The sequence below is a fragment of the Camellia sinensis genome, chromosome 10 (genome assembly GCF_055761805.1).
Source record: "Camellia sinensis isolate YWXY chromosome 10, ASM5576180v1, whole genome shotgun sequence".
Taxonomy (NCBI): domain Eukaryota; kingdom Viridiplantae; phylum Streptophyta; class Magnoliopsida; order Ericales; family Theaceae; genus Camellia; species Camellia sinensis.
This window is the reverse complement of record NC_138970.1, coordinates 22,830,198-23,088,644: the sequence shown is the minus strand read 5'-3', so window position 1 is coordinate 23,088,644 and position 258,447 is coordinate 22,830,198. Positions and strand designations below refer to the sequence as shown.

The following is a 258,447-nucleotide window of genomic DNA, read 5'->3' as shown; positions in this document are numbered from 1 at the left end:
ATAAAAGAATCTTAGGATTTTGTCAATTTCATCATTTAAACAATAGGATATTTCTGTCCATGTAAAAAAAAAAACACCAACTTTATTAGTTTTTCAAAAACACCATATTTATTTCTAGTTTTGTTTTACTTTCCTCATATAAATGAGAGTAGTTAAGGCCATTTATTACATTCTTAACATGTTAACCGAACCCAAAAATTAAAAACTGCCTTGTTAACATAATTTATTTTACAATAAGACCAAAACACTTTTATTATTTTTCTCTTCATTTTAAATTTTCATCTCTTTTTTTTTTTTTTTTTCCCTTTACCTTTTCACATTCCTTCCTTCAGTGATGCTTTACATGCTCGTCCTGGACATTTGACGTAATAGAAAAGAAGCAGCCACAATGGACAGTCCAAAAAATCCCAACTGAGTTGCTAGAACTTCTTTTAGTCAATTTCTTAATATTTTAATTATTTTTTTTTTTTTTATCTTTTAGATTCAATTATCTAATTACACTTAAAAGGTATAAAAACAATAAAATACAAAAATTCCGAGTATTTTCATATTTTAATATTCACAAATATTTTAGTTTACATTAGATCATTGCTATGCGTTTTTTAAAAAATAAAAAATAAAAAAAATTTATTTTTTAAACGAAATGAAAATTATTTTTTTATTTTTTATTTCTTAACCAAATTAATTTTTAATTTTTTAAAAAAATTTCTAAAAATCAAACCATACATAATCTAAGAATCTTTTAATAAGTCATTTCTTATGTTGATAACTTATTTAATTATTTGTTAATTTTATGACATTTTTACCATCTGAAGCCTGTTTGGTAACCATTTCATTTTCAGTTTTCAATTTATATTTACAAGAATTTAAAAAACTGTCATAAAAACTTATTTGATAATTTTTTTGATTTATAAATGGTTGTCTCAGTTTGAATATTTGAGGAAAAAACGTAAATTCAAAAAATGAGTTTACGTTGATTTTTTAACAAAAATTTAAAAATTTTACTATCAAATTTTTTTTCCAATTAATTTTTTTTTTCAATTAATTTTTTTTTCCAACTAATACTAACCGATGGGGCAATTGGTAATATTACTTTAAACCTTAGGGAGGAGATTGTAATTTCTAAAATGTGAGGGGTGTCAATGTAATTTACCCAATGAGGTTAAAATTGGTGTTTAAAAAAATTAAAAGGGCTGAGGGGGGAATCTGTAATGAAACTTTAAACCTCAGGGGAGAGATGTAATTTTCAAAAGGTGAGGGGGGAACTGTAATAAATATAAACTTCAGAGGGTGTCAGTGTAATTTACCCTAAATATATTTATCTTAGGTATATCTAAAATTTAAAAAAATTGCTTAAAATATTAAAAAAATTCAATAAAAAAAAAACACGAAAAAGAAAAAATTTTAATTTTTTGAAAAGTGAATCCTGAGTTCTGAAACCAAACATGCTGAGTTTTTTTAAAATATTAAATTCATTTATAGTTTTGTTTAATATTTTCCATATTAAGTAGTTAGAGTCATTTATTATTTTCTTAACATGTGTCCTAAAAACACATATTAATATCAAGTGATACGATAATCTATGTAATGCTCACAATCAATAAGTAAAAATTTTGGAGGTGAAAACAATTGTCAAGTAACTGAAAAATAAAAAATAACAGATGAGTTGTTTTTTTGTTTGTTTGTTTGTTTTTTTTACTTTTTTATTTTTATAATTTTTCATATTTTGAAATAACTACATAAATAATGTCAATAATATATCCACAACTATTTAATGATTTTTGAAGTAGCCTATATTTGTGCAAATTAAAGTTATTGAATTGTCCAAAACTAAAGATATGTGATTTGTATAACTTTTTCTAGGATTTATCTTCGGGTGTGCATTGCATATGATGTGCAATTCATATGTACTTTTATTATGTATTATTATTATGTTTTTTCTGAACTCACATAAGTTATCTTATAAAAATATATAAATTAATACAACTTTGTGTACGTAAACTCATAAAAAATTGACTATTATTATTTAAATCTAAAAATTAGACCCACTTTCTAGATTTATTGACATGACACTCTATTAAAATATCTAGTTAACTCTCTCTCTCATTTATTATTTAATTATCAATCAATCATTCCCTTAACACATCACTGAATCTAAAAATTGGGTCTAAAAAATGGCTTAGATATCATTTTCTTATAAACTTTAATTAGAAAAACACGTAAGTTCTTACAAATTCACGTAAATAATTTCACAAAAACACATAATTTAACACAAATTAGCGTAAGTTATCTCATAAAAGTTTTTAAAATCACAAGATCACGTAAATTTTTATGAACTCACGTAAGTAATCTTACAAAAACGCGTAAGTTAACATAAATTTTTTGTAAGTGAACTCATAAAAAATATTGCACACCCAAACACTTATCCAATAAACTGGAGAACCGAACCAAATCCAACCCATTTCTTTAGGTTAGGTTGGTTTGATTTTTGAGTTCATTGGTTTGGTTCTAAATTTTCAAATCATTGAACTAATAAGATTGCGTTAGCTCTTGATTTAGGCCTTGCCTCAACCAAATTAACTTGAAAACTGAACCTATTTATATAATATATATAAATATATATTAAAATATTATTTATACTGACATATTTTCACCATATTTTTCTATTACAATAGACTTGATTACATCTAATAATTTTTCATATAAGAACTATTAGGTAAAGAATGGAAGTACTAGAAACTTGAGTAAGATTTCACAATTGATTTAATTTGTATTGGTTGTATTAATAAATTTAATTTGTATCGATTATATTTAAGCTTGAGTTGGATTTAATTTGTATTTGCTTACATTAAATAATATTTGTCCTTTGTTGTTTAAATGTTAAAGACTTCTTTATTTTAATTATTTATTGTTGATTGATTTACTTATTTTAATATAATAAAACCGTGGTTTCAATTCGATCTAACCCTACCCACATTAAGTTGGATTGCATTAATTGGATTGATTCTAATGCATGATTGGTTTAATTTTGAGTTTAAAAAAATTAGAACCAATCATAATTGGATTGGTTCTAAATTTAGTGCCCCCATAACCGAATTTGGGGGGGTTTGTAGGCACTGCTATGCTGCTTTTTGGGATCATTTTCAGATCTATTTTGATAATCTGAACCGTTCACATTTTAAAATACATCGAGTTACCTGCCAAAAATCAAGTTAATTGAATATCATTAACTCTTTTATCTAATCACATTTGTATCTTGAAAAATAAATAACATTGTGTTTAAAGTATTAAAATAAATACAATTATGAGTGGATGAAAGGGTTAACGATATCCGATTAACTTAATTTTTTTCAGGTATGCTCTACTTAATGTACTCTAAAATGTGAACGGTTTATATTATCAAAACAGATCTCGAAATAAACCCATAAGATTGCACAGTAGTGCCTATTGTGCTAGGTGCACAGCAGGCACCCCAAATCCCCCATAAACATCCCTACCAAACACTACTTTTTTTTAAGGGTAAATTACACTGACACCCCTGAGATTTTTACTTAATACAGATCACTCCCTTACATTTGAAAAATTACATTCTCCTCCCTGAGGTTTGTAATCTCATTACAAATTACCCATTGGATTGCTGATGTTATATCTAAAAATTTTCTAAATGACCATTTTGTCATTTTTTCTACTATTGCTTCTTTTTATCATCATGACTACATTCTACAATTTTCCATCATTAAATTCTACCTAAATATATTCTTATTGAATGATAATATACAAATATAAAATTTTCAAACACAATGATATAGTTTAATAGTAACTTTTCACTTTAAAACAAAATACTCATAAACATGATTTATATTTACAACAGTATTACTATTACAACATTTTAATGATATTTTTTGTATAAATTTTTATATATGAATAGAATTTTTCATTTCAGCAATGCTACGTATCATGAAAAACATTTCATGAAAATAATCATGAAAGCTTTGTGACATTTGGATTACACTTAGAATAAAGCACCACACACTAATCAAGGTAATCCAAGGATCATAAATCTTTCATGATCATTTTCATGAAAAAATTTTCATGATCCATAACTTTTCTCTTTATATTTACAACAACATTATTGTTACAACATTTTTATGATATTTTTTGTATAAATTTTTATATATGAATAGAATTTTTCATTTTTGTTTCCACCATCATTTTTCTTTCTCTTCTATTCAACATTTAATACAGTATTACTAAATTTTTGTATTTTTTATATATATATATTTTTTGTATTTGGTGAATTTAAAAAAAAAAATCATAAACTATTATATTTCGTAAGTATATCTAGCTTAGGTGTATCTAAAAAATAAATAAATAAATAAAAATACTTAAAATTGTAAAAAAATAGTAAAAATAAAAAAACACGAAAAATAAAAAAAATTCAATTTTTTGGGTGAGTTAAACCAAAGAAAATGATTGTTATTTCTCTTGACATTACATGAACAAAATATCAGTATTATTTTATTATTTATATGTATAAATGTTAAGGTACAAATATGTCATTTTAATTTAACACTGGAGTAAGTGTAATTTTTCAAATATAAAAAAGATTTGTATTAAATAAAAATCTCAGGCGTGTTAGTGTATTTTACCCTTATAACTTCTATAACTTCCCAATATTAATATTTAGGGAAGTTACCAACACCCCCTCGAGGTTTTACTAAAATATGAATTCTTCCTTGAGGTTTGAGAAATTACATCCCGGCCCCTGAAGTTTATATTTGCATAACAAATTGCCCTCTGATGTTTATATTTGCATAACAAATTGCCTCCTCATTTATGAAAATATAAATCTCAAGGGGCAATTGTAATTTTTTAAATCTCAGGAAAAAATCCGTATTTTAATCAAATCTCGAGGGGGTGTTGGTAATTTGCCCTAATATTTATCTGAATTTCTGTGAAAGGCCCATCTGGGGTTGGTCTGACAAGACAAAAAGATAAGGTGCAAGACACTCACCGTAACTACAGAGGGGGTCCAAACCCAGCAAAGAAAGAGTAATCACCTTACTTGTTTCCACTTTTCAAAAAATACTTTTCAGAAAATTTTACTTTCTTATTTTTCATATTTTTTTGTTTTTACTGATTTTTTTAATATTTTAAGCAATTTTTTTATTTTTTAGACACACCTAACATAAATACACCTAAAAAGTAAAAAACAAATTGTAAAAAAAATCTATTAAAAATTCACTAAATACCAAAAATACAAAAAAAAAATAAAAGAATTCAGTACATTTTTATGTATTTATTAATTTTTTAAAATATTTTTTCACAAATTTTTTACTTTTTAGATACATCTAAGTAAAGTGCATCTAAAAAAGTAACAAAAAAATGTTTAAAATTTAAAAAATATTCACTAAAAACAAAAAAAACACAAAAACCAAAAAAGTTAGTTTTCAAAAAATTTAATCCAGAAAACTCAAACCAAACACACTGAATGGGTTCTACAAAACAGTGGGTGGGATCAATAGAGGTTGGCTTGGGATGTGAGTTGGTTTTTTGATTTTTTTAATTTGGGGTTAAAAAATTTCATTTGAAATAGATTTTTTTATTTTTTTGACTTTTATAAGAGAAAAAAATGAAATGATTATAATTTTGATGTGACATTTTATTTTATTAATTTTTTAATCTAATTTATCTTTTTTATGACAAAAATAGCCAAAAAGTCGGACTTTTTGGCATGCCAAACGAAATCTAAATTACTTATCTTGATCAAGTGGTGCTTTACTAGGGTTGTGCTTTCTCAAAAAAAAAAAAAAAAAAAAAAAAAAAAAAAAAAAAGTGAGATTTATGATTTTGTATTGGGATATAGAGAATAATAATATTTGGATCATAAATTTATATAGAAATTTAGAAAGGCAAAAAATAAGTGAAATATAAATAAAATATAATTATATTTTACATATTTTTCACATATTTTTTTAATTTTTTTAAGATAAATTTCTATTCAAATTTATGATTTAACACAGGGGCTTGACAATTTATGATTTATGATTTAATAATGGGTAAGAAGAAATAAAGGAGAATACAACTCAGCCCAAGTATGGATTGGTTCTAAATTAGTGCCCCCATAAACACCCCTACCAAACACTATTTTTTTTATATATGATTTGCATGATTTGATATATGATTTCCACTATGATAATTGGTGATTACTTTATTCGAGTTGGGTCCGATTATATATGATTTGATATATGATTTCGATGTTGGATTATTATAATTAGTGATTATTTTGCTCGATTTGGGTCTGACGATAGAGATATTTACCAACTATGATGTAGGTCTTGCGGGAAAATTGATTATTTTAGTTTTTAATTATTTTAATAGATTAAAATATTTGTATTTAAAAAAAGAATTAAATTTTTTTATAATTAAATGTAATATTTGTGAAAGAAAAAATAAAATAATTATGAATATGATATAATATTTTGTCTTATTAACTAGTTTAATTTTTTTATCTTTTTATAAATTTAAAAAAAAAATTAAAATTAGCTTCCCAAACATTTCCATAGTAGTGCTTGCTTTAGGACCAAAAAAAAAAAAAAAAATGACAAAGTTTTCGTTGATTGCGTGTGGTTTGGTTTGCCAACTTAAATAAGATGATGTGACTTAAATATGATAGTGAATTTTTGAATTTTTGTATTATTTAGTTTATGCCAAACTAACCCTTAAATTAAAAAATCTGACCAATCCATTTCTTTTTCAAAATCGAAAAAACAAATCACTTTTGTTTTTATCAATAAAATTAAAATGTTTGTACTTTATTTTTGTATAACGATCAAATTATCAATCAATTAAAATTCCATCCTCATGCTCTTTTTTTTTTTTTATATAATGAAATAAAATGAAAGTCACTTACAACACAAATTATAATTGCATAATTCTATTATGCACATTCTATATTATATGTACTTTTAATTAGCTATTTTCTTCTTTAGTTATGATCAATTTTCTTATTTAGTTATGGTATTATTTTGAGATTTTAGTTATGACTTTTTATGTTTGGATATGATTTTTTTTTTTTTAGTTATGACTCAAAAAATATGAAATTATTATATTTTCTTCTGTAATTATAAGATGCATATGATATACACTCTTTGAGAGGTGTGCACCATAGTCTTTCCCATTCTAATTACATATGTGTAAGCATGTAAGAATTTAACCAATTACAAATTGCCACGAACTACAAATGCCTACAAAATATGGTATAATTATTAGCAAATCAAATCTTGCCACGTATCCAATTGGTCTCAAATCAAGATTACATAATGGTCAAATTAAATATTGCCACATGTTAAAATGATGTTTGGTTAATTCAATTAAGCCATAGTGATGCAACAAATAAATTTTTGACAAATTAAATTAAGCCATTTGTCACATTGAGGTGATCAAGCCAATAAAATTATGACATACCATTAAAGTGATATTTTGATATTTATCTTTAAATAAATCAAAGATGATTGTCAAAGAAATTAAATTCTATTAAGACTTTCTTCTATCCATTCGTATAAATACGTGTGATCTCCACCAGAATTTTATACAATTCTGCGTACATAAATCAAGTTGTAGAGATAAAAATATATATCAAGTAAGAGAAAGTTCCATCGGATTCAAGCCTAAGCCCCGAGGCCTCTTCACCAAAGCCAATTAATCTCCATAAAATATAAAGTTTGGAGATTCAAATCAAAGTTCGTTATCAAACTCTACAAATCAAATTTGGTTTCTTCTACTAAATTGGAGAGGATTCTACAAATTTGATTTGGACAAACTATCAGACATTCAAATCAAAATTCTATAAATTCGCCATCTTCTTCCCTGTACTTGGAGGAAATTTCACCGCTCAATTCAGAAACGAGCTATCAAACTCCTAAATCAATTTATTGAGAAGAATCAGAGAAATTTCTTTAATTAGAAATTTCATTAGAGATTGTACTAGTTTTATTTAAAATTAATAAATCTATATTTTGTTATTTTATTTTTCTGTCTTTATTTCTGCAGATAAGAAATTTGTGTATACAATATGAAAGTACAACTAAACTTTATTTTAAAATTTAAAATAAAATTGTCAGTAGTAAAATATAATAAAAAAATTATTTGTTTATTTTTTGACAGTAATAAAAATGAATTATCAATAGTAATATTATGGAATTTAAAAAATTTATTCAAAAAGTTATCCAAAAATAAAGTGCGTAGCTCGTATTCATTTTGGTATAACTTACATTATAGTAATTATATCACACATTTTGTTTTTGAATAACTTTTTGACTTCTTTTTAAAATCATTTATGTTTTTGCATAACATTTGTTTGAAATATTTTTTGGTAAGCCAAGTTGAACAGAGAAGTACATAAAAGAAATGAAATGAAAATAAAAAGAGGAAAAACTTTTAAGCAATGGATCCATTATGACTTATAGAATAGAGTACCTTATAGAATATAAATATTATTAATTTATATAATATTTTCAATCACATTTTGTCAATGCCAATCAATGTGAGTAGCCCATTTTGTTTTCATCGCATTGGCCATTCTTAGAAGTCCATTGTGAGGTGTGAGTGGCCCACTTTGTTTTGGTAAAAAATATTAAATAGTGTTAATGTTGTTAATTTATGTGACAGTTTATATGGAGATTTCTAAATTACGATTTTGATTTGGATGGCAAGACTAACATAGACATTTTCATTAAACAGAGGTTGGTCGAAATAATTAGAGAGTTAAACGATATTGATAAATGGGAATGACAAGTTTTACATTTTTTCTTATTCTTAATATCGTTACAATATTTTTATTTAAATTTTATTTTTGCTTATTTTTCAAATGCAAAATTACTAAAAACAATATTAGATTTTGTCTTTCAAGAATTTCAAGTTGACGGTGTGCTCAACTAATAAGAAGGAGCCTAACAATAACATGAACCTACAAATAAGAAAATAGTAGAGCAATAACAATATATTATTAGATAGATACACAGTCACATGGTCTTCTTAACCCGTATAATAATTTTTAGATTACAAGACATTATAAATATAGAAATTATTCGATTGGTCTAGTATGCCTAACAATTGAGAGAAATATAATCATTTTATGTGAACGTAAATAATAAATGTAAATTCATAATTTGATATTATTAGTTATTTTAATAGAAATTGTTAGAAATTTGGCGCCCATGTGGCATGACCCAGGAACCTTTTGAACCTTATTCATATAAGTTTGAATTTGAATTCAAACTTATTTGGATAACCACTCATGATATCTATATCTATCATATCAACTGATATGGATAGATGATATATTTGTCCTATATATCTGATATGATATATGGGATATGGTATAATGAAAACAACGTATGTTTTTCCTATACTGACTCTCTTTCATTAAACAACAATCAAACTTTTTGCACTGTGACTTGTGTGGGTGATACTTATATTGTGGTATCACTCCACTGCTGGATTTGTTGTTCGCATTCTTGAAGTATGTGATTGACCCACGAGATTCTTCGCTTCAGGCTCTATCACTAATGTATGATCTGAAATTTTTACCCGTTGCGTTATACTTTAATTCACAGAAATTAATCTATGAACAAGCCTTCTTCTTTAATCTTTATTTTCTATTAAGCAATGTTTAGATGTTTTGATTATTAAAAATTAAACGCCATTTAGGTGGTAATTTTAGATTTCTTATAAATTTAAAAATTCAAAATCTTAAACAACAATTTGTGTTTTATTTTAGAGCGAATTACAAATACACCCTCTGAGATTTGATTAAAATACGAATTACCTCTTGTGGTTTTGAAAATTACATTCCACCCCCCTCTAATTTCATAACAAATCATCCCTTTTATTAATAAATTATGAAATCAATTAACAGTTTTTAATATGTTAGAAATATATTTCAATTAATAATTTAAGTAATTTTATTATTGTATAGGAGAGCAATTATAAATTTTTTTTTTAGTTAATTTTGTTAAATAATTTTTTTTGACAAGTGGGTATTTATAATTTTCTAAATCACAAGAGACAATCTATTCTTTAAACAAATCTCAAGGTATGTATTTTTGGTTTACCTTTTATTTTATTACTAGTATTTTCTTCAATTTCAACATCTTCTTAGTTTTCATTTTTCTCAAGATTTATCTTACAACAACATAAAGTTGCAACAATTAGATATGATCATGCATTTATAACTTTACAAATAAGATGAGATCATATCTTTTAAGAAAGTAAACTTGTTGGCTATATATTTTGTACAAGCCAATTACAATTCGACGCGTGGCAGAATAAAAGTAATATAGGAAGACTATTCAAGTCTTCGATCCTGACCGTACACGTGATAGTTAGTATTGGTTATTACGAGATCTGAGTAGCAGTGGATCAACAAAGAAATGCAAGGTGATTTGGTTTCAACAGTTACTCACATTTAAATTCAAATTTAGGAGGGAAGCCTAACTGCAAGTGATAGCATAGTGGAACTAATTATAAGACAACATGATCAGCGATCATGGAGGAGCAGTTCGACGGTTAGAAATACAGTTCGATGGTTATCCTTGAGAAGTATAAATAGCAGAGAAGGCCCAGAAAAAGACCCCCCAGACTCAGATCCAAAAAACCAGTCTTATTCTATTTATTTTCCTTTCCAGTTTTACATTTCCAGTCTTACATTTCCCGTTCTTTACATTCATGTACTTTAAATTCCTACACTGCACTTCGTTCATAGGAATAGTTTCAAGTAGTAGATTGTTACTGTAAACTTCTACGAGGCTGAGTTTGGATCATTGTAAATTTTTCATTTTTAATGAAATGCTTCAATTGTTCTTCATTTAATTGTTATCTTGCTTAATTCTCCTAAATCAAGCCACCAATAAAAGTCCTCTTCATTGAGACTGAAAGAACTAAAACACAATCGTCTGATAATTGGTTGGCAATTAATTTTCTGTAAGGACTGCATGATCCTTATTGGCATGCTCGCAATTACAAAAATAACCTTCGAAAGCCAAAAAGCCAACATATATTTTTGGCACGTCTAATGGGACTAATTGAAATGACTAGACGTAGAAGACAATGAGAAAATGAACGCTTGGAAGAAGGCGTGGAAGGAGAGGTAGAGATACCTAATCCAGGATATAATGTGATAACATATCCTGTGGAAACTCTCATTTTATCAGAACCTATGGTCGAACAGACCAACACTTCAGAATAAGTACCATATGTTCATAATATTGGACGAGACCAAGGAATTGGACCATCCACTGTTCCATCTACTCAGCCAATAAATCCATGGGGTGGCCTAGTAGATGCCATGGGACAGCAGTTAATGAACACGATAGAAAGGTGGGCAACATCCTTTTTGGATCGAATGAATAACCACCAACCAACAAACGCAAGACACATGGAGAAAGTTTTAAATGTCCCTCAGCAAAGATTGGCTAGAGATAAACAGCCTATGCAAGTTAATGGACATTCTAATGGTCAAACTAGTAATCAGAACTATGAAAGACCATCACCTCAGTCTTGGTACGAACCTATTTCGAGGCCTATAGCAGGTCAAAATGTCTCAATACTTAACAGTGAAGCCATACAAATTGGTGGATCTAGCCCAGTACAAGAAAATGGCATAAGAATGATTCCAAATCCCATGTTCGAAGCCATACCTGGCACGAGGGGGTTCACTAATCCCTTATTCGAATTTATACCCGGGGGGTTAGAAGGTTTTCCTACAAATGGAAGAGACACAATACCTGTTCCAGCACTTTTCGCAGGTCCTTTCGTAGGACAGGCTCAAAGGGGTTACCCACACCCCCAACAGCAACCTGCACCATAGGGACAACCAGTCCCAAATATACCACCTTATGGACTAAGAGGACCACAGGCACAATGTTGTCCACCAAATCTTGTGTTTGTCCCTCCAGTAGTGGTTCAGCAGGCACAAAATATGGTCCCTAGGGACCAAATTGCTGACATTGTTAGAGAGATGTGTGGACCGATGGCTCAGGGGGTTCAAACTCTTGTCTACAAGAAACCATACCCAGAATGGGTAGATAGGGTACATGAATACCCAAAAGGTTTCAGGATATCAGATTTTTCCTTTTTTTATAGGAATGGAAACTAATCAACAGTGGAGCATATTGCTAGGTTTGCTGCTCAATGCGGTGAATTTACTAATAATGACTATATGAAGTTAAGGTTATTCCCAAATTCCTTAACTGGGGGAGCATTTGTGTGGTATCTTAACCTTACACCTAGCTCTATCCAAACGTGACAACAAATAGAAGAGGCATTTCATGCCCAATTCTTCCAATCGGAGCCAGAGGTTTTCATGGAAGACTTGGCAAGATTGAGTCAAAGGCCTGATAAGAAGGCTACCTAGTTTATTGCCAGATTTAAAAGGGCTCGAAATAAATGTAGAGTCATCCTACCAGAGCTAGAATTTGTGAGATTGGCTCAAAATGGCTTAGAGTTTAGGCTTTAAAAGAAGTTTGACTCAACTGAGTTCAGAGACTTAGTGGAATTGACTTATTAGGTATCTAGGTACGAAGCATCACTAGAGGAGGAACAAGATCAAAATAATGCATCGTACAAGACATATTATAGAGATCCTAATTATGAAATTGATGCAACAGAGATTGAGGGGAAAGAACCTATGATCTGTGAAGCAGTAATTCATAAGGATACAACAATTGACCAGCAGTTTAAAAAGAAAGACCTTCATAGGAAATACTCTTTCGATTTAACTAAGGCAGATGACATTTTTGATCATTTGCTTTCGGCCAACTTCCTTAAGTTACCAAAATGAGTCAAAATTCCATCTCTAGATGAACTTAAAGGAAAAGTATATTGTAAATGGCATAACTCTTAGTCTCACTCGACTAAAAACTGTATTGTTTTTCGAGACAGGATCCAAGAACAAATTCGGAAAGGAAGCTTAAAATTCCCAGCTAAAGCAGAAATGACTATGGGGATCGACAGTAATCCATTTCCAGAAATTGGAGAGGTGGTAGCCAATGTCATTATGCCAGACTTCCAAAATTTGTCCTTGAAAGAATTGGAAGAAGTCAATGTGCAGATGCATGTTGCCAACCAAACAACTATCAAGAAAGACACTGGAAATCTACCAACTATTGGACAAGGTTTCTTACACCAAAAGGAAGACTCTGATGAAGAAGCACTGGATGACGATTCCTTAGAGGCAGCTGTAATGCAAAGGATGTGTCCCAGGTGCAGACTGAGTTATAAGTGGTTGAAAGGGCTTCCAATTGATGGGAAGCAATATTACAAGGATGTGTAGTGACGTCCTAAACCAACCAATGCTTATAACAAAAGGCCATATCCAACTAGTGGTAGGCAACAACCATTAATGGTTGAGCCAACAGCTGATAGAATGCGTTCTAAAGGCAAGAGACCTTCATATGAGTCCAGGCCACCTAATTACTACATAATAGATAGCAGTCATTCTGAAAGGAGACTGGAGAAGGGTTCAATTCATGGGATCAAAGCCAGAGATTGGCCCCCTAAACTAGCCTCACGCAGGACAGAAAGTGGCCCCTTTCATCAAAGGCCTGAGTTAGGCCCAAAACATGAAGTCAGAACCAAGCAGTGGCCTTCATAGCCAGCTTCGAAGATAGCTTCGAAGGAAGAAAGGAACAGTTCAACATCTGGGTCAGTAAGTTCGTGGGTACCTGGAGTTCCAGATTGGTTTGTCATACAGAACAAACCTAGGGAGGTATCTACCCAAAGAGATGTTGTTGGAAACCAAGGTAGGATGGTCAAACCTCCTTTGGTAGCCCTAAACAATTGGGTATTGCTTAAACATCCAAAAACAAAGGAACCAGATATGGTCCCAGTAATTTCAACATCACAAAGGAGGAAGATTCAGCGTAGGTACACTCAGTACCAGAAAGACCTGAAAGAAAGTGGAGAGAGCTCTTCATTGGTCCAGACAAAAGGAAAGAAGAATCCAAAGTCAGACCATACTCCAAAACCAACTCTACAAGGCAAAATGGGCTACAGCAGAGAACAACTGGCCAAAGTTCACTCTGAACTAAAAGCCAGGGAGAAGTCCAATTTAGCAAGATTGGAGAAGGCGTTGATGAAGAGTGATAGCGAGACAGAAGAAGAAGTTGGCCTAGGCCAAAAGAAAGGATTGGTTGAGGAAGAAATGTTCGAAGCCTTCATGGCTGAACAAACATTTTTGGTTGAAAAGCCAGTCGGAAAAGACCATTCGAAGGAGTCTGTTAGTAATGAAGTGCCAGAATGCAGCATGGAGGATGCCTCTGAAGTAACTGAACAAGGTGGCCAAGAGGAGAAACAGGCACAACCAACCATTCAATTTAGCTCAGTGTCAATGAATATGGTACACATACTACCACATGAATTCCAAGCTGGAGATGAGAACCAAGAGGGGCAAGAAATTGACCAAATTCCAGTCTCTAGTGAAGACTCACAAGTGAGTATGGTGCAAGATGAATCTGGAATGGCTACCCCAATGGAAATTGAATATGAGAGTGAAGAAGAGGTGAGTATTAACCTCTCATATCCTTTTGAGTATCCCTCGAACTCTATGACACAGCATGTCAAGCCTTTGTATATCAAGGCCTTCTTCGATGGGATACAATTGAACCGAGTCTTAGTAGATAATGGGGCAGCGGTGAACTTACTATCGAAATCTTCCTTGAAGAAACTAGGGAAAATGATCCCCAGGTTAATCCCAACCAGCACAACCATTGCTGGCTTTGCTGGAGACAAACAAATGGCTCAAGAAATTTTGCCCATCAACCTGAGTGTGGGAACCAGGGACTGCATGACGGCATTCTTCGTTATCGACAGCAATGCTAAGTACAATGCTTTACTTGGTAGAGATTGGATCCACACTAACAAATGTGTGTCTTCCTCTTTGTATCAGAAACTAATGATCGCCTTGGGCAATGGAGAGATAGAGGAAATTGATGCAGATCCTCAACCCTTCATAGCTTGTGCGGACTTCGCAGAGGCCAAATTGTATATTGAGGGAGTGAAACCACTTAGTATGCTGAGGAAACCTGATGGCTTAGCCGAAGTGACGGGTGATGAGGAAGTGACACACCTAAAGCACTTAGTCCAGGAAAGTGTTGATGAAGAGGTTGTCGTTAAGGATAACAATGATGCCTGGTTGACAATGATGCCTGGTTGTAGGCAAAGAGATGAAACACAAGAAGCCAAGTCTTTGGCTCTAATTAAGTTCTCAATATTGGATGTAAAATCAATAGTCCAAAAAGTGCAAGAACAAGAGAAAGAAGCCATGATAATTGGCTACAAGCAGGAGCAGCAACATGCCAGAGTTTTGGCTCTTGACAAATACTGTGCATTGGACATTGAAACAAAAGTCCAGGAGATACAGGAAGAAGAAGCCTTATGGACAGACTTTGTCTATGAGGAGGAGGGTAAAGATGTTGAATTAAAGAATCTGGGAGCAGAACAAAGCAAGAAGATTGCTTCGAAGGTAGAAGGAATCAAAGAAGAAGCTTCAGTAAGTTCTCAAACACAAGACCCCTTAGAAGAGGTAAATTTAGGGGAATGTTCTATACAACAGCCCACCTATATAAGTGCTTGTTTGAATGCTCTGGACAGGGACCAGTTATTGGTTGTTCTGAAGAAATATAAAGATTGTTTTGCATGGTCTTATAATGAACTACCAGGATTAGATAGGTCATTAGTGGAACTTAGGCTCCCTATGAGGCCTAATTTCAAGCCATACAAGCAAAAATCAAGAAGAATGAGTCCAGAAGTGATTCAGAAAGTTAAGGAGGAAATTCTTAGACTACTCAAGGCAGGCTTTATTAGGACAGCCAGGTATGTTGAACGGCTATCCAATATTGTGCCTGTAGTTAAGAAGAATGGTAAAATGAGGGTATGCATTGATTTCAGAAACTTAAATCTAGCAACTTCAAAAGATGAGTATCCTATGCCTATAGTAGATTTGTTGGTAGACAGTTCAGCAGGGCATTAAATTTTATCAATGATAGATGGGCACGTAAGGATAGACCACTGAGCTTTGTGCATAGGAAGGGAACTCTAAAGGGTCAGTAAACTCAACAAAGTGATGGTTGATTCGCTCTCTTAAATCACAGGCCTCAGGTTTTGACCAGCTTGTCCAGCCGGAAGCCCTAGAGGAAGAAGAAGCTGCAGCCTTATCCCATGCAGAGGGTTGTGAAGAAGAATTTCCCATGTCCATATTTGCGACTTTCTAAATCAAAGGATTGAGAGCAGTTTGTTCATAGTCCAAGGGTGAGTCAGAAGAAGAACTTTCCATGTCCATATTTGTAAGTTTCTGAATCAAAAGATTAAGAGCAATGTGTTCGTAGTCCAAGGGTTGATAATTTGCAAAGGCATCCATAACCTGAATATAGAAAGGTGGGTAAATGTGGCTAATTAATGCATGGAGGTTCTTTCGAGGAGGAAAAACATCATCAGATGACTCTTCGTGTGCTCGATCAATGGAGGAGAAAATTGATTTGGCCATAAAAAAATGTATCAGTCTGTTCGAATACTAAGGTGGTGGGGGCGTTCAAAAGATTAAAGGAGAGTTTAATGCAGATGATGAATGACAGTTGCATTTATGGAAGAATGCAAAGCCCATGCACGTTCTAAGACGTGGATAAAAGACCTTGATCCACTAATATCACCAAGTATTTGGTATATTAGTGGGGGTAATGTTGGCTACATATTTTGTACAAGCCAATTACAATTCGACGCGTGGCAGAATAAGGGTAATACAGGAAGACTATTCAAGTCTTCGATCCTGATCGTACACGTGGCAGTTAGTATTGGTTATTATGAGATCTGAATAGCAGTGGATCAACAAAGAAATGCAAGGTGATGTGGCTTCAACGATTACTCACATTTAAATTCAAATTTAAGAGGGAAGCCTAACTGCAAGTGATAGCATAGTGGAGCTAATTATAGGGCAACATGATCAGCGATCATGGAGAAGCAGTTCGACGGTTGGAAATGCAGTTCGATAGTTATCCTTGAGAAGTATAAATAGCAGAGAAGGCCCAGAAAAAGACCCAATACGGGAAAGAAATATTCTTCTCGTATAATCTTGTTGATCAAGTCTGCGCTCTTCCAAACGTCGTCGCTTTACTCCCTGAAAACACAAACGTGAGCTAGCCAGCAGGTGTGTGCCGGATACCTCTCCGATGCCTAAGTCAGCAAAATAGATAGATAGACAAAAGCTCTGTGTATTCGGGAATCAAAGTTGTGTTACCTTTCCATAGGTGATGTTATGAGCTTTTATAGGTTCCACGTGGCACAATCTAAGTAGGACTCTTACTCCTCCATGCAGAGTCCTCCTAGGAATCACATTCCTGAAAGATAATGCTTCTCCTTCAACACCCCCCTCACTGCTTAAACCAAGTGAGATGGTTCTTCTACGGTTGGATTCAATACGACCAAGATAACATGGCCATGCTAAAGCCGCAAACTAGACCGAGCTCCCACTAGCTCGGTTCTTCCTTTCACTGCGTGTACCTTGGTTTGACATTCCAACTGGGTTGTCTGAGATTGCACTAACCACAACGAGCTTGGACCGAGCTAACCAATAGCAAGGTTTTGAGGAAAGCTCAACATACTTCGGCTCAATATGGTATGACCGAGCTAACTGTTACCGCTCTGAGTGTGGTGACCGAGCTAACTGCAGAGCTCTCTTGGACCGGGCTAACTTCTAGGCCCTTTTACTCGGCCTCTTTTACTATGGCCCATAGATCGGCCCATTTACCCAGCTCGGCCCAATTTACTTATAAATTACCTTCTCAATTGCCCCTTAATTACATCTGTGCAATATGATAGGGATTATTTGCTACCAACCGAGCTAAAAAAAAAAAAAAAAAAAAACTTTAGCTTTCTAACCAAGCTAAATTCATACCGTGCTATCAATCTGTCCGGTCAAAACGTCTCTTCAGTCTCTATAACTGAATCGATTTCCACTCCAAGGACACGTGGCAGACTCTGATTAGCCCAATGTAACTGTCACGCCGTCTTTGTACTCCATGTTTTTTGAACAGTCCTGCCTTTTTGTCCTTCATTCTACACAAAAATGACCCTTCGTTTTGAATCATACACTTCACTATTCATTTCCTCCTCTCTCTCTCTGAGCCTCCATCTCTCCCCAACCTTGTATTCGCAGAGCTCGTGTTTGTTACTGCTACTACCTCCATCTTCAATGCCTTCACCTTAAACTGGTAAGTGGTTCGAAGCTTCTTCTTTTCTGTTGGTTTCGCACCTCTTTTGCAACACAAAGTATGTTTTATTTGTATGTTTTTCAAAGCATATTCCACTTCTGCTTCCATTTTTCTGGGAAAAACCACGCAATAAAACCACTTGATTTTACGAATAATCTGAAAAATACTGTATTTGATCCAAAATCACACATCAACCAAACTAGGATACTATTTGTATTAGATGCAAGCCTAGCCATACCTAACGACCGCGCTAAAACTTCACGCCATACTTGTCGTTTCCATAGGTTAGGGACCTTTTGTTTCTTTTAACCGAGCTATCGAATCGTTCTAGGTTTGTGCAATACCACGCTAGAAAGCCTCAATCACCGACTGAGCTAAAACTTGGGGCTAAACCAGCTCCCTTAGTTCAAACCAAACTAAGAATGCTGCCCCAAAGGCTCAACCGTGCTAAAGATCCTTGCTTAAACCGAGCTAAGACTGGATAGCATCCCACATAGCCTAGCTAGGACTTCATTTATCTTGCCTATGTTTCTTGTAGCACGGTCTCACGATCTGTGCTTAACACCTCTCTTTTTTACTTTGCAGACTTAGGTTGCCAGACACTCCTTTGAACGCTCAACCGAGCTACTCAGCGTCATTTCATGACCGAGCTAATACTCCGTTAATTTATACATAATTTAAAACCTCATGGGTAAATATAGATTTTTGGTAAACACCTTAGGTGCTATGGCCGAGTTCCGAAGGGACTACCATATCCCTGACGATGTCCATCTCACTCTAGCCGAACTAGATATTACACCTTGGAGAAACAATAGTTTTGTTCCCTCTACCCTGCTTTCCATTGTAGAAACCGGGCTTAGATTCCCTATATAGCCTCTTCTTTGTGAATTCCTTAGACCAACTAACCTCTGCCGTACTCAGCTTTCCACAAATTCATACCGCATAATAAATGGCATCGTCGAGCTAAACCGCCGGGCTGGCCTGAACCTTGGTTTAGCCAAGCTCTTCTACTAGTATTCCATAGGATCAAATGAAGATGGCTGAGTTTACTATCTAAGAATAAGGCGCCAGCGTGAAAAGATAATAAAGAATACCCCGGACAAGGATGTAAACGATGATGATTTCTTCTGGGTTTCTGGGAACTTTGAAGACCACGAAGCCCAGATCCCGGGTGACCGAATTAATTGGAATAAAGGAGTTGCCGGTTTAACTACCTCGGTCCAATTTCATGTTCTTTTTAACTTTGATTTTTCTTATTTTGAACTGTACTAACTGTTACTTTTTCCCTTCATGCAGATTTGAACTTCCTTAAGTCTCAGTACAGCTACCCCAACTTAAACGTACTTCGTGCCGCACTCTGATATCCAAACAGAAGCTGGGCCGATCTGCTGAATTTTGAGCCGACCTACTAATATAGTAGCCGCAGGAAGACCAGAGTGACCGATTTCCTCCTTGAACCTTCGCTAGAGCCAGATCCATCATTGTCTCAAATCAATCTCATCCCACTAATTGCCAAACAAGAAATGGCCAAGAAGAGAGCTGTAAAAGCACTCCTCACCGAGACAAACCTACTTGAGGTACCACAAGCCGGTCAAACCCAGGAGACCATGGTAGCCCTGCCATCCCATCAACCTGAATCGTCTCGGACTCGCAAGCGCGCTCGGTCTTCTACTACCGAGCCATGCCTCGTCGATGAGGACGAAACTGTGCTTCCCCCAACCGAAGTACCGAGCCCACAACCTGAGAGCTCAGACCAAGCTAACTCTTCTGATTGGGCACCGAGATTAACATATCAGAACCGAGGCATCAGACAAACAGATTCAATGGTGCCAGATAAAGATCACATGTTGGCCTTCAACCTGGCTAAGAGCGTATGTCTTCCCCCTGATATGGATCACCACGCCCACCTTACCGAGCTAAAAGCTATCTGCTCGGCCACCAAATCAATGGTGCTAGTGAGTACTTTTTCTTTTGTTTTCCTGTTTTGTGCTACTATTAGCTCGGTTCTCACTCAAAATTGCTTACCACATTTATATAGGCCATGTAAAAGAACCAGATTGCTCATAAGCGTGTGCTAGAGCTACGCAAAACAACAAGGCATGCTGTGGCAGAGGCTGAGAAGAAGACGGTCGAGCTAGACGAGGCCAAACAAAAAATGGCCGAGCTACAATCTGAGGTCGCCCGCCTCACCGGCCTAGTTGACTTAGCCAAAGTGAACAAACAAAAACCTTTGACCGAGCTGAAAGATCGTAATCTGCGTGAGCTTGCCACAGTTGAGCAGAACAAGAAGGCCGAAATAATTGAACTTGAGAAGAAGATTGGCGATGTGGAGGACCGTGGCTACAAAGAATGTGAAACAACTTACATCCTGCAGTGCGAAGCTGCCAAGGATCTATTTTTCAAGTGCGGGTGGGAAGCGGCGGTAGAACAGCTCGGTCATGGTCCAGAGACTGAGGTTTTCCTGAACCCTCCATCGTACTTCATACCGAGCTGTATGGCGGAGTACGCAGCCGCCATTCAACAAAAATTCCTTGAAACTGAGGATGATGAAGAAGAAATTGTGCCTAACAATGCCCCGGTCGTCAATGATCCTGCCATCCAGTCAGCTCGGGTGGAATCATTGGTAGAAGACATTACAACCGAGCTACCAACTGAAATCGGGCTCCAAGTTGAACTGGATGCTGATCTCGACGACCTGTTTGCTTGACTTTGTATTTTCTTCTTTTTACTTTTGGAAAAGAAACTGTAACCGGGCTGAAATCCCACCCTTTTGTAACTCTTGTTTTGCACTGTCAATGAAATCTTTAACTATTATTTCGGTTAACTTCCATGCATGTACTTTACTCTATAATCTGAATGAAGTATAATATTCTCTGGTTGAGATATTTTATCCCAGTCTTAACTTTGCAATCTCTGGTCTTACCTGCCAACCTCTTCAGTCTAGGTCTTTACCTTGGCTAAAGATCGTAATAAGTGGTATTCCAGCCAACCACTTTTCAGCCTTGATCTTTATCTCGGTTGAAGAGTACTTAGGCCAAGTTTGGGAAGACTAAATAAGTGCACTTTTTGTCTTTTTGGACTAAAAAATTGAGGTTGAAAATATGGATGTTTGGGTTAACTTTTTGACTTTTTATTGAAAAATGTGTAATAAAAAATTGTAAAAATTGATTTGTAGGGAAAAATTTGAATTGGGAGTTGTGCAACCGTAATTGTTGACTTTTGGTGAATAGTGTTAACTTTTTAACTTTTTGAGTAACTTTTTGACTTTTTGGCTTTTTTGAAACATCCCAAACTTGGCCTGTGTTGGTTTTTCGAGCCAACCACTCTTCAGCCTTGATCTTTATCTCGGTTGAAGAGTACTAAGTGTTTGGTTTTTCCAGCCAACCACTCTTCAGCTTTGATCTTTTATCTCGGTTGAAGAGTACTAAGTGTTGATTTTTCCAGCCAACCTCTTCAGCCTAGATCCTTATCTCGGCTGAAGAACAATAAGTGTTGGTTTTTCCAGCCAACCTCTAAGTTGGTTATTTCTGCTAACCTAGAGTGAAGTGTTTGGTTATTCCTGCCAAACGTCCTGCAGCCTGGATCCTTATCCTGGGCTTAGGAGAGGTGTTGGTTATTCCAGCCAACCTCTAAATTGGTTATTTCTGTCAACCTAGAGTAAAGTGTTTGGTTATTCTGACTAAACATCCTGCAGCCTAGATCCTTGTCCTGGGCTTAGGAGAGGTGTTCGTTATTCCAGCCAACCTCTAAGTTGGTTATTCCTGCCAACCTAAAGTAAAGTGTTTGGTTATTCCGACCAAACGTCCTACAGCCTAGATCCTTATCCTGGGCTTAGGAGAGGTGTTGGTTTTTCCAGCCAACTGACCCTAATCTTAGCTGAAGAGAATGCAAAGTTGGTTATTTCGGCCAACTATGCTTTCGGTGTGCCTAACTCACTAAAACAACTTTTACAGAATAACACAATTATGCTGAAAAAGAAAACTACTTGTTTTATTGAGAAAAAGAAAAATTACAAGTACTTTAAAGAAAAGCAAAAATAAAATAGTTTGAGATTGGCAGTGTTCCATGGCCTGGGAATGGCTTTGTTGTCTTCATCTTCTAAGTGGTATGCCCCTTTTCCTGTTAATCCAACCACCTTGTAAGGTCCTTCCCAATTAGGCTTTAACTTGCCATATCCGGGTACCAAGGTGTTTCCCATCACTTTGCGTAGTACCTAATCTCCGATTTTGAATTGTCTTGGATGTACTATTTTGTTATACTTTCTGAACAACTCTTGCTGGTATGAGGCAATGTGAACCAGTGCTTTTTCTCTTCTTTCTTCTGCAAGGTCGAGTTCCAATGCTATGGCTTCTCCATTTAAGTCTGGATCCAAATTTTCACTTCTAATTGTGGGGAGGCCAACTTCCAGTGGGATAACTGCTTCCATGCCATAGGCCAAGGAAAAAGGTGTTTCGCCAGTAGACCGCCGAGGTGTGGTACGGTAAGCCCATAAAACATAAGGGAGCTCTTCCGCCTACTTACCTTTTGCTTTCTCTAACCTTTTCTTCAATCCATCCAAGATGACCTTGTTTGATGCTTCCGCCTGGCCATTTGCTTGGGGGTATGTCGGTGTAGAGTTGTAGAACTCTATCTTGTACTCTTCACAAAAGCCTCTAAAAATTTTGCCGTCGAACTGAGTGTCATTGTCTGATATTAGCGCCTTGGGTATGCCGCACCGAGTAATGATATTCTGCCAGACGAACTTCTTCACATCTTTCTCCTTTATTGATGCTAGTGCTTCTGCCTCCACCCACTTTGTGAAGTAGTTTGTGCCTGCAAGAAAGAACTTTCTGTTGCTAGGTGCTGTTAGAAGTGGTCTTACTATGTCCAAGCCCCACATTGCGAAGGGCCATGGGCTAGTTAAGGGTAGAAGCTCCCTGGTTGGTTGATGTATTTAGTGTGCAAACTTCTGGCATTTCTCGTACTTCTTGACGTGTTTTTCTGAATCTGCTTGCATGTATGGCCACTAATATCTTTACGAAATGGCTCGGTAAGCTAATGATCTTCCTCCTTGATGGCTTCCGCAAACGCCTTCGTGTATCTCGAACAAGAATGCTTCAACTTTGCTGGGGTGGACACACTTTAGGTAAGGTCCTGTGAAGGATTTCTTGTACAAGGCCATTGATGGGGAGAGCCAAAATCGCTATGACTTTGCTCTTGTTTGGTTGGCCTCTTTCTTTTCTTCCGGTAAGATGCCTTATTTTAAGAACATTATAATGGGATCTATCCATGAAGGGCCTAGTTCGGTACAACATACCTCTTCTACTTCGGGTTCTTCAATGCTTGGTCTTGGTAGGTAGTCAATCAGTAACGGATGAGGGATGGATGTATCTGCCATCGAAGCAAAGCTTGCTAGTTCGTCCGCTCTGCTGTTTTCTTCTCTGCCGATCTGCTCTATTCGCACTACTTCAAATTTCTTGATCTCTTTTTTGACTAACTCTTGGTACTTAGCCATCCTGTCATCTTTTGCCTCGTAGTCGCCTGAAATCTGGTTTACCACCAATTGTGAGTCACTGTAAACCATTAGCTCGGTGGCCTTCATGTAGAATGTTGCTTTTAGGCCAGCCAGAAGCGCTTCAAACTCTGCTTTGTTGTTTGATGTTGTGAAGCCAAGGTTAACTGCTTGCTCTACTATTAGGCCATCTGGCGAGATGAGGACTATGCCCAGTCCTGCTTCATGCCTGTTGGATTCTCCATCCACGAAGGGCTTCCACATCTCTCCAATGAACAATTTCCAGCAAGTGGAGGGATCAGATGATGTCTTGGGGTCATGAGTGTTGCTGGTGTTTTCTTCAAAGTTTATGCTTGCTGTTTGCCCCTCATTATCTGATTGTACCAAGTTTTTATTTGTTGATGAGTCTTTGCTTGGTGTAGCATGGTTTGCTTCTTCCTCCCTTTGCTCACTCTTGTCTGCCTCAGAATTTGATTGGGTATCCTGTACCAGGGGTTGCGTTATTCCAGTGACAATTTCCATCCCCTTGGTTGTATCAGTCAAGTCCACTGTGTAGATGTGATGACTTTTTGGAGTGAATTCTGCGACAAAGTCTACCAAAGCTTGGACTTTTATCGCGGTTCTGGGTTGAAACTTGATGTCAAACTGCCCCAACTCTACTGCCCATTTCAAGATTCGCCCCGAAAAGTTTGCTCTCTCAAACAAAGCTTTTAATGGAAAGGCTGTGAGAATGATTATGGTGTGGGCGTGAAAGTTATGCGACAACTTCCTTGAGGCCATCATCAAGGCTAAGGCCAATTTTTCCAATGGTAAGTACCTAGTTTCAGCGCCCAGCAATGTCTTGCTGACATAAAAGGTGGGTAGATGTTGGATTCCTTCCGCACGGACCAACACTGCGCTAATTGCGTGCTGTGAAACTGCTAGGTATAGAAATATTTCTTCTCCAGGTATTGGGGTCACTAGCAATGGTGGAGAAGACATGTATTGGGGTCACTAGCAATGGCCTTTAATGCTTGAAAAAATGGTCGACATCGGTCTGACGATCGGCTTATAAATCGGTTGAGCGCAGCTGCCATGCCGGTGAGATACTGCACTTCCTTTACTGAGTTGGGCCTCTCTAGATCTTGGATTGCTTTGATCTGAGAGGGGTCTGCTTCTATACCTCGGTTAGTCACCAGGAAGCCTAGGAATTTGCCAGATCCTACGCCGAATGCACACTTGGATGCATTAAGGCGTAGCTTGTGCTTCTTCAGGATCTGAAACATCTCGCCTAGGTCCCCTGAGATGGTTATTCTTATCCTTGCTCTTGACCACCATGTCGTCGATATAGGCTTCCATTGTTCTGCCTAACAATGGTTCGAACATCTTGGTGACCATCCGTTGGAATGTTGCCCCTGCGTTCTTAAGGCCAAAGGGCATGACCTTGTAACAATACAGTCCTCTTGGCGTCGTAAAAGATGTGACCTCCTGGTCTGGCTCATACATAGCGATCTGATGGTAACCTCTGTATGCATCAAGAAAGCTAAGACAATTGTGTCCTGCCATCAGATCTACCAGCTGGTCTATCCGTGGTAGAGGAAAGCTGTCCTTTGGGCATGCATTGTTGACTGTTTTGTAGTCCACGCAGACACGCCATTTTCCATTCTTCTTTGGCACCACTACTGTATTGGAGATCCATCTGGGGTAGTGCACCTCTCTGATAGCTCCTACTTCTAGCAGGTTTTCTACTTCTTCTGCCACTATCTCGACATGGTGGAGTGCTGATCTGCGAGTGCGCTGTATAATTGGTCTGGCAGTTGGGTGGACGTTCAATTGGTGACAGATGAAGCTTGGGTCAATGCCAGGCATGTCATACGGCGTCCAGGAAAACACTTCGATGCTAGAGGTCAAGAATTCCATGACCTCTATTCTCTCAGTGCTGGACATAGATGAGCCAAACAAAAAGAACTTATCTGGATTCTTTTCATCTATTCTTACCTATACCAAGTCTTCCATTGCCTTCTGTTTAGCGACTTTGCCTACATCCGCAAACAATTCATTGCTCTCGGGTTTTTCCACCATCTGAACAAACCCCTTGGCAGCGCGGCTTCCATTTACTGTAATGAAGCATTGCTTGGACATAATTTGGTCTCCAAAGACCTCTTCAATTACCCTGGCTTCGTTGGGGAATCGCATTACTTGATGGTAGGTTGATGCTACCGTTCTCATGGCATGCAGCCATGTCCTTCCCAAGATTATGTTGTAAGTGGAGGGCACCTTCAATACCCAGAATTCCACTTGTTTCGTCATGCTTTCTGCTCTGACTAGGAGGATTATCTTGCCAACTGGCCACTCTGGCATTGAGTTGAATCCGATCAGGGGGGATACGGCAGGTGCCAAGTCTTTGTCCTTCAGCTTCAATTGTTTGAAGGTTTCGTAATACATTATCTCGCATGAGCTCCCTTGGTCAATCAAAATTCACTTGATGTCGTAAACCTTGACGCGAAGAGTGATGACTAGTGCATCATTGTAGGGGCAATATATCCTCGCCAAGTCTTTGTCTGAAAAAGACATGACGTTTGTGGCCTCTGTTCTCCCCTTTTTAATGGTAAGTTGTGCACTTAATATCTCCCTTAAGTGCTTAGCCTTCTTGATCATTCCCCTGAGCTCACAGACTCACTCAGGTTCAAATGCCCCATGTATTACGTTTATCACGCCTTGAGGTGGGGCATCGATCGGCATTCCGTCTAGGTTATCGTGGTTCTCGGGGGCTGGCTGTGTCCCTCCTTCTATGTACTGGTCCAAGCGCCCGGCTGCCACTACCTCCTCCAGGTGCGATCTCAACGGTGTGCAATTTTCAGTGCGGTGTCCTTTTTCCTTATGGAAGGTGTACCGAGATCTTTCGTCATAGTCCTTTTGCGCTTCTCCTAACTTAGCTGGCCATTTGACGAAAGGTTCATCACGTATTTCACTGAGAATCCAATAGATCGGTTTTTTGAACACTGTGGTAATGACAGTGCGAACTCTCAACCATCTTTTATCTTGGTCCTCTCTGTTGTCCCGCCTGCCTCGCCCATTTCTGCTTGGACGTTCTACCGTATTTACTTTTGCCGAAGTCTTTTTATCTAGTATTGCGGCTGTACTAGACTTTGTTTTAGCACGGGCGCCATCCTCTTTCACCCGAATGTGCTGGTGTACCCTTTCCATTAAGGCTTCCATTGTGAGGGGGGGCGTCATGGTAATTGAGTCCCTCAGCCTGTTTCCGACTAGAAGACCTCTTTTGTACTGTGCGATGGCGAGATTTGTGGGGCAATTTCTTATCTGGTTGAAGGTCTCCCAATAACGACTGTTGTATGATCTCAACGTCTCCTTGTCGCCCACGTCAATAGAGAGTAGTTGGTCGATCTCCACCGGCATCTTGGTGTTTGTTCTGAACCTTGTCACAAACGCCATTGCCAATTGCGTCTAGGAGGCTATGCTGCCTTCTGGTAGCCTTTCGAACCAGGTTAAACCTAGGTCGCCAAGGCTGGATGGGAATAGGATGCACATTAAAGCTTCGTTCCGTCGGTATACCGCCATAACCTGGCGAAAGTGGCTTAAATGCATGTAGGGGTCTGTCTTCCCCTCATAAGTGGTGAACTTAGGCTGGTTGAAGCCTGAAGGAAGAGGTGCCTTCTCTATTGCCGGAACAAACGGCGAGGTTTGCAATCTAGCTAATATCTTGTCTTCTGGTTCGTAAGCCATGCGTGGTATTGGCATTCCAACCTCGACGCTTCCATGCATTCGAGGAGCCAACCGCTGAAGGGCTGAAACTTTGCGTGGGTCGCGTGCCTTAGTATCCTCCTTCCATCGTGCCTTTTCTTCAAGCACAGTCCGTAGGTCGGATGATCTAGGCAACTCCGTTTGCCTGGATGCAGTCTGGTGTGTGCGTGAGGGCCGGTAGGTGCTTCCCTCAGTACATGACCGCGCAGTCCTCGTTCTCTCAGACCTGGAGTAACGAGTCCTGGTATTCCTTGATTAAGTGTCACCTGTTCTCAGGCTTCTGCTCTTTGCTTATGATGGTGTGGTATGCCTACCATGATCTTCTGAGTGGCGAGGGGACGTGGTTCTTTTGTGCCCCTCTCCTGTCGTCACCCCTTTTTCTTTGATCTGGCGTTTCATAGCCTCCATGTTCGTCGCCATCTTTCTTATTAGTTTATCCTGCTCTTTTACGCAATCCTCCAGAGCTTGAGGGTTGATTCTTCGCCTCTGCCTTTCAGGACTTTGTGAGTGAGAGCGACGGGGGCTGTTGTTCCGCCTCCCCCTTGCATCCTTCTGGGGGTTCTGTCGTTGGGGCTCTAAGTCCGCTATGGGAGGAATAGAAGGCAAACCTTCGCACCTCCCACCCCCCTCTAGGGTTTGTCCGTCAATGGCGGACTGCGGCAAATCTTCGTTGTGCGTCATTGCTCCCGATTAGCGAAGAAAACTTGATCAAGAGGTTTTGTTCTTTGTCTGATCTTCCCATAGACGGCGCCAATTGTACGAGCATGAAATATTGTCCTCGTATAATCCTGTTGATCAAGTCTGCGCTGCTCCAAACGTCATCGCTTTACTCCCTGAAAATACAAACGTGAGCTAGCCGGCGAGTGTGTGCCGGATACCTCTCCGATGCCTAAGTCAGCAAAATAGACAGATAGACAAAAGCTCTGTGTATTCAGGAATCAAAGTTGCGTTACCTCTCTATAGGTGATGTTATGAGCTTTTATAGGTTCCGCGTGGCACAATCCTAGTAGGACTTTTACTCCTCCATGTAGAGTCCTCCTAGGAATCACATTCTTGAAAGATAATGCTTATCCTTCAACACCCCCCTCACTGCTTAAACCAAGCGAGATGATTCTACCACGGTTGGATGTCAATACGATCGAGATAACATGGCCATGCTAAAGCCGCAAACTAGACCGAGCTCCCACTAGCTCGGTTCTTTCTTAGACATGTGTACCTCGGTTTGACATATTCCAACTGGGTTGTCTGGGACAACACTAACCACAACGAGCTTGGACCGAGCTAACCAATAGCAAGGTTCTGAGGAAACCTCAACATACTTCGGCTCAATATGGTATGACCGAGCTAGCTGTTACCGCTCTGAGTGTGGTGACCGAGCTAACTGCAGAGCTCTCTTAGACCGGGCTAACTTTAGAGCTCTTTTGGACCGGGCTAACTTCTAGGCTCTTTTATTTGGCCTCTCTTACTATGGCCCATAGATCGGCCCATTTACCCAGCTCGGCCCAATTTACTTATAAATTACCCTCTCAGGAGGGAAGCCTAACTGCAAGTGATAGTATAGTGAAGCTAATTATAAGGCAACATGATCAGCGATCATGGAGGAGCAGTTCGACGGTTGGAAATGCAGTTCGATGGTTATCCTTGAGAAGCATAAATAGCAGAGAAGGCCCAGAAAAAGACCCCCTGACTCAGATCCAAAAAATCAGTCTTATTTTACTTATTTTCCTTTCCAATTTTACATTTCCAGTCTTACATTTCCTGTTCTTTACATTCATGTACTTTAAATTCCTACACTGCACTTCGTTAATAGGAGTAGTTTCAAGTAGTAGATTGTTACTGTAAACCTCTACGAGACTGAGTTTGGATTATTATAAGTTTTTCATTTTTAATGAAATGCTTCAATTGTTCTTCATTTAATTGTTATCTTGCTTAATTTTCCTAAATCAAGCCACCAGTAAAAGTCCTCTTCATTGAGGCTGATAGAACTAAAATACAATCGTCTGATAATTGGTTGGCAATTAATTTTCTGTAAGGATTGATTGATCCTTACTGGCACGCTCGCAATTACAAAAATAACCTTCAAAAGCCAAAAAGCAGCATAACTTTTATAAAAACTAGTAATATTTTGTCTTCTTTACTGTCATACTTTGTACATTTTCTTGCATGATTTTAAAATTTTACAAGAACCTCTTATTATGTTTATGTAGAGTCAAAAATTCAAGAAAAAAGTTCTGACTCTTCCCATACAAGGACAATAGTATCTCTCTTAACGTTTCAATCTCCAGCCTTTGATTTCCTTGCACCTGTTGAATTCAATATCCAAATCAACAAAACATTAGCACACCATTTCGTTATAATCAAGAAGTTTTTTTTAAAAAAATTACAAAAATCCACAATTAATTTAGTGATAGTGTAATTAATTTTGTTTAGTAAAATCTATTTTCCACCTTTGGCATGTCAACATATTTTATTGATTTGAGCTTAACTAAAAATTGTCATTTAAAAAAAAATGATTTGTTTATTTATTCATGTTAAGAAAACTACTTAATTAGTTGGTTATTTTTATAAGGAATCTGAATTGCAAAACTAAACTTACTGAAAACTAGTAATCAAAATAAAATTAAGGTCTCGCAAACAATTGCCTAGGCAAAAGGGAGAAAAAAAAACTCGAGACAATTTTCACCTAATTCAAAACAATTTTCATTGATTTCAGAGTCCTTTAACTTTTTTACTTATATTTGCAAAGAACTCTCCATCTCAATCCCACCAATATTAAACAATGTCCCATAGTACTTGTAAGCATTTGCCATTAAAAAAGAGGACAAATTACACCAGTAGTCTCTGTATTTTGGCCCTTATGTCATTTTGGTCATTATAATTTTAAGTGACTCAATTTTGATCTTGAATTTACAATTTTGTCTCAATTTGACAACTTGTTCAATTTAGTGAGTTAATTTCAATTAATTTAGTGATTATTTTCTTTCAAAAACCTTAATTGGTGTTACCAATTGGACTAAATTAACACAATTTAAAATTAAGAGTCAAAATCAAGTTAATTGAAATGATAGGGATGAAAATGACACAAAGGAAAAAATGCAAAGACTAACAATATAATTTGCCAAAAAAAAAAAAATAGTACCTGAAGATGGAAATTGGAGAAAACCCTCTCTCCAAAAGATTCAAAGCAAGAGGCATTCAACAGAAGTAGTTCCATAATCCGCCTCCAAATTTAGCAGAATCTCAGAGAGTGGACTATTATTGAGCTTACGGTGCAAATCTGAATCTCAATCTCAAATTCTCCATCTCCAAGTGGACTTGCTGCAACAGCAGATAAAGGGCTCCCAATAACACATTTTCTTTTCTTTTCAATATCAATATGAGATAATAAATCTTCTTGTTGCCTAGAATTAATCCTTGAAATTAGCTTTTCCTTCTTGTGAACCAGCTTTCTAATTCACTTTGTAGCTTTGTTATGTATTTTAGTACATGTGGTACTGTGGTTGGGATACTTAGCTTCTTTTGTAATCAATCAAAAATATATAGTGAAAATTCACCAATGTGTGTTGGATTTTAAATGGGAATTATATCTTCTTTTTTTGTGGGGGATTTTAACAGGCTCATGAAAGAAAACTATTTTAGTTGATATTGAATGTCATTAGTTAAGAATCCAGCTCCACAGACTCATTTTAATAATTTATTTTGTTCATTTTTAGGTCTCACTGTATAGGTAATTCATAAAAATTCAAAATAATTGGTTTGATAATTGTATCACATGATTTTATTATCTTAGGATGTGTTTGTTTGAATGGACTGAATAAGGGGGATTGTAATCCATTGGACTATTAGTCCTGGGATATATTGTCCTCGAACTATTTGGTTGGACTGGATTTGTGTCTTATGTTTGTTTAGTCATGGGTTTAGATATATAGATTGAACTATTTTTAGTGAATCTAATGTTTGTTTGGGATGTTATGGAGAATGATAAATGTTCAAATGCCGATTTTATCCTTTTCAATTATTTACTAAGTAATAGTAATATTAAACATAATTTTAATATTTTAATTTTTTTTAGCTAGATTAAATAAAAATTTATTTTATTTTATTTTTTGCACAATTAAATAAATTTATTTTAAAAAAATTAAATAAATTAAATATCAATAAAATATATGTTATTTTTTAATTAAAATTTTAAATAAGTTTATTTTAAATAATAATAATAATTAAATAATGAAATAAAATAAAACATCTATTAAAATTTAAATAAGGAAATTAAATAAAATATAAAAAACATTTTAAAATAAAACATCAATAAAATATCTATAAAAAATTATTTTAAAAAATTAAATAAATAAAACAAAAATAAAAATTAAATGAAATAATTTTATTTTTAAATTGAGACATTTAAATTTTATTAAATTTTACTAAATATCATACATAATTAAATACCAGAGGGCAAAAATATAATTTTATTAACTAATCCCATGGGATGAGTTATCCCATGATTTTTTGCCCACCCCCCCATGAGATATAACAGTCCCACAAATATGAGACTAATAGTCCGGAGGGACTCTTAGTTCGAAGCAAAACTTTTGAAACAAACAACGGAATAGTCCAATCCCATGCCCAATACATCCAAAACAAACACCCCCTTCGTGCTTAAAAAAAAATTTACAGTTTTATTTGCAAGATCATACTTGTCTTTTTTCTTGAAGATAAAGATGATAATTTTTTTTTACATGTCTATTTTCTTGAAGATAAAGATGATAATTTTTTTTTACATTACTAATAGAAAAATCGATATAATTATGTCAAAATTATGAGAGATGTTGTATTTTTTTAAAATCTCAAGAGAGGTTAATGTAATTTACCTCCCAAACTTCATAAAATCTTATTAGCCTCTATACAATTTTGAGTATTTGAAGAGAAAAAAAAAACCCAAAATTTCTAAATAATTATCTTTTATAAAATTTATGAATCTGCGGCTGATAGAGTGAATATGAACATGACATTTCGTGAAGTTTTGGAGCATTGCTTGTGAGATGTAAAAAGCAATTAGTCAAATTATATTTTGCGTCCTTTTCTTTCAATAAGATTAGAATAAAAGATAATATAATATAAACAATAAAGTTATCTTTCTTTTTAATATTTTAAAATTTTAAATGAGTTAGTGATCAATATTATTTTAATATGATATCAAAATATTGTATAATTATAACATTTGCATGCGTTTGACTTCTTTCTGAGATAGAGCCCAACCACACATATGAGGCATTGTTGAGGATAAAATACAAATAATAAAATTGCCTCTCTCTTCAATAGTTTGAGGTTTTAGATGAGTTAGTAGACAATATTGCTCTAAGAGCACTGGATAATTTCTCAACAAAAATGAGAAGTATTCCTCGATTACATATAGTTGGTACAACAGAGAAAGGAAAGTGTACAAAGCATCAAAATAAAACTAACGACTCCGATTCGTAGCTCGAATTCGGAGAAGAAGAAGAAGGAGGAAGGAAGAGGAAGGAGGAGGAAGAAGGAGAACTGGAGGGGAGGGGGCCTCAAAATCGGGCTGGAGGAGGCAGGGTTGCGCGGGGCTGCGACGAGCTGCGGCGGGGTTGCGACGATCGGCGGCGGCAGAGGCACAAGAGGGGCCCTTCTCTCCTCTCCTCTCTCTTTCTCCCTCTCTCCTCCTCTTCCCCTCTGTTCTTCTCCTATGTTCAACGAAGAAGAAGAAGAAGAAGAAGAAAAGAAAGAAAGAAAAGGAAGAGAAAGAAAAGGCAGAAAAAAAAAAAAAAAAAGAATCGCAAAACGACGTCGTTTTGTGATTTGAGCCAAAATCGGGTCACTTTTTTCGAGCTACCAGTCATTTTTCTAAAACTAATCAATCCCAATTAAGTTGGTACAACAAAAGATAATTATTCAGTAATTTCGAAGTATAAACATGTGGTATTCTATAATATTGTGATCGGTGGAGAAAGGAATAGGTGAGATATTGTGTTGAGTGATTGATGAATATGAGGGAACATAATAAATGATGATTGGTTAAGGAGTATGGATATATGATATTTCGAGAAATTCTATAATTTTTCCAGAAGAACTAGTCAATCATCTGCTAGTACTATGTTGGTGAGGGACCAACAGAAAGCAAACACACACACAAACAACAACAAAAATAACAATAGCCCAGACAGCCACTAAACAACCACCAAATCATCAAAAGAACAAAACCGCTTCAAATTCTAAGCACAGGTTCATACCCAAAAGAACAAGTAACCACCAGCATTGCACACGAATATAAGTGAAAAGCAGTCATAGGTCTTCAAATCCCAAAAAAACATCAGCAGGACATTCCAGAATCAAAAAACACCATCAAACAAATCCAAAATAAGATTTTGACGACACAAAATCCAAACCTATACACCCAAAGCTCTCAAATTGTTGTGAGAAGAGAAGTGAATCTGACTTAGATTTGAGACAAAATCATGAACAGAATAAGGCACCCCAACTAAGTTATACTTAACCCATTATGTAATTCTCACTTTAACAAGCTCGTCCAATGCTTCCAAATACTACGCTTCCATATTGGCTAGAGAATTGTTAATGACATGGTTTTCCAAATCTTCATTTCTAGCTTTTTAAATCTAAAACTAGTCCAACAGTTTAGCAACCCTTCCACCATGGTTCCCCCCTCCACTTCACCAAAGCAGACATACTATAGCGGACACGACATTAACACATGATTAACAGTTTCCACCTCTGAAACGCAAAAACCACAGATAGTTCTAACATTCCCCCCCCCCAGCACACTAATCCCTTGCAAGAAGAGAAAAGTTTTTACTCTCCATTTCCATGCCGGCCACCCAAAAAATTGAGCTTTATATTGTGTTTGGTTGGGAGATTTGAGCAGGAATTTGGAAAGAGAAATGTAAAAGATAAGTGAAATGTGAATAAAATATACTTACATTTCACCTAGTTTTACACACCTTTTTCCTTTCCCTTTCCACACCTCTCTCCAAATCCCTCAACCAAACACAACATTAGGAGAATTATTCTATATAGTGAATCAGTTGCTAAAACACTATATATGAGAAGAGAGCACACTCCTATTAGAAACTGAAGACACCCAGAACTGACCTAAGGAATGGGCTTTCCACCTTAAGGAGTCATCATGATTTGATAAACACCGGGTTGCTGAATTAAGGACAAAACAGAAGCATCATTGAGTTATACACAAACACAAATATAGAGCAAAAAGTTTACAAATTTATACAAGAATATTAACAATCATTCCTGATGGAATAAATTTTTTGTACAATGGCAATTTTTTTTGTGTACCAATAGGCTACATATATATATTTTGTGATGAGTTGACAATCTGCTGTTACTAATACTCGACAAAATTGCTAATATTCATCATCATCATCATCCTCAAAGGCATCATAAAAGTCATTGTCATTGTCACGATCATCCCCTATGCAGTAATTAAAGAGAAAGTAATGTAAACATTTGACAAAATTGTTTAAGTAGAAAACAGTTTGTTTGTAAATAATGAACATAGCCATGCAAATTAATGTCAATAAACATCAGTCTACTAGTAAACAATTACGGGTGGCATGAAGCATATCTTAAGAATATGTGTATGCTATTAATCCTTAGGGTAAATTACAAATACACAATATTTGTTTAAAATATCGATTACTCTTGTAGTTTTAAAAATTATAAATATTTCTTTATTAAAATTTTTTATTTAACAAAATTAATAGAAAAAATAAAATTTTTAACCACTCTCTTATACAATAATAAAATTACTTGAATTATTAATTAAAATATATTTCTAATATCGTTAAAAACTATTAATTGATTTGATAATTTATTAATGGACTGAGTCATTTGTTATACAATTGAAAACTTGAAGATGGATGCTATAATTTTCAGAATGATAAGACACAATTTATATTTTAAGCAAATCTTGAAAGGTATATTTGTAATTTGTCCTTTTTTTTTTTCCCTTTTGATAAAAAAAAAACAACACACGTCGAATTAAGATTTTTTTTTTTTAGAACGAATTGCATCTTAAGATTGAAATAGAGTTTGTATCATATGTGTTTTATTATGTATTTATTTGAAATTATGTATTTTTGTATTATGTAATTTTGTACCATATGTATTTTTTGGACCATCACTCGTCAATTGCTTGCCCTTCCTCGTAGACTCCTAAATCTTCGAATCACAGGCAGCCATCGTCCCCGACTCCACCGCCTCATCGTCGGCCTTGACATCGAGTGGCGACCCAACAACCGTTTCCGCGATAACCCCGCCGCCACTCTCCAACTATGCGTCGGCCGCCGATGCCTCATCTTTCCAACTCATTTACTCCCCCCAAATCCCCCAATCCCTCTTCGACTTCCTCAACAACCGTATCTACACTTTTGTCGGTGTGGGTATTCACAGCGATGTCGAGAAGTTGACTGAGGATTATGGGTTGTCTGTGGCCACCACTGTTGATCTTCTCTCCTTGGCGGCTGACTGCGACATGATCGAGCTTCGCAATGCGGGGTTGAAGAACTTGGCGAGAGACGTGCTGGGGAAGGAGATTGAGCAGTCCAAGAGGATTACGATGAGTAGGTGGGACAATGAGTGGCTCTATCCTGAACAGGTTCAGTATGCTTGCATTGATGCTTTCTTTCTTTTGAGATTGGAAGGTGTTTGAATGCAGCTGGGTTTTAGACATATTAGGAGTAATATGGGTTTAACTTTGTAATTAGGGATTTCTTGTTTTTTGGGGTTTGATGGAGATTTGGTATAGTTTTGTTTATATTGGGGATCTCTGTTTGGTGGATTTGGATGGTTGGTTTTGTTTACTAATTGGAGAAGTTTATTATGATTTGCAATTTGGGTATGTTTGATGATTGATTGATATGTTCTCTACCTCTATCTTGTTGGGAAAATACATGATTGTTGATTCCTGAGTTGCATTGTACTAACATATAATTGGTCTCTTATTTCTGTCTTTAATTAGGGAAGATATTGTTTTGCTTAGTTACTAAATTATTTGTATAGCAACTAAGGCCATACAATATATGTTGGAGGTAGTGTGGATATTTGGAGTGAATATTTTTACTATTTTTGCACTTGCTGACCAATTTCTATGTATATGGAGTTGAGAGCGGTTGGGGGTTATCTCTCTTGTCCGATCATATTGAGACGGTAAAGACCATGGATGCAACTTTAGTTTTGGGGTAAATCTCGTGTTCGTGTGCATGCGTGTGATTTACAAGTCTTATACATTTGTTTTTCTTTGCGTTTTGTGTCTTGTGTCTCGCTGATCACGGTTAGGTGTTTGTTATGAATTCCTAACATATGATGTGTACGAAACATTATGGTGGTCATCGTGGATGATGTCAAAATGATAGTTATGAGAGTCACAACTGAATTGGTGGCTCAGATTTGAGGGAGTGAAGAGAGGGACTAGCAGAGGGAGGGGATGTGAAGTAATGGTGGAGTGCGATCAGTGTTGTAAAAGGTGTGCCTAGGCTCACGGCACAGTGAGGCAGCTCATGTGACTAGTACATGGCAAGGCGAATGCCCATTCAATAAAGCGCATCGAGGCACACTACTTGCATGCTTCATTGAAAATTCTGCATTTCTTTTTCCTTTTTAATACCAGCTTTTGATTTTCATTTTTTGTAACATATTAGACTTGTATATGCTGCCACAAAGGATTGAAACTCTTCTTCTTTTTCTTCACAAATCTGGGATCTGTTTTTTTCCCTCCTCCCCTCTTTTTGATTGTCTCTTTTTTTTTCTTCTTCTTCTTCCACACCTTCTGGGTTCTGGTTTTTATTTATTTATTTATTTATTTATTATTATTATTATTATTTTGTGTGTGGCTAGGCTGCTTCTTTTTCACATTGTTGCTTCTATTTTTTTCTCCTCTGCTCAAATTTTTCTTATCTTCTTCTACTCCATCTTTCTGATTTGTTGCTCCTTCTAGTCTACTTCTCTTTTGAAGTTTTTTTAACTTTGCTGCTGTGTGATTGATCAGTTTTCTGAACTCTTATTTTATTTATTTTTTTTTTTTGGGGGGGGGGGGGGGGGGGGTTGTGGGGAATTTGTGTTTTGGTGAATCTTGATTATTTTGCATTTGTAATGATATGTGCTTTTATGGCTTTGGGAATTCTTCTACAATTTGCCTTATTTTTTCTTTTTTCTTTGTCTCGGTGTTTGAATTCTTTCATTTTTGCTTACATTGAAGTTTGAATTATTAGGCTACATTGATTTTTATCTATTTTTTACTAAAAAGGTGTGTCTTGCCTTAGTGAAGCGCACACCTTGCTTTGCGCCTAGGCCCCAATAGACCTTTGGCGCCTTGGTGTGCCTTGAGCCTTTAACAGAGTGTGATATCAGAAATGGTGATTAAGTAGTGGAACTAGTGGCAGAATACCGGTGTTGTGGTGCTAGGATTTTTTATGATAGGATGAGGGTTTATTAACCAAATTGTCGAATATTTGAATCAGGCAATGTGTTAATAATATTACCATGTATGTAGCTCAATGATTGATTACTAGGAATTGATGTCTTTTGGAGTAGGTTTATTATCTAAAAACTTGTTTGGCTGGATAGAGTTTATTAGGAAATGGAAGTCAGAAATCCAATATGATTACTTGTATTAGGCAGACCATGGGTGGCTTAGTAAACCCTACTTAGTTTCCAAATTGAGAGTTTAAATGCAAGGAATTGGAGTAATGAGTTTATTGTGGAAGCACTGGAATATGTAGTATTGGACACCTCCCTAAACCTGCCAAAAAAGACCAAAACCGCCTTCCTCATAGGACCACCATATCCAACTATAATGAAGTAGGTAGATTGCTTGTTTTGGAATTTATTGGAAAAGATGAAGTTTTTGAGGAAATTAGTGGATGTTGAAGCAAATGATAATCTTCCAGATGGTTGATGCCAGGGACCTTCTGAACTCAGCTTTTGTGAATTCATCATAAGGTATAGTCAATGAAGTATTTAGGGAATTTTTTATTTTTTATTTAATCTTTTGGGTTCTTTTTGTGAAGCGGGAATTTGGTAGATCTTTGATGGGCTGGGTTATCCTCTGCTGTGGTCAAAATATTTGGTTTTATCTCTCTTTTTTTTTTTTTTTTTTTCACCATTTTTCTTGTATACAAGCTTCAAAATAGATATAGAACAAAATCAGATAATTCAACCACTTCAATTTCCAGCTTGCGAGAGAGTATTAAATCATAACCCTATTTCAAACAAACCCATATATATGCTCTTCCCCGATATGGTGTTAGGTTTAAATCCACCTTGTATGACTCTTTATTTTGTTCTTAATCTATGCATGCTTTTATTCTTTATTGTAGCCTGCTTTTATTAGTTGAAGTTCTTTTCTTAAGAAGGGTTTATTCCTGACAAAATAGTCACAGAATTTATGCGCAAACACTTGATTAGAAAAATCACACAGCTATATGATTTTTTTTCTTATAAAAAATTTAATTTAAATAATTGTTCAACATATAGGGATTGCTAAATTTTCCAAACAGATTGTGTTTGATCAAATCTGATTCTAATAAAGAAGGTTTGGGAGAGGATTGCTAGCGTATGGTAAAATATAGTGATAGATTGATTCTTTATCTGTTGGCATATGTGAAGAAACAAAAACGAACAAGCTCACATGTTTTTTATGTGCATATAAGTTCTCTATAAGATTTTTTCAAAAAAAATTCTCTATAAGATAAGAATTTTCTTAAAGTTGTGTTAATTCATGAATTTAAGTGGAGATTCAAAAAGAAACAGAGAAAAAGTATGTGAAAGGCGTATGAAATATAATTATATTTTATTTATATTTCATTTATTTATTTATTTATTTTTAAATCCCTACTTAAATTCATGAACCAAACATAAAATTTGTTAATTATATCATGGTTTTTGAGTTCAGAGTATGCTCTCCTATGCAATGCTTTCCAGCCATTCAACAAAGTTAAGTAGTGTCTCTGACAATACCATTTTTTTTTTAATCTAGAATTTTCTTTTGTTGATTTAGACTTAGAAATATTTACTCTCTTAAGTTGTTAGGGAAAATCGATGTGATTCCCCACAAGTAAATCAATCAATGGGAATAAAAATTAATGCGGAAAAATTAAATCAAAGGCAACACAAGAATTTTTACGTGGTTCCCTCAATGTGAGGTACGTCCACGGGATCGAAATCCGATTCCACTATCAACCAAATAATTCCAAACGATTACAAACGAGACACTAATGGTCTCACAAAATCACCCTTAGGTGAATTCTAAATAATCACAAATAAACAAGAGGAAAGACCTCACCAAATAGAAGAAGCAAAATCTTCAGAACCAAAGTTGAAGAAGACCAAAATAATAACCCAAACTAATCTCCAAAGCACCAGCCGAAACCACACTGAATGACCAAAGATTCAAACCAAAATTGAAGCACCAATCCACTTTAAACAAAGATGATCAATTACCATCAATGTGCTGCTGCCTCCCTTTTTCTCTTTGGTGAAAACAATATCTCACAAAGCAAAAGTGTATGCTGCTGCCGCTGGATATTTTTCCCCAAGCCACTTAAACAATATTATGAATCTAGGTTTTTTCAAAACCCTAGTGGTTACCAAATTAGATTAGGTCTCCACAAAATTAGATATAATATATAAAAATATATTATACCTAAACCAAGTCAAATTAAAATTCTTTTAGTAAATCAACTGGGTCCCACACTCCAATAAGGAGGTATATCCCAACAATTCTCCCCCTACCGACTTAGGTGGAGATATCAACCATACCCGCCAAAGTTCGACACTTCAAATGTTTGTCTCTCGACAAAGTCTTTGTCAACATATCTGAAATATTATCATCTGTGTGAACCTTTTCGAGTTGTAACAATTTCGAATCTAACACATCACGAATCCAATGGTATCTCACATCAATGTGTTTCGATCTCGAATGAAAAGTAGAATTTTTACTCAAGTGAATAGCACTTTGACTATCACAATAAAGCACATACTTTTCTTGCTTCAAACCCAATTCTTGCAAAAATTTCTTTAACCATAACTCTTCTTTGCAAGCTTCCGTAATGGCAATAAATTCAGCTTCGGTAGTTGAGAGAGCAACACATTTTTGTAATTTAGACTGCCATGTCACAGCTCCCCCTGCAAAAGTCATCAAATACCCCGAAGTAGATTTCCGAGAATCAACATCACCAGCCATGTCAGAATCTGTGAACCCATCAAGCATCGGTTTACCATCCCCAAAACACAAACATACCTTCGAAGTCCCTCGAAGATATCTTAGAATCCATTTTACCGCTGCCCAATGTTCTTTACCCGGATTAGAGAGAAAACGACTCACCACACCAACGGCGTGAGCAATATCCGGCCTTGTACAAACCATGGCGTACATCAAAGAACCAACTGCTGAAGCATAAGGAACTTTCTGCATCTCTTCCTTGTCTTTCTCACTTGTAGGACATTGATTCGAACTAAGCTTGAAATGACCCGCAAGTGGACAACCAACCGGCTTTGCTTTATTCATGTTGAACCTCTCAAGAACTTTCTCAATGTAGCTTTCTTGAGACAACCAAATCAGCCCCTCTTTGCGATCACGAACAATTTTCATACCAAGAATTTGCTTTGCCGGTCCCAAATCTTTCATAGCAAAAGACTTGCTCAACTCCAATTTCAACCTGTTTATCATGGTAGAATCTTGACCCACAATTAACATGTCATCAACATAAAGCAAAAGAATAATAAATTTACCATCCGGGAAATTTTTCACAAATACACAATGGTCCGAAGTGGTTTTAGAAAAACCATTATTCATCATGAAAGAGTCAAATTTTTTGTACCATTGCCGCGGAGCTTGCTTGAGGCCATACAAACTTTTCTTCAATTTGCAAACAAATTTCTCTTTCCCTTTTTCCACAAAGCCTTCCGGTTGCTCCATGTAAATTTCTTCTTCAAGATCACCATGCAGAAATGCGGTCTTCACATCAAGTTGCTCAACTTCAAGGTTCATACTTGCAGCCATGCCAAGTACAACCCGAATAGAAGACATCTTCACAACTGGCGAGAAAATCTCGTCAAAGTCAATACCTTTCTTTTGCCCAAAGCCTTTCACAACAAGACGTGCTTTGTACCTCAGATTCTTGCCATCATTCTTCAATTTGAAGACCCACTTATTTTTCAGAATTTTCCTCCCTTTAGGCAACTTCACTAAATCATAAGTGTGGTTTTCAAACAAGGAATTCATCTCCTCTTCCATGGCCTTTTTCCAATCACCTTTCTTTACATGCTCAATTGCTTCTTGGTAGCTCTCAGGCTCCCCTTGATCAGAAATCAACACAAATTCATTAGGAGGATACTTTCTTGAAGGTTGTCGGTCTCTTGTAGATTTCCTCAACTCAAGTTGTGGTGGTGGTTCTTGAGTTGGATGCTCTTCCTCAATTTCTGGCTCAACTTCATTAGAATTAGCATCATCCTCTATATCTTCAATAGGTGGCTGCATATCTCCCCCATTTTCATCATCAACTGAAGATGAAGGAGATGGATCCATGTCAATGAGATCACTTGTTTTTGGTTCCGGTTGATCACCTTTGCCAAAGTCTTCAATTGTTTGGTCTTCAAGAAACACAACATCACGGCTTCGAATGACTTTCTTGTCGACCGGATCCCACAATCTATACCCGAATTCATCACGCCCATAGCCAAGAAAAATACATTGTCTTGACTTACTATCAAGCTTGGACCTCTCATCTTTTGGAATGTGAACAAAAGCTCGGCAACCAAACACTCTCAAGTACTCATAAGACACATCTTTGCCGGTCCAAACTCTTTCTGGAACATCACCATTCAAAGGATAGGAAGGAGACAAATTGATCACGTCAACCGCTGTCTTCAACGCCTCACCCCAAAAGGATCTTGGCAATTTAGCTTGTGAAAGCAAACACCTTGTTCTTTCCACAATGGTGCGGTTCATCCTCTCGGCAACGCCATTTTGTTGAGGAGTCTTCTTAACTGTCTTTTGGTGCCGAATACCTTGACTGCGACAATACTCATCAAATGGCCCAATGTATTCACCACCATTGTCTGATCGGATGCACTTCAATTTCTGCCCTGTTTCTCTTTCAACCATGGCCTGAAAATGCTTAAATACTTCTAGAACTTGATCTTTAGTTTTTAGTAGAAAAGCCCAAACTTTCCTTGAATAATCATCAATGAAAGTAATAAAATAAAGTGCACCACTATGTGTTCTAACTTTTAAAGGACCACAAACATCAGAATGAATCAACTCCAAAACATTTTCTTTTCTAGAAACAACATTTTTATGAAAAGAAACTCTATGTTGTTTACCCGCCAAACAATGAACACAAGTTTTAAGATGTGTACCTTTCAAACCGGGTAGAAGCTCTTTCTTGAACAAAACTTGCAGCCCCTTTTCACTCATGTGGCCAAGCCGCTTGTGCCACAATTCGGTAGAAGTATCATCTTGAAGTGCATTGACAACACCTTTACAAATTTTTCCTTGCATCGAATAAAGTGTATGAGTCTTCTTGCACTTAGCCACCACCAAAGAACCCTTCGTGAGCTTCCATATTCCATCACCAAATTTGTTGTTGAAGCCTTCATCATCTAGCTTCCCAGTAGAGATCAAATTGAGACGAATGTCGGGAACATGCCTCACATCTTTAAGCAACAACTTGCAACCCAAATTTGTTTCCAAGCAAACATTACCCATGCCAATAATCTTGGACAAACCTTCATTACCCATTCGAACAAAACCATAATCTCCTTCGGTGTAGGTAGTGAAGAAATCAACTCGAGAAGTCACATGAAAAGAAGCACCGGAATCAATCACCCAATTGCTCTCTTGGCCCACAAAATTGATACAATCATCTTCACAAACGACCATGAGATCACCATTGGTAGTAACTGCTGTTGTGTCTTCTTGCTTCTTATCCACACTTTTATCACGCCTTTTCTCCTTATTCTTGAGCTTTCGGCATTCTCGCTTCATGTGCCCTTTCTCATGGCAATAATAGCACTCAATATCTTTCTTTGAAAAAGAACCATCTTTTGACTTGTCACGGCTTTGATCACGACCATGAGGAGTCTTACTTCTCCCCCTTGTTTTGCTTCGGCCTCTCACAACGAATGCTTCCGAATGAGAGGAACCCGCTGATTTTCTTCTAGTTTCTTCATTCAACAGGCTACTAGTGACTTGGCCCATTGTGACAACTCCATCGGGCGCTGAATTACTGACGGTCACGACCAAAGTCTCCCAACTTTCGGGCAAATAACTAAGTAGCATCAAAGCCTGCAACTCATCATCAAAAACAATTTTCATAGAAGCAAGTTGGTTAATAATACTCTTTATTTCATTCAGATGTTCCGGAATAGGGCTGCCCTCTTTATATTTTAAATTGACCAACTTACGAAACAGAAAAGCTTTATTTGTGGCTGATTTCCTATCATAAAGGCCCTCTAATTTTTTCCATAAATCATGTGCTGAAGTTTCAGTAGCAACATGATGAAACACACTGTCATCAATCCATTGACCGATAACACCAACGGCTTTTCGATTAAGCCTATTCCATTCATCATCTTTCATACCCTCGGGTTTGCCAGAATCACCCTCAATGGGTCCATATAAATCTTTACAAAATAATAGGTCCTCCATTTTAGTTTTCCAAGTTACCCAATTGCTTCCATTTAAGCTAGACATACGACCCACATTCCCCTCCATTGATTTACACAAATAAATAGACCCAAATAAACCGTAAGCTCTGATACCAGTTGTTAGGGAAAATCGATGTGATTCCCCACAAGTAAATCAATCAATGGGAATAAAAATTAATGCGGAAAAATTAAATCAAAGGCAACACAAGAATTTTTACGTGGTTCCCTCAATGTGAGGTACGTCCACGGGATCGAAATCCGATTCCACTATCAACCAAATAATTCCAAACGATTACAAACGAGACACTAATGGTCTCACAAAATCACCCTTAGGTGAATTCTAAATAATCACAAATAAACAAGAGGAAAGACCTCACCAAATAGAAGAAGCAAAATCTTCAGAACCAAAGTTGAAGAAGACCAAAATAATAACCCAAACTAATCTCCAAAGCACCAGCCGAAACCACACTGAATGACCAAAGATTCAAACCAAAATTGAAGCACCAATCCACTTTAAACAAAGATGATCAATTACCATCAATGTGCTGCTGCCTCCCTTTTTCTCTTTGGTGAAAACAATATCTCACAAAGCAAAAGTGTATGCTGCTGCCGCTGGATATTTTTCCCCAAGCCACTTAAACAATATTATGAATCTAGGTTTTTTCAAAACCCTAGTGGTTACCAAATTAGATTAGGTCTCCACAAAATTAGATATAATATATAAAAATATATTATATCTAAACCAAGTCAAATTAAAATTCTTTTAGTAAATCAACTGGGTCCCACACTCCAATAAGGAGGTATATCCCAACATAAGTTACATTTCAAACAATTTCATCATAACATACAATCCATGGTTATGAATTAGCTAAACAAAGATAGGACAGAGGCTAGATAATAAATTGCATATTCTATTGTTAAGGAAGTCAATAATAATCAAAAGTAAATTATTACATGGTTAATAATAAAGTCAATCCAGTTGTGCCACAAAACAAAGGGCTATAATAGCACAAATCAACTCAGCCAACGAGAAGACACACTAATACAAACCCAACAATGCCACAAAAAGACACCAATACAAATCTGGCAATGCCACAAAATAGCAAACAAATTATTCAAGTTTGGACGATAGTTTTATTTTTTATTTTTTATTTTTTGTTTTTGTTTTTGTTTTTGATTTGTTTGTTCGGACAATAGTTAAAACGAATTCATAACAACTAAATAGTTTTTCCATAAATAAAAACGCATTGTAACCTTGGTTTCTGCATAAATAGGGCCGTCATCTACTTCTCCAGCTTCTTGATCTACATAGAAATTGAGTAGATCCTCCCACCTCCTATTTATCAAGAACAACATGCCTTGCAAAACATTTGCGATCAAATTTTGAAAACAAATACATGCTAATTAAAAGCAACTACATTCAATGTGCTTATGCAAAGGATCTTTCGTTGTACTCTCTCTTGCACCTCTATCATAGGATATGTGTCTCTTGCTCTCATTTTGTTGTTGTAGAGAGTGTATTTGGGATAGCGAGACATGAGAGAGTAGAACAGATGATTCGGTTTCATATTTTCTAAGCTAGGCAAGACGTACGTATTTATTACCTAGTTGGTAATGAAGGTTCATCTAGCAAGAAATTATTCAATATTTTCTAAGCTAGGCAAGACGTACATATTTATTACCTAGTTGGTAATGAAGGTTCATCTAGCAAGAAATTATTCAATACTCTTGGGTTAAGTCTAGGTGGGGCAAGTCCATCTAACATGCAACATGGATGTCTCAACAACATATGCTGTTTCTTAGGTCATTTTGTCAACAAATTAAAAATCATAGATGCCAAATACAAAACTAAATATGATTTCATGTAAGAGCTAGACATATATACAACATTAATCCTAGAGTTTTTAACTTAATACACTTCTACTATCTCCACTTTCTCTCTCTTAGCTTTACACACTATTTTTTAAACTTTATTTGATACTAATCAATAACTACTTATTAGCTCAAATATACCTAATTTTATGACCTAATTTCCAATTTAATTACATCTTTAAATATGCATACATACATATACACTATATATATATATATAGGAATTCAAGATTGGGGAAATGATAAGTTGTCATACCACCCTAATTCTTTTCCCCCCAAAAAACAACTTATTAGAAGAAACGCTTAGACTGCCACAGTTCAAATTTGAACTTGACCATCATGACCATCATGTTCAAACAACCTATACGGCTATCACAAGTCCTGTTTCAATAATTTAAGCGGTTTATTTTGTGAAATTATCCATGTATATCATCTAATTAAAAAGTAAATAAATCGATCCGATATTTGTATCTTTTTTATTTTAGCCCGTTTGTCTCTAAAAAAAATGATCTATTAAAAAAAAAAACCTTTGGCAATTCAGTTTAAAGTTAAATATACACTAGGCTGATCCACCAAAAAAAAGTGTAATATTAGAGACTCCAAAAATTCTACCAAATGTCTCACATGGTTGTGGAACCCATACAATGTGGGTCCCATGTGGGTCCCACACCCATGTGAAACATTTGGTAAAATTTTAGATAGAAATTTTAGAGTCATTGCATTTTTCCAAAAAAAAAAAAAAGGGGTAAACATTATGTTTGGTAACGTTTACGTTTTCAGTTTATATTTACAAAAATTTTATAAACTGATTTTTGTTTATTTTTAGAAAAACATAAACTACAAACGCGTTTGATAATTGACAAAATATTTTAAAAAATTTAAAAATATAAAAAAGAGTGAGAAATGGCAAGTGGTGGCGGAAGACGGTAGTGGAAAGTGGTGACGGTGGGTAACTGGTGGTGATGGGTGGTGGCGGGTGGGTGGGTGGGTGACGGTGGCGGGTGGTGGGTGGTGGTGGTGGTGGCGGGTGGTGGGTGGTGGCAGGTGGGTGGCGGATGGCGGATGGCGGTTGGCAGGTGGTGGTGATGGGTGAGTGGGTGACGGTGGCGGGTGGCGGGTGGTAGCGAGTGGGTGGTGGTGGCGGTGGCGGGTGGTGGGTGGTGGTGGCAGGTGGGTGGTGGATGGCGGGTGGTGGCGGGTGGGTGGTGATGGTGGGTGAGTGGGTGTCGGTGGCGGGTGGTGGATGGTAGCGAGTGGGCGGTGGTGGTGGTAGTGGCGGGTGATGGGTGGTGGTGGCAAGTGATGGGTGGCGGGTGATGGTGGGTGGGTGGGTGGGTGATGGTAGCGGGTGGTAGGTGGTAGCGAGTGGGTGGTGGTGGTATTGGTGGTGGTGGTGGTGGTGGTGGGTCGTAGGTGGTGGTGGCAGGTGGGTGGCGGGTGGGTGGTGGGTGATGGTGGTGGTGGGTGGTGGCAGGTGGATGGCAGGTGGCTGGTGGTGGATGGCGGTGGCAGGTGGATAGTAAGTGGTGGTGGCAAGTAGGTGGCGGGTGGTGGATGGTAGTGGCGGGTCGTGGGTGGATGGTGGTGGCGAGTGGGTGGCAGGTGGGTGGTGGCTGGTGGTGGCGGGTGGTGGTGGCTGGTGAGTGGTGGTGGCAGGTGGTGGTGGGGGGTGGGTGGTGGTGGCGGAAGACAGTGGTGGAAAATGGTGGCGGGTGGTGGCTAGTATTGGGTGGTTAAAAAAAAAAACTGAAAACTCAAAATGGAAACACATTTTTGTGTTTTCATTTTTTGGCCAAATTTATAAACTGAGACCACTGATTTATAAATCAAAAATTTTACCAAACAAGTTTTTATTTGAGTTTTTAAAATTTTTATAAATATAAACAGAAAACTAAAAACGGAAGTGTTACCAAACGGCACCAAATTATTGTTGCTCACATTTCTCAAAAATAAAGTTTATGGATAATTATATGAAGTGGTATTTTGTGCAGTAACAATGTTATGTGTATCAAACAATATATATACCTTTTTCTATGAAGAGTTGGCGATCTCTTGCTGCTGATACCCCCACAGTGTTTTTTGGGTGAATAATACCGCCAGTGTTGCTAAAACTAAAATCTTCATCTGATGCTTAAAAGCCTTTTTTCATACGCAGCTCTGCATGTCAATTTTCAAATAATTACTAAATTGGAAACATGACAATAACACTATACCTTTTTATTTACATTATAAATTTTGGTATGAATTTAGAAACAAAAAGAAAAAAAGGTGGGTGATATGTATTATATTTCAATAGTACATTAGAGACACATATATTGTTTCTAAAGGATATGCAGTTCTCTGGTTATTTTACCCTTTTTGGCTGGTTTTTATCTCATAAAAAATATTTGAGCAAATTATATCATGATTCCTATAATTTGCTTTTTGTGTCAATCTGGTCTTGTTCTATATTTTTCACATTATGTCAATTTTAATCCAATTGATAGTAGTCGTTCAATAATTGAACATAAATCAAGAGCAAAATGATTTATTCAAAAGGGAATGTACTATCTAGTTCAAAAAAAAAAAAAAAAAGGGAATGCACTATTTCAAATTAGACATCAACTCCTCAATCACTTTGACGAAAGTGAATGAACTATTTTTCCTCTTCATTTCAGTCAAATTTCTAAAAGAGAGTTATTAAACGGACTATATTTACACAATGTGAAGAAATTGAGGGTAAAATTGATGTAATTAAAATTACCATGGCTAAATTGATATAAGAGATAAACTAGTTATTTTAGTTTACATGGTGTGGTGGTAAATTATCATTGGACCTGCAATATTTTTGTGTTCCTTAGCCAGTGTTTGGATCATAAATTTGAATAAGAATTTGGAAAAGAAAAAGAAAAAAGTGATTGAAATGTAAATAAAATACAATTATATTTCATTCACATTTCACCTCTTTTTTTTTTTTTCCTTCTTTTTCTTTTGAAATCCTTACTCAAATTCATGATTCAAATACAATTAATGTAGTCATTTACCATTACATGGTGTTGAGTTCCTTGGAAACTGTGAAATATAATTGGAGTTTTACCTTCATATTTGGGGCAGAACTATACGGTGATATATTTGTGTGGAATGTCAATATCACTCATGTCAGGGCCAAAACACACCAAACTTGGAAGATGTGCAAGTGTGATATGGCCGAACCCTAGGGAAATAACTTCTTCTTCTTCTTCTTCCCAAATGCCAATCTTTTCTACCTTCTTGCAATGCGCAACTGTTAGACTTCGTAGATTGACAAGGACCTTGGCCATGGAAATTGTGAATGTATATGTCAAGTTGTCGCACCTCTTCACTTTTAGAGATCTTAGCTTTCTGAAACAATGAATTTGTTGGGAAACACATTTCCATATATGCATCAGCTTAGGCAAATACTTCAAATCCAAATTATTTAACAGAGTCATTGATGTTTCTTCCTCACCGACACCAGCCCATACATCCCATTTGAGGTCAAACATCATTTTCCAGCGAATCACACTTGATAATTTCCCACAACAATGGACCCTCATGAATCTTAAAAGTTGTTTGGGATGATCTAAATAAGTGTACTTTTTGACTTTTTATGAAATATGGCTTGAGTTTGGATTAAGTTTGAAGTGATGTGGTAGAAAGGTGATGTGACTTAAATAAGATGATGTGACTTAAATAGGATAGTGACTTTTTGACTTTTTATCTTTTTCAAGACATGCCAAACTTGGCCTTACTTTGTGAAGTAATCCGACTTCAAGTTGGTTGTGCCCTATCTCAGTTGGCCCATCTACTCCTGTGATAGCAAGTTCCCCATTGCCGCTTAAACTAAACTACAATTGCAATCATTTCAAGCGTGTTAATGACATTTACTAATTTTTGATTGAAACAAACTCCACCTTTGAGACTGCACATTAACTTAGACCAATATGACAATAAAAAAACAAAAAATTTTAGATAAATGTGATATGTTCATAAAAATTCAAGACCATTGGAGATAAAAAAGATGGGGAGGGGAAAAAAAAAAAAGACATACACAATAGATGCATTTATGTCATTAACCCCCCAAAACAAGTCTATCTAAAAAATATTGAGGAAATTACCCACATTGGGATATTCAAAAAATTACTACATATGTATGGAAAACTTTATAATTTTAGTTATTAATATTGATAAAGTTTACCATTAATTTGTAATTATTAAAGTTGTACACTTATGTGAAATTTTTTCAAAAATATTTCCATAACTAAGGCTAGAAATACTAATTAACTAATTTTCTACCTGTGCAAGGAATTATGTTTGAAAATCAATTTTACATAAATATATTATGAATAATTAAACATATTCACACAAAAAATGTAAAAATGTTGTAGGTTTTTATACAGTAAAAATATAAAAATAATTCAAATTTTATTTTGTTAATTTTGTACCCAACAATTTACATGGAGGAAAAGTGAAGTTACTAATTTCTAAAAGAACAAAAACTTATCATTGGCACAAAGGAATTGACAAATATACATATGTGATACATACAACACAAACATACATAATTGAGAGAGGAGTCTATTAAGCACTCCCAAGAATATATTATTAGATTCCAATATCATTTTGCGTGAACGTTTGACTAATCAAATTAAGCTTGATTTCAATGAACAAGAATAAATAATCAAAATAACACAAATAATAAATAATAATAAAAAAAACTCAAAAGAAGCAATTTTCATGTCATACCTATAAACAATCTTATGATTTCCAATCAATCCAAATTTGATGATCACATATCATTTTCACCGAATTATTGTGACTAAGAAATCAAAATTTCGTAGAACTACAAAACCCAAATCAGAAAACATGTGTAAAAGAAGTCATGAATCATATATCACAAAGCCCAAATTCATAAAGCCAATTGGCGACTACCTTTTTTTTTTTTGGGTGTTTCAGAAATCCAATTGGTGACTATCAATTCATCGCATAAGTCACAATTTTTAGTTCAAAAATTTATAGATTGTATGACAAATTTAATAAAAACCCAAACATAGAAAATGGTTCAAGGCAAATAACACGGAAATGGTACCAGTGGGGAAAAAAATGTAGACAAAACATTACAGTAGGATAATATATGGAGAGTGAGAGGTTTTTTTAGAAACAGAAACATGAATACAAATATTGTACTTGTAAGATGTAGCTGAATTACTTGGAATAATAGAAGACAAAAAGCAATAAAAGCAACGTGTTTTGGCCCTGTTTGGTAGAGCTGTGGGAAAGTGATTATAACTTATAGCCTAACAGCTTATAGCTTATAGTTGTGAACATAAGCTGATTTTTTACTTATAAATTAAGCTTTTCCTCCCCCACTCAAAGAATAAGTTGATTTTTGACTTACGAAAAGGTATAAGCTGTATTGTTAAGCTGAACCAAATACATCAAAATAATTTAAATTAAACTAAAAGCTGAAATAAGTTAGAAATAAACCCTACCAAACAGGGCTTTTAACATACAAATGGAAGAGGAAGTGGTAAAAACAGACAGCATTGTTCATTAATTTTCCAAAAGACACTTGGCACCGTATTAACTTGTTTAGGAAGTACATGTGGCAATTTTTTAAGGCTTCTAACTAAAAGGCACAGCTTTACCTATCTTCGTTTGGGATGTGGATTGACTTTTTAACTTTTTGACTATTTCAGCCTGGAGTTAAAAAGTCTCGTTTGGGATAGATTTTTTAAATTTTTTGACTTTTGTGATAGAAAAAATGTGATTATGGTTTGGATGTGACATTTTGTTTTATTGTCGTTTCGGATGTAGGTGGACTTTTTAACTTTTTTAGCCTGAGGTTAAAAAGTCTCGTTTGAGATAAATTTTTTGACTTTTGTGAGAAAAAAAATTAAATGATTATGAGTTGGATGTGACATTTTGTCCTATTTAACTAAAATAACTTATTTTGTCTTATATGACTATTTTAACCCAAATGCTCTTCCCAAACAAGCTCATTACATATGATTATATATGATATGATGGCAAATACTAATAAGTGTGCTCTAAGCATTGTTTAATATTGAGAAGTGTGTAAAAAAATTTTGAAAATATGTAAAAATGTTAAAAGTGTATTAATTTCAGTAAAAGTGCATTGAATTTAATAAAAAAATGTCATATATGGGTCCTGCTAACAAATATCGCTAGGGTACAAGTAAAAGAAAAAAAAATTAAGAAATATAAGACACTTCAGCAATGTAAGACACTTTAGCAAATTCTATTAATGAAAAACTTCAGGATCCCAAATGCACAACAGCCTCTAGCCCTTTCTTCAAAAATTTGTTAGCAAATTAATACACAAATATTAATATAACATTTAGCAACATTTGTTAAAGTGTCTTACATTGTTAAATATAAGACACTTTAGCAAATTAAAAATATAAGACACTTTAGCAAATTAAATGTTATATTTGTATATTAATTTCCCAAGTGCATAACATCCCTCCAGCACTCCATTGCTAAAGTGTCTTACATTTAATTTGCTAATATAAGACACTTTAAAATTGAAAAATATGAGACACTTTAGCAAATTAATATACAAATATAATATTTAGCAACGTTATATGTAATAACATTAAATACAGAATGATCTAGTTATAACTTTACATTGAGACTAAAGGCTTGTTTGTCATTCCTTAAAAAAGTCAAAAAGTTAAGAAGTCATTATCCTATTTAAGTCACATCATCTTATTTAAGTCACATCACCTCTCTATCATATCACTTCAAACCCAACCCATATTTCATAAAAAGTTAAAAAATACACTTATTTATAATATCCCAAACAATCCTTAATTATTTTAAAACACGTCCACTAAAAGACATTTAATAGCAGAAATGCCACCGTCATCATTATAGTAAAAAAAAATTGTATAAAAATTCTATTCCTTCACAAGATCTTTGACCAGATCCATGATAAAGGGGGTGTTGGGCAAGTTGGGTTAGAGGTTTTTTTTTTTTTTTTTTAGTTTAATGAATATTGGAAACATTTTCTTTGAATATTGCAAACATTTTCTTTGAAAGAACGGAATGTTAATGGTGAATACTATAATTGTAAGATAACAAATTTACCTTTCCATCCAAGAGATGGTGTTGAGTTGAGGTTAAAAAGTTTGCCTTTTGAACATTGCTCGTCTGCGGCTCTTGCATGTGAATGCTGAAGGGAGGGCCTTCATGTTGGGACAATTGATTACTTTCGCGGGCTTCAATAATGATCTTTCAAACGTGTAAGCTTGGAGGCAAAAACTCCTAAGGTTCGGCAGATCCCTAAGTTTGAGAGTTTTTAGTTGAGGGAACATGAGAATATTTGTTGCGACATCATCATCAACCTTTTGTTCCTCACCAATGATCAATTCCATCACACGACATTCAGTTACCTCTATTACTTGTAGTTTCACAAGAAGTTCGGATATAGAAGATGGAAATACATATCTCAAACTGCCACAACCCTTTATGTTTAGGGATGTTAGGTTCTCGAATCCTTGAATTCCTGACAAATTGTCTTTCCAAACACGTGTCAACTTTGGTAGATTCCCAAGGCTTACATCTATTAATGAAGGGAATAGTATATCTTGATGGCCTTCCCTAACAGTTAGTCCTTCAATACCGAATGCTACCTCCACAAATTGGCAATCCTGCACTCCAAGTGTTTCAAGACTTTGCATTGCCTTCATCAAATTGGATGGTAAAGGAATATTCAGCAACCCATGACACATCTGATCTGTCATCCTTCTTAGTTTAGCTTGAAGTTCGCTAGGCCATATCTCTATCAGGTTATCCATTGCAATAATGACATACAAGCTCTCAAGGGAAGTCAAATTAACCTACAGAGTCCAATCACAGGGTTAATGCCAAACTTTATTTTCATTTAACGCCATCCATTAAATTAATATTACTTTGAAGTTGAATGATTAAAGTTAAAACAGTTCTTAAAAAAATTGAACATTCAAATTTAGCTATACATTCCTTAAAATTTTAAAAGTGTTCTAAGAAACTAGATAATAACCATAGGAAATTCAAATTTAGATGGTAGAAATTCGTACTAAACTCAAATGTTATTAAGTAGATATAAGACTGATCAAGAAAACAAATTGATTTTTTGACTGTGCATTTGTTTGTGTACATGTTATGAAGGACACCGCTTGAAAAAATCAAACAAAGCAGTCTCTGGTTAATTTTTTTAATTGTTTTTGTCTAAAATATGTACCTGTGAGGTTTAAACAGATTGAAGAATGGCTTAGGATTTTGGGATTGAAAAAATTGGAGTTAGATGAATTTTAGAACAGAGCACAGGAAATTCAAAAAAGAGTGTAAATGAAATTATTAGAGGATATCCCAAGATTAAAATTTTTCTTCCCACCAAGTCAAACACTTTCCCAAACATTAATTTTAATTGTCTTTTTTAACCATTAGTTCAATAGTTAAAACCTTGACCTAATAACCTTGAGGTTATGGGTTCAAGTCTCAGGACAATTACTTTGTGCATTATGCCAAAGATTATGTGTGTACTCAATCTTTCCTCTCCCAAACACACATTAATGTAAACTAATTGAACGTTGTTTTTTTAATTGGTAGAAGAGTAATTACGATAGGAAGAGAACAACTATAGGAGTCTAACAATAAGCTAACAAAGAGTTCTTATAATAAAAAAGAACGATCAGCACAACAACCAAACAACCTAAAAAACATCATCATAAATAGGGGAGAAATGAAAAATACAACAAAGTTCCATAATGAAAAAAAAAATGGAAAAAAAAAAGAGAGAGAGAAAAGGAAAAACTATCAATTCTTTGAACTGAAATTCATTCAATTCAATCTATAAATAAAAACACAACCTTCATTATTCATTTATAATGATTTCGATGTTTTATAAGAATGACTTTAAATTCTACCAGGTAGAATTCTAGTAAAACAATGATCCTCGTAAAAATAGCTTTGCCACCTCTACTCCAACCTCTCCTTTAGCTTGTATTTGGATTGTAAATTTAGGCAAAAATTTGGAAAGACAGAGAAAAAATGTGAGAAAAATGTCAATGAAAAGTATACTAATTTTTTTTTCTCCATTTCCCTTTCCCTTTTTAATTCCTATCTAAATTTATGATTCAAACACGGTGTTGGATAATGGATTTGAGTAGAAATATAACCAAACCAAGGCCTTAAGTGCCATCAAATGGGATATTTGAGTAGAAATATGTAGAGGAAAAAGGGGGGAGGGGGGGTGTTGAGGGAAATGTGAGGGAAAAAAATATATTTCATTCACATTTTTTTCTTTTTCCTCTAGAAATTCTACCCAAATTAATGATCAAAACAAAGCGAAAGCTTTTTAATATAGTATTAATAATTAAGCATCATATATATACATATTATCTTAATCTCAAATTTCTTCATTTCAAATTATTCTATTCAAATACAACCCTAATGTTTTAAATAATTTTGTCAAAGTTCACAAATTTATAACCCGAACTTCAACTAATTTTTTAGTGAATAGAAATAAAACACATGAAAATGGCCATTTGTTCCTGGATACTAGTAATTTCAGTTTAAGTTTCATGTTCTTATTTTTACACCCAAACATATTCAATCCAATATATATAAATATTAATACAACAAATGCATTTATGCAGAAAATCAAGGAAACACATTTATATAGCCCAAAAGTTCCACTGAAAATAAGAAATATATGAGGTGCTCTTAAATCAAAGAAAGAAATCATACCATGTTGTCAAAGAGCAGCTGAATGTAGGCATCATAATTACTCTCTACAGCAGAAGCAGGGCAGAGACTACTAAGCTTTGGTATTTCATGGAGAAACAAATACTCCAATTGTGGTAGTTCAATTGCATTCATGGCTTTGCAGAATGCTGTAAAACTTGGCAGTCCCCATAGACACAAAATTTTTAGTTTAGGAAACTCAATTTTGTCTGTTGCCACTGCTGCTATCTCATGCTCTCCTCCTTCATTTGAAACAATCACTTCCATCAGATGACAGTCGAATATCTCAATATTCTCCAGATGCAAGAGATTCCTAGCAATGGAAAGTGAGAACACATTTTCCATTTTAGCACATTTCCAAAAAAATATAGATTTTAAGTTGCCAAACCATTTAAGTGGAGTAGGACCCATCGACGATTGTGTTACTTCAGGCAAAAAATCTAGTAGTTGGCCATGACAAATAATCCCTTTGAAATTATCTAGTTCAGTGAGTTCCAAAGACTCTAACGCAGGGAAAGGAAATGCAATCTGCAAAACCTCGACATCTGGTGTGTTGATGAGGTATTCCAAATCATCAAATTTCTGTAGTGCCAACTTCGTCAAGTGCTCAAAACTATATTCGTCTAAATCAGTCAGAATATGCTTCAAACCCTTAACTGAATCTTAACTCCAGAATTTCAGTGCTCTGCGAAAACCTCTTGAGGCTACTATTATCCCTAAGATCAGTCACATCCATCGACCGGAGTTCCAACCTATTTGGTAACCAATAATTAGGTACGGTCACGTTAGAACCAGATGATGGGTAAACTGTTATATTTAACCTTTTCACCTGGTCCATAACCCAACCTCTTGGCAAGATAAATAATATGATATCCAAAGCCACCAAATGGGACGAGGATACCACCTCAGCGATGATTGCATTAGTCATTTCTGTTCTTTCTTGTAGTCCATCCATTGTTTGAAAGCTATTCCCAACATACAACTCTTCTAGCATTGATAAGCTTGACAAAACCCCTGGGTAAATCCTTGCCACTGTACAATTCAACAAATCAAGTACCTTCAAGCGACCAAGGTGACCTATTATTTCTTTTGGCAAGTCCTTGATACAAGAGCCAGCAAAACTCAACATTTCCCGATTCTCTAATGCTCCGATTACAGAGACATCATCATCAGTAAGTTGGTAACGAGAAAGTGACAAGGTTCGGAGGTTGGTCAAGCATCGGAGTGATGTTGGCAGCGATCCATACAAATTAGATAAAGCTAGCACTCTCAGTTCTTTCATCCCTTGGCAGAAACAATCTGGGGTCTCTTGTACTTGGACTTCCTCCATCCCATTGTTGAGATCAGCATTGCAATATAGCTTCAGAAGCTGGAGTTTTGGAAATTCTAAATTACCAGGAAGCCCGTGCATACCATTAAGTTTTAATGAAATTACAATGTAATTTTTTAGGTGATGTTTCTGTGGCCAGTCTTCCAATGCTTTGTCATATCTCACCATAAACGAATGCTCCTCCCCGGATGCAATAGATATAGCCACATCACGTATAACATCATTTATTTTGACACACTCTTTTTCTTCACTATCTATCAATAAATAGCATTTTTTAAGGTCATCAACAAAGTCATGAACTTTTTGTCTTGCTTCGCCCACTGTATCAATGCCTTCAAACGATTCAAGCCCAATCCCATATCTAACAAGATCTTCAGTTGGAATATCAAAATCTTCTGGGTATAAGGAACAAAACAAAAATACTTTTTGGGCTTCCTTACTTTCAAAGGAATTGTAACTCAACTCCAGAGATTTAAATACCCGTTCTTCTACTCCCCTGATGCTTTTGATGATGGACCTCTGTAATTGACGAAGAGCAGAATTCCATGAAGAAGGCTCACCTTTACCTTTGAGTGCCCTCGCAACTGCCTTAATAGCAACAGGCAAGCCTCTACATTCATCTGCTACTGCCTTCTGTGTGGCATAGAATTCATTACTCGTGTCATTGGAAATTCCAGCCGTCTCCTTGAAGAGATTCCATGCTTCTTCTTTGTCTAAGGCTTCAACTGTAAATTTCTCTTCTGCTCCCATATCATCACATACATAAACAAATCTTGAAGTCAGCAAAATCTTACAACCGCCGTGACCATCTCCATAAGGAATTCCTATGTCATTCAGTTCAACTCTCTTCCAAACATCATCCAATATGACCAAGATTCTCTTGCTACGTAGACTTTCACGCAGCCGATCTGCTCTTCCAGATACACTCTTTTCCTCAAATTTCAAACCCAACTTATCTGCAATTTCGGCTTGAATCTTCTTTTCGTCAGGGCTTTGGGACACTACAGCTATGACAACCTCATCAAACAATTGATCTTCATTCGCACTTTTGGTCACTTCCTTGACCATCGGCGTCTTACCAGCACCTCCCACCCCACTTGATTTCTCTTTTTTCACTCTTTTGGCAACTTCTTTCACCATTGTTGTCTTACCAACACCTCCCATCTCACATATCCCAATCATGTGGAATCTATCATCCTTCAGTGCCTGCATGACGTTGTATATGATCCGTCTTCTAGATTCAAAGCCCTTGATACCTTTAGTGGGTTCGGATTCTATTCCTGGTGGAGGTGCAGGGTAGGACACTGTTGTAAAGTTCTCTCCATGTAATTCAGCCACCTCTTTTGCCTTCTTTGTTGCTTTCCTGCCAAGGGAGTGGCGCGACTTCAGGTTTGGACACCACCTATTAAGACACCCTTTGTTTGCTTCAGTTTCATTTTTCAGAATTTCACTGGCCTTGCTGCTGCATTCTTTAACCCTTTCCAGCCATCCCTCAACATCAGGTCCAATAATCAGTCCATTTCTTCGTGCTGCATCAACTGATAGCTGCAATGCACCACTTCTCTCTTCCAGCTTATTGACTTCTTCTCTGAGTTTGTCGAGGTTGCTTTTGCAAAAAATTACATAGCCAAACTGGCGACCGATTGGATCAACCAAATATTCTGCGATCTTGGCTCCAATGGAAAGAGCAAAACTGACGGCCATTTCTCACTTCTGATTTTGGTGATTGTCCAACACAGAGTTGGAATAGAGTAGCACAGGAGGAGATGACAAAGCTTTTCTAAAATCAAAAGAGAATAGAAAGTGTTTTTTTTTTTTAATTGTTTTCCTAACACACAGAGGATATGATGATAGGAAAGGAACACCTTGCAAAATCAAAAGGGGATACAAAGAAAAAAAAATTAAATTAAATTAAATTAAAAGCTAATGTTTGAACTGGAAATGTTATAATATAATTAATTAAAAATATAGAGTTACCCTATAGATGATTATTTATTTATTTATTTTACAAGAAGGATTGAATATAGAGAATTATAATATAACTGGACAAAGAGAGCTTTTGTAACAGAAATGGAAATGAAGAAAGTGAGCTTGGAAAAATGAAAACAGGAATGCAGAGAATACTGATTTGGTAATCGTTCAACACACAGTTAAAATAGAGTTGCAGAGGAGTAGATTACAAAGCTTTCTAAATTCAAAAGGGAATACAGATAATTTTTTTTATTTATTTTCTTTCTTTCTTGCAAGCAACAGTTGAACACAAACACCAATAACAAAACTGAAGACAAAAATTAAAATTCAAGTTGAGAATGATTTTTTTTTTTTTTTTTTTTTTTTAAGGTAAGCGTGGTTAAACAGAGAGAGAGGGTAACAATAGAATTGAAGTGGAAGTGGAAGTGAAGAAAGAAAAACCTTGGAAATTTTCCAGAGTCTCTTAAAGATGAAACATGCACCGCCTTAACAACTCAGTCGACAGTGAAGAGAAAAGCTTTTCAAACAGAATCTTATCACAAAGAGAAACAAGCAAAGGGCTTTGAAGGAGAGTTTGGGAAGGAGAGAGTTTGGGAAGTCACGGTTTGGGTTTTTTTTTTTTTTTTTTAAGCTAAAATAAAATTAAAAGAAAAAATAGGTTAAAATAGTATAATATTAAGGATTATGAAAAAAATATCACAAAATACTTCATGAAATTTTTTTATCTTTTGATTAATGTATAGTGTTTTATTGTATTTGTAATCTAAGAATGTAGAATCTTTCATTATTATTTTCATGATATTTTTTTCATGCTCCCTAACATTACTCATTAAAATAATCAAATCAAATTTATTATTATTTTATTTTTTCTTTTACAAATATCATATTTAATTATAAAAAAAAATTCAACTATCATCACAAATATAACTATTTTAGTCTATTAAAATAGTCAAATTTTTTCAAACACCCACAAAGTAATAATTACATGTAGAGAGGGATTCAAGAAAAAAATATACAAAAAAAAAAAAATGATAAATATTAATAATTATAATTATAATTTTTTTTTATTATTTTATAATAATTTTTGAAAATAACTTTCGAACAAATTAATTTTTCGTTGACTGCTTTCAGAAATTTGTTTTCTGATTTTTTATTTTTTATTTTTTTTTGAAGCAATTACATCGATTGACGGCAAGAAAAAAATATAAATTAATAAAAAATTTATAATTTTAATTATTAATATTTATAAAAAAATATTATTGATGTATAATTATTTTTTCAATATACCACTGATATAATTTTTTTTCCTTTTTTTTTAAAAAAAAAATCTTACTAATGGCATGCTATCAATAAAAATTACAATGTAAAAATATTTATGATCCTAATATATATTTTAGTGGCAGCACAATAATATTGTCACCAATTTAAAAAGTGATCGTACTGTTAGAGCTCGTGGGGTTCATCATAGATCCCAACTTAATAATTTAAATCACTCATTTTTATACCACAACGTGTATATCATTTATGAGAAAAATCAAGTTGACCCCATATTTTATATTTTTTGTATATTTTTGTTGGCCATTTTTTATATAAATTTTTTTATCATTAACAACAACTCTGGTACACATTCACATATACTAGGGGTGTAAGCCCACTCAATGGTGAGTTTAAAACATATATTTTATGTTGTTTAAGTGGTGAAAGTATTTTTTATTAAGTCAATGGTCATAAGTTCAAGTTTTGTGACTCTCTTGTAATTATTATTATTATTATTTTAGTCATTTGACAAAAGAAGAAAAGAAAATTCATGAAAACTAAGTGACTTATTCATTTTTCATAATAGTATAGATTTTTATGTGGTATGTATGATGAGTCTTATTATATTTTAAATATAGTGAATTATATATATGGTATCATTTTTATTCTATAAATATATTATAAAATAAAAAAAAAAAATTAATTTGATGATAAATATTGCAGTAAATACATTGTAGACCATCTTTCAGATTTGAAAAAAAATATAATAAATCTTATAAGTTTGACATAATTACACTGAGTTTTTTTAAGATTTTAATTTATATAACAATTGATCTCAATTTAATCAGAAATTCATTACTCGTATGAATGAAAAAAATAATAATGTCATTTCTTTTATAAGAAATATGCATTCTACATTGTGTATTGTTGTATTTTCACACCATCTGTATTATTTTTTTGTTATTTAACCTTAATAAAATGAAGTTTGTATAATTATGTCAAAATTATAGGTATTATTATATTTTTTTCAAATCTCAAAAACAAATAGTTTACCCTAAATATTAGATCTCTATAGAATAATAATTAAAGTAACGGTATAAGATTTTTAGAAATTCAATCCAAACTTTAAACAATAGTTATACAAAAAATTAAGATCAAATTACCAACACCCCCAAGGTATAAACAAAATATAAAAAAAAGGGGGCTATTAGTACTTAACTAATTTCTTTAGACCCTCCATTCTTTGAATTCCCACCCACCTAAATAAGCCTCTCCATTTTCTCTTTTAACCTTCCAACTATACCCCTCATCTTTTGAATCCCAACTTTTCTTTGTAATGTTCTTACTGCTAGTAGGCCTTTCCCACCGGTAGTCCTCTGCATCTCTCTCTCTTTTAAGCTAATCCTCTGTAGTCATCTTCGTCTTCGCAATCATCAATTTTTCTCTTACGCTTTAATTCTTCGCTCGATTTTGCTTCGTCACTGTGACATCCAATGGTTTGAACTCGAACCAGTCTTCGATCGGTAACAACTCATTTTGCTAATCTCATTTTTTTGTTTTTTCAATCATTCTTTTTTAGCTGTTTAGGGTTTTGACTGTGAATTTGAAATCATAAACCACCCCCTCCATCTTCACCACTGCCTCCTCTTCTGTCATCGCCTACGCCCCTTCCTTCGGTGTCGAATTGCCTAATTTTGCTACCTCCACCCCGTCGTTTCCATTTGGTTTCGATTCTTTCGCCTCCGCCTCTGCCTCCGCCTCCACCACCACTACCACTATGGCTTCGTCGCCATTTAAAACTCCTGGTTTGTTTGGGTCGTCTTCTACTACAAACTTGTTCGGATCTACTAAGGTTTGTAGATGTAGACTTGCTAGGGTTTGGGGTTGGAGAAGGTAGTCAGAGGTGAAAGAGATGGTGCCAGATGAGTGGAGTGGCGCCGGCAAAAGATGCAGGAGTGTTGATGGAATTAGGGCATGAGGTTTGGGAAATTAGGGTTAGTAGGTTAGAGACGAGGGTAGAAATGAAATTTATTATTGGACAAAATTGGAATTAAAAAAAATAAAAGAGAGGGGTCCAAACAAATAAGGTAGGTATTAATAGCAGTCTTTATATAAAATATCCCTTGTGTTTTAAAAACTACAAAATATCCTCTGTCAGATAACTACATTAACGGAGTAGTAAATTTACCAAATGTGATTTGGTTTTAATTTTCTGGATTTAATTTTATGAAAATTGAGTATTTTATTTTTTTGTGTTTCTTTTTTAGTTAATAGTTTTAAAATTTTAAGTAATTTTTATTTTTTTAGATGCATCTTATTTAGATGCATCCAAAAAGTAAAAATATTTATAAAAAATTATTTTAAAAAAACAATAAATTCACAAGATAACGAAAAATATATTGAATTCTCGTAATTTTTTCCTTTTTTATATTTTTGATATTTAGTGAATTTTCTAAAGATTTTTTTCGCAAATATTATACTTTTTAAGTGTATTTATGTTAGGTGTATCTAAAAATTCAAAAAAAAAACTTAAAATTTTACTCCATCCGTCCCAAAATAATAGTTCCTTTTGAAGAATTCAACTTTTTTTTTATTGTACAATTATTATATTTTAAAAATATTAATTTTCCAAAATTACCCTTTGATAATATATTTTTTAGGAATATCAATTGTCATAATTATACTTTTTGTATTATTAATGAATTTAAAAGGGTAAAATGGTAGATTCATATTATTTTATTACTTAATTTTTGAAAATGGACTAATATTTTGGGACAATAAAAAATAAAATAAGGAATTAATATTTAGGACAGATAGAGTAAAAAAATTCAGTAAAAATAAAAAAAAATTATAAAAAATAAATAATTTTAATTTTTTACAAAGTGAATCCTTAAAATCCAAACCAAATAAATGACATTCTGTAAAGAGAAGTGGTCACGTTCGTTCCCCATTGGAAAAACAAAAGGGGAATTACATGTGAGTGGCATAAAGAAAAAAAAAATTATAAAAATTTGAAGGTGAAAGTTGTGGCCCCTCCATATTTATGTAAAAATTATAACTCCTGTCGATATGTAATCCCTAAAAACAAATTGTACTTTGAATGGTAAAATTACACTTTTGCCCATTAACTTTGAATCTATATTGCATTCTCAATGATATCATTCTACACGGGATAAATTACATTTACACCTCTTAAGATTTGGATTTAATACATATCACCCCTTGACATTTAAGAAATTACACTAACCTCATTGTAATTATTCAGACGGAATGAAGACATTGAACACATGCACTCTCTCCTTTATTATTTTGTTTTACTTTTTTTTTTTTTTTTTTCCCTTTCCTTTGCTTCACTTTTTTTTTAATCAATATAATTTCTTCTGTTTTTCTACTAGGGGTTGTTGCCTTTTATATAAGTAGGGGGTTTATAAAATGAGACTATAAACCACATGGGTGGAAATGTAATTTCTAGAATGTCAGAGGGTGGGATGTAATTAGATCAAATCTCAAAGGGTGTCAGTGTAATTTACCCTTATACATTTCATCTTGAAGATATTCAGAAGAAAATGACAGACAAGGAGGAAAGATTATTTGGTGCTCCTGAAGCGCCATGTAATGGTACTTCTTACCAATCACAAATTCTCATGCCACCTCATATTTTCTAATCATTTAACACAAAATCGTAAGTCACGCTTCCTCTACTAATCACAAGACCCTTGGGACATCACTTGGCGGTGCTCCAGGACCAACCATTAACTTCTTGAAAGGGAGAGAATTTACTGCAAATATTCAAATTAATCAAATAAGAAATTAATGACATAACTTGCTTCTTAAAAAATAATGGCTATGTTTTGTTTGATTTTCAAATTCTTATTTTAGAAATTTTTTCTAAAAAATTAAAAATTAATTTGGTGAAAGAAATAAAAAATAAAAAATACTTATCATTTTTATATTATTTTATCTTTTGAGAGGTTATAAATAATTTTTAAAATTTTAAAATATTTTTTTAATATTTATTTTTATCAAATTAATTTTTATTTTTTAAAAAAAATTCTGAAATTTTTTAGAGAAACAAAAACACTCCACCTGTTTATTCAACCTCCTTACAAATTGTTTCGCCTACACTTTTTTAATTGTGCTTTTCTTTGATAATGGAAAACAATGGAAATGAGGTCTTTGATTTATGTAAGAATCAGCTCCAACGGCTACAGGTCCACCGGTTATTTTTATGTGTTAGGTCTATTTTTGAATTCATTGGCAACTGAAGTAAACAACAATGCTATATTTTTTAATTTATTACTTTTAAATGACTGGTAATGATAACTCCGCCAGGGTTGTTAACAATTCTGCCAGTTCCAAGCCCAGGTTAAGAAGGAGAGTTGTGTGTTAGGTAGCCGACAGCCAACACGTAAAAAATCCACTCGGATCCCTTATGACAATGAATCCTACTTTGAATCGTTTAAATGCTAAGTCGTTCCCCTCAAGTGGCGCATTGTGCCTACCTCCAGGTGTTTCGAAAAGTGAGCAAGGGGTGCCGCATCAATGCCTGGGTGCGGTGAAAAATGGGTAAAGGTTCCCGTGTTTTTCTGGACGAGCGCGGGTAAAGAAGCTAGTCCAAAACTATAGGGTTAGGGTAGCCACTTGGAATATAGGAATCCTAACTGGTAAAACGATGGAGTTGGTAGATGTTATGATTATGAGGAGAGTAGTATAGCTTGCGTACAAGAAACTAAGTGGACGGATGAGAAAGTTAGGAAAATTGAGGATACTGGTTTTAAACTGTATTATAGTTGTAAGAATAGACGAAGGAATGGGGTAGCAATCTTAATTGCCAAGGGCCTTGTGGAGAATGTAGTGGCAGCCATTAGAAAAGGAGTTAAGATTATGTTAGTTAAACTAGTTATTGGAGAGAATATAGTGAACGTTATTAGTGCATACGCCCCTCAAGTAGGATTAGATGATCAGACTAAGAAGGATTTTTGGGAGCAATAGATGAGATCTTACAGGAGATACTCATAGGAAAGAACCTGGTTATAAGTGGAGATTTTAATAGCCATGTAGGCATAGATAAACTAGGCTATGAAAGGATGCATGGTGGATACGATATTGGTGACAGAAATGAGGCTAGAGAGAGTATCTTAGATTTTGCGTTGGCTTCTGACCTGATAGTGGCCAATACTATATATAAGAAGAGGGAGAAGCATTTGATAACCTTTAAGAGTGGGTCAGTTAAGAGCCAAATAGATTACTTCTTAGTGAGAAAAGTGGACTGCCTAAAACGCAATGATTGTAAAGTGATTCCTAGAGAGAGCATGACCTCTCAACATAGGATTTTGGTACTATGTTTTAGAGGGCAATACCAAGCTAGGAAGCATGGTGGGTATCGTAGGACAAGATGGCGGGACCTAAAAGGGGATAAATTAGAAATATTTAAGAATAGAATGAATAAGGAAGGTACTTGAGACTTGGAAGATAATACTAACACTATGTTGAACTTGATGGCTAATTGTATGAGAAGAATCTCAAGGGAAGTGCTTGGAGAGTCAAAAGGAACGGGACTGAGTTCTAAGGAAACTTGGTGGTGGAAGGAAGAGGTTCAAGCAGTAGTTAAGGCAAAAAAAGAGTACTTTAAAAAGTGGCAAAAGGATAGAACTGAGGAAAACCTTAAGAGCTATAGATTTGCTAATAAGGAGGTCAAGAAAGTAGTGAAAGAGGCTAAGTTGAAAGCTTATGATGACCTATACACTAAACTAGATAGTAAGGAGGAAGAGAAGAGGGTATACAAACTTGCTAAGATATTGGAAAGGAAAACAAAAGATTTCAATCAAGTTAAGTGCATCAAGAGTGAGGATTCTAAGGTATTGTTGAGAGATAAAGAGATTAAGGAAGATGGAAGAACTATTTTGAGAAACTATTAAATGAGGAACATGGAGGTACGACAATAGGGGAAGAAATAGCCAGTGATACGATAAACCAAAACTATAGGTTCTATCGCAAGATTAGGAACTTTGAAGTAGAGATTGCACTTAAGAAGATGAAATCAAATAGGCTTTAGGACCAGATGATATCCCTATTGAAGCTTGGAAGTGTTTGGATAAAAAGGGGGTTGCTTAGTTGACTAGGTTGTTTAGCAAAATTTTGTTGACTAGGAACATGTTAGATGAGTGGAGGAAGAGTATTTTAGTGCCAATCTATACGAATAAAGGAGATGTCCAGAATTGCAACAACTATAGAAGAATCAAGCTACTGTGTCATATAATGAAAGAGTGGGAGAGAGTGATAGAACGCCGATTGCGAGATATAACAGAGGTGTCAGAGAATCAATTTGGATTTATACTTGGCAGGTCAACAATGGAAGCGATCTATCTTTTGAGGAAAGTAATAGAAAACTATAGAGAAAAGAAAAGAGACATTCATATGGTGTTTATCGACCTTGAGAAAGCATATGATAGAGTGCCTTGGGATATAATATAGTGGGTGTTAGCAAAGAAAGGAGTGACAAAAGGTTACATTGATGAAGGGGTGGTGACCACTATTAGATCGCTTGCTGGAGAGACAAATGAATTTCTTATCACTGTAGGGTTACACTAAGGATCAACCTTAAGTCCTTATCTTTTTACTTTAGTTATGAATGAGTTGACGAGAAATATCCAGGATGACGTGCCATGGGGTACGCTTTTTGCACATGATATAGTACTAGTGAATGAGACTAGAGAAGGAGTTAATACAAAGTTGGAGATTTGGGGAAAAAACTCTTGAATCTAAAGAATTCTAGATAAGCACAACTAAGACAGAGTACATGAAGTGTAAATTTAGTAATAGTAACAATGAAAGCAGAGGAGAAGTGAAGATTGAAGACCAAGAACTGCCTAAGAGTGAACATTTTCGTTATTTAGGGTCAATTATCACAACAGCATGGGAGATTGATGCGGATGTGGCCCATAGGATTAAGGCGAGATGGTATAAGTGGAGAAGTGCGTCTGGCGTACTGTGCGATAAACGAATACCCACTAGACTTAAAGGTAAGTTTTATAGAACGATTATTAGACCAGCGATATTGTATAGGACGGAATGTTGGGCAACCAAGAAACAACATGTAGATAAGATTAGTGTGGCTGAGATGAGAATGCTAAGTTGGATGTGTGGCAAGACTAGATAAGAAAGAATTAGGAATAAGTGTATTTGAGAATGGGTAAGAGTAGCACCGATAGAAGATAGGTTAAGAGAAAATCGATTGAGATGGTTTGGTCATATTCAACGGAGACCAACAGAGGCAGTAGTGAAGAGATACGATGCTATAACGGTAGATCAAAGTGTTAGGGGACGGAGTAGGCTTAGATTAACGTTGGTTAGCGTTGTAAATAGAGATATGGATTTACTTAATTTGACTAACGAAATGGCCTTTGATAGAGCCGCGTGGAAAAGAAGGATTCATGTAACTGACTCCATTTGATGGGACTTAAGGTTTGGTTTGGTTTGGTTTGGTTTTAAATGACTGGTGATGATATGATATTGAAATTATACCCCACATGATTGAATATTTAACAAATTAAAATTTGACACATTATTAAGAGTGATATTTAAGGGCTTGGCTCCTTGGTGTCACTACAAAAAAAATTAAGGTTTTAGAGACCAAAATTTAGGTACAAAACAAAATTATTTTTTAAGAATCAAATATTTTTATTACGAAAAGTGTCGTTATTATATTTTTAGCAACGAAAATTGAATATTAGTGATGAATTATTATCTTTTTGGGACCAATTTTTTTGTTTCAAAAAATAAATCATTTTGAGACCAAATTATTTTGTCCCAAAATTGTATTTATTAGTGACATTTTCAAAATTCTGTCACTAAAAACCTTATTTTTGACTTTTTGGGACGACCTTTTAGCGATTATCCTCACGACGATAAAAATTGGTCCCTAAATATCTTTTGCAACAAAATTTTCACTTTTAGAGACCAAAAAATTTGGTCTCTAAAATTCTTATATGTTGTAGTGTGTTTTGTGTTTTTATTTTGGCCTTTGTTTGTCTTGTTGGTTCCTCGCCAACGTCCGAGGCTAGTGCTAGCATATGATAGGGTTCCTTCCTCAATGCCAACCTAGTTGGGATTGATGTGGTGTTCCGTGAAGCTCTTTGCACTTCCTTCCCCTGTATTAATGTATTTCCATACTTCGTATGTTCTCACCTATCAATAAAAAAAAAAATTAGCTGATTAAAAAAAAAAAAAAAAGTGAATACTCTCTCTCTCTCTCTACATATATATCTAGTGAACTAGACTCCATCTCCGGCTTCTCCAACTAGCTGTGGGCAAACTATGGCTGACCCTTCACCACCACTCTCACCAACCAAACCTTCGTCCTACCTCACTCTAGAAATATCTCTCTACCGGGAGTCACCCTCTTCTGGTTCCATCTATCTCTATCTAAATTTCTTTGAACCAAAACATTTGTATAGTTTCACAGCATCTACATTACTAGATCGTGATTGGTGATGAAAATATAAAATTTCATTTGTATTCATTGGGCTTAAGTTACCACTTCAAAATATGAGAGTACTCGTTTGGTACTTAGTGATGATGGAGGTTATATTATTGTTCAATCTGATGCTTAAATACTTTTATTTATGATCAATTCGTTATTCAAATTCTTTGTTTTACCGTTTTACTATGATTCTTGGAGATTGTTTTTCAACTTGGGAATGAGATTTAAAAGGGGATAAAAGTGATGATAGTTCGTCGGCGATGACATTAAGAATTGAAGAATGGGATAGGTTCACCAAATAAGTACAGAGAGAGACGGGGAGTTAAACCAAGGATTGAGATTTAACTATAGACACGTGGCAATTTAAGAGAAATTGGTACAGAAAATGGAGACAAGATATACAAATAGAGGATCCCAAGTCATTTTTAAATGTGATAAATTAAAGTTAGGTTATTTAAGTTTTGGGTAAATTATAAATATAACCTCTGAGATTTATTTATTATACAAACTGCTCCTTGTAGTTTGAAAAATTACAAATACCTTCATGTCAGAATTTTTTATTTAACAGAATTAACTGAAAAAATGAAATTTCTAACTGTTCTTCTATACAATAATAAAATGATCTAAATTAATAATTGAAATAAAGTTTTAACATTATTAAAAACTGTTAATTAACTTGATGATTTATTAATAAAATGGTCTCTTTGTTATGAAATTAAAAACCTTAAGGGGTATAATATAATTTTCAGAACTACAAGAGATAATTTATAATTTAAGTAAATCTCAGAGGTGTATTTATAATTTACCCTTAAATTTACTGGCAACTCAGGGTAAATGAGTCTATATATGACAGCTATAAAGCTCTTTTGGATGCTACCAGGAGCATTATTGTAGATCAAATGGTTCGTTTGGTTTGTATATTGAGATAAATTAAAAAAAAAAAAAATTTGAGGAGAGAGTTTAGAAAAAAAATTTGGTTTGTTTGGTTGTATATTTTGAAAATAATTTGAGTTTGGGAGTTTTGGGTGATTTGATATTTTATTGTAATTGAGTAGATGTGTATGAAACAAAAAATGATTGAGAATGAGAGAGGAGAGAGAAAAAGTGATTGATTGATGTGTGATAGAGAGAGTAGTAATTTTCAATTTTTTTGTGAAAATTTGTAACTAACACTACAGAAAAGTAAATTTTTATTTTTCATTCAGCGAATAAATTATTTTAGTTTCCAAAACTATCTATACAACGACTAAAATATTTTTTAGTCGCTGAAATTAAATTTTTGCCGACCAAACTTTTGGTCGCCAAAGATAAAAAGTAAATTTTTATTTTTGATTTGGCGACTAAACAATTTTAGTTGCCAAAACTATCTATACAGCGACTAAAATATTTTTTAGTCGCTGAAATTAAATTTTTGTCGACCAAACTTTTGGTCGCCAAAGATAAAAAGTAAATTTTTATTTTTCATTCAGTAACTAAATTATTTTAGTTGCCAAAACTATTTATACAGCGACTAAAATAATTTTTAGTCGCTGAAATTAAATTTTTGCCGACCAAACTTTTGGTCGCAAAAGATAAAAAGTAAATTTTTATTTTTGATTCGGCGAATAAATTATTTTAGTTGCCAAAACTATCTATACAGCGACTAAAATATTTTTTAGTCGCTGAAATTAAATTCTTGCCGACCAAACTTTTGGTCGCCAAAGATAAAAAGTAAATTTTTGTTTTTGATTCAGAGACTAAATAATTTTAGTTGCCAAAACTATCTATACAGCGACTAAAATATTTTTTAGTCGCTGAAATTAAATTTTTTTCGACCAAACTTTTGGTCGCCAAAAATAAAAAGTAAATTTTTATTTTTGATTCGGTGACTAAATAATTTTAGTTGCCAAAACTATCTATACAGCGACTAAAATATTGTTTAGTCGCTTTTTGCCGACCAAACTTTTGGTCGCAAAAGATAAAAAACAAATTTTTATTTTTCATTTAGTGACTAAATTATTTTAGTTGCCAAAACTATCTATACAGCGACTAAAATATTTTTTAGTCGCTGAAATTAAATTTTTGCCGACCAAACTTTTGGTCGCAAAAGATAAAAAGTAAATTTTTATTTTTCATTTAGCAACTAAATTATTTTAGTTGCCAAAACTATCTATATAGCGACTAAAATATTTTTTTAGTTGCCAATTTTGGCAAATTTAGCGACTAAATTTTTCTTTGTCGCCAATTATGACATTTTTAGGGACTAAGTTTTTTTTAGTCGGCAATAATCAATATACCCGGACTAAAAGAATTTAGTAGCTAAATATTGTACTTTTACCAACTAACATAATTTTTGGTCGCCAATTCCACAACTTTTGGCAACCAAAATATTTTTAGTCGGCAAAAGTGATCGCCAAAAATGTATTTTCTTGTAGTGTAAACATATGTTTGAAAATTTTCTTCCAAAAACATATTTTAAAACATAAACCAAACACACTCCAAAGTCTTTTTTACAGTTGTCAACAAGATTCTTTTAAAAAAATTGATCGCTACTTCATGGTACGGGGTAATTGAAATGCGACGGTAGATGTCGAAGTTAATTTTTAGAATTATAATTGGCATAAGTTAAAATGAGATTTTTTAACTAAAATAATCATAAAAAGACAACATAGGCTTTTTAGTCCAATAAGACAAAATGTCACATCCAAATCATAATCATTTCTTTTTTTTTTCACAAAAATCAAAAAAAATCAAAAAACCTATCCCCAAACGAGACTTTTTAACCCTAAGCTAAAAAAGTTACCCTAAGCTAAAAAAATTAAAAAACCAACTCACGTTCCAATCTCGAGGGGTGTTAATAATTTGCCAAAATATGAATATAAAAGGATATGACAAATTTTGATTTTATTAGTAAAGCAAAAGATTCATTAAGATGATTTATTTTTTTAAATATCATTACTATATCATTTTTATCATAAATTTTATATCAAATTTAGATTAATTACCTAAAAGTCCTATCTACATATTTGGTAGTAGCTTAGGTCCTATTAAAATGTTTTTGAACCAATAAGTCCCATTTACCAGTAAAAAGACGTTTTTGCCCTTTAACCCAAACAAGTGTATATATAAAAGCATTGCCGTTAAACAGGGTCAACACCAAAATTGAGAATGTTCTCAATTTCCAAAACAGAGAATGATTTCAGTTTATAATTATCAAAACTAAGAAATTTCTCAATTTTTTTTTCGAGTATGAACTAAAAATATTATAAATTAAGAATATTATAAACTGAGAATATTATAAATTGAGAATATTATAAACTGAGAATGTTCTCAATTTCAAAAAAGGGAATGACCAACTCGGCGGTGGTGATGAGGCAAATCAACAACAACCTCAACCTCACGCGCGAACGGCGGAGGATGCGGCGACGAAGTTGAGCTCAACAGAGGAAGTAGTTGAAAATCGCCACTATGAACATCGCTCCTTGTTACCTCTCCTCCATTGTTCTCCACTTTATTGTTGTTCAAATTAGCCATGATCGAATCGTTCGAGACTTGTACTTCGTTGCGCTGAAGAATTGATCTCGAGAGCCATTGATTCGACCCTTGCTACTACTGCGACGTGGTCGTCGAATCGGAGTTGGTATGTAAATTGAGAAAATTACCGTTATCGTACTGGTTCTGCTATCGGAGAATCACGTTGTTAAGCCATGTGGGTCCAACACCGACTTGTTGTGGTGTTTATTAGTGGTGGTGCTTCGACGGATTTCCAGCGGAATAGTCGAGTTGTTCAGGCAATATAGTTCGTAGAACCGACGTGTTCTCCGCTAAGAAAGAGAGAGAATTTGAAACTACAAAAGAAAAAAAGAAAAGAAAAGAAAAAAAGAAAAAAAAAAGGTAGAAAACAAATGAGAGAGAATGAGATGTTTGGTTGTTGTTGCTGTTGGGGAGTGGATGTAAAAGTAAGAGACAGAGAATGAAGACAACAATGGATGTTTGGCAGCTATGGAGGAGGTCTTGGAAGGGTAAATTGGTCTATTAAAAATTAATGGGACTTGAAGGAACAAATAATTTTATCTAGGACTGAATGAATTATAAGTTCACAAAATGGGACTTATATGTAAATGCCCCATTAAATTTACATCTTTAAGTGATATAAACATGATGTTTTCATTATAAAAAAATAAAAATCCTAAACTCGGGCCTAGTTGTTTTTAAAGATAGATGTTGAAACTAAACTAATATTAAGGAAGGGATACCAATTATCATATTTGTTTTCAAAATGAACCTCTAGATTCAGAGTCAAATGAGGATATTAGCAATGGCTAAGGAGACTTGGTATTGGAATTTAATCCCTTGGCATTAGCTTGAAAAAATCATTTTGCCTTCTTTGTCCTATCTAATTTACTTACTCCACTCGGTTAGTGTGGTCTTTCCTCCATTATTATTTTTTAATTCTTTCACCATTTTTGACGTCCACCATTCTTTATATATCAAAATAATTTAATATTTAATTATAACAATATAATACTAAAAATTTTATACCCAAAAAAATAATATACTACCAAAAAATAATGTATTATGAAATAATTTTTTTAATATTATTGAGAATTGTAAATGCAGGGTTCAAACACATTTTTTAAATTCAATTTTTAATTTTCTAAAAATTGAATTTTTTGTTTTTCGTATTTTTTATTTTTAGTGAATTTTTAAAATATTTTTAGCATTTTTTTTATTTATATAGATGCACCTAACCTAAATGTATTGAAAAAGCAAAATATTTTTAAAAATTAATAAATATACAAGAATACGAAAATGTACTAAATTTTTATATTTTTTTTTGTATTTTTGGTATTTAGTGAAGTTTTTAAAGAATTTTTTCACAAATATTATATTTTTTAATTGTATTTATAATGGCGAATTTCTGTTTGAATAATATGTGAAATGATATGGAGCTATTCAATTTCTGTATGTAATAAATATTTTCCTTTAATGTTGAGCAAGTTTATATAGAGGCCTTGGTAGAGTAATGTGAAATATTTGTATATTTTATAAAATTGAGCTGGAGCCTAGATGTGAGTTTTCCCATTGATAGAAGTGGCCCATTTCCACAATTTTGTGTGGCAACCAAACCTTCTTGATCATGCACTTTTTTCATTCTCATGTTTTGTCATCTTGCTTGTCATGTTTTGGTCTTATTCTACTTGACTTGTTTCAGGAAAGGTTTTATAAAATGATTTTATTCGTCTCATTTGTTTCTTCGTTTTGGTGCAGGTTGCCACTGATGTTGCATCTCGTGGATTGGATGTCACTGGAGTTGCTCATGTTGTCAATCTTGATCTTCCGAAGGTATATATCAGGCTGCAAGTTGGTTGCTTCTTTGAAAATGACAGCTTGTTTGGTTTTCAAATTCAGAATTCATTTTTCAAAAAATTGATTTTTTTTTTATTTTTTTGTTTTCACTGATTTTTTAAAAATATTTTAAGTAATTTTTTTTGTAATTTTTAATTACATCTAACATAAATACACTTAAAAAGTATAATATTTGTGAAATTTTTTAAAATTTTTTTTACTAAATACCAAAAATATATATACATAAAAAAAAGAGAATTCAATACATTTTCGTATTCTCACTACTTGAAAAATGAGATTTAATGGCGTTTATTTAACGACGTGTTTTAATGTCATTTTTTATAATCGCATTTTGTTTTAAAATAAAACGGTACCGTTTGGATATGTCAACTCTCCCACACTCTCTCTCTTCAAATGTCTTATTTTGAGTCTGAGGACCAAAACACTTCGTTACTCTGTCGCTCACTCTCTGGGTCTCGGTCTCTCTCTCTCAACCCTCTCTAAACCCTAATCTCTCTCAACCAATCGAATCAACCTTCTTCAGCCATGTTTGATCCAATCTCAGAGCGATTGGTGATTCATCTCAGATCCAATCTCAGAGCGATTGGTAATTTCGATTTTGAGATTTCGAAACTCCACCGCCTCCACCATCTGCACCGGCGAGGGGAGCGAGCACCATCGTCTACTAAGGTAAGCACCACCATCTCTCTCTCTCTCTCTCTCTCTCTCTCTCTCTCTCTCTTTCAAGCTTTTCCTTCCCGTCGAGTTTGGTCAGATAACGAAAGATCTCGACGTTTTGATTAAACGTACAGAGAAGTTTCCCATGGTTACGAAAGGTCTGTATGTGTTTTCTTTCCTGAAAGTTATTTTGATGGAAAATGGATCTAGACTTGTGATAAGCTTCTAGCAATTGATCTCAGAAATTAGAAAGAAAAACTCAGCTTTTGTTATTCAATTCTCATCAAATGAAAGGAAGAACTTTTCCATGGAGTTTTACAACAAGAGAGAAAAAAGAAAAAAAGAAGAAGAACAAAAAAGATATAACAACCCCCCCATCTATAACTCCCTCCCCTCTTACAATCCCCTACCCCACAACTGCCTAACAGAGTAACTACCCATAACTGCCTAACAGAACAGTTCCTATCATTTCCCACCCCTTAACAGGAAGCTTGACCTCAAGGCTGGAAATGAGGAAAATGCTGCTGCAAGGAGTACCAAGTCTCCCAAGTGGCATCCTCAGGAATAAAATTAGACCAGTGGACCAAAACCATGGTAAGAGGCCTGCCATGCTTCTTGATCAGTTTGCTATCCAAAATCGCAATGGGTTCCAACTGTAGCTGCCCATCAAGACTGGTAGGTGGAAGGGAAGGTTGCACAACAATACCTTGATCCAGTTTAGGCTTCAATAAGGAGACATGGAAAACTGGATGCAGCTTGGAGGAAGATGGCAAATCTGGTTTGTAGGCAACAGGTCCCAGCTTCTGCAGGATTTGAAAAGGACCAAAATACGTGGGAGCTAGTATAGCATTCTTCCGTAATACCAGAGAAACTTGCTTGAAAGGCTGAAGTTTACAGAAAACCCAATCCCCAACTGAAAAAACTCGCTCAGACCTGTGCTTATCTGCTTGTTGTTTCATTCGATGCTAGGACTGAACCACATGCTCTTTCAACAACTTCAAAATAGCATCTCTATCCTGCAACAAAGTATCAGCAGCTGCCACAGCAGTATTCCCTAGAATATAGTGGTTCAAGTTGGGAGGAGTTCGACCATATAAGGCCTCATATGGTGTGACTCCCATAGTGACATGGTAAGTAGTGTTATACCACCATTCAGCTAGAGATAGCCATTTGGTCCATACAGTTGGTCTGTCTCCTGCTAAGCGCTGCAAGTACTCCTCAAGGCATCTATTAACTACTTCAGTTTGGCCATCCATTTGGTGGTGATAAAAAGAACCCATACACAAGCTAGTGCCCTGCAATTGAAATAATTCCTTCCAAAATTTACTAGTAAACACTGGGTCCTGGTCTGAAACAATAGAAAGAGACATCCCATGAAGTTTAAACACATTATCTAAGAATGCTTGAGCTACTACAGTAGCGGTATATGGATGGGTTAAGGAAATGAAGTGAGCATATTTACTAAGCCTATCCATAACCACATAGATCACAGTTTTATGGGAAGTTCTGGGTAAGCCTTCAATGAAATCCATCGAAATATCACTCCAAAGTTTAGTAGGAATGGAAATGGGCTGTAACAACCCAGTTGCTGCCACTGTTTCATACTTATTCCACTGACATACATCACATTCAGCCACAAACTAAAGTACATCAGACTTTAGGCCGTTCCAATAAGAACCTTCTTTGATTCTTCTATAAGTTCTCTCCCCTCCTAAATGCCCACTTGTGGGAGTAGCATGATGCCTTGATGAGTGTGGTCTTTAGCTGAGGTGAATTACCCATTACCAATCTGGTTTTGTAATAGAGCATTTCATGCTGCCAAAGAAAATGAGGATGACTGGTTGGATTTTGAGTCAAATTTGCGATAAGTTGTTGGATAGAAGGGTCTTGTTCCCAACTGGTTTGAAGATCCTTAACCCAATGGCAGAGGACAACAGAGAGAGCGGACATGCTGCTCATATCTTCCTCTCCTTTTCTGGACAAGGCATTTGCAGCGTAATTAGATTTACCACTCTGGTATACAATTTCGTAATCAAAACCCATGAGTTTGGAAAGCCATTTTTGTTGCATGAGAGTGGTAATTCTCTGCTCCAGCAAGAATTTGAGGCTTTGGTGATCTGTCTTAATGTGGAAATGCCTACCCAAAAGGTAATGCCTCCATTTGGTAACAGCTAGAACTATAGCCAAGAATTCCTTCTCATATGTAGATAACCCAAAGCTTCTGGCAGACAATGACTTACTAAAATAGGCTATGGGTTGTCCCTCCTGCATCAATACAGCTCCCAACCCCTTATCAGAAGCATCACATTCCAACAGAAAGGTTTTATCATGATTGGGTAAAGTCAATATAGGAGCAGTAGTCATAGTTCTTTTCAATAGGACGAAAGCTTGTTCAGCATCCTCAGACCATTTAAAGGCTTCCTTTTTGAGTAATTCAGTAAGGGGTTGGCTGATCTTGCCATAGTCTTTTATGAACCTTCGATAATAGCCAATCAAACAAAAATCCTCGAAGGGCTTTCAAAGATTGAGGTCTAGGCCAAGTGGACATAGCGTCTATTTTAACAGGGTCTGCAGCCACACCAGAACTAGAAATAATATGCCCCAAATACTCCACTTGCTGCTTTCCAAAAGCACACTTGGACATCTTAGCATATAGTTGATGAACTCTCAATTTTTCCAAGGTCAAGGTCACATGAAACATATGTTCGGCCCAGCTCTTACTGTATATGAGGATATCATCAAAAAATACCAACACAAACTTCCTCAAAATGGCCTAAACACATCATTCATCAGGCTTTGAAAGGTGGATGGAGCATTGGTCAAGCCAAATGGCATGACCAAAAACTCATAGTGGTCTTCATGCATTCGAAAAGCTGTTTTTTCAATATTAGGAGCATGCATCCAGATTTGATGGTACCCAGATCTTAAATCCAACTTAGAGTAGAATTGAGCTCCATGTAACTCCTCAAGTAATTCATCAATCATGGGAATAGGGTATTTGTCCTTGATAGTGTCCTTATTTAAAGCTCTATAGTCAATACGCATTCGCCAAGTGTTGTCTTTCTTTTTGACCAAAAGGACTGGTGAAGAAAAATGAGACACACTATGCCTAATAACTCTTGAGTTCAACATCTCTTTTACTATTTTCTCAATCTCATTCTTCTGAATATAAGGATATCGAAAAGGCCTGATATTTGGGGGATGACTACCATCCTTGAGAGGTATTTTGTGATCATGTGATCTAATTGGAGGTAAGTCATTGGGTTCCTGAAACACATCAGTATAATCATGTAAGATTCTATCAAGATCCGAATGAACCTCATGGTCAACTTCAGCATAATTGGAATGTAGGCTGCAAAGGTGAGCAATGATTCCCTGTGGTTTTTTCTGCATCAACTTCTCCATTGCCTTAACTTCAATTTGTTGTATCTCCACTGTTGCACCACCTCGCAACACATGTTTTTTGCCAAATGCAGTGAATTCCATCTTCAAATTCTAGAAATCCATAACACCGGTCCCAAAGTAGATAACCACTGGACTCCCAATACCATGTCACAACCCCTCAAAGGTAATAATCTCATGTTAGCTGTAAAAGTTGTACCCTATATAACCCACTGGAAATCCTTCACCATAGCATTGCTTTGTAACTTGGTACCATCAGCTACCACCACTATTAAAGGATTGGTGAATTGGATTGATGCTCCAGTTTGTTTTGCCGTTACTGGGTCCAAAAAATTGTGGGTACTACCTGAATCAATTAATATAGTGACCATATTCTTCTTAACCTTTCCTTTAATTCTCATAGTCTTATAAGAGAAAGAACCTGATAGGGCATGAACTGAGATTTGCAATTCTTCTTGCACATTTTCTTTGTCCATGTCCTGTACCACATCCTTAAAGACATCTTCCTCATCCCCAGCTTCGAGCATAAAAAGTTGCTGCTTCTTGCAAACATGGCCTTTGAAATATCTCTCGTCACATCCATAACATAATCCTTTCATTCTTCTCTCCTCCAATTCCTTCTGTGTCATTTTATTTATAGCAGTTACTGACTCCATATGTTTTGGAGCTGGCTCCATTGATTTGCTACTTGTAGGGAAATTGGTATTGTAGCTTTTGGAATAAACCCTATCCTTCTTGGCTAAGGCCTCAATTTTGTCTTCTTGTAACCTTGCTAAACCCATGGCTTCTGAGACATTTCTTGGTCTAAACATCTGTACTCCTGCCTTGATTTCATCTTTCAGGCCACTCACAAAACAACTAACAAAGAATTCTTCTGATAATCCATTTATTTTATTAGCCAATTCTTCGAATTTCCCCTGGTAGATTTAGACTGTTGATATCTATCTCAATTTCGATAGTTGTCCCATAGCATCATCAAATAGGCTATCTCCAAATCTATCAACCAAGGCCCCATCAAATTCCCTCCAAGATCTGAGAACATAGGTCTTTTCATACCATCGGAACCAGTGCCATGTGTATTGAAGCCAATCGCACTTTTTGTGTTTCATCGATCGGATTAAATTCGAAAAACTTCTCACATTCGTATACCCAAGCCTCAGGGACTTCACTAAAAAATTTTGGAAAATCCAATTTGGCAAATCTAGTGTGCCACTGATTTGGATTATTGGTGGGTTCTTGTATAGGAATGATCGGAGGAACCGAAGAAGAACTCACATTTTCTGTGATCTACTCGTACTTCAGGTGCAAAACTGAAACCAGATCCTTGATTCTGGCCATGGCTTCGGTTTGTTTATCCGAGCTGTCTTTTAGATGCCGAATAGCATCTTCGATTCGTCTGATATCCTGAGATCATGTACCATCCGCCATTACTGAAGTGGTTTGCCCCAAGTCCGAAGAACGGTAGCTCTGATACCACTGATAAGCTTCTAGCAATTAATCTCAGAAATTAGAAAGCAAAACTCAGCTTTTGTTATTCAATTCTCATCAAACGAAAGGAAGAACTCATCCATGGAGTTTTACAACAAGAGATAAAAAAGAAAAAAGAAGAAGAACAAAAGAGATACAACAACCCCCCTATCTGTAACTCCTTCTCCTCTTATAATCCCCTACCCCACAACTGCCTAACAGAGTAATTACCCACAACTGCCTAACAGAATAGTTACTATCAATTTGCAATCCATCAACAAGTTTCTTAAATCCTTTTGTTACTATGTTAATACAATTTCAATTATTCAATTACGTTTCAAGATTTTTATATGATTCAATAGTTACATTAAGATAAGGGGGGAACTGAGTAAATTAAAGATAAAGGATGCTTGGCCTAGCAATACACACCACACCACACTGTATCTGTGAACTCCCTCCTCCCCCTTTTCCTTCTTTTAAATCAATCTCTCTCTCTCTCTCTCTCTCTCTCTCTCTCTCTCTGCGCTAAAAGAAGACTTGATTTTCTTCTTCCTTTACAAAGGGTACACACAAAAGGTTTAACCAGTTTGAGACTTGGAAATGGTTTCATCAAGAAACACTGCTACTACTACTACTACTACTACTACTACTACTACTACTACTACTACTAATAGTAGTGGTATTGTTTATCTATTTCTTTGCCTTTTTCATGCTGAAGTTGGCTTCTGTTTTTCTTCTAAGGTGTGTAATTAGGCTATGTTATGATGTTTCATGAGCTTGGTGGATACTCTGATGAAAATTCAAAGTTCTTTCCCTTGTCTCTTTAAAATTATATGCAGGTGTATGTGGTCTATATTCTACCAAGAATCAAGTTAATGTTGTCATTGGTTTCATTGATACTGGTTAGTTTTCTCTCCCTTTCACAGACCAATTGGTTGATTTATTAGACAGTGCTACCAATATATGTATGTACAAATGAGGCATCGTTCATTTATTAGTTCAATTGAGGATGCAAAAGAGTCTCTGGCTCTTCCTAGGATTAGTAGTTAAAAACTGAACATGAACCAGTCGCTCTGTAGCTAGGGGTCAAGCCCACTAATGGGTTTCTCAAGTTTGATTTAGAAACTCAACAAGTTTCAATAATTTTTGTGTGTTGACTGTTATGCTACCTAACACACGACCACCTTCTTTTTTTCTGAACTTGAGACCACTTGTTTAAAAATTAAATGCTAAGCAGGACACAAACGGAGTTCGAGTTTAAGAATATATTTAACCTTAACTTATCTACCTAACAATTTTGATCAAATCAAAACAAGTCAAGCTCAACTGCAACAAAGTAGCACCCAATGATTCAATGGGGTTTCATATTTAACTGCTAATCTCTCTCTCTCTCTCTCTCTCTCTCTCATATTTAATTGCCAACTTGTGCTGCACATTTGAAGCTCCAAAGTTGGAAAAATTGCTAGCTCTATGTTGGCACGTTGTCAATGAATGTTACCCTTCAAAATTTTACACTTAGGGTTGTATCATAGGGTAGCAGCTCTTAAATAGGTAGCGGAAATCATGGCATTATTTAGAAAATGAGGGAACTTTGCAGAAAGTGTTTATTTTGGGCAGATATAATTTTTGTTCAAGTAAAGACCCAAAATAAAATTAGAACTTACAAATATCAATTTATGTTTCTGGCTAGGAAGCATAGATACGGATACGAGATACGGATACAATACGATACGAATACGGTGATACGACAAAACCTAAAAAAATAGGATACCGGTATGGTTAAGATACGTTTGTGAAAAATATATTTTTTAAAATTATTAATAGTGAGTTACACATAAGCTAAATAACGTTGAAAAATCACAATGTAATTTTATAATGCAAAATACTAACTTTTAAGAATTTTGTATTAATTTAAGCTAGTAGCTTGTTTACTTTTTAAATTTTTAATAGGTCTTGCAAATATTTAATTTCAATATCAAGTTTAATATATTTATATTACAATAATAGAACAATTCACAACTTGTCCCTATGCTTTTTCCTTTGACACTAATTGTTATATTCTCTTGTTAATTCTTACTTTCTATATAGTTATAGGGGACATGCATGAAATAATTAGGATACATCAATTTGATAAATTCTATTTTTTAATTCATTGTGCTTTTCTTGTCGAAGAACTTAACAAAGTACTAGAAAAATATTCTTATATTTATACTTACAATTATATTATATTATATTACTATGCAAGAAATGTTACAATTCTAATTTCATAAAACAAGTAAACATGGCTTGGAGTATCTTATACTTCAAAATTAAGTATCCGATACTCCAAAATTAATGAAAAAATAATTAAGAAGTATCCGATACTTTTAATAAGTATTCGATACGTATCTGTGAGTATCCAAGGAGTATCGATATCCGATACGGATACGTCACCCGATTTGAAGTATCGGTGCTTCATAGGTTTCTAGAGTCTGAGGGATAAACATGCTTGTAGGTTAGTGATTGTAGGAGAAATGAGTTACTGTAAATTGGATTTGTATTTTGGATAGCTTGAAATTGTGAGTTTAAAATTTGAAGCTTTATTTTGGGAAACGTAGGGAAATGAAAATTGGGCAGGGTAGTGGAGACAAGGGGGGTTCATGGTGAAAGTGGGATGAGGGAATACGAAATAGGGAGTTGGGGATAGGGAGGTACAGAGGGGTGGTGGTTTGCATCAGAGGGAGAGGAAGGGAGCTGTCCGGCAATGGAAGTGGTGATAGGGTGGCTGTGTGGTAAAGGAAGAGGAAGGGGGTGAATGTGCAGTGGTGCCCAGAAACAAAGGAGTGGTGGTTTTGTGGCGAGAGGGAGATGTTCGGTGAGGGGAATGGTGTGATGCAATTGGTGCTGTGATGTGATTGATTGCGACCTGATTGGTGCTGGGTGATGTGATGTTATGGGTTGCAATTGGCACTAGATGTTTGTGCTAGGAGGTGGGGCTTTTGTGGTGGTGGGCGGTGGCGGGTGGCGCTGGCGCTGGCGCTGGCTTGATAGATTGGGGTGGCAGGTTGAGGAGATATAAAGACCACTGTTGTGGAGATAGTGGTGGTGTGAGAAGTATGCAGTTGGTGATACTGGGGGTAATAAGAAGATGAAGAACGTGTAGGTGGCTGAGGGGCGGTAGTGGAAGGGGGTAGACTGAAAGGTGAAGAGAGGGGAAGAAGAAAGACAAGTGGCAAGGCAATGGGTAAATGGTAGTGGAGGTCACAGGAGCAGTGGATGGATGCCACACCAGCAACTCTTGCTGCCATCTTCTATAGCCAAACCTCCATCTCTCTCTCTCCCTCTCTCTCTCTCTCTCTAGATCTATGAAATCAATGTTTTGAAGACATTCTTACTTGATCCTCATTTACTGAAATCAATGTTTTAAGGCATTCTTACTTGGTCCTCAAGCTCCAATGGCTGCGAATAGTCTACTTTGTTTCTAAACTTTAATCGGTACTCTCTCTCTCTCTCTCTCTATTTCTTTCGAATTTTACTGCATGTCTAACATTTGTATACATCAATAACATTCTTGCTTATAATTTTCTCTGAGCTAGGGGACAAAACCTTTTTTTATTGCGGTAAGGGAGAATTTATCAAATTTTTCGTGGAATGTATCTGATCATGAATGTTTCAAGTCACTCTGTGAATTAATTGAATGAACATGCTTGTGTATATTGTGTATGTTGGTGGACAATTTACTTTCCCCTAAAAAAACTTTAATCCCTAAATCTTAGCATGAGATCAAGTTTAGTACTCTCACCACATAAGCAAACTACTTTTCATCTGAACTTTGCTTCTTGACTGCAATGTGTTATGAGATTAACAATTCTTAGCTTACTTCATTTTTACTACTGTATCAACTTGTCTGCACGTTGTTCTTCACTAAATTGGATTTTGGATGTTTAATGTCTTGGCAGGCACTTTTAGCAGCTAGGAATTCCAGTCCTGCTATTTTCATTGGGACTTTTGGCGCACTTGCGTATGTTATTCTGTTTATGCTTGGTGATTTAATTGGCCTCTGCATTTGAAAGTCTTCTCATTAAGGAAATTCAAAGGGCATATTGCATATGTGCTTTCTTTTACTTTAAGCTACTTAATGAGTGTGAGACAAGTGCACTGCGATTGGGGATTAGTCTCCTATAGATTGAGAAATAGCAGGAAGAAAACTTTTAACCAGTGATGTCAGTGTCAACACAGTTTCCCTTATGTTTTGCTAATTACACCTTTGAAATTGTTAGTGATGCATAGCAGTCCCAGTCTTATGAACTTAAGAGCACATAACACATAGGCATTCCTTTTTGAAGAGTATATTGCCGTTATTCTAATAAAATCAACGTGAAATAGTTATATTCAAAATATCAGATCAACTACTTCGAGAGATGTTTATACAATCAACTAAGGGACTAATGATTGCACATTTGGTGCAGAAATATTTTGAAATACAATTTATTTTGTTGACCCACCTGTGTCTATGTATGATGGGCAGGACAATGACAATCATAGCTGTTGTTCTATGACGAAGTTTTCATTATGTCGATGATATCCTTCCATTCAGGTACTGTACTTAATAGATTCTGTCAATTTTTTTATTTATGATGTTCTAGTAAATCATCAAACGTGTGGGTAAATTACAGGCATCATCTTATTTGTCCTGCCCATGATATCTATAGCATAATGATATGTCTCTGCCTCGCAGCCTTAGCATGAGAATAGGAACTATTGCCTCAAGAATAGGAGTAGTGTAGTAGTGAGTGTATTGGTTGCTTCCATAATTCCACAATTAGTGCCACATCTTTCTTGCATTATTATTTTATGTTGTTATTTTCGACAGTTGGTATTTTTTCATTCCTGTAGTTGATATGTTCTCATTTGATTTATAAATAGCCAGGGAACTCTTGGAATATATATATGGAATTATAGTCCCAATCTCTCTCTCTTTCCTTTCTAAGCCCCTGTTCCTCTCTTTCTTGGCTATTCACTTGCTTTTCTTATACAAATTACATAATATTTGGTATCAGAGCTTGCTAACATGCAAACTCGGGGCAAAAGTAACGTAGAATTTCGTAATAAAGTCAGTGAAATCCTAGCCCACCATGAGTCTAGTTTTGACCAAATTCATGATACCCTCAAAACCGTTTTGACGGAACTCCAATCTATGCGAGTCTCATCTCACACCGTCCCTATCAACAATCCCTTTGCTCAAGCCGAAACCTCTCACAATCAGTCCCTACCTGCCAGAAACACCCATGTACTAGCACATGGTACCAACCACAATCCCGACCGAAGTCACACCCATTTAAAACTCTCATTTCCAAAATTTAGTGGGGACGATCCAACAGGTTGGATTTACAAGGCTGAATAGTACTTTGACTTCAAGGGTGTGGTCCCTGATCAACAGGTGCAACTTACATCCTTCCACCTAGAAGGCATAGCTTTACAGTGGCTTCGATGGTTGACCAAGTTCAGAGGTCCTTTAACCTGGGATGAATTGGCTTTCGGACCAACCGACTACGAGGATCTATCAGAAGCTTTGACCCGCCTTAAACAAACTTCGACAGTCACAATCTACCAAGAAGCCTTCGAAATGCTCTCACATCGGGTTGACGGGTTACTCGTAAACTACTTAATTGGGTGTTTCATAGCTGGTCTCCGTGATGACATATGCTTGGATGTTAAACTCAAACAGCCACGAACATTGGCGGACACCATTGGGGCAGCACGGTTAATCGAAGAGCGCAACAACTTACAAAAAAAAGGGAGCAGTACCTATCGTCCCCCAGTGGCAACCATAACTCCAAGGTTTGCTCCGAATAGCACAACGGGAGTCTTAGGACCTCCACCCGCGCAGAAGATGGGTTAGTCCTCAACCACAGCTCCAATTCCATTTCGGCAAATTACAGGTCAAGAGGCACGAGAACGCCGTGAAAAGGGCCTGTGCTACTATTGCGACGAGAAGTTCACTCCGGGCCACCGATGTCAAAGACCCCAGCTGTTTATGATTGAGGAATCACCAACACTTGAACCTGCCGAGGCCACGAACTCTAACAATGAATCTGATATGACTGAGCCACTGCCAGAAATCTCATTCCATGCGATAGCAGGAAAAGAGCATCCTCAGACATTTCGAGTAGTGGGTAAATTGAAAAACAAATCTGTGATGGTTCTCATTGATGGGAGGAGCACCCATAACTTCATCGACCAAGCCATAGTCACCAAATTCGGGCTTCTCGTTACACGCGACCAGAAGCTGCAGGTCATGGTTGCTAATCGGGACAAAATCAATTGCGAAGGACGATGCCTTGGGCTCACCCTCCTTATCCAAAACTTTTCGGTTCAAGCTAATTTTTATGATTTACCTGCAGCAGCGTGTTAGACAGTGTTGGGGGTCCAGTGGTTGGCCACCCTTGGGCCGATTGAAACCGACTATAGCAAGCTCACCATGTCTTTCCAGCAGGGAGGTAAATCTTGTATTTTGCAGGGACTTAAACAACCAGCTCTCACTGCCTTGAATGACAAGGAACTTCTCCACCTCAATGGCACAACCGTGTTCTTTCAAATCATGCCATGCGACGCACCGACTCAAGTCACCGATCACCCTACTGACCTCAGCCAGATCCTCACAGAATTTCAGCATATCTTCGTCGTCCCCGACACCTTGCCACCAATACGAGCCCATGATCATTGGATTCCGTTGAAGCCCAACCAAGAGCCCGTGAGTGTCCGATCTTATCGATACCCCCATTATCAAAAAACAAAAATTGAAAGGATGGTGAAGGAATTTCTGGATTTAGGTCTGATCCATCCAAGTACGAGTCCATTTTCTTCACCGGTGTTACTTGTCAAGAAAGCGGATGGTGGTTAGTGGTTCTGTGTTGATTACCGAGCTCTCAACAATATTACAATCAAAGATAAGTACCCGATCCCTGTCATAGATGAACTCCTCGACGAATTACATGGATCCAGGTATTTTTCTAAACTTGACCTCCGCGCCGGATACCATCAAATAAGGGTTCATGGGGTTGATATACACAAAACTGCTTTCCGCACACATGACGGACATTACGAATTTGTTGTTATGCCCTTCGGCCTTACAAACGCCCCCTCCACCTTCCAGAGTTTGATTAACGACTTGCTACGACCTTACTTGAGGAAATTCGTTCTGGTTTTTTTTTATGACATCTTGGTGTACAGCAAAAATTGGGTTGACCATCTGGGCCACCTCCGAACGGTCCTTCTTGTTTTATCCAAAAATCAGTTGTTTGCCAAACAATCTAAATGTTGTTTTGGCGTGTTACATGTGGCATACTTGGGCCACCTAATTTCAGTGGCAGGGGTGGCCGTCGATCCTGGAAAGATTAGTTCAGTCCTCGAGTGGCCAACTCCCACTTCCGCTCGAGGTGTTCGCGGCTTCCTTGGCTTAGCCGGATACTACCGAAAATTTATCAGAGGCTTTGGCGGGATTGCTGCGCCTCTCACTCGCTTGTTATCCAAAGATGGGTTCCAATGGACTTCTGAGGCCGCCACTGCGTTCTCACAACTCAAACAGGCCCTCACATCTCCTCCAGTCCTACGCTTACCAGATTTTTCACAATCTTTTGTTATCGAATGCGATGCTTGTGGGGTAGGCATCGGAGCTATTTTGTCACAACAAGACTAACCAATAGCCTACTTTAGTGAAGCTCTCAAACCATCAGCCTTGGCTTTATTGACCTATGAGAAGGAGATGCTCGCAATAGTTAAGGCCATCCGCAAGTGGAGACCATATTTACTCGGCAAACCATTCATTGTCCGAACCGATCAGAGAAGTTTAAAATACTTGTTAGAGCAACGAATCACAACACCAGCACAAACACGGTGGTTATCGAAAATTCTCAGCTATGATTATACCATTGAGTACAAGAAGGGAAATGAGAATGGTGGTGCTGATGCTCTCTCACGGGTTGGCGAACTAGAATTCCTCGTTGTGTCGTTGCCCGTTGCGGATTGGTGGGCCATCCTCCAACAAGAGGTTGCCACCGATTCATTCTACAGTCAACTATTGGGATCCATACCATCACACCTCCAGCCACAATACTCTTTACGTGATGGGGTTTTTTTCAAAGGTGAGAGCATCTATTTGAGTCCTTCTTCGCCATTACTTCCGGCTATTTTATCAATACATCACTCATCACCGGTTAGCGGACACTTTGGCTATCATAAAACATTGAGCCGTATTAACTCAAGCTTTACTTGGCCTTCCATGTGAACTGCGATCAAGGACTTCATAAAAAATTGTGATGTTTGTCAATGATGCAAATCTGATTGTTTGCCCCCTGCCGGCCTCTTACAACAGTTGCCAATACCAACTAAAGTGTGGACTGACATTTCTATGGATTTCGTCGAAGGGTTGCCACTGTCCTAAGGTCAAACGGTCATCATGGTGGCCGTCGATCGCTTGACTAAATATGCCCATTTCATTCCGCTCAAGCACCCTTTTACTGCCATAATCGTGGCCAAAGTCTTTATCGCACAAATTGTCCGTCTTCATGGCATGCCAGCATCCATTGTAAGTGACCGTGACAAAATTTTTATGAGTTTATTTTGGAAAACTTTATTTCACATCCAAGGTACAGCTCTTTGCAGGAGTTCTAGCTATCACCCACAGACCGACAGTCAAACGGAAGTAGTTAATCGCACACTCGAGCAGTATCTTCGGTGTTTCACACATGGGCAGCCATGGAAATGGATGGACTGGGTTGCATGGGCTAAATATAGCTACAATACCTCCACTCACTCTTCCACCAAAATTTCCCCTTTCGAAAGCCGTGATGGCATTCTCACTGCATTGCGTCGTAATTTGACTGTCGCACGTGACCGAATGAAATCCCAGGCTGACCAACATCGACGGGAGCTTGTTTTTGAGGTCGGCAATTTTGTGTACCTCAAACTCCAACCGTACCGACAGAAATCAGTGGCTTCTCGCAGCTCTGTGAAACTCTCACCTCGGTTCTTTGGCCCTTATAAGGTTTTTGCTCGAATTGGTCCAGTAGCGTACAAGCTCGAGCTACCAGTGAATTCCCAAATCCATGATGTCTTTCATGTTAGTCTCCTCAAAAAACACGTCGGTCCCATCACCACTGTCTCCCACTAACTTCCGCCAGTTTCGGACACACACGAGGTCCTTCCTCAACTTGAGGCCGTGTTGGACACCCATATTGTTCAAAAGGGTCTTTATCGCCCCAAGTTCGAGATTTTGGTTAAATGGGTTGGAGCGCCAATTGAAGTTGCAACCTGGGAGAATCGTTGGCGTTTTTCGAAGTCTTACCCTGACTTTATCCTTGAGGACAAGGATAATTCAAGGAGAGAGGAATGATATGTCTCTGCCTCACAGCCTTAGCATGAGAATAGAAACTGTTGCCTCAAGAATAGGAGTAGTGTAGTAGTGGGTGTATTGGTTGCTTCCACAATTCCACAATTAGTGCCACATCTTTCTTGCATTATTATTTTCTGTTGTTATTTTCGGCAGTTGGTATTTTCTCATTCCTGTAGTTGATATGTTCTCATTTGGTTTATAAATAGCCAGGAACTATTGGAATATATATATGGAATTACAGTCCCAATCTCTCTCTCTTTCCTTTCTAAGCCCCTGTTCCTCTCTTTCTTGGCTATTCACTTGCTTTTCTTATACAAATTACATAATACATAAAAGTCAAGTAATCTACTGCTAATTGTCATCCGTCCAATTTTCCAACACCAGTTTATATACTTCCAGAAGAATAGGATATGATTGCATGATTTTGCATCGGAAGACCATCCTATGGTCTTTACCGATCCCTGCATATTATACTGAAAAAATATGAGTAGTCATCCTTGCTCTCTACTCTAACTAGAAGATGAGTCAATTGATTAATCAAGCATTGTCCTAATACACTTTTCTGAATGGCAAATTTGATGACATTGATTTACCTGTTGATGATATTGCTGCAGTTTGCCTTCTGGTAACTAACTTTAAAAGCAACACCATAAGAGAATATAACCTTTCGGGAAAGTCTATGGTACATTTTGTTCAAAAAATGTACGGTACACAAAAAATCAATGGCTAGGATTGAGCCACATCACTAAAAGTGACCTGCTAAACAGGTCACTTTTTATAGTTATGAGCTAAAATCGTATTTCTTCATAATTATAATCAAATTGATCATAACTTAGTTATAACCACATCTCATAACCAATATCATTTTGTTCATAACTAATAGGTCACTTTTTATAGTTATGAGCTAAAATCGTATTTCTTCATAACTATAATCAAATTGATCATAACTTAGTTATAACCACATCTCATAACCAATGCCATTTTGTTCATAACTAATACCACATTTCATAACCACATCTCATAACCAACACCATTTTGTTCATAACTAATATCACATATTTCATAATCATAATGACATATCTCATAACTAACACCACTTTGATCATAACAAATATCACATATCTCATAACCATTGATCACATATCTCATAACTACTACCCACATAAATCATAACCACATCTCATAACTAGTCCCTTTGAGTCATAACCAACATCACATATCTCATAACCACTATTCTCATATCTCGTAACTAACACCTTTTTGTCATAACCAACATCACATATCTCATAACCGCTAATCACATGTCTTATAATTAACACCTTTTTGCTCATAACCACACCACTTTGATCATAACCAACATCACATATCTCATAACTACTAATCACATATCTAATAACCAATATCACATATCTCATAACTACTAGTCATATAACCAATACCTCATAACTCATAACCATTAATACATATAGCATAACCACACCCTTTGACACCACTTTGCTCATAACCATTACCCATATATCTCATAACCACTAAGACATATAGCATAACCAAACATCCTTTGACATTACTTTGTTCATAACAATTACCCACATATCTCATAACCACTGACACATATAGTATAACCAAACACCCTTTGACACCACTTTGCTCATAACCATTACCCACATATCTCATAACCACTAACACTTGTAGCATAACCAAACACCCTTTGACACCACTTTGCTCATAACCCACATATCTCATAACCACTAACACATATAGCATAACCAAACACCCTTTGACACCACTTTGCTCATAATCATTACCCACATATCTCATAACCACTAACACATATAGCATAACCAAACACCCTTTGACACCACTTTGCTCATAACCATTACTCACATATCTCATAACAACTAACATATATAGTATAACCAAACACCCTTTGACACCACTTTGCTCATAACCATTACCCATATATCTTATAACCACTAACACATATAGCATAACCAAACACCCTTTGACACCACTTTGCTCATAACCATTACCCACATATCTCATAACCAACATGACATATATCATAACTACTAATCACATATCTCATAACCAAACGCTCTTTGACTTATAGCTATACCACTCTGCTCATAACCAAAATCACATATCTCATAATCACTAATCATATATCTCATTATCTTTACCCACATATGTTATAACCACATCTCATAACCAGCACCCTTTGTTTCATAATCAATATCACATATATCATAACCACTAATCATATATCTCATAACCACTACCCACATATAGGGGTGTAAATTTGGCCCACGAGCTCGCGGCACACACCAAGTCCACTCGTGCCCTGGGTAGGCCCAACTAGGCTCGAGCCTAAACCCAACCTAAGATATATGTTCTAGAGCCCGGCCCGACCCTGGTGTTATGGAGTGTGACCCATCCCGTGAGCTCGTCCCGAAATTTTCTTCCCCATCTGGCTCGACTCGACCCCAATGGCTCCCTACCCCCCTTGTCAGTGCAATGGTCAAAAATTTAAATCAAAACAATTTGAAAGAGTCATATAACCGTTAATTCCACCAATTTCCCAACTATTCTTCCTAAATTTTTTTCCCAACTATTCTTCATTTTTTTCTGCACTCAATTTTCTTTCCCTTGATTTGTCCTAGTTATGCCTGAGCTCTCTCTACTTCTTAATCAGACTTCTCTATTTCGCTGAAATCATCGAACGACCATTGTTGATAGTTCTTCATCACTGGATTCTTCTTCTCTATACTCTTGTGTCTCTGCAATAGATCCTTTAACTCGTCATTATTTTCTCTGTCTATTTCAACACTATTCATTCTGGTGATATTTCTCTATCTAGTAAATGCATTTATCCCAAAACTCTAGCTCTTTCAAATTAATATGTCATACATATACAAACCTTTGGCCATAGTTATGATTTTATCAATTTGTACATATGTTATAGAATTGTTGAAAAATGAATATTACGCATTTTGTTGTACTGTTCTATTATCTCAGCTCTCTTTATCCGTCAAGCATCTCTCTCATTCCTTACTGTCACTGTAGATATCTCCGATGTTCCTTATCGGAAACAACACCATCTTTGACATTATTTTCACAAGCGATAAGTCCGTTCAATCTCTCTTTCTCATATTCCCTTTCCTTTCGCTCTATTGGTTAATCTTCTCTGACTCTCATTTTTTGCTCCATGGCTTAAGTCGTGGATTAAATTATTTAATTATTGTCATTACATTCTGTGTTTATCTGTTCCATGGCTTAAGTCGTGGTTTATAAATGGTTGTCTCAGTTTATAAATTTGAGGAAAAAACGTAAACTCAAAAAATGAGTTTACGTTTTCAGCTTTCAAATTTTTTTTTTCAAATAAATTTTTTAATTAATCTTTTTTTCAATTAATTTTTTTTTTCAAATATTTTTTCCCCAATTAATTTTTTTAATTAATTTTTTAATTAACTTTTTTTTCATTTTTTTCAATTAATTTTTTTTCAAATAATTTTTTTTTCAAATAATTTTTTTCCAAATATTTTTTTTCCCAATTAATTTTTTTTCAATTTTTTTTAATTAATTTTTTTTCAAATTTTTTTTTTCAATTAATTTTTTTTCAATTATAATGTGTGTGATCCCATCGTCATAATTAATAAATATAAATATAAATATTTTAGGCTTGAACAAACATATTTTTTTAGTTTATGTTTTTAAATTTTTTTAAACATTTTGTTCAACCAAACGCGTTTGTAATTTATATTTTTCTAAAAATAAACAAAAATCAGTTTATAAAATTTTTGTAAACATAAACCAAAAACGTAAAAGTTACCAAACGCTACCTGAAATTTTTTCTATTATGTTTACGCCAATTTATGGTGTGATTATACATTTTGTAGTTGATGAGTAAAATACTTTTTTTTATTATTAATTTTACTTAATAAAAATAGATGAGGATTTATATAAAAAATAAATAAAAAAAATTTGAGTGTAAATTGATAAAATTATAAATTAATAATTTATTTTATTATAAGACTCTAAATTAATTGATTTTTTTATTATGATTATTACATAATTTCCCCCAAATAATTTCCTCCAAAAATTTGGAAGTGAAAATCAAAATTGCCTCTTTCCATGGCAAATCCCTCAGACTCCCAAACGTCTTCAAAAATTTCTTTCTCTCTCTCTCTCTCTCTCTCTCTTTCTCTCTCTCTCTCTCTCTCTCTCTCTCGATCGTTGCCACTGCCTTGCCAAGACCTGTTTGGCTTTCGCCGCCGCATCCTCCACCACGGAGAAAAGTTCCCAAAGCTGTTGACGGAGATCTCTATAGGATCTCGCCGGAGCTGCTCATTGCCAAGCACCGAAGAGTGAGTTTATTCCTCTGCCTTTTTCTTTTCCTCATTTTAGCAAGCTACATGCCTCAATGTATGTCTCTCTTTCTCTCTCACTCGCTCTGCAACTTGTTTCTCTCCCTTTCTCCATCTCCTTTCTATGAAACCCTAGACCAAAATCCCCTTCTTCGAAACTGCCCCTTTCACCTTTGTGAACTCACTGGGTTGGTTTATAAAATTAGGAAAATATGATTTGAATAGGTTTAGGTTTTTTACACTACAAGAAAAGTGGGCTTATGAGACCGAACTTTTTGCGACGGCACATTTGCCGTCGCAAAAAGTCATTTTTTGTGACGGCATAACTTGCCGTCGCAAAAAATGTGACCTTTTGAGACGGCACAACTTGTTGTCGCAAAAAATATGACTTTTTGAGATGGCACAACTTGCCGTCGCAAAAAATGTGGCCTTTTGAGACGGCACAACTTGCCGTCGCAAAAAATGTGACCTTTTGAGATGGCACAATTTGCCGTCGCAAAAAATATGACTTTTTGAGACGGCACAACTTGCCGTCGCAAAAAATGTGCCTTTTTGAGACGGCACAACTTGCCGTCGCAAAAAATGTGCCTTTTTGAGACGGCACAGCTTGCCGTCGCAAAAAAAATGTGACTTTTTGAGACGGTACAACTTGCTGTTGCGAAAAATGTGCCTTTTTGAGACGGCACAACTTGCTGTCGCAAAAAAATGTGACTTTTTGATAAAAAAATAATAATAATTTTTTTTTCATTAAAATGAAAATAAAACAAATAAATTTTCAATCTATAACTAAATTTTTTTTAAAAAAAAAAAATTCATTAACTATTATTTTTTGGCGACGGCAACCCCCATCGCAAAAAAAAAAAAAGGTTAAACCACGTTTTGTTGTTTAAATTTCATTTGTGACCGATTTTTTTTTTCATTTCCGCTATGTTTCCCCTCCTTTTTTTTTTCCCCCATTCCCCCCATTTTTTTTTTCCATTCCCGTTCTGTAACCTCCCTAACCCAAACAAAAAATCCCCAATCTCAAACCACCCCACCCAAAACCAAAAATCCATAATCTCTTCTTACCCCCCCTCTCTGTCTCTTTTCACCCATTTTTCATCTTCCTCTCTCTCTTCTCTTTCTCTCTTTCACTCATCACTCTTCTCTGTCTGTCTGTCTATCTATCTGTCTCTCTTTCTCTCTGTGTGTCTCTCACTCATCTATCTCTTCTCTCATCTCTCTTCTGTCTATCTCTCTCATCTCTTTCTCTTTGTGTCTCTCGTCCATCTCTCTTCTGTCTATCTCTCTCATCTCTCTTCTCTCTTTATCTCTCTCTCTCTTTTCTCTTTATCTCTCTCGTTCATCTCTCCCGTTCACTCTCTCGTTTATCTCTTTTCACGCTTTTTTGTTCTCTCTCTCTCTTTGTCTATATCTTTTTACCCATTTTTTCATCTTCCTCTCTCTTCTCTTTCTCTCTCTCACTCATCACTCTTCTCTCTCTGTCTATCTGTTTGTCTCTCTCTCTCTCTGTGTCTCTCACTCATCTATCTCTTTCTCTCATCTATTTTCTCTCCCTGTCTCTTTCGCTCATCTCTGTTCTCTCTATCTCTCTCATCTCACTATGTCTCTCTCGCTCATCTCTCTTCTCTCTCTCTCGTTATCTCTCTCTCTCTGTGTCTCTTTTTCTGTCTCTCACTCTCTATCTCTTTATCTTTTTGTCTCTCTCTCTCCCTCTCTCTCTTCTCTTTCTCTCTCTCTCTCTCTCTCCCATTGTGTTCGTGTTGCTCACTCTCTCCCTTCCGTTTTCTCTATTTACTGAGCTCCCTCTCGATTTAGCGACCACTTTGTCTCTCTCTTTCTCTCTCTATCTCTCTTCTCTATCTGTCTCTCACTCATCTCTCTCTCACCACCCATCTCCTCTACCATCTTCACCACTACTACAAATGCCATTCCACTACTACCACTACTACCACTGTTGCCACTCTACCTCTACGACTATCATTACTACCATCATCACTACCACTCCACTACCACCATTATTACTACTATTATCTCTCCTCCACCACCACTACTCTATCTCCTTTACTACTACCACAACTTCACCACTAATCTCCTTCACCATTACTACCACCACCACTATCACCTCTTATCCACCACCTTCAACACAACTGCCACTCCCTATCCTCTACCACAAAAAATTAGTTCTTGATTTTTAGTAACAAAAAAAAAAAAAAGGATCGCAAAAAAATATTTTTCATTGACCACAAAAAATTAACTTTATTTTAATAGAAAATATTACCCTACTTCGACCAAATAAAAAAAAAATTTATTCGTTAAAATAAATATGAAACAAATAAATTTTCAATCTTACTAAATAAAAAAAATAAAATTCATTAACTATAAAAAAAAATTATTTTAATAAAAAATATTTTTTTTTGGCGACGACATCCTCCGTTGTGAAAAAAAAAGGAGCCATTTTATTATTTAAATATTCATTTGTAATGAAAAAAAAAAAAATTTCCATTCCCGCTCCCGCTCCCCCCCTTTTCCATTCCCGCTTGGGTTCCCCCCCACCCCATACCCAAAATCCCTAATCTCTTGAACCAAAATCCCCAATCTCAAAAATCCCTAATCTCTTCTTACATCTCTCTCTCTCTTTCTCGCCAGCGAGCGGCAGACCCTTCGAAGTTCCTCATTTCTTCTCTCTCCTTGCTGGGTTGTTCGAACGAGTTGGAAATGCGGAGATGGTTGAGGTATGAATTTAAATTTTCGTCTATCTATGAAATATATATATATATATATATATGGGTTTAGGGTTTACTGAGATTTTAATTTTCTAGATAATGTTATTTGGATGTCAGTGAAAGAATCTTTGATGGCATGGCCATGCAAGCTCATCAGGGGAGAGGTGCATCTGGCAGTTTCATTTTTTCTAGATGCTTGTTTTCTTCCTAGTAAGGGAGAGAGGTATGATATTAAGCATAGATAAGCTTCTGGACGTGTTCTATTTTTGGGTAGTGGGTGCTGTCTTTTTTATCATATTGTTCGGGAGCACTGTACACTACATGCACTCTTAAATTTCTTTGGGAATTTACATTTTTATGAAGATCTTACCTTTCTGCATACCTGTAAGTTCTGCGATGTGCTTTTGATGATTTAGTGCATAAGTTTCTACCTTCAAACTTAATGTTGAGCATGGTATGATGGAGCTTTCTACCACCATGATAGTGGAATGGCTCAGTTTATTTCCCATAGGCATTGCAAGCTAGAATCCTTTCTTAAAAATGGGTTACAATAAATATAAATTTCAAACATGCAAACCATGACATAAAAAGGACAAGGAAAGAAATTTCTGTAGAATACATATGTCTATTCATTTGTATTGTAATAATTAATAATATAAGAGGATATTTCAAAACCATATTAATTATTATCTAACAAAATTATTAATTATGCACCAAGGAATGAAGTTAGTTTCTTAAAAGACTCTTGACTAATAGAGATTGTTATGTTATAGAATATTAATTATATAAGAGGCTCAATAATACATGGACTTGTGTCAATGCTATAAATTTTTTTTTTCTTTTCTAATTTATATGCATTTATCATTACATGTTACATGAATTAGATTGTAATTCAATACATCTCTTATATATTTGTAAACTAGGTCACGTCATGTGGTTAAAAAAACTAAATTCAAATGGCCACTAAAATATAGCACTGCAATCAAGTTTTCCAAGAATGTTACATGGGTTCAAGAGATAAATAAATTAAAACTAAACGGAAGCACAAATGGTGTCATAGTAAACTGTCAAACCCATACTATAATAGGACATTGCTCAATGTGGTGAAAGCTTGGGTTGACAAGCAGGATAAATGTGGGTTTGGAATCCAAAGGCTACAACTTTATGCCCAAAAGTATTGCCAAAAAAATAAAACAGAGTTTGAGCCTATATGCAATTAAGATGAATCAAAGGGAAAATCACTAGTTATAGTGGCATTCTTTATGTAAATGTGACGGCGTTTGGGGTATTTGTGACGGCGTTTTACCGTCGCAAAAAATCAATTTTTTTGTAGTGTTATGTTTGTTAGTTGTGTTGATTCCATATATATACTTGAAATTTGGCTTGTGTGTGAGATCTGATGTGTGGTAATTGAATTTTGTACTCATGTAACTGATATAAGACTAATTTTTTATTTGAAATCTGTTTATTTGATCCATTTGAGTGTAAAGTCCATTTGTTTAACTAGTTAAATAAGCCTTTTGATCCATTTGTTTTTTCTGTTTTAAAAAAATGGTACACCCAGTTTAGTCCCTATTGGATGGAGGTCTCGAATAATTTTGTTTATCTAGCTTTCTCAAATTATATTTAACTCTTTGTATCATCTTGATGCTTTTTTAATAAAGTTTGATTATTTATCCCAAAAAAAAAAAACATTATATTTAACTCTTTACTTCCAAACAAAAATTCTTCTAATGATACTGATTTTAATTCGTGCAGATCAAGGATAAAACTGGTGAGCAAATAGGTGAAACTGAAGGTATGACGTGTGATTAAAAAAAAGTTTTTCTTAATGTTAGATGGCATTTATGAAAATTTGCTTTTGATCTGTTACTGCTGCATGCTGTTTCAATGGTGATTTTATTTTGATGGGAAAACATGACAACCATCTGAACAGTATGATAGCTGACCTGGAATTATCATGAAGAAAAAATTATCTGAATTGATAATGTTTTCCTGTTTCAAGCTAATAAACTACCATAACTACATTTAATCCCAAACAATTTCCCGATTTTGAGTAGTAGTCCCCCCATTCACAAATATAAATAAAAATCTTATGAACAAGGTAAGTCGTTCTAACTTATTGAACTTAACTTACAGGGAAGTGTAGTGTTAAGAGCTATATCATTTCAAAAAATGTGGTATGGACATATCATTTCATGATCCTTTTGGCTATTATGGAGTTCCAGTGTTTCATTTGTCTTTGGAATTTTAGAATGATACAGTGAAGAACCTAGTGACTAAGTTACACTCTGCTAAAGCTAAGCTTGATTTGGTGACACAAACAAAATGCAAATTTGTTTTGGAGAATAGAAAGGTTCATATATTAAATTCTGATTTCTATAGCTTGAGTGGATGTACATAGACATTAAGGGTAGAGTATTTTTTTTTTTTTTGTTATAGGTCCTCAATTTCTCCATCTTAACGTAGAAATAAAGCTATACCTCCTCCATCCCTTCCTCTCTAGCGGTTGCATTAGCAGGTGTGTTTTTTAATTTATTTGCTTTTAATTAATAGCAGGGCACTGACGGGTGTGCTATTTTATTTATTTGTGCTATCTTTTTTTATTTATTTGTTTATTTTAATTGATAGCAGGGCACTGGTGGGTGTGCTACGTTATTTATTTGTGCTGTCTTTTTTTATTTATTTGTTTATTTTAATTGATAGCAGGGCACTGGCGGGTGTACTATTTTATTTATTTGTGCTGTCTTTTTTTATTTGTTTGTTTATTTTAATTGATAGTTATTTGTTTCATGTTAATTGATAGTATGCTAATTGCTTATGTTTTTTTGAATTTATTTGCTTTGAATTGATAGCAGGGCACTGGCAGGTGTGCTTTTATTTTGTTTGTGTATTTTAATTGATAGTAGGATACTTGCGGGTGTACTGTCTTTTTTTTAGAGGGAGATGATGTCACAAGAGAAAGATTGAATTCATTTTTGGTTGAACTCAAATTTGTTGAATGACATGTAAATGTTTGGAAATTCTGAACTGATACTTTTGCTTCCCACCCACGACAAAAATAAACATAATTTTGAGGGAGTAGAGAAATGTACATGTTTGAAAAGAAAGAACTCTAGGGCAAATACATCACAAGAGAGTCTGGTTCAAGTAAATTCATTAATTTTGATAGACATTTGAAAATTCTATACTGAGATTTTTGCCTTCAGCCACCCATCACAGATGAAGCATGAATCCTCTAGAGTGTTTATTTTATTTTATTTTCAAGTGATTCTACATATATAATAATTGCTTCCAAAATTGTGTTGTAAGTAGTAGAGAGAATAAGGTATGGAGGGGATGTAAAATGAGAAAGACAAATAGTTGTAGTCCTATTTAAACAATCTTTAGGGATAATAAACGAGCTAAACAGTTGATTGTTATAACTTGCTTTGATAACTTTAGCGAATTTTAAAATTTGTTCAACTTTGGTTCGTTAAATTTTCGAGTCGATATCAAATGAGTTTTTCTCAAGCCGACCTGAAGTAGTTTGGTAGTTTTAGATTCATCAAACAGAGCCGAACAAGCAATTGACTATTCAAGCTTAATTTGAAAACTTTAATGAGTTTTAAAATGTGTTCAAGTTTGGCTCATTTACTTAACGAACTGAGCTCGAACGAGTTTTTAATGAGCTGAACATAAGTCGAGCTCAAGTTGTTTGGTTCGTTTATCACTCCTAAAGTTGTTGAAAAAGTTGCCAATGGCTGGCGGTAGTTGGCAACAATGGTTGGTAGCAGTAAGGTGGGACAAATAGGTGACACGTGTATAATTAGGTGATATTTGGACAAATAATTAGAAAAGTACGTGACATGTGTACAGATAAATAACATTTGAACATATAGATAAATTTTTGGACGGATAAAAAAGTAATTTGCTTGGTATAAACCACGGTTTTATTTTATTGGGTGAATTGATTTCTTGATCTTGAGGAATCGTAAGATAAAAAAGATATTTTTTATCAATTTTATCAATTATTTGATAATTATTAGTCCCGATTTTAGTATTTTTATTATTGTTGGTATCGATCTTGATCCAGGCCTCAATATCGATTTTCTTTTTAAGACAAAAATAGAGAATTTTCCAATCAAAATATTTTCGATCCGGATTTTTTTCCATATACATAATATCACTTTTTCCTGAATAATTTTTGATAGGGATATCCCCTAGTATATCAAAAAATTTGCCCCTATGTTTGTGTGTGTTGTAATTATAAGAACTCTCTCGATTCTTATTTACTTGGAATGGTGATCCATAAATATATGGGTCCCTCTTATTTTCATAATTAATAGATCTATAAGATGAAAGATTATATCTATAGTATTTTTGAAAATTCTCATTTTGATTTGGTAATGAATATATTTCGTAATCGTTTTGTTTTTTGTAATGAATTAATAGGTCTTTTTCATATGAATTCTCTTTGTTTAAATATTGATTTTGAATTGTACGACATTGATTGATTCTATTTTTCCATTTTGCTGCTATTAATCTAGACCATCTAATCTGAGATAAATGGTATTGATAATGACCTTTTAACCAGTTTTTCCATTAATTTAGTCCAGAATTCCGAAGTTTCTTAGGTCTTAATTCATAATGAATTATTCCTTGTTTTCCAAAATAATCTTTTATTGAAGTCTTAAGAAAAAAAGACGTTTCGTGATATTGAAGAATAGATCTTAACTTATACAAGGAGGATAAGTCAAAAAAATTCTGTGAATTCTAATTACTAATATTATATATAGTCGAAATAAAATTCATTTTATTTTTATTTGTTTTATTAATTCTTTGCTATAAAGTAATAAGTTTGATTAATTATTTGCTATAAGTTGGACAGTGTATAAAGTTATACTTGCGGGTGTGTTTTAGAGCAATCCAAATACTTAAAAATAACCCAAGTCAATTAAGAAAAATACCAAAGAACCCAAATGAATTGCCTTAATGAGTCTCCATATATTTTTATTTATTTGCTTTTTCCTTTTCTTTGTTTCTATTTTATTGTGTTTCTATTTTAACGACAATATAATTTGTTTTTGCAGGTGTTGCTGTGGGTAATAGTTGATATGATCGAGCGGGTGATATTGGGAGCTAAACTAAGATTTTTTTTTAAATTTTTTTTGAGGACTTAAATTTGTTAGTATTTTGTATAAATACTCTTAAACGATGGTTGATGGATATTTTTTGAGGACTTAAATTTGTTAGTATTTTATATTTTATGGTTGATGTAAGTTTCAAATTTATATTGCAAAGACATTCACTAGTTTAGGTTCTGATAACAAAAAGTAAGAATTCTTTACAATTGAACAAATTTTCTCTAATTTGTTTGTGTTTGTGGGCGTATGTCAATTTCTATTCACTTGATTTTACTGCTATTGACAGAGCTGGATGCAAAGACAAATGGCTTTCTTCTTGTAAATGCTAATGTTGGCTTGAATCAGATGAGATTTGGGGTTTGGTTGTTGTGTTATTTGATATTTTAATTGTCTTCAATTTAATCCTTAATGTCAATTATAGTCTGATAAACAAATAATTTTAGATTGCAAATCTGTGATATGGTTGCTGCTAAATGGTCGATTGCTATTCTTTTGGTTTATAAAACCATACAAATGGAGATTGAACTGAAAATATCAAAACTGAACTGACTGAAGCTTATGGGGAAATTGATTGGTTTCTGTCAATTTGGTCTAGCTTGGTTCGTTTTCTTAGTTTGGTCAGTTTTGCGGTTTTTCTTGGTTGGTTTTATTGGTTTGGTCGGTTTTGCTACATAGCTAAACAAGAAGTGTTTTAATATTTTTGCTTTCCAACATCTCTTGCTAGTGTGCGGGTGCTGGACCACAAAATTTGTGTAGTGGTCACACTCTATTGCGACACGATGTGTTCGTCTAGAAAAAAAAAATACGTTAGTTTAATTTACATTTAATTCATTTCATATCATGCAGACTATTCAATATCCACATAAGAATTCAGATTATTTTTCAATGTTTTTTGCTTTCCTTTGAAATCATCCGCTGCTCAATTGTATGTAACCTAGAACCAACCGATGCAAAAGCCAATGTTTTTGTTTGAGAAGTTAAATAGTAGGTATTTGGAACTGGTTTTGCAAACTATTTTTATGAAGATTATATTGCAATTAATGAAATTTCTTCTGGTTGTCCACTGTGGAATCCATTGAACAAAATCAATAGTAGTCTAGTTCTGATGTTGTCATCTAATTGGCACTTTGATTTTTCATTTGTTTCCCTATTTTATAACCCATTTGAATCTGTCAAGGGTCTTGACCAATCCATTTATTGTTCCCTTTTCATTTTGCCATGAATTGATCAACTAAGTTGGTAACTATGTTACTATCAATATCCAGCAGGGCAGTCTACTTTTCAATTTCTTCATTTTCTAGTTTTTATTTTTAATTGGAAGGGGGTCTAGTAGGAATTCAAATGTTAAAAGAAAGAGAAAAAAAATCGAAAATTGAACTTATGAAGAGTGATGGAAGGAAAGTGAACCAATTTCTGAAACCAAATGATAATAATATCAATAATGATACCAACAAAAAAAGAAAATCTGTTTTTTCATTTAACATGATACCAATAATATACGTTCTATTTTTTTTTACTACTGAATCGATGAAAATCTCCTTTTTTTTATTAAAAACAAAAATAAAAATAAAAAAGAAGAAAATTCCGCTATAGACCAAAAAACCAACAAAAGACAGATTTTAAGCCAACATCAAACAAATCCAAAGAAAATAAACGATGATGCACAGCTAGAATGTAGCAAAGAATCTTGTTAATTATGAAGCTCTGTCTAAGTTTCCTAGACATGAATAGTAGTATGTTTCCATTATGAAGCAAAGCCAAATCAATATGTATCATATGACAAAGGTCCACAGACACCTTGAAAAGTAAAAATTGAAACATAATAGTATTAATCAGGAGGCATTAACGTGCTTGGCAATGGTAGCAACTCATCTTTGTTCGCTCCCACAACCTTATCCACTATCTTTCCTTCTTTCAGGATAACGAAAGTCTATAGCCTCTACTTCCGTTTCAATTCACCCCTAGCTCTAAGTTCTGCACAAGATAGCACGCTTGAGAATATAATTTTATGACAAAGGTTGAGTTATAAACTCAAAGTTCACCAGTTTAAGAAATGCGATAACATCATTGATTGTACGAAATTATGAAAAATAAAAAAGAATAAAGCATCACCAGCTTTATATTGCCCGATATCACCAACAATAGGAGCTGAATTGTGCTTGTATATCACAAGATCAGGTAACAAGCGAGCCATATGCAAATAGTCAAACTACATGCCAAAAGTAGTGAGTACCTGCACAATTTTGTTAGACTTGGCCTAGGCATTTAAAGCAGGCCCGTCTCTACAAGAAACACTAAACGTGGTCATTGTATTGATTAGATTAAGTAATTAATAAAGGTTTATTTTGAACCAAAAGGGAAAATCCAAAAAAATCATATTGTTGATTAAGAGTGGTACGAAATATTGCAAGCAAGGAAAACAAACCAATAAAAAATAAGTTGTTTTTCCTAATCAATAACAGTAAGTGATCAATGAAAATATGTTATTATTGGTTTGGGCATATTATCAAACACATGGTGAGCAAAAGATAAAATTGTAGCAAAACAACAAAACCAAGACGATACATAGGCTAAGCCAAATATTAAATAGAATTAGGGCAATAACAAGCATCAATCTAATACAGAAGCATAGAAATCAAGTAATGACATCCCCATAGAAGACAAAGAAACAGCAAACCAAACAATTACATACCAGATTGTTTGGATTTGCAGCTGGTTTGTGAAAGAAAAATGCATACAGAGTTCAGCACAATGCAAACTGTAGAATAAAGGCAGATACAACACTCAAACGAACATTCATTGTAAGAAATTGAACAATTTCTTTGATAAACTAGAGAGTAATTTGCAGCAAAGAAATTGAACAATTTACACCTCTTAATATCTCACGACTTGAGGAACAAGCTTGGGTGAAAAGCACACCGCCTAATTGCAAAACATATAATTTTATATATTTATTATATGTCATATTAAGCCTATAAGAAAATGGCACTGTCTATGAATGTAAATGATGCAAGAATATCTGTTGATGGGTCAAAGACTGATTTAGGTTGTGAAAGCAATGTAAGCCTTAGTCAGTACACAAAAATAAAATAATTTATGCAGGACAAGTTACTCACGGAGCCACATGACTATTAACTAGAACAAAGTATATCTTCCAGAACTTCCTTTCTTTCATCATGCACGGGCATAATTCGTATCTTAATTTTGAAATTTCCTGCAAAAGAATATTCATAAATATAGTTAACAGTTCAAAATTTTAAGAAGAATTTAAAACATTGAGTACAATATACTCATGCAAGCTATTTGACAATACATGAAATATTATATCCTATAAACTTAACAACCAACATCTAAAAATTGAAGCTATTAGAAAGTGTAATTGTATTTACATCATCAATGCACTTCCTCGTGTGGCCAAAATCCCGTCCATGAGCGAGCCAATGACAATTATGTATGACATCTATAAGGTAAGTGTGTAATACAAGCTCAAGACTTGTTTGCTTTAATGCCATGTTAAAAACCATTTGCTCAACTCCTTTAAAATCTTTTAAGAGCCATTGTTGGTTAACATTGCATCATAATAGGAAGGTCTTGTATTCAAGTCTCAAGCTCACCTAATAAAATTTAAGGTATGCATGAGTTTGCCAACTCAATGAAAGAAATTTGGCCATACCAGGGGCAGCCTGTTGACAATATAAAAAAAAAACTTCAAACCCTTTCCAATTGCTTAAAACCTTAAGAATTTGGTTCTTATCTGGAGTTTGGCACACATGAGGGGGCATGTTGACAATATATATTCTTTAAGCTACACCCTTTGAAACAAGTTAAGCTTTTAGAGTAGTTTGTGAATACCAAACCTACAATGGGTTACATTATAGAGTTTATGAATTGAAAAGATATTATTCTACTCCCATAAACTTATTTGTTTGTCCTTTAAATTGTTGATGTTGATAATTTATACAAAAGGACAGCATCATCATATGATTTTGGCCATTAAACCAACAAAGTTGTCATTAATAACCAAATAGTTCTGTTACCCAATTCAACTCACATCAAGCATCTTCTTTCTCAAAGTCAAGTTTAAAGACGTTAAACAAGCTATGGAAATAGGGAGTGGACAAGTCTTTTCCTTGATATTTAAAGAAATTTTTTTTTTATAAGCATTTACAACCAGGCAATTCATTGGAAGTTCAAGTTTTCAAAAATAGAGTAGTTTGGGTAGTAGAACCAATCTATCTTTCCCAGTGCACTGCTCCTTCTTACAGGTGGGTTGGGAGAGAGAGATAAATAATATTGCAGTTCATAGATTTATCAACCCAAAAAAAAAAAAAAATTGCAGTTCATAGACAAAGAAATTTTCATAACAAAGCATGCTCAAACCAAACTAAGCCTTATATCCCACTCAAGTAGGGTGGGCTATGATAATGAAATATACTCTAATATATATATTAAAAAGTGTTTTTAGCAACTTTTAGCAACCTTCTCTTTCAGAGTCACATTGATGATTCCTATTGGAGATTTAGGTCGATAATGTTCATCCGTATCCACCTCTTCAATTTCCTGGTAAGCACATTGCAGGACATGCGCTCAAACATCAATAAAGAACATGATTTAACGACTTGAAAACTAAAAGCACGACATATCTTTTCCCCCATTAACTTAACATGATCCAACTGGCTTGACATAGTGCCATTTGACTATATTAACGACGAATGCACGCGTCTTCTTTTTTTTTTTTTTTTTTTTTGTGGCCCAATGTAATGGGCTAAGACTATTGGGGAGCCACCACCACACCACCAAAAAAAACTTTACTAGTTTATCGAGATAACAATCTCAACTTAATATATAAAAGATTTATATAACAACAAATGTGCTATAGCCTCCTTTTTTTCCAGATCGGATACAGTCATTAGAGTACTACAAGCAGCTGCCTTGTGTTGAATCATCATGAATCCATGTCAATTTATCAGCATAAAAGGAGATGGTCCTATTACATTGTCTCAAGAATTTGGTTGTCTCAATCCTATGATACAATCATTCATTGCCAATACAAATAAAAATTCCCATCATATTCTTCATGAAAAAGTTTGAGAATAAATATGATCATGGTTCATATGTCCAGAAAGAACAGACTCTCAATTGCTCCTAGCATGCAACAACTTTAAGTAAAACATCCACATGATCATAGTTCACAAAAATCAGAGAGAGATAGAGCAAAAGGCTTATAACCTGAACAACATCCTCTCCCTTAATGACCCGCCCAAACACAATCAGCTTCTCATTTAGATTAGGGATTGGTGCAGTCGTAATAAAAAGCTCGAATCCCTCTTTGTCATGTTTAGCCTTTGTAGTGTTGGAAATGGTTATAAAAATCTGGGTAAAACCAGAATTTTTTCCTAAGTTTGGTCTAATTTTTAGGTGGGCCCCGTGCATCGTTTTACACGGGTCAAAGTGGTAACGCGTTCTATGCCACATTGTGATTCACATGGTATATTTGGTTGCTCAAAACCATTACCGAGTGAATGGGAAATTGAAGCCAAAGTATGTTCCATGGAAATGGAGTTTTGGTGGAAAATCCTTAAAGGTATTGAATAAGGCTTGTCCCGCATTGATTTGGTGGGAGGTTTTGAAAGGGTTTATAAGGCATGGGTTTGGTACTTGGGGTGTGCCCCAAGGGGTACCCAAGTGTTTTAGAGGGAGAGGTTATGGGCAAAATGGGCTAGACCCATTGGACTCAAAAATCACCACATGCGCACGCACGCCGCCCCCGCCCGTCCGGTCGGTCAGTGCCTAAACTGTATGTATCTGTTTAGTTCAAATTGAACAGGTACAGTACCTGTTTAATTCAAAACCAAGAGACACCTTTACATCTATAAATAGAGTAAGCCTCCCATTTGGATTTTTTACTCCAATTTTTGTACTCCATCCTCTGCTTTAAATCTCTGCATTTTGCTGCATTATATTTCTGAAAGAGTGTAAACACTTAGTGTGTTCGACGAACGATTAAATTGTAGTGCTGCTTTTATTCGTTGAGAAGATCATTTCATCCTGGGAGATAGACGTCCAAATTCTAAAAGCACCGTGGAGAGGACGAATCTGTCTTAAGGACACAGTGTTAAACACTGGACTTGATCAGAAAAGTTATTCAAAGAAATTAACCAAGTAAGTTATTTAATTTTATTCTGTTTTTAATTTGTTTATTTAATCAGATTTTAATTTTGTTTTTGTAACAAAATAAAATCTGTTATTTATTTATTTATTTATTTATTATTTCGAGTTTGATTTTTGTAATCAAACAAATTCTCTCCTTTTCTTTATTTCTTTAAATTCTAGTTGTTGTTTTGTACACAATAGAATTAAATCTTTTAAATACAGTGAAGATTGTCCTACAATCTTAAGACAGAATCCTTTTTGGTATCTTCATTGTATTTAATTTTTTGTGTTTTCAAAGTAATATTCTGGTTGGAAAAACAAATAGTGATTTATGCTATTTGACAGATAGTAGTAATATATTGTCTCTTTTCTTTGACAACTAGTAGTAATATACTGGTGTCATTAACAATTGCAGAATATTATTTGGTATTACAGAAAATTATTTTGGTGTTTTATTTTTCTCGTTTTAGTAACAAGGAAAATAAAATTATTTTGTGTTATAATTTATTTTCTGGTTTTAGTAACTAGAAAATTAATTTGTGTTTTAATTTTTCTGATTTTTGTAATCAGAGATTATGGCTACTACAACTGAAACTGCATCTCGCAGTGGTACTTCTATTGTTACACCAACATCGGTCCCTATCCAGAACCATGTTCATGTACCTATCAATCATGGGGGAAAATCGAAAAAATTTAACGGTATCGAGTTTAAGAGATGGCAGCAGAAGATGCTGTTCTATCTTACAACTCTTAATTTGGCCCGGTTTCTCCATGAAGAGGCTCCAGCACTTAAAGAGGGTGAAAGTGATCGGCAAGTTGTTGCCGCTGTAGATGCCTGGAAACATTCAGATTTCCTGTGCAGAAACTACATCCTCAATGGCCTTGACAACATGCTCTATAATGTATACAGTCCTCTGAAGTCAGCAAAAGAATTATGGGATTCTTTGGAGAAGAAATACAAGACAGAAGATGCCGGCACGAAGAAATTTGTCGTCGGTAAATTTCTGGATTTTATTATGGTAGACTCCCAAACGGTAATATCTCAAGTTCAAAGTTTTCAGATAATTTTTCATGATATTCATTCAGAAGGTATGTCTCTTAGCGAATCTTTCCAAGTCGCTGCTTTGGTGGAAAAGTTACCACCGGGTTGGAAAGATTTCAAAAAAATTTAAAACATAAACGCAAAGAGATGACCATGGATGAGTTAATTGTAAGATTAAGAATAGAGGAAGATAACCGAAAGGCTGACAAGAAGAATGGGAAAAATCCCATTGAGTCCAAGGCTAATGTGGTTGAACAAGTTCAAAAACCTCATAACAAAAAGAGGAAGTTTACTGGAGATGGTCCTAAACAAGGTAACAACAATGGCAACAAGAAGTTCAAAGGAAAATGCTATAACTGTGGCAAGACTGGACATCGAGCTTCTGACTGCCGCCGTCCTAAGAAGGATCATGGAAGTACAAGTAAGAAGACCACTAATCAGGCCAATGTAACAGAATTGGATTACATCTCTGACGGAGTGAATGACATCAACCTCTCTACTGTGGTGTCTGAGGCTAACTTGGTTGGAAATCCCAAAGAGTGGTGGGTTGACACTGGAGCAACTCGTCACATATGTGCGGACAAGAAGATGTACACTACCTACAATGAGGCTGCAAATGGTGAGCAACTTTTTATGGGAAATTCTTCTACTTCTACTGTGGCTGGACAAGGAAAAGTGATCTTGAAGATGACATCAGGAAAAGAACTGACCCTCAACAACGTACTGCATGTACCTGACATCCGGAAGAATTTAGTTTCTGGTTCTTTGTTAAGTAAAAATGGTTTTAGGCTTGTCTTTGAGTTTGATAAATTTGTATTAACAAAGAGTGGTACGTATGTTGGTAAGGGATACATGAGTGATGGTCTCTTTAAGCTAAATGTAATGACAGTTGTACCAAAAGTTGCTATGAATGAGAATAACACATCTTTTGCTTAAATTCTTGAGTCGAATTTATGGCTTGGTAGATTAGGTCATGTAAATTTTGATGCTTTGCGTAGATTAATTGGTTTAAATTATATACCAAAGTTTGAAATTAATCCTAATCATAAATGTGAAATTTGTGTAGAAGCGAAACTAACTAAGGCTCCATTTAAATTGGTTGAAAGAAAAACCGAACCTCTAGAATTAATTCATACCGATGTATGTGATCTAAAATTTATTCAAACTAGAGGAGGCAAAAAGTATTTCATAACATTTATCGATGATTGCATAAGATATTATTATGTTTATTTACTTAGAAGTAAAGATGAAGCCTTAGAAATGTTTAAACTCTACAAAACAGAAGTTGAAAATCAACTTGGTAAAACCATTAAAATGGTTAGAAGTGATAGGGGTGGTGAATATGATGCATCATTAAATGAATTTTGTGCACAACATGGCATTATTCACCAAACTACAGCCCCTTATTCTCCACAGCAAAATGGCATTGCTGAAAGGAAGAATAGAACCCTAAAAGAAATGATGAATGCCATGTTACTAAGTTCAGGCTTACCACAGAACTTGTAGGGGGAAGCAATATTGTCTGCTAATTATGTTCTTAATAGAATACCCCACAAGAAAACCAAAAGCATTCCTTATGAATTGTGGAAAGGTCGATCACCTTCCTACAAATACTTAAAAGTGTAGGGGTGTTTGGTAAAAGTTGAAGTTCCTGTTCCTAAAAAGACTAAGATTGGACCAAAAACAGTAGCTTGTGTGTTTATTGGTTATGCTCAGAATAGTAGTGCATATCGGTTTCTGACTTATAAATCAGCAATACCTGATATAAATGTGAACACTATCATAGAGTCAAGGAATGCTGTGTTTTTTGAACATGTCTTTCCTTACAAGAAAGGACAGGAATTAAGTTCACAGAAAAGAACTTATGATTGTACACAAAGTCAAGAGACTAATGACAATCAAACACAAGAGACTAGTAATGGTCTCAACCAACAGGATTTAACTGATGATGAACCAAGAAGAAGTAAGAGAGCAAGAACATCAAAATCCTTTGGTTCAGATTTTCTGACATACTTGTTAGAAAATGAACCTCAAAGCTTTAAGGCAGCAATGACAGGTCTTGAAGCACCTTTGTGGAAAGAGGCTATTAATAATGAAATTGAATCCATTATGCAAAATCATACTTGGGAATTGGTGGATCTTCCACCAGGTTCTAAACCTCTTGGATATAAATGGATATTCAAGAGAAAAATGAAAGCAGATGGTTCAATAGACAAGTATAAAGCTAGACTTGTAGTTAAAGGTTACAGACAAAAGGAAGGTCTGGACTATTTTGACACATATTCCCCTGTAACAAGAATAACATCCATTCGCATGCTTATTGCTATAGCAGCGTTGTTTAATTTAGAAATACATCAAATGGATGTTAAAACAGCTTTCTTAAACGATGATCTAAATGAAGAGATCTATATGGAGCAACCCGAAAGGTTTGTTGTATCAGGGCAAGAAAAGAAAGTTTGTCGACTTGTAAAATCCCTTTATAGATTAAAACAAGCACCTAAGCAATGGCATGAAAAATTTGATCATGCGATGCTTACTAATGGGTTTAAGATAAACGAATGTGACAAATGCGTCTATGTTAAAAACACTGACCAAGGCTATGTCATAGTTTGTCTTTATGTGGATGACATGTTTATCATTGGAAGCAGTCAAAACATGATCAAATCAACTAAGCAAATGCTTAACAAAAGATTTGATATGAAAGATATGGGGGTCGCAGATGTTATATTAGGAATGAAAATTACTAAAACATCTAACGGATATGCGTTATCTCAATCTCATTACATTGAGAAAATACTTGATAAATTTATCAAGGATGATTTGAATTTAGCTAGAACACCTGTAGACATCAGTCTTTATTTATCGAAAAATAAAGGTGATGCAGTGTCTCAGTTAAAATACTCCCAAATTATTGGAAGCCTAATGTACCTAATGAATTGTACTCGTCCTGATATAGCTTACGCATCAGTAAATTTAGTAGGTACACTAGTAACCCTGGAGAAGACCATTGGAAAGCGATCATTCGAGTTCTTAGATATCTAAGATTCACTCGTGATCATGGTTTGAACTTTACTCGATATCCAGCAGTACTTGAAGGTTATTGTGATGTCAATTGGATATCGAATACTAAAGATTCAAAATCCACTAGTGGATATGTCTTTACTCTAGGAGGCGCTGCTGTTTCTTAGAAGTCCACGAAACAAACTTGCATCGCACGATCCACAATGGAATCCGAGTTCATTGCTTTAGACAAAGCAGGTGAAGAAGCAGAATGGCTTCGTCACTTCTTAGAAGACATTCCAATGTGGCCAAAACCTGTGCCAGCCATTTGCATTCATTGTGATAGTCAACCTGCAATAGGCAAGGCACAAAATCATATGTATAACGGTAAGTCACGACATATTCGTCGTCGACATAATACCGTTAGGCAGTTATTGTCAAATGGAATAATCTCAATAGATTATATAAAATCTAAAGAGAATATTGCGGATCCGTTAACAAAAGGTTTGACAAAAGAGCTAGTGTATAGTTCATCGAAGGGAATGGGATTAAAGCCTATTACATAAGAGTCGTCATAATGGTAACCTTACTTATATGACTGGAGATCCCAAGAACTAAGTTCAAAGGGACAGCTAAGTTATGTATGGCTCGCCATAAATCACCAAGGGATTCAAATTCCCTACCCATTCCTATGGTGAGAGTGATATCTGCAACATATGTTGTCTGCAGGGGCATAAGGATAAGCTTTGCTTTTAATGATTACTTATATCTTGATTAAGGCATAAAATCAAGACGAGTATAAGAAGATACTCACAATAATAATCACCTATATGAGTGTTGAACTGGGGCCGGTTCTATGAGAATGAAAGAGGCTACATTCTCTAGAAACACTCATGAAAACCAGGAGCGTTCAAGGCCAAAATGAACACAACAGTGAGAACCACGATGTGTTAGAAGATATTTTGTGTGAAATCTATTGTCTTGGCTTACACAAACGGCTGAACAATTCAAGGCATCGCGTCCATTGGTTAGCCAGTAAGTCCGATAGGTTATCACTAGGGAAGGTTCAAGGCCGAAAACTACCTATCCTGATGCAAGATATTTTCGACTTATACTCTTTCGTTAAGTCTGCATATTGTTGCATTTCCGTTGTCATCAAATTCCATTCATGTGGGGGATTGTTGGAAATGGTTATAAAAATCTGGGTAAAACCAGAATTTTTTCCTAAGTTTGGTCTAATTTTTAGGTGGGCCCCGTGCATCGTTTTACACAGGTCAAAGTGGTAACGCGTTCTATGCCGCGTTGTGATTCACATGGTGTATTTGGTTGCTCAAAACCATTACCGAGTGAATGGAAAATTGAAGCCAAAGTATGCTCCATGGAAATGGAGTTTTGGTGGAAAATCTTTAAAGGTATTGAATAAGGCTTGTCCCACATTGATTTGGTGGGAGGTTTTGAAAGGGTTTATAAGGCATGGGTTTAGTACTTGGGGTGAGGTTGGGCTTGTTCGGCCCAACACTAATCTTTTTGGGCCAAAAACATTTGAATTTAATTTTATTTTTGGTAAAATAAAATCCAGAATTCAAATTAAACTGGTTTGGATTTACTATTCATCCAAACAGGGCCCTTCCCGTTTTCAAACAGAATTAAACTAATTTGGATTTACTGTTCATCCAAACAGGGCCCTTCCCGTTTTTGAACCCAACATCTTTAAATCTGTTTGAATTTCAAACCAAACAGTGCCTAAACTGTATGTATCTGTTTAATTCAAATTGAACAGGTGCAGTACCTGTTCAATTCAAAACCAAAAGCCACCTTTACATCTATAAATAGACTAAGCCTCCCATTTGGATTTTTTACTCCAATTTTCGTACTCCATCCTCTACTTTAAATCTCTGCATTTTGCTGCATTATATTTCTGAAAGAAAGAGTGTAAACACTTAGTGTGTTCGACGAACGATTAAATTGTAGTGCTGCTTTTATTCGTTGAGAAGATCATTTCATCCTGGGAGATAGACGTCCAAATTCTAAAAGCACCGTGGAGAGGACGAATCTGTCTTAAGGACACAGTGTTAAACACAGGACTTGATCAGAAAAGTTATTCAAAGAAATTAACCAAGTAAGTTGTTTAATTTTATTCTATTTTTAATTTGTTTATTTAATCAGATTTTAATTTTATTTTTGTAACAAAATAAAATCTGTTATTTATTTATTTATTTATTATTTCGAGTTTGATTTTTGTAATCAAACAAATTCTCTCCTTTTCTTTATTTCTTTAAATTCTAGTTGTTGTTTTGTACACAATAGAATTAAATTTTTTAAATACAGTGAAGATTGTCCTACATGTAGTACCAAGCATAAACGCCTCATGCTTCATGCTGGATGAAAATCACAAATTCAGTAACCAGGATAGAATAAGAAACTATAGAGGTAAAAAGGGAACTCCACAGGTTGGGTCAACAGGCAGGCAAACCTTGTTTCAAGTTGGCTATTATGCTTTACTTTCAAAGTCCAATTGTCTGTAGCTCCAGGTATATTAGAATTACCTCCTTGAATCACAAAGTTCTTTATTACATGGTGAAAAGGCATGCCCTTGAAATGCCCCCTCTGACTAAAAAATCGTTTCAATTTAAAACTTCAGTATATGTACAAAGTCAAAAATTATCCCCCCAGGTGGAAGGCTTGCGTGGAGACTGCCTACACCATTTTCAAGTGATGTATTACATAAAGATGATGCACTAAGCATATGCAATAATTGAACTACTTCTTTAGTGCAAAGATCAAATTGATGATATGTGTTTTGATTATACACTTACAAGCATCAGATTGCCCAACCAAATTAAAGTTTCCATAGCTTTGCTTGACTGAAGGCAAAGCTTGAGGTTCAAGTAAAATGATAGATTCCAAAAAAATTATGTGATGAAATGTTAGAGAAGCATAAAGACCACAAAAACACTAAACCCTCTCATCTCACTGCTGTTAACGTGTCTAAAGAACCACTCAAGTGATTAATTATGCACAAGGAAGAAAGTGCAGTAAGCAAATAAGTAAATAAGGATTTGGGAAACCAACAAGGTCAGCCATGTGAACAATGAAAATAAGAATCCACAACAACGGATCGAAATATAATAGAGTTGAGTCCAGTACCCACCATAAGTCAATAAATGCATCAACCACCTCAGGAGAGCCTTCTTTGTATAACTCGATTGTTATTGACCCTTTTGAGGTATTTAAAATCTGTTAAAACAGGAAAAACAAAAAAATATACAAGTATATCAATAGACAATAAACAATAAAATTTTGAGAAGACTCTCCAAAAGAACTGATACCCCCTGCATGTCCCAATAAAAAGAAAAAAGATAAATGGACATTATGCGAAAACAACAAACAGAGAAATGGAGAACTAAATGAAACTTTATTAACAAAATAGTAGCTCCCTGCCACATATTGGTATCTAAACTAAAGCCTGTAGCATCCTCTAAACTGACCAATAAGTGAAATGATTTCTCAGGAGCAGATTAAATCTAAAAGCAATACCTAATATAGTGGATCGACATTTAAAATAAGAACAAAATAAAAGCAATTTACAATGACTAGGATATAAACAAACTCACAACATATCCAGGGACATCAGATTTCTTTCCATCTGCAAAAGCATCGTCACGCTGCAGCACACACAGAACCAAATACGAAGAGAAAGAATAAAGAAATAGTGATGGTCACTTGAAAGGAATTTGTTCAAACCTCAATAGCATTAACACTGTATAGTAGACAAACACAAACACACACACACAAAGTAAGATAAACTTAATAAATCTTTAATTGTCATTATAAGTCGTCATTATGACTTAAAAGGCAAAGAGAGAAGAAGATATCAGCAATTTGTAAGTCTTTCTAATCAACAACCAACACTCATGCTCGCGAAAGGTACAACAACAACAATAATACACAGGTAACAACATTATCCAGAAAAGAGTACCTCAATAACTGATAACCGATGCTCTGTTTGAATTATTGACCTAAACACAAGTTAGCAAATAAAAGTTAAAAGCCATATAAAGCCCTCTTTGGTCTATAAAATAATGATTATTTCAAGTGGTTCTATTTTGTTACTAAATAAATGCAGATACCACTGCAACAGACCTCCTGCAATATTTCAAAACACCAGGTCCAGGATTAAATTAAAATTCTTTTTATCACTTATTAAATACATGGGTTGTTGCTAAATTTAGAGTTCAGAAATCATTCCAAGAAAACCGATACAGGTCTTTCACCAAACCCACAATATTCAAAACATATGAATTAATAATCAAACTAAAAATTAAATTCGGTTAACAAGATGCAAGGTGTCATGCTAGTCCCTCTGAATCCCAATTTATCAAAATAACAAGGATTTATTCATCAAAGAAGATTCCAACAAACCTCTGAATCCAATGTCTGTAACTAGCAAACAGGAAAAACATCATCACAACTATAATTAAGCTGTATAAAATAACTGTAGTGGCACCGATACGACTTGGACCCTTCTTCTTCTTACTTTGTTGTAGCAGAGCTTGAGGTTTAATCTTTGCCATGATGTATAAGCCTCAACTCCCAAGGACTAAAAAATCCCAGGATCCAGCACTCAGTTCCAAATCTATATAACCAAACACCATTTAAAGGAACTCCATAACATATAAATCAAACAGCCAGGTTTTGGATCCAATCTGAACTTTCATAGAACTTCATTGGTATCTTTGAATAAGAAACACACACAATAACCAGAATTCAAGAGGGTCCAAAGTTAGAGATACATAGATAAGTGAGAAAAATAAAAACTTCGGATTTTTTTTTGAAGTTTGATCTACAACCTCACACTAACAATCGATTAGATAGCTATGAAGTAACAAAAAATTACATAGAAAAGTAAATATTCATTCTTTACGATTACAGTTTTGAAATCAAAGCCCCAATGGCACAACTATCTTGGGTGGCTATGGATATTAATTTTGACTGATAAAAAAAATTAATAACAGATATTCAATGGTTAGGGTTTTGAAATCAAAGCACCAATGGCACATTTAGATGAAGCTTAGAGTTAGCAACGAAAATGAACTACAGAAAAGAGTTCTTGGAAAAATTCGATTCGACTGGAAGGGAAGGGAAAAGACGATGACTATGTCTTTGGTCACAAACCCATGGTGGAGACGTCCAGAGAGTGAGAGCTTGTGAAGAAGATGTCGACATGGCTGAAGCCCGGATCGCCGACGAGGCTGGTGATCCTTGGAAGCTTCGACTATGGCGGAAGAGAAGAGGGAAGAGAAGAGGGAGGAAAAGAGCCAACAAGAGGGCCAAACACGACTGATTCAATTTTGTTTCCCCTTCTAACCGGCTACACCGGTTGCCTATTTGAAAGTTTAATTATTTAAGTAATTTAGTTATGACCTAGTTATGAGATAGTATGGTATAAATAAATAACTGAATATAACTAAGTTATGAGTCAATATGATAATGGTTATGACTAATATGGTATTGGTTATGACATAAAATCATATAAGTTCATAACTAAATGTATGGTACATCTAAATGTACCATAGCATCACCCACAGCTCTTGATTCTTTGGCAAATCTGGATATATTTTGATGGTTTATACTCTTTGAGGAAGAAGGGAGGCATTTCTTTTTTCTTTTTTATTTTTTTGACATTTCTGATGAACACAAACATAGGTGAATTACATTCTATAGGTTGATTGTCCAAAAATATTTCTGTTTCTTTCTTCTTTTAAATCCCTGCACTAGACCATCGCAGAAGCTTGTTGATTTTCCTTCAGATTGTGGACTATCATTTTAATATTATTTGGGGTAAGTTGATTTAATGTGAATGTGCTACCAAAGGGTAGTAATTATTAAATCAGTTTTCTTTTCACTTTCCATCGCATACAACTGCTATTGTTTATGATTATTGATATTAATATGGATTGATGATTGTTTTCTTTATGAAATTTTCTTTTGTTAAGAATTAGTCTTTGTAGCTTATATTTCCATTTAATGTTATAATGTTAAATTGTTGTCTAGTTTTTCTTCTCTCTCTCTCTCTCTCTCCCCAATTGTATACATGTTTTAAAGTTCAGGGAACAACAGAGATAAATGGAAAAAGTGCATTGGAGACAAAGATGGAGAGGTTGGATTACAAGTCAACAAAACTGCATAGAGGGGCATCCTATTTTGGTGAACTAGGTTGATATGGTAGGAAAAGGATTTGTGTGTGAATGTGGTTATTGTGAATGGGAATATGAATATCAAGTTGGCTCAAATGTCCACATTCCTATTTTGGTGAACTCAGATTCCTATTTTGGCTCAAATAGAGGGGCAGCCTATTTTGGTGAACTCAGATTCCATTCTTTTTTCAGTGCTCAAAATACAGTGACTAATATGATTAAAATAATATTAAGAATATATATATATATATATATATATTTTTTGCACAATGATTGTGGACTATCATTTGATAAGATTTTATTATTTGAATGGAACTTATTATTTTATATTAGTGCTATCCAGTTTTATTAAAGGTATTTTTTTTTCAATCACATAAAATTAGCACAATTTCAAAAAAAAAAAAAAGATATCACAGCATTTCTTAAAACGTTACCTAAATCTTAAATCTAACAGTTAAATTTTTTAAAAAAGTTTTGACGGTGTTTTCCAAATGTCGCTAAATATCATAGTGGCGTCATAGAACAGTTATGTAAGACATTTGGTGGCGTTTATACTAATATAATGACATTTTTCAAACGTCTTAAAACTATGGCGACGGCGGCGGCGTCGGCATTTGGTACTAAACGTCACAAAAAGAATTAGTGACGTTTTTAGTACCTATAGCGGTGTTTTTTAAATGCTACTAAAATTGGTTTTTCCAGCAGTGTCGTGTATTCATTGATTTTTTAAAATATTTTTTTGTAAATATTTTAATTTTTAGATAAATAAGGTGTATCTAAAAGTGAAAAAAAAAATTTAAAATTTTAAAAATATTTACTAAAAACAAAAAAATATGAAAAATAAAAAAAAATAAATTTCTAAAAAATTAAATTCACAAAAATTGAAACCAAACCCAAGAAATTTTGGTTCATGCATCCCCATTGTAGTAATTGAGTTGCCTCCAAGAGGGTGTGTTGGAATATGTCCCACATTGGGCCTATGGTTGGTGTGCCGTTTGTTCGGTTGCTGTGTATTCTTGTGGTTCAGAGGGTGTGTTGGAAGGTGTCCCACATTGCTAATAGTTGCCCCATTTGTGTTAGTTATAAGACTTTAGTTTTTCTCTTTTTAATACATGGGTTTTAAGGAAAAGCGTGTGTTGAGCTTTTCAATTGATCCCAGTCACCATTAATTTACTTCTGGAATACCTAAACCTGATGCTTCATTTATGGCTGCCTCAATTATAGACCATGGAAGACTATGTTCACCGAATCGGAAGGACAGGGCGCACAGGATCAACAGACCAAGCTACTTCATTTTCTTGAGATCGCCCTTTAATACTAAGTGAGGGAGAAGAAGATAAGAAATCTTGAAGCTAAGCTTGTTGAATTGTAAGCGGCTTCTGAAAAGCTTTGCCCACCATTGAACTGGATTGCATTCTTGATCGGTGATCTTTATTTATCTTCTTCAAGACAAGGTTTAGTTCTAATTTGATGAAAACTTTGTCAGGTTGGGCTGCTTTGTTGCCTACCCCTTTTTTTGGAAAAGTGCAGCTGGCAATACCAATCTCATGGTTGGGATTCAACCGTCATACAATTGAATTAAATCTAGTAAGGGTAGGAAAATTTTAATTTTTTTGTTTCTTTCTGAACTTCTTGGTTACAATTGAATATGTTGATCACTTGACCAAATTCACTTTGTTTTGTGCAGCTGGAATATGAAGGACTTGTTTCTTCTGATACTGATATGGGATGATGAGAGATTTGTAGAGTTTCATAGGTTTCATGTACGATTTACTTCAACCTGAAATTCAATGGCATAACAAATTAGGCCGCCATGGTGGGACCTTCATGCAAACATGGAATATGCTTTTCTCAGTCATATTCAATTGTAATAATACATACATTACAAATCTATTGATTTCAGATTGTGTAAGCTAAAGCAATTCTACTTTAGACTTTGGTTTATCTGTCATCATTTTTGTTTCTTTCACGCGCTTAATGCTATTTATTTCAATGGTTTGCTTATATTTTCTCATCAACCAAATGGATGGTAACGAGAATTGTTTTGTTACATTTGTACGGAAGCAATTTTTTATTCCTTCTCCTCTGTGCTGCCGTGAGGATGAGAATATTGTTTTTTTGATTATTTCAGAAATAAATTTTTTGCAGCATATGATGTGCCCATTCTAGAATACAGAACTAAGAACACTATTGATACGTATCCGTGGGAAGCCAAAGCTGGTGCTAAAGACTATGTCGGAGACAACTATGTTCACCGTTTGATTCAATCCAAAACTGATGGGAAGTTGATTGAGTTGAATCACTAGTGTGCACATGCTGATGATGGTTGTGGTAGTTGCAACTGTAGTATTGATACTGGATTTAGTGAGACTCTTGAATGGTAAAGTTGAAAATGTATTGTTTTTAATTTGTTTGATTTAAGCTATTCTTATTTAATGTATTTGTTTCATTGCAGTTATTCTTGTCTGATGCATTTGTTTGATTGAAGAAATAGTAAATAAAATTTATAGAAAAAGAATTGAGTTCTATAAATCATCACAATTCAAAAAAATGAGATTTTTTAGCAAAAGATATGCAATAGAATATATCACGCTTTTATAAAAGGTTTTTAGGCAACTAAACTTTATTAAAAAATAAAGCATGATTACAACAAGATTTAGGGGAAAAAAAACTGCATCATTGTCTAAACTAAGTATCCCAACTATGTTGGCACCTAAGCTAGACCAATCATGTGCATCCCCAAACCCCAAAACGAGTTGGAGAGATTCCGAACTCAAAACAGAAACATCCAACACCCAACCTCTTACAAGAAGCCTCACAATCTACCACCTAAACATTTTCTAATCTGTGAAAAATTAAGCAAAAAATCAGTAGTAGAATACTGATATTCTTGGAAAAAGGCTTTCATCTGTAGACGTCCTTGAACGTCCCAGGAGGGAAATCCTGTTCTGTTCATTTGGGTTCACTACGGTTCAAGGACTCAATGTCACGGTCCTGTATCTAATCTCGCAGAGTGCAATGCAAGACCGATGAAATCATCAAAGAGTCCAAATCCGGCAAATCGTTTTTGAAAACAGATTTTTTTGAAAGAAGTACCAAACATGGACTGCTTTGCCAGATACAGAGTCGCCACCTAAATATTTTATTTTGGGGGAATTTAGGAAACCCTGACTCGTTTGCCTAAGGCCACGTGTCCGTCATCACCAAAGTTGCCTCGGCTCGGGAACTTGGGTACGATTGGAGAAGGTCATTTCGTGAGCACCCCCGCTCGCCCGATCAAAGATCGGCCTCTACTAACTATGATATCTAGTTTTGAAAACATTATGCGTTCTTATTCCGGTTATTAGCCTAGATTTACTATGTGATGCGCACAGCAAACAAATATAGACCAAATCGCCTGAATTGGAACAAAACATCTTATGTTTGTTTTTGAAAGATGATTTGCTACTCGCAAGTAGGCTTAAAAATACAGATTTTGCCACCCTCGGGTAGGCTTAGAAAAAGATGGTTTTGACACTATCTAGTGGGCTTAAAACTCACAGTCGATGATTTGTTCCAATCCAAATAACCCAACCTTCACTCACAGGCATTCAGGCAGTTATATCACATAAGCATATAGCCTCATGATAAGCATGCTATCATGGCAGTCACTCACACACATGCACGGATGCTAAAGCATAAAACTTACCTAGTACTCCAAGCCAAAAAAGAAGCTATGTTAGAAATCCATGCATGACCCTAATTATACAGAAATGCCTAATGCAACACATGCAAAAATACAACTATAGTAGGCTCGACTATTCTAAATATGGCATATGAAATGCTACAGTTAACATGTATTCAACTCGGAATTGAAATGCAAATGCAGTTAGTACGATGCGCCGAGCCCGGTACATGCAAAACAGATGAATGAATGCAAACATGCTATCATACTGTATGCTAATTGAAACATGCCCTAATCTAACCATCATAAGCTGGTAAATAAAAGGGAGAAAGACGTGGGGTTGGAAGACATACATCACACTCACGTACACTTATTATAATTGTGCCCTCGCTCGGAGGGTCCGAATAAATAATATACAGTCCGAATAAATACAAAATCCCTAATTAATTAACGAATTAACTAAGGAATGAAATAAATAACACGCAAATTCATGGACCGCCTCAGCTCTGTTCCGAATGATGAATGATGCATGTTTGAGTTGCCTTGCGCGGAAATCCATTGCGATGCCCCGATTAGCCTCTGTTTACAATTAAGCCCGAAATATTGCGTGAAGCTCCAAGAGACTGCCAGTTTCTGATTTGCTGCAACAGAGAGCAAGAAAGGGGCATGGCAAAGTATTTTCACATATGTATGCATACCTCGATCCTCGTGCCACCAAGCACGCATCTCGATGCATGATAGCCGAGGAGTCGAATTGCACGACTCAATATGAAATGAATGCACATATAAACACAACCATGCCTAGACTCCGTCATGTGTAATCCAGAGTGTCTGCGACCGGGAATTGAGACACATTCCGTCACTTGGAGTACGAAACGTCCCTCGTTTCCCGTGTTTGGACTAACTCCCATCCCCAAACACAATGCAATATGCATGACATGCATGAATGCGACTAACATACAACCTAGCATACGCAATGCTATGGACTAAGATGGCATACACAATGCAATATGGGCTTACACCAATATGAGTGGACCTCAGCCACACTCACATCAGCGGCCATAAGATGAAAATGGGACAACCGAAATGCGTGCACACATGCACGTAAATCGAGGACTGAACCTAAGGCACAACATGCAACTCTAACAAGGCATGGCAAGGATGAAGCATGGCATTCAAACATGTAAATTTCAGCACTGAAACATGATGCTAAATGGTCTCGAATCATGCAAATATGTCATACAATGCATGCTATAGGCCCCGAAACTCAAAACTAGGCACATGTATTGAACCATAACCATGCAAACAAAACATTATTTGACTATGAAGCACAAAGACAGAACCAAGGCAGTCCCAAAAAATGCACATTACTAGTTTAAAGCATGGCCAAAAAATGCTAACATGATGGGCTAAACAACATGCAACATTGGCTAGCAAGCATGGTTTACATGGCATGTATATGAAGCATATGAGAACTCATCAAACCAGCCAAAAACAGTGAATAAAACATGTCAAAATATGCCCAAATAATCACTGAAATGTAGCCAACACATGCAAAAATGATGAGTTCCTTTGAAAGTCCATGCAAGGGGTTACTTAACACATACGAGATAGACACTTAGCATGACCAAACCAACTTTGGAAATGAGTTATGATAGCCCTAAAACCTGCTAAATAGGCCCTGAAATTAGTCTAGTAAACAAGCAAAGAAAGGTCCATTTGAAAGGCCTTGAATGGGATTGCTCTACACATGCATAAGGGACACAAAATATGGCGAAATGGGCTCTTGACAGAGCTTAGGCAGACCTTAAAACCCACAAAATGAGGCCTGAAACATGACTTCAATGTATGCAAAATAAAGTCCCTTTGAAAGGCCAACAATGCTAGTAAAGAGAATGAGGGGTGAGAGGGTCACCCCTCTATGGTTTTGGAGCCCAAAGACACATCAAAGCCACTAAAAATATACTGGATTTCAGTGGCTAAGAGGCTAAAACAAGGCCAATGCAAATGCTCAAATGTATGGCTCAAAGCATGAGGAAATAAAACATGCAAGGAAGGAGATGACTCCAAACAGAAAAGTGACCTCAATCAAACTTAAAGAGGAGGTCAAAACAAGACTTTTTTCCAGTTTATGACAAATCTCGAAAATGTTTACAAGTAAGGCTAAAATATGATACAAAAATAGCCCTAAAAGAGAGATTGAGCAAACAAGGAAGTAGATGACCTCAAACAGCAAAGTATTCTTAAACAAAGTTGAAGAGGGGCTCAAAATAAGATCTTTTCCAGTTTATACCAAAACCCAGAAATGCTTGCAAATAGGGCTAAGTTATGGAGCAAAATAATGCAAGAAAAAGGGAAAAGGAGGCTTACCCTTGTAGCACAGCAATGTAGCAACTTCTAGACCAAGTTGGTGAGCTTTCAGCCTCTGCAAATGACCTCCAAGGTGCTGGAATGGATGATAGAGGTGGTAGGCTATGAGGTGTAGTGTAAAATGGCCAAGAACAAGGGTGTTTGGAGGCTTGAAGTAGAGAGATGGAGGGTTGTATGTATATATCTCAGCCCAAAGCTTCAAAACATTGCAAATGGAGGTGGAAGGTGTGTTTTATAGAGGGCGAGAGGTGAGGCTTCTTGGAAAAGCCATGAGAGGGGTTCAAAGCTTCTTGAGGAAGGTAGACCAAAAGGGTCAAGTGCAAAACAGCTAGCACAGTTGGAACACACTCACAGAGGCAAAACTGGCCGACCAGTTCAAAAGGTTCAAGGTGGTCGGCCGACCACCTTCCCTGGTCGGCCGACCAGGGGTCAAAAGGTTCAACAAGATTTTCTGGTCGGCCTACCCAGAAAGGTGGCCTCCCAGATGAGTGGAACACAGCTGTATAGTGAAAAACCAGAAAATGTGATCCAGGAAGGAGAAAAGCCAGCTTTTTAGAGGGGTTCAAAAGGGTCAAGAAGAATTACTGGTCGGCCTACCCATATTGGTGGCCTCCCAGATGAGCACAACACAATGGTGGTGTGAAAAACCAAAAATTGTGGTTCAAAAGTAAGAAAAACCAGCTTTCTGTCAAAAAAATCGGCTGGAGGAGAGAGAAAAAGGGAAAAGCTGGTTTTTCAGGGGAAAAGGTGGCCTCCCACCATAATACCACCTTCCTAACCATGAAAATAAGGCCCCTGCCAAAAATGGGCCAAGACGGATGTAAAACGGAGGTTCGGGGGCCGAAACGCGTGGCCCGAGGCCCCTAAAACTGACTGTGAAGCACCGGAGGTGGCGTTCGACCACAAAGTTGGTCTCTTGGGTCACAGTGTTCCTCAAAAGGGAGGAAACAAGGTGTGTGCCAAAAACCGGAGCAAACGGAGGCGGTTAAGCGGTCCCGAACAGAGGCACACGGCCGACGGCTCCAAAAAATCGGAAACCGGGCTCCGAACGGGAAAAACGGCCTACGACCACGAAACGTAGCCTATGGCCACTGAGATATGGTCTACGAGACCTCTCCCTCCCTTCGGGAGGAGAAAACAGAGAAAACGGGACCTAGTTCGTAAACCGAGCCAAAGCGCAAAAGAGCCCCGAGGTCCGGAGGTAAGGCTCGCAGCCGAGACTCTGAAACCTCAGAGCGAGCACAATATACAACATCACCGTGCGCTCAGTTGGTGACGTCTGAGTCTTAAGGTCAGTCAAAAATGGGGTGTCTACATCATCCAAATAGCTAATTTGATGATGATTGATTCTTGCAACTCCCCCATCCTTAGTTGAACTTCATTGAACAAGCATTCATTTCTATACTTCCATGTGGACCACAATGCAACCAACGGTAAAGCTTTCCAGATTTTCCTCTATGATTTTTTGAATCTGATACCCTCCTACCATTGTAACAAACACTCCACTGATCTAGGCACATCCCATTGTATCCCTCACCACTGTAACAAACTAGTCCACACCTTCCAAACCAGAGGGCATAAAATTAGCACATGCTAAACTGTTTCTAGCTCATTTTTGCAAAACACACACTAATAGGACACACTTCCATCCAATATTCCAATCCTCTGCAGAAAAATAGAGGTTTTTACTTTCTGTTTCCATGCAAGCCACTCAAAGAATTGAACTTTAGGAGGAAGATAATTCACCCAAACTAGTTTACTAACTGTACACTTCTCACCAGCATCCAAATCTGTATATTTATACAGAATTGAGACAATAGACTGACCTGGATGTGCAGCTAGCCAAACTGGTTTATCCTCTTCATTCCTATTCAGTGATGGAGCCAATCTGAGGTCCTCTCTGAGCCTGTTCAGTTGCTCATTCTCCCAAACAAATAAATTCCTCCTGAAACTAAATTCCCAAACATCCGAACTACTTTTCTTCTCAACAAAAGACCACAGAGAACCATCTCTATCATTAGATAACCTGAACAACCTGGGAAATTTCTCTTTGAGACAAACATCACCACACCACTTATCCAACCAAAATATTATAAAAGGTAAGATAGTAAGTTAAAAATGGTTGCGCTTTCCTACTAAAAAGTGAGATTGTAACTTTAAACAATGGGGAAACTATATATGCAGATAGGAATTGGGGAAAAATATTATCAACACACAGAGGAGTACAAGTGACACTTCCTCTCACAATTTTTCATTTGCACCCCATTACGTATACATTCGTACCCCTATGTGTTTATAATTTTTTTTCAACTCCGAAGTTTCCCCTTAAACAATCATGCTTTCTCGTAAAAAACAAGATCTTTTACAGACAAATAGTCACACTCACATCATGCTTTTTTTTTTAATTATAAAAACTCAGACTAAAAAGTAAAGGTCACAGTTTTACCATTATTGTAGTAGTGACACAAAGCACATTTATCAAATTCACACACAAATTATTACATGGTTTATAATAAAGTCAATCCAGTTATACCACAACAGAGAAAGCTATGCCAGCCCAATCAACCCGACCAATGACATGACACGTAACTTATACAAGCCCAACAATAGATAAAATTTAATCATAACAACTAAACAGTTCTTCATATATAAGAACACTTTGCAGCCTTGGTTTCTTCATAAATAGGGCCAATATCTATTTCTCCAACTTCTTTATTAAGAAAAGCATACTCAATAGATCACCTGCAATCAAATTTTGAAAATGAAAGACATTAAAGACTTATTTCCGATGTATCAAAAAAAAAAAAGACATTAAAGACTAGTTAAAAGCTATTACATTCAATGTGCTTTTGCTAATGGGTGCAATGTGAAAAATATTTTTTTGTTTCAAAAAATGTAATACATAGAAAATATTCTCCAATATTTAGTTAGAACTTTGAAATAATGGTTACTAATAGTCAAGGTGTGCTGTAGTGGTGGTGGTGGTTATGGTAGGATGTTAGGGAAGAAAGAAAGAAAGAAATAACTAGTAGAGACATATTGGTTAGAGAATTATTTGTGATAATTAAATCATCAAAATAAAGTTGAACAAGATAAACTTACATTAGAGAATAATATTAAACTCTTGTATTTACTATAAGATCAGTTTATTTTGAATGTACCTGGCCAATGAAATGAATTCTATATATAGTAACATGAAAATTGTACTATATGAAAATAAAAATTCATGAATTCTGTCTAAACTTTGGCCAGCCTAACAATCTACTAATTTATCCTTGTTCAAGATCCCCCAAGCAATTTTAGGAGAATTGGATAGACTGTAGAGGAAATTTCTCTCTCTTTAATACAATTTTTTTTTTCTTTGCTGATAAATTTAAAAAACTATTTCTCTAATTCACACAAATGAATTCTATAAACAACCAAAGAACAAAAAATACAACTCTTTACTTCACACAATGAAACAGTTTAGTAGAGTGTTTAGATTCTTAAAATAAAATAGGGTGAATTATACTGATAGTCTCTACATTCTGCCCCTTGTGTCATTTTAGATACACTATTAATTGGTTCAATTTTTATCCTTAATTTTTTGGGAGTCAATTTGGTTCAATTGATAATCTCATTAGGGATTTTTTAACGGAGAATTATCACTGAATTGGTTAAGGTTTTTTTTTTTTTTTTGATCGGCAAAAGAAAAAACTTTATTGATGATAATAATTTGATTACATCAATAAAGAAAAGGATGAAGGAAAATGAGTACAAAAAGCATCAAAGCGAATATAAGGATCTTAACTAAGTTGGCACACAAAAGCATGCTTAATCATTTGCTAGCACACCATCAAGTTGATGAGAAACCAACCATAACCAAAATGCAGCCAAAATACAACTAATACTCCAAGGAAGAACCCCTGCAACCTCAGCAAAAACCCCTAAACAAACAGAGCACACTAAATACACATAACAGCCAGCCAAATCCGAGTAGCAGATAAATAGCAGATGTTCACAACAGAAAAACCAGGACAATTTGAAAAACCAGAACAAAGCAGACCAGCAGCAAAGAAATAGCAGCCATATCAGAGACATAGCAGACCAACAGCAGAGGTAACAACAGAAAAACCAGAACAAACAGAGTTTCACAACAGCCGGCCAAAAGCAGAGAAGCAGCAGAGGTATCATCCATTAAAGTTGCAGCAAGCACCTACCACGTCCAACCCCTAGAGGTTTTGTCACACCCATTTTATATTTGAAACAATCTCTTGAATGGAGTAGAAACACCCCATATCATAAGAATTCAACCACATGGCCACTCTAATTTTTATTAACTCACACAAATCATTAATGGCAGATTGAGAATTATTAAAGATACAATCATTTCTGTATATCCACAAGGACCAAACAACAGAAATGAGAAGAAATGAGAACAACTCTCCAAACTTTCTTTTCCTTTTTCCTGAACTTCCACCCCAACCACCATTGCATCAAATCTTCAAAAGATCCTGGTATCACCCATTGAATTCCCCACCAGGCCATGATATTTGACCAAACATGCCACACAAATGAGCAAGACAAAAGGAGGTGATTAGAAGTTTTGACCTCAGCTTTGCACAACACACAGTGCAAAATTCCAGTACCTCTCAAAACTCCAATCCTACTAAGGAATGCAGATGTTTGCAGCCTACCTCTCCATGCAAGCCAAGTAATGAATTTAGCCTTAGGAGGGGCAAAATTATTCCAAACCAAATCTGGAAGGCTGAGGACAGGTCCAGAACCTTGCTTGCACCAGTTAACACAAAGCCAACTTTAAATAAGTCTGACTACTCAGCCTTCCACCAGATTGAATCCTTTTGATTAAGATGAAGGCATGGCCCTGCTTCCAACAGATTTTGCAACCTTATCACCTCATCTTCTTCCCATCCAAAGAGAGGCCTTCTAAAATTAAAAAACCATTTGTTAGTACTGTCTCTACAAGAAATCTGCATCTTCAAGGTGATCTCCTTATCTAAATTCGGCTGTTACAACCCAGGAAATTGGGATTTGAGACTTGATGTTCCCATTGAAATATCATCCCAGAACTTCGCCCTATTCCCATCACCAATCCTAAGCTCCACATTTTCCACAAAGAAGTTATACAACTTAGGATTTAAATATGACATAGCAAGAACATCTCTCCAAATAATAGAAACAGAAACAAAATCATCCAATGGAGAAAACCATTGACCCCTAGATACACCATATTTGGCACATATCACAGATTTTCACAAAGCCTTATCTTCCAAGGCATATCTCCACCACTACTTAAGTAATAAGCACTCATTAGTCAACCTGATATCTCTGATTCCAAGACCTCCTTGATTCTTATTCAGCTGCACCTCTTTCCACTTTACCAAATGGATTTCCTTTTAGATTCATCCCTTCCCCACAGAAACCTAGCTTGAATCTTATCAATTTCTTTAGCAACACACTTAGGCATCTTAAACAAAGACATATAATAGATAGGTAAAGAAGACAAAACAGATTTAATAAGAGTGACTTTTCTAGCATAAGAAAGCATCATTATCTTCCATCTAGATAATTTCTTCTTAAACCTATCCACTATTGGCTGCCAAGTTTGTTTCCTACCTGGGTTGGCTTCAAGTGGCAACCCAAGATACTTTAGTGGTAGCTTATGACTCGGACAGTTAAGTTTGGCTGCAAACTCTTCAACTAACCTATCTTCAACTCCCACACCACAAATCATACTTTTATGAAAGTTTATCTTCAACCCCGAGACCACTTCAAAGCATCTCAAAATGCATTTCACAACCACAATCTCAGCCTAGTCAGCCTCACAGAATATAAAAGTGTCGTCCATGAACTTTAGATGAGATATGTTCACCTCTCTATCACCCACTGCCACTCCTTTTATAATCCTCAACTCCTTAGCTCTTGACAACAATATGTTCTACCCTTCAGTAACAACATTAAATAAAAAAGGAGAAAGAGGATCACCATGTCTTAGCCCTTTTTGTGGATAGAATTCAGCAGACGGTGAGCCATTAACTAAAATAGAGATTCTAGCAGATTCCATACATTCTTTCATCCATCTAATCCATCTTGATCCAAACCCAAAACTAGATAACATCTGCAGCAAAAAAATTCCAGTTAACAGTATCGTGTAAGAATTTATGTATTATTGATTGATTAATTGATATATTCTGTCTATTACAAATGGTTCCTTATATAGATGTAGGTGTAGTGGGTTAAGTTTAGTGAAGTAGGTGAGGTGGTAGTGGTGTAGTGAGTTAGGTTTAGTGGAGTAGGTGAGGTGGTAGTGGTGTAGTGGGTTAGGTTTAGTGGAGTAGGTGAGGTGGTAGTGGTGGTAGGTTTATTGATAAATTTTAACAGCCCCCCGCAAACTCAAGGAGGATAGAAACTAACCAATTTGAGTTTGGAGAGAGTAATAAAACAAGAAAATACATAAACATAAAAGAGGATAGGAGACACTGTATGGTCGTGTCAGACCATTGGTGAAGACACTGGATGGTGGTGTCATAACGTTGTAGAGGATACTGTATGGTGGTGTCATAACGGTGTAGAGGACACTGGATGGCGGTGTCAGACCGATGTAGAAGACAGTTTATGGGGTCATGTCAGACCGTTGTAGAAGACAGTTTATGGGGTCATGTCGGACCGTTGTAGAAGACAGTTTATGGGGTCATGTCGGACCGTTGTAGCAGACAATGTGGTGACAGTTGTTGTAACAGTTTACAGAGTCTTGTCGGACCCTTGTAGAAACTAACCGGAATCAATGTCGGGACAGTTTACAGAGTCTTGTCGGACCCTTGTAGAAACTAACCGGAATCTATGTCGGGACAGTTTACAGAGTCTTGTCGGACCCATAAAGGAGCTAACCGGAATCAATGTCGGGACAGTTTACAGAGTCTTGTCGGACCCTTGTAGAAACTAACCGGAATCTATGTCGGGACAGTTTACAGAGTCTTGTCGGACCCATGAAGGAGCTAACCGGAATCAATGTCGGGACAGTTTACAGTGTCTTGTCGGACCCTTAAAAAGTCGCACCCTCAAAAGGTGTGCCCAATCTATCAAAAGGCGTGCCATCAAAAGGCGTGCCCAATCCATAAAAAGGCGTGCCATCAAAAGGCGAGCCCAAGTCATAAAAAGGTGTGCCGGACATGATGGCGAGGCACGTGGGCGCCTTGGCTTGCGCGCCCGTTTTGTCGTCTGGTGGCAAGAGGCGCGCGATGCGCGTGGCTGCCTCGGCTATTTAACCAAGACGGAGGCTGAGGCCGAGGCTGAGACAAAAAACCTGCGAATTTCTCTGAAAAACTCTTCGTTGTGCTGAGAGAGAGAGTCTGTAACACTCTGTTGCGAGAGATAGTCTGTAATACTCTGTTGCGAGAGATATTCTGTAACACTCTGTTGCCCAGAAAATGGCCTCGTCTTCCCGGAGTCTGCTCACTCTCTTTCCAGACCTCAACGAGTCAACAAGAGAGAAAACTGGTGCGGTGGCACTGGAACCTCAACCAAGCGCCCCGGAGTTTGCTCCATTGAACTTTCCGATGCGGTCGGTGGAGCAAAAAATGGCAGTGCAAACGGATGTGGAGGCTAATCAGTATACTTTGAAGGCATGTGTGGAGTCCATGACGGCGGTCACAAACTTGTCGCACCGGCTGCAGAGCAGGACAAATGAGGTGCAACAGTTAAACTCCCAGCTGGCTCTGCTCCAACGCATGTATAAGGATGCGCGAGTAAAGATAAGTGTGCTAAAGACAGAAAACAAGGAGCTGAAGCGGAAGGCCACCGTGATGTTCCGATTTGGAGGGCCGCCATATGCTGCAGTGGAGGAGCAGGGAGTAGTGATCGTGCCCAGTGGAGTGGGAAACACGGAGGCTACACCAGCAAGGGCCGCCCAAGACGGAGGCAAGAAGAAAAGACCGGCGGCAGAATAGAGAAGAAAAATCCCACCTGTGGATGTGTTTGGTTGTTTTTTTTTTATTATTTTTTTTTTGTTTTTTTTTTTGGTGTAAAAATGTGATCGGGGTTGATCCCTGAGATGAATAAAATATGGTTTGTTGTGCAAATTGGTAAAGGGTTTTTTTTTTTTAATATAATATAATAAAAAGAGTAATATATATATATATATATATATAAAATAAAGAAAGTTGGCTTGCATAGCTTTATGGTCTTGTGTGGTTGTTATTTGGGTAATATAGTATAATAAAAAGAGGATGAGAAAAGAAAGAAAGTTGGGTAATGGAGACATAATGATGATGATAAAAGAGGATGATAGGATTAAAATAAAATAAAATAAAATAAAATGATGATGGGATTTAAGAGAAAGAGAATGTAGGTTGGCGATAGGCCCCTGCAAAAGATAGATGGTTGGAGAGTGGGAAGTTGCTCAGTTATTGTAGGCCACAACAGAAACGCTGCTGCCAATCCAGCTGTACCCAAAGCAATATTGAAGAATACAAGAAAACTAGTGCTTCTGAACAAAGCAGTCTGTGGAATAGACTTTCCTTTGTAAGGGTAAAACAAAGACATCTGTTTGGTAGTAAATGCCATTGCACCGATTTGGAAGATTGATTCAAAACCACAGAATCGAAAATCTGATTCTGGATTCTCTGTCCATACCAATCAGATCAAGAAGCCCGTAAACCATCTAGGAAGATCGTTCTTTCTCTCTAGACTCTTCGATCTTGAGGTTCGGTCTGATTGCGAGTCCGATGAGGTTCGGTCTTATTTCCACCCCATCTCATGCTTTGTGGAAGGTGGATTAAAAAAAGGTGATCACGGACATGTTCTTGCCTCCGTGCTGACCATCCTCTTGCTCGAACACAATGCTCGGGACGCGACCCACCTTTCGTTCCTTGGCGGAGTACCGGCGGTGGAGGGTTCTGGCGAGGAGTTGGCGGTAGACCCACATTGGTTGAAGATAGAGAAGGTTCAGGAATGCAGAGAGGCTAGAGTATGGAATTTGTGGCAGCGGAGTGAAGGTATGTGTAGAGGTCCGGCAGGCGGCCAAGGCGAGGCTGCCGCCCGCCGGTGAAGCGGAATTACTAGGTTCTCAACCTTGCTCTGATACCATGTAAGAATTTATGTATTATTGATTGATTAATTGATATATTCTGTCTATTACAAATGGTTCCTTATATAGATGTAGGTGTAGTGGGTTAGGTTTAGTGAAGTAGGTGAGGTGGTAGTGGTGTAGTGGGTTAGGTTTAGTGGAGTAGGTGAGGTGGTAGTGGTGTAGTGGGTTAGGTTTAGTGGAGTAGGTGAGGTGGTAGTGGTGGTAGGTTTATTGATAAATTTTAACATATCGTATGCTTTCTAAAAGTCCAATTTGAAAATGAGGCCCTTCTTTGATTTTTTCCACCAATCCACCACCTCATTTGCTATAAGTACTTCGTCCATAATGTTTCTTTCCCACACAAAAGCAGACCGAGCCTTATCAATCACATTAGGCAGGACTTGCTTGATTCTATTGGCCAACACTTTGGACAAGACTTTATAGGGAGAATTTCTCAAGTTAATAGGTCTGCAATCAATAAGAGAGTTAGGATTCTCCTTCTTGGGGATAAGAGTACCAAAAGAGCAATTTACCTCATAACCCAATTTACTATTACTATAAAACTCCTTCATAAACTTCATGATGTCACCTTTTAAGAACTTCCAACCTTTTTGAAAAAAAACGCATGTTAAACCCATTAGAGCCTGAGGCTTTGCTACCATCACATTCTTTTATAACAGCCCATACTTCCTCCTCTGTGAATTCTCTCTCCAAAATGTCAACTGCTTGGTTAACATAAATCTTCTTGAAATCTCCTCCAATTCTTGGTCTATACCTCCATTGTTCAGTAAATAAATTCTAGAAGTGGTAACAAGCTGCTTGTTTGACCTCATTTGGTTCTTCAACCTCAACCACATTAACCGCAATAGAAGCAATCAAGTTTCTGTTGTGTCTCTTAGTAGCCATAATATGGAAAAATCTAGTATTTCTGTCACCTTTCAGAGCTTAGTCCATCCTAGATTTTTGCACCCACATCCACTCTTTTCTTTTCCTAAGCTTCCAAATCAGACCCATTACCTCCCTTCTTCTGCCCTCTTTCACCTCATCCAACTCCCTCAATTCAGATTGTAAATCCAGAGAATGTAGTTCAATTTCAGCTTCTTTCAAATTTGAGTCTACATCACCAAACCCTTCCACATTCCATCTTTTCAGAGCAACTTTTAAAGCTCTCAGCTTTTCCGTAATTATATAGCTTGCCAATCCATGTACACTTGTTGATTCCCAAAACTCTTTTTGCTTCATTAAGAAATTTAGCATTGATGAACTTGAAAGGTTTCGAACCCCAATTCCTATCATCCTCCATTAGAATAATGGGGCTATGATCAGAAAAAAGTCTAGGTAACCCCAAACTTTATATTTGTACCATTCCAACCACTCAGGGTTAACTAGAAATCGGTCAATCCTACTCCAGCTCTGAGAGTTGCCCCAAGTGTCTTGCCTACCCAACATTGGGATATCAACCAGTTCAAGGTTACTAATAAAATTTTCAAACTCATCCATGACTCTGTCCCTCCTAATACACCTTTTTTCTTTCACTAATAGATTTAACTACATTAAAATCCACCACCCCCCCCCCCCCAAAACACCATGGATTAGGGAAAGCAGACTTCAAATTGGATAAAATGCCCCACAACCTCCTCCTATTCAAATCCTCGTTTGGTGCATAAATGTTACCAACTACACAATTAAGAGAAGAATGCATAATACCTACCAAAAGGATGAAACTTCTGGAACAGCAACACTCATTTAATGAGAAAATCTTAGGATTCCAGATGCATAGAAGCCCGCCAGCACTTCCATCCGCATCCACAGCCATGAACTCCACCAAATCAATAGGCCACAAAAATCTAACAACACTGACATCAATGCTTGACCGTTTTGTTTCTTGTAGCAAAACCATATCAACATTTTTCAACCTCAGTAATTCCTTAACCCTTAATCTTCTATCTCCCCTACCAAGCCCTCTAACATTCCAGGATAGAATCTTCATGAAGACACAAGTACTCACCAAAGCCCCCTATCAAGTGTTAGAATTAAGCACCTAGCACCACCCCTTGTACATTCACTCTATCAATGTCTTCATTTTCCATCTGAATTATTTGCTACACAACATCAGCTTCATTCCCATTCATTACCAAATCCAAATTGATTCCCAACTACACTGTGGCCTTTGCTTCTTTTCTAATCTTCTTTTGCTTCCATACTGTGTTGCTAATAGACAGTGATGATGAGGTAGCCATTGCTGCAGCTCGAACAAGGGCACCTCTTTGGAAGCCATTTCTGAATGGTGCCCCATTTCTCCCATTTCTTCTCTAGAATTTACCCTGAATTCCAACATTGTTAATTATCTCCTTATCACTGAATCCCCTTTGTGGTTTTATCCTTTTACTTCCATTTAATTGGGCCTCTTTTCTATTAGCCCAAACATTGACACTTCCCCTTCATCTTCACTTGGGCTGAGCTCATCATCACTGTTCCCAACTTCTTCACTTGGGCTTTCCTCTTCAACAAGAATCGTCTTATCATTTTCAGGCCGCTTACTGTTCCCATCAAAGTGGGCTTCATGTCTCCAATACCTCAATTGCTCGTCTTCCACTCCCCTCAACCTCCTGTAATAATGGTGTCTGCAAGCTTACATTGGGTACTGGGTTATCCTCACCATGATTGCGAATTCTCATCTCCACACCTGTCTCATTAACCATAGATATAGAGGCTGAATTACACGTGTGATAATATCCTGCCTCCACCAACACGTCATTAATCTTCTTACTATTTGCCATGTCATGACTTTTCGCCACGTCAGCCACAATGTTTCCCATGTCATCATCTTCATTCCTGCTTTCATGGTAAGTTGAAGAGCTTTGATCACCACTGCCCATGGATTTTGTTGGCAAATCCCCATCTTCAACTACACGAACAGGGTAGATACTACCATCTCTTTCCAGAATAACCATTTTATCAATACGTTCCAATTGAGATGTACAAATTCTGATTTTTCCACACTTCAGAGACTCCATGCTTAAAACATTATGATCAAGCTCAACAACTTCACCACAAACTTCACCATTTTTTCGGAAGTTATTAACATTCCAAAACAACTTAACCAAACAAATCTTTCATTATCCAACCTCATACCTTTATCCCATTCAATGATTGATTCACACCACTCCATTATCCAATCACCAAAACTGTTCATCAATTGCTTCATGTCTTCTTTTGATTTGAAAGTGATAAGTGCATTTCTCCCTCCGCCTTCTCTGAGTTGAATGTCCTTGAACCCTCTGTTTCAGCATTCTGTCTTGAAATCATCGAAGCTGCGATGGGTTTTAAATTTAATTACGACACTCAGTAGTAACCAACCAATTTAAACATAGTGAACAATCCTTTAGGATTCATCGACTCTGGAATCTCATCCACAAAGATTGTGTGGAGCTTTGCTAACGGTCCATGCCTACCTTGCCTTCATCGGAACACCGGCTTCCACCCACCTTTGTCGGAACACATTCTCACTCTTTAGGCACTCACAATAGTCAAATTTTAGTGAATTGGTTAAGGTTAACTTACCAAGTTAATCTAGTTTACAATTTCACCCTCAAAGCAAGACACATGCCTTTCATTTGCACATTTTTCATTAAAAGATATGCTAGCAATTATAAGTAATTGGATCAAATTAAGATAAAATCATAAATTCTGAATAAAAATCAAATCAGTCAAAATTAAAAGGACCAAAATGACACAAGAACCTAAATACAAGGATTATTAATATAATTTTAACCAAGAAAATATTATTTGAAAGGCCTCAAACAAAATATAAATATATACACTACAAATTAAAGGATATGAGCATAAACAAATAAAACCACAGTATATTTATCAACAAGATGAAGAGGCATTTGGTGTAATAATTTTTTTACTTTTACTTTATTATTATTATTATTATTAGGAAAATTTACCCATAAGTCCTAGTTTTTTAAACGTTGAACCATTTAGTCCTAAAAATTTTCTTATGCTCCATTTAGTCCCATTTTTACATCAACATGATGTGAATGATGTAAATGATCTGATGTTTCATTCTATAATTTCAAAATTTATTGAAATCTGATGAACATTAGATGTTTTTCATCCTATATTTTCAAACATTATTGAAATTTGATGAACATTAGATGTTTGAAATCCAATGTTTGTAACATGACTCTGATGTTATTAACATTGTATCTGATGTTATTAACATTGTAATGGGACCTTTCAGTCTATAAGAAAACTTTTAGGACTAAACAGTGCATAAGTTATTAATTTGAGATTTATTGGTGCATCCCCCTTATTATTATTATTTGTGTGTGTATATTCATACCTTTTCTGTAAAGAGATTGGCGATCCACCGCAGCTAATGGTAAATATTACTCCCATTCCACATCATAACCTGCATGTGGCAAGTATCAAATGACTACTAAAACTAAAAATATAGCTAATAACTTGAGGGTCCTGTTGTAGTGTGCACCCCTTAAAGGGTTGCACACCGTGTGCACCTTCTTTGTTGGCCATTGGATTACACAAATACATCCTCACCCTTGAATTCTTTAATTTTAAAAAATTGGACCACCGGAGAGCAACCGGTTGACCATCTCTCTTCTTCTTCCACAGGCTATTCTCTCTCTCTATTTTCACTCTTTCGTTTCTCTCCCTCCCTCTACCTCTGCTACTCCCTCCTTCGAGTGATCTCTTCCCCTGCTCCTCTCTCTCTTCTCTCTCTACTGTGCTCATTCGTCTGTCTTCCTCTAGTTCGACTGACTGCAGATTCTAAGAGCATCTCCAGCAGCTTGGCTATTCTTTCCTTTTAGCCATAGAAGCGAGCTTGGAAGGGTAAAACATTGCTCCAGCAGACTCGCTCAAGGATCGCTACAATGGTGGTGAGCTACAGGACCTCGCCAGGACAAGCGAGGTACTGTTCATGAGCCTTTCAATTTTTTATTTATTTTTGCCTCCTCAATTCGGTTTTTGGCGGTAAAATTTTTCAACGCTCGAATGTCTCTTCCGATTGTCGACAATGGCAGAGAGCTCTTTGCTGTCAAATTAATCGAGAGAGGCGAAAACGTTTTTTTTCCCTTAATTTCATGCTTTTGTTCCATCTGGGTTATCATTTTTCCCATCTGGGTCTTTTTCTTTTTTTCTTTTTGGGTTTATTCTGAGGTTCTTTTTTTGCTGCAGATTGATGAGCATGTACAGAGGGAGATCATGAATCACAGATCATTGAAACATCCCAATATTTTGAGATTTAAAGAGGTTTGTCATTAACTTTTGTGACATACTATAAGAATTTGTTATTAATTTTGTCTGCTTGTATAATTTTGGAGTTAGACTCTTCTGTTTTGGTCCATTTTGGGTATTGGGAGTGTTTGATAGTGATATATTTTTCATATTTGGAAATAATCTGTTTCACTTTTTTTACCTCTCCCTGTTTAATGAGCTTATTTTTATAGAACTAATTCTCAAACTTTTTGCTCAAGGGAGGTAATAAATTTTGTCATTTCTGTTTATTTGTCTATGTATTTGTATTGCACACTATATGTTTGTTGTAATTTCTGTTAGAATATAGATTGTAATTATTTGGGTTCCATGAATGGAGAATTGAAGTTGGAGTGTTGCAAGAATTCTAATATGTAGAAGACCAGATTGAGGGCTGTGAAATGTGAAATGGTTCTCATTCCTCAGAAGACCAAAAAAAAATATAATTTCAGTAGTTATTAGATGTACTCTTCAAGTTCAAAGTTCCTTTGATTTTTTTACTTGTGTCCAACACATTCCATGCACTTAACTTTTTCTGTTTCTGTTTTTGTGGGTAAATGGGCAAACCTCTTTTTTCTAGATTCAATATTTAGTAAATTTTCTACATGTTTTGTTTAATATTGTGGCTTCAATTTTTTATTATTTGTCTTTTTCTTCTTCTCTCTCTCTTTTTTTTTTTTTAAAAAAAAGGTGTGCAGAGTACACTTGGCTTCCACGAATGTGAATTTTTCAATTAATTGATAAATTATTAAACTGTTGCTGTAGATAATGTTTTAGAGCAGTGATTTAATTTGTACTGTTTAATCATTTTCTTTGTTTATGTATGCATTCAGTGTTCTGCTCATATCTTTGGATAATCAAGTACTTTGATTTTTGGATCTGCATAGCTTTTAAATTGTGTCAATGCTGATATGTTTTTAACTGTGCTTATGCAGCTCCGTAATCTGGAAAGGGGTGTGGACATATTAGTTACCATACCGGGCCGCTTAGTAGATATGATAGAGAGGGCAAGAGTTTCTCTTCGGATGATCAAGTATTTGGCTTTGGATGAGGCTGATTGAATGTTGGATATGGGCTTTGAGCCCTAGATTCGAAGGATTGTTGAGCAAATGGAGATGCCTCCACCAGGTGCAAGACAGACGATGCTTTTCAGTGCCACATTTCCAACTGAGATACAAGTTGGTTTACTCAACTCCTTGATAAAAAACATAACTCTATGGAAGTCTGTTTCGGTTGCCTTTATGCATGATGTTGGATTATGCAACCAATATGAAGTTAATTTTAGCTCCAGATGAAGCATAATTCAATCTGAGTTTTTCATATTTACTTATATATATGAGGGCATTATTTCTAGTACATACCAACCGCAAGTAGAACTAGATCACAAGTTTTAATTAAGAAGTCTTGAGTGAAATCAAATTGCATTTTGTTGCATTTTGGTTTTATTAGTATAAGTTAATTTGTTGAATGGTTGGTATTTATGCTTTTCTTTAGTATAAGTTATCATGTGGATGTGGATGGATCACAACCACTAATTTATCTCTTGCAGAGGCTTGCTTCGGACTTTATGTCAAACTACATATTTCTTGCTGTTGGAAGGGTTGGTTCCAGCACTGATCTAATTGTTCAAAAAGTTGAATTTGTCCAGGACATGGACAAAAGAAATTATTTGATGGATCTTCTTCATACCCAATGTGATAATGGAGCCCATGGAAAGGTAAATTGTATAGTGGCAGTAGTTTCACCATTGTTAGACAATTGACGATTAATCTTGTTAATCTATCTGACTAATGCAACTCTGTTATTTGTAATGCAGTGTGCCTTGACACTGGTTTTTGTAGAGACAAAGAGGGGCTGATGCTTTAGAGCGCTGGTTGTCCATGAATGGTTTTCCTGCGACAGCAATACATGGTGACAAAGTGCAAATGGTGAGCTAATTCTGTCTTATTTTCAGTTGGATCTTTTGTGCTTTTGCTGTTTTGCCATGCCATGAACACTTGTCCTATGGTTCTGATTTTAGTCTACTGGGGGTTCATAATTCTATTTATCTGTTTGTTTTGCGTCTACACTGATAAATTGCTTAATCTGAGCAAGAGGACAACTATAGTATCCGATGTTGTATATGACCGTTGTAAAAATCTGAAAAAATGTGACTGTTGTAAAAATATGACCGTTACAAAAATATGACCGTTGAAAAAATATGACCATTTGAAAAATACGATAGTAGAAAAATGTAACTTTGACAAAAATATAATTATATTTAGAAGAATGAAAAAAATAATAATTTGAAAAAAGTTAGTTTTTTTTTTTTTAGATTGGAAAGAAGGTAGTTAAAGTATAAGAATATTTTAATAGAAGATAGCTAAAGTAGATAGCCTTGTTGGAGTGTATATTAAAAAAATGACTAGCTAAAATAGTAAAGTGAAATTTCAAATAGCTATTTTAACTAGCCTTGCTGGAGATGCTCAGTGGCTGTTCGGTTTAAAACGCTAATCTAACCCAGTGAGCCTCTGTTTGGTTTGTAAGAAAACGAAGGAATTTTTTTTTTGAAGAGCAATCAACAAGGTATGCCTCCCTCTGATTATTTCTGAAACCCTAAACCCTCTTTTAAAACTCTCTTCTTCCCCATTTTTTACTCTCTGTGTATATTTCTGAAATCCTCCCTCTTCTAAAACTATACTCTCTGATTTTTACCCTATTTTCTGTCTCTAGTGCTATCTGAATTTCTATTCCAGTCTTTCTTGGCTCACACTGATTCGAAATTTGCAGTGAAGCAAGGCTTGGTAATGATTTTGTTCTATTTTGCTGTTTATATATCTCGGTTGACATTCTTAATGAAATAATCCATTTTTACATTAATTAATATAGTATTTTGTAACCATATTGTTGGTTCCATGACTTGTTCTTGAGTTGTTGCAAAATATTTCATAAGAAATTTTGGCATTAAAATTATAGGTCTAATTTTGTTATTTGAATTTTGATTGCATTTAAGATGTTTGTAAAAATGCCTAGTTTGTTAGCAATTTAAACAAATGTATTTTGGAACTATATTTTCATTGCATTTAGATGCTGAAAACGTGTGATTGACTTTAACATGATTGACTTTAACATGTTCTCTGAAGATTTATCCCAAAATATATTGAGTGATATTCACATGAAGCAACTATAACTTGTGGTTGGGACCTCCCAATTTGTAAGTGTTTTTGGTAATGTTTAGTACTTCTTGTTCTAGTTGAATTAAATAGCCATCTCAAGTAAATCATTTGTTTAATTGGTTTTTAAAAACATACATACATACATATATATATATATATATATATAAGCGAACGTAGTTCACATAGAATAGAAATACTTCTAAAAATGCTAATCAAATAGTGCTTGAACTTCACTTGTATCCTTGTTTAAGCATGAGCAGTTGACAAGATAATGGGGAAAAGACTCCAACCAACAAAAAAGTGTGAAAAGCTAAAAAGAATTGAAGTATATTATTTTAATCTTAGCTAAAATGCAGTCAACATGCTTATGTTTAATAAAATGAATTTCCTCTGTTATACGATTTTAATTTTAATTTTTAATCCACATGAAGCTTATGTTTAATAAAATAAATTTCCTCTGCATACTTTTTTCGAAGTGTATTGATGCTAAGATAATCCATGAATTACTATCTTCCCTCTAAGCGTGGAGGCTTTCCTAGCAACCATGAAAGATTAGTGTCGAACTTTAGGTTTGAAGTAGTGGAAAGTGTGAAAAAGGGAAAATTTTGAATTTTTTTTTTCCTTTGTTGTTTAGCATGATAAATGATAGGGTCGTGCTGTAGTGTGCAACGCTTTAAGGGTTGCACACCATATGCACCTTTATTATTGGCCATCGGATTACACAAGTTGATCCTGGATGAAGAGTCGGTGGGTCATTTTCTTATCCATTATGAAGTTGCTCGGGTGCTGCTATGGGCTTTGCTCCTCATTATGATTGGTATGGAATGGGTATTCCCTCAAAGGGTGGGGGAGGTTGTCGTGGAGGGGAGCTCGTGTGGGTAAAAGGAGGAGGAAGGTGTGGTGTTTGGGCCCTTTGGTAATTTTGTAGTTAGTGTGGTCCGAGAGGAATATGAGGACTTTTGATGGAAAGGAAGAGCCAATTTCAAAGTTAAAGAATTCATTATTGTCTTGTCTTGTTAGTGTAGTTGGTTTTTGGGAAAGATCAATCCTTCCTTGAATCAATATTTAGAAAATTTTGAATGCTTCTAATGTATAGTTGAGATACGTTTTCTTTTGTATAAGGGCTGCATCCCTTGGTGCCTAAAAACAAGTGCATACCATATTTGCTGGTAGCAAATGCATTTCCTATAATAGAACGTTTTTGGGTTTCCTTATTTTGACTTAACGATTATTGTTCTATGCTAAATCGCTACTGTGATGTCATGCACTTGTTACTTAATGTTGCATACATGCAGATCTAAAATTTCCATCAAACTGAAACGTATTCTTCTATAAATATGCTAATAAATGCTTGGCATTATTTTCAGGCTCGTAGCTTGCAGTCAAACAAGTTGGGGCTCCATTTTTGCCCCGAGGATCCGTACTCACACCCTGCTTTTGGGGAGCTTCAACCCTGTAACAATTTTCTTTTGAAGATAACAAAAAAAGCTGTTTGGAATGGCCAAGATGCTGAGAACACTGACAGGGTATCAACATGTTTGTCAGAAGATGAAATTCATCTGAATCAAAAGAGTTGTACTGAATCAGTAAAAAATGATCAACACGTGGATGAATGTCAAATTGATTCAATTACTGCACCAACAGAAGTCAAAGCACAGTTGCCAGAAGAAGTGCAAGAAGATCTTTCTGCTGATATTGTTGCTAGAGTCTCAGAGGCTTATTATTTTAATGGTTAGAAAGTACTTTGTGTTATTTTGCAGTCTAGTTTCTTACTTTTTTTCCTTTCCATTTGTCCTCACCATGTTCTCACTTTTTTCTTTTCTTTTTTTTGGTTTCATTTCTTCACGTGCTTTTTTATTAAAAAAGGAATGGTAGATTACCAGCATATTGTTGCTGTTCATGCGGATGTTGCTCAGAGAAAGAAGAGAAACTGGGCAGATATGGAACCACAATTTGGTTAGCCCTCAACATTCATGGTTTATACAATTTGGAAATGAAAATGAACCGCTTATACTTAGTTTATCCAAATTTATTTTCTTATGCATGCTACTTTGTAGAGAAGTGTGGTCTTATGGATGTGGATCAGAAGGATTTGATGATTCTAGTGCCTCCGCTCTTCTCAATAAAGGACGTGCCAGAGAAAGTAGTGTAAGATCCTTCAGTTTGTTTTGTATTCTTCTGTTGGACACTTGGTTATCTAAATATAAAGTCCTTAAATTTAATTGAAAGATGGTTAATATTAGAAGTTGACCATTTTCAGTTTTCAATTTCCTTACACGGAATCATGCCCATTGTTTTGAATTTCAAAATATATGATCACTTGGGAATTTCATACTTGACTAATTCAAAATCATGGATCAAATACGACCATCCTTTGAATTTGATTTGATCTAGATTGATTGTCTTTTAGGTTAAAACCAACAGTAAGTCTTAGCTCAAAGAAAAAACAAAGGGGAGTTGTACAACACCGTTGGGAGGTTTTTTTTTTTCCCTGCTGCCAAGTAAAGAATTCTTTTAGTTGTGGTTGGGAGCTCCCAATTTGTAAGTTAAGGCAAATAGTTATTCCAAGTGCTTTTGGTAATGTGTAGTACTTATTGTTCTACTTGAATTAAATAGCCATCTGAATTAAAAGTAAACTCTTAGTAAACTATTTGCACAAAATAAAAGTAGCTTTGATGTCCAATCCTTATGGTAAACTCTTAACTTTTCAACAAAATAGCTTCATCAAGAAGGACATAATTATTTTTGGGATCCTTCTGCTTCGGCTGGTTACTTGGCAGTGGAGTTGCTTGGTATTTTTGGGATCCTATCCTTTGTTTTTCTATTTCAGTGCAGGTGTTGGTTTTGTTCTTTTATTGTAGGCTGGGTTGAGGTGGGGGAGTTTGCTTGCTTTGTTTGTTTTCTTTGGTGTTGATTCCTCACCAACCATTGCTTTATTGATGTATGTTTTGTATGATTGTTGCTATCAATAAAGTTGTTCTTTTTTCGTTGATCCAAATTTTTTTTTTTTTAAGATAAATGGTATTCATTTCATTGCTGCTGCATTTTAGTCAGTAACCTCTCTCTCTCTCTCTTTCAATCTGTCTATGTATGTATTGGATTTTTTGAAATCTACACTTGTCAAGCTCTTTATTGAAAAGAAATGGTGAATTCAGGTTTTGGATTTTTAGAGATATGTTATATTATGGCCTATAGATTTTAGGTTTTGGATTTTGATTTGGTCTACATTCTAATTTCGATATTTCGGACTTGTATTTGTGTTTCTTAATCAAACATTGAATCTAATCGCATTAACTTCTCCAGTTTTTTTTTGAAAATTTTACATACGTACTTGTGAATATATGTGAATGTGTGCCCTGTACTGGTTCAAGATTGACAACTTGTGGACTTATAAAGCATCTCCATCACCCACAGAGTGCATGGGTGTGTGTGTGCTGGGAGCTCAAGAGGTGATGTAAATCACTTTGACTCGAGATTATCAATTAGGAACTCTAGGTAAGGATTGCATGCTTGATTGTTGTAGATTAATTATCTAATAATTAAAATCAAGAAATGATTAGGCTCAATTTCATGTAATTGGAAAGAAATTAGGTTTAATTTGCATGTCATATTGGTAAATTAGAAAGAAGATGAAGAAATTGAGTTAGGTTTAAAAACAAAAATTAAAGGAATTAAGAATTTGTTTGATTTTGGCTCTAAATTCGTACCGTGTAAGATATATTTTGCAGCTGCTGTGGACAAATTCTTTACTATTCCATGCTGGTGTTGAATTTGTGTAGGTCACAACACATGACAAAGCCCAAAAATACAAATAAGTTGATATTTTTGTTTCACTAAACTAGAATGGAGTTGTATCTGTTCTATTTGTTGGGTGGAAATTGACTCCCTAATAATTTTTGGGTTGTTCATGATTGCAAACAGAAACTCTTAGTAACACAACACGATCTTTTTCCCGGTGGAAGGGTTTTGCTTAGGCCATGGGAAATATGATCTATTTTGCTTGGGGCATGGGAAATGGATGATGGATGAGTTTGTAGCTGCAGGAATCTCAAAGAAGCTTGGTATCATCGGATTCTGCTTTGGAGGTGGCCAACTAATAGATGCGCTCACCCAAGACGAGGGTGCCTGTTTTGGCATTGGGGGTTCATTTTATGGCACAAGAATTGACCCATCTGTCGTTGCTAATATAAAGGTGCCTGTATTGTTCATTGTGGGTGACAATGATCCGAGTTGTCTGGTCAGTGCCTTGGTATATGATTTTTTGAATTTAAATTTTGATGTAGATGTAGATATGGATGTATTGTATTTTAGAAAATATTAATAATTTGTACAGGGAATGAATTAATAGATGTGGATGTAGATGTGGATGTATTGTATTTTATTTTATTTTGATGTAGTATTGTATTTTAGGATCTTTGATTAATCATATTTTAGTATTTGTCACTCCATGTATTTCAGTTATTGTGTTTTCAGTGAGAGTCTGTAATTGTACATGAATTATTTGAAATACTACAATTATTTGATTTTCAGGAACACTCAGTCGCTGCTTTCACCCGTGTTCTTGATGAGGCCAGTGTTGTTCTTCTCTTCAGAGACAAAGTCTGTCTTCATCCCGATAAGGTACGTACACATATATATAAATAATAGTTTTCTTGTTAGAAGAAGATTCTTATAAATTGATTTATGTGGGACTAGTGATTTGTGCTTGTGTTAGAATATAACTAACAATTTTGTTGATGAAATTTGTGTGTTTATTAGTCACAAAAGTTTTGTGTATCTCATTATGGCTAATATGTATATTTTGCGTTGCCAAAAATCACATGTTATTTTTGTTTTATTATTTTCTTGTTAGTCTTTGGTTGTGTACACTACATGGGGAATGAGTTTACTCTATATTGCGTAGATGAAGGTTTAAGTTTTATGTTTCCCTCTGTATGATTAATGTCTAATTTTAGAGTTAAAAAGAGTCCAAAATACATTCGTTAGTTGCACTATGAGAACTAAGCAACTGTTTCTCTACAGAGAACAGTTCCAAAACCTCTGATTTTGCAGCAAGGGATTGAGGATAAAATATATGGACACAGTCACCATCAAAATCAGCACTAAGTGGCCCACATATAAGAGGGTTGATCTTCACTGTATGGTCATCGTGAACATAAACCGACAAAGCTTGCAGGGAATGTTTATGCGTTGTCGGAGGTCTATTGATGAAAACAATAGCCCCATCCATTATCCGTCGATGTACCACTTGACCAGGTCTTAAAAAAGTATGCCCCTTCGAACCTTCCCTCAGCGAGTAGGTTGACAAACCATCCCTATAGGTTAAACACAACTTTTCATCAACCAGCTTCTGCAGATACTGCATGTTATATTGAGTAACTCTCTCCTCAAATGTTATCCGTTGAGCAATTTCAAAAGGCAGTCCAATCTCATTGACTCCTTTATATGCATCACCTGTAATAACACTCCATGAGGAGAATCCACAACCCTTTCTGATAAATAGGGTTTTCATCTTCTCAAGCCATGCTTTAGTAGTAGAATCGCTTTGCTCTTTGTTAATCCCAAATCGTGTATCCATGTCACGAGATGCCTTGTAGAAGAAATATGCACGGAAAGACAAAAAAACAACAGTTGTTCATGAACATTTGCACAATTTAATTGCCAAAGGTTTGACTAGATTATCAATCATATTCTCAATAAAGAACAAATGTCACCCAAGTAAATAGTAAACCAACATCAACTACAGAAAACACCATCTTCTAAAACGGATCATCATTCTCAGATAATTCAAATAAGCAATGCAATGGACATGATTGATTAACCATTCTTAAAGTGAGTTCAATCTTGGCAAAATTCATTCTTAACAATCTTGTTGAAGAAAATTTTAAACTCACATTGAGTAGTAGACCATTCATAAAAACCATATATGGTCATTGTAGCTTGTAATTCAAATTTCCATTTTCTTCTTGTATCATCTTGAAAAATATCTGGTTAAGTACATTGAAAGATATGTAACCTTATTTTTAGCTTTTTCTTTTTGGGCCTAGACCCATTTATGTTTGCAGAGTGCTGGTGGACCGAGCACTAGAAGTGATATTGGGCTGATTGCGAGGTTCTGCTGTGGGCCCTTTCTTGGTCCATATTTCCTCACACGACCCATTATGCTGTGGGCCCTTTTTAGGTGGATTTCAGTTTGTAGTTAGTGGATTATTAATCATCTTGTGTGGTAAAGATGATGCTTGTGCAAGTTTTCTTTAACATATTCAAGATCTTTATGAGGTTGATGTTGCCACATCAACTCTCTGCTTCATTTGCTGCTATGATGATGGTTTTATTTGCATCTGATTCTGTCTGTTTCTTTTACCAGTATGTGAATGTTTTTAGTTGCAGCTGCTAATCCATGTAATTTCTCTATTTCTTGTCTTTTTTTATTGAAACAGGAATTATCATTAGTTTTCTCATGTTTTCTATTGCATGATTTTCCTTTACACCAGCATGCTAATTACTAGTTTCATGCCTATTTACATGATCAGGACAAATGGCGGAACATGGGTATTAGTACTGCTGCACACAGTTCTAAAGAAAAAATAAGAATTCCTAGAGTAAAAGCTATTACCGCTGGCCCACTCACCAATGGTCAAAATTCTGCTTCTGCTTCACTTATTGATGATGACAAGGATGGGAAAACTTCTCCACGGTGCGCTTTTCTTTTCGTTCTCTTTTGTGAATATAGAATTAATCTCATGGCGTTGCTCTGATTGGTGAGAGACACTTTTATGTGCATAAATCTTCTGTTTCTATTGATATGTTTATTCTGCGCCTCCACTCAGCTGTGGGGAAAATAACTAATACAGAAGGATAAATAAGAATTAGGCAACAGAAACAGGAAACACTGTTACTAGACGATAACTTGATCGTTTTTGATATGTTGGAAGAAAATGGGTTGTAATGCCTATTGATAACTTGATCATTTTTGTGGTTAGATACACATCTCATTCTCTATAGATCATTAGCATGCTAGTACTACTCCCTTTATTCTTTTTCTTTCTTTCCTCTTGTTAGAGAAGAGCCAAGTGCTCGTTAAAACTATCTCATTCTTTGTGGAATGTAGCATATATGCTCATACTTGTGTCTCATGGACTCTTTTGTTTCCTATGAGGTCCTTGTGTGGACATGAGATACAATGGGTCCTTGTGTAAATATTTTATTCACGCAGCTGCTGCTATTTGTTATGTTCTATATGTGCATCCACAAATTCTTATGGTGGGTTCAAATTTCATAGATGGATGCATCTTGATCCCTGTGAAGGAATATACGACAATCCTTTGCTATATGAGAAAGGATACTTTCACCTACACATAATCTATATAGTTTTGGAATTGTTTTTTTCATCCTGATGCTTCATAGTTGAATCAACTTTTTGACTTTCATCTATATTGTTTGTAAATGTTTTTTTTCTTTGAAGGTGGAAAAAGAATTTGAATTATGTAATTGCTTTTGCAAAAGATGGAGTGTATGACGTCACTAAACGTTACAGCAGAAAGTGGCATGAGGTAGTCTTATAAATATTTTAATGATCACTTCACATTAAAAAATATGCGATTATGTGAGTTTTGACTGCGCAATAATATTTTCATGTTAAAGGTTCTGTCTCGGAGAAACATTACTACGGAGCCCATCCTGTCTATTTTTCTCTCCAACATAAGAAGAGAATGCCGACAGAATTTTGCATCTCAAGTGATTTCTGCCCTAGAGGATCAAGACAGGAATGAAGCTGAAGCACTTGAGAGAGAGTTGCACTCTAAAGATGATGCTTCAATCTCGTTACCTGGAAGACAAAGTGGTGACAAGGAATGGCGCATGTCAAGATCAGAATTTGGTTCTGACGAGATTTGCTTTCCAAGTTCTTCTTGTTGTCCAGCCCGTAAATGCATTGATGAGCATGTGACAAAGATCTACAATGCATTTTGTCCAATCATTTCTCAGTTTGTCGAGAAATCTTGTTCTAAATCTAGAGCTGTTGAAGTCCTACTGTTTTTTAAACAAATGTTAATCAATCTCAAGAATTCCCCTTTTAGAACGAGGAGAACTTCTATAAACCCTGTTTCAAATGGTGCACAGCATCTTTTCCTTCAGATGCTGCCTTCTTTTGATCAATTGTTTGATGCCCTTTCCCTGAAGAGTGAGCTAGATGCCAGTGGAAGGGTTGACATTTATTTGGTTGCTGATCCCGTTAGAACCTCCATAGCATTACCTGTTTTGTTCCATGCTCTGGATGATGTGATCCATAATGTCAATATGTGCAACAACTTCAATAAAAATTCTCTCTCTTGGCCACTTCAAAAATTAAACAGAATATACTCCGGTTTGGTCCTTGCTAGTGGGGAGGAGCTTCATTTTGGAATTGTAAGTTGCATTGACCAGTTCATGCTATTAGTTCAATTTTATTGATAATTAATATATGACACGTGTCTGGTGGATTTCTTTGTGATCCCATTGTTGATAATGAAATTCTTTTAAAGGCATTGCTGTCAACCAATTTCAGGTCACATCTGCATTTGACGGAACTCGAATGTCAAAGTGGGAAGAACCAAATGGTGCCAGAGGTACTCTGAACCGAATAACATGTTTTATCTCTTATGAGTCATAAATATGCCATGTAACAAAAGAGGGTGGAAATTGAAAATGAATATATATTTGTGTATATATATATCATATGTGATAATATTTAAGAAAGCTAGTTTTCGCACTGTCTAGCAATATACTACCTGAGTACACTATCATAGTCAGTAGGCTAGCAACGTAATGCCAGAGGTCAAGGAAAATCTGTTGGCTTTCCTCATGATTGTTGATCTGGACTGCATAGGAGGCTACCATGCACATCATATTATGATTGTTTTGGGAAAGATATAGAGAAAGGAAAAGAAATACAAATAGGAAGGATCTTTAAACATTCTTGTTTAACATGGTAGCTCATTTTCTGGCCATACTTTCTAAGCATCCAACCTTGAAATTTCAACACTCGGATGCAAAAAACATGATAATCAACAAACATGTCTTCTGAACCTCATTTCCACCTTAGTTCTTATACTCACTGGCTACTGTTATCAAGTAAACTCTTCTGCTCATCCTCTAGGAATCTTCAATGTTGTCATCAAATTACCTGCCACATGCAATCAAAAGGCAACTTGTCATGATTAGCAATGCCTCTATCTTTTCATACCTTGATTTCTCTTTTGTATGACCTTCATTTGATATAACTCTTTGTTTCTTATGCAGGTGAAGGTTGTTTGAGTCACCAAGAGGGTACATGAAGCATATTTTGCTCAGTTATACCTCACAAAGGCATATTCCTGTTACAAGCCTGTATTTTGTTTGACTAATATTTTCCATAGAACTTGCTTTAATAGTAATATTTAACTGGTAAAGTTTTTTTTTTTTTTTTTTTTAAATCTCAGTTGGGTAATGAAACGGAGAGTGTTAGCTTTGATCTTCGACCTTCGGATGCCATTAACATTGCAGTAATATGCAAGATACTTTTGCTCATTTTGAAGATTGTAACTGCTTTGGTGGATTTTAGTGGTTTTTATCATCATGTAGTCCTCTTATCTAACATAGTTATAATCATTGCTCTCTCACTAGATAGCATTATATAATGGTGTTGGATAAACATAAATTTTTAAAAAGGCTTCATTTACGGTTTTATGCGTTTGGCACCTAAACAAACTTGAGCATTCTGTATCTAATGCTGCTGGTCTATGCATTGATATCCATGTTGTCTTGTTTTTCCATATCTTTGTCAGCATTGTTAACAATTCTTAAAATGATCTTTTATATAATTTTTACTGGTGTTTTTCTTGAAATAAATATTGTTAGTGTACTAGTACCAGACTTGTTTCGTGGGGATCCATGGGCAAAGGATAGACCAAAGACTTTATTTGAAGAATGGCTGGCACAACAAACCCCGGAAAGGATTGCAAAAGATACAACCTCGAAAAAATAGATGATGGATGAGTTTGTAGCTGCAGGAATCTCAAAGAAGCTTGGTATCATTGGATTCTGCTTTGGAGGTGGCCGACTAATAGATGCGCTCGCCCAGGACGGGGGTGCCTGTTTTGGCATTGGGGTTTCATTCTATGGCACAAGAATTGACCCATCTGTCGTTGCTAATATAAAGGTGCCCGTATTGTTCATTGTGGGTGACAATGATCCGAGTTGTCCGGCAGTGCCTTGGTATATGATTTTTTTAATGTGAATTTTGATGTAGATGTGGATGTATTGTATTTTAAAAAATATTAATAATTTGTACTGGGAATGAATTAATAGATGTGGATGTATTGTATTTTGATGTAGATGTGAATTTTATTTTTACAGATGGTTTTTGGCGTGAAAAAGTGGATATTCTTTATTTTTGTGCGGAGGACATTGTTTTTTTTATAATATGTTATTATGTTGTCCTTTGTTTTTTTTTTTGGATTACCATTGTTCATACAGATAACTACTGGCATGGTACAAATTGCTTTTGGCATATAACATATTACTTTTGACATGGTATAGATTACCATTTGACATGGTATTGTGGATATTTCTTTTTTCGTGTACGGCAAACATGATTTTTGTATAATTCTCTGTTTTGTATAGAATTATTATTTTAGGTTGGATTATGCTTGATTCATATGGAATTTTTATTATATTTCGAATTCGACGTTAAAAGTTTAATTTTCTTGGATTGTTATTATTTTCGTTATATACAAGGTACAGGTTGCACAGAATAAATACAGGTTGTGGCGAAATCAATATATATATGTATAAAAATAAAAATAAAAACTAAAGAAAGTTTTTTACGATTAAACATGTAGTAGCTAAAAAGAAGTGAAGTTGTTGGCGACTAACCAATTCGTAGCCAAAAGGGAATAAAGGCTTCTTCACGATTAAATATTTGGTAGCCAAAATAAAGAAAATATTTTTGGTGTCTAAATAATTTGTAGTAAAAAAAAAAAATAAGATGAAAAATAAATTTTATTTAGTAACTAAATATTTAGTAGCCCAAAAAATTTGAAGTGTTTGTCTACTACAAATTTAATCATCAAAAAAAATATCGATATTTTTTACGACTAAACATTTAGTCACCAAAAAAGCTACAATCTTTTGCCTACAAAAAAGTTTGGTTGCTAGCTAAAGGAGTCAATTAGATGTTTGGCTTTTGTCACCGATAATGGAACAAAGAATTGGCGACTATATATTTTAATCACTAAATAAAACATAGTAGTGATAAAATTTATCTACGACTAAACATTTAGTTGATAAAAGTTCAAAATAAATTTATAAAAAAAGTTATGGCGACTAAATGATTAGTCGACGAATGGTATTTTTTGGCTACTAAAATAACTTTAGTCGACTAAAAATGATTTTTAACGATTAAAAATTTAGTTTTCAAATGTGCAATTTCTTATAGTGTGTAACTAGTTTGAAGATAATTCATAGTGTGAAGATAATTCTAAATGATAATTTTTATACCCATGCTTCATAGTGTGAAGATAATTCTAAATAATAATTTTTATATTTTTTGCAAAGTATATATTATTTAAAATTTATTATCATAATTTTGCGGTGTTGGTGTAAGAGGCGGTACCCTTTGTTCAATCCATTCAAATCCAATTATACTTGAGTTTGAGTTTGTAAGATAAAATTCATTTAAATTACGACGAATTTCTCACATAAAATTACATAATTGTTTAATGCTAACTGAATTTGTAAATATTTATACACAAGTATCAACATACATCATTATAACCTCACAATTGCTACAATCATCACTAATATTGCTGCAACCATCATTACCGTCACTGTCACTGTCAGCACCACCACCACCACCACCACCACCACCATTATGAAGCCACCATTGTTATTACTACCACCTTTATTATCCTTGTCATCGTTATCATAAAACATACCATCATTTCAAGTAGTGAAATTTCATTATCTTCAAATAGTGAAATTTAACCTTAATATTTAGGTGAAATTATTAAAAAAGTGAAATTTCTACTAAAGAAATAAAAATTACAAAATTAAAGGCAAATATGAACTAGCGAGTAAATAGAAAACTTACGAGTTGAAGAGAGATGTCATCAATGGAGTCGTTGGCAAAAAAGTAATTGTCACTATCATTTAAATTAGCTAACGATAATTTAATTTTCTTAATTAATTTGTTGTCTAATTAATCATATAATGTGTGTAATTACCAAAACTTTATGTTAATTTGAAATTCCCTCTCAAAATTTGGGACCCTCCAAGTTTTGCCCCTAATCCCTCATACGTTTCTCATGTCTCTTTCTCTTACTCTCTCTCACACGACTACTTCTCATTCTTTCTCCCTCACGGACGATTTTGTTGCTTCATTCCACCGTTGTACTGCCCGAAATCCAAAGTCGACACCGCCGATTCACGAACTTAGAGTATTTCATTCTGACCAGGTAAGTTGATTTATGTTTATTTCTCTACATCTTATTCTTTGACCTAATTTCTCACAAATCGACTCCCTCTCTTAGCAATCTCTACCTCACACACCTTCATCGCCCTGTAATCACTACGGCACCATGCCACCGTTGGCACCGTCTCTCTGAATACAGCGGAACCCCATTCCGTCGCCATAGTCCCCACATTCGCACGACCCATCGCTACCATCAGCTAATCCTACCGGTAAACCCGCTTTCCATTGCTTTTGTTGTCCATCTTCATCCTCTCTTGCTTCCTGCCATCGTGCCCTAATATCTTCCTCCTGCTTTCTTAGCCACCATATTTCGTTCTGAGCATATGTTAATTTTCATCTTTGGTAATTCGGAGAGTATTTTGTGTTGGTACTTCACATTTATGTTTCTTTGATCAATTGCAAATATATGTTTCTGTGTTCTCCTTGCTCACCAAGCTCTCTCTGGACCTATCGACCCACTATAAGAAAATGCACTTTTAGCGACCAGTTTCTCTCTCTCGCTTAACACTCTGTCTCTGTCTCTCTCTGTCTCTTTTCTCTATCTGTCTCTCACTCATTTCTCTCTCTCACCACACATCTCCTCTATTACCTTCACCACTACTGAAAAAATGTCATTCCACTACCACCACTACTATCACTGTTGCCATTCCACATCTACGACTACCATTATTACCACCCTTACCACCACTCCACTACCACCACCACTACTACTGCCACTACTACTACCATTACCTCTCATCTACCACCGTCATTCCATATCCTCTACCACTACCACAACTTCACCACTAATCTCCTTCGTCATTACCTTTTATCCACCACCTTCACCATTACTACCACACCCTCTCTTCTACTACAAAAATTAGTTCCTGATTTATAGTTAAAAAAAAGAAAATGGGCTACAAAAAAAAAAATTCCATTGACCACAAAAAATTAACTTTATTTTAACAGAAGTTTTTTTAATTAAAATATTACCCCTACTTCTACCAAATAAAAAAAGAAAAAAATTCAGTAAAATAAAAATGAAGCAAATAAATTTCCAATCTTAGTAACCTAAAAAAAATTGAAAAATTGAAAAATCAAAAAAAAAATCATAAACTACAAAAAAAAAAAGGAGAAAAAATTAACAAAAAAAATTATTTCGTTTTCCCGCTCACAAAAAATTAACTTTATTTTAACAGAAAATATTTTTAATTAAAATATTACCCCTACTTCTATCAAATAAAAAAAAACAAATTTTTTCAGTAAAATAAAAATGAAACAAATAAATTTTCAACTTTAGTAACCTAAAAAAAATTGAAAAATAAAAAAAAAATTGAAAAATTAACAAAAAAATTGTATTTCGTTTTCCCGCTCCCCCCCGGGTTTCTCAAATCCCCAACCCTAACCTAACACTCCCTCTCACTCTCCTCTCTCTTTTATCTCTTCTGCCTCCTACGTCGTCGGCTCTTGTGCCGCCACCGGCGACCACCACTGCCGCCGCCACACCTCCTCCCTCACCGCCCTCTCTCTCTTCTCCTATTCTCTTCACCAGTCGTCTACTTCGTCTTCTCTACTCTCGTCGTCGGATCCAAAACCCTAACCCTACCTTCGATCTTCTCCAATCCCTTCACAAGCCATATGTTCAAATCCATACCCTGCGCTCCCCTCAGAACCTTTGTCTATAAAGGACTATCGTCGGACTCGTCAGAACGGCGATCTCGAACGGGCTGATTGTGATGAGAAAGACCAGGCGGCGAGGCACATTAACGCGTCAGAAACGAAATCAGAAGATGGACAGTTCATCTTTGCCCTAATTTTTCTCTCCATTTCTGCTCAAATGTAAGTATGATATAGTCGTCCTCAATGTGGGTTTCTTGGGTTACTGGTACTAGTCTTAACTGTGCACTTTATGTGTTTGTTTAATTGACTGAATAGTGTGTTTGTTGGAATTACAAAATAAATTTGTCATGTAGTGGTTTAAATGCATTATAATATATATTTAGCAAGAAATCCCTACTTAAAATTAATTATCCCTGCAAATTGTTTTATTGATAAAATCTTTTGGTGTGTTCCATAGATTTGTGATCAAATTAGGGGAAAAAGAACATCTTTACACGTTTGTTTTGCATTTCTTAGTTGACCACCATGTGCAGCAGCACAATAATATTTGAGCATAGTCGAAGATACTATAACCTCTCCATATGCAGCAACATAATAATTTTTAGCATAGTACAATGAATTTGAGAAGCACATACTACAAGCCACATTATCTGCGGACCTACGTTCGTAAAAAAAAATTGTTTTATTTTAATTGTTGTTAAAAATTATTATAATTTTATTTAGTAAGGTGATTGTTTTGTTGGAAAGAACATGCCTATGAGTTCTGCTCGCATGGAACCCAACTTGCCTTTTTCTCCAGTTTTTGAGGCCTACGGGATTTCATACTAATTATGTGATACAAAGAATGCTCCAAGCTTTTGCAATATGAATACGAAAAGAAAAAAAAAGTCATTTGCATGGAACTTAAAAACTTTAGAAAAGTAATAAATAATAATCATAGAAAACACAAACAGAGAAAAAAAAAAACTTGGATTTTGGTTAAAGGCAAGAGAGGCTTTTGGAACATATTATCGAATTTAACTTGAATTGAATTGGATGCACATGGCAGATGTTAGATGCTGATATCGCACATTATTCCGCAGAGAGCGCAGGTATTTTCAAGTCTCCAATTGTGCCTATATAAAAATGTTTGTGAAATTTGATGTATGGCCTGAAAAATTAAACAAAATTCACTTGGATTTATGTGCACCATGTATCATTTCTTGAAATCATGTGTTTTTTTGTTCAGCAACATTGCAGAGGTTATTTCAAAATTCGCTCAACTGACACCACAAGAAAGGACAAAAAGGTCAGTACGGATATGCTTTAAATCTATGAGGATAAAGAGTTGTTTTTCTTTTCTTTTTTTTTTGGGTTAAATTTTAACTGCATTTGTCACAATGTCACAAAATAATTTTTATTTGAATGACCAGGAAGTTGGAGAGCCTTGAAGTAAGATTAATACTGCCCGTTCTCTAGTACACCAATTCATTCTTTCTTCCTCTGTTTTCATTAAATATGAAATGATAAACGTATATCATATTCATTCAAGCCTTTTGGTGTTCTATTTGAGAATATAGGCACTGAAGAAAACCTTTAAGAAGTTGGACCATGATGTAAATATACAAGACTTTTTGGGTTCAAGGTTTTTGCTTATTTTGATGAATCTTTTAAATCTTAAGGGATTAACCCTCGTGAAAGAAGTAATGTTTTTTTTTTTTTAATCTGTGCATAGTAATAAAAATAATTTTTTTTGGATTATATGCATATTTCCACCAACAGTAAGAAAATAAGAAATTTTTTAGAAAAGAACTTCATGTTTATGATTGGCTTTCATATAGAAAAGGTTTGCCAAGATTGACCTATTTTGCAAGGTTTATTTATTAGTCCCTAGCCTACTGGTTCTGACTCTTAATAAATCTGTTGCTCTGTAGAACGCATAACACTTCTTGGTGAAGGATGCCGAGGGTCATTATCAGAGGTATAAAGAGATTGTCTCTTATGGCTGCAGTATTAGCTATGGCTTCTACAATTTTCTGTCCAATCCTATGTTCATTAACTAGTAAGAACTTTATTTTGTTTTCTCATATGCAGAAAATAATGAAAAAGTACAATTTGAGGGAGAAGGTGCAGGGACAACATCAAACTTATACTCTAGGAATTAAAGAGGTAAATTTCTCTTGTTCTTAGTAATTTTTTTTGCAATAACAGTTGCATTTATTTTTCTAATTTTTTTGGGTTGGAGGTAGGGGCAATGTAGGTTGGAAATTTGATACATTGACCTATACATTTTTGTTTTTGAAACTTGTCACCAATGGTGGGCCTTGGAGTAACAGTAAGGTTGCTCTATCGTGACATAAGCATGAGTGTTTTGAAACACGAAAACAACCTATCTACATGCGGGAATAAAGTCTTGTCAACTAAGCTATCCATTTTCCAAATTAACTTTAATGCATCATATTATCAATTTGCACAGAATTCATTGAGGATAAATCATTCATAGTCTTATCTTCTAATGCATATGATTTAATTGTTATTAATTTTTCCTAGAAGCATGGTGAATCCATAAAAAGAGCCTTATGGCGTAGTTGAAGAACTAGATGTTTTATATCTAATGGTTGTTCTTCCGTGATCCTTCACTTTTGTCAGTAGTTTTGCTTTCACAAAATCTCATTTGACCAAATAATTTAAGAGAGAATCTTTTGGAGGCATGTAAAATTAGAGTACTAGCTAGTAAATACATCCCCAAGATTTTTCTAGCTTGTGCTTAATTCTTGAAGCGAATTTTATCAGGTTTGGGAAATTGATTCAAGCAAGCATGAACCTGGTCATGTACTTCACACCTTGGGTTGGCCATTGGATAACAAGACATATGGGGGATCTTTTCTATACCATATGAAAGACAGACAGGTATCATTTGCCCTTGCTTTATAGCTCTATATTAATTAAGGATACAATTTAGTGTATTAATTTTACTAATTACCTTAGCTTCTTGTGTTACATTATATGGTGTACAAAGGTATGTAATTGTATAAGTGGAGGATATACTAATAAAATGAAATGCTAAATCTACTCAGAAGTCGTTTATAAAAATATGGTTAACAATGCTAGAAATTTTGTCCTTTTAAATGCATTAGTCGTTATGTGATAAACGTTTTCAAAAGGAGAGAAAAAAGAGGTGGACGTCGATGTATAGTTCAGAAAGTGGCTGGAGCAACCTTGTTGACTTCATAAGTTCTGATGCTTTAAAATTGGAATTTACAAGTTATTAATTTTTTCCATTAGCATGCTCCACAATGAAACCCTAATTTCGGCACCTAAATGAGATGTTTCCTCGGTTGGATATACAGGTTTCTCTTGGCCTTGTTGTTGCTTTGAATTACCACAACCCTTTCTTGAATCCTTATGTGGAATTCCAGGTATTTTTTATTGTTATTTTTGCAATGTTTATTTATATATTATATATGGACCTACCTTCACATAAGCTAAGAAGCATGGACACGGACACGTGACACGACACGGATACGACACGGACACGCTGACACGTTAATTTTCAAAAAAAGAAGGACACGACACGTAGGGGACACGCGTGAAATATGTAATTTTATATATTTATTATATGTTATATATATTAATATATCATTCAAAGATAATAAAAAATGCAATATGACACTAATTCTTATAAATTTATATAATTTTTGTTTTATTATTGTATCTTAAGTTATTTTGTTTAAACTTATAATTAGTTTCACATGTATCTAATCGATAGACACGTTTGTTTATGGGATTGACACGTGTGTCTTCCAAGTATCAAAAGAGTGTTCGGCTGTTTAAAAAAATTTAAAAATTAGGACACGTTTTGAAGAGTGTCGGACACGTGTCCTAAGAGTGTCCAAAGAGTGTCGGTGTCCAACATGGACACGACACGGATACGTCACCTTCTTAGAAGTATCCGTGCTTCTTAGCACATAAGTCAAGATTGCACATTTTCTTTTTCATATGTGAGTCTCTCTCTCTCTCTCTCCTTTTTTATAAAATGAAAATCTGTTACTGTTTGTAATATAAAATGTTACCAAAAGTCTATAAACAGTTTTCTTTCTCTGTATATTCTTCTCATACATTGACGTAGGAAACAGCAGGAACTTGGAATGTTGCTGCTTGCAGTTAGCTTAATGGGGGTGGGAGTCGCATTATGCTTGTTGGTTAGGATTTAATAAACTGGAAGAAAGGTTGTAGGGCTTTCCAATTGTAAAGAGTTAGAACTTAGTTTTTAAAGTGAAAAGGCTGTTGGATTTTCAGTGAATAGTTTGTCAGTAGTTATTGACAGCAAGTATTTTAAGGTTTCAGTGCTCAATTCAATGCCAAAAAGTAGTGGAAAGAGTTAGTGTTGATTTTGGATTGACAGGATAAATGTGGGACTGAATAGGCACTACCTGCGAACAGTAAAATCTGACTAGTGTCTAAGAAGAATAAAAGTGAAAGAAGCAAGAGAAGAAGAACCTGGGAATTCCTTGGGAATCACCTTTTGTGGTTAGATTGCATCAAGCATCATACAAATCTAGAAAAGGTTTCCCTCCATAGGGATGATGATCTGCTGAGTTTAGTCAACAAATAGGATGATTGGATCAATTGTAACCATCATATTTGTCTCATATCAATTGTATGGTTAGAAGTATATGGTAAACAAACTTGAATGACAGTATTGTGAGTGGGTTTGGTAGGTGATGTTTATTGTTCAACCCATAACAAAATGTGCAAAACCCAGCTCATTTAAAAAAAAAGAAAAGAGTCAACTGAAGCTAATGCAATAGGCTGTCCTGCTTTCAAAGAATATATAAACCTTTTTTTTTTCTCATAGCTATTGACTTGTATTGGTTCCAAGTCTTTCAATGTTTGTTTGAGCGATTCTTTTATCACCTAAGTTTACTTTCTTGGAGAATCCCTTAACAGCTTTTTATTATTTTGAAGTCTGTAATCCTATCAGCATTTTTTTCCTTGGATAGAGTGTATCTCTTTACCTTTTAGGTATTTATCTACAAAGTGCAAGCATAAGGTCTTACTCGGTCTCTTGTGTATTAATTCCTTTGTGTAGAAACTTAAACATCATCCGGCCATCAAACCTCTTCTTGAAGGTGCTACTGTCCTCCAATAGGGTGCCCTTACATTGAATGAAGGCGGGTTTCAGGTGCGTGATATGTTATTTTATTTGTCCAGCGACCAATAGGAAAATTCACATTAAGATAGTAGAAGTGTCAAAGGCTTCTTGAATCCACCACATGCATGCCTGATGTAGTATTGTAAATCAGTGCTAAAAGGCAGATGCAAGTGCCTGAAAATAATTTTCATTTGCAAAATTATTGGTGGCTGTTTACACAAGATTTGCACATATTGTGTGCCAGAATCATAAGAGCTAAAATTATAATATTTATAGCCGATTAGACTGCAAATGCAAAGTGGCAACTCGTTTTTCCCATTTTTTATCTACAGCTCAAAAGGCATGGTACCTTATTAACAATATTACTAATTGTTTGTTAGATGTTATGCAAATATAAATATGATGCTAGTTAAATTTCAGTCTATTCCATATCTAGTATTCCCGGGTGGAGCAATTATTGGATGCTCAGCTGGCTTCTTAAATGTACGAAAAATAAAGGGCACACATACTGCCATGAAATCAGGTATAACTCACATTATCTCAAGCAGTGCTTCATCTTTAATGTGAAAACCATACGATATGTCTAGTTGGTATCTAGTTGATATAAAACAATGTTATTTTATGATTGTTTGGTGTCGTAAATTGCTAAATTCTAGGATAAAGTCATTCAAGATTTAGTTACTATGAGATTAAGTATGCCAGATGAGATTAATTTCCCTGCAATGTTTATATATCACTGTAGATCTGCAATTTAGGAACCATATTGAAATCAGGAAGCAGGAGAGGGGGTTTTAGCTTATGCTTTCTTGATTATTAGCTTTCAACTTGCAAGAAGCTGTACCAAACAGGCTTTTAACTCAATTGAAATCAGTGTCAATCAATTGGGATTTGAGAACAATGCCATCAGTAAAATGCTGATTACTAGATGTTGGTCTTTAGCTTGTTGTCAAACTTAATTTTATCTTGATATCATTTTAATTTGAGAATTTCTGTTAATTTTAATATGAGCTGATGTTCAAATCTGTATAATTAAAGCAATGTGACTTTTATCAGAGTTTGGCAGGATGTTCCTGTTCTCGTCATTGTCAGCATGCTAGCTTATTTATGTTTTCTAGAGCAGCTTTTGGTAAGTTTAGTGACTTCTAGGTACAACACTTTCAAGACTACCAATGTTCCTAATATGTGCTTTCTGTCTGCAGGTTACGAAAATGGGATCGGGTGCAATTGCCATATCCCTGCCATTTTCCTGCATGTTGGGTCTCCTTGCATCCATGACATCAACAACTATGGGTAGCTAAAGTTTTGTAAGTTTTATGTTTTGGTCGACCCTTTTGCTAGCATGAGTTTTGCATCTTTGATACTCTACTAATATATCTCTGCAATTTATGCTTAGTGAGGAGAAAATTTGCCTGGCTGTATGCAACTATTCAGTTTGCACTTGTAACTCTTTGGTCACCTTTTCTATTCACTGGTAAGAGTCACTTGAGTGAAGATAGAAATTAATGATTTATTCGGACAATGGAACTGACCTAGTTGAAGTTAGTGTCAAAATGTTTTTTTTTATATTGTAAGAGCTTTATATTGATCTTCCTGAACTTTTCTGTCATCCTAATTGACTTATTTAAAGCCATCTCATGAATGGGGTAAACAATATTTGAACATAGTTGGCTAATATTGTAAAAGGCAAACAAAGTGGTTCCCTCTAATGTTAAGGTTGCGTTTGGATTTATGGGTTTGAAATGAATTGATTTGGGTGCTTATAATTCAAAGAGAATAGGCAAATTTAGTCATGATGGTTCATATCTGGATTTCAAGATTGAATTGAAAGCTTTACCATGATAGATTATGATGGATTTGAAATAGAAATGTAAAAATTAGTTATGTTGAAATCCTGTGCTAAAAGATTACAGTTGTACAAAGATCATAATAATATATTTCTCATCTTACTCTACCATTATAGTTTCTTAATCTATCTATAATAGTCAATCCGTTCATTTGAAATTCATTTATCCAAGTGGAACCTAAATGTTTCTATATGTTTGTGTGGGAGCTACAGCTTCATGTGCAGGCTGCGCTTTCAGTTCTTCTTGCGACGCTTGCTAGATTTGGAGGCACAATGAGTGGGACTGCTATTCTTCTCGAGACTCTAAAATTGAGAAGACGATGGCAAGCTTGGTTAAATCAACAACCAAGTTCTCAAGAGGTAACACAGCCACATCAGTTGCCTGAAACTGCATATATACCACAAATAAATCCTCCCACCGAAACTGAAACCGTGGACTCCAGAATCGAGTGACGCAGCTGATTCAATGTTATGTTACAGCTCTAAGCTGTATGTAAATTTTGGATGAAAATATCAAGTTTGGTTTCTCTCAGTGCAACTGTACAGTCCAGTTTTTCCTCGATCTCTTCAATCAATAGTTCAAGACCGTTTTGAATTATAGTTTCTGGAGAAGACTTGGACTCCAAACCTTGTGTGCATTTGTAGCCCCAATAGGATATTTGAACTGAGCTCTCGTGTGTTCAAGTAATCAATGACATTGTACAGGCATGGGACTATATAAGCTTTTGTTTCTTTTCTTTCCCAGTTGAGTGAATTGTGAAGTTTGTCATACCATACAGCTAAGCATTTGATTGAATGATATATCATATTCTGTTGCATTATTATCAATGTTGGATACTCCATATAACTCCAATTAGTTTCAGATCATCGAGGTGAGACAATCCGTCTATATTGTTTTTTATTTTCTTCCTTTTAGATCCCGCTTTAATAGATCTTGTATACTGAATCATCTTTTATTCGAATTTGGCTTGGATATAATTTCATACTGCAGTTAGCATAAGGTTGTTTGAATCTTGAATTGTGATAGGAATAGAACATGAAACTAAAGTACAGTGTTCCAACAACACACACCCCCCCTCCCCAAATTTTTTTTTGTTTGTTTAGTCATCTGTAAAAATAAATAAGTTAGATATCATTTTTCTATGAACAACCAATTATTAATGAAAAATAAACTACGTAAATTAAAACTTTAAGAAAACCAGTGTAATGCAACTTATCAGACTTAAATGTATATTTTTCAAATCTTATGCAAAGGTTGGTGTAATTTACCCAAATAAGTATGCAAAGTATCTATATTTTCCATTTTTTTTTTTTGTTTCATCTAAATCCACAATCCAAACACAGCCTTAACTACTGCCTGCTTCATACAATCTACCTATTTCATGTGACCAATTGCATGATATATTTACTGTAGACCACCAGAATTTGAGCAATTAGATATAAATTGAAAGTGTACAACTATCCAATTCCAATCCCTCAAGAAAGTATAGAAAAAGAAGATTTCGAAAAAAAGAAAAGAAAAGAAACTGCAATTTCAAAAGAAAAATAGGGGTCAAAGCGCACCGCCCCCCCCCCCCCCAAAAAAAAAAAAACCTGCAGATTATATATTTGAAAGAAGCAACTTCCATTATTCTGCTCAGCCATTCCAAGCTTACAAGGTAGGTTGGGCAGTGTCTTCTCAATCTCATATGATGATATCAACTGCATTTTCATCCCTTGATATACAATGGAACCATTTTTAGTCTCCATGCACGCATGCTATGCAGGCTTTGCCATTTCCGAGCAAAACAACCAGATGAAAAGGAAGGAACAACCAAAACATCATGTAGAAACGGGACTTCTTGAAAGATCGCTTATGTCTCACTTCTAATCACTGTTTCATCACGGTTTGTAACTAGAACTACCAACTTTTCCCAACAGCAATGACTTTTCCTTCAAACTCGTGCTCAACGCAGAATCAGAGCTGTTCGATTGGTTTTCAGAAAATCCAGGTCTCATCCAAATCTTGATGTGTCCCTCTCGGCAGACAGTAAGTACAGATTCCTGAGTAAATACCAAACCAGAGAGGGGTTCGGAGTGAACACGGTGTGCAACCAGTGGGGAGAGTTTTGGAACATCTCGTGTGCTTGGCGCGGTTTGCAGAGTACCCACTGGGCAAGCGCTGTCCCAGTGAGCGGACTGATTTCCAGTGCTGTAAGTGGGGGACCCACCAGGAGCTCGGCGTAGTGGCACAACAATTTCATCCATCTCTATGTCCCACAAAAGCAATTGCGTGTCCTGCATAATAACAACATTAAATTGTGAAATGAAAAAGACATTAAAGTAAGCATATAATGATGATAGAAATACTTTTAAAAAACAGAATCAAACTGTTGAACAATGACAGAAGCAATGATAAGCCCAAATTTAGAGACGTCACTAGATGGCAGTGAAACATAATTTTTTTCTTAGGCACCATAAAATGGCAACATATTATGAAATAAAATAAATAATTGAATCAACTCACAATAATAGAAGAAAGAATTTTGAGGATAGAACATAAATAGAAAATGATAAACAATCAATAGTCTCAGCTTATCCTAAATGTCACTGCTTATCCTAAATTTATATGAATCATAATCATGACTTTCTACTAGGTCTCCTAATGATTTCTGGTGATCATTTATCATTTTCTGTGTGCTACCTATCCTCAAAATTCCAGTCTCTGCTTATCCTAAATTTCACTGTCTGGTGCTCAAAAAAAAAAAAAATTCACTGTCATGCTTGAGATTCATAGCAGATAGTCTAATGAAACTCCTCACAATTTTTAAGCCATACCACTGTCATTGTTTAGCATCAAAAATCATTATGACCTATGAAGCACCCGACACTTCAAAATAGGTGCCATGTCTGTATCGGATACGTTAATGGACACTGACATGCTGGGGACACGAGTGTTCACATGTCGTACACACCATGTGACATGTCAATTTTTTTAATTATTATTTTTTTGCAAGGCACTTCACAGACATGCGACTGTGTTTGGATATGCCTCAAGACACCTTAGTCTTTTTTTTTTATAATTAAGAAAGATGATTTGGGATCAAAGCAAAATATATGAAAATACAGGAGGAAAGTGAAGGGAAAAAGAAAAGAAAAGAAAAGAAAAGAAAAGAAAAGATACACCCACATATACAATGATGCTTCTTATATATGTTCCCTAAATTTATATGCATATACATATCAAATAAGAACATATATAATAAAATAAATTTCATATTTTCACCGTGTCCATATCCTAATTTCTCAAAATTTTCGTGTTCCATGCCTCTATTTGTGTTTGCTTCTGTGTTCATGCTTCTTACATTATGACATTCAGCCTAATGTGTATTGTTGACCAGGAATTGCAACTAATTACCTCTAACAACCAGCCAGATTAATTATAAAGATCAAAGAAATCACAAGTGCCAAGACCACTGAGAACTGTCAAATCTGATATGGAGTTCTAGGTCTCAGTTGCAAAGAATTTCACAAACACTGGATGACAAGGAACCATTTAATCAATAATATTTAACAGTATGAAAAAGGAAATTATGTGAGTATGCATCCACGAAATATGATATTCAACTATCACTGACAACAATGAAAGACTAATAAGATACCTGGCCAACAGAACCAAATCGGTACATAACATTTTCTTCTGAGCCATTTGAATTTGGCGACGACCAATATGAATCGAAAGCAACTCCACTGACCTGTCACCCACCAATCAAAGTGAATGTGGAAGTCATGGCGCTTGAGAGGAAACTATGAACTAATACCATCTATTGAAAGAAACTTACCCATGAGTTGTGTCCCTCACCTCATGCTACAACCTTACGATCTTCCATACTCCAAACTTGAACTAGATCATCTTCACCTCCAGTCAAAACGTATTTTCCATCCATGCTGTTGAGTAGCAGTAGTTGTCAAGAATACTATTCTCTTTAAATGGATTTAATAGCTAGTCTAAAAACAACACCTAGGAAAAACAGTATCATTTTACAAAAAGAAAGAAAAGCTACAACAATAAAAAGGCGTAAACTATTATGAAAGGAAAACCACAAAAGCTTCTCACCTCCAAGCACAACATAATACAGCACCATAATAGCTTTTGCCACCACATATCAGTTGTTCATTTTTGTAGTCAAATACACGAAGATAACCTACATTCATTGATTAGTTAAAGCCCATATATACCACTAATAAATACAAATGGAAAAGAAGGTAAATTTAGAAAGAAAAAAAAAAAAAATCTGTGAGACACACAAGGAATCAAGACAGTACCATCTCTTCCAACAGTCGCAATATAGGTCCCATCAGTTGAAAAGGCAATGCTGTTAATTGAACCTTGGCAAATATGCCATCTAGCAACTGGGTTCTGCACAAAACCATCAATGAACTTACAGAAGGTAGAAGCACTGACATAGTTCTTCACTTAATACCATCTATATGGTCATGTGAGAAAAGCATTAAAATTTCACCATCTCCCCTCATTAGCAAATAGGTGAAAAATTTCACCATCTCCCCTCATCAGTCAAAATACCAAATAGGTGAAAAATAACGATGTCACAATGTACATTATGAAAATGAAAGTAACAACTAACCGCATATGAACTTAATTAGAAAAGGCACTTGCACCTTTAAATCTTTTGTTAAGTCAGTGCAAAAATGCCACAATGTCATTGAAACCTTTAAACAATCATTGAAGAATAAGATAGTAGACAAATTCTCATGCTTACTGCTACTGAATATTGTTATATCAGGTAAAGGGCATTGAAACCCAAAACTTTAGGTTAGGTTCAACTTGTACCCTAAAATCTAAAAGCATCAAACTGGCACCTAAGATTTATTGAGTTCATTTTGACCTAAGAAGCACAGACACTTCTGTGGAGGAATTGTGGTGTTGGACACCGACACTCTTCGGACACTCTTAAAAGTGTGTCTGAAACTTCTTCAACATGTCTTAATTAAAAAATCAAATCCATAATATCGGATACTTTACCGATACTTTGCGGGCACTTCGGCGATACTTCTTCAACCCTCTAAACACATCTTATGTAATCAATCCCTTCAGAATAACAATGTTCTGTATTATGAAATATATAGCTTTTAATGTATTAAGTGTTGTGTTACATATTTTTCATTATCTGTGAATAACTATTCACATATATGACATATAATAAATTTGTAAAAATATAAACTTTTAACTAGCAAACAAGAAAAACACCATCACAACTATAATTAAGCTGTATAAAATAACTGTAGTGGCACCGATACGACTTGGACCCTTTTTCTTCTTGCTTTGTTGTAGCAGAGCTTGAGGTTTAATCCTTGCCATGATGTATAAGCCTCAACTCCCAAGGACTACAAAATCCCAGGATCCAGCACTTAGTTCCAAATCTATATAACCAAACACCAATAAAAAGGAACTCCATAACATATAAATCAAACAGCCAGGTTTTGGATCCAATCTGAACTTTCATAGAACTTCATTGGTATCTTTGAATAAGAAACACACACAATAACCAGAATTCAAGAGGGTCCAAAGTTAGAGATACATAGATAAGTGAGAAAAATAAAAACTTCGGATTTTTTTTTGAAGTTTGATCTACGACCTCACACTAACAATCGATTAGACAGCTATGAAGTAACAAAAAATTACATAGAAAAGTAAATATTCATTCTTTACGATTACGGTTTTGAAATCAAAGCCCCAATGGCACAATTATTATCCACCTCAAAGATTTGAAGAAAAAACAGAAGGCATGGTAATCATAAATCATGTAAAAGGCACCAAAATTGTTGCCCATGTCCAAAATCTCCAAGACATAATTTATTTATAATCCTCAGAATTGTCATACTGACTAGAGATCTTAAAAAATAAAAATAAAAATAATAACTAATAATAAAAAACCAGTCATATTCAGATCGAAAATATTCAAGGAAAGGAACATTCCCCGTCATATAAAGCTATATTTCTCAATGAACAAGAAGTGCACCATTCAAGCACATTACTTAATTAATAGATATGTAAACAAACCACAATAATGTCTATCAAAAACAGATTTTTGAATCACTGCAAAGGAATTGAGATGGATATGGTCAAAATCATAACAGTATGTCATGTTTACTGTACGCCATTGCAAAATTAAGTGAAAAGTGATGCAAATGCAATTACAATATTCACAAGGAATCATTTCTCTACATCAACATGACCAGTTCAAGCAATTTTGGGCAAACCTTAACTTAGCAAGAGCACCTCTTCTTTTCCTGGTACTACCACTGAGGTAACCTTTTTTTATTTTATTTTTTTTATTTTTAATTCTAGACTTCCATTATTATGCATTAATCTCTACATTAATGTGACCAGGCCAGGAGTTCTCCAATGGACTTAACTCCATATTTGCTAAAAAAGACCAGTGCCTTTTAGTTGTCAATAGCCAGTACTACCTATGAAGAAGGGTTCAACCAACTAACCTCTTCTAAACAACAAGAAGTCGACCAATTATTCCTACTGCTTAGTCATTTTTTTGAAGATCTTGCCCTCACCAGGGTTGAAGAACTTTCTGGCAGCTTTCAAAGTTTTCTACCACTAGCAGCAGGAATTTTAGATCTTGACCAGCTTCAAATCCTCCAAGACTTCATGGGTCAACTTCTCCAATACCTTTCTTTCATGACATAATTTAAAGTTCAGATTGAGGCTGCTAATGCACAAATGACCTTTGTAAGGCAAGTTTCTCACACATTGGCCAGTGCTGCTGCTTTGCAAAGAAAGTGCCTTCATCAATGAGAAGAAGGCTTCCAATATTGCACAAATACAACAGTTGCAAGTAGAACTTACTGTAGCTGATACCTAGCACACTCTCTTAATGGAGGAGCAGAGTAATATTAATCAACAAATGGACCAGTTGTTGGCAAAAGATGGCCCCACTGCCCCTAGAGATGTCCAAGTGAAGGCCAAAAGAAGGGCAATCCTCTCAGCTTGGGCTAGCTTTGTAATTGTTCTTCAAAGGGACTGAGATTTTTGTATTTATTTTTTCTCTTTTTTAGAATAGACATTAGAACTTTTTTTGTGTTTAAATTTTATAATGAAAAGAAAAATTTTTATGCATGTCTTCTTACTTTATGCTTGTCTAACATTTTCCTACTCGGTTGGATAATATTTATTTAAATATTTACTATTTATAACTTTCCTATGTGGGACCCCTTCCAAGGATGCAAGGTGATAGGCTCCTTCTCTAAGGACCTTAAAAATCTTAAATGGTCTTTCCCAATTTGGCGACCACTTTCCAAATTTTGGATTCTTACTGCCTATAGGTAAGATAGTCTTCCACACCAAATCCCCCTCTAAAAGTATCTCAACTTTTATCCTCATATTGTAGACTCTCTCCACTCTTCTTTTTTGGGCAACAAGATAGCTATAAGCCATAACTCTTTTTCCTCAAAATCTTGTAACTCAACCATCATGGCCTCAGTATATTCATCAATTGGAATATATTAGTGTAAGGCCACTCGACTAGATTGGACAATCACCTCTAAAGGCAACATTGCATCATGGCCATATACCAATTCATAAGGTGTAGTACCAGTACTGTTTCTCTTGGAATTTCAATAGGCCCACAATACATTAGTCAATAAATTGTGCCAATATCTAGGGTTCTCCTCAATCACCCTTTCCAAATTATTCTTTATTATTCTATTACTCAGCCTGCCCATTAGGCTGAGCATAATAAGGTGATGAATTGAGGATTGAAATGTCATATTCCTTGGCAGATTCACTAATCTCTTCCCCATTAAACATAGGTTCTTGATCAACAGTAACCGATTGGAGTAGACCAAATGTATGGATTATATGCTTTTTCACCAAGTCAATTACATGCCCTTGGGTTGCTACCATCAATGGCACTCCTTCCACCTACTTGGTGAAGTAATTAGCTACCACCAAAAGGTAAGAATGCTTTTTTGAAGAAGGAGAAAAAATTTGCCCAATCAAGTCCATTGCCCATCCTTTGAAAGGCTATGGCTTTATCACTGAATGCAAACCAATTGCAAGGACTCTTTGAAGGCTATCATGCTTTTGGCATGCTTGACATCTCTTAGCATAGGCCATACAACCCTTCCTTACTGTAGGCCAAAATAAACCGTACTTGTTGATCATTCACCTCATTTTTTCTCTAGCTTGATAGGCACCACATATGCTTTCATACACTTCATCCATTACTTTCATCTGTTCATTTTGGCTAATGTATAATAAGGTCATACCATCATGGGCTCTATTGAATAAGTCATATCCCATGATGACATAATTCAAGGTTTGATACTTAATCTGCCTACTAACCTTCTCATTGGCATTTATAAAATATTTGATCAAAGGATGTCTCCAATCCTCTTTTGCCACTTCCAAATTCATTACTGTCACGAAATTTCTCTTTTGGATCCTAATTATTCTTTATTGGAATCCTTTAGGAATCTTTAAACAAGAAGCCACTTGAGCCATTTCATTAGCCTCATTATTCTCCAATCGAAACATGTGCTAAAATGTCACATGGCTGAAGAAACTCACCAACCATTTAACCTCAACTAAATACTCTTCTAAGGCCTTGTTAGTGCACTTGTATTCACCTTTAACTTGCTTGATAACCAAATGTGAATCACCAAAAACTTGCAAACTAGTGATTATGAATTCTATAGCCAATTCTAAACCTATAATCAAGGCCTCATACCTAGCTTGATTATTTGATAAGACATGTCGTTCATCTAACTAGTAAGAAAATTGATGTACTTGCTCATTAGGGGCAACAAACACAACACCAGCTCCAACCCCTTCCTTAGTTCTAGAGTCATCAAACATTAGTCTACAAGGGGTGTTTTCTATACAATTAATTTCAAATAAGTCCTCGTTAATAGATGAACAAGGGTGTTTAGCTAAGAAATCAACCAAAGTTTGGCCTTTTACGACTTTTTGAGGGACATACTTGAAACAATACTCTATTAGAGCCAACAACCATTTGTCTTGTCTTCCCCTCATTATGGGTTTAGACAACATGTACTTGATCACATTAGTTTGTGCCACCACAAATACTTCTGATGGGAACATGTAATGCCTTAACTTAATGGCAGCAAAGTATAATGGCAAGCATAATTTCTCCATTGACTTGCTAATTCAAATGATAGAGCAAGCAACAACGAGGTGGAAAAAAGGCATGTTTCCAATCATATGCAAAGAAAAATACTGCAAATGGCTACCAGTTATGCTCTTGTCTCTTAGAAACATCAACAAATTATAGAGAAGGAAACAAGGAAAGTAAAAAAGAAAAAATGTTAGTGGTAAATTGTACTTACAATTTTTTTTTTTTTTCTTTTCAAACTTGTTCCAGTTTTTCTTTTTAAATTTTTAGGATGTAGACCTAGAAGGCAAACTATTTTTACTCAAAATTGGAAAAAAATTAAAATAAAATAACGTATTCAGGGTTGGTTTGAGTAAAGTGTAGAAAATTCATATTTGAGAAAACAAAAAGAGAACAAGAGCATAGCTGCGAAGCAAAGAACAAGAGAGAAGGGCATTGAAATTGATTTCTGTCCGACTGTCTCTGTATCAATAGAATTTGGGTAAAGTAGATAGAGAGATAGAGAGAGATACCCAGCGAGAACATCGAAGTTGTTAGCAACGACCTTGAGGAAGCTTCCAGCTCCAGATCCCATCTCCACCACTCCACGATCTCACTCTTTCTGAATCAGAAGAAGAAGATAGAAACTGTTAAGAGTGAGTGAAGGTTTCGATCGTCGGTTTGTGAAAGTGGTTCTTTTCTGATTAATTATGAGAAAAGAAAATGATCTTCCAGGAATTTTAGCATTTGGATTGGCGAAATGTTAGTGGTAAATTGCTATAAGATTTTAGGGGTTTCTAATGGCAGTAAGACAGCCTTGGATTAACCAATCCAAGTCCAAATCCAACCAAGTATCTCAAGGTAAAAGAGGACCTGTTTTTAATATAGAGGAAGGGAGAGAGAGAGAGACCGAGATCGACAGAGACGGAGAGACCGAGATAGACGGATCGACAGAGAGATCGGTAGAGAGAGAGAGACCGAAATCGACGGAGATCGACAGAGAGAGACCGAGGTCGACGGAGATCGACAGAGAGACACCGAGATCGACGGAGATCGACAGAGAAGAGACAGATCGACAGAGATAGACCGAGATCGACGGAGATCGACAGAGAAGAGACACAGATCGACAGAGAGAGACCAAGATCGAGAGAGAGAGAGAGAAAAAAACCTGCAACAGCGGCAGTGGTGATTTGCGGCGGTGGCGATGTGCGACGGTGGCCAGCGATGGTTGGGTGGTGAGCGGGAGTGAGGTTTGGTGGTAACTGTTCTGTGTGTGTGGGTGAGAGACAGAACAGAGAAACCGTTGGTGGTAACTGTTAAGTGGTTGTCCCAAAATGTATACTCCTTCTGTGTTTATGAACCTTGAAATGAAGACTTACTCCTTTTTATGGTTACGTTGGTAACCAACTGTTCAGTGGTTGTCCCAAAATATTTACTCCTTTTGTGTTTATGAACCTTGAAATGAAGACTTACTCCTTTTATGGTTATGTTGGTGGTAACTGTTCAGTGGTTGTCCCAAAATGTTTACTCCTTTTGTGTTTATGAACCTTGAAATGAAGACTTACTCCTTTTATGATTATGTTGGTGGTAACTGTTCAGTGGTTGTCCCAAAATGTTTACTCCTTTTGTGTTTATGAATCTTGAAATGAAGACTTACTCCTTTTATGATTAGTGAAACTTATACGTTTTGTAAAAATAAAACTTACACATTTTGTGAAGTTATTTACATCTTTTTTGAAATAACTTACACTATTTTTGAAAAGTTACTCATTTTGTGTAAGAATTTTTGACATAACATTTATACTTTTTCTTCGAACTTACACCTTTTATGGAAGCCCAACTTAAAACTTTTTCGGAAGTCACTTATACCTTTTGTGAAAAAATAAATTCATCAAATTTATACCTTTTGCTTAAGCTTATACATTTTCGTAGAAGTGCTTATATTTTTTTTGAAAAGTTACTCCTTTTGTGTAAGAATTTTTGGCATAACATTTATACTTTTTTTTCGAACTTACACATTTTGTGGAAGCTCAACTTAAAACTTTTTTGGAAGTCACTTATACCTTTTGTGAAAAAATAAATTCATCAAATTTATACCTTTTTCTTAAGCTTATACATTTTCGTAGAAGTGCTTATATTTTTTTTGAAAAGTTACTCCTTTTGTGTAAGAATTTTTGGCATAACATTTATACTTTTTCTTTGAACTTACACCTTTTGTGGAAACCCAACTTAAAACTTTTTCGGAAGTCACTTATGCCTTTTGTGAAAAAATAAATTTATCAAATTTATACATTTTGCTTAAGCTTATACCTTTTCGTGAAAGTACTTATATTTTTTTTGAAAAGTTACTCCTTTTGTGTAAGAATTTTTGGCATAACATTTATATTTTTTCTTCGAACTTATACCTTTTGTGGAAGCCCAACTTAAAGTTTTTTTGGAAGTCACTTATACCTTTTGTGAAAAAATAAATTCATCAAATTTATACCTTTTGCTTAAGCTTATACCTTTTCGTGGAAGTGCTTATATTTTTTTTGAAAAGTTACTCCTTTTGTGTAAGAATTTTTGGCATAACATTTATACTTTTTCTTCGAACTTACACCTTTTGTGGAAGCCCAACTTCCGAAAAAACTTTAAGTTGAGCTTCCACAAAAGGTGTAAGTTCGAAGAAAAAGTATAAATGTTATGCCAAAAATTCTTACACAAAAGGAGTAACTTTTCAAAAAAAATATAAGCACTTCCACGAAAAGGTATAAGCTTAAGCAAAAGGTGTAAATTTGATGAATTTATTTTTTCACAAAAGGTATAAGTGACTTCCGAAAAAGTTTTAAGTTGGGCTTCCACAAAAGGTGTAAGTTCGAAGAAAAAGTATAAATGTTATGCCAAAAATTCTTACACAAAAGGAGTAATTTTTCAAAAAAAATATAAGCACTTCCACGAAAAGGTATAAGCTTAAGCAAAAGGTATAAATTTGATGAATTTATTTTTTCACAAAAGGTATAAGTGACTTCCGAAAAAGCTTTAAGTTGGGCTTCCACAAAAGGTGTAAGTTCGAAAAAAAAGTATAAATGTTATGCCAAAAATTCTTACACAAAAGGAGTAACTTTTCAAAAATGGTGTAAGTATTTTCACGAAAAGGTGTAAGCTTAAGCAAAATGTGTAAGTTTTCGTTTGTTTACACCTTTGGTAAGTCAACTCACAAAAGGAGTAAGTGTTCATAAAAGGTATAAATAATTTCACAGAAGGCGTAAGTTTTCAGAAAAGGTATAAATTTTTACAAAAGGCGTAAATTTTCACAAAAAATGTAAGTTTTCAGAAATCAATTACGCCTTTTTCTGAAATTACTTATGTCTTTCGTGAAAATATATGCCTTTCGTGAAAATTTATACCTTTTTTGTGACCATCTACACCTTTAGTTATATAATATATTATTTTATTAATTTACCTGGAAAGTGACCTGCTTAGCAGGTCACCAATGTATAAGTTTTCAAATATTTTTATATAACCCAATACATATAAATGTGTAAATATAAAATAAAAAGGTGTAAGTGCCTTGCATACCATATGCAAGGCACACATGAGAGAAGTCCATAACTTGATTCATCATTATTGTCAACACCACCTCTTCTTTCGAATATCATTATTAAAGATCACTCAACTATTAGGTCATTTAAACTGTCACTTACAAGAAAAAGAGAAAGAAACAAAAATTATCTAAGGACTCAATTGAGACTTTGAGCTTCAATCACCACACGGTATGTTTGCTTATATAATCGTATTGATAGATAGATAGATTTGTAATTTGTAATTAGCCTTTTACCTATTGGCCAAAAGTAAATAAATAAATAAAGATAATCAAGTATATACTTTTGCATTGTGTTTTTTTTTTTTTAACACAACAGAGCTTATATACTTTTGCATTGTGTTTGAATAATAAATTTGGATAGAGAGAAAACAGAAAAGGTAAATGAAAATAGAGAAAAAAAATTAACTTATATTTTTATTCATATTTCACTCAATTTTTTTCTTTGCCTTTCTAAATCCCTATCCAAAATCATGATCTATGTTCAGATCACGAATTTGAGTAAAGATTTGAAAAAAAAAAAAATGAAAAATGTGAGAAAAATGGGAATGAAATATAGGTTTTTTTTTTTTTTTTTTTTTTTTTTTTTTTTTTTTTTTCACTTTTCGTTTCTAAATCCCTCTCCAAACACTACAACATATAAGAGTTTTAAAAGTAAAAATTTTGTTGCAAAAGACATTTAGGGACCAATTTCTATCGTCATGAAGATAGTCGCTAAAAGGTCGTCCCGAAAAGTAAAAAATAAGGCTTTTAACGAAATTTTTTTGAAAATGTCACTAATAAATAGACTGTTAGAGACAAAATAATTTGGTCTCAAAATGGTTTATTTTTTGAGACAAAAAAATTTGATCCCAAGAAGATAATAATTCATTACTAATGTCCAATTTTTGTTGCAAAAAATATAATAACGACATTTTTCGCAACAAAATTATTTTGTCCCTAAAAAATAATTTTGTCTGTAAATTTTAGTTTCTAAAACCTTAATTTTTTGTAGTGAAACATCCAAACAAAGCATAAGTTTATGAAGAATTAATCTATTGCTAACCAATACTATATTAGTGACGATCACGTTGTGACGTTGTTAAGAAATTAGTGTATAGACAATGTTCAAAATCTGGAGGATATACTATTAACTTCTGAAATATATAAATTGTTGGAGACAATAATTATATCTTAAATCTTAAGATTAAAAACATGCATAGAGTTTATTAAGGATAAGTATTTTTGGACATCTTATTATTATTATTAGAGCAATGCTATATGTAATTTCATTTCTTACCTCTTTTTATCATTCCTAGAAACAAAATAATAGGATTTATATTCACAAATGCATATAGGGCCGATTTATTTGTGTCTGAGAAAATGAAGAATATGTAGCGTTTGTCTTCTTCTTCTCCTTATTTTTGTTGTTGTTGTTGTTCTTCTTATTATTATTATTATGGATAAAAGACAGTTTTAGTCCTTAAAATATGTATTATGTCATTTTAATCCATCAAGTTTCAATTTTGTCATTTTGATCCTCAAAGTTATCAATTTGAGTCAATTTAGCTCTCTAACGTCTATTTACATTGATAACGGAAAAAATATTTTATACTTGGGTAAAAGATAATTTTGGTCCCTAAAGTATGCGTCTCCTGTCATTTTAGTCCCTCAAATTTTAAATTTTGTCATTTTGATATTCAAAGTTGTCAATTTAAACTAGGACAAAATCGACTAAGATTGACAATTTTGAGGACCAAAATGACAAAATTTAAAATTTGAGGGACTAAAATGACAAGAAACGCATATTTTAAGGACCGAAATTATGTTTTATCCATATTCTTGTTATCAACGTAGAAAGATGTTAGACTTAGAACTAAATTGACTCAAATTGATAATTTTGAGAACAAAAATGACAAAACTGAAACTTAAGGGATTAAATGAAAAACAAAATTGTCTTTTATCCTATTATTATTTTAGATAACCATGTGGCAAGTACAGTGCAGTGAAGTCACTTTCTTGAGTTAGTAGGAAGAACAAAATGAGAGTGATTTCTGGAGGTGCTAGCTTCAATTATAGCGATCCCGGGTTTTAACCCTTGTTGTATAGTGATCCGGACTTGGTTCTGTGGATGTTAGTTATGATTTATGTCTTGTTTCCATCCTTCCATACTTTGTTTTTGAGTTATAAGATGTGTTGGGCAGGTTTGTTACAGGTTGGTTGTGTTTGGGAACAAATGGTTGCTGCCCAGAATTTTGGTCCTTCGCTCGAGCGAGCAGTTTGTCGCTCGAGCGAGCTCTTTGTTTTTGGTTCGTCACTCGAGCCAGTGTTTCTTCGCTCGACCGAGAGACTGCATCTAGGTATAGACTTGAGAGCTGTAATTCTTGGCTCGAGCGAGCTTTTCTTCGCTCGAGCGAGCGAGATGTATGTTTTCGAGTTCTTCGCTCGAGCGAGCATTCTGTCGCTCGAGCGTGCTTCTGGGTTGCAGACCTGAAGCATCGCATTGTTGGCTCGAGCGAGGCTTTCTACGCTCGAGCGAATATTCTTTGTGTCTGGTCGCTCGAGCGACCAAGTCTTCGCTCGAGCGAGCCTGTTTTATTTAAATACACAGCAGCGGTTTTAAATACACTTTTTCATCCTCTTTTTGATTTCAGAACCCTAGGTCTGTGTTTTCTCTCCCTCCACTCACCTTCTCTCTTAGGTTTCATCTAATTATAGGGTGTTTCTACCCTAGGTTCTTTATTAAAAAGATAGAGGGTCACGAGAGCTTTACTTTAATCTGAGAGTCTAGCGGTTTGGAGCACTTTGGATTTTGGGTCATTATCTCCATCATCTCCATTTGAGTTCTTCACTTCGAGGTAGGGATTTCCTACTCCATATTATAGGTTTTGTCCTAAGTTTTGGTATTTTTGATATGTTGGTGTCGTTTGGAAATTTTGGGAAAACTATGGTTTGTATCATAATTTGAGAAATAGGGAATTGTTTATAAATTAAATTCCATGTGATTGTGAATCATGAAAAATGACATAGGTAGTGTCAAGTTGATAAAATTGAACCTTAGGGTTAATTTTGAGAAAAGGGGGAAAAGCCCTAATTATTGTAATAAATTAATTCGTATAATTAATTTTGGGAAAAATGTGGAATTGAGTTTAATTCATGAAATTGGGGAATTATGAGATAAATGGTGTAGTTGAATAGTTTAATCACTCACCTATGAAAATGCTGAGTTTACATTTGTTGATACATTTATTTCCTGTTTAGAAATAACTGTTTTGGGCTATCGGTGGTGGATAGTCGTGATTGTTGTAGACATTGCATGCTGATTAGGGAAAATTGAAACTAATCACATTGAATGAGTCATTGAATATGATAGTTGAATTAATACAGCGAATCTGTGTATTGATTGAATATTGTGTATGACAAATGTTTAATACATTGTATATGCACGTTGTTTGGGAGGAGATAGAGGATGTACTCCATGGTTTGAGGGAAGATAGGGGATGGACTCTCAAACCTGTTTAGGAGGAGAAAGGGGATGGACTCCATTAGTACAGCAAATATGTGTACTTATTGATTTATGAAAGTATTTTAGTATGAGCCTTAGTCTCATTTGATTTGTTGATATTGGAAGTAATGTTGATATGAGATGTAATCTCATTATTATTGTTTGGCCAGGTTCTGAGCCATGTCTGTATAATTGGAAAGTTGATTAATAACGTAAAGCGAAACATGTCATGGACATTATTGTCATGAAACTGTAAAGTGATATAATGGATTTAACAGTGTTAACCATCTATCGAATGCTATTGCTTTAGTCAATTCTTATATTTGGTTTAGTATATTTTTGCTGGGCTGTGGCTCACCCTATACGGGAATATCATTTTCAGGTTCAGGTGATATGCTACCTCCAAGGACTTAGCTTGGATGGATTTGGAGTTGAAGACTTTGTTTAAATTAGTTGTTATTTTGTTTTATTTTTGATGTTACATGTAAACTCAAGCCTAGGGCTTAATGTGTAATTGAGTTAGAACTCAGATTTTTGTGTCCAGGTGTTGGCTTGGAAAGATGTAAGCCCGTAGGGCATTTACTTTTGCTATTACATGTAATGTCTTTTAATAAGATTACTCTCATGAATGGGATAATGTTTTGTTTTCTTAATTAATGCATGTTAATATTGTGTATATTATGGGCTTATTTTGAGGGCGTTACAACTTGGTATCAGAGCGTACCGGGTTTGAATACTTTGGGTACGTGGGAAGTGATTAGTGTCACAATGGGTTTGTCTCGCTTGTTAAGAGACTTATGTATGATAGTATGTGTTTATTTGATAACATGCTTATATGACTATTTGGGTATGGGATTTGATTTCTAGGATGTTGACTGGATCCTTGAGTTTTTATGAGTCTTGTTGGAAAAGTACTTAATCAATGCTGTTTCCAACCGGAACTCTAGCAACGCCTTGGGACTGTCATTATCCAGGAATGAAATTCGTAGGTGCTTATGTGATTATGTGCTTACGTGGAGTGAATTACTGTTGTCCAATGCATTAGGACGCGGGTGTTATAGCTTCGACACATTTATTAATGTGCTAACGTCTTTGTTACCTTTATTAAGATGTCAGGACAAGGACGAGGACGTGGTAGGCGTGGTAGGCGTGGTAGGCGGGGTGGGAAGGAGATGCCTATATCGGATGAGATTTCGGAGCAGCAGGAGGGTACTGGTCAGGCCAATGTGGCCGAACCAGCAGGTCAGCAGGCTATGGGTGCCTTAGCCCGAGAGATGGCAGGGGCATTCAGGGAGTCTGTAGGCATTCTCAGAGCTGAGAATCAGGCCCAGGTTTATGTTGCGGATGCAGGGCCTTCTTTTCTGAAGAGGGAATTCTTCCGGTCTAACCCGGACGAATTTTTAGGTGATCCTAAAGAGCCACTTAAGGCAGATGAATGGCTCGAACAGACAACAAAGACATTTGAGATACTTGGCATCGAAGACGAGGTGTTGAAAGTGACCTTGGCATCTTTCCAGCTAAAGGGGGATGCAGCTCAGTGGTGGAAGTTCACAAAGGGCCGTATAGCAGAGACGTGGGAGGCTTTTGTGGATGTTTTCCAGGAGAAGTTCCTGTCTCCAGCTGTTAAGGAGAGGTTGAGAGATCAGTTCTGCCAGCTTAAACAGCTAAGTTCTTCAGTGGCCGAGTTTGAGGCCGCATTTACTAGCTTATCCAGGTTTGCACCTGAACTGGTGGCGTCTGAGGAACGCCGTTGTACCGAGTTTGAGAAGCAGTTGAGGCGCGGCCTCAAGTTGAGAGTTGGCGGGACTATGATTCGAGATTATGGGCGTCTGGTTGATGTTGCAGCCCATATGGAGATCATGATGCAGGAAGAGGATGAGGGGCAGAAAGGCTCCAAGAGGAGTCAGGATGGTCAGAGTGATGGCAGGAGACAGAGGGGTTTTAACCCTCAGCAGTCTCAGGGTAGCTTTACTAGATCGACTTTTCCAGTGCCGAGTGCAGTTTCTGGGAAAGGCAGCCAGGGAGACATTACCTATTTCAAGTATGGTCAGCTGGGCCACAAGTTTCTAGCTTGCCCGCAGAAGGGAGGAGAGCAGAGAGCAACGTCATCTTCGGCTCGATCTCAGAGCCAGAGTCAGGGTAGAGGCCAGCCGCTCAGTGTGGTCAGGCAGGGCACCTGAAGAGGTTTTGCCCGCAGTTGAGTGGCACATCTGGTGCATCTAGTTTGAGGCAGACTCAGAGTCATCAGCCAGCTCAGTCTGTTCAGGCCTCGAGGGCCAATCAAGGGGCTTCATCGTCCCAGTCTGTGCAGCAGTCTTATGCTCCTAGAGGTGAGCAGGTTGATCAGAGACTGTCTGGGGGCGTGTATGCTGTTACCGCGCAGGATCTTGTACCCGCTCCATCGGTTGTGAGAGGTACCTTCTTGTTTTGCACTCGGTTGCTAGTGTATTGATAGATACGGGAGCATCCCATTCTTTTATATCTGCTGCATTTGCATCTGTTTTGGGATTGGAGTTGGCACAGTTAGCATCTCCTATATGTGTAGTATCACCTGTTGGGGGTGAGTTGATTTTGAAACACGGATGTAGAGGTTGTGATATAGAGGTCGTTGATCGTTGGCTTCCGTTTCCTTTTGTAGTTATGCCCATGTCGGGATTTGACGTTATTTTGGGTATGGACTGGTTATCGTCATACCGAGCTGTTATTGACTGCCACCGCCAGAGGGTCACAGTTTGTACCTTGAGCGGGGAGTGTTTTTATTTTCTGGGGGATCGGGTTGGTAGTGTTTTGCCACCGGTGTATGATCCGCGAGGGCAGAGTGAGTTGAGTGGTCTTCTTGCTAGCCTTTTGAGTAGTGAGTGTGATGAGACCCAGACTGTGTTGCCGAGAGTGGTTTGTGAGTACTCGGACGTCTTTCCCGATGATCTTGTTAGTTTGCCACCTCACAGAGAAATCGAGTTCTCTATTGACCTAGTGCCCGGCACGGCGCCAATTTCTATAGCACCTTATCGTTTTGCCCCAGCCGAGTTAGTTGATTTGAAGATTCAACTCCAAGAGTTGCTAGATAAGGGCTATATTCGTCCTAGTGTTTCGCCGTGGGGAGCACCGGCCCTCTTTGCTAAAAAGAAAGGTGGTGCCTTGAGATTGTGTATCGACTACCGGAAGTTGAACTGGGCTACGGTTAAGAATAAGTACCCTATGCCCCGTATAGATGATTTGTTTGACCAGTTGAAGCGTTCCCGTTGTTTCTCTAAGATAGACTTGAGATCGGGTTACCACCAGCTGAGAGTCAGGGAGGAGGATATTCCGAAGACGGCATTCCGTACGCGGTATGGCCATTATGAGTTTCTGGTAATGCCTTTTGGGCTCACCAATGCACCGGCAGTCTTTATGGACATGATGAACCGGATCTTCCGGGAATTCTTGGATCGTTTTATGGTCGTTTTCGTGGACGACATCCTTATCTATTCACCTTCTGAGGAAGAGCATGAGGAGCACTTGAGAGTGGTGCTTGTGTTACTTAGAGCCCATAAGCTTTATGCTAAGTTTGGAAAGTGTGAGTTCTGGCTAGAGGAGTGAAGTTCTTAGGCCATCTGGTCTCCGGGGAAGGGGTGTCTGTTGATACATCCAAGATTGAGGCAGTGCAAGATTGGGCACAGCCTAAGAGTGTGTTTGAGATCCGCAGTTTTCTGGGATTAGCTGGGTACTACCGACGATTTGTGAAAGATTTCTCCAGGTTAGCTTCGCCGTTGACTAGACTGACTCGGAAGGGAGTCAAATTTGTATGGAGTAAGACTTGTGAAAAGTCGTTCCAGGAGCTGAAAGTTAGATTGACCACCGCTCCGGTTTTGATTATTCCGGAGAGAGGGTTGGGTTATGCAGTCTATTGTGATGCCTCACGAGAGGGTTTGGGTTGTGTGTTGACGCAAGAGGGAAAGTGGTTGCCTATGGCTCACGTCAGTTGAAAATACACGAGAAGAATTACCCTACACATGACCTAGAGTTAGTAGCTGTGATCTTTGCCTTGAAGATTTTGAGGCATTACCTTTATGGTGAGAGATTCGAGGTGTTCTCGGATCATAAGAGTTGAAATATCTATTTACACAGAAAGACTTGAAATTGAGGCAGAGGAGGTGGATGGAGTTCATTGAGGATTATGACTTCGAGTTGCATTATCATCCGGGGAAGGCCAATGTGGTGGCTGATGCCCTTAGCAGGAAATCTGTTGGTGACATAGCTAGTATAGCCATCCGGGAATAGGAGATGTTGGGTGCACTTGGAGAGTTTGATTTGCTTCTGGGCGAATCCGTTGAGGCTGCGGCCTTGTTCTCTGTTGTTGCGCAGCCTACACTTGCGACTCGAGTGTTAGAGGCACAGAGAGGTGACCTTGAGGTGGAATCCCTCTGAGAGAAGATCTCCAATGGGAAGGTTGAGAAGGGTTTGACGGTGTATCTCGACTTGAGTATAAGATACCGAGACTGTTTGTTTGTGCCGGAGTCTTGCCGAGAGGAGGTACTCCGAGAGTTTCATTATTCACACCTTGCGGTGCATCCGGGAGGCACTAAGATGTATCGGGATTTGGGTTGCCAGTTTTGGTGGCAGGGCATAAAGAGAGATGTGGCAGTTTTCGTGTCTAAGTGCCTTACTTGTCAGCAAGTGAAGGCCGAACATCAAAAGCCAGCGGGTTTGTTACAGCCCTTGTCTATTGCCGAGTGAAAGTAGGAGCATGTCACTATGGACTTCGTTGTGGGTCTTCCGAGGACTCAGCGGGGTAGTGATGCTATTTGGGTGGTTGTAGACCGGTTGACTAAGTCGGCGCACTTCATTCCTATGCGCGTGAGAGATTCGGTAGATCATCTTGCCGATTTGTATATTCAGGACATAGTGAGGTTGCACGGGGTCCCAGTGACGATCTTCTCGGATAGAGATCCTCGTTTTACTGCCAGGTTGTGGCAGAGTTTGCAGAGTGCCTTGGGCACTAAGTTGACCTTTAGCACGGCTTATCATCCTCAGACTGACGGGCAGTCTGAGCGTACTATTCAGTTCCTTGAGGATATGCTTCGAGGTTGTGTTCTTGACTTTAGTGGGTCGTGGGAGAGGCATTTGCCCTTAGTGGAGTTTGCCTACAACAACAGTTTCCTGTCTAGTATCGGTATGGCACCGTTTGAGGCCTTGTATGGCCGACCGTGTAGGTCTCTAGTTTGTTGGGCTGATGTGGGTGATGCACCTTTGTTGGGTCCGCAGTTGGTGAGGGAAACGACGGAGAAAGTTGAGCTTATCAGTAGGAGGCTTGTTACAGCCCAGAGTCGTCAGAAATCTTATGCCGACCGTAGGAGGAGACCTTTGGTATTTGAGGTGGGTAATCATGTCTTTCTGAAGATATCACCTAGGCGGGGGTTGATGAGGTTTGGGAAGAGCGGGAAGTTGTCCCCTCGGTTTATTGGCCCTTTTGAGATCCTTGAAAGGATTGGCGAGGCTGCCTATCGTTTAGCTTTGCCGCCGCAGTTGTCCAGAGTTCATGACGTATTTCATATGAGTATGCTTCGGAAGTATGAGCCGGATCCATCGCATGTATTGGTTTGGACCGAATTAGAGGTAGATGAGGATGCCTCGTATGAGGAAAGGCCAACTCGGGTCTTGGATAGGCGGGATCAAGTCTTGCGAGGCAAGACCATTCCCTTGGTAAAAGTTTTGTGAAAACATCACGGAGTGGAGGAAGCCACTTGGGAACGTGAGTTGGAAGTCCGTGAGAAATATCCGGACATATTTGTTGATGTGTAATCCTGTATTGAGATTTTGTAATATTATTTAACTTTAAGAGCATTATATATGTCTTGAGTTGTAAAACATTGAGAATGTTTTGGTTTAATGGAAGAATCTTGAAACTTGCCTAGAATTGGAAGTTTGTTATAATTGCATATGTTTAATATGTTATTGACATGGAGTTATATCATGAAATTGAATATGATATGAAAATGGGAATCATGTATATTGAAAATTGTTGAAAGTAAAAAGGAAATTGCATAATGATAGTGCAAGTTGAAATATATGTTGTTTTACATATTGTGAGATGCCTCTTGATAAGAGATGGAATGACCAGTTATAAGTCAAGTTATTGATTATTGTAATGTCATATTGTTGGAAATTGAGAAACAAACCTGCTTTTGAAAACTTGTGCTTAATTTTGGGGACGAAATTCTTTAAGGGGGGGAGGTTATAGCGATCCCGGGTTTTAACCCTTGTTGTATAGTGATCCGGACTTGGTTCTGTGGATGTTAGTTATGATTTATGTCTTGTTTCCGTCCTTCCATACTTTGTTTTTGAGTTATAGGATGTGTTGGGCAGGTTTGTTACAAGTTGGTTGTGTTTGGGAACAAATGGTTGCTGCCCAGAATTTTGGTCCTTCGCTCGAGCGAGCAGTTTGTCACTCGAGCGAGCTTTTTGTTTTTGGTTCGTCGCTCGAGCCAATGTTTCTTCGCTCGAGCGAGAGACTACGTCTAGGTATAGACCTGAGAGCTGTAATTCTTGGCTCGAGCGAGCTTTTCTTCGCTCGAGCGAGCGAGATGTATGTTTTCGAGTTCTTCGCTCGAGCGAGCATTCTGTCGCTCGAGCGTGCTTCTGGGTTGCAGACCTGAAGCATCGCATTGTTGGCTCGAGCGAGGCTTTCTACGCTCGAACGAGTATTCTTTGTGTCTGGTCGCTCGAGCGACCAAGTCATCGCTCGAGCGAGCCTGTTTTATTTAAATACGCAGCAGCGGTTTTAAATATACTTTTTCATCCTCTTTTTGATTTCAGAACCCTAGGTCCGTGTTTTCTCTCCCTCCACTCACCTTCTCTCTTAAGTTTCATCTAATTATAGGGTGTTTCTACCCTAGGTTCTTTATTAAAAAGATAGAGGGTCACGAGAGCTTTACTTTAATCTGAGAGTTTGGCGGTTTGGAGAACTTTGGATTTTGGGTCATTATCTCCATCATCTCCATTTGAGTTCTTCACTTCGAGGTAGGGATTTCCTACTCCATATTATAGATTTTGTCCTAAGTTTTGGTATTTTTGATATGTTGGTGTCGTTTGGAAATTTTGGGAAAACTATGGTTTGTATCATAATTTGAGAAATAGGGAATTGTTTATATATTAAATTCCATGTGATTGTGAATCATGAAAAATGACATAGGTAGTGTCAAGTTGATAAAATTGAACCTTAGGGTTAATTTTGAGAAAAGGGGGAAAAACCCTAATTGTTGTAATATGTTAATTCGTACAATTAATTTTGGAAAAAATGTGGAATTGAGTTTAATTCATGAAATTGGGGAATTATGAGATAAATGGTGTAGTTGAATAGTTTAATCACTCACCTATGAAAATGTTGAGTTTACATTTGTTGATACATTTATTTCCTGTTTAGAAATAATTGTTTTGGGCTATCGGTGGAGGATAGTCGTGATTGTTGTAGATATTGCATGTTGATTAGGGAAAACTGAAACTAATCACATTGAATGAGTCATTGAATATGACAGTTGAATTAATACAGCAAATCTGTGTATTGATAGAATATTGTGTATGACAAATGTTTAATACATTGTATATGCATGTTGTTTGGGAGGAGATAGGGGATGTACTCCATGGTTTGAGGGAAGATAGGGGATGGACTCTCAAACCTGTTTAGGAGGAGAAAGGGGATGGACTCCATTAGTACAGCAAATATGTGTACTTATTGATTTATGGAAGTGTTTTAGTATGAGCCTTAGTCTCATTTGATTTGTTGATATTGGAAGTAATGTTGATATGAGATGTAATCTCATTATTATTATTTGGCCAGGTTCTAAGCCATGTCTGTATAATTGGAAAGTTGATTAATAACGTAAAGCGAAACATGTCATGGACATTATTGTCATGAAACTGTAAAGTGATATAATGGATTTAACAGTGTTAACCATCTATCGAATGCTATTGCTTTAGTCAATTCTTATATTTGGTTTAGTATATTTCTGCTGGGCTGTGGCTCACCCTATACGGGAACATCATTTTCAGGTTCAGGTGATATGCTGCCTCCAAGGACTTAGCTTGGATGGATTTGGAGTTGAAGACTTTGTTTAAATTAGTTGTTATTTGTTTTATTTTTGATGTTACATGTAAACTCAAGCCTAGGGCTTAATGTGTAATTGAGTTAGTACTCAGATTTTTGTGTCCAAGTGTTGGCTTGGAAAGATGTAAGCCCGTAGGGCATTTACTTTTGCTATTACATGTAATGTCTTTTAATAAGATTACTCTGATGAATGGGATAATGTTTTGTTTTCTTAATTAATGCATGTTAATATTGTGTATATTATGGGTTTATTTTGAGGGCGTTACATCAATCATCACATGTTTTATGGTGAATGAAGCCAACAAGTACGACTGCATGTAAACAAACCATGGATGACAACAGCTAAATCGTGTGTTCGAATTCTCTCCAGCACTTTCTTCATCAAACTATTCAACAATTAATCATTATTACTAGCTGTGGCTTTTGGATAAACTATTAAATGATGAACGAATGAAGAAAATGCTAGAGAGAATCTTTTTCCTTAAACCGCTCCCATTTTGGGATGTCAATGTGGCAAATATATATATGGGGTAGTGAAGTTGCTTTCTTGAGAAAGTTTTATTTTTTTGAAAACAAAGAGAATGAAAGAAGCATATTTGTGTGGAAGTATAATTGGTTACCTCGATACTTGGGGCAGAAATCTAGACGCAATTCGGAGATATGAATTTGGGATTCTGGAATTCCAATACACACGAGACTTGGAAGATTTTCAAGTTCCACATTCAAAATATTGATTTTGCTCAATATTTCTTCTTTTTTTGTTTCCCTGGTGACAATCTTTTCTACTTTCTCGCAATTTCCAATTCTTAGATAATTTAGACGCACAAGGACCTTGACCATGGAAATTGTGAATAGATATCTCAAGTTGTCACACCTCTCCACTTCTAGGGATTTTAGACATTTGAAACAATGAGTTTGTTGGGAAACATTCTTCCATATATGCATCAACTTGGGCAAATACATCAATTTCAAATCTCCTAGGCAAAGGATTGATTCCACACCAGTAGTACCAGCGCGTACCGACCCTTGGAGGTCAAATATTGTTTCCAGTGAATCACAACACCATACCTTTAGCCGTTGTAGATATTGTAGTCTTTGTATTAAATTCCACGAGATCACATATGATAATTTCCCGCAAAATTGGACCAACATGAATTTCACTTGGTCATGTTGGTTGTGCCACATCTCTATCGATCCATTTATGTCTGTGATAGTAAGTTTTCCAAAGTCGTATGGAAACCAGTCACTGAAAATAAACTGCAAGACCATTAAACTTAACTGTGTTAGTGTTAGTGATATAATTATTTTACCCAAAATTTCATTTTATTCAGGGGTGTAATAGACATTTTGGAGATAATTTGAGGATAAAATAAAATTTTAATTGAAATTTAGATGTTATATCAACAACTTTCATTTGATCATAAACAACAATTCACAGTGAGGTAAAATTAATGCAAAATCGATTAATATTATAAAAAAAATTGTTGTAAGCAGTGCATCGATATAAATCAATTAATATTATAAAAAAAATTGTTGTAAGCAGTGCATCGAGCCAAAAATTAAATAGGGAGATAGCCTTTTCTAATTAAATTTGACACATCCAACTGTCTAACATCTGTTAACAATTACCATCTAAATTTTGCCTTTTGTGCCATTTTAATTCTTATAGTTTTAATTGGTTCAATTTTGATATTTAATTTTAAATTTTATGTCAATATAGACAAATTAATAACACCTTTAGTGTTTTTTATTATTTTTTATTTTTACATAAAATGATTACTGAATTGATCGAGATTAACTTATTGAGTTGAGCAAATTCATAATTGTGAACCTAAAAGTATGACACATGTCACTTATGTGCGCATTTTTTTATTAAAAAATGATAATAATTGTAATAAATTGGTTTAAATTGAGACAAAATCATTAATTCATAATCAAAATTGAACCAATAAAAATTATAGGAACCAAAATTACTCAAGAATCAAAATACAAGAACGACAAGCATTACAGAAAGTGACTTAATTTGTGTGAAAGACATCGAAAAATGCATTAATTTGTGTAAAAAAGATTTTCTATCTTATAAAATTAAAAGCATTTCCCATACTAAAATCTTAACACCACCACCACCCCCCAGCACTCTACTACCATCAGCACTCATTGCCACCACCACCCATCTATCACCTATCAATGCTATCCTAACACTACCACCACTTTATCACAACTACAACCCTCACCTCTTTAATATAAAGCCACCTAAACAAAGGCTTTAGGTTTCTTTTTTTGAATGCTCTACATTTTTTTACGATAATGTCACATAAAAATAAAATAATTTTAAAAAATTTTATACAAATTATATGACATTTTATAGTCTTTTTATTTCAAACAAAAAAGCATCCATCTTGTGGTAGTTCATAACTGTAAAATGTTCCGGCCACCAAATTTTTTATAAGTAGTTATATACATATATATATATATATATATAACTAAATTTTATTTGTAAATTATTTTTAATATCATAGTTAAGGCTTATATAGCTTATCATTTTTTTTTTTCTAAAGAAAACTCCACTCATTAAGAAATAACATCCAAAAAGTGATATTGTCACATTATCACGAGTAACAATATAAAATTGTGGACTATAGAAAATTTAAAATATATATATATATATATATTATGAACATTGAATGGAGAATTTGAGTAGGGATAAATCAGTAAGACTAAAGACACTTAAAAATCCTTAATAATTTATTAAATTATGGTAACGTTTTCCATTAGTTGGCAAAATTAACTGAAGATGTTGTTGGGTTTTTGTGGGCCCACCACGGGACCACCTCAATTATATGAGCTGTTCATATCTAAGAACATGTTAGAATACCATCCTTACAAAAAAATCAAATTGTTTGGACAACTATAATTACATGGTTAGATCACATTTATATATAGTAATGGACAATAATTATATTTTTTATGATAGAATGTTTATTATTTTGAAGATAAATGTAATCTACTAATGTGTCTATAGCATTCAAATCAATTTAATTTTTTACAAGTATGATTTTCTGAACGAGCCATAATTCTATTGACTACGGCAAACCGCGTTTGACAGAAATACCATAAGACACATTTTATACGTTAAACAAAATTAAAACAAATTAAGGACTGCATAGCATGAAAATGAATTTGCGTGTAATGATCTCACGCAAAATAATAAATCCTATTATTATGCACCAATTAAATATGAACAAAATTAGACTGAATGGGTATTGATTGACTAATTGGACATCTTAAACCGTTCAAATCAAGTGGGAATCATGATCAAATCATGGTGTGGAATTAACACAATTTATCATTTCATATATTATAAATATATTATTTTAATAAAGAATACTCGGGTCAATCAGAATTATGATCAAATCATGGTGTGGAATTAACACAATTTATCATCTCATATATTATCAATATATTAGTTTAATAAATAAAACTCGGGTCAATCATTTAAATTTTCAGCCGTGCTGGGACCCCCGGTGGGGTGACCCCAGCACCCCCACCTCCACGTGGGAGACTGTGGACCAAGGAAAAAATATATATATATATATATATATATTATCCACCAATCACGCCCCACTGGGGGTCCTCGGGGGTCACCCCCAGTGGGGGTCTGCTTCTTTTTTCTTAAATTTTAAATTAAAATTTGGGAAAATCGGTCTAAGGTCCCTATTCAACTTTTAGTAATAGATTAGGTCCACAATCTATTCTTTTGTAGTCTAAGGTCCTCCCTCACCCATACCCATATAATGTCTAAGGTCCCTCAACTCCTACACCCATATATCACAGAGAAATTCCCACCTCTCTCTCCCCCCGATCTCATCACTTCACCTCAACTAATTTTGGTCTCTCTTCTCACTCTCTGCTTTCTCTCTCTCTCTCTCTCTCTCTCTCTCTCTCTCCTACATCAATGGCAGCTGGGCCATTGTAATCAATGTTTAAATATTGTGCCTGTGTCCAGTGAAGATAAGTGGTGATGCGAATATTGGGCCATTGTTATGGGTTACTTGGTTTGAAAAGTTTTGTGAAGGTGAATTGAAATTGTTTGCTCAATTTGTATGTTTATCATTTTGGCCCAATTTGTTGCTTGGTTTAGAGGTGACTAGTGGCTGCATTGACATGCCGCAACATTTTGATCTGAGAAGTGCTCTTGCGTAACCATTCTACCTGCATTTAGAATTTTTTGTTTGTTCGTTTGTTTGTTTGTTACTGAATTTGTTTCGTTATTTTATTTCAAAAATAAAAGGTTACGTGTATGTGTAGGATAAATAATATATCATTTTATATAGGAAGAAACTAGGTGATATGTATAACATGCTCTCTTGTCCATGAAATCTCGGGTGTTTTTATTACACAAATGGTGATTAGCATACAAGAATGACTATATTGAGACTGCAGAATACATAATAGATAAGAGAAAAGTGATTGTAATGGGAGAATTAGAGGTTGATGAGATCATGGGGCGGCTGAGGAGCGAAATAAGCGAGTGGAGCAAATGGAACAATAGAATTTGCGCTTTGTCTTGTGAGGGAATGGAACACAAAACACTACTAAATGGGTATCAAAATCCATTGCCATCACTGGTCCTCCACAGTATGGACATCTTCCTCCTTCTGCTCCTTCTCTTCTTATCATCTTTTCTCTCACATCTACCACCTGCATTCTCCCCATCTCTCTCTCTCTCTCTCTCTCTCTCTCTCTCTGTGCTTGGGTGCTTTCTTGCTGATTATGTGTGTGTATATATATATATATAGTGTGAATTTCTTTTAGGTTCTATGAAGCTTCATTTTTTTTGTAATTGTGTGAACTTCTTTTATGTTCTATGAAGCTTCATTTTCTCTTTGCCATTATTTCTTGTAGCTTCATTTTCTGAAAGCAAAAATTGCTATGATTGAATCCAGAGAAATTCTCTGGTGATGAGATTTTCTCTGTGTCTTTTCTGTATTTTTTGGGAATTTCTCTGGGTTGTGGAGTCCAGAATTTCTCTGGGTTGAGAGAACTACTGTAGAAAGATTTGTCTGGGAATTTCTCTGGGTTGAAAAATTTCTCTGGTTATCTGTCTATGAGTGTGTTTTGGTTAGCTCCTCAGTTCATCATTCTTGGGATTGAAGATGGGTTTACACTTGTTGGCCTACAAGAGTATTTCTATGATCAAATTAGAGTTTTTGAATCTGTAATAGGCTTCATTGCATTTTTCTAGGTATCAACATTTGTTTAACCCCTCTCTCTCTTTCTCTATTTAATGTGTTTTGTGTGTGCATTGTTTTTCTCTGGTTTGGAGTCCAGAGAAATTCTAGAAATTTCTCTGGGAGAAAACTAAAGAAATTTGCAAATCAGAGAAATTTGAAGAGAATTGGACCAGAGAAATTCTGGACTCAACTAATGCATAAGAGAAATACTGAGAAATTCTAGGAAGAATTGAGCCAGAGAAATTATGAGAAATTCAGAATTGCTGTAGACTTTCTAGAGAAATTTGGTCCAGAGAAATTTGGGCCAGAATTTCTCTGGACCAATTTTCTCTGGACTGAAATTTCTCTGGACGAATTTTCTCTGGATTGAAATTTCTCTGGACCAATTTTCTCTGGACTGAAATTTCTCTGGACTGAAATTTCTCTGGATCAAGGTTGAGGGACTTTAGACATTATGAAAATATTGTTGAGGGACCTTAGACATTATGAAAATATTTGGTGTCCTTTATGCTATAAAATCATAATACCAGGGACCTTAAAAAAAAAACCCCTTAAAATTTTGGGAGCAATTGTCTCAAATTATATAATTTTTTTAATCCACAAAAATAACAACAATTTGAAATATCATATAACTCTTACCTATCTATCTATTTATTCACATATTTGTCAATTTGTCCACGTGTCCATCTATTTGTCCATTTATTGTTCATCAGTAAAGTAGAGAACTCCAAGAATTGATGTTTACAAATTTGTAAGAGTGGTGGGGCTGGGCACCTTTATCACAAGTCCACTTTGGTAATTTATATCATTTTTTTTTCTTATAAAAGTTTTTATGTATATATCATCAAAAAAATAAAAATAAACTAACCATATTGATTTGATAATTAAAACAATATGATTTTATGATCGTTGACTTCAAAAAATGGATTCAAAAAATTGGAAGGTCTTTCATTTTTATGAACACAAATATGACAAAATTACATTATTATGATTATCATATCAATATGATTTATTTTTGATAATTTATGCATAAAATTTACAAAATAAACAATTTAGATTATTGAAATTTCCAGACTGTTTATTTTGTAAGGTCTTTCGTGTAAATCTTCCAAACAAAAAAAATTATCTCATAATTGTAACCTGTTCAATTTGTCATGTTTGACACCCCAAAAAAATGGTTGGTCTATTTTAAAAACACACATTTGCCAACAATTTTTCTTTGTAAGAATTGATAATTAATTAACGGTGAATGCTATATTTTAAAGTTCATTAACGTACCTTTCCATCCAAGAGATGGTGTGGAGATGAGGTTGAAAAGTCTGCCTTTTGTTGGTCTAGCTTGCGCTGAAATACTGATGGGAGTATCTTCATTTTGGGACAGTTGATTACTTCTATTGTTTTCAACAACGATCCCTCAAACGTACAAGCCTCAAAGCAAAAACTACTGAGGTTTGGCAAATTACTGAGTTTGAGACTACTCAGTTGAGGGAACATGATCATATTTGTTATCACTACATCATCTGCATTTGGTTCATTTCCAATGATTGACTCCATCATACCACATTCAGTTACCTCTATTTCTTGTAGTTTTACAAGAAGTTTGGCTAGAGAGTATGAGAATAGATTTCTCAAACTGTCGCACTCATTTACTACTAAAGATCTTAGATTCTGAAAGCCTTGAATTCCTGGTGAATTGTCCTTCCAAACATGTGTCAACTTTTGTAGATGGCGTAGTTCCACCTTTTTTAATGAAGGGAGTGCCATATCTAATATGCCTTCCCAAACAAGTCCTTCAAGGTCAAAGGCTACTCCAATTGATCGACAGTCCGTCACTTCCAGTACTTCAAGATTTTGCATGCCCTTAATTGAATTGGATGGGAAAAGAATACTTGAGAGCTTATGACACCAAGCTAATGTCATCTTTCTTAGTTTAGCTTCAAGTTCCCCAGGCCAAATTTCCATCAGATTCTCCATGCCACGGATGGTCAATTCTTCAATGGTAGCCAATTTATCCTGTGAGTTCATTCGCATGGTGTTACAAACATAACTAAGCACAAAAACTTGATTCCATTAAACATCATCCATTTAGTTTTCAAATTAATATACTTCATATTTGAATAATTAAATGTAAACAGTTCTTACAAATCTATTGCAATACATTTTTAGATCATTGACCTAAAAAACCTAACCCATTTTTTTAGATTCTTGAATTTTCCAAATATAAAAATACACATTAAATTTATTTTTGGTATACTGAGAGTCTTAGGCCCGTTTGGGAATAGGTTATTTTAGTTGGCTTTTTTACTATTTTAGCCTGTCTAAAAAAGTTATGTTTAGGAAAATAATTGGCTTTTTTTTTTTTTTTGTAATTGATTTGATGGTTGTGAAAAAAAAAATGAAATGATTATGATTCGGATGTGACATTTTGTCTTATTGATTATTTTAATCTATTTTATCTTTATTAACTATTTTAACCTAAATTCAACTTTTCAAATAGGGCCTTAATCTAGATTCTTAATCCATCAGAATCTTAATACACCATAGATTCATAAATTTTCCAAACATAAAAATACACATTAAATTCAAGGTGATGGGGCGTCGAATCAATCAGTAGATAAATGAGGTACAAGGATTTTTTTCATGGTTATTAGAATCTTAATTTAGATGGTAAGATCTTATGTTTTTATATTTTTAGTTGGGTTAAATGATTCGAATCACAGTAAAATCTTAAATTTATTAAGGGTTGTCTTGGCAAGTGCAAAAAAAAATTAACTTTTTTATTTATTACAAAAAGGCATGACAAAATTTTAAAAATGATATAACCCAAATATGTCAATAACCTGACTTTTTTGACAATTTTCAAAAGAAGCCTAAGATCTTGAAGTGACTATAATTGTAGTTATAAAATCGTATAGAATCACATTATAATTCCGATTCTATTAGCATTATGATCTGCTTTTACAACAATCTCAATCTTACTAAATTTTTTTCTTATTGTTTATTTCTAATATCTACGTGTATGTCTATAAATTTGACTATAAACTTATTTCACACGTCTTGTCTAATTTGTGTTAACTTTGAAAATAGGAAAAGACTACAATACACAACCTTTGAGGGTGTATACCATATGCACTTTATAACAATAAAATAAAATGACATAATTTCATACTTTTTGAGTCGTAATTAAAAAAAAAAAAAATCATAACCAAAATCTCAAAATGATATCATAACTAAAGAAGAAAATTGGTCATAACCAAAAAAGAAAATAGCGTAACTAAGGGTGCATATGGTATGGGGTGTGTATAATAAAATTCTTCTTGAAAATATATTATAAGGCAAATTACACCGGTGGTTCCTATATTTTATCCCTTATGTCATTTTAATCCCTACACTTTCAATTGGCTCAATTTTGACCCTTAATTTTAAATTTTATTTCAATTTAAAATATGACACATGACACTTATGTGTGTGTTTTCCATTAAAAAAAATGATAAGAATAATAATTAATTTAAACAAAATCATAAATTCAGAATCAAAATTGAACCAATTGAAAATACAGAAACTAAAATGACACAAGGAGTAAAATACAGAGATTACCGTCGTAATTTCTCCTATATTATATTAAATTTACCATTTTTCTTTAATGATTTCAAAATTATGTAACATGCATTTTCGTTATCAATAATTTTTATTTTAAATTTTAATTTGTATTAAAAGTAGAATCTTCCAAAGACACCACACTAAAAAAATTCACTGGTGTAAGGAGTAAATTGGGAAATAAAGTTTGGAAAATGATTTAGAGCCCTAAAATCCCTCCCCCTAATCCCCCTAATTTCCTTTTTTGGAAACTGTTTTCTTTTTCTTTTCTTTTTTTCTTTTTTTTTACTTGAAATGGCATTTTCGGGGGATTCGGGGTCCCCCCTTTTGGGGGATGAATCACTGCCGATAAAGTTTAGGGCCAAAAAATGAATTGGCAATACTTCAAGGGCACAAAGTTGATTTACCTTAAAAATTAAAAGTGTATTAACCTATAGTTTTTTTTATCAATGTTTTTCAAATCTATATGGATTAGCCTTAATTCATAATAATAATTTTAAGAACATTGTAAAAAGCTTTATCGAATTTTGATTTTATAAGGGTTCGTTTGGGAAGTAGGTTGGCATTTTGGCCTTTTTGTTTTTTTGGCTATTTTAGCCTGGGGCTAAAAAGTCTGGTTTGGGAAGAGCTTTTGGCTTTTTTGGCTTTTTTAACTTTTTTGTGAGAGAAAGAAAGTAATAATTATGAGTTGGACGTTATTGGGCTAAAAAGTCTATTTTATTTTTTGTGATTAAAATAATAAAAAAAAACGTGACTTTTTAGCTTCCCAAATGAAGCGTAAGTAGAGTTTTTCAATAGAAAATCCCATATTGAATTCGTACAATCCCTGAAGTCCCATTGAACAGTTAGTTCAAGTCTCTATTTTATGAATTGTAGGTGTTAACTTTTGTTTAGCAAATCATTAGCGTCGTCAGATTAATCTTCAGAACTGTTTATATTGACCTTTGTCATACATATTGATTGATATTTTTTGTTATAAATTCATGGGAACTGTTAGGGTGTGTACATCATCAAAATGTGCACATCATGTGCACCCTACTTTTTAACCAATAGATATCAAGAATTTTAATTTGAACCATTAAATAATTTAATTAAAAAAATTGAGGACCTTCTCAACCGGTTATAATTTTCTTTATTGAAGACTCTCTCTCCAAAAACTCACAACCAATTGTGGTCATTGAATCTCTCTTATTCTAATGAATGGTACAATCGATTAAATAATAATAATATAAACCCATATCAATCGATTGTACATTCAATTGTAATTGTTCAATCCAGCTTTCATTTACAATGGCTACTAATCGATTGTATGATCAATTGTGGTCTTTCAGCCCAACCAATTTTGCAATCAATTATGATTTTCCATTCACTCTTTCATGCCAATTGAATAAACAGGTACTTGTGCTATAATGACAAAAGTTAGGACAACGTTATGATATTGTTGGGTATACCTCCTTATTAGAGTGTAGGACCCAATTGATTTTGGAAAAAGAGTTTAATTTGGTTTAGTATTAATTATAATATATTTTTATATATTATATTTAATTTGTGGAGACCCAATCCAATTTGGAAACAACTAAGGGTTTGATAAAAAATCCTAGATGCACAAATATGATTGATATTGTTTTTCCAAGGAAAAGAGGCAGCCCTTTTTTTGCTTGGTGGAGGAGCAGTCGTGATGATCAATTTGGTTGGTTGATTGTGCTTGGTTTGTGGCTATTATTGCTCTTGATTCGAAGTTTGATTTGAGTTATTATTTTGGGTCTTTTTCAACTCTGATTCTGAAGATTTTGGTTCATCAATTTGGTGAGGTCTTTCCTCTTGTTTATTTGTGATTATTTGGAATTCACCTAAGGGTGGTTTTGTGAGACCATTAGTGTCTCGTTTGTAATCGTTTAGAACTTTTTTGGTTGATAGTGGAATCGGATTTCGATCCCGTAGACGTACCTCACATTGAGGAAACCACGTAAAAATTCTTGTGTTGCCTTTGATTTAATTTTTCCGCATTAGTTTTTATTCCCATTGATTGATTTACTTCTGGGGAATCACATATTTTCCCTAACAACTGGTATCAGAGCTTACGGTTTATTGGGATTTATTTATTTGTGTAAATCAATGGAGGGGAATGTGGGTCGTATGTCTAGCTTTAATGGAAGCAATTGGGTAACTTAGAAAACTAAAATGGAGGACCTATTATTTTGTAAAGATTTGTATGGACCCATTGAGGGTGATAGTGACAAATCAAAAGATGGTTCTTTTTCAAAGAAAGACATTGAGTGTTATTATTGCCATGAGAAAGGGCACATGAAGCGAGAATGCTGAAAGCTCAAGAACAATGAGAAAATGCGTGACAAAAGTGTGGATAAGAAGCAAGAAGACACAACGGCAGTTACTACTGATGATCTCATGGTTGTTTGTGAAGATGATTGTATCAATTTTGTGGGCCAAGAGAGCAATTGGGTGATTGATTCTGGTACTTCTTTTCATGTGACTTCTCGAGTTGATTTCTTCACTACCTACACCGAAGGAGATTATGGTTCTGTTCGAATGGGTAATGAAGGTTTGTCCAAGATTATTGGTATGGGTGATGTTTGCTTGGAAACAAATTTTGGCTGCAAGTTGTTGCTTAAAGATGTGAGGCATGTTCCCGACATTCGCCTCAATTTGATCTCTACTGGGAAGCTAGATGATGAAGGCTTCAACAACAAATTTGGTGATGGAATATGGAAGCTCACAAAGGGTTCTTTGGTGGTGGCTAAGTGCAAGAAGACTCATACACTTTATTCGATGCAAGGAAAAATTTGTAAAGGTGTTGTCAATGCACTTCAAGATGATAGTTCTACCGAATTGTGGCACAAGCGGCTTGGCCATATGAGTGAAAAGGGGCTACAAGTTTTGTTCAAGAAAGAGCTTCTACCCGGTTTGAAAGGTACACATCTTAAAACTTGTGTTCATTATTTAGCGGGTAAACAACATAGAGTTTCTTTTCATAAAAATGTTGCTTCTAGAAAAGAAAAAGTTTTGGAGTTGATTCATTCGGATGTTTGTGGTCCTTTAAAAGTTAGAATCCACGGTGGTGCACTTTATTTTGTTACTTTCATTGATGATTATTCAAGGAAAGTTTGGGCTTATCTACTAAAAACTAAAGATCAAGTTCTAGAAGTATTTAAGCATTTTCAGGCCATGGTTGAAAGAGAAACATGGCAGAAATTGAAGTGCATCCGAACAGACAATGGTGGTGAATACATTGGGCCATTTGATGAGTGTTGTCGCAGATAAGGTATTCGGCACCAAAAGACAGTTAAGAAGACTCCTCAACAAAATGGCGTTGCCGAGAGGATGAACCGCACCATTGAAGAAAGAACAAGGTGTTTGCTTTCACAAGCTAAATTGCCAAGATCCTTTTGGGGTGAGGCAATGAGTACAGCGGTTAACGTGATCAATTTGTCTCCTTGCTATCCTTTGAATGGTGATGTTCCTGAAAGAGTTTAGACTGGTAAAGATGTATCTTATGAGCACTTGAGAGTGTTTGGTTGCCGAGCTTTTGTTCACATTCCAAAGAATGAGAGGTCCAAGCTTGATAGTAAGTCAAGATAATGTATTTTTCTTGGCTATAGGCGTGATGAATTTGGGTATAGATTGTGGGATCCGGTCGACAAGAAAGTCATTCGAAGCCGTGATGTTGTGTTTCTTGAAGACCAAACAATTGAAGACTTTGGCAAAGGTGATCAACCGAAGCCAAAAACTAGTGATCTCATTGATATGGATCCATCTCCTTCATCTTCAGTTGATGATGAAAATGGGGGAGATGTGCAGCCACCTATTAAAGATGTAGAGGATGATGCTAATCCTAATGAAGTTGAGCTAAAAATTGAGGAAGAGCATCCAATTCAAGAACTGCCATCACAACTTGAGTTGAGGAAATCTACAAGGGACCGACAACCTTCAAGAAAGTATCCTCCCAATGAGTTTGTGTTGATTTCTGATCAAGGGGAGCCTGAGAGCTACCAAGAAGCAATTGAGCATGCAAAGAAAGATGATTGGAAAAAGGCCATGGAAGAGGAGATGAATTCCTTACTTGAAAATCACACTTATGATTTAGTGAAGTTGCCTAAAGGGAGGAAAATTCTGAAAAATAAGTGGGTTTTCAAATTGAAGAATGATAGGAAGAATCTAAGGTACAAAGCACGTCTTGTTGTGAAAGGCTTTGGGAAAAAGAAAGGTATTGACTTTGATGAGATTTTCTCGCCGGTTGTGAAGATGTCTTCTATTCGGGTTGTACTTGGCATGGCTGCAAGTATGAACCTTGAAGTTGAACAACTTGATGTGAAGACCGCATTTCTTCATGGTGATCTTGAAGAAGAAATTTACATGGAGCAACCAGAAGGTTTTGTGGAGAAAGGGAAAGAGAAATTTGTTTGCAAATTGAAGAAAAGTTTGTATGGCCTCAAGCAAGCTCCGCGGTAATGGTACAAAAAATTTGACACTTTCATGATGAATAATGATTTTTCTAAAACCACTTCGGACCATTGTGTGTTTGTGAAAAAATTTTCGGATGGTAAATTTATTATTCTTTTGCTTTATATTGATGACATGTTAATTGTGGGTCAAGATTCTACCATGATTAACAAGTTGAAGGTAGAGTTGATTAAATCTTTTGCTATGAAAGATTTGGGGCCGGCAAAGCAAATATTTGGTATGAAAATTGTTCGTGATCGCAAAGAGGGATTGATTTGGTTGTCTCAAGAAAGCTACATTGAGAAAGTTCTTGAGAGGTTCAACATGAATAAAGCAAAGCCGGTTGGTTGTCCACTTGCGGATCACTTCAAGCTTAGTTCGAATCAATGTCCTACAAGTGAGAAAGACAAAGAAGAGATGTTGAAAGTTCCTTATGCTTCAGCAGTTGGTTCTTTGATGTACGTCATGGTTTGTACAAGGCCGGATATTGCTCACGCCGTTGGTGTGGTGAGTCGGTTTCTCTCTAATCCGGGTAAAGAACATTGGGCCGCGGTAAAATGGATTCTAAGGTTTCTTCGAGGGACTTCGAAGGTGTGTTTGTGTTTTGGAGATGGTAAGCTGATGCTTGATGGGTTCACAGATTCTGACATGACTGGTGATGTTGATTCTAAGAAATCTACTTCGGGGTATTTGATGACTTTTGCAGGGGGAGCTGTGGCATGGCAATCTAAATTACAAAAATGTGTTGCTCTCTCAACTACCGAAGCTGAATTTATTGCCATTACAGAAGCTTGCAAAGAAGAGTTATGGTTGAAGAAATTTTTGCAAGAGTTGGGTTTGAAGCAAGAAAAGTATGTGCTTTATTGTGATAGTCAAAGTGCTATTCACTTGACTAAAAATTCTACCTTTCATTCAAGATCGAAACACATTGATGTGAGATACCATTGGATTCGTGATGTGTTAGATTCGAAATTGTTACAACTCGAAAAGGTTCACACAGATGATAATATTTCAGATATGTTGACAAAGACTTTGTCGAGAGACAAACATTTAAAGTGTCGAACTTTGGCGGGTATGGTTGATATCTCTACCTAAGTCGGTAGGGGGAGAATTGTTGGGTATACCTCCTTCTTGGAGTGTAGGACCCAATTGGTTTTGAAAAAAGAGTTTAATTTGGTTTAGTATTAATTATAATATATTTTTATATATTATATTTAATTTTTGGAGACCCAATCCAATTTGGAAACAACTAAAGGTTTGATAAAAAAAACCCTAGATGCACAAATATGATTGATATTGTTTTTCCAAGGAAAAGAGGCAGCCGTTTTTTTGCTTGGTGGAGGAGCAGCCGTGATGATCAATTTGGTTGGTTGATTGTGCTTGGTTTGTGGCTATTATTGCTCTTGATTCGAAGTTTGATTTGAGTTATTATTTTGGGTCTTTTTCAACTCTGAAATTGAAGATTTTGGTTCATCAATTTGGTGAGGTCTTTCCTCTTGTTTATTTGTGATTATTTGGAATTCACCTAAGGGTGGTTTTATGAGACCATTAGTGTCTCGTTTGTTATCGTTTGGAACTTTTTTGGTTGATAGTGGAATCGGATTTCGATCCCGTGGACGTACCTCACATTGAGGGAACCATGTAAAAATTCTTGTGTTGCCTTTGATTTAATTTTTCCGCATTAGTTTTTATTCCCATTGATTGATTTACTTGTGGGGAATCACATATTTTCCCTAACAGATATTTGTGTTATATGTTATACAATTGATTACACAATTGTGTTTGAAATTTTCATAGTGGTGATATTTTGTGAATATTGTTATGATTTTGGAGAAAAAGTTATAATCAACGTGCTATGGTTATGATTTATTAGTAAAAGTTATGTTCTGTTATGGTGAATCATAATAAAAAAAATGTTATGATAATTTGTTAGAAATAATTATATTTGTTATGAGTCATTGTCGTATTATTATGATTGATAGTGTCTTATTCATTGTAATTGTTATGATATTTGGAAAAATTTATGATTCTTTCATGTAATCTGTTGGATGATCGATTTAACAAGTCATTTTTTATAATGCGACACAATATGAATCACACAATAGTTGCATATCATATATTGTTTCAAAAGGTGCACGTCATATTATTGTATACACCCTAAAAAGTGTAAACTATTTGCAAGGTATGACATTTGTGGGGTTGATTACTGCAAATGTCGTAACTTATTATTTCTCAATCATAACTAAAAAAAAAAATCATAACTATACACATTTTGAATCATAGCCAAAACAATGTCATAATCAATATGACAATGTGTATAACCAAGTCATAACAAACATCACACTAATGAGTTATAACTAACACCACTAACATTTATTTATATATTTCAAGATATGAAGAATCATTACAATAACAAAAAAAATTAAAAATATAGTCTTACTACTTTATGATTTAACAAATCTAGATTACAACAAAAGAAAAAAATATTAAACTTATAATACAAAATAAAATTTAAACAATTACGGAAAAATATTAATCAAATAGTACTTTTATTGTATTTTTAAATGGGTCTAGCTTCTCTGTAGTTTGTGATCGAACTGGAGGGTGTTGTTGGGCCCGTGGAGGCCTACCACGGGTCTCGTTTTGATAATCTGAATCATTCAATGTGTAGAACTTATCTAGTATTATATACCTGCAAAAAATCATGTTGATCGGATATCGATAGCTACGCGATCAATCAATTTTGTATATAAAAAAATTCCGGTGAAAAAAATAAACGATAGACAGAAATCTGATCCGATGAGATAGCTATCGATATCCGATCAACGTGATTTTTTACAAACATATAGTACTCAATGAGTTCTACATATTGTACGGTTCGGATTATCGAAACGAGACCCGTGGTGGGCCCCTACAAACCTAACAGTACTCTCCAATCTGATCACGGATGGAAGGAAAGCCAAACCCTTTTTAAATATAGAACTAATAAGCATTCATAATTTACTATGACCTTTCGGTTTTGATTGTAAACTTAGATTAGTTGAATTAAATTCTTATTTTTCAGTTTCCTAAAATAGTTAGGGCTAGGTGAGAATTTTCCATATAACTTAAACCTTACACGAAATTAAAAAGTTAGACTAATATGATTTTATTTTATTTTTCCCCATTTAAGATATGTATTTTTTGTTACATATTTTAGATTCATTCTATTAATATATATAATTATATGTTATAATTTTTTTCATTTAAGATATGAATTGTTTGTTACATATTTTAGAGTCATTCTATTAAAAATATATAATAATTATATGTTACATTTTTTTTTTAAAATAAGGAAATATAATTGAGTTGAAATAAAATATTTTATGAATAATTTTATTTAGTAGAGATTAGTTTCATAAAATTTTAACTTGCAAAAAAAAAAAACATTAATTTCTCCATACACTTGGTACTTTTAACTAAGAGTGAAAGTTTTAACATGAAACATTAAATAGACACAAACCAAAAATGACTTGATACAATAAAATAAAAAAATTAATAGATTAAATTAGTATTGAAGTAATTATGACATAAATTTAAAATAAAACCACATGATACTTATTCCTAATTGTAAGCCCTAAATTTTATCAAAATTTGGAGGCCGAGGCAACTGTTGACCGGCCGCAAAGCAAGCTAATTAAAATTATAACAACTAAAATGTCAAAAAGACTAAAATACAAAAACTATAAATATAATTTTCCCTAAATCTTTTCTTATATAATTACATTGACTATATATATAGTGATTAACTAAAAAATTGTGTAGATGCTACCTTAATTGTAGCCTACATAACCCAATTTACACTTCATTTATTGGAAAACTCTAATATACACCCCCTTTAAAAGGGTGTATCATATACACCCTTAGTTATGTCAATTTTGGTTTTAACCAATTTTTTTCTTAAGTTATGATATTATTTTAGTTATGTCTTATTTTGGGTTTAGTTATGATTATTTTTTTATTTTTTTATTTTTATGACTCATAAAATATGAAATTATATCATTTTTCCTTTTAGTTATAAGATGCTGTAGACACCCTATTTTTGACCGACCTTAAGACTCAAACGTCATCGATTGAGCGCTCGGTGATGGTGCATGTTGTGCTCGTTCTGAGGTTTCGGAGTTTTGGCTAAGAGCCTTACCCCTGGACCTCGGGACCCTTTTGTGCCTTACCTCGGTTTGCGAACCAGGTCTTGTTTTCTCTTCCCGAAGGGAGGGAGAGGTCTCGTAGATCATCTCTCAGTGGCCGTAGGCTACTTTTCGCGGTCGTAGGTCACTTTTTCCGTTTGGAGACCAGTTTCTAATTTTCGGAGCCGTCGGTCGTACGCCCCGGTTCGGGACCACCTAACTTTCTCCGATTGGCACGGTTTTTAGAGAGCTTGAACATTTTGAACCTTCATTTTAGCTTCTTGAGGAAGCTTGAACCTTTTGAACCCTTCGATTTAGCTTCTTGAGAAAGTTTGAACCTTTTGAACCTTCATTTTAGCTTCTTGAGGAAACTTGAACCTTTGTTTTAGCTTCTTGAGAAAGCTTGAACCTTTTGAACCCTTGTTTTAGCTTCTTGAAGAAGTTTGAACCTCTTGAACCTTTGCTCTAGCTTCTACAAGAAGCTTGAACCCTCTTGTTTCTCTATAAGAGAGGGCCTCCCTCTCCTTTAAAGAGGTTGAAAAAAAATTGTCTAAGGAAAAGCACATATATCTCTCTATATCTCTACATTCTAGGCTTAGAAAGGGTGTTTGTTCTTGGCCTTTAACACCACACCTCATAGCCATACACCTCCACCATTGATCTAAGGTTCTTGGAGGGTCTTGAGAGGTCTCAAAGAGCTTGTTTTTGGTCCAAGAAGCTGCTAGTTTTGCTGAAACTACAAGGGTAACACACTATTCCCTATTTTAAGCTTTATTTTGCTCCATCTTTTAGCCATACTTGCAAGCATTTTTGAGCTTCGGTGTAAACTGAAAAAAGTCTTATTTTGAGGTCCTTAACATGTTTGTTTAAGATCATTTTTCTATTGAGGGTCATCTACCCCCTTGCATGCTTCATTTTGCCTTATTTTGAGCCATGCATTAGGGCCTTTGCATTGACCTTTGTTTGGCCTTCTAGCCACTGAAATCCAGTGGATTTTCAGTGGCTAGCATGCTGTTTTGAGTGCCAAAATCAGAGAGGGGTGACCCTCTCTCTCCTTGTTTTGTTTTCTAGCATTTTTGGCCTTACAAAGGAGCCCTTATTTGCATGTTTCCAAGCCATGTTTCAGGCCATTTTTGATGAGTTTGAGGACCTTCATAGGCTCTTTCCAGAGCTTGTTTTTCCATATTGGATGTCCATCTTGCATGTGTAGAATAACCCTCTTCATAGCATATCAAAGGAGCATCTCATTCTTGCATGCATTAACTATGTTTCAGTGGATTTTTGGGCTTTATTTGGCATGGCATACCTCTGAATTTTGCTGGTTTAGTGGCCTCTTGATTGCCTCACATGCTTGTAGTGCAAATCCTCTTTATTAGCTTACATTGCATGTTATTTTGGCCTTTGATTCTAGCACTTTTTGGCCATGCATTAAACTGATTTTGTGCATATTTTGGACTGCCTTAGCTCTATTTTTAGGCCTCTTGGTCGAATGATGCATGCTATGCATGCTTGTAGTGTAATGCCCATGCCTAGCTTTGAGTTTTGAAGCTTCTTGCATGCTTGAATGGTGGTGTTTTCATGTTTTGGAGTCATTGAGTATGTCATTTCAGAGCCTATACTTGTGTCATATTCCCATGTTTTCTATTCTTTAAGCGTGTTTGAGAGTTGTGCATGAATACCTCATTTATGGACCATTGCATGAGCTTCATTTCCATGCCTTTCGAGTCATCATTTTAGTCCATTTTCCTACTATTTTGGGCCTGCATAGGGACTGTTTGGGGTTAGTTTGGTCATTTGTGCATTGCTTTGCATACCTCTAGTGTAATGCACTTCACTAGTTTCGGTATCCGGGCCATCTAGTATGCATTGTGTGAGGTGTTTGCATGATTTGGAGCCACTTTGTATGACATTTCAGAGCTGGAAAATGTGTGATTGTTTGCCATATTTAATCCCTTGCCATGCCTTAGTAGAGTTGCAATTTGTGCCTTAGGTTTGGTCCCTCGCATTGTGCATGTTTGCATAAGTGTTGTTGCCTTAATTTCATCATGTTTGGCCACTGATTTGGGTGTGGCTATGGCTCACCTATATTGGTTTAAGTCCATCTTATGCCATTTAGTCCATGTTGGTGCATGATTGATCATTGCATTGTGTATGCCTTGATCATTTCATTGTTAGTCTCCATGTGTGTATTGCGTATGCCATATAGTTTTCATGTGCATTGAGTATGCTATTGATTATTTCATAGCATTGTGTATTCTAGTAACATGTTTGCATATCATCATTTGCATGTTTGCATCATTTAGTGGCATTATGTTTAGGTTGCATGTTAGAGTTGTATTTATGTATGCCATGTATATTGCATTGTGTTTGGAATAGGGTTTAGTCCAAACACGGGAAACGAGGGACGTTTCGTACTCCAAGTGACGAAATGTGCCTCGATTCTCGGTTGCCGACACTTCGGATTACTCATGATGGAATTTAGGCCTTGTTGTGTTTATATGTGTATTCATTTTATATCGAGTCGTGCAATCTGACTCCTCAGCCATCATGCATCGAGATGCGTGATTGGTGGTACGAGGATCGAGGACTACACTCCTTAGAGCTTATACAATGATGGAGAGAGTGGTCATGCACACATATGTTGAAAATACTTTGCTATGCCCCTTTCTCGCTCTCTGTTGCAGCAAACCGGAAACCAGCAGCAAAAACTGGTCAGCAGCCTTCTGGAGCTTTGTACAGTATTCTGGGACCAGTTGCAAACAGAGGCAAATCGAGGTATCGCGATGGATTTCCCGACAAGGCGACTTGAGCATGCATGTATCCCTATCATTCGGAACAGAGTTAAGATAGTCCATTTTGTTTAATTTTAATTTGCATGCTAGTTTCCTTACTTACTTAGCTAATTCGTTAATTAATTAATGTTGTGAAATAATTAGTTTAATTAGCTTAGATTAGCTAGTTTATTCTGTACTATTCATTCGGACTCTCCGAGGAGGGTAATGTTGTAATAACTGTACGTGTGTGTGTGATGCATGTTTTCCAACCCCACGTATTTCTCCCTTTTATTTACCAGCTTATGATGATTAGTTTAGGGCACGTTACAATTAGCATGCTTATGCTCGCATGTTTGCATCCATTTATTTGTCATACATGCACCGGGTTCGGTGTATCATACTAACTGCATTGTATTTCAATTTCGAGTTGAATACGTGTATTAGTTGTTGCATTTCATATGCCATTTTAGAATAGCCGAGCCTATCTTAGTTGCATTTTTGCATGTGTTGCATTAGGCATTTCAGCATAGTTAGGATTCATGCATGATTTCTAATTAGCTTCTTTCTTTGGCTTGAAGTACCCGGTAAGTCTTTATGCTTTAGCATCCTTGCATGCGTGTAAGTGACTGCCATGATAGCATGCTTACCATGAGGTTATTTGCTTATGTGATATAACTGCCTGAATGCCTGTGGATGAATGTTAGGTTATTTGAATTAGAACAATTCACCAATTGAGAGTTTTAAGCCCACTTGAGAGTGGCAAAATCATGTTTTCTTAAGCCCACTTGAGGGTGGCAAATCCACGTCTTAGCCTACTTGCGAGTAGCACCATCAAACCATCTTTCAAATAAACAAACATAAAATGTTTTGTTCAAACTCAAATGATCCAGTATATAATTGTATGTTGTGTGCATCACATAGTAATTCTAGGCTAATAACCGGAATAAGAACACATAATGTTTTCAAAACTCGATATCATGGTTAGTAGAGGCCGATCTTTGATCGGGCGAACGGAGGTGCTCACGAAGTGACCTTCCCCAATCGTACCCAAGTTTCCGAGCCGAGGCAGCTTTGGTGATGACGAACACGTGGCCTTAGGCACGAGTCAGGGTTTCCTAAATTCTCTCAAAATAAAATATTTAAGTGGCAACTCTGTATCTGGCAAAGCAGTTAATGTTTGACACTTCTTTTTAAAAATCAGTTTTTCAAACCGATTTGTCGGATTTGGACTCTTTGGTGATTTATCAATCTCGCATTGCACTTTGCATGATTAGATTCAGAACCGTGAGATTTAAGTCCGAACTGTAGTAAGCCCAATAAACAAAACGGGATTTCTCCCGGGACATTCGGGCGTGTCCACTGATACATATAATGCACACCCTTTAAGGAGTGTGCTCCATAGTGTTTCCTCTTATTATTTTATAAAGTTTAATATCTCAAGTTATTATTAGAACAAAATAAATTAAAACCCAGTTTACATTAAATTTATAATGTTTAATTAAATCTCTATTTATTCATTTATAATTCAAAGAAAATGAATGAACGATTAAGTTAGTTTACCAAAGTTAAAAAGATATTTTGAGTAAATATTTTAAAATTGATACTACTCAAATATATCATTTTTAAATTGGTCAGCAAAAAATTTGACTTAATAATTATGTAACACTTTTCATGATGTAAAATTTCGAGCTTAATTAGAGAGACTTTTATGATGATTGATTTACAATAATGTTCTGGACCCCCTTACCCTCCCACCCCCTTTGACCTCCTCTTAATATGATTGGCCAATTTTTCTTTCTCATTTTCTTTTTTTTCCTTCTTCTCCAATCACCACCCACCAAATGTGTGTGAAGAGTGATATGAGTGGTGATTAGAGGGGGTCTCAATCATGACCCATTGATTTATTTCTTCCTGCTTATTATGGCGTTGTTGAGCTTGGTGGGTTGACAAAAAAAGGAATGATGAATTTTCTCTTTTTGCTCCGTGGGGTGGGCTCCACCTCAATGATTTATTACAATATAAATATTAAAAAAATAATATATAAGTCTACATTTTAAATTTATTTTTTAAATTTAATAATTTATCAATAAGATGATTGATTAATAATTAAAGAATAATTAAGAAAAAATTAATTTAGAGAAAGTTGAGTATTACTATTGAGGTTAAAAAATTACATTCACTAGTAATACTCAATAGTAATACTCATAAATATCTTAGGAACAAACATTTTTGCCGTCAAAAGTGAAAATATTATTACAAAAAATATTAAGGGGTTATTTGTGATGTCCTAAATAAGTGTACTTTTTGAATTTTTAGATTAAAAAATTGAGAAAAAAAATATGGTTGTTTGGATTAACATTTTGACTTTTTATAAAAAAATGTGTATTAAAAAATTGTATAAATTAGTGGGTAGGAGAAAATTAAGATTGGAAGTTGTACAGCCGTAATTTTTGACTTTTGATAAATAATGATAACTTTTTAACTTTTTAAGTAACTTTTTAATTTTTTGACCACATATCAAACTTGGCCTAAGATTCAAATTTCAACCAAATATTTTTATCCTCAAAAGTGAAAATATATTATTACAAAAAAAAAATATTGGGCTGCAAATTCAATCGGTAGGAAAAGATGGTCCGCGAAAGTAAAAAAATGACGACTAGTGATAAAATTTTAAAATATCACTGGTTAAGGTATTTTTAGAATTAAAATAATTTGGTGTTAAAGGGGTTTATTTTTGGACAAAAAATTGTTCCAAAAAGATAGCAATTTATTATTAAATGTTTAGTTTCATCACTAAAAATAAAACAATGAATTTTTTGGCAGCTAAAATATTTTGTTTCTAAATTTTTTTCTCTAAAAATTGTTGTAGTGATCCAAACCATTCATTTGTTGTAAGAGTGATGCAAACTGCACTGTTCATTTGTTGTAGGGATCCGAACCATTCATTTTGTATGGCTCTCCTAAAAAGTTATTTAGATCTCATATGTCTAAAAAATTTTGATTGATTACATTTGAAAGTTATGCTATTTGTTAATTATTTTTTATACAAATGTAATCTGATCAAGTGGCACTTAGTGTCCAATTAAGCTAATTTTTTTTTTTTAATAAAATTTTCCATACAGAGTACAGCATGGCCTTATATGTTCCTCTCAGTTCAATGCAAAGCCCCGCCATTGTGGTTCAAGATTGTAAAAATACAATTATCACATCATTTTGTATGAATTTTATGTATAGTAATTCTATTATAATAAATTTTATTTATTTTTATTTGGTATGAATAAAGATATATAAATACAAATACATATGTAAACACACAATTTATATTGAATATGGCATAAAAGTGACGCAAACGATCTTATTACCCAATTATGAAAAAATTTAAAACTCAAATAGAGATGAAATAGTAAATAAAATGAAAAGTGGTTCACAAATTAGCAATTAATTAAGCTCTTAAATAAGAAAAGCATACCTTGTCGTTGAAGAGGGGTTGAATGATGGGATCACAATTACTCTCTGAATCCGAAGCAGGACAGAGACGCTTCAGCTTTGGCATATTCGATAGTGACATGGAACTCAGTTGTGGCAGCTCAATTGCATTCATAGCTTTGCAGATAGCAGTCAAACTTGGCAGCAATTCAAGATCCAATATCTTTAGTTTAGGAAACTCGATTTTATCTGTTGCTATTGCTGCTGTTTCATGCTCTACTGCTTCACTCGAAACAATTTCTTTCATCATAGGACACTGAATTATCTCAAGGTCCTGCAGTTGCACTAGATCTCTAGCTATGGAAAGTGAGAACATACTTTCTAGTATATCACAACCCACCACTTCTACAGACGTCAGGTTGCCGAACCATACAAGTTGGGTGGGACCCTTCCACAAAGCCTTGTTCGATAGTCGGCTTTCATGACTAGTAATCCCTTTGAAATTATCCAAACCATAAAGCCATATATAATCTAACACAGGGAAAGCACTCTGTGGAACCCCATCTGCTGTATTGATGAGGTATTCCAAATCATACAACTTAGATAGTGACAAATAAGTTAAGCATTCAAAACCACCTTCGCCGACCAAATCACAGAGAATTTTCAAACCTTTTACACTAGAGTTTAAAATCAGAATTTCAGTGCTCTTCCACAGAAAATTAAGCCTTGTTTCAATAATGTCACTCATGTTTTCAACTTCGAGCACCAACCGATTTGATAACGAAAAACGGATAGGGATGTAGCTATAGGAAATGCCAACACGTATATTGAACTTTTTTAACTTCTCAATGACCAAACCTCTCGGCCAGAAGGAAATGTTTATTACAGCAATATCCAAAGCCACCAAATTGGACAAGGACGCTAGCTCATCGATAATTGCTTTAGCACCTTCTTTGCTTTCTTCAACTTCACACCAACTTCGAAATATAGACCCAACATACAACTCTTCTAGCTTTGATAAGCTTGACAAAACCCCTGGGTAAATCCTTTCCACTACACATCCCAACAAATCAAGTACCTTCAAGTGAGCACGGTGACCTATTATTTCTTTTGGCAATTCCTTGATATAAGAGTCGCCAAACCTCAAAATTTCCAGGTTCTTTAATGCTCCGATAACAGAGATACCATCATCAATAAGTCGGCAACAAAAAAGTGACAAGGTTCGGAGGTTGGTCAAGCATCGAAGTGATGTCGGCAATGAGCCGTACATATCGGATAAAGCTAGCACTTTAAGTTCTTTCATTCCTTGGTAAAAACTATCTTGGGTCTCTTGTACTTTGACTTCCTCCATTCCTTTGTTGAGATCATCTAACGAGATTGGTGGTAATCCAGCATTGCAATCTAGCTTTAGAAGATGGAGATTTGGAAATTCTAAATTACCAGGAAGCTCATGCATGCCATCAACTTTTAATGAAATTATAGCATTTTTTTCGAGTCGGTCTTTCTTGGGCCATTCTGTCAACACTTCATCACACCTCACGACAATCGAATGCTCCTCCCTAGATGCAATTGATATAGCCACATCACGTATGACATCATGCATTTTGATACACTCTACTTTTTCACTTTCCATCAATAGATAGCATTTTTTCAAGTCATCAACTACGGAATATACTCTATTTCTTGCTTGATTCACACTATCAATGCGCTCAAACAACTCTATCCCAATTGCATATCTAACGAGATCTTCAATTGGAATAGCAAAATCTTCTGGATATAAAGAACATAGCAAAAAGCATTTCTTGGCTTCCTTACTTTCTAAGAAATTGTAACTCAACTCCAAAGATTTAATCACCTTGTCATACACTCCCTTGATGTTATTAACTATAGACTTCCGTAATTGTTCAAGAGCAGAATCCCATGAAGGCTTGCCTTTACCTTTGAGTGCCCTCCCAACTGTAACGATTGAAATGGGCAGACCTCCACATTCCTTTGCAACTGCCATCTGTGTCGACTGGAAATCAATTGTATGACCCATATCGTTGTATGGAATTGCAGCCTTCTCCTTGAAAAGATTCCACGCTTCTTCTTCAGGTAAGACAGGAACCATAAAATTCTTTTGTGTGTTCATGCTGTTGCATACATCTTCACTTCTCGAAGTCAACAGAATTTTGCAACTTTTGCAATCATCTCCAAATGGAATTCCAATCTCATTCAGCTCTAGTATGTCCCAAACATCATCCAATATTACAAGGACTCTCCCACTTTTCAATATTTTTGATCGTATCTCCCCCGCTCCCGTAGGTAAATTGTTTCCCTCAAAATTTTTTAAATCCAATATTTTGGCAATCTCACTTTGAATATTAATCAAGTTTGGGTTTTGGGACACTACTACCATCACAATAATATCAAACATTTTCTTTTCTTCCGCTTTCTTGGCAACTACTTTCACCATAGTTGTCTTACCAACCCCTCCCATCCCACATATCCCAATCACATTGATACTATCATCTGTCAGTGCCTCCATAACTTCATTCATAATCGACCTTCTAGATTCAAACCCCTTAAATCCTCCCATGGATATGAATGTTGTCCCCACATGAGATGCAACTGCAGGGATGGAAACCCCAGAGAAATTTCCATCCCCAAATAGCTCTTCCAAACCTTGAGTTTTCTTTGTAGCTTTCCTGCTCAATGAGTAGCGTGACTTCAGATTTGGACACCACCCATTCAGACACCCTTTGTTCGGTATGACTTCATCCTCAAAGAATTTGTTGGCATCATTGCTGAGTTCATCCACCTGTGTCAACCACCGTGAAACGGTAGTTTTAATACTATCGCTTCTACTTTTTGCCGCATCAACTTCTCCTTGTATATCAGATCTTTTATCTTGAAGCTTTTGGATTTGCTTTCTGAGATTTTCAATGTTTCTGTCATAGAAAATCAAATAACCAAACTGGCGGCCAACTGGGGCAACCAGACATTCTCCAATCTTCATTACTACAGGAAGAACAAAGTTCACGACCATTTCTCTCACGTTTTTCTTCTGAAGGGGAGTTTTGGCTCTATGACAGAAATAGAAACCAAGAAAGGGAGCTTTGTAAAATGAAAACAGAACACACAACAGAATATTATTCTGATAATTGTTCAACAAGAGTTCTAATAGAGTTGAAGTGGAGAAGATAACAAAGCTCTCTAAAATCAAAAAGGGATACACTTTTTTTTTTTTTTTTCTGGTAAGTAACACTTGAACACAGAATAAAATTGAAGGAAGAAAGTAAAATTATAGTGAGTTTTTTTTTTTTAGAAGGGGGGTGATAAGAAGCAATGATAAAAAGATAAGAGTAATAATATATATGATTAATTGAAGGAGGAAATGAAGAAAGAAAAACCTTTGAGATTTTGTTACGTCTCTTAGAGATGAAAAATGCACTGCATAATCATTCGCCGGCAGTGAAGAGTAAAGCTTTTCAGGAAGACAACAACGAAGTCAAAGAGAAAGAGTGTATCAAAAGCCAAACAATGAACTCTTAACTATTGATGCAGAGTAAATTACACTTACCTCTTTTGAGGTTTTCCCTTTTGAGATAATACAGTTAATAAATTAATATAATTATATTAATTTATCTTTTAGTATAATTAAAACTATCAAAATTAATACCAATGATAGTTAAATACTGAAATAAATAATGGAAAATAAACATTTTAGTATGAAAGAGATTGTAACATTATTTTTTCATTTATATGACGAAAAAGTTATTGATAAAAGTTAACTTAAGTGTTACGTGAATTAATGTACAAAATCAATATAATTATGTTAAAAATGTAAGATTAACTATATTTTTCTTAAAAATTATGAGAGGTAAGTGTAATTTATTTTACATACATAGAACAGAGCGCAAAGCATAAAGTGTATTTTGCATTAAAAAATAAGGGAAATATTCATAATTTATATAATGAGATGTGCCTTTTTAAAGTATTTTTTTAGAGTTAACTAAAAAGTTAATTTACAAGCTAAAAATTAAGCCTATAAAAAAATTAATACTAAAATAATTAGTTTGTTTGACATATTATAGTTTGGGCTCAGCTATCGTATGTAGAAGACTAGAACACAACAAAAATGGATTTCTACTACAATCAACATGGAAATGAGGAAATTTAACCTTGCAAATCAAAACAGAACAAAGAGAGTAATACTATTTTGCAGAGGATATGAAGACAGGAAAGAAGCACTTAGATGACACTTGACAAAATCCAAAGGGCATACAAATTTTTTTTTTTTTTTTTGACAAGCAGGGTTGAATATAGAGAATTATATTGCAATATGTTGGAGAAAATACCATAAACTAAATTATATTATTGATAAATTATGCAAAGAAAATAAAATACAAATAGATCAGGTTGAGACACGGATATCTCGTTTTCTTTAAGGAGATCAAGCCCACTGCGGTAGAAAGAATCCAAATACCGATGCAGCAGTCACAACACTATGACTTGTCCCCTCCAGGATACAACAGCCCGACTACTTGTCGTATGGTTCAGGCCAACTCTGCACAAGATGGTGAACCCAAAGCTCCACCAATAAAACACCCTTCTTTGCTAGTAATCTCTCTTGTATAGAAAATAGTTGATCTCTATAGATAGAAAAGAGTTGACTATATATAGGCTATAAGAACCTTACAGTTACACCAAAAATAATGACCATTAAACAAGAAAATGGTTACACCAAAATAATGACCATTAACCAAGTTCATGAATTCTATTTAACCTCTATTTATGACCAAGAGGTTACCAAAGTAATAAAACCCCATTTATGAAAAAGATAAACCAATAAATAAATATAAGATATTAAAATGGTCCAACAATCTCCCACTCATTTTAATATCAACAAGGATAAAAGAGATTACCAAACAAAGATAGACTAGTATGCATCATGAAGGTGTGCTCTGCATTGAACCTTCATTAGTGAAACAACAACCTCTACTCCAAAGTCAGTAGTGGTCTTAGACTTGAACTATGACTGCTTAGGGGAAATAAAGTATTACTGCTCGCACATAATAATCCAGGTGTTGACATGAGCTTTAATAGCCAACACATTACGGCCTTGTGCTAATCCCAGTTTTCATGAGCATATTTGAGAATAAGCCTTGTTCTCATAGAAAGCGGCCCCACTTTCATGCTCACATAGGTGAAATCTGTCAAGGATGTTCCTGTAATTTACACACCCCACTCAACAAGAGCTACAGAATTTCATTAAGAGTATAAAAACTCAACCCTCCAACATTACAGGACAAATGCACTTACATCATAGGGATGGATAACAAAATATTAAAGAGTGCATTTTTACAACCACCATATGATTCGTTCTTCCCATTGAACCTAGTTACAGGATCTCTGGTCCCTAGATTGGGTATCCTCATACATGGTTTTTGATTTTATAGGCTTCAAACCCATCCCCCTCGATGTATTCCAGACCTTATCTCTCGCCAAGGCCTTGGTTAACGGATCCGCAAGATTATCACAAGATTTTACATAATTCACAATTATGATGCCATTACTTAAATAGGATCTCACATTACTGTGTTTCCTTCTAATAGGTCTGGATTTACCATTATAAAAATGATTGTTCACTCTACCAATAGCAGCAGTGCTATCACAACGAATTAACACAGGAGGAATTGGTTTTCCCAAAAAGGAATTTCATGTAACAAATCTCTCAACCAATTCGCTTCCTCACATGCTGAAGCTAACGCTATAAGCTCAGCTCCCATTGCAGAATTAGCAATTATCGTCTGTTTTTTAGGCTTCCAACATATAGCACCACCACCCAAGGTAAAAATAAAACCCGAGGTAAACAGAGAATCACTTGACAAAGTGTTCCAATCGGCATCACTATATCCCTCAAGTACCGCAAGACACTTGTTATAAAACAAACCGTAATTTTTTGTTCCAAATAAATATCTCATAATTCTTCCCATGGCTAGCCAATGATCTCGACTTGGTTTGCTAGTAAACCTGCTAAGTACTCCAACAACATATGCAATGTCAGGTCTAGTACAATCAGTAGCATATCTCAAACTGCCAATCATGCTGGCATATTCCTTTTGATTAATCACTTCTTTGTCATTTGTTACAACATATAAGTGTATGCTTGCATCAAAAGGAGTAGCAACATGTTTACAGTCTAGAAAATTATATTTCTTTAAAATTTTCTCAACATAATGCGACTGATCAAGAAAAATGTCATCCTTAGTCTTGGTAATTTTAATTCCCAAAATAAAATTAGCTTCACCAGGATCTTTCATATCAAAGTGGCTATTAAGCATATTTTTAGTCTCATTTATAATATGCAAATTAGAGCCAAAGATAAGTAGATCATCCACATATAGGCTAATAATCACATGTGCATTCTCGCAAGTTTTATAATATATGCACTTATCACATTCATTAGTCTTATAGCCATTCTCAAGCATGCAGGAATCAAATTTCCCATGCCACTGTTTAGGAGCTTGTTTTAAACCATAAAGGGATTTAGTTAGCTTACACACTTTGCTTTCTTGGCCAGGCTCCACAAAGCCTTCAGGTTGGTCCATGTAAATCTCCTCATCTAGATCTCCATTTAAAAATGCTGTTTTTACATCCATTTGATGAATTTTTAAATCATGAATTGCAGCCACTGCAATCAACAGTCTAATGGATGTTACTCTAGTAACCGGAGAAAAAGTATCAAAGAAATCAAAATCAACTTGTTGCTTAAAACCTTTAGCGACAAGCCTCGCTTTATATTTATCTATAGTTCCATCCGGTTTAAGTTTTGTACGAAGGACCCATTTACACCCAATAGTTTTACAACCTGGAGGTAAATCCACTAACTTCCATGTTTTATTTGAAAGTAGTGAGTCTATCTCATCATTTACAGCCTCTCTCCAGAAAATAGTATCAGGTGATGATAAAGCTTCTTGTACCGTATGATGAATTTCTTCCACATTGTAAAGATAATAGTCAGGGCCAAAATCTTTTTCAACTCTAGCTCGTTTACTTCTTCTTGGTTGGATTTGAAAATTTTCTTTTTCTTGAAAAACTTGAGAAGGAGTAGAAGAGTTAGGCATAGATAAAATATTTTCAGATATTATTTGACCCCCACTATTTCTAGATTTGAAAGGAAATTTATTTTCATGAAAAATAGCATCACCTGATTCAAAAATAATATTATTTTCCATATCAAAAAATCTATAAGCTGTACTATGCAACGCATACCCAAGAAAAGCACAAGTGGTAGCCTCACAAAAGCTAAACAACCCCAAACCCTCAAATAACCTAGATTTGGTTTATGCCCCCGCCACAACTCATAAGGGACAATTTTAGTCTTTTTGTGTGGCACTCTATTTATCACATGGCAAGCTGTCAAAATAGCCTCGCCCCAAAGATTTGAGGGAGCACTTGAATCAATAAGCATAGCATTCGTCAAGTCAATTAACGTTCTATTTTTTCTTTCAGCTACGCCATTTGATGAAGGTGAATATGGTGGAGTAGTCTCATGAATAATTCCCAATGACTGAACAAAAGAGTTGAATCCTAGCGATTCATACACCCGGCGATCAACGTCTCTAAGGAAGTCTCCTTTTGTTTGTGACGCATACTCTTTTGGAATTCTCTCCAGGATGGCAGTAGCTTGTCAACAAGTCCTGTAACTACCAAGTTGTCACCAATCTTGATGCCTTCAGATCTTACTTCTGCAACTATCATTTGGAAATCTTGTGCTTGCTCCACAATGGATTTTCCATCTACCATTTGGAAGCGGAAAAACTGGCTAGCTGCATACTTTTTTGCTTCTGCCTCTTCGGTATCATACTTAGTCTGTAAAGCTTTCCAAATTTTCTTTATAGAAGTGTAAGTGGTGTCATAGTAATCATAAAATTGATCAGCAAGGCAATTTAAGAGATAAAAGCGACATTTATACTCATCTGTATTATAGGAAGCCACTTTTGCTTCATGTGCCTCATAGTCTTCATCATTCATCTCCTCGGTTGGGATTTTGTTGGATTCTTTTCGGTAAGAACATATGCAACTTTCAAAAGGCTAAGGTAAAAAAAAACTTTTCCTTTCCACCTCTTAAAATGAACTCCTTTGAACTTGAAAGGTTTGTTAAGATCTCCAATTCCATCATTGATTTTTTCTGGTACTTGTTCCATGTTTGATCTCCTTAAAATTGTTGGAGAAAATACCAGAAACTAAACTATATTATTGATAAATGATGCAAAGAAAATGAGATACAAATAGATCAGGCTGAGGCACGGATATCTCGTTTTCTTTAAGGAGATCAAGCCCACTGCGGTAGAAAGAATCCAAATACCGATGCAGCAGTCACAACACTATGACTTGTCCCCTCCAGGATACAACAGCCCGACTACTTGTCGTATGGTTCAGGCCAACTCTGCACAAGATGGTGAACCCAAAGCTCCACCAATAAAACACCCTTCTTTGCTAGTAATCTCTCTTGTATAGAAAATAGTTGATCTCTATAGATAGAAAAGAGTAGACTATATATAGGCTATAAGAACCTTACAGTTACACCAAAAATAATGACCATTAAACAAGAAAATGGTTACACCAAAATAATGACCATTAACCAAGTTCATGAATTCTATTTAATCTCCATTTATGACCAAGAGGTTACCAAAGTAATAAAATCTCATTTATGAAAAAAATAAACCAATAAATAAATATAAGATATTAAAATGGTCCAACACAATACAATGGGACTAGAAAGGGGAGCTTTTGTACTATAAGTTATAACAGAAATAGAGACCAAGAAAGGGAGTTTTTATAAAATGAAAACAGAACACACAACAGAATATTATTCTAATAATTCTTCAACAAGAGTTCTAATAGAGTTAAAGTGGAGGAGATAACAAAGCTCTCTAAAATCAAAAAGGAATACAGAGTTTTTTTCTTTTTTATTTTCTTGTAAGCAACATTCGCCGGCAGTGAAGAGTAAAGCTTTTCAGGAAGACAACAATGAAATCCAATAGAAGGAGAGTATCAAAAGCCAAACAATGAACTCTTAATTGTTGATGCACACTCATCTCTTTTGGGGTTTTCTCTTTTTCTTATATTTTTGACATAATTTTATTAATTTATCTTTTAGTATGGCTAAAACTATCAAAATGAATACCAATGATAGTTGGATACTTAAATAAATAATGGTAAGTAAACATTTTAGTATGAAAGAGATTATAACATCCTTTTTTTCATTTATATTGGTGAAAAATGACTTAAGTGTTATGTGAATTAAAACTTTTATGAAAGGTCAATATAATTAGATTAACTGTAATTTTCTTTAAATAACGTGAGAGGCAAGTGTAATATACTTTACAAACATGAAGTAAAACAGAAGGCGTAAAATATATTTTGCCTTAAAAATGGAGAAAAATGTTCATGACTTATATAATGATGATGTCACTTTTTAAAGTTTTTTCTTAGAGTTAATTAAAAAGTTAATTTACTAGCTAAAAATTAAGCATATAAAAAACATTAATGCTAAAATAGTTAGTTTGTTATGACATATTATAGTTTGGGCTTAGTTTCTAGATTGGATCATATTGTTTTGGTTTGTGGAGCCTATTATCATTTGGATGATACGAACCGTTCATATTTTAGATCACAAAGTGTAAATTATCCATAAAAAAATTAGGTCAATCCAATAATCGTAGTCACATTAGTTCATTATATTTATTTTCTAAAAAAAGAATGATCAAGTTTTTAAATACTATTTGCGCTTATCTTTGTCATGAACTAATATAGTTATATTGATCTAATTTTTTTTCATGAATAATTTACATATTGTGGTCTAAAAAGTAAATAGTTCAAATCATTTTATTTTTTTATTTTTTTGGGGGGGTTACATTTCTAATTGCCTTTATAATGGCTAAAGTGAGTTCTTAAAAAAAAAAAATTGGGGATTTTTTTTTAAGGTCCCTGGTATTAAGATTTTATAGCATAAAGGACACCTAATATTTTCAAAATGTCTAAGGTCCCTCAACATCAATTTAGAGAAAATTCGACCAAGAAAATTTCTCTACACTTCCCAGAAAATTTCTCTGGACTTCCCAGAGATTTTCTCTGCACTTCTTAGAGAATTTCTCTAGACCTCCTAGAGATTTTCTCTCTAAAGATATTTGTGTTTTGACTTAACTAGAGAAAATTGATCAAAAAGGAACCTCAAGATCAGTATATACCTAATCATTATCAAACCAGAGAAAATCCATTCAAAATCACATTTTTCATTTTTTTTCGCTTCCAATATCTAAGCAAGTAAACAAATTAATAGAGAAATTAAAGCAACCAAATATCAAAAAGAAACTAACACATCCCGAGTTTTCCAAAGAAAATTCGCACAGTGACTAAATTCAGAGAAAATTCACACAGTAACTAAATCCATAGAAAATTCACATATAATCTGCATAAACCCCCAGAATCTTTGAGTAAATAATCACCACTCTCATCATCTCCAAACTTGAACAAAATTGTTAATTTTTGAAACTCCAACTTGAACAAAATTCACAGAGAAAATCTCACAGAAATTCACATCAACCCAAAGAAATTCTTCAAAACCAGAGAAAATCTTACCTCCACTGTAGAAAAAATACTCAAACCAGAGAAAATCTCCCTTTCCTACCCAGATAAATTCCTCCTCATAATCTTTTTTGGTTGAAAATCATAAACCTCAGGCAAAATGTGTTCCATAGTTCACACATTGGCTCCAGAGAGAAAATTTTCAATTTTGTTGAAAAAACTGCTAATGCAGAGAAAATTCAAAGATAAGACCATAAATGTAATAAGAACAATCAATTTGGAGTTGAAAAATATATTTCAAACCAAGCGAAATTCTCTGCTTCTCTCTGGAGAAATTTCGATTTTGTTGAAAAAATCACTACTGCAGAGAAAATCCAATGCCAGAGAAATTTGAACAACGAAAGACCTACCAGAGAAATTTGAATAGAGAATTTCTCTAGACTCAAACTAGAGAAAATTGAAATTCCTCTAAGTTCAAACTAGAGAAATTCTCTCCAGCCAGAGAAAATTTACGAACAATTATCATAATTAGAGAAAATGCAGAGAAATTTGGCATCTTTGCCATATAAAATACAGTACAAGTTTTGACATCTTTACACCCTTATTTTTCTCCTATTCAATATAGTAACAACAAGAGAAATTTTCCATTGGCAACAATGGCTTGAATTACACATCCACCATCCATCAATGTGAACTACTGGGAGAGTGAGGAGTTGAGTGGCACCTTAAACAACAATCAACAATTAACAAAGTTGCAATTTCTTCCCCATTCCCACAGATTACACAACCCAGCTTCCCCTCCAAACCTCTTTAGCAAAATCACATTCAAATTCTGGACTTCCAAAGAATTTCTTTGGATTCAAACCAGAGAAATCCAAAGAAAATTAAACAAGGCAAAGAAAATTAAACATCACATAGAAAATTAAACAAGAATTTCTCTGAACCACTCTTTCACACCTCTCTCATGTATATGCATGAAGACATATTGATGTATAAATATATATATATATATATATATGCACAGAGAGAAAGAGAGAGAGAGAGGGAGAGAGAGATCGTTTCATGGCATCTACAACACCCTCTTCTTTGTTTTTGTCTTTGTTTGCAGAAGCCTTGATGATCAAATTGCGAAATCGGGTTTCATGGAATCCTCGAAGCCGAATTTCCAGAAATGGGAATTCAGCACCACCACGTTTCGTGACCATGTGAAGGGTGGAAGAAGTCATTGCAGCTCTAGTAGTTATGAAATCAACCACTGGAATGCCATAGGAAGAAGCAATGGTTATTGCCCAAGGCAGGTTGAAGTCATAAATAACCAAATTTGGGGTTAGTGTGTTGAGGATGTTGGAGAAGCTTGGGATTGCCATATCAAAGGCAGTTTTGAGGGTAGGGATGAGATGGGTTGGGAGGCCATTGGTGGTGAGGTAGTGAGGAGGAAGATCAGGGGAGGATACAAGGTGGATTTCTACTAATTCAATGGAGTGAGGGTAGTTTTCAGTGATTCGTTTCTTGATGGAACTGAGACTGATTGGTGTAGAACAAAGATATATGTGGAAGTTTCTGTGTGTGAGTTTCTTGGCTAGCTCTACGAAGGGAGAGATGTCACCATGTGCCAGCCAATGTCGACCACCATGTTGCCGGTGACTTGATTTGTCAAATTCCTTCGTAGAAGAAACCCTAATCTCTCTCTCTATACATACATACAAATGGGCAGTAGAAGCAAAATGAAGCAACATTCGGAAGACGCAAATTTCTCTGTGATAAGGGACCTTAGATATCATTAAATAATATTGTTGATCTCTTTCATTACTAAAATGGGAGAGGGACCTGAGACTAATTTTCCCAAAAAAATTTACCTATAAATCTCATATTGAGAAATGGTGATCCGTTTAATCCCATTAATTTTGGAAAAATAGATTTAATATATTATTTGGAAATTTTGTTTACGGTTATACCCTTTTTTTTTCTTTTGTGCTAGAAAAGTAAGATACACAACCTATGAGAATCAAATTTGAGATGAATTTTTATATGTAAATCTTTTTTATTTGAAATAACTTGAAATATTAGATTCTTCAAACATTCTAAAAGGAGTACAAAAATGACTTGAAATATGAGATTATTCAAACATTCCAAAAAGATATGAAATTCTTCAAATATTTCAAAAAGAGTATAAAAACTAAAAAGATATGAAATATGAGATTATTCAAACATTCCAAAAAAGATATAAAATTTGTGTTAAGTAATTGAAAACCTAAAAAAACGTAACGAATTGTGATTGATCTTGTGATGACCAGTGCGTGCTTTGCCTTGCTCTCTCGAAATTATGTTAGAATTATCGTTGTTAAGAGGACGAGTAAGCTTTTGTTAAAAATTTCTTTCTGAATTCTTTTCCGATTGTAGTTGTTTCAATTCTGAGTGTTCGCTCGTTTAAGGAGGTGCGGGATCGGCTCCGGGGTGTTGGGAGTGAAGCCGAAGTTTTTCGGGCTGGAAGGGCCAGGGCCGCACTTGCGGGGGTCTTGGGGCGCACATGCGGGGAGGGGCCGCACGTGCGGGGGATCTGGTTGCACGTACGGGAAGTTGGGAGGAAGTGCTGGGTGCACACTACCTAAAAGGCAGGTACGTGAGCTGAGGTGTGGGGCAAGCCGCACGTGCAGGGGTAGGAGCCGCACGTGCGAGAGGCCGCTCCGCACGTGCGGGAGTGGGCGCCGCACATGCGGGGGTGCGCGTTTTCTGCTTCGATTTTCATGTTTTTCAGCTATATTTTGCTCCTTTACTAATTTTCCTCATATTTTCTGATGTTGTCTCTCTCTCTATACAACATTTCTCTTTTTTTTTCTGTCATCTCTCTCTACCCAAACCCTCAAAGTTTTATATTTCTTTTGATCTCAAGAAATTCGTTGGGATTTTGGCACTAGTTCCTTGTACCAAAATGATGAACGCATCGAGGGCTTCGTCTTAACCGATGGATATTGTATTTCGGCGAGGTTGATTTTCGAGCCTTGTCTCCTCTTCTCCCTTGAGGTAGGGATTTCTTGAGTTATATATACATGTTTTGCTACATTGATGGTGGTTTAAGAGTTTTTCTCAAAGTTTTGTGTTGATTTTAAGAATTGGTTCAAAGTGTAGAGAAATTTTAAATGTTAGTTTCTACAACTCAATCCATGTTACTCCATGTTGATAGTTCACTCATATAACCTAAGAAATGTGATTTTGTTGGGATTTACCAAGGAAATGGGAAGTGTTTTGTCTTGATGAAAAACCCTAAAATTTGGGGATTTTGGCAAATATGAAAAATACCTATGAAATTCTTTGCTCTTTTATGTCAAGAGAATGAATGAAAGCAGACTTCATTAATGTTTAGAGAAATGACCATCTATGTGAGGTAAGGGAAATGAGATGTTATTTTTATATAATTGTTAAACATTAGAACATGGATTGTTGGAAAATGATTAATGGTTGTGTGCCTTGAATTGTAAGAATTGTAAATCTTGGGGAGTTATGTTGAGAACATAATAGGTACATTCTCAAAGAGGCTAACTTGCTATGAATTGTGTATGGCGAGTAATTGTGGTTGTTGCTATGAATGGAAGGCATGTGGTTATGTTGTGAAATAACATGGCAAGAGAAGAAATGAGAAACTGAATTTTATGGACCTTGTTGTAGAGATATTTGAAAATGAAGAAATGTATGAGATATTAATCATTGTGTCACATTCTCATTTGATATATTATCATTAATGTGCATAAAATGTTAGATGGGTATGAATGTCTACATATATACATAGATGTAACCCTTTTATTGATGGGAAACATCTTATACTACAAAAGATTTTGAGAGTAGAAATGAACACCTACATGTTGCATTGGCTTAAATGGAAGTAAATGTTGAAAGAGCATGGGTTGTGGTTGTATAGTTGCACATGGTCTCATGTTAATAAACTCCTGACTATTGGTTGCAAGAACATGGAAATGGTGAATGAGATTGCTTGGTAATGTTGTTAGAATGACTTGAGAATTTTCCATGAGACATGGAGAAATGGTTGCATTGCATATTCATTTGATTTACTATCATGCATGGTGTATTGAGATTGAAATCATTTACTCCATGAAAAGGAAATGTATTGTAATAAAAACTACGGAAATGTGAAAGGGGTAAATACGTTGGTAAGTCCAGTTAGGGGGTATAGATGACTTTGATAAGTTGGCCTGAGTGTCTATGGTGAAAGACCAGAAAACTGCGCGGATAGGTATCGACCTTTCCGATTAATACCGGTAAAAATGACAGTTTGGTAGTACTCGTAGAGTCTATTAGCAAATATCAGTCTAGGGATTACCAGTGTCGTATTTACCGCTCCTATTGATTAAAATTGGAAGTTTTGAAATATGTTTTGATTGTAAGCTTGAGTTGAAAACAAATATGGAAGTCTTCACGAAGAACATGAAACGAATTTTCTTTAAAAGAGCATGGCGTCGCATGGGCATTTGCATTTTGATTAAGAGTCGCATAACTGTATGTACTTTGTGAGAATTCTTTACTGAGCTTTATGCTCACCCCTATGGGATTTGGTGCAGGTAAAGATGTGGTGATCCCGCCGAACTGCAGGCGGGTGATATTTCTTTTGTGAAGAGTAAACGGCTCTCTTGTTTTTGTTGTGAACTTTGCAACGTCAAGAGCTAAACGTGTAAGGGTCCGAGAGACCATTTTATGTAACCGGGCTATTGCCTTGGAAGATGTAAGCCTACGGGCAATTTATTTAATCATAATCCATGTTGCATTCATTTTATGTCCATATGAGAGAACCCTTATTGTCGGGTTTCTTGTCATTATGATGAGCTTCTGTATGCTAACTTTGAAATTGAATTCATTGTTAATGGCTTTGGTAATAAATTCCGAATAATAAAAAGTGGGGCGTGACAAATTTGGGACATGACCGTGTAACACCCTAAGACCAATCAATAATTTTTCCTTCGTAACCGCGTTTCTTTCCACGCATGGGTCATTATTAAACTAAAATTTTATTATATATTACATTAATTTTCAACAAAATTATATAAAATTTATTAATTTGTATAAACTTTTCTTCTTGATTTGGCCAACTAACCACGTGAATGGTCCGCTAACCACGTTACTTTCAACGCATGGTCATTATTAAATTAAAATTTTATTATTATATATTACATTTATTATCAATAAAATTTTATAAAATTTATTAATTTGTATAAACCTTTCTTCCTGATTTGGCCAACTAACCATGTGAATGGTCCGCCAACCACGTCACTTTCAACACATGGTCATTATTAAACTAAAATTTTATTATTATATATTACATTTATTATCAACAAAATTTTATAAAATTTATTAATTTATATAAAACTTTTCTACTTGATTTGGCCAACTAACCATTTGAATGGTCAGCATAACTGCGTTGCTTTCAATGCTTGAGTTATTATTAAACTAAGTCAGTCATCATTTAAGAGTTCTAGAGGATCAAATGTTACGATTGTTTATGTAATGCTTGTAATTAAAAATGTAGTAAAAGAATTAAGAGGTGAAACAATAGTGTGAGTCACCGAAAAATCAAAGATAACCAACTTAGGTGTTTTTTTTTTTTTTTTTTTTTTTACAATTTTTTATATTTTAAAATCACTACATAAATAAGGTCAATAATGTATCCACAACTATTTAATAATTTTCAAGTAACCTATATTTGTGCAAATTAAAGTTATTGAATAGTCCAATACTAAGGACAGGTAATTTGTATAATTTTGTTTGTATATAATTTGTATGATTTGATATATGATTTCAATGTAGATTATTTTATTGGACTGGGGTCCGACAAAGGGCTTTTACCAACTATGATAGTAGTGCTTGCTTTTGGACAAAAAAAATGACAAAATTTTCATTGATTGCGTGTGGTTTGGAAATCATATTTAAAAAATGTGATCAATCAATTTCTTTTTCAAAATTATAATCAAAAAAATCAATTTCCTTAATCATATTTTAAAAATGTAACTAATCAATTTCTTTTTCAAAATTGTAAAAAAAAAAATCAATTTCCTTTTTATCAATAAGATTGAAATGTTTCTACTTTATTTTTGTATAACGAACAAATTATCAATCAATTAAAATTACGTCCGTTATGCCTTTTTTGTTTTTTGTTACAATATATCTCAAGTACAATGAAATAAAAGGATAAATTATACTTTGTACATTTATACTTTGTATAAAATCATATTTTGGTTTCTACACTATTGACTTTTTGGCTTTCGAATGTTATTTTTGTAATTGCGAGCATACCAGCAAGGATCAATTAGTCCTTACAGAAAATTAATTGCCAACCAATTATCAGACGATTGTGTTTTAGTTCTTTCAGCCTCAATGAAGAGGACTTTTACTGGTGGCTTGACTTAGGAGAATTAAGCAAATAACAATTAAATAAAGAACAGTTAAAGCATTTCATTAAGATGGAAAAACTTACAATGATCCAAACTCAGCCTCGTAGAGGTTTACAGCGACAATCTACTTGAAACTACTCCTATGAATGAAGTGCAGTGCAGTGCAGGAATTTTAAAGTACAGAAATGTAAAGAACAGGAAATGTAAGGCTGGAAATGTAAAATAAGTAGAATAAGACTGAATTTTTGGATCTGAATCTGGGGGCTTTTTCTAGGGCCTTCTCTGCTATTTATACTTCTCAAGGATGACCATCGAACTGCATTTCCAACCGTCGAATTGCTCCTCCATGATCGCTGATCATATTGCCTTGTAATTAGCTCCACTATGCCATCACTTGCTGTTAGGCATCCCTCCTAAATTTGAATTGAAATGTGAGTAACCGTTAAAGCGACATCACCTTGTATCTCTTTGTTGATCCACTGTTACTCAGGTCTCGTAATAACCAATACTAACTGCCACGTGTACGATCAGGATCGAAGACTTGAATAGTCTACCTACATTACCCTTATTTTGCCATGCGTCGAATTGTAATTGGCTTATACAAAATATGTAGCCAACATTACCCCCCGCACTAATATACCCAATACTTAGTGATATTAGTGGATTAAGGTCTTTTTCCCACGTCTTAGAACATGCATGGGTTTTGCATTCTCTTAGAAATGCAACTGTCATTCATCATCGGCATTAAACTCTCTTTCAATCTTTTGAACACCCCCACCACCTTAGTATTCGAACAGACTGATACATTTTTTATCGCCGAATCAATTTTCCCCTCCATTGATCGAGCACACGAAGAGTCATATGATGATGCTGTTCCTCCTCGAAAGAACCTCCATGCATTAATTAGCCACCTTTACCCACCTTTCTATATTCACGTCATGGATGCCTTTGCAAATTATTAACCCTTGGACTTCGAACATATTGCCCTTAATCCATCGATTCAGAAACTTACAAATATGGACATGGGAAGTTCTTCTTCTGACTCATCCTTGGACTACGAACAAACTGCTCTCAATCCTTTGATTTAGAAAGTCGCAAATATGGACATGGGAAGTTCTTCTTCATAACCCTCTGCATGGGATAAGGCTGCAACTTCTTCCTCTTCTAGGGCTTCTGACTGGACAAACTGGTCAAAACCTGAGGCCTGTGATTTGAGGGAACGAATCAACCATCACTTTGTCGAGTTTACTGACCCTTTAGTGTTCCCTTCTTATGCGCAAAGCTCGGTGGTCTATCCCTACGTGCCCATTGACCATCAATGTTGTTTGGAGGAGAATCTGCTTGTGGCATGGTATACATCCTCCATGCCTACAAAGATAGTGCACGCCGTCCGACGCCTAGAAGAGGCACAAGGGTACAATTCATCATTCTTAGCCTAGAAGGCGAAGATTTGTTCTTCTGACTGGCTCGATTATATTAATGCCCTTGTTCCTTCTGCCCTTGCTCCATCTCCTAAAATGGAAGCATCCACACCTTCTCCTCCGCCAAATCCTTGCTGGACAGAGAGATTGAGGCTTGCTCTCTCCGCAGATAAGGTCTTTCCACCTTACAAACCTCCACATTCCCCTACTTCAGCTAAGCGGAAGCAAGCTCAACTTCTGCTCGTGGCTTTCTCTCACTTGCCCTTCAATGTTCTTGAGGACGAAGTCCCTCTCAAGAACCTTCGATGGGCTTGTGATATTCTGACTCGGGGTCATGTCCTCAATCCCCTCGCCCAAGCAGAGCTTCACATGTTTTTGGACCAACTTCCATTGCTTCTCCACTGGCATCGAACCTCTATGGCCACCACACAATCTTTAGACCAACTCTCGTCCCTTCGAGTTCATGCCCAATACGAAGCAAAGAACTTCATTGAAGAATTCGATGATTTCAAGAAAAAAGATTCTGCGTACTCTGATGAGCTCTTTTACGAAGTGAGAGCACATCAACTCATGCAGTCAATGTTAGAAGAAATAGAGGATAGAATAAAGAAAGAACAGAAATTCATTGATCATAGTTGGACTAAATTTCATGATCTTGTTATTTATTCCATTCCCCATTTTTATGAGCTTGAGTTTGTACCCAAATAGGGCCATTTGATGTAATTACTTTTGCTTTAATACATTAAGACTTTTTCTTTGTTCGGTATGGTTTGATCTTGTCCCCATTTGTCTATAAAGCAAATTCAGGGCTTCGAATTGAACATTCTTATCCTTTGAATTTGGACTCAATCATTTTAAATAAAACACTAAAAAGAACCAACAATGAACTTTTCCAATTTATGGAATATAGTTAACAGTTTTTGCTGATTTTCATTTAGAATTAATGCTTCGAATTTAACAATTTTACCCCTTAAAGCTCGTTTTAATCATAACCAACATGTGGTCATGGTTAGCATGATCAACCAATTTTAAATTGACCATTTTTGCTTTGAAGAACAGTCCATGCTATTTTAATTCAAAAGACAATCTCTGTCTGTATGTATACAAACCAACTATTGGTTTTGATATTTCGAATACCAATTCCTATCCTTAAGGGGTCTCAAGTTTTACTTTGAAAGACATTACTTTTATTGAGAAACCTAAAATAGGTCTTCAGTCCTTCTGAAGCAAACAAATACTTGAGTATTCTTACATCTTTAGGTATGGAATGTGCTTTGAAGCCGGCTTGGTAGTTTTGAAGCCGTTGTTATTTGATTTTTGGTGCCAAAATCTGATTTCGAAGCCAAATATTTTACTTCGAAGCTGGCATCAACATCTGAGCTGTGTTTTTCCCTCAAAAAGTATCAATATTGAAGGAAACTCTTCGTATTCGTACTTTTAGTACTTAACGAATTACGCGATATATCTTCCAGACACACAGGCTTTTAAAACCCTTTTATTTCATGCTCTGAAATCACTTGCTCGCTCAATACATAAACCCTTTATCTCTACCGATCTTCCACTTCTCTCTACTCCCTTTCCCAGCTTCGTCCTCTGAGAAAGCGTTCTATCAATGGCTTCTTCTTCATTGAAAGTGCCAGTCATAGAATGTGCGAGCCCGTCTGTAGTCCTGAAAATGATCATTGATGCAGAATGTGAAAAGTACAAGGCTGGGGAGAAAAGTGCCACGGACGCATCTTCATCCCTCGTCATCATGAGCAACAAGACTATGTGCTTGGGCCTATATTCAAGGAGATTCTTACTGAGCTTCCAGCTCTATATCCTCGTTTAGAAGACCATTGTCTCCTTTATGAAGGTGGCCTTGACTGGAGGAACTGGAGGACGAATTGCCCCCACCGATGCTGGCCCACAATGAGACTGGAGTGGCAAGAATGGTATGATCGGGTTGTCCCTGATAGGACTCCGGACCTTCAAGAACTCTGCCTTCTCGATGCCCTCCGATTATCCAGGTCAACTATCTTAGAGGACCCCTTCTTAATTCCTGCTGCCCTGTGCTTTTGGAATTATGTTTTTAATTTCTTCCAATTCAGATGTGGGATGATGGCCCCTACTGTTCTTGACATTTGCCATCTATTAGGATTATCTCCCATTGGAACCCCCATTGGACTAGATTATCCCGACCTAGCAGTCCCTTTTTCCCTCCCCTCTCTTAACTCATCCTACAGTGACTTTGTCAAGGCTGAGAATAGAAGGGAGGGTCCTGTGACTGATAGGGAATTCTTTTCTTTCCTATTATATTGGCTTTGCAAGTTCCTTTTTTGTACCTTCCCTCAAAGAATCATGCCTGAATTTGCCCCTCTTGCCAAAGCCCTTGTTTTACAGAAGAGGGTGGCTTTAGCTCCGTACGTTCTAGGTCACGTATATAGAGCCTGTTCTCTTTTCTGTGAGAAACCTTTAGATGCCAATCAAGGGGTGCCATTTTGGATTCTTCAGCTTTGGCTTTTTGTTTATTTCACTGAGTTACAATCCAAATGCCTTAAATTTTTTGAGCCAAACCCTCCTACTCATGGCATGAGGCTAGCCAATGCTTCACTTTATCCTTCTACCTTTGCTTTTCACTTCTCTTTCTTCCACTAACTTCCAGCTTCTCCTCCTTCCTACTGATTTCGTCCCTTCGAACCCATTACCATTGGCCCATCTTAGTTGAAGAATTTCCTAAGTGATAGGCTCTGTGCTTCACATGCTCACAAAGATATATGGGCCTCTATTTTAATCCCAAGAGAATTATTCATTGGGACCATGAACCCAGAGCTTACAAATGCATTGTTGAGCCCTATTGTCCTACTCAATTTGCTAGACAATTTAGCTTCTCACAAGGGGTCCCAATGCCTCTCTACAGTAACACCAATCTAAGTCTTACCACCAGGGATTTGAAAGTTCGAAGGTCCAAACTAGAAGAGGCAACTTCTAAGTTTATACAGGACTTGATCGATTTTGAGTATACCCCTTTCCTTCCTCAAGGTAACATTTTGAAGAAGTACCAAAACTGGTGGGTGACCAATATGGAAGTGTACCTAGCTATTTCTCCTCAAGACCTACTAATGGTGTTGGATGTGCCCAAGCCCAAAGGAGCTGGAGTTGTTACTTTTTTCACTATTCTTACCACTTCAGTTCCTGTACCTGCCACCACACAGTCTGCTTCTACTGCCTCAACTCCTCCTAGAGTTACTTGGGCCGCCTCGAAGAAAGGTATATACCCTTGTGTCTTCTCCTTTTTCCTTCTTTATAATGCTTTTAGCCTTATCTTTAGTTCTTCTTTTGTGAAGGTGGTGCGGGTGCCTCACAGGGAGATTCTCCTCAGAAGACCCAAGCTCTAAATCTTCTCAAAAGCAAACGGCAACAAAAGAAAATGAGACTTTTACTTGAGCCAGAAAGGAGGTACCTGAGGTTCAAGCTGAAGAAGAAGAAGAGGCAACTCAAGAGCAGGAGTCACCCTTCAAAAGAATGAGAAGAGTGACCGTCCCTTCTTCTGACTTGGTTCAAGATCCCGCTCATGAGACAACTGCCAGAGCAGTAGAAGAGGAACTCACTTCTGAAGAATCCGACTCCCAGATCGGAGAGAGAGAAATTAAGAAGGAACAGGCAATACCAGTACAAAGAAAAAAGAGAAGGAAAATGACTGTCTCTCCTTCTGATTTGGTCGAAGACCCTATTCATGAAGCAGCTGTTAAGGTAGTGGAACAGGAACATTCTAAGGCCATAATTGTCTTTGAGAAAGCTGAGAACAGACGGCAGCAGCAATTCTTAAGAGATGAAGCAGCTACTGCTGATGCAATTCAAAGGGAAACTGCAAGAAGGCAACATATTGCTGAGCACTATTCCCTTCGAAGCTCTCCTATTGCTGCTTTCACTTGTGAAACAAGTAACTTCTTTCAAGCCTCTACTGTTTTTCCTTGTCAAATTTTTTGGGTATTGAGACTTGACATTACTTTGTACTTCTTCTTTTGCAGCAACAACTACTGAGCCTATTCTTCCAATAAGGACTCCCTCAGTTTCAGTTGAAGTTAATCAAATACAGAATGTGAGATCTATTCAGATCATACTCCCACTTCCTAGGCCTGCATTCTTTGTACCCTCCTTGAGGCCAAGTATCCCTGCATTTCTTTCTTTTGGCTTAAATCCATACCTCCCTTACTTGTCCTTTGATCTATCTCGATTTAATTCTCTTTCGAGCCTTCCTCTTCCTTTTCCTCCTAAGGAAATTCCATCGATGGCAGCTGATTCCCCCATAGAGGGTGCTGGCAGCTCTCCAACTCATGGTTTATTACCTTTACCTACTTCCAGCCCTTCTTTCCTTGACCTATTGGTGGCTAGGACCATAGAGACTGCTGAAGATGCTCCACCCATTTCTCCTATCCCTATGCAGTCCTCTGTGCCTTCCACCATTGCTCTTTCTGCACCCCTCATGTCCACGGCTGAGGTAGATATCTTCGAAGCAAGACTAGCCAGTCTCTTCGACATGCCCTCCACCTCGCCAATAGCTAATGATGAGTCTGAGCCATTAGTTCTGGCTGATTCCTTGTTAGAAATTCTTGAGAGCTCCTCTTCCTCTAGTAGTAAACCTTCTGCACCTCTGATGGACTTAGACAGCTGTCTGGAGTTATTGACATATTTTTCAAGGATTCCTTTCGAGGCTTTACAAAGGCCTATAACAAGAAATGGCTTCTTTTAGTGCTGCAAAGTTGTTAAGCAATCCAGTATAACTGTCTCAAGTCATCTATCTCAGGCAACAGCTACTATTGACTTCTACATCAACATTTGTCATGCTGCCAAGGTTGTAGAGGAGAGATTAGTGAGAGACCAGAGCTTTGTTTCCACAGTACATGCTGAAGTCTTAGGGCTAAAGAAACAACATTCCTCTATCTCCCATTTTCGAACTCAACTACTGGAGAGGAAAGCTCAACTTGAGGAGGAGCTATCTGCAGTGAACCAGGCCTTAATCCGAACTGACATTAAAATGCAGATCACCAACCAAGGACTGGCTGATCAAAATCAAGAAATGACCATAGCCATCCAGTTGTTTTCTTCATTTAAGAATAGGAAGTCTGTTGTAAAAGAATAATTAAGGCATTGTAAGGATTTCTGGGCTAATTTATGGCAGAATGTATTTAACTCTTTATAATAATAAAAACAAATTCTGATTTATCATTTGAGTACTCTTGTGTTCTTTTGCTTGACATTTATTCTATTCCTTGTGTTTCCCAAATAGTTGGAAAATAAGGCTTCAAATATCTGCCATTAATCTTTTTGAGATATATGTATCCATTCAAATTTCTCAAATGGTATACTCCAAAAGGCAGGACTCTATGAATTTGATATAGTCCTTCCCAGTTAGGTGACCATTTACCAAACTTATGGCTTTTAATTCCTATTGGGAGTATTGTCTTCCATAACAAATCACCTTCATCAAAGCCAATGTATTTGACTTTCTTATTGTAATTTTTGGCTGCTTTCTTCTTTTGAAAGAGAATACTATTTAATGCCAAAATTCTGGCTTCATCTATGCCTTCTAATTCCAAGCACATACTCTGATGGTATTGCTCAGGATCTAGCTGGTCTTAGCATCTTACCTTCAAAGACTTAATATTAATCTCCACAGGCAACACTGCATCATGCCCATACACCAAGGCATAAGGAGTAACTCTTGTGCTTGACCTTAGAGAAGTTCTATAAGCCCACAATACATCCAACAATAAGTTATGCCAATCTCTAGGATTGTCTTCCACAACCTTTTGTATTCCTTTCCTCAAGGACTTATTGGATGATTCCGCTTGACCATTGGCTTGTGCATAATAGGGGGTGGAATTAACAAGGCTAATTCCAAACTCTGTCACAAAAGACTTCACCATTTTCCCATCGAACACAGTCCCATTATCAACAGTTATAGTTTGTGGGATGCCAAATCTATGGATTAAATCCTTGATGAATCCAATGACCTCAGTCTGGTCTACAGCCTTGTATGGCTTAGCTTCGACCCACTTAGTGAAGTAATCAGTGGCCACTAAAATGAAACAATGATGCTTCGAAGAGGGTGGGTGTATTTTCCCCATCATATCCATGGCCCATCCTCTGAATGGCCAAGACTTTACTACTGCATGCAGGTCAGTTATGGGCACATGCCTTATTGTGCCATGCTTTTGGCATGCTTGGCAACCTTTTGCATATTCTATGTAGTCTTTAAGGATAGTTGGCCAATAGTAGGAATGCCTTCGAAGCAACCACCTCATTTTCACACCAGGCTGATGAACACCACAGATGCCTTCATGAATCTCAGCCACAGCTGTTAATTGGGCCTAAACATTCTAACAATAAACCATCTCCCCCCCTTTTGTAGAGAGCATTGCTGTATATGATGTATTGCATAGATTGAAATTTAATTTTTCTGCTGGCCTTCGAGGATGAGCTAGCCAAGTATTGCATTATTGGATGCCTCCAATCTTGTTCCTGTAAGTCATTATGATTAACTTCCAGGACCACATTCCTTTTATTTAAGGGTGGTATAGATTTCTGGTATGTTGTTTGGCTTATGTCCCTTTGAGTATTATCCCTCATCTTGAAATTCGAAACTTTCTGAGCCACATCATTAGCTCTATTATTCAAGAATCTTGGGACATGAGTTACATTTGCTATTTGAAATTGAGAAAGCAGATGTAATGCAACAATATAGTATGGCAATATGCTTATACTTTGACATTTGAAAATCTCTTTCACTTGGTTAACCACCAATTGAGAATCTCCAAATATGTCAACTGCATGAACTTGTAATCCAATAAGAATTTCCAATCCCACTATTAAGGCTTCATATTCAGCTTGATTATTAGAATAAGTAATTTCATCCATTCTGAAACCATGTGTGGTTTCTATTCTTTGTGGTGACTTAATCACTATACCAATTCCAGTTAGGACATTGGCTTTCAATCCATCGAACCACATTTTCCATGGCTCAACACTAGCCATACCAAGTTCCATTATCTCTTGGCTTTCTGTTTGAGATGGATGGTCTGCCAAAAAATTGGCTAAAACTTGTCCTTTCACTGCCTTTTGGGGAACATATTCTAAATGAAATTCTAATAAGGCTAATACCCATTTGCTAATTCTTCCCTTCAACATAGGTCTAGATAACATATACTTAACCAAATCTGTGGTTGTAATTACCAAGACAGTTGTAGGCAAAAGATAGTATCTTAATTTCATTGCAGCAAAATACAATGCAAGGCACAACTTTTCTATAGCTGAATATTTACATTCACAAGAATTTAAAAACCTACTAAGGTAATAAACAACTTGCTCCTTGCCTTCTTCATTGTCTTGGGCTAAGAAAGCTCCCAATGAATCTTCTGCTGCAGCTATGTACAACTTCAAGGACTTATCACCCTTTGGTGGTATCAGCACTGGAGGGTTGGCCAAGTAGGCTTTGATACCTTCGAAAGCAATTTGATGCTCTGCTGTCTACACAAATTCCTTTTCATTTTTTAGGCTTAATAAGGAAGAAAATACTTTAGTTTTCCCTGCAGTGTTAGAAATGAATCTTCGAAGAAAATTAACCTGTCCAAGGAACTTTTGTAATTCTTTCTTACTTGATGGAGGTCCGGCTTCAATGATGGCTTTGGCTTTATTCTGGTCAATCTGTAGTCCTCTCTTGTGTACTACATAGCCCAAGAAGTTTCCAGATGATATGCTAAAAGCACACTTAAGAGGATTGAGTTTCAACTTGAACTTTCTCATTCTTTCAAAGGCTGCTTCTAAGTGAAACAGATGCTCCTCCATGGATTGGGATTTAACTACAACGTCATCAATTTAACACTCTAAATACCCTTCAATGAGGTCATGAAAGATAGTGTTCATAGCCCTCTGATATGTAGCCCCAGCATTCTTCAGGCCAAATGGCATTTTAACCCATTCGAAGGTGCCAATATTCCCAGGACATCTGAATGCTGTCTTGTGAACATCCTCATCTGCAATGCAGATTTGGTTATAACCAGAGTGCCCATCCATCATTGATAAAATTTGATGCCCTGCTGAACTGTCTATCAACAACTCTACTATAGGCATAGGATACTTATCTTTCGGAGTTGCTAGATTCAAGTTTCTAAAATCAATGCATACCCTCATTTTACCATTCTTCTTAATTACAAGCACAATATTAGATAGCCATTCAACGTACTTGGCTGTCCTAATAAAGCCTTCCTTGAGTAGTCTAAGAATTTCTTCCTTAACTTTCTGAATCACTTTTGGACTCATTCTTCTTGGCTTTTGCTTTTATGGCTTGAAATTGGGCCTCATAGGAAGCCTATGTTCCACTAATGGCCTATCCAATCCTGGTAGTTCATTATAAGACCATTCAAAACAATCTTTATATTTATTCAGAACAACCAACAACTGGTCCCTGTCCAGAGCATTCAAACAAGCACTTATATAGGTGGGCTGTTGTATAGAACCTTCCCACAAATTTACTTCTTCTAAGGGGTCTTGTGTCTGAGAATTTACTGAAGCTTCTTCTTTGATCCCTTCTGCCTTCGAAGTAATCTTCTTGCTTTGTTCTGCTCCCAGGTTCTTTAATTCAACATCTTTACCCTCCTCCTCATAGACAAAGTCTGTCCATAAGGTTTCTTCTTCCTGTATCTCCTAGACTTTTGTTTCAATGTCCAATGCACAGTACTTACCAAGGACCAAAACTCTGGCCTGTTGTTGCGCCTGCTTGCAGCCAATTATTATGGCTTCTTTCTCTTGCTCTCGTACTCTCTGGACTATTGATCTCACATCCAATATTGAGAACTTAATTAGAGCCAAAGACTTGGCTTCTTGGACTTCATTTATTTGCCTACAACTAGGCATCATTGTCATCCTTAACGATAACCTCTTCATCAACACTCTCCTGGACTAAGTGCTTCAGGTGTGTCACTTCCTCATCAGCCGTTACTTCGGCTGAGCCGTCAGGTTTTCTCAGTATACTGAGTGGTGTCACTCCCTCAATATACAATTTGGCCTCTGCGAAGTCTGCACAGGCTATGAAGGGTTGATGATCTGCATTAATTTCCTCTGTCTCTCTATTGCCCAAGGCCATCATTATTTTTTGATGCAAAGAAGAAGGCACACATTTGTTAGTATGGATCTAATCTCTACCAAGTAAAGCATTGTACTTAGCATTGCTGTCGATAACAAAGAATGCCGTCATGTAGTCTCTGGTTCCTACACCCAGGTTTATGGGCAGAATTCCCTGAGCCATCTGTTTGTCTCCAGCGAAGCTAGCAATGGTTGTGCCGGTTGGGATTAACCTGGGGTTCCTTTTCCCTAATTTCTTCAAGGAAGATTTCGGTAGTAAGTTCACCGCTGCCCCATTATCTATCAAGACTCGGTTCAATTGTATCCCATCGAAGAAGGCCTTGATATACAAAGGCTTAACATGTTGTGTCATAGAATTCGAGGGATACTCAAAAGGATACAAGAGGTTAATGCTCACCTCTTCTTCACTCTCATATTCAGTTTCCATTGGGGTAGCCATTCCAGATTCATCTTGCACCATACTCACCTGTGAGTCTTCACTAGAGACTGGAATTGGATCAATCTCTTGCCCCTCTTGGTTCTCATCTCCAGCTTGGAATTCATGCGGTAGTATGTGTACCATGTTCACTGACACTGAGCCAAATTGGATGGCTGGTTGTGCCTGTTTCTCCTCTTGGCCACCTTGTTCAGTTACTTCAGAAGCATCCTCCATACTGCATTCTGGCACTTCCTTACTAACAAGCTCCTTCGAATGGTCTTTTCTAACTGGCTTTTCAACCAAAAATGTTTGTTCAGCCATGAAGGCTTCGAACATTTCTTCTTCAACCATTTCTTTCTTTTGGCCTAGGCCAACTTCTTTCTCTGTCTCGCTATCACTCTCCATCAACGCCTTCTCCAATCCTGCTAAATTGGAATTCTCTCCGGCTTTTAGTTCAGAGTGAACTTTGGCCAACTGTTCTCTGCTACAACCCATTTTGCTTTGTAGAGTTGGTCTTGGAGAATGGTCTGACTTTGGATTCTTCTTTCCTTCTGTCTGGACCAATGGAGAGCTTTCTCCACTTTCCTTCAGGTCTTGCTAGTACTAAGTGTACCTGCGCTGAATCTTCCTCCTTTGTGATCTAGAAATTACAGGGACCATATCTGGTTCCTTCATTTTTGGGTGTTTAAGCAATACCCAATTGTTTGGAGCCACCAAAGGAGGTTTGACCATCCTACCTTGGTTTCCAATTACATCTCTTTGGGTAGACACTTCCCTAGGCTTGTTCTGCATCACAAACCAGTCTGGAACTCCAAGTACCCAGGAACTTACTGACCCAACTGTTAAAATACTTCTTTCTTCCTTCGAAGCTACCTTCGAAGCTGGCTGTGAAGGCCACTGCTTGGCCCTGACTTCATGCTTTGGGCCTAAATCAGGCCTTCGATGAAGGATTCCACTTTATGTCCTGCGTGAGGCTAGTCTAGGGGGCCAATCTCTGGCTTTGATCCCATAAACTAAACCCTTCTCTAGTCTCTTTTCAGAATGACTGCTCTACATTCTATAATAATTAGGTGACCTGGACTCATATAAAGGCCTCTTGCCTTTAGAATGCATTCTATCAGCTGTTGGTTCAACCATTAATGGCTGTTGCCTAACACCAGATGGATATGGCCTTTTATTGTAAGCATTGGTTGGTTTAGGACGTCTCTACACATCCTTGTAATATTGCTTCCCATCAATTGGAAGCCCTTTCAACCACTTGTAGCTTAGTCTGCACCTGGGACGCATCCTTTGCATTACAGCTGCCTCTAAGGAATCGTCATCCAGTGCTTCTTCATCAGAGTCTTCCCTCTGGTGTGAGAAACCTTGTCCAATAGCTGGTAGATTTCCAGTGTCTTTCTTGATAGTTGTCTGGTTGGCCACATGCATCTGTACATTGACTTCTTCCAATTCTTTCAAAGATAGGTTCTGAAAGTCTGGCATAATGACATTGGCTGCCACCTCTCCAATTTCTGGAAATGGATTACTGTCGATCCCCAAGGCCTTTTCTGCTTTGGCTGGGAATTTCAAACTTCCTTTCCGAATTTGTTCTTGGATCCTGTCTCGAAAAACAATACAGTTCTTAGTCGAGTGAGACCAAGAATTATGCCATTTATAATATGCTTTTCCTTTAAGTTCATCAGGAGATAGAATTTTGACTCATTTCGGTAACTTAAGGAAGTTGGCCACAAGCAAATGATCAAAAATGTCATCTGCCTTAGTTAAATCGAAAGAGTATTTCCTATGAATGTTTTTCTTTTTAAACTGTTGGTCGATTGTTGTATCCTTATGAATTAATGCTTCACAGATTACAGGTTCTTTCCCCCACAATCTCTACTGCATCGATCTCATAATTAGGATCTCTATAATATGTCTTGTACGATGCATTATTTCGATCTTGTTCCTCCTCTAGTAATGCTTCGTACCTAGACACCTTATAAGTGAGTTCCACTAAGTCTCTAAACTCAGTTGAGTCAAACTTCTTTCGAAGCCTAAACTCTAAGCCATTTTGAGCCATCTCACGAATTTTGGCTCTGGTAGGATGACTCTACATTTATTTCGAGCCCTTTTAAATCTGGCAATGAACTGAGTAGCCTTCTCATCAGGCCTTTGACACAATCTTGCCAAGTCTGCCATGGAAACCTCTAGCTCTGATTGGAAGAGCTGGGCATGAAATGCCTCTTCCATTTGTTGCCAAGTCTAGATAGAGCCAGGTGTAAGGTTAATATACCATACAAATGCTCCCCCAGTTAGGAAATTTGGGAATAACCTTAACTTCATATAATCATTATTAGTAAATTCGCCGCATTGAGCAGTAAACCTAGCAATATGCTCTACTGTTGATTGATTTTCATTCCCATAAAAAAGGGCAAAATCTGGTATCCTGAAACCTCTTGGGCATTCATGTACCCTGTTTACCCATTCTGGGTATAGTTTCCTGTATACAGGAGTTTGGACCCCCCGAGCCATCGGTCCACACATCTCTCTAACAATATCTGTAATTTGGTCCCTAGGGACCATATTTTGTGCCCGCTGAACCACTACTGGAGGGGCAAACACAGGATATGGTGGGCAAACTTGTGCCTGCGGTCCTCTTGGTCCATAAGATGGTATATTTGGGATTGGTTGTCCCTGTGGTGCAGGTTGCTGTTGGGGGTGTGGGTAACCCCTTTGAGCCTGTCCTACGAAAAGACCTACGAAAGGTGCTGGAACTGGTGTTATGTCTCTTCCATTTGTAGGAAAACCTTCCAACCCCCCTGGTGTAAATTCGAATAAAAGATTAGTGAACCCCCTTGTGCCAGGTATGGCTTCGAACATGGGATTTGGAACCATTCTTATGCCATTTTCTTATACTGGGCCAGACCCACCAAATTGCATGGCTTCACTGTTAAGTACTGAGGCATTTTGACTTGCTATAGGCCTCGGAATAGGCTCGTACCAAGATTGAGGTGATGGTCTTTCATAGTTCTGGTTACTAGTTTGGCCATTAGAATGTCCATTAACTTGCATAGGCTGTTTATCTCTGGCCAATCTTTGCTGAGGGACATTTGAAATTTCCTCGATGTGTCTTGCATTTGTTGGTTGGTGGTTATTCATTCGATCCAAAAAGGATGTTGCCCACCTTTCCATTGTGTTCATTAATTGCTATCCCATAGCATCTACTAGGCCACCCCATGGATTTATTGGCTGAGTAGATGGAATAGTGGATAGTCCAATTCCTTGGTCTCGTCCAATATTATGAATATGTGGTATTTGTTCTGAAGTGCTGGTCTGTTCGACCATAGGTTCTGATAAAAAGGGAGTTTCCACAGGATGTCTTATCACATTATCCTCTGGATTAGGTATCTCTACCTCTCTTCCATGCCTTCTTCCAAGCGTTCATTTTCTCCTTGTCTTCTACGTCTAGCCATTTAAATATAGTCCCACCGGGCGTGCCAAAAATATATGTTGGCTTTTTGGCTTTCGAAGGTTATTTTTGTAATTGCGAGCATGCCAGCAAGCATCAATTAATCCTTACAAAAACTTAATTGCCAACCAATTTTCAGACGATTATGTTTTAGTTCTTTCAGCCTCAATGAAGAGGACTTTTACTAGTGGCTTGAATTAGGAGAATTAAGCAAATAACAATTAAATGAAGAACAGTTAAAGCATTTTATTAAGATGGAAAAACTTACAATGATCCAAACTCAGCCTCGTAGAGGTTTACAGCGACAATCTACTTGAAACTACTCCTATGAATGAAGTGCAGTGCAGGAATTTTAAAGTACAAAAATGTAAAGAACAGGAAATGTAAGACTGGAAATGTAAAACTGGAAATGTAAAATAAGTAGAATAAGACTGGTTTTTTTGGATCTGAGTCTGGGGGCTTTTTTTGGGGCCTTCTCTGCTATTTATACTTCTCAAGGATGACCATCGAACTGCATTTCCAATCGTCAAACTGCTTCTCCATGATCGCTGATCATGTTGCCTTGTAATTAGCTCCACTATGCCATCACTTGCAGTTGGGCTTCCCTCCTAAATTTGAATTGAAATGTAAGTAACCGTTGAAGCCACATTACCTTGCATCTCTTTGTTGATCCACTGCTACTCAGATCTCGTAATAACCAATACTAACTGCCACGTGTACGATCAGGATCGAAGACTTGAATAGTCTTTCTATATTACCCTTATTTTGTCACGCGTCGAATTGTAATTGGCTTATACAAAATATGTAGCAAACATACACATAATCATAACAGTTAATCCCTTATATTTTTAGTCAAATCCTACTTTAGTTATTTCATATGAAATGGTGACGGTCAACCCTCTGCACTTTTGATCAAATCTCACTTTGGTCCTTGCACAAGTGGCAATGACTCTCTTGTGCTACTTCATTGTTTAAATTTTTAACAGAATCTTATTATGTGAAATGAGGGTAAGAGAAAAATTATCCATATTTTTCACAAATACACATTTTTTTCTATGTGATAAATACGTGAGAGTTATATAATACAATATATATATATATATATGTATATATATTTGTATGCTGAAAATTGAAACGAAGATGTAAAAAAATAGAACTTTTGAAATCAAAAAGGCAGCATAGAAATCGAAGAAAAAAAAAAGAAAAAAGGAATAGACAGAAGGCTGTGTTACTATGGAAAATAGAATTTCGTGATTCCAATTTATACAAAATTTTAATTCATCTTTTGAATTGTTTACAATTTTTTAAACTTAATATAGTTATAATTTAATGTAAATTTTGAAACAAAGTATATTGGTAGAAAATGAGAATGATTTTCCTCTCTTGCCATCATTTTGTAATTACATAACTGGATTCTATTAAAAATTTAAACAATAGAGTAGAAGAATGAAAATATCAACACTTGTGCAGGGACTAAAGTGAGAATTGATCAAATGTATAAAGAGTTGACTGTCACAATTTTATGTGTAGAGATCAAAGTGGATTTGACAAGAAGTATAGGGGTTAACTGTCATAATTTCATGTATAAAAATCAAAGTGAGATTTGATGTAAAATACATGAGTGCAAAGTGTAATTTACTCGAAATAAAATGAATAGTCACTTACAACACCAATTACAATTACCTATGAAAGTACAACTTAATTTTATTTTAAAATAAAAATGCCAATAGTAAAAATATAATAAGAATATTTATTTATTTTTCTTGCGAATGAAGTATCAATAGCAATAGGTTAATGTTTGGGATCCCCTTTGGGAATGACCTCCACACTCCAAAGTGATCCTGACTCTCTGTGTATGTGTGGGGTCCACTCATGTATGTATGGGGTACACATCATGAGTGGTCCAAATTTGTTAGGGTTTTATGGGAGTCTTGTGAGGATGAGAGTCTCAATCATTGTTCTGCCATGTTATGAAATTTTAAAAAATTATTCAAAATCTTATCAAAGTATAGCTCGTATCTATTTTGGTGTGATTCACGTTACACTAATTATGCCACACATTTTGTTTGTGAATAACTTCTAAACCACTTTTTAAAACCGTTTATGTTTTTTTCACAAAATTTGTGTGAAATATTTTTTGGTAAACCAAGTTGAACACAGACCAAAATAAGATTAGTGTGACGTTTTTGGTGACGAATTTATTTTTGTCACTAAAAATGTTAGAGATCAAAATAATGATTTTAAGGATCAAAATAACTGATCGCTAAAAATCTTATATCTTCGAGTGAGTACATTAAAGGAATTGAAATGAAGATACAAAGAGGAAAATCTTTTAAGCAATGGATCCATTATGACTTATAGAATTGAGTATCATTTGCGAATGATTTACATTAGAAAATCTTTATTTTAAATTTTAAAATTTCTAATATTTTAGAGTAGGAAGTTTGAAATTTTAAAAATGCTTTCCTAATTTGACACTTACAATAATATAACATAATAAGTGCACATTATTAAATTATAACACACTCAAGTCTATAAACTCAACTCTTTTGTAAGTTTAAACTTTAGAATTTCTAATATTTGTCTTCTTTAATATTTTAAAGTTTCCCATAAAAAGAATATTTTAAAGTTCCATTATTATAAACCAATTTTATAAAGTTTATTAGAAATTTTATTATTAACGTTCCAAATCCCAACACGTGGCATGGTGACGCCGATGTGTTAGCCAAGGTGCCACGTGTCCTGGTAGCTATGCCGAGGTTACTTAGGCAAGGCCGAGGTGATCTCCGAAGATATCGGAATCTGAGATAAGCGGATAAGGAGCAAGAGTCCTAGAGTAAAGAGAAGACTTTGCTAAAGATAAGGATAAAACTCTTAAGGAGTTTATCTTTATCTCTTGAAGAGTCCAAAGTCAGTATTGAATTGGAGTCCATAGAAGTCAGGCTTCTAGTGGGACTTCGATTGAGTAAACTATAAAAGAGAGGTACCCCCATGGGTCTAAGGTACGCAGTTTTATACTCAAGCTTGTGAGTTTAGCACTTGATTATCTTTGAGAGATATACTGACTTGATCGTCGGAGTGCCCCCGGGTGGAAGAGCCACCGCCGAAGCATTTTCTTTCTGTTACAGGTTTGCTGAAGCCATCTATTCTGCCGGTGCTCTCCAGCTGATTACTAGGCGGGCAGTGTGGTCAGAAAATTACCCACACAATTTGGCACCGTCTGTGGGAACTTAGAAGAATAGATGGCCAGTGACGGACAGAGGGAAAACATTGGGGGCGACACTCCTGCTGGGAGTGGCAGACCAATTGATCTTGACTTTGAAGGAGACAACCACAACACAGAAACTCATGGCCAGGGCCACGGAGAGAAAGACGTCGGCCAGGAGGGCAATACTTCAAAGAAGACAGACCAAGGCAAGTACTATAACGAAGATAACCTTTAGGTATGGAGGGATAGGTGCCTACGGAGGGATGAGGAAGTAAAAGACTTGGCAAACAAGTTGGCAGACCTACAGTCGGTCGTCAACTTCATGATGCAAAATAATGTCATGCAGCCACCATACCCGCTGCAAGATACACCGATGCCAGCAATTAATACCCAGAAGGGAGGAAGAAAAGCAATCCCCGAAGCCCCTCAGCACACCAGGAGTGGAAGGCACTCTCACCGACCTTCCAGGGAAGTCGGACGAGAGGAGCCGAGGCAAGAAGAGTCCCAAAGGACACATCGCATGAAGGATCCAGGGCCCAAAGAACATCGGCATGTTCAAGGGCAAGCACTCTGCTTTGACACAACCGATGGAGAAAGATCGAAACGGGCCCACCACGAGGCCGAAAGTAGTGTACCAAAAAGATTAAAGTCCAGAGATAGCCGAGCTCCAGGTAGGAGTAAGGAAGACTTGAGGGATTACCTCAGAAAGAGGCAACAGAATGTTGAAGTCGAGGTGACTTCCCCAGTTAAGCCGAGAACACCGTTCTCGATGGAACTGGACAAATTTGAAACACCAAAGAGATTCAGTATGCCGAGGTTCCAAATTTATGATGGTAAGTCAGATCCCAACTTTCATGTTGGACTATACCTGAACTCAATGGCATTATACAGTGGGAACGAGCCGTTGCTCTACAAAGTATTTCCCTCATCCTTTGGGGAAATTCCATCCGATTGGTTCCATAAACTACCGAAGGGAAGCGTAAAGACATAGGAAGGCCTGGCCGAGATGTTTGTGGCCAGGTTTGTAACGAACAAACTACAGCCCTTGAGGGTCGACGCCCTGATGGCTTTAAGAATCACCAAGGAAGAAGGCCTTAGGGCCTACGCGAAGAGGTACTACGAGGTGTTCAATCGAATACCCGAATGCAACCAAGAAGTGGCGGTCGTGTCTTTCAAAAACGGCCTGAAAGATGACTACCCACTACGGAAGTCTTTGGCGAAAACATTGCCAAAAAGCATGGAGGAACTCATGGCGAGAATCGAGAAGTACGCCAGAGCCGAGGAAGATACGTCGGGAAACAAATAGATGAAGCAGGAGAAGGGAAACGGCTCGCCGAAGCGAGGCCGAGGTACCAACGGGCCGGCCAAACAAGAAACAGAATTGAAGGGTAAACAGGCAGTGACGACGGTGTTCCGAATCCCTATCCATAAAGTCCTGGATCAAATACGAAATCAACCCTATTTCAGGGCACTGGCAAGAGCACCAGGGGAATTTATGGGAAGAAACGTTGGTAGGCGCTGTGCTTACCACAATGAAGAAGAACACCCAACTCAGGGTTGCAGAGCCTTAAAAGCACACTTAGAAGACCTAGTAAGGCAAGGCCATCTGAGGGACCTTGTTGATGAGGCCAGGACATGAGAAGAACATGCAAGATTGCCTCAAGCACCAGCAGCACCGCCTCCCCCAGCACAGCAACCACAGGCAGGAGGACCACGGGTGGTTAATGTAATCCACTCAAAGGTGAACGAAAGCGACATTCGAGGAGAAACCCAAAGAGTAAAACACCTGCAGCACGTGAACCAGGTCGGATACAAAAGACCTCGGCCGGAAGAATGCCAAGGACCGATGGTAACTTTCACAGAAGCCGACCTGGAGTTGGTCCAACATCCGCATAATGATGCCTTGGTAGTATCCCTCCAGGTTGGGGAATGCCAAGTGAAACGCATCCTGATAGATCAAGGCAACTCTTGTGACATCATGTATGTTAGATGTTACAAGGAGTTAGGCCTTCACCCAGACGACATGGAGCAATCGAATGGCCCGATGGTCGGCTTCAACGGAACGCCGACGTGGCCACTTGGCGCAACAAGCTTGGAAGTTCAAACCGGCACGAAAAAAATCAAGACGAAATTCATTGTGATTGATACACCCTTGCCGTATAACATCATCTTGGGAAGGCCATGGTTGCATGCAATGGGGGCAGTTCCCTCAACGTTACATCAACTATTGCGGTTCCCAACAGAACATAGGATTGAAGAAGTCAGAGGAGATCAACTGCAGGCAAAAAGTTGCTCCATGGCAGCAATGAAGTCTACTTGCAGCATTCGAGAACCAAAAGAAGTAGAGATTGAAGACGAGGACATGGAGGTCCTAGAAGATGTCGGCAAGGAGCCAACCGAAAAGAGTGAAGAGATACTAAAGAAAATCCTTGTCCAGGAGGGCGACGAAGAACGCTTCTTTCTTCTCGGCTCAGGTTTAGCCGAAGAAGAGGAAAGAGAACTGGAAGATTTTTTGAGAGCCAACATTGAGGTGTTCGCCTGGACACCTTACGAAATGCCTGGCATTGACCCCGAGGTCATTTGCCACAGACTGAATGTCGACAGGTCGGCAAAACCTATGATTCAACGAGCCAGAAGACCGACGTTGATGCACGTCGAAGCAGTAGAAGAAAAAGTAGATAGACTTCTGGAGGCCAGGGCCATCCGAGAAGTTCACTACCCAACATGGCTATCCAACACAGTAGTGGTGAAGAAAAAGAATGGCAAATGGAGGGTTTGTGTAGACTTTACCAGCCTCAACAAAGCCTGCCCCAAAGACAACTTTCCTCTACCCAAGATTGACCAGCTCGTAGACGCTACTTCAGGGGCATGAAAGGATGAGTTTTTTGGATGCATACAAGGGGTACCACCAGATTGCCATGTACCCTCCAAACGAGGAGAAGACCGTGTTCATCACCCCTAAAGGCTTGTACTATTACAAGGTAATGCCTTTTGGGTTGAAAAATGCAGGAGCAACTTACCAAAGGTTAGTAACAAAGATGTTCAAGCACCTGATTGGCAAAACGGTAGAAGTCTACATCGATGACATGGTCGTGAAGACCAAGGAATCTAAGGGTCATCTTGCTGACCTAAAAGAGGTCTTTGACATACTCAAAGCATATCGGCTCCGACTCAACGCATCAAAGTGCGCGTTTGGAGTTGGATTAGGTAAGTTTTTAGGATATCTGGTAACAAGAAAAGGCATTGAGGCCAGCCCCGACCAAATGAAGGCCATCCCAGAGCTGAAGCGCCTAACGTCGGCAAAACAGGTTCAGATGCTTACTGGAAGGGTCGCAGCCCTAAACAGATTCATCAGCAGAAGCTCAGATAAGTGCAGACCCTTCTTCAACTTGGTGAAAAAAGCCACAGACTTTCTGTGGACAGAAGAATGCGAAGCCGCTTTGACCGACCTGAAGAAGTACTTGACCACAACTCCGGTTCTTTCCAATCCAAAACCAGGGAAAGAACTATATTTGTACTTGGCAGTTTCAGAACACGCAGTCAGTGCAGTACTAATTCGAAAAGAAAAAGGGGAGCAAAAGGTTGTTTACTATGTAAGCAAAACCTTGGCCAGCGCAGAAACAAGGTATCTACCGCTGGAGAAATTAATGCTAGCCTTAGTAATGGCTTCAAAGAAGTTGAACCATTACTTTCAGGCGCATAAAATTATGGTCTTAACAGAGCATCCACTGAAGTCCTTGTTGCAGCAAGGAGACTTAACAGGAAGGATAGCAAGATGGGCCGTAGCCCTAGGTCAGTATGACCTGGAGTTCAGGCCGAGAACAGCAATTAAAGGCCAAGTTTTGGCTGACTTCGTGGCAGAATTCACCCCCGAAACCATTGAACATCGGGCTCCGTTGAGCCAGGATGAGCATTGTCCCAACAAGCAAGGAGAATCCCAGCCAAAGGCAAAAGAGCAAAGGAAGGAAAAACTCAAACCCTGCAGCATCTACATCGGCGACTCATTCAGACTGTTTGTCGATGGAAGTTCGAACCGACAAGGAGCAGGGGCAGGAGTACTGCTGATATCTCCAGATAGAAAAATAATAGAGCAGTCCATCCGTCTGGGGTTCCAGGCCTCAAACAATGAAGCGGAATACGAAGCATTAATTGCAGGACTAAAACTGGCAGCAGCATCAAAAGCAGATGAGGTAATAGTTTTTTGTGATTCACAACTTATTGTTAACCAGTCAACAGGAGAATTTGCAGCCAGAGACGAAAGGATGTCGGCATATGCAAAAGAGGTCATCAGATTAGCAACCCTATTTCAGAACTGCAGACTAGTCCAAGTTAGCCGAGATGACAACACCCACGCCAACGCGTTGGCTAACCTGGCAAGTTCAATGCAAATTGGAAAAACAAGGACAATTATGATCGACTATATGTCGGGCCCGAGCATAGAACCACGGAGAACAGGACAGGAAGCAATGTGTGTGGACATGGGGCCAAGCTGGATGGATGCAATTGTTGCATTCCTGAAAGAAGGAAAGCTGCCAGAAGATCGTAAGGAGGCACACAAAGTCAGATTGAAATCGGCAAGATTCTGTCTGACAGAAGATGGACACCTCTACAGAAGGTCCTTCACTGGACCACTTTTAAGGTGTGTACACCCTTTGCAGGTTGAAGATTTCCTATATGAAATTCATGAAGGAATTTGTGGAAGCCATGCTGGGGGCAGATCATTAGCCCACAGGGTCATTACCCAGGGGTATTGGTGGCCCTACATGCAAAAGGATGTTGAAACCTACGTAAAGAAGTGTGAACAATGCCAAAAGTTTGCACCTTTGATACATCAGCCAGCTGCTGACCTAAACCCAGTGTCCAGCCCTTGGCCGTTTGCTCAATGGGGCATGGATCTGGTTGGGCAACTTCCCCAGGCAACTGGGCAGAGAAAATACTTGCTGGTGGCAACAGATTATTTTACAAAATGGATAGAGGCAGAACCTCTTGCCAAAATCCGAGATGTGGACGTCAAGAACTTTATATGGAGAAACATCATCACCAAATTTGGGATTCCAAGAGCAATAGTTGCCGACAACGGAACACAGTTTGACAGCAAACTCATCAAGAACTTTTGTGCGAAATTCAAGATCAAGAATTACTTTTCAACACCAAGTTTTCCCTAAAGTAATGGGCAAGCAGAAGCATCCAACAAAGTAATTTTGGATGGAATAAAAAAGAGGCTGCAGGCAGCAAAAGGAAAGTGGGTAGACGAGTTGCCCAACGTGCTTTGGGCATATCGGACTATGCCGAGAAGATCAACAGGGGAATCCCCCTTTGCCATGGCTTATGGCACAGAAGCTATCATCCCATTGGAGATCGGCATCCCAGGGATCAGGACCCAGGAAGTAGAGAATGGCACCAACGACATACTCTTAGCCCGAGATCTGGATCTTTTGGAAGAACGAAGAGAGAAAGCTGCAATTCAGCTCGCAGTATACCAGCAACAGCTTGCTAGAGCTTACAACAAGAAGGTCGATCCAAGAGATTTTCAAGTCGGCGACCAAGTCCTGAGAAAAGCCGTCGGCAACAAGAAAGATCCCAGAGAGGGCAAGCTTGGCCCAAACTGGGAAGGACCCTACAGAATTACTTCTGTATTAGGCAATGGAGCTTATCGGCTAGAAGATAACGAGGGCCAAGCACTGCCAAGACCTTGGAACACTTGTAATTTGAAATTCTTCTATCATTAGATGTGCAGTATTTTTGGCCGATGTCATCAATAAAATCTTTTCCCTTTTCTTAAAACACATATATTTGATAAAGTTACATATTGGTGTTTTTTAAGACATGAATAATGAGAACCCAAGTAGAACTCAAGTTCACATTGGGGGCAGAGAGAAGACAGAGATTATTCCTTAATTCACTTGTTGAAATTTGTAGCAATTTATAAGTTGGAATTAAGCTGATTCTTTATCTTCACTTGTTGAAATTTGTAGCAATTTACAAGTTGAAGTTAAGCCGAGATTACTGTTTCTCTTCACTTGTTGAAATTTGTAGCAATTTACAAGTCGAAGTGAAACCGAGGTTATAGTTCGCACACTTATAGCAATCTACAGGTTGGTCCAACCAAAGAAGATGCTTAACACTTGTTGAAATTTGTAGCAATTTACAAGATAATGTTAAGCCGACATATGATCATCTGTTGAAATTTGTAGCAATTTACAAGTAGATCATTGTTATAACTTGAGAAAAATTTACAGTATATGTTAACACTTGTTGAAATTTATAGCAATTTACAAGTAGGTTAGACCGAGATCAATGTTTAAATACTTGTTGAAACTTGGAAAAAAGTTTGCAAAATTGACATTGAATAGTATATGTTTTACACTTGTTGAAACTTATGAAAAGTTTGCAGGTCAGTAGCTTGCCAAAGTAAAACTTGTAGTTATAAAACCCGAGATATGTGACTCCGAGAAGATTGCACAAAGGTGGCAAGATATGAAAGGCATACAAAATATTCTAAGTATAGAACCATGCAGAAGCAAATCAAGAGAAATTAAAAGATTGAAGCATCCATAGAAAAACAGCTGCAGTTGTACACAAAAGAAGGCACTACGGCCTACCAGAAGTAAGTTGTTTCGAAGTAACAAAGAAAGGCACATCGGCTATGAGAGGAAGCTTACATTGTCCAGAAAACAAAACGAAGTACAAAGGTGCAAAAGAAAAGACATGAAAGTTAAGACTTCTCAACATCAGCATCTGGCTCGATCTGAACTTCAGAGGTCTCCTGAAGAGATACCTCGGCTTCCTTATCTGCAGCAATTTCGGCATCAATCTCGGTAAGAGTTTCGTCAATACTCTTGTTGACCTGAGGAACGTCGGACGAACCCTGCTCCGGGGTAACTTCCTTGGCAACTGCATCACCATCTTCATCTTGAGTCAGGTCCAAGACCTGCTCATTCAGAGAAGGAGACTTAGCCCTAACAGCCTCCCTGGGTTTCCTTACCAAAATTTCAGCCTCATCCTCGTCCTCACCTCCATCTTCATCCTCAGATTCAGAAGCATCCTCAGGTTGACTTGGAGGTGGAGGTGGTGGGAAGGGAAAAGGGATAGCATCGGCATTGCGGAAGGGTGAATCAGCAGGAAGATCAAGTTTCTTTATCAGGGACATCCAACCAAGGGAGAAGCCCCTGTTGCATGCCTGCCTGACCTGAAGCTTGTATTCTTCAGTAACATCAGCCATACCCTGGGCGTATGCCTTTTCATCAGCCTCCTTGATTTCAGCATCCTTGGTGGCCAGGGCCTACTGTAGTTCCTTTTCGGCTTGGGCCTTTCCATCCTCGGCCTCTATCTTCTCGGCTTCAGCAACCTTCCTTATGGCCTCGGCTGATTCAGCTTTCTCCTCGGCTATCTGTTGCGCCTTAGTTGCAGCCTCGGCCTGCTCTTCCAGCTTCTTCATTTTTAGTTGAAGACCTTTGTTGGTCTTTTGCAGGGCAGAAAACTCCTTCTTCATCTCGGTCATTCTTTCCCGATTCTTAAAAGATTGCATTGAAAACGAATGGGCATGCTGGATCACCTGAAAGAAAATAGAAGTGTTAGAAAATATTTTAAGTATGAAACAGAAAGAAAGTCAAAAGTTCAAAGTAGGAGCACTTACTTGAACGGAGTGTTGGAGCATTAACGCGTAGTTCTCATACTTACTATACTCAGCATTTCGTTCCAGGTCCCCTGGAAGGAGAAGAGCAGTGCTAAGGGCGACGCCGACATTAATGTCATCGGCGCTCTCACTAGACATGATTGGCCTGTCCTCCAAAGCAATCTTTGGGGCCCAAGGGACGTCGGGTTTTTTGGACCCCGAAGCTGCTGCAGAAGACAACCTCACTTTCTTTGACTTTGAAGATTCTGCTGGCTGTGTTTCAGCCGACCTTTTTGTAGAAACAGTCTTCTCACTCCCAGCCAATTGTGAAATTGGCAGAACATCTTCATTCTCCACTGCAGTGGCTTTGGCCTTTGGCTGAGCCTTTTTTGTTCTTTTTGGCTTTGGTAGGGGCATGGATTGGGTTGGTTTAGCATCAGCATCAACTGGGAGGTCGGCTAAGAGATCTTGGGCAACAGGCTTCGGGCGACCCATCTCAGCAGTCTTGACAAGTCGACGCCGACGTCTTCTTTCTGGTATTGGGATTAAGTATGGGGCTGAAGTAGATGGCAGATCAGCTGGGTCAAAAGTGGATCCTTGGTCTGCTCGTGATATGTAAGCAGTGGGAAGAGTTGTGGCAGAAGGTGGAGAAAGACTCTTCTTCTTCTTCTTTGGGACGTCGGGCAGAGTGGATTTGTACGTAGGAATAAAGTTTAGAAGAAGAGGTGCTTTCCTTTTGTGGACAGGCAAGTCCAGGAGCTTTTTCAGGTCCTTGCTAGGAACGTAAGATTGGCGAAAGTCTTTCGCTGGCTTGCGAACGTCTGCAAGAAGAAACAGACATTAGAAACAGATAAGATATTGAAGACATGAAGAGAAACAACTAAGTAAATAACACTGGGCTCTTACCCTTGCCCTCTTTAACTGTTCGAGGAAGAGGGTATAGATGGACATCTTCGTCTGGAGCAAATTCTCAATTTCCAGAGACAATGAAGTAGTCATCTCCAGCCCCCTTGTTGGAGTCTGGGAGGTCGGCTACGATTTTGAATTCAGTGGACCTCGGTTTGAAGTAGTAGACGTAACCTTTTTTCTTCAGGCTAAGGGGGCACATGGTGTAACAATACTGTGTGTCGGTTAGGGTGATTCTAACGTTTTCTTGTCTGGCTAAGGCGATGATATCAAAAATCACTCGATAAGAGTTTATGGCAAGTTGCATAGGGTTCAACTTATAATAATGCAGAATCTCGCGAAAAAGAATGTTAAGTGGAAGCCGAAGTCCACACTCAGTAAAGGCTACAATAGGGAGAGGCATGGTGTTTTCGGTAGGCATGATGGAGTCATCATCCCTAGCTAGTCTCAGGTGGACATCGGCAGGGACGGAGAACTCCTGCCTAAAGTACTCAAGTTTGGTCGGGGTATCAACCCTATGTCTCCACATACCCATAACGTCGGCCCAAAGATAGAAGGCTAGGTTTCAGAAAGAAGGTGCTCTTAAGGGGTTACCGGGACCTCGGCAAAACCCTAAGGTATATACTGGTAAGGATTGTTTCCGTTTTCCCTAAAAATTGAAGGTTCTATAAACAAAACCCAAACTTAAATCTATGAAGGCAAAGATTGAGAGCAAAAATTAAAGGCAGAAATCTGGAAAACAAGAAACAAAGAACGACGTTTCATAATCAAAGAACAGAGGTATGGTTCTCAGAAGCGAAAGAAATATAGAAGTAAAAGGTCAAGAACAGTGGCAAGAAAAGTGTTGAAACAATGCAAGTGTTCAGAATATAAGTGAAATCATGGGATAGATGCATCCAGATGAATAGTTCAGCAAATCAAAGGTTTGAACAGAGCAATAATGGCAATAAGTAAACGAAAGCACATAGAAGAAATTGGGAGTGAAAGGAACAGAGGCTTACCAGAACAAATGTAGCCGGAATGAAAGTCGCCGAGATAAGGCAACGGTTACAGACACGACGGAACGGCGAAACCCCCGCTGAAATGGAAGAGTGAAGACGGTTGCAGAACTTGAAGTTAGAATAATGGCGGATTTGGGAAAGCTTTAGAGAGAGAGAAAGCCAGAAAAATCAAGTGCAAAAGTAAAGAAACGAAGAAAGAAAGTAAAGTTTTATCAAAAACTTGAAGCGGCGGCAAAACACGGCATTTATTGCGCCTGGAGGAATGCGTGCGACAGACGGCGCAGACGGATGAAAGACGGCTTACAAGCGCGTCACAGACACGGGCCAATGAAGATAGAACACATAAGGGGAATGGTTGTGAAGAGGTGCATGACAGCTCATGCGCGTGGGGGAGTTCGTTTGAGTTCCTGTTCTCTGATGAAGACATGTCGGCCTAAAATGAATGATCTCGGACGAAGAGTTCTTATGCCGAGGTACTGGAAGAAAATACAGATATAGGTTCCATCACCTCAGAATGCCGAGGTAATAGAACCTAAGGGGCAGTTGCGGGGATGTATTTTCTGAATACCAACACGTGGCATGGTGACGCCGATGTGTCAGCCGAGGTGCCACGTGTCCTGGTAGCTATGCCGAGGTTACTTAGGCAAGGCCGAGGTGATCTCCGCAGATATCGGAATCCGAGATAAGCGGATAAGGAACAAGAGTCCTAGAGTAAAGAGAAGACTTTGCTAAAGATAAGGATAAAACTCTTAGGGAGTTTATCTTTATCTCTTGAAGAGTCCAAAGTCAGTATTGAATTGGAGTCCATAGAAGTCAGGCTTCTAGTGGGACTTGGATTGAGTAAACTATAAAAGAGAGGCACCCCCATGGGTCTAAGGTACACAGTTTTATACTCAAGCTTGTGAGTTTAGCACTTGATTATCTTTGAGAGATATACTGACTTGATCGTCGGAGTGCCCCTGGGTGGAAGAGCCACCGCCGGAGCCTTTTCTTTCTGTTACAGGTTTGTTGAAGCCATCTATTCTGCTGGTGCTCTCCAGCTGATTACTAGGCGGGCAGTGTGGTCGGAAAATTACCCACACAGTGATAAAAATGAAGTATCAAAAGCAATATTACAAAATTAAAAAATTATTCAAAAAATAAAGTGTATAACTCGTATTCATTTTGGTGTGACTTACATTTATCTTATTATACCACACATTTTGTTTTTGATTAATTTTGACTAATTTTTTAAATCGTTATTTTTTTCATAAAATTTGTGTGAAATACTTTTTGGTAAGCCAAGTTGAATAGAGAAATACATAAAAGAATTGAAATGAAAATGAAAAGAGTAAAAGATTTTTAAGCAATGGATCCATTATGACTTACAGAATGGAGTACTATATGCTAATGATAGTCGTTATTTTAAATTCAAAATTAATTTTTTCAAAATGAAAAAATTTATAATAATCTAAAAAGTACAAATCATTGAACAGTGCTCTGGTTTGTAATATATAAAGGTTCAACACATTTTATCTACCATCCTTTTTATTAAATTTTTTTAATTATGAACGAAGAAGTATAATTAGGATTTAATTAATATATTGTGAGATGTATATACAAAATGAATTTAATTTACACATTAATGCTCCTAATTAATATTCGAAATAAAATCCCTTCTATGGGATGATTTTTGCCGACCCCAACTCATGTAACTAGGCCACTTTGCAATGTGCACATGGATCAATTATTAACCTCAATGACGTGTGAGTGACCCATTGCATTAATCGGTGTTATAAAAATGTTTTATTATGCAATCCTTGCCATAGTATTAATCTATATTTTATGTATATCTTGTTCAATAATTCAAAGTTTTGTTGTTGTATATTATATAGTAATTTTTTTTAAATATTAATTTATATAATATTTTCAATCACATTTTTTTGATACCAATCAATGTGTGTAGCCCATTTTGTTTGGGAGATTCTATTTGTATCCAAAAAATTATTAAGTATTATTCTCAATACACCTTATGTTTTTTCTCGAATAATCCTTCAAGATACACTTAGATAATAAATAAATCAAAAATCTTAAATTACATCACTTTAAAAAATCTTTTCAAAAATCCTTTTGATGCTTATTGCAATTGATCATTTTCAATTATCAGGGGGAGGTAATTCCATTTTCATTTGTGTTCTGGCTTGTAGCCATTGGTGTTTCAACTTATTTTGGTATTAGGGATTTCTTGAGCTTAGTGGGAAAAAAAATGAAATATAGAAAAGGACTTCCGAGGAATATGCAAAAATAAAAAAGTGAAGCAGAAAAAATTAAAAAAATGATCAAATAGTAAACAATACTCAGAGTCTCAAGTGTTTATCACCATGTAGTCGCATTCCTCAAACCGTCTTTGGCTTTTAAAAGTTATTTTGATTGGCCTGAAAGCTTTTCCACTGCGCAAGTTCAGGAAAACCACTCAATTGATCTTAGATGGTAAATTTTGGTGTAGTGAATTGGAATTCTAGAGTGGGGAAGGAGATGAAAAAAAGAAATTGAAATTAAAATTAAAACTTAAAGAAAAAAATTAAGAGAGTTGAATATAAAAAAAATAATTTTTTATTTTAAAATTTGATATATATTGTCCTTATTAATAAATTTACATTTGTGTGAGTGATTTTTCGATCACACTGCCAACTTAGTAATCAGCTGGACAGAACTGGCAGAATAGATGACATATGGCTGACCTGCAATAGAAAGAGAAGATTCCGGCAGTGGTTCGTCCACCCGGGGGCACTCCGACGATCAAGTCAGTATATCTCTAAAAAATAATCAATAGTGCTAAACTCACTGTTGAGAATATAAATTACGTACCTTAGACCCATGGGGGTGCCTCTCTTTTATAGCAAACTCAATCGTAACCCCAATAGAAGCCTAGCTCTAATGGACTTAGGATTACTGCTAATCTTGGACTCCCAGTAGGATTTAGGATAAACCCTCTAAGAGTCTTATCTTTACCCAAATTGAAGTGTTCTCCCATCATAGGACTCTTGTTCCTTATCCGCTTATCTCGGATTCCGATATCTTCGGAGACAACCTCGACCTTGCCGAGATCACCTCGGCGTTTCCACCAGGACATGTGGCACCTCGGCTGACACGTCGGCGTCACCTTGGCCACGTGTTGGTATTTAGAAAATATATCCCCACAACTGCCCCCTAGGTTTTATTACCGTGACAATCTGAGGTGATGGAACCTATATCGGTACTTCCTGCCAGTACATCGGTTTAAGCCGAGCTCATCACTATAGGCCGACATGTCTTCTTAAAGATCAAGATTTCCAAGAACTTCTTCACGCGCATGAGCTGTCATGCATAACAACTCAACCATTTTTAGCCACGCGTCTTTTTCTTACTGGATCGTACCTGATACGCGTCTGTAAATTGAATTATTCTCACGTGTGCCGTCTGGCACATACGTTCTTCTAGGCACATTTATGACCCTTTTGCCGTCATTTCTATTTTGTCAAAACTTCTTTCTTTCCCCCGTCTTTTCACTTTTCATTGTTTCTGAAGTTCTCTCTCTCTCTAGCTTTCCATCTCCTCCATTGTTCCAAGCTTTCAAGCTCTGCTACCACCGTTGTTCTCCTCTTCCGGCGAGACACTTACTATTCTTCTCCGCTGCTACCGTTCGTCTGACTTCGGCGAACTCAACACCGGCCTTTCTCTTTCTGGTAAGCCATTATTTCTCCTGGTTTCAGTTTCTTATTACCTTACTAAACTTTACCGTTTTACCTGCTGTCTTTGCAATCTTGTTCATACTTCTGATATTTCATCTTGCATTTTGTATTCCACCGTATATTCGAATTTGTTTGCTTCATGATTCTGTTTTTACCCAAATCATCTTCTTGAATATACACTGTTCATACACCAGTTGATTTTTGCCACTGTTCTTGGCCTGATACCCTTTGTTCTTTCAATGTTCTTGACAATCCATCTTTGTTCTTGATTCTGAAGCGCATCCCTGTTTTTCTGTTTTCCAGATCCGTGCATCCAATCTTCGTTTCCATAGATCTAGGTTTGGGATTTGCTTGTAGAACCATCGATTATTAGGAAAA

General features: G+C 36.1%; 9 protein-coding genes, 1 long non-coding RNA gene and 2 pseudogenes across 33 annotated transcripts; 4 read left to right on the top strand and 8 right to left on the bottom strand.

Moving 5' to 3' along the window:
* Positions 1 to 29,672: 29,672 nt before the first annotated feature.
* On the bottom strand, positions 29,673 to 33,830 carry LOC145800220 (transcription factor ORG2-like; annotated as a pseudogene).
* A 1,825-nt stretch (positions 33,831 to 35,655) lies between these two features.
* LOC114295829 (3'-5' exonuclease-like) lies at positions 35,656 to 36,383 on the top strand (annotated as a pseudogene).
* Positions 36,384 to 53,213: 16,830 nt separating this feature from the next.
* Positions 53,214 to 56,166, bottom strand: LOC145800219 (uncharacterized). Its single transcript, XM_082889874.1, has 2 exons — positions 55,825 to 56,166; positions 53,214 to 53,933 (listed from the first exon to the last, which is right to left on the bottom strand). The coding sequence occupies exons 1-2, from the start codon at positions 56,164 to 56,166 to the stop codon at positions 53,214 to 53,216; spliced, it is 1,062 nt and encodes a 353-aa protein (XP_082746000.1).
* A 307-nt stretch (positions 56,167 to 56,473) lies between these two features.
* LOC145800218 (disease resistance protein At4g27190-like) lies at positions 56,474 to 58,855 on the bottom strand. The gene has a single exon (XM_082889873.1). It carries the CDS (start codon positions 58,853 to 58,855, stop codon positions 56,474 to 56,476), a length of 2,382 nt encoding a protein of 793 aa, XP_082745999.1.
* A 16,509-nt stretch (positions 58,856 to 75,364) lies between these two features.
* Positions 75,365 to 75,826, bottom strand: LOC145800217 (uncharacterized). Its single transcript, XM_082889872.1, has one exon. The coding sequence runs from the start codon at positions 75,824 to 75,826 to the stop codon at positions 75,365 to 75,367; it is 462 nt and encodes a 153-aa protein (XP_082745998.1).
* A 7,853-nt stretch (positions 75,827 to 83,679) lies between these two features.
* Positions 83,680 to 117,886, top strand: LOC145801014 (uncharacterized). Its single transcript, XR_014341825.1, has 2 exons — positions 83,680 to 84,312; positions 117,631 to 117,886. It is a non-coding gene; the product is annotated as an uncharacterized LOC145801014 (long non-coding RNA).
* On the bottom strand, positions 114,039 to 117,087 carry LOC114296367 (peptidyl-prolyl cis-trans isomerase CYP21-4-like). 2 transcript variants are annotated; one of them, XM_082891059.1, is made up of 5 exons: positions 115,943 to 117,087; positions 115,500 to 115,539; positions 115,135 to 115,185; positions 114,672 to 114,757; positions 114,112 to 114,217 (listed from the first exon to the last, which is right to left on the bottom strand). In XM_082891059.1, exons 1-5 carry the CDS (start codon positions 116,092 to 116,094, stop codon positions 114,175 to 114,177), a joined length of 372 nt encoding a protein of 123 aa, XP_082747185.1. In that variant the 5' UTR covers positions 116,095 to 117,087; the 3' UTR covers positions 114,112 to 114,174. The 2 variants fall into 2 exon arrangements, with proteins under 2 accessions (XP_082747184.1, XP_082747185.1); XM_082891058.1 differs by having other exon boundaries at positions 114,039 to 114,757; positions 115,943 to 116,931.
* Positions 117,887 to 126,111: 8,225 nt separating the features above from the next.
* On the bottom strand, positions 126,112 to 213,805 carry LOC114319364 (disease resistance protein At4g27190). Its single transcript, XM_082891056.1, has 5 exons — positions 210,296 to 213,805; positions 193,110 to 193,844; positions 187,218 to 187,854; positions 137,170 to 137,238; positions 126,112 to 126,493 (listed from the first exon to the last, which is right to left on the bottom strand). The coding sequence occupies exons 1-4, from the start codon at positions 213,278 to 213,280 to the stop codon at positions 137,216 to 137,218; spliced, it is 4,380 nt and encodes a 1,459-aa protein (XP_082747182.1). The 5' UTR covers positions 213,281 to 213,805; the 3' UTR covers positions 126,112 to 126,493; positions 137,170 to 137,215.
* On the top strand, positions 137,426 to 151,209 carry LOC114313008 (peptide-N(4)-(N-acetyl-beta-glucosaminyl)asparagine amidase). 2 transcript variants are annotated; one of them, XM_082891051.1, is made up of 17 exons: positions 137,426 to 137,757; positions 138,024 to 138,098; positions 139,037 to 139,279; positions 139,651 to 139,818; positions 139,918 to 140,029; positions 142,624 to 142,987; positions 143,123 to 143,212; positions 143,314 to 143,404; positions 145,178 to 145,493; positions 145,787 to 145,876; positions 147,790 to 147,953; positions 148,539 to 148,598; positions 148,722 to 148,809; positions 148,901 to 149,662; positions 149,802 to 149,862; positions 150,536 to 150,601; positions 150,715 to 151,209. In XM_082891051.1, exons 9-16 carry the CDS (start codon positions 145,275 to 145,277, stop codon positions 150,568 to 150,570), a joined length of 1,479 nt encoding a protein of 492 aa, XP_082747177.1. In that variant the 5' UTR covers positions 137,426 to 137,757; positions 138,024 to 138,098; positions 139,037 to 139,279; positions 139,651 to 139,818; positions 139,918 to 140,029; positions 142,624 to 142,987; positions 143,123 to 143,212; positions 143,314 to 143,404; positions 145,178 to 145,274; the 3' UTR covers positions 150,571 to 150,601; positions 150,715 to 151,209. The 2 variants fall into 2 exon arrangements, with proteins under 2 accessions (XP_082747177.1, XP_082747178.1); XM_082891052.1 differs by lacking the exons at positions 137,426 to 137,757; positions 138,024 to 138,098; positions 139,037 to 139,279; ... (4 more) ...; positions 143,314 to 143,404; positions 148,539 to 148,598 and having other exon boundaries at positions 144,770 to 145,493; positions 150,715 to 151,208.
* LOC145801012 (uncharacterized) lies at positions 155,102 to 163,143 on the top strand. 22 transcript variants are annotated; one of them, XR_014341817.1, is made up of 13 exons: positions 155,102 to 155,564; positions 156,574 to 156,633; positions 156,758 to 156,776; positions 156,905 to 157,305; positions 157,419 to 157,493; positions 158,118 to 158,234; positions 158,675 to 158,743; positions 160,417 to 160,509; positions 160,916 to 161,002; positions 161,543 to 161,605; positions 161,679 to 161,769; positions 161,873 to 161,950; positions 162,536 to 163,143. XR_014341817.1 is itself a non-coding variant. In XM_082891045.1 (13 exons), the coding sequence occupies exons 8-13, from the start codon at positions 160,493 to 160,495 to the stop codon at positions 162,580 to 162,582; spliced, it is 393 nt and encodes a 130-aa protein (XP_082747171.1). In that variant the 5' UTR covers positions 155,103 to 155,564; positions 156,574 to 156,633; positions 156,758 to 156,776; positions 156,905 to 157,305; positions 157,419 to 157,493; positions 158,118 to 158,234; positions 158,675 to 158,743; positions 160,417 to 160,492; the 3' UTR covers positions 162,583 to 163,143. The 22 variants fall into 22 exon arrangements, 8 of the variants coding, with proteins under 8 accessions (XP_082747176.1, XP_082747169.1, XP_082747170.1 ...); XR_014341811.1 differs by having other exon boundaries at positions 161,679 to 161,783; XR_014341807.1 differs by having other exon boundaries at positions 161,533 to 161,605; positions 161,679 to 161,783.
* On the bottom strand, positions 163,727 to 172,765 carry LOC145801013 (putative catabolite repression protein creC). The gene is made up of 7 exons (XM_082891057.1): positions 172,619 to 172,765; positions 171,984 to 172,072; positions 166,628 to 166,721; positions 166,419 to 166,506; positions 166,144 to 166,249; positions 165,964 to 166,056; positions 163,727 to 164,599 (listed from the first exon to the last, which is right to left on the bottom strand). The coding sequence occupies exons 6-7, from the start codon at positions 165,988 to 165,990 to the stop codon at positions 164,204 to 164,206; spliced, it is 423 nt and encodes a 140-aa protein (XP_082747183.1). The 5' UTR covers positions 165,991 to 166,056; positions 166,144 to 166,249; positions 166,419 to 166,506; positions 166,628 to 166,721; positions 171,984 to 172,072; positions 172,619 to 172,765; the 3' UTR covers positions 163,727 to 164,203.
* A 37,684-nt stretch (positions 213,806 to 251,489) lies between the features above and the next one.
* On the bottom strand, positions 251,490 to 253,490 carry LOC145801580 (uncharacterized). Its single transcript, XM_082893341.1, has 2 exons — positions 252,474 to 253,490; positions 251,490 to 252,392 (listed from the first exon to the last, which is right to left on the bottom strand). Exons 1-2 carry the CDS (start codon positions 252,945 to 252,947, stop codon positions 252,120 to 252,122), a joined length of 747 nt encoding a protein of 248 aa, XP_082749467.1. The 5' UTR covers positions 252,948 to 253,490; the 3' UTR covers positions 251,490 to 252,119.
* Positions 253,491 to 258,447: the final 4,957 nt, after the last annotated feature.

Bases quoted from the DNA above. Each gene is read 5' to 3' on its own strand.
- LOC114319364 (XM_082891056.1), bottom strand. From the start codon at position 213,280: ATGGTCGTGAACTTTGTTCTTCCTGTAGTAATGAAGATTGGAGAATGT. The intron at 187,855-193,109 runs GTACGTTAATGA...ATGGTCTTGCAG, and splicing joins ACCATCTCTTGGATGGAAAG to TTTATTTTCAGTGACTGGTT. The intron at 137,239-187,217 runs GTAACCAATTAT...TGCCACATGCAG, and splicing joins TTTCTGCCCCAAGTATCGAG to GTTATGATGTGGAATGGGAG.
- LOC145801580 (XM_082893341.1), bottom strand. From the start codon at position 252,947: ATGGGTCGCCCGAAGCCTGTTGCCCAAGATCTCTTAGCCGACCTCCCA. The intron at 252,393-252,473 runs GTAAGTGCTCCT...ATTTTCTTTCAG, and splicing joins TGCTCCAACACTCCGTTCAA to GTGATCCAGCATGCCCATTC.
- LOC114313008 (XM_082891051.1), top strand. From the start codon at position 145,275: ATGATGGATGAGTTTGTAGCTGCAGGAATCTCAAAGAAGCTTGGTATC. The intron at 145,494-145,786 runs GTCAGTGCCTTG...TTTGATTTTCAG, and splicing joins ACAATGATCCGAGTTGTCTG to GAACACTCAGTCGCTGCTTT. The intron at 148,599-148,721 runs ATACTTTCACCT...TTTTCTTTGAAG, and splicing joins CCTTTGCTATATGAGAAAGG to GTGGAAAAAGAATTTGAATT.
- LOC114296367 (XM_082891058.1), bottom strand. From the start codon at position 116,094: ATGGCAAAGATTAAACCTCAAGCTCTGCTACAACAAAGTAAGAAGAAG. The intron at 115,540-115,942 runs GTTTGTTGGAAT...ACTTGTGTTTAG, and splicing joins TACAGACATTGGATTCAGAG to GTCAATAATTCAAACAGAGC. The intron at 115,186-115,499 runs GTACTCTTTTCT...TGTGTGCTGCAG, and splicing joins ATCGGTTATCAGTTATTGAG to CGTGACGATGCTTTTGCAGA.
- LOC145800218 (XM_082889873.1), bottom strand. From the start codon at position 58,855: ATGGCCGTCAGTTTTGCTCTTTCCATTGGAGCCAAGATCGCAGAATAT.
- LOC145800217 (XM_082889872.1), bottom strand. From the start codon at position 75,826: ATGAAACAACAAGCAGATAAGCACAGGTCTGAGCGAGTTTTTTCAGTT.
- LOC145801013 (XM_082891057.1), bottom strand. From the start codon at position 165,990: ATGTACCGATTTGGTTCTGTTGGCCAG. The intron at 164,600-165,963 runs GTATCTTATTAG...GTTATTATGCAG, and splicing joins GATTTGGTTCTGTTGGCCAG to GACACGCAATTGCTTTTGTG.
- LOC145800219 (XM_082889874.1), bottom strand. From the start codon at position 56,166: ATGGAAAATGTGTTCTCACTTTCCATTGCTAGGAATCTCTTGCATCTG. The intron at 53,934-55,824 runs GTATGATTTCTT...TGGACTCTGTAG, and splicing joins AGCTGCTCTTTGACAACATG to GTTAATTTGACTTCCCTTGA.
- LOC145801012 (XM_082891044.1), top strand. From the start codon at position 160,879: ATGATGCTAGTTAAATTTCAGTCTATTCCATATCTAGTATTCCCGGGT. The intron at 161,003-161,542 runs GTATAACTCACA...AGAGTTTGGCAG, and splicing joins ACATACTGCCATGAAATCAG to GATGTTCCTGTTCTCGTCAT. The intron at 161,951-162,535 runs GTAAGAGTCACT...TGGGAGCTACAG, and splicing joins GTCACCTTTTCTATTCACTG to CTTCATGTGCAGGCTGCGCT.